Raw genomic sequence first — 288358 nt, 5'->3', positions numbered from 1 at the left:
AGTTGCATTGGCAACTAAAGTAGAAAGTGTGAAGAAGGTACTTGAGAATATATTCTCACTATACACTAAAATTTTCAATCCAACACTCTTCACACAAGAGACAAGAAGTCACATTTTGAGTTTGGAAAGTTAGATTAGTGCATTGTGTGCAAAACTGCCTATGACACTAGCTCAAAGTGAGAAACACTTCAAAACTTTGCTACAAACCCGGAGCTAGTTAGTTGCATTATCAATAGATGAAGCCAATTTAAGGGACAGAATAATTAGCATCCAAACAACATTGACCCCACACTTGGAGATTTTGTGCAAGGAGCTAGGTTATGCTAAAAATCTCATGAAGAAAGACCCCAATACTTCAACATTAGATAGTCTAGTCCACCTTACTATTGAGCTAGCTATCCAAATCAATTCTTTGGATGTAGAATGGGAAAATTGGGATGCAAATCTCAAAATTATCTTAGATTTCCATAAATATTTCTTGGAAAAACACACTATTAGTGTATAGCCCATTGACATAAGTGTCAAAAAGGGGGAGATATAGATTTGGGAGAGTAATAGAGAGAAGATAGAGAAGAATGGGGAAGAGTTAAAAAAAAGGATAGAGAAAAGACAAAATAAGCTAAGGGGGAGCAAGAACAAACACCATGAAGTCAAAGAGTATCGGTTGAGATATATTTACTTAGCAGGAGTACATAATTTTTGGATATAGATTAGACCTATCAACTTAGGAGGAGTTATCAAATTTTGAGGTATAAGTTGTTACAAAATTTTTGAAAATTTGAAGTTTTGTACATAAGCCGAATGAGAGATATGTTATGCTCATAAGAATAAGGATATGAATGCATGACCAAGAATTTTTAACACTCATGTCAAAGGGGGAGATTGTTGATCTCAGCTTGGTTTTGATAAATGAGTGTTTGCACACTTATGTCATTTACTTAGTACATGCCAAAAAAGTAGTACATGCCAAGCACAAAATGTATAAAATAAAGCATATCGAGTCCATAGTGAGTGTCAAGTCACTCAAGTATCAAGCAAACATTGTATTGTGATATTGCTATTAGGATTTACCTATGTGATTTTGAGTCAAACTCATTGACCCATGTTTCATGAGTAGTGATTCAATATGAATCCATATCTCATGAGAATAAATGGAACATTTAGTACTCAATGGATCTAGGTGATGCTCAGAGTGGTGAAGCATAGGGACTTCTTGGGAGGTCACCCATCCCAATACTACTCCAGCCTAAGTGCACTTAACTACGAAGTTTCCTCCATGGCTAAACCTAAAGCGTGAAAAACCTTCACCAAGTGTTGCGCCTTATGAACCATTCATTAGAAAGCCCCTTAAGCTCATCAATTGATAAGTAGGAGATAATTTCCATAGCAAGTCAAATTATGATATTGCTATCAGGATTTAATTGTGTGATTTTGAGTCAAACTCATTCACCCATGTTTCATGAGTAGTGATTCAACATGAATCCATCTCTCATGAGAATAAATGGAACACTTAACACTCATTGAATCTAGGTGATGCTCACATGGGTAAAGCACCGAGACTTCTCGGGAGGTCACCCATCCCAATTTTACTCCAGCTTGAGCGCACTTAACTACAAAGTTTCCTCCATGGTTAAACCCAAAGTTTCCAACCCCATTGAAAAACCTTCACCAAGTGTTGTGCCTTATGAATCATTCATTAGAGAGCCGAGTGATTCAAGAGTTGAGTAAGCAGTGCATGCTAAGTAATGTAGATGTCGAGTCATAGTATAGAAATCAATATATGCTAAGCATAAAAAACTTCAGATGTCGAGTGAGACATTTTTGTCATAGTTGTTTGTAATGACAAAAACAACTATGTAAACCATTTTTGAGTCAATTCAAAGATTGAATTATGATATTTTGGAGATAAGGATGAATCTTAAGTTGGATCCCCAATGCATTACATGTAGCCAATTAGAAAAAGGGAAGGATTAAGTGGCAAAATGGATGAATCACATCCATTGATTCATACCTAACCCTAAGTCACCTATGTCTTCTTAAGGAGGAAAAACCTTAAACTCTCTAGAGTACAAAAAAGGTGTATGAAGGAGCGAAGAGAGAAGTTTGCATGTGCAAACAAAGTATTCATGGTGGCTAAGGAGTTATGATCTGAGATTGCATTACAAAATTAGTTAAAGGAGAACAAAGGAAGAGAAGAGCATACAACAAAGAGACATTTGATCAAGAAGGATTGAGAATACATCAATTTAGAGATGATATCTCATCAAGAAACCAACTGTTAACCACAGGATCAATGCTGAATCACTCTAGCCGGTGAATTAGTTAAATCTCTTAATAAAGTAGTCCTAAAATGCTATATTGAAATCCTTTAACAAGGTTCTTACTTAATTGTGAGTTAAAGTCCTTTAGCAAGGAACACTTCTAATAGGGTGTTGAAATCATTTAACAGGGTGAGACCTAATAGTCTTTGTAAGCCTTTAACAGGGTAGAACTTTCATAGGGTAGATCATGTCTCATGATCAAAACATTATAACCTTCATTAGATACACTTTATTACTGTAGTAGTGTAGATTTGTGGGTGTACATTCTTTACATGGCATTTGATTTACTTAATGTATGTATGAGATGGATGTGTGGTGAAAGTTTTTATGGGACAAAGTTTAAACTATTGATTCACCCCCCCACCCCCTCTCAAAACATGATATATATATATATATATATATATATATATATATATATATATATATATATATATATATATATATATATATATATATATATATATATATATATATATATATATATATATATATATATATATATATATATATATATATATATATGGTTGGTCTTAGAATGCAACACGAGATTCTTAGACATACTTACTGTACTTGTGTTATTATAGTATATGATAATAGGTTTTGTAAACTCAATCCTGATATCCTTTGGCATCTATTTCATCCACATAACTTGATTACAATTATTTGTTGTTGATACATACTTTTCCTTAATTTTCCTTTGTGAAATACAATCTTAGTTCTTGCTTAGCCAAGAAACCAATCTTTCTCCAAGAAACAATGCTCCACCATTGGTGCTCTTTCTATCATGCATATTGCCTACCCAATCCACAATAGTATATGAACAAAGAGTGAAATCACTCAATATTTCATACCATATTCCATAATCATATGTTCTTTTCAAATATCTAAATATCCTCTTTACTATTGCATAATGACACTCCTTAGGATCAGCTTGAAATATAGCCACAATCCCAACTGCATTTTCTATATCTGGTTTGGTGTGAATAAGATATTGCAAACCTCCAATCATGTTCTGCTCAACTTTAGGTGTCTCATCTTTTCTAGATAACTTGTGACTAGTTATCATAAGTGTACCAATAGGCTTACAGATTTCCAATCCAAACCTTTTTAACTAATCTTTCAAGTACTTAGCTTGTGAAATAAAAATACCATCACTATTTTTCACAATTTGTAACACTAGGATAAACTTCATTTCTCCTATCATGCTCATCTCAAACTCATTCTTTATTTATTTAGAAAACTTATCAATTACTTCATCATTACCTCCAAATATTATGACAATAATGAATATTACTATTATCAACAAACCATTCTCAATTTCTTTCAAATACAAGTTACTATCTATCATACCTTTAGAAAATCCAAGTTTTTCTAAATAGCTATCCAACCTTACATAACAAGTTCTAGGTGCTTTCTTTAGTCCATATAGAGCTTTCTTTAGTCTATATACCATATCTTTGTCTTCTATCAGAGGGAAACATTTAGGTTACTCAATGTAAACCTCTTCTTCAAGTTCTCCATTCAAGAAATCTGATTTAACATCCATCTGATATACTTTGAACTTCTTATTCACTACGTAAGCCAAGAACATTCTTACTACTTCCATTCTAGCTATAGGGTCACATGTCTCCTCATATTCAATTCCTTCTTGATATAAATACCATTTTTACACAAGTCTAGCCTTGTTTCTTACAACTTTTCCTTGCTCATTCTTTTTGTTTCTGAATACCCATTTGGTTCCTATGACATTCTTGTCTTTGGGTCTAGGAACTAATTCCCATGTTTCATTCTTCAAAATTGGATCTATTTCTTCCTTCATTTCTTAAATCCAATGATCCTTTATAGGCTTCACCTACACTCTAAGGTTCAAATTGAGAAATCAAACATATCTCTTCATTAACTCTATTTATTTTCATCACTCCTTTGTCTATGCTTCCAATTATCTACTCTAAAGGGTGATTCTTTGTCATGTTTCTATTGGAGGTAGGAGTTTCCAAATCAACTCTTATCTCATCTCTTGGTTTACATCTCTATTCTTCTCTTTGCTCAATAGTTTACACATCATTTTGCAGATCATTTTTAATTTTAAAGAAAACTTCTACATTCTATGTAACAATTCTAGTATTATCTTCTTCTTCATCTAAATTGTAATCTAACATCTTTTCCTTGGTTCCAATCTTTTCATAAATATTTGCATTTGTGCATTCAACTATTGTCTTATTTTTATGATTAAAACATATGTATGCCTTTATTTTCAATGAATAGACAAGAAACATACTTTCATCACTTCTTGGATCAAACTTATCAATATCATCTCTCTTAATGTAACACTTGCTTCTAGATATTCTAAAATGCTTAGATGATGGAGAATGATCAAACTACAATTCATAAGGTGTCTTCTTCATAAATTTTTTGATCTATACTATGTTCATAGTATATACTATTGTATTGACCACTTCTCTCCAAAATGTCTTGTAAACATCATTCTAAAACACCATTACTCTTGCTGCCTCTGCTACTAATCTATTTCTTCTTTCTACAATCCCATTCTATTATGCAATCATCTATCTAATCTCAAACATTTTATCTTAACACCATATTCATTCTTAACTCTATTTTTAAATACCTTAAACTTCTCAAAAGCTTCAAACTTCTCTTTAAGAAATGATACCCACATCATACTACTAAAATCATCATAAAAAATTATGAAATACTCTTCACCATAAAATCCTATGGTTCTAGAGGGACCACTCAGATCTCTGTGAATTTTTTTTAGCTTCTATGTGGTTGTGAGCTTCTTTTTGGGAAATGATACCTTCTTCTACTTAGCTAAAATACATTCTTTGCAAACAATTTTAGTAGAGTTTATTATCTTAGGAAAATCTCTAACTGCAAATATGCTACTAACATTCACAATATTATCAAGGTTTATATGAAAAAATATCTTATGCCATAACCAACTGTTATTCACTTTTTTAACCAAAGATGTCATTTTAGTGAGATTCAACTGAAATACATTACCTCTAGACCTAGTTCTAGTTCCAATCATCTTACCATATCCTTGATAGTGCAAGTCTTTTCTGTGAATTGCAATTGATGTCCAACACTCAAAAAATTATCCTTTAATCCATTGACGAAGTAAACATCATCAGTGTTAGTCTTTCCATCTAAAGTAATGGATCCTATTCTTGTAATGTGACAGGTTGCATTGTTACCATCTCTAACAATACCTCCATCATAGTTCTTAAATTTAACAAACTTATTCATATCACTAGTCATGTGATGTGAAAATCCACTGTCTATTATCCAATCAAATTTCTTTTCAACTTGAGAAACTAGAGCCTTTTGTTCTCTAATTTCTTTGTCAAGATCATCTTCCTTAATAGCTACAAATCCTAGCTCATCATCACTTTCTCTCTGACCTATTTCGTTAGATTCCTCTTCTTCATTAGTATATAGACAATTCCTAGGTCTTCTAGGATTAACTTTCCCTTGTACTTTTTCTCTCTTTTAGGAAATTTAGATGTATAATGACCAAGCTCATTACAAGTCTAATAGTTAAAGATATTCGTACCATATTTTTCTCTTCTCACAAGAAGGCTATAAATTCCTCAATCTTTTTTATCTTCATCAAATCTAGTTTGGCTGCTACTAGAAAATTCTCCATGCGTACTTGTGCTTCTAGACAGACTTGGCCAAACATTTAAGGCATTGAAAGCTATCTCCACTCTTGTTAGTTCTCCTAATTGTCTTAGATCTACTTCTGTTGCTACTAATCTTCCAAGAAACATTTTCTTGGTAAACTCCTTAGTATAGGGTATAAGTAGTTAAAACATTTGAGCAACTTGTCTGAATGGTGGTGTCAAAGTCTTCAAGATCTTCCACACAACTTTATCTTCTTCCTTTTTTCCACCATATTTCTTGATTCCTAAAACAATATTTTATATCCTACCAATATAGCTTCTTACAAATTCATCTTCCACCATGTTAGCATCTTGAAATGCACATATCCAATTCTACAATCTTAGGTTTTTTGTATGTTTATCACCTTCAAAAATAGATTCTAATGTTGTCTAAATTTTATGAGATATTTCTGGTGACTTTATCTAACTGTAATCATTCTCTAAAAAATTTGGTAATAAAGCTTCTTTGGCTCTCATGTTGCACGTGAATAAATACATCTCTACTTCACTGCATTCTTCAATCTTCTCTTCTTTGATAAGAGACTTGTAACCACATTCATAGGACCACAAATATCAAGTATAGTAAAGAAATATCATCCATTGAATAATGCTACCATTTAGTTTTTGAATGATAGCCATAGTTATAAAAATTTATAATAATAAAGTGGATGAATAAATTCTTGTTTATATATAATATCAATGCTTATCAACACAAGAAAGCATACCCTAAATAGTTGAGATCTCACATGTGGAGGTTTACTAGAAGGTCCAATGAAACAATAGATGGAGGTTTGTTATAAATCATCCAAGAACTACAACATTGGAGGGATTTCACCCCAACTTAACTTCATGCTACAAGGTCATGAGAACATTAGGATAACTTGAAAAATAAAATAAAGTGAGCACATTTAAGAATTTCTTGAGTTTTAGTCAATTTCAACATTTCTATGGATTTCTCCTTAATGTCACATTACATAAGCATATTCATTCAAATCATCCAATGAATCAAGAAATTGATCTAGCACATGTTATCAATGAATGATAATCTTAAGATGTAAAAGAACCAAGAATGAGAAATATAGATATTAAATACAATCATTTTTGTTAAATAAATAAATCATCCATATGTAAAATATTTTATTTGGTCAGTAATGTATTCAAATCCTTCAAGTTCCCTTTAATCATTTGGACCCAAATAAATAAGTGTGTGAGGAATAGTGTCCTAAGCCTTGACACATTCCTCCAACTATTTCTCAACAAAATAATTTTTTAGAGCAATAGACTCTCTAAAATCTAATACTCTCTTCAAAATTTGTTCCTTCCAAAGTTCCAGTTTCCTAATATCATTGTGAATACTAGCCACTTGTCCTTCAAAATCATCAATTTTACAAGATGGATGTTGTATTTGGCTAGATAGAGCTTCTAGCTCACTCATTTTTCCTCTAATATGACTATCACTATCCTTAGTTAGTCATGAGATAGAGTACAATTCATGTACAATATCTTACCATCCTATTGACACTTCTAAAGTTCCCTAATACAAGTATCAAGACTTATCAAATCATTCTTAATATTTTGACAAATGGTGGTAGATAAGTTAGCATCATGTGAGATTTGTGCCTTAGATTCTACAACATTTAACAAATTTGTGAATTCCTTATCAAATGACTTTAGCACTATTTGTGCTCTCTATTCTAGATATGTCTCTAGGTGCTCTACTGCCAGAGTACTATGTAATTTTTCAGTAACCTCCATCAAGGTTTCCTATAGGATCTTCACTATTCTGTTCTTCTAAATGAGTTTTGATAAGGATGAGATTAAATTAGTTTGATCATCATCAGCAGTTGTTAGGCTAGCAAGTAAAAGTGAAGTAGGTGAACTAGAAGGTTTAGTTTCATCTTCCCTTTGCTTCTTGGCTTCCTCTTTGAATCTTCTCCCTTCTTCATCAATTTCTTCTCTTTCCTTCCTTTCATTTTCTCTCTTTTCTTCTTCTTCTAATCTCTTCTTTTTGTCTTCATCTATTTTCCTTTTCATTTCTTCTTTAATCAATCTCTACTTGGCCTCTTCTACTTTCCTCTTCTCTTCTTCAATTTTCCTTTGTTTGTCTTCTATATCTCTAGAATGAGATTTAGGTGGTTCTAAACTCTCAAACGAGTTAGTATCCTTGATGTTAATGGTTACATCAGTCTGATCTATCTGAATTGCGTCACCACTCACCAAAACTTCCAAGGTTCTAGGTGTTGGTGAAGATGTTGCCTTAGACTTTGTCATAATTTGACTTATACCTTCTATAGTCTCACTTCTTATCTTGTCTTTCTCACCCACCATAAACAAAAATGGTCTCACCTTGTTCCTCAAGTACAGTGCAAGATTGTTCATCAATCTCTAATTTCTTTTTTGTCATTAGTCTTTCATACTATTCTTAGCATAGACTTACAAAGTTATACCTTTTTCTCAATAAGTCTATCATAGACCTTTTGGTTCACTATACCTTCAATATCCTTTAGTTTTAGATTGTTGGCTATAATGTATCTCATAGTAGAGATATTAATCTAATCTTTTTCAAAGTTACTATACAAATCATAGAATTTGTTCATCTAAACAAAGTTGCCTTCATTAGCAATAGTTGAGTTTATCTTTTCTATCTTCAATGTCTAGGGTTTCTAAGATTTTCCTATTGATTGCTTATAAGTTGTTACCTTCTCCACTTGTTTAACTTCTTCTTCTTCTTCTTCTTCGCTAGACTCAACAATTGTCAACAATGTATTTTGTCTCTTGCTTGGTCTAGTAACTTGTTTCTTGACCCTTTTAGTCTTTGTGGTCACAACTTCCACTAATCTCTCAGATTTTCTCTTTGGTTCACTTGTTTGAAAATATGATACTACTGCATAGGGAATGCTTTTTTTTGAAGATGTCTCTACAAAAAATACTGACAAAGGTTGTACATTTAGTATACCTATTTCATGGTTTTCCTAACTACCTACAACTCACTCTTAGTCATACTAGCCTCTAATAAAGCTTTCTTCATTATTGACTCTATCTTCTTGTGAGAAGCCTTCTCCAAGGATTCTTGATGAGCTAACTGGGAAATCTCATCATAGGTTCCAAATGTATATTCAACTTTTTCCTTTTCTAATTTCAATAGTAAATCAATGTATCCAACTGCTATATTATCACTCAATTCATATCCTAAGCAATCAAGAAATGTTTCTTGAGGTTCTACTACTTGAATATAAGTAAAATCTATATCAACCATTACAAAAATTTCTTCCTTAAATCTATCTACAATTGTAGGTGCAATTCTGAATCTTTGTCTCATTTCATTCTAAAATGTCTTCATTATCAAGCTCCCACTATCCAATATCATATCTTCTGGATGTCTTTTACATACTTTTGTGATCTTCTCCATTGTACATGTATCACTTCTCATAATCTATATGACTGATAAACATGGAAATCTTTTAAGCACATAGAAAAATATGTGATTGATCAATGACTAAAATCTAAACACACCATTCTTAGTCCTTTTGATCTTTTCTAGGTTCTCAAGTAGTTGCATTCTCAAAATTTCACTAAGGTTAACTTGTACCTTCTCAATACGTATCTTCTGGGCTATATAGATGAATATGGCTGACAATTCATCAATCTTTGAACTTGTACATATAGAGTAGGCAATGATTGTACTGAGGAATCCTACACCATCTTTCTTAATGGTGTTGATCACCATGACCTTTCCATTCTACATTTCCTTTGTGTAGCTCTCAACTTTCTTTTTAACCATTTTCTCACATATCGATACACTACGTTGTTTACAAAGACCAGTTACCTCATGAATAAGGTCAGCTGAGATATCAACTATACTATCTTGCATCCATAGTTTCCAATCATGTATTCTAATTAATATGATCTGTGTCCACTCATTTGTATCCAATTTATGATAGAAATGATATTTGAATAGGTCTAGTTCCTTCCAGTGTTCAAATATAGGTTTCACAATCATATTGTGATTGAAAACTAATTCCATACCCTTGTTCATATATTCACTCCCAATAGATTCAAATTTACTAGTAAGATAGCTTCCTCTATCTTTCAAATATACTACAGTTTTTGGAGTAATGGATAATGCTGAGTTAGGGTTTCCTTCCACGGGTTTCATAGAAACAATCTTTAATTTTGGTCTCTCCTCATTCTCAACATTGTGAACTACTGACATATTCCTGATTCTATCAAATATGAACTTTTATCGAATAAATTTTGTGAAAAAATGATAAAATACCTTTTTCAAAAATAGGGTTTGCTTTGAAATAACCTTAACAAGTTGCTTCTGAATGCTCTTTTCTTTTGATGTGATCACAATGAAGTGAAAAGAAAGTCTATACTCTATTTATTCCATCAACTTGAACTTGCATTAATTGCATACTTTTCAAACATGAAAAAGTTGTCAATCACATTTGAAATCAAATAACTTCTCAGGATCATCTATCCAATCTTTAGATGCCACCTGAGGTTTACTATAGCTTCTTCCCATCATGAAAATGCTCCTCAATACTTCACTTTATAAAATTCTTTGTAAAAAAATTGTTCTCATCTTCTGCTAAAAATTTAACTTTTTCTATAATACCAGTAACTCTTAATTCCTTCATAACTAGTTTAGATAAGCTTCAAATTACAAGTGAGCTTGAGTACCATCTAAACTTAACCCAATACACCTTTTCCCAACTTCGCTACTTCTAATTTGATCTCTGAATGAAGTTTTCAAATTTTGGTGCTATAAACAACCTTAATTCAACTTAATTGAATCAAACTCGATACCTGAATTTGATCTTCCTATGTCACCATCATCTAACTTATCTTTTGAGATGTCCAATCCTTTTACAAATTCCTCATTGAGTTCTTCTTGAAGTTCACTAACTACATTTCTTTGTTCCTCATTGTCTTTGTTAGCTCTTGAGTTCCTCTCCTGGTTCCTTTTGTTTCCAAAGTTCCTTTCATTGTTCTTTCTATCATTGAAGTTTTTGTCCATTCTATAATACTTTTTTGTATGTCTAAAGTTATTGCATAACTGACATACTGGTGTTCTTCTCCTAGAGTTTTACTGATCATTAGGTGCATGAAAGCTCCAAGCTATGTGTCCAAAGTTTTTAGACTTATAACACATGATCTGTCTTCTATCTTCATAAGATCTTCCTTCTCTTGATGTTGTTTCATTAGATTTTCTTCTATTTGTAGGGTTAATATTTCTAGAAATTCTACTATTTCTTCCATCATTATCATATTTAGGTTTCCTAAAATTAATTGCCAAAATTTCTCTAAGATCTGCATTCTTAGTTTTTGAATTAGATTCAACTTTGACAAGATCATTTCTCAAAGTCAACTTTAGATTCATGATCTTCAATTCATGCTTCAAGATCTTGTACTCTGTCTTCAGTTTAGAATAATAATAATCACTGATTTTAGATTTAGTGGATTCAGGCTTGGATTTGAGATGTTTAATCTTTTCCTTCAATTGTTCAATATATACTTTGGAGTCTTCATATCTATCCTTCAGCTTATCTCTTTCTTTGGTAAGGAGATCAATTTGTTCAAGTGCCTCTTCAAGGTTCTTCATCAACTCTTCCATATCCATAGGGATCTTACTCAAGCTATTAATCCTCTTTTGAGTAATTGGGCTATGATACCAAGAGAAAACCTCTGTGGGGATGATACCCACTAGATAATATAATGATATATAAGCTCCTTGTTAGAGGATGGACCATACTTAGAGTCAATGAGAAAATTTAGTATAAGGAGTCCCTATTAGGAGACTTTGAATCCTTGTAAGGAGATTCCAACCCTATTAGGAGTTGTGGTACAATAGATGCAAGATGAGCCCACTACCCAAACATGCACTTCTAATTACAAGAAGAGATTGCTACCCAAACAAGTAATCATACTTTTGGAATATAGATTCTTTCTTAGTTCAATCTCAAATTACAAAATAGCTTCACAAACTTCACATTTATCACTTTCACAAAAGTTGGCATACATTTGCTCAACATAATTTCTAAAAGATAGCACTTCACAACATTTTAATTTGTAAGATGTCCTTTGCATAAATGCCATGCCTTTACATAAATTATTGCTAGGTTGGCTAAGACCACAATACACTTTTCCAACTTAGAGTAAACATCTAGGATGTTGGCCCTAATTGGATAAGTAATTATTTTGTAAACAAAATAATTCATTTTCTTTAATTCTGTTGTCATGTTTCATTAAAACATGAATATCTCTTTTTTGTATAGTCTATATTGACTTTTGAGGTTATACATGTCATCATCAACATTTATACTATCTCCATCTAACTTCATTAGTCATAATATGACATCAAAAACAAGTTACAAATAAAATAATGCACTATTGTATACCAAATTCATACTTAGACAATTTTTTGAATACCAAAAGATAATAATCTTTATTTCCAAGGTTTCTTGTAAGAATTTACATCATGTGTTGCCATAACTTGTAGAGATCAATGATTGGAAAATTACAGTATGTAGTTCATACAAGACCTAACATTGCTTTAGCAGTTGGTATAGTGGCAAGATTCTTGACAAAACCCAGAGAAAATCATATGATGGCAATCAAAAGAATATTAAGATATTTGAAAGGTACTAAAGACTATGGCTTATGGTATGAGCTTAGAGGAAATTTGGACCTAAAAGTGTTTATTGATGCTGATTGGGTAGGAAATATTGATGACAGAAAAAGCACAAGTGGTGGAGCATTCTTTCTTGGAAAAAGGTTGGTATCTTGGACAAGAAAAAATAAAAATTGCACATCCCAATCCATAGTAGAAGTAGAATATGTTACAACACTAGTGAATTGTCCTAATATTGTTTGGTTTAAATAGTTGTTAAAAGCCATGATGGTTGAGATCAAAGAACTAGTTGTCATGTTTTGTGATAATACAAGTGCAATTAACAGATCAAAAAATCCAGTGATGCATTCCAAAACCAAGCACATTGCTATAAAATATCATTTTGTCAGAGAATTGGTTCAAGACAAAGAAATCAGATTGGAATATGTCCATACAAAAGAATAAACTATAGACATATTTACCAAGCCATTACCTAAGGATGCATTCTTATACCCAAGAGGTAAGTTAGGGGTCATTCTCCTATCTTAAGCTCACTAAATAAAGTTTTAGTGATGCATCAATAGGAACCTAGTTGAAGATCTATTAGTTGATGCAACATAAGTCAAGAGAACATTGCATATGAATCAGTACTCAAGAAAAATTGATACTCGTTTGGTACGTATTGTCAAAGAGGGAGAATTTATTGTCATATCTTTCTATTTTTTTTTAAAGAATAAGTTATGTAATTCCTTCATAGAGGGAGATTACTAAATAAAAGAGAAGGTTGTAGTATAAAATCTAAGAGGGAGAAACTTTCTATTAGAGAAAGTCTTGTTTTCAAATTTCATTGTGCTATGACATGTTGTGTTGCCATCAATTCGAAAGAGGGAGATTGTTGGATACAATTTTATAACTGTGTGTTATCTTTGATGTTATATCTATTGTCAGTCTATGCTTACTAAGCTTACTTGGTCAGTAAGACAATTTTTTTTGTCTACCGAGCATTCTTGGAGATTACTCTGTAATGATAGTGTCTACTGAGTGCACTTGGGCATCGAAGGAAATTATGGTGAAAAGTTGTGTTAACTGAGTTCTCATGGTTAATGAAGGAAAGTTAGTTAGAGTCAGTGTTCACCAAGTTCACTCAGTTTCCAAAGGATTTTGCAAGTTTGCAGTGTTAACCAAGCTTCTGTTGGTTAACATAGGAAATCATTTTAGAATCAATGTTCACTGAGTGGGGTCAGCTAATAAAGGATTTTGTTGATTTGGGATATGAAGTTTAATTATTTCTAGAATTATTTTCTAGCTGACTATGGTAATGTTTATTGGTCATTATAATTTGTAATGAGTTGACTTGATAATTTAATGGTATAAATGAAAGGTAAGGTTGAGATTCTAATGTATAGATGAGTATGCAAGTGTATTGATTGATTGAGAAGGAAAGTGTGTGAGAAAACTTGAAGGATGGTCAGATATCCTTGTGGTGTAACAAAGCAATATTCGATCAAGAAGGATCTAGCATGAAGCAAAATAGAGATATGTAATCATCAATCTAGTTGTATCTCAAATCAAGTCATTTCATTGTTACTTTCTTACCATTATAGTAGTGATTTGAAAATGATTTCCTGTGTTAACCAATAGAAGCTTGGTTAACACTACAAACTCACAAAATCCTTTGGAAATTGAGTGAACTCATTGAACACTGACTCTAACCAACTTTCCTTCGTTAACCATGAGAACTTGGTTAACACGGCTTTCTGCCATAATTTTATTCAATACCTAAGTGAGCTTGGTAGACATTGTCTTTGCAGAGTAATATCTAGGAATGCTTGGTAGATAAGAAAAATTATCTTGCTGTTCAAGTAAGCTTGGTAAACATAGATTGACAACTGATATGACATTTTTGTAACATCAAAGACAACACACAAGTAGACCATTGTATCCAACACTTTAGCCAATTGTTAACATTTTGTTCTTGGATTACCGATGACATAGTGTGGCATGATTCTATTTTTGTGGTGGTTGATAGGTTTTCAAAGATGGCACATTTTATTCCTTGCAAGAAGACTAGCAATGTTGTTCATGTAGCATAATTGTTTTTCAGAGAAGTGGTGAGACTATATGGTCTGCCAAAGAGTATAGTTTCAAATCAAGATACCAAATTTGTTGGGTATTTCTAGCATGCATTATGGAAAAAGTTGAAGATAGATTTGAAGTTCAATTCATCACATCATCTACAGACTAATGGATAGACAAAATTTGTGAATCATAGTTTGGAAAACTTGTTGAGATGTTTGGTTGGAGACAAGCCAAAAGAATGGGCTATGATTTTACCACAAGTATAATTTGCATATAATAATTCTATCAACAGGAGTACTGGTAAATCACCATTCTAGATTATATATGGGAGTAGTCCCATAAATGCTTTTAAATTGAGGTAGTTGGATAAAGGAGACATAAGTAGTGCTGAAGTAAAAGAATTTGTTGAACATTTGAAGAACATCTATGAGAAGGTGAGGAAACACATTATAAAGATGAAAACACAATACAAGTCTTAGGTAGATGTGAAAAGGAGGTATAAGGAATTTTAGATTGGAGATAAAGTCATGGTTCATTTGAGAAAGGATTTCTAATGGGTACATATAATAAGCTGAAGATGAAGAATTTTGGATCATGCAAGATAGTGAAAATGAATAATTCTAGAAATGCTTATGAAGTGGAGTTGCTTGCTGAATTGAATATTTGATCAGTATTTAATATTTCAAATTTGATAATGTATTATGAAGGAGTTGATGGAGATGAAGTTGCAGAAGCACAGTGGAGTATTCCAATAGCTGGTTTGGCTACAAAGGAGATTGGGGAGATACTAGATAGTTGTATTGAAAAAAGTACAAAGAACATAACTTATGAGGAACATCTAGTCAAATGGAAAGGGAGGCTAGTAGAGGATTCATCATGGCTAGAAAAAGAGGAGGTTAACTGACTTGGTTTTTCTTTGAACACTTGAGACATGATAGAGTCACTTCTCAAATTACCCCAAGTGTCTGATGCAGGAGCATCTTGGGTGTAAGAGAAATCTTGCATCACCAAAAAATATTTTATTCTCAGTCTTTTCTATTTTAATAAGGACTATTAGATAGGGTGGTTACCATTTATGAAAATTTTCTATTTTTAGTAAGTTTCTCATACAAGCTCAAAATCTTCTCATTTTCTACATGAAGGTTCATTTTGGAATTATAAGCCTACCATAAAAATATCATTGCTCCAACTTGAATATTAGAGAAGTTATTGCAGAAAAATCTTCAAGCTCATCATTGGAGGCCTTAGAGTTCTTGAATGAGGTCCAAAAACTCAACAAAAGGGTGCTACCAGCATTCTAAGTCTGTAGATAAGGAGTTGGCATTTTCAAAAAGTGGTTATGATAGCCAATCAAAGCAACAGTTTCAGAGTTATGGCCTTTTGAAGTTGAGCTACTAAAATATCTAAAATAATTTGTCAAAAATGTATTTAGCCAATCTATATGTATTGTTAGGGTTTTTCAACCCTAGGTATTAAGTTTAAGCATCTAGAACCTTCCCGGGTAGCATAAAATTTCCTATTTAAGAAAGGCCTGAACATTGTCTAGGACAACTCTAGGTGGTAGTTCACATCTTAGTATTATAGACTATTGCAATGAAGGTGTCCATGTGGGTTAGCATATTTTACTTGTGAATTCTATAATTCTACATTGCAGCACAAATAAGAAGTCCATATTTTGTTCTCACATTTATTGTTGTTTCTTTGTTTTTGTTACGAGTTTATGGTATTAAGGGGAGCACCCTTTATCAAATCAACTTCTACTTGCAAATCAAGAGCTAAACATAAAGGACATGGAAATCATAAATTCTAAGATCATAGAGTGACCAATTAAGGAATGAGTTGAGATTTGAGAAAGAACTTCTAGAAATAATGAATAAACTAAGTGAGGCTATAAGATACTTTAAAGAATTGATGAGATAACCAAGGTCATTAAGTGATACTTTTGGTCTAGGACATATCGAGCATTCTTTATCTATAAGAAAGGAGAATCAAATAAAAGTGGAGAAAAAAAGTTAAAAGGAAAACCTACATACTATCATTGTGGAAAACTTGGATAGACAAAAAATATTTGATGGTATGTAAAAGCCTAAACTTAAGTTTACTAGGAACTATTTTAATTGCAAGATACAAGGACGTCAAACACATGAGTGCAAGTCAAAGGAAAATGAAGTACCTACTACACCTAGATTTGAGGGATATTGTTATATTTGTCAAAAATATCGACATAGAGCTCAAGAATGCAGATTGAAAGTAAAATCTAACTAGACATCTAAAAGGCAAACACATGCATCTAAGAAAGGTAGCTCTTACAACTGGGATTATAACACATGGTATAATTATCATTATTGTGTAGAGTATGGTCACATTTTAAAAAATTGCATTAGAACACATTTTAGAGGTAATTACAAGAAATTCTTGATTGGAAGCTTAGTTTTTTTTAGTTGTCACAAGGTTGGACATGTTAGTAAGAAATGCAAGACTCGAGCACCAGTACCAAGAAATGAACACATCAAAGGAAAAGACAAAATTAACATGGAAAAAACAAAGAAGGAAATAAATAAAACCTAGAAAAAGATAGTAGAAGCTAGAGGTAGTGGATCAAGTGAAGCTAAGATAACCCAATCCAATGGATTAGGTGATCACACCACATCCAACTAAGAAACGTAGATATGTAAGGAATTGTACACTGGAATAATATATTACACACCATTTTCTAACAAAATATGAGATTAATCATCCACATTAGCATGAATCAAGATGCACTAGGATGAATTTGAGAGAAGAATTGGGAAATAAAACCAATTACACTATCAAGTGTTGAGCATCAGTGATATTGTCTAGATTGACCAAGAATTGAAATATGGACTAAAATTTTACAAAAGTCAAGCTGATGTGATGGCCAAAATAAATGACATTGATCGAGCTAACAATGACTGAGTATTGAAAGGAAAGAAGTGTGAACAATGCATCTATTGTAGACTTAAAATAATAGATTGAAGGTATATATCAAATTTTAAAATTCATTTTCATTTACCAAGCGATTTTAGTGCACAAAGGTGATTCAAAGGTGATCAAGATGATTTTAGAAAAAGAACAAGTGAGTCATAGCATGCCATAAAAAAGATTTGAGGAATTAAGTAAGTAATATTTATAGTGTTGAGTTAAGTTGATTTTGAAAGTGTTGAAGTGAAGTTGATTAAACCATAGTTTCAAAATGGAATCCATTACATCTGTATCTAGGAAGAAAATATTGAAAGAGAGAAACACACAGATTGTGAGGAATGATTAATGTCCTCCATCCAAATTCATGACATACCCTAACATTGCGATGACTAGAGATGCATCTAGTTCCCCATTGTCAATTCCACCAAGATTATTGATGGTTCATGATGTTCAATCATGCTATATGTGCAAGATTGCAAAAATTGGAGATTATGTATTGCAAGCAACTTATGACAAGTTGTGTGATAAAGGATTTCTAAAGGATGAGAACAATATTGTGTGTGCTAAAATGTTGACACACCTCTATGAACCATTATATCTAAGATTTCTCAAGAAAAAGGTCTCAAATGGCAACTCATAGCTCTCTATTCATGGAGTGCAAGGGTTATAATGGAGGCCCTCAACTTAGACCTAGTTTGTGCCCATGCAAGTACACTCATAAAATGAGAGATTCAAATAGGAAAAGAAAAGGTGCTAGTCTCCATGATCATAAAAAATGCATGAAAATGAAAAAGGAAACTCTTCTATATGATAGCAACACATGAAAGAAAACTAATCTATGAAAGGAAATGCAAATGCAAGATTATTCTATGAAAGGAAATATAAATCTAATCTAACATGCAAGTGCAAGAGTAATCTAAAAGAATTGTCATGGTTGCATGAGAGAACAAGCCAAGAAAATAGAAGTTGCAATGTCCAAGATCAAGTGCTCAAAGTCTCCAAAATTTCTCTCTAAACTTGCAACATAACAATAAAATCTTGATCTATTAAAAAGCAATGAGAAGGAGAGGGCTCCTTATAAAGGAAAATGTGGAGAGGAATGCATCCTCAAGAGCAATGTGGGATAAATCCCTAAAAAGATAAGAATGAGGTAAAAGTCCACCACTTAAAGATATGTGCAAAAAAAAGAAATCTATATAAGATTTTATTTGATTTATTTTCTTTTTCATCAAAACGAGAGCTTTAAGTGGGCATTTATTTATTTAATTAAAAGAGGGATTTCCTTTTATTTAAATAAGATAAGATTATTTAATTAAAAGAGATATTTTAATTAAATAAGATAAAATTACTTATTTAAAAGATAGATTGTCTTTTAATTAAATAAGATTATTTTATTTATTTAAAAGGGATATTTTCTTTTAGTTAAATAAGATAAGATTATCTAATTAAAAGAGAGATTTTCTTTTAATAAAATAACATTATTTTATTTATTTAAAAGGGATGTTTTCTTTTAATTAAATAAGATAAGATTATTTACTTAAAAGAGAGATTTTAATTAAATAAGATTAAATTATTTAATTAAAAGAGACATTTTCTTTTAATTAAATAAGATTATTTTATTTATTTAAAAGGGATGTTTTCTCTTAATTAAATAAGATTATTGATGAAATGATCAAACCTTAGAAAATATTGAAATAATTGAATTAATTACGATTAGATCAAGAAAATTGATTTGAATTGAAAATATTGTAAGACATTGATTCAGGAAATTGATAAATTGATATAGTTATTTGATAAATTTAAGAATGGGGAACAATAGTCTAGGCAACCATTTTAGGGTGCATACATTTTCCCCTCTTTGACTAATGTGTGATCTTTATGGGAACACATGCAGTCAAAGAATGTGAGATCAGTTTGGGATCACAAAATAACCTAGACATGTGATCAATGGACGTGAACACATCAGGACAAAGATAAGCTGATTGAAAAAGACAAGGTCAACACCCTTATAAATAGGTAATTGACATGTCCAAGACAAGAATCTCAAGAAAGCTTACCTCAAGTGGAGTAATTGATAGGAGTGATAAAGCTAAATCAAGGATTGAAGTTTGGTACGTATTGGGGCCCCTTGTGATCAAAATTGAAATGAGATAGAGGAGAGACAACAAATTGATAAATTTGATCAAATCAAACTAAAGATAAGGTTCTTGATGTAAGATGAAAGATATAAGGATCATAGAACCAAGGTAGATCATCAAGCATGAAAGATTATGCCCCGAATTAGAAGAAAATAAGTGAGGTGAAAGTGAATGGAAGATAGAAGTTTCAAAGAGGTAGAAATAAATGGAGAGAAGAGAGAGAATTTTTCTTAAGAAAGAGAATGCTCCAAAATCAATCATTTGTTTAAGCTAGAAAATTTTGATTGAGATCATGAAAGAAGATAAGAAAATGAAGATCAAAACATGACCACAGTTGATTAAAAGTCCATAAGAAAGATGAAGGAAAAACAATCTTTGAAGTTCATAATGCAACCTAAAAATGCAAATTAACATGAAGTATAACAATGAAAATGCAAAGGTGTACTTGCAATAGAGTAACTATGAAATAGGATTTTGTATTCATGATTCATTAAAGAATGTTAAGGAACTTATTTTCATCATTTGGCCATTATTAATAGATATTGAAAAATTACACAATCATCACTAGTCACAAGCACAACTATGAAGATATGAATGTGATTTATATCGGATTGGAATGTGCAAATATTCTAACATAAGCATCAAATACATAAAGGTCAAGATGATTTCGATGTTAGATTACCCAAATTAATGTAGCAAAACCATGCTCGCATCAAAGCATAGATGTCAAGATGACCATAAGAACGACTGTGCAAAAATAGTTTAAGGATGATGCCTCAAATCTCTTAAGTGTTTGAAGGGGATAACAAGAGACACTCTAGAGTTTCAAGATCACACCCACAAGTAGAAAGATAATAAATACATGCCTCATATCCCAAGTCCTCTAGCTATGCATATTGGAGAGACTTATTAGACAAAGACACTCAAAAAAAATAAAAAAATAATCAACGCACAAAGAAAAGATCATGACATAGCTCAAGCATTAAGTGTTGTATTTAAAAATTAAAGTGTGTTAATTGATAATAAGTTTTAAGGATAAGGATAAAATTCTTGAAAGTACATAACATCACATGACAAAACTGAGTAAGACCAAACCAATAAGTGTTGAAAAACACTCAATTTTAGGGTTTTTATTGAAAAATATAGTTGGAGTGGTATTAAAAGAACACCATTTGTGAGGTGTCCTAAAGACTAATGCATCCAAGAGACCAAAGCTAACACAATTATGCCCCCCAGAAAAAGAAAAAGATCAATTTCAAACCAAGGAAAATAGTACAAGGCATGATGAAGAAAGGCTAAGTGTCAAGGATACACACTAAGAAACAAGGGTAAAAAGGCCTCAAGTAGTGCCCATTTCTAGGTTTTCTCTAAGATGATCATATTTTCAGGATATTTTCTAATTTTTAGAATTTTTTGACAATATATCAATTTTTTAGGATTTTTTAGGATCAATAAGTATGTACAAGGATATATAGTGCCCCAAAATAGAAACAAGGACCAAAATCCCAAGCAAGATCACATCATGTACTCCCAATGTCTAGCAAGGTGGAGGACAAGAGGGATTAGCAAGCCGGTGGAAGAGATGGAAGACAAGAGAATGCAGGAGAATGAAGAGAAAAAATTCTCAAGGGGAAACTCCTCAAGAGTACCCAAGATAGGGAAAAATTGTCATGTAAAGAACATTTGGACAAGAAATGAAAGGCTAGCATAGGATAAGTCACAAAATCAAGATGAAAAAGTAGGAAACGATGCAGTCCAAAGGAGTAGAAATGTCAAGAGGCTTTATATCATTGTATTCTACTATTTTTTATTAGAAGAAGACCAAATGGGAAAAGGATAGTGAAAGGCTAGAATGAATGGAGGAAAATAGATATGAAGGCTAAACATGAAAGGAATGAAAGAAAGATCATCATAAGATAGCTCACAAGATAGCCGAATGTTCATGTATTGGTCAACATTGTCAAGATCAAAGAGAGATGATAGAATGGATGAAAGATGTAGAAAAACTATGCATGATGCCTAATTGCTAGATTTTCATCACAATAGTTATCCCAAGTGCCACAAGGGAGCGGTTTTCACCATAGGATGAATTTATTTCTCTTTAATTTTAGTACCAAGGCACCTTATTACTAGGTTTTCACTAAGGCACACTTTCAATTTTTTCAAATTTTTATCTTTTTTTTCTTTTGAATTTTTTGGAAGAAGGAAATATTTTTAGATAATTCTCCTTGAAAGGATAAACCATGATATGCCAAGGATTCAAAATGATATTCTAAAACTGATGATAGGGAAGGAAGATAGAAGAGAAAAATGGAGGATAATGGTTTATGTGAACCAAGTGAGGCTGGAAGATAGGAGGAATAGGAAAATGAGGAAAAAAGATAAAAGGTAGAAGGATAGTGAATGGAAGGATTTTGAAAGGGTACATGGAAAGGAAGATAAGATCAACATCAACACACACCTTAAAGGGTGGAGAGAGGATGAAGGACATGCAAATGAAGGAATACATGAAGGAATATGTTGAATGGATAGAAGAGGTTGTGGTTTAGACACATGGAATGGAAGAATGCTTTTGGAAGAAGATGAAGTGGAAGTCTTTGGAAGCTTGAATGTCAACATCACTTGTTGCTCAACATTAGACTCTTTTAAGAGAAACCTTGGAATCCATATAGTCATGGGTTTTTCATTTCTTTTTGATGATTTAGAGAGAATATCTTCAATGTTGGATTTTGGAACCCATATTTGTTTTGTAGTTTTCTCCTTAGGTATCTCTTTTGACTCTATGTCCTTATGTCTATTAGAGGAGACATGGTGATCTTATTTTTTAGATGATTTCTTGTATTTCTTGTGCTAAACATTAAATTTACTTCCAAAATACTTGGGATTTGTAAAAGAAGGAGGATATGACTGGTTTAGATGGGTGGGTGGATGAAAAGGATTCAAGGATATAAATCTACTTTGATCTTGAGGAAAGATAGGAGATGAGGGATGTGGGAACCCAAGATGGATGATTAATTAGGAGACTTAGGAGGGGAAAATGAAGGGACATAAGGACCCAAGATGGAAGGAAGATGTGAAGCCCTTGGTATTGGCGGAGGAAGTCCAAGGATGGACATGGAAGATGAGAACTTGGATAATCAATAAGTCCATCAACATCTATATGACAACAAAGGACATCAGCATATTTAGAGTGAGCATTGGGATTTTCATTAGGATCACGAGCATCTTGAATAGGAGAAACTACTTTGATAGGATTTCTTGGAGCTTGAAAAGACTTAGGAAAAGTGGAAAGTGGAAGTGAACATGGAGTGGTAGAACAAGAAGATGAAAGACTTTGATCTTGAATAGGATCTTTGGATAGCATAAGCTTAGAATTTTTCTCTTGATTTTCAATTGGCTCAACATTGGAAGTAACAATACCATCTTTAATAACCTTAATGGAAGTATCATCTTTGGAAAGTGCAAGTGTAGCAAGGTTATTTTTATTATCAATAAGCTCAATGGTGTAAGTAATAGCTTGATTTTTCTTAGGAGAAGACTTAAGACATGGTGGAATGAATGAAAAGGGGGCACGTGATCAAAAGAACCATGAAATGGATAAGAGACATCATGAAAAGGATTGGATGACAGGGAGGGTTCTTGATCTTGATCTTTCTTTTTGTTCTTTTCTTTATCATTTTTAGAGTCCTCTTGACATGAAGCCACTTATAAGGACAATGAAGTATGTTGGAATTGTATGGAAGACTTTGGAAGAAACTATGAAGGACTAGCTAAAGTAGGCATTATAGCATATGAAGGCTTGGGCTCTTTAGGTTTACCATTATTGAAAGTATCTGTAGAAAATTGAAGGTTAAGTTGAGTTTCTTTAAGAGGTAGCCCTTGAGGATAACTATAGGGAACCACCTAAAAAGCATTAGGAACTTTTTTGGATGAAGGATTTGTGAAAGATTTGAAAGACTTGGAAGCTTTAGGAGATGTATTGGTATTGGAGGAAGTAGGGGATGGAAGGGAACCATCACAAGACAAAGGTTCATCATTGACATGATCTTTCTCAAGAGCGTAATCTTATTTTCAGCATGAGAGTTCTTAGAGGAGAGATTCTTATAGTATTTATGGTTATAATTAGCGCATAAATATTTCTCTTTCTCAATAAAAGTAGATGTATCATATAGGTATTTTTCACAAAAATCATCAAAGCCTCTTTCAAAATCAGAGTCATATGGATCACTGTCATGATCTCTCCAATGTGATGACACATTGCTAGTAACCACGAGCACATAACTAGGAGGACTTTTAGGAATAGAGGTGTCATAGGTATCACTACATTGTCCATCCTCGTAATAATCAAAGATGGGCATGCCACTCTTCATGGAAGAGGTATCACAAGGATTATCATGTTTCTCATTATGGCATGTCTTAAGAAGAGAAGTAAGACTCTTGGGAGAAGTAGAAGAGGAATGTGATTGCCAAGAAGAGGAAGGTGAAGACCTAGTGGAGGAAGAAAACTTGGATGATGAGGAAAGTGAATGATTGTGATATTGTTATCCTAATAAAAATATATAATTTGACTTATGGAAATTATCTCCTACTTATCAATGTGAATGATGTCTAGAAGATTCATGGTAAGACTTCGAAGATGAGGAAGGATGAGAAGACTTAGAAGATGAAAAACATTTGGAAGAAGGAGATCATGACATGATCATGTGTATGATCCTAGTAAAGGCATCTAATTCAATCATTTTTTCTTTTACTTTTGTCATAAAGTTATCACCCATGCATCTAGATGGACTAGTGGAGGGATAATAGTCTTGAAATTGAGCAATGAGATTGAAATAATCTATTTTCAAGAGAGGTTCCATAAAAAGATAGTTGAAATTCATGGTTTTGGAAGAGGAGGAATCAAGAATGGAAGTGACACAAGAGATGAATAGAAGAAGGTAGAACAAGAGGAAAATAATCAAGAAGACATGAAGAGTTTAGGAAGAAGAGGAAGAAGTGTGAAGGAAGAAGAGAAAGGATGGAAATGATAGACTAGGAAGACATGGAAGATGTGGAAGAAAGAAGATCAAGAATCATTTTATAAAACTTGATACCATTTGAGTTTATTTTGATGTTGAGAAAAATTTCATGGCACTTTGGAGGAGATCTTTGAAGTTTGGGCAACTTTTATGACAATAAGAGTTGGAGCCTCTTAGGGTTTCTAGGTAGAAGTGACTTTGAATGGGTACACCTTGGAAATTTGGGATTGAATCTGACAAATTTGGTTATAGATCTAGATAGAGGACTAAGTCCACTTTCCAACACCTTTTTAATTATCCAAAATAGAGGTCAAATGTAAAAGTTATGGACATTTTAGTACAGGTCACATTTTTTCTAAAATTAGGGGTGAGCTTGGACTATATAATGAGACAATAGTGTGAGACAAGAGTTTGAAAAAGTTGATTTTTATCACTTGAGGAATCATATTTGTTTGTTTAATTTAACCAAGTTCATCAAAAAATTTTTAATCATGTATTAAGCACATAAGACAACAATTAGGGAGTTCAAGCAAACAATTGTCTTCAAACAATGAGCAAGGGATAAAGCAACCTTGCGCATGAACAATAATAGTAACATAGTAGTCTACTCCCTAAGGACTCTACATGTGTATTTTCTCAAGAAAAAATTAAGCTATGCACATAGTCCTAGAAAAGAAAAATTTTCTTGCACTATGGTTCATAGTAATAATCAACTCTGCAACTCTTGTAATCTCAAGTAGGAGAAATCCAATCCTAGCACATTGAGGTTTTGACATAGTATAAGAATTTAATCAATCAAGAGTTGTTGACGATATCTAACAACCCAACAAGAGACCAAACCTATGGAGATTTCTTCCAAAAGGACATTTATGTAGTAGTTGTTTCTCCATGGAAGGAATGAATAATACTGCTTGAAGTTTCATCCATGTGGTTTACCCAATAAAGAGAGTGTCCACTATGGTTAACCCTCTCTAAAAAGAAAGACTCACAACATGAACCGCATGGAAATTTGGTTTGGATTTAAGGGTTCCAAGTTTCTAGTGCCCCAAAAGGGAACAAAGCATAATCCTCTAGCCTCTTCTCCTCACTAAAACACAACAAATAGATTAATTAACCCATTAAATTGTTGATACCAACTCAAAAAATTCTATCTACTAACAACAATTTTTGTTTATCTCAAGAGAGAACATACTGTCAGTTGCCAAAGACTCAACAATGTTTGAACCTAAAGTTGATTAACATCTTCCCTACCTACAAGTGGTTTCATCATCAAGAAGAGCTTTAAGCTCACTCTCTCAAGATCCACAAATAATGTTCATAGGGCCTAATGACTATTAAAAATGCTTCAGAATAACTGAGATGGGGAGGCGGAGGCGGGGGTGGGGTGGGGGGGGGGGGGGGGGGGGTGTGGTGGTGGTGTGGTGAATCAGTTATTCAAGGTCCAACATGTCCAATTCAAACTTTTTCACTAAGTGTTGTGAGCCCATTCAACCATTCATTCATCCAAGCTTTAGCTTTCCTAATTAGCAAGTTACTATAAATCAACATGCAAGCATAACACATAAAAGATCAAAACATAACAAAGTGATTTACGTGGAAACCCAATTTGGGAAAAACCACCAATAACATGCTTCTCAATTCTCACTCTTTTGAAGTGATGCCCTATGAAAGGCCTACCCTATTAGAGGCTTACAACATAGTGTTAAATGTGACCTTGTTGGAGGATTTATCCACCCTATTACAAGTGGGTCTTGTTAGAGGACTTTAGAATATTCACTAAACAATGCCACCCTATTAAAGGATTTACAAATGGATGTTAGGCCAACATAAGTCCATAGAATTTCTATATCTAATACAACTGCTAGAGAGTATGAGAAAGTATTTGACCTAATTACAACATACAACTCAACTTGTAGATCTCAGATCACTCTTCAGCTCTTCACGTTGCTTGGCCTTCAATCTTTGCAACTCTTGACAACTTGCCCTCCTTTCAAGCTTAATCTCCTTGAGTCTCCATGCTCATTGTACTAGTGCAATCATCTCTTCTTGACCACTTGTTGAAGTAGAGCCTCTATGCTTTTCCTTCTCTTAGATGCCTTTGCCTTCACACCCTTTCAACCACTTCTCAATTTGGCACTTTAGCAGTAGCATTTGCCTTTTGGTCTATGACTCCTTAAATAGAAGTCTTAGAGTTCCTTTCTCGCTTGATTCTTCCCTCCTTTGATTTCAATTCATATGGATTAGGTAGGATTTATTTTATCTAACCCATATTTTGTTTCCTCTAGAAACTTCTTGAATAATCTTTTTGAATTTTTCCAAAAATAGTTTACATAGAATTCTATGCCACGAGCTTATCATCCTTATCCTCCAACTGGTTTACAAAATTCAAGGTAATTGTTGTCACTTAGGTTTGCACCCTTGTCCAAGGCCTATGCGTGAGGACAACCTAGTGAAACATGGAAACAACCTCCAAGCTATGGGACTTGAACTGCGAGGTTGAGTCTCTGAAGAAGGCCAGCTTCCTCTTATTGTCAGGGCGCACCTATCTATTCTCAAAAGGGAAAGGGAGAAAGAGAGCATTAAAGCAAATCTACCTAGTCTACTCTAAGGTGGTGATGCACCAAAACAGAGTGTTCAGACTCGTTCTTTACCCAAATATGCACTACAGAACTAGGGTAACATTCAAGGTCATACATTCATTCAGACTTATATCAACCAACAGCCACATATAGATCAGGAGACCAATTGAATAAAACCAGGAATAGAAGATTTCACTTGTATATTATTCAATAGGCCAAAGATAGATACAGTATACAGACCACTGATCTCAACAATTCATCAACAAAAGGCAAAATGATACACATACACGTTAATGGCTGAAAGAGATGATATAGGATGTTCATCTAGCTCAGAGACAAAGGGATTTTTACACTACAAATTTGCAAGCAGCAACAGAGAAATCAGGAAGAGTCGACCCTTACAAAATGTACAAAATCTGCCTTTATAGCTCTGGCGTAACTAAGATCCTTTACTGCTGAAATGACCCTGCAACTACCTGCCATTAAGTCCTGTGGAAGACAATCATGGAAAAAATCTCAAGAAAATCTGATCTCTTTTGCCAATAATGTCCTGAGAAGACTGAAAATGGCACCATAACTGTGCTCTAACCTGGTAGATGGATCAATGGATGGATGGAGTGTCATTCTGTGTTTTACATTTACTCTGGTAGGTTGAGATTGATCATGGAGATCAGATCGCATGACAAAATTGATTATCTTCGCTTTCTGGTTCATGAATCCATCGAAGTCAAAAAGGTCAACTAGGCTCCTTATGCGTCAACTAGGCTGCGTAGGCCAATTGCATTTCTTTATTTGCCACTTGGAGGTCCTCTCGCGGTTGACCACCCTTTATTGGACTAACTGCACCACCTTGAATACTATCATGACTGTGACAGTTACACTAATCACCAACTGCCATCCTCGACTGCACCGATAGGACACGTGTCGACAAGGCGTTGTGTCGCCAACATAACCCTCGCACATCTTTGCCATAGCACGATGGCACCTACTGTCAATCGGCTTCAATCCAACGATCATGAAGACTCATCATTTTGCAACCCCCTTTCCCTTGTGAATTACTGGGCCCGCAGCACATGTGGCATTTCCCTATTGGCCCGACGATCGCTTAATCCTTACTGTGCTAGCTGTATGAAACATGGTTCCACCAGGGTACATGGAGCATGGGCAGTAACTCACTATCATAAAATTCATGCAATTTCTCCATGGCGAGATAGCACCCACCACTAATCCCTGTAGATCTAATGGTGTAGAACCCACCTCTGCAACGTGCTGGTTACGTCAAGAAACTGGTCCCACGACATGTCCGTGCCCTGACCTGCCATATGTGGCAATTCCTAATTCGCCATGGACCCTCCAATCCATGACTGGGCCCATCCTGTTTGGCACCACCTCAGTGACGCATCTTGGCGAGACTTGACCCCACTGATACGTGGCGAAAGGGCACCAAGTCGCTATGCTAAAAAACTCACAGCATCACCATGGCAAGATGACGCCTGTCGTCGATCCTTTCCAATCTGATAGTCACGAAACTCTCCCTCCTATGACCCTCCTTTTCTCGTGATTCGTCGAGCCCATTGATACGTGGCATCTCCTTGTTGGTCTGTTGGTCACTTAAATCTAACTACATCGGCAACATGCAATGTGGCCCCACCAGGAAACGTGGTGCACGGGCGCTATGTTGCCATCGAGAATTTTTGGCTATAATGCAATAGCAACATAGCAGACAAGGTGCCGTGGAACTTTTTCGACCTGCCGAACGCTGGACCCACCTCTGCAACGTGCTCTCAGGGCGTCATTGCGCTATCATAAATATCGTGCATTTTCTTTATAGCGTGATGGCGCCAACCGTTGATACCGCTTAGATGTGATGGCTAGAAAACTCGCGGGTCGTAGCATTAAAATACCAACTATGAGACTAATCGTTGAATAAGTCATGTGTTTGAATCTAAATCCTTGGCGGTAAAACTAGAGGTAACACTTCTGGTAACTCGCAGGGGGCATGAGCCTGCTCAATGCGTGATCAGTGCCTGAGAATAATCCATTGGGCCATAAAGTCAAAAAGAAGACCTGGAAGATATGAAACTGAGAGCTGCAAGAAAACCTAACCTCTAATGAGGAAATCAAAACATTAAAGAACCCTTCAACCCTGGCTCTGCTTTCGTGACTGGAACAAAAATAGAACTTCCTCAGCAACCTGAGACTTGTCAAAATCTTGGAAACTGGCGACTCAAGAAGAGAACCATGTGCACGCACACTTATTGCAACAGGAACGAACAGGAAGCAGCTAGGCTAACTATGTACATAGATTCACAATCCTTCAGAAATAGGGCTTCAAATGGATCCCATTGACTGGAATGGGCAGAATTTCACCATTTGGCCTGTTTAGCTAGAACGAATTGGCCTGTTTGCAACTGGAGATCAGATAAGGGCCACTCCATAGTGGATCAAATTTGGAGTGCCTTCCTGGTTTTGCTCTGTCTGAGTCCCACTTGAGAACTAAATCTCCTTCTCTGAAGATTCTGGCCCTTGCCTTCTTATCAAAACTCCTCTTCATCTGCTACTGGTGTATCTCCAGGGTTTGCATAGCTTTGTTTCTCTTTTCTTCCAGTTCAATCAACTCTGCCATTCTTACTGACATGGAACTATTTTCAACCAATTCCAGCTAATGAGCCAACTCCAAGGATGGGAATTCCAACGAGATTGGAAGTCTGGCCTCCCTACTATATACCAGCACAAAAGGTGAATTCCCAATAGATCTCTTGGGTGTTATCCTATCAGCCCATAGAGTAGTCCTTAATTTTTTATGCCAAACCCTCTGATTGTCTTCTATCATTCTCCTTATGATTCTGATCAGATTCTTATTGGAGGATTCAACCAAACCATTACCTTGAGGATAGTAGTTTGATGATGTGCTCAAATAGATATTGTGACTTATTGCCCATGCACAAATTTGGGTTCCAATAAAAGATTTAGCATTATCTGAAATGATAGTAGAAGGAGCTCCAAACCTAGATACAATTCCATCAAGGAATTCAACAACTGATGGCTCTATAGCATCCTTCAAGGCAACTGCCTCTGTCCACCTAGTGAAATAATCGGTAGCAGCCAAGATCCATTTATGACCTACACTAGATGGAGGATTAATGGGGCCTATAAAATCCAACCCCCACTAGGTGAAGGGCTGATCCACCTGAATGGGGTGAAGAGGAAGAGCTGCAAGTCTCTATTTGCTTGAGAAAAAAGCACATCTCTCACATTTTCTCTCCTACCTATAACAATCATGGAACAGAGATGTCCAGTAATATCTAGCCCTCATGATCTTCATGGCAGTTTTTCTTGCAGAGAAGTGGCCACCATCTAGGCCATCATGAAGTTCTTTAATCATCCTCTTGACCTGATCCTCTTCAATACATCTCAACAGGGTCCCATTAAAATCCCTCCTGAATAGGATATCATCAATCACAACATAGGGAATGGACTGCAGTCTATATTGTCTTCTCTTAGCTCTGTCCAATCCCTAAGGGTATCCATTCCCTAATAAAAAGTTCCTCATGTCATCCATCCAGCTCCTTGGGGCATTAACATTTCTTTCCTCCTGCTGCTCTGCAATTACCATAGTAGTCCCTTCATCTGAATCCTGACCTGAAAACATTTCCTTGCATAATCCTCTTCCTCTTACCAACTTGTTAATCTGAATATCAACATCATATTCCATTGCCCTAGTGATCCATCCAGCTCTCTTTTCACTGATGTCCTTGCTTAACAAGAAGTCTTTTACACTCGCATGGGGCACCAACAAATGGATCCTATTGTGGGATACGAGGTGTCTAAATTTCTTCAAGGCTCTAATGACTGCAAGGGATTTCTTCTCAACAAAGCTATACTTGTCTTTATATTCCTTGAGTCCTTCACTAAAGAAGGCTATGGGCTACTCCTCATTCTTGTCATTTGTCTAAGTTAAGACAGCAGAAACACTTGACTCACCACCTAAAGTGCAGAGGATGAAATCTTTCTCAAAATTTGGGTTCATGAGAGTGGGGGCTGAGGCTATGGCTGCCTTAATTTCTTCAAAAGTCTCCTTCCCCTCCTTGGTCCATGAGAAGACCATATCTTTCTTAAGCATGGCTGTAAGGGGTTTCACCATGATGGCAAGATTAGGAATAAACCTTCTTACAAAATTTATCCTACCAAGGAAACTTTGCAGCCCTTTCTTGTGTTTAGGGAGAGGAAGGGCAAGTATTGCTTTTGTTCTTTTTGGATCAATGGTCAACCCACACTAAGATACAATGTGTCCCAGTAATTTTCCTTGGCTTGTAGCAAAGACACACTTGGCTGGGTTGAGGGAAACCCCAAACTCTCTACATCTTAGAAATACTTGCCTCAAATGATCAAGATGATCTTTTACATTCTTGGAATATACAGTTATATCATCAAGGTATACTAAGACAAACTTGTCGATTAATCTTTTGAAAGCCACCTCCATTGCCTTTTGGAATGTAGCACCGGCATTTGTTAGTCCAAATGGCATCTTGCAATAAGCATAGGTGCCCCATTTAGTAGTAAATGCTATCTTATATCTGTTAGATTCTTTAACCAACACTTGGTTATAACCAGAAAATCCATCAAGAAAAGAGAACCTCTTTGACCCACTGACCTTGGACAGAATTTTCTCCATAGAAGGGAGAGGATGGTGATCCCTAAGGCAAGCCCAATTAAGATCCCTAAAGTCCACACACAATCTGATTTCTCCATTCTTCTTCCTTACAGGGACAAGGTTAGCCACCCATGATGAGTGTTTTATAGGAAAAATTATGTTAGCTTCAATCAACTTGGATAGTTCCTTCCTCATTAAGGGTTCAATCTTGGGATTCACTGGCCTCTATTTTTGCCTTACTGGTTTGACCCTATCAACTAAATCTATGGTATGCTGAAACAAACTAGGGTCAAACCCCTTTAAGTCATCATATGTCCAAGCAAACACATCATTAAATTCTTGACATAGATGAATGAAATTTTCTTGCTCAGCCTTAGAACATACCTTCCCCATGTTAAGAGATTTTCCATCAGCAGTAGTAACTAGAGCATGATCATCCTTTTCTGCAGCTAGATTTATTCCTTTGCCTCTTGTCTGATCATTAGGATTAAAGACACTCTCCAAGGTAATGAGACCCTTGGGCAACTTGTTGGAACTGAGGTGAATGATCTGATCACCATAATGGTCTTGTAGTCTTGATTGATTTCTTTCTAAAAACTCTGCTTCATTCTGCAAGAAACTCACAATCTACTCATTAGACTCAAACTTCTGCCAATGAGTATCATTATCAGGAACATCAGGCCTTATTACCACCCTTATTTGTTGCTTCTTCTCTTCCTCAAGATTCCTTGGCACATCATAAGATGCACCCACTGCTGCAAGTCTATCATCATATTTGTTTTCTTTCCTAGGAATACTTTGGATATTAAATGCTTGGAAACCCTCAAGCAAATCCTAGACTCTGTGTTTGTAAGACTTGAGCAGGCCATTTTTGGTGATATTCTGATTTCTCACTTGGTTCACTACCAACTCACTATCTCCATATACTTTCAAGGCTTGAATTCCCCTCTTTTGGGCAAGTAGGAGACCTTGGATCAAAGATTCATACTCGGCCACATTATTGGTACAACTGAATTGAAGCCTAAAAGAGAAGTAGTATCTTATTTGTGCAGGGGAGATCAACATAACACCGGCCCCTACTCCATTTCTATTCCTTGAGCCATCAAAGTACATATTCCATATTCCACTCATGTCATCATTAGCTCCAACAAGATCAGGAACTTGAGCCTCCTTCTCTATTATGCAATATGTACTAAGGCCTGTCTCCAGAGTTTCTAACATAGGCTCAAATTGACATGTATTTGCCCACTCATCTAAGAAGAAATTAGGAATCTCTACTATGGAGGTGGCAGGCTCATTTACGATGTCATCCTCATCCATCTCCAAAATAGGGCAATTCATATTAATGAAGTTGGGAGTGTAGGGTTCAGTGTGATGAAGGGGTTGATGTTCTGCTCTAATTGAAGCATTGGCCCCATATCTGGTCTTAAATGACATATAAGACCAATCAGCAGATATGAATCCACCTATTTCGACAGTGAAGTCTCTTGAAAGATAGATGGCGAAATAGGGCTTGACTTTAGCAACAGATATGTCTTGAATCACAGTACAACCAGGGCATGCATGTAGGGCCATTTCCACATTCTTAAGGATGCCTACGGTTTTGACAATACTCCCATCTAGTTGTAACACATCCCTAATAATGGGCTCATATTTCATTCCTAAAGCATCAGCAACACACCTAGGCATTACTGAGCTACTAGCCCCCGAATCTATCATGCAATTATGGACTAACTTGCCCTCTATAATCAGAGAAACATAGAATGGAGGAGGTCTAACCTTTTTATTTGTCTCCACATCACCTGATGGTTGTACTAAACTAGTGTCACTCTCCATGGTAGATGACTAATCTTTGGGTTCAATCTTTTCCAATTCTTGTTGCAGCATCCTTTTATACATTGGTATGGTGGCAACTGCATCCCACATGGAAATGCTTACATTGGTTTTCTTCATTTGCTCTACCATACTCAAGGGTGCATTAGGAATTTTAGCAGAAACTTTAGGAGCTGTACCTATGAGAGGCTGAGATGAAGCAACATAGGGATCACTTGCATCCTCCTTTCTTGGACCTTGCCTTTTCTGTTGTGAAGTGTTTGTCTGCTCATTTGCTCTTTGTGCATGAGGTATAACACTCGAAGTTGAGGCCTGCTTAGGAGAAAGGGGGGCAGTATGTTCCATAGCTCTCTTCTTGCTTCTTGTGTTATGAGCAATGGAATCCTGGTTTACATTACAATGCTCCTCCATCTGGTGATTCATAAAAGAGAAATCACCCTGCCTCCGAATATATGAAGCCTCCTTGGGATGATCTTCCTTGTATGATTGCTTTACTGCGGACTCCTGGATAGTTAGGGCCAAATAAGATTCTACTTTCTGACATAGGCAGTAGGTATAAGAATAGTTACATGAAGGACAGAAGTCTTGATCTTGGGCTAAGTTGTTTTGAGGAACTAAAGCTCTATTTTGATTTGAGCTTGAAGCAGCAGCATGACTATTTTTCCTATTCTGATCAAAAGAGCTATTCCAATGATTAGGAGGCCTACCACCACTTGGAGCCTGATGTTGTAATTGGGGAGGCTTGCCACTTTGGGCTTGCTGCCTTTCTAAGGCCACCACCTTGTTACTCATTTTTTGTATTAGAGAAAAACTATCCTCTAATCTCTTCCCTTGGTCCTTCAACTCCTTCCCCTGCTCTTGCAATTTTTTATCCAGAGTCCTCTCTCTTTTATCTGTATTCAGCACTAGACCTTGGAGCATTTCCTTGAGTTCCTCTATTCCGTTTGAGGATGTGGAAGCTTGGGGAACTGGAGTAAGGGCTTGTGATGTAGAAATTGTAGGAAGGGGGGCTATTGCTGGTTGGTGGTTGGGAACATCAGGAAAGAAAGGCATAGGAGGCCTTGGAGCCAACTTTCCTCCTTGTATTAGGATGTTCTCAGCCTTTATAGCTGTCTCATAAGCATTTGGTAATGTATCCCCTCCCATAGTTTGAATTGTGGTGGCAATGTCACTATTGAAAGCTCTAAGGTAATGCAAGAAGGCATTACCAGGGGTAGGTTTCACTATAGTAGGTATCCTATCCCATGTCTTTTGGAATCTGTAATTAAAATCAGTCATACATTCATGGGGGGCTCTTTTTATTGTAGTCAGCTGCTCTAGTAGTGACAAATGTTCACTCTTATCCTCAAAATGTTTGCATAATCCTGCTCCTAGTCCATCCCAATCAGTTATGGAACCATGAGCTAAGCCTTTATACCACTGTAATGCTTTTCCTTTTAAAGATGAGGCTAGAAGTCTGACGGAAACATCATCTTCTGTAATACCATGAATATTGCAGACATTCGCTACCTCTTGGATATGCTCTAGAGGGGAAATAGAAGTTTCACCAGTAAAATCAGGTATACTTTTTAGTGCAGATAATGGTATATCATGTCTTTGGGCTAACAATAGAGGACTTCCACCATTAAAGGTGGAAAAAGCATGAATCCTTGGCTGTGCCATATAAACAAGTGTTCTATTGATGAGTGTTGATGGAAATCTAGGCTAAGTTCGAACAATAGGGGGAGTAGAGACAGATCTTACAGGTATATCAACCATTTTTCTATCCCTAATTGGTGATAATGAAGTTCTAGTCCTTCTTCTCCTAGGATTGAAAGAGAAAGCTCTTGATATTGAAATTTACCTCTAGAAGATGCCCTTGTTTCAGTCCTAGGCATGAATCACTGCAAAATTAGTCTGGAACCAGACTTTTTGATGTTCAGAGTCACCAAGTACTTGAAGAATCACCCTCTTGAAGGCTTGAAAATTGAAGCCAACACTACTTCTTTAGCATTTATCTCTAGAATTCTTTCTTCTTGACACCAGTAGACCTGAAATCTTCTGATATGTGTCCCATCGGGCGTACCAAAAATTATTGTCACTTAGGTTTGCACCCTTGTACAAGGCATATGCGCGAGGACAACCTAGTGAAACATGGAAACAACCTCCAAGCTGTGGGACTTGAACTGCAAGGTTGAGTCTCCGGAGAAGGCCGACTTCCTCTTACTGTCAGGGTGCACCTATCTATTCTTAGAAGGGAAAGGGAGAAAGAGAGCATTAAAGCAAATCTACCTAGTCTACTCTAAGGCAGTGATGCACCAAAATAGAGTGTTCAGACTCGTTCTTTACCCAAATATGCACTACAGAACTAGGGTAACATTCAAGGTGATACATTCATTCAGACTTATATCAACCAACAGCCACATATAGATCAGGAGACCAATTGAATAACACCAGGAACAGAAGATTTCACTTGTATATTATTCAATAGGCCAAAGATAGATATAGTATGCAGACCACTGATCTCAACAATGCATCAACGAAAGGCAAAATGATACACATACACGTTGATGGCTAAAAGAGATGATACAGGATGTTCATCTAGCTCAGAGACAAAGGGATTTTTACACTGCAAATTTGCAAGCAACAGCAGAGAAATCAGGAAGAGTCGACCCTTACAAAATGTACAAAATCTGCCTTTATAGCTCTGGCGTAACTGAGATACTTTACTGCTGAAATGACCCTGCAACTACCTGCCATTAAGTCCTGTGGAAGACAGTCATGGAAAAAACCTCAAGAAAATCTGATCTCTTTTGCCAATAATGTCCTGAGAAGACTGAAAATGGCTTTGCAGTCAACCTTGTTACAACTTATTCTTCTAATGTTTCTAGTTGTGACCAACCTTTGTATCTTCAAGTATGTTATCAATACATCATCTAACCATTGTCTTAATTGATCTTTGCACTTCATTACAACATCATAACTCAACCTTTCCCTTAGGTACTCTTGTTACATCTTGTTGTTCAAATCCTCTTCATCAATCAACTAAGTGATAGTACTTTGATCTTATAAGAAAATTTCATTCCTAAAAATAGTAAGTTTGACATCAATGAAAAAATAATTATTGAAAATATTTTGTTAACAATAATCTCCCTCTTTGGTCTTCAATATTCTTCTCACAATGATCTTTTTAATTAGATTTCCAACAATCTCCCTCTTTGGCATTGATGGCAAACCAAACTGATCAACCATCAAACTAAACTATTTAACCAAATGAAAAAAAAGTAATTGTGTTACCATCAGATTTCACATCTCCCTCTACTGTCTTGGTTGTTTTATTTCTACTTCTCCCTCTTAGTTGCTATATCCTCTTCCTTTTTTTTCACTCTTTGTATGCATTGCTCTTCTTCTACTATTCTTTCTCTATTCTAATTAGCTTCTTCACCATCTCCCTCAATCTTCATTTGATTAGTTTTTGCATTTTCATACTTTTGATCAAATGTTGTTGATCAATTTTTTTCTATTTCTCCCTCTTTGACAATAATGCCAAAGACATATTAGCATCTTACCATACAAGTGTAGAATTTGTAGATTCATTCAATTTCTCCCTTTGCCACCTTGCTTGTGACTAATTTGGAACTTCAACACTTCAATTACTTTAGGCATGAATCCTAAAGTAGGTATCCTCTACATCAATGTGTAATATTTCAACAATCAACTCATTTGATGCAGGGAAGTCTTGCTTATTCTTAAGTAGCCTTGGCTAGGGGTATCACCCCTAACTTACCTCTAACATACTCAAAAGTATCTTTAGGTAGTGTTTTTGTGAAGATGTCAGCAATTTTTTCCTTTGAGCTTACATATTCCATCTTCACTTGTTTGTCTTCCACCAACTCTCTTACATAGTGATACTTGGTTACAATGTGCTTGATTTTAGCATGCATTACAGGGTTCTTTGATATGTTGATAGCACTTTATTATCACAATAAAGTATCATAGGCTCATTTACCTCTTCCTTCATACCTTGCAACAAATGTTTGATCCATAGAATATTGGTGCAATTGGTAGCAGCTGCAACATATTCAACTTCTGCTATGGACTGTGAGGTGCAACTTTACTTTTTTCTTGTCCATGTAATCCATCTTTTTCCCAAGAAAAGTGCTCCTCCACTGGTGCTTTTCTTGTCATCAATGTTACCTCCCCAATCTGCATCAATGTAGGCTCTTAGTTCAAATGTTTCACTTTTCTTGTAGTACAAACCAAAGGCATCAATTCCGTTTAGATACCTTAGTATTCTCTTCACTACCATCAGATGATTTTCTCTTGGATTTTTAGAAAATCTTTCAACTATTCCAATAGCTAATGTAATGTCTAGTCTATTATGTACACCATATCACAACTTTCTAATTATTGATCTATATAATGTTTGATTTACTTTAGCTCACTCATCATTCTTGGATAACTTATGTCCTGTTGCCATTGGTGTGCTAACTAGTTTGGAATCTTCTAATCCAAATATATTGAGTATCTCCTTGATGTATTTGGATTGGGTCACAAATATGCCATTCTTCAATTGATGTACTTGCAAACCAATAAAGAATTTGATTTCTCCAAGCATTGACATCTCAAACTTATGTTTCATTTGATCAACAAAATCTTTGCATAGAGCATATTTTCCTCCAAATATTATATCATCAAAAAAGATTTCAAATATCAAAACATCTTTAACTTTTTTTGCCTTGATATACAAGTTGTTGTTGTCATCTATTCTCTCAAATCCTATCTTCACAAGATATTTGTCCAGTCTCTCATACCATGCTCTAGGTGTTTGCTTCAGACCATAGAGTGCCTTGTGTAGTTTGCAAACCATATCCTTGTTCTTGTCATCAACAAATACCTTAGGTTGTTCTATGTACACTTCTTCTTCCAATATACCATTCAGAAAAGAAAACTTAACGTCCATTTGGTAGACTTTGAAACCTTTGTGTGCAGCATATGCAAGAAGTGTTCTTACTCCTTCCATTCTTGCAATAGGGGCAAATGTTTCCCCATAATTCAGTCCTTCTTGTGCATAGCCTTTGTAAACTAATCTGGCTTTGTTTCTTGTTATCTCACCATTCTCATCAAGTTTTTTTCTAAACACCCATTTGGTACCAATTACATTCTTATCAGTTGATCTAGGAACTAAGGTCCAAGTTTTGTTCTTCTCAATCTGATCTATCTCTACTTTCATAGCTTTATACTAGTCATCATCTTGTAGCACACCTTTCATTATTTTGGGCTCAACTTTGCTTAGTAGACATGATCCATTTTTGAATATATTCCTTGTCACTAATGATTTGATTTGTAGGGTGATGCCTTCTCACATATTTGGCTAATCTTGGTTCTATCCTTCTTTCCATGTTTAATCCTTTAGCTTCAGAGTCATTTTTCTCTTCTTCATATGGTACTTCATCATCTCTCTCATGTGCACTAATTTCAATGTTAGAATGTACATTTTCTTCATCTACAACTCGGCTTTTGAATGTAGCTCGACATTCATTGGCTGTGACTCGACTGATATTGATTTTTTTTGTTGATTCCCAACTTGATTGGCAACATTGTTTTCAATAGTCATTCCTTCATAGAAGTATACAAAGGATCTATAATCCTCTGATTGCTTAGTTCCATTAACCTGAATTTTTGCATGCTCATCAAAATTTATATTTGCACTCTCCAAAATCTTATTAGTGTTAGTATTCAAACACTTATATGCTTTTCTTCTAGTGGAGTATCCAAAGAATATGCCTTCATCACTTTTTGCATCAAACTTTCCATTTCTAGTATCTTTAAGAATATAGCATTTACAACCAAAGACTTTGAAATGTCTTACATTGGGTGAGTGACCATACCACAATTCAAAGGGTGTTGCATTTGTACCTTTCTTGACTTGAACTCTATTCAATGTGTAGACTGCAGTGCTTATAACTTCTCTCTAATACTTTAAAGCAACATTTTTCTTCATTGTCATGGTCCTTGCATAGTCTATCACTAATCTATTCCTTCTTTCAGTAATACCATTCTACGGTGGAGTCCTTGGTGCTGATATTTTCCTTTTGATACCTTTATCATTGTAGAATACTTCAAATTCTTTTGATGTAAACTCACCTCCTCTGTTTGATCTTAGGCACTTTAGACTCTTACCTATTTCTTTCTGAACTCTGGAAAAATTCCACTTGAATATTTGAAATGCATCAGATTTTTGCTTCAAGAACATAGAAATCATCATCCTTGAATAGTCATCTACAAATAGCATTATGTATTTGTCTCCTAGGTAGCTTTGCACTTCTATTGGACCACATAAGTCGGTATGGACTAACTCTAGTACTTCTTTGGAAGTGTATGTTTTTCTTTTGAAACTAGACTTAGTTATTTTCCCTAGATGACATTGTTTACACATTGTGTTTTCAGGTTTTTTCAATTTAGGCAACCCTCTGACCTTATTCTTTTTGTGATGCTAATCAGATTGTCAAAGTTAACATTACACAGTCTTTTATGCCACAACCACACATCATCAAGTCTAACAAAAAGACAAGTTGCATCTTCCATATCTAGGTAAAACAAATTACTCCTAGTTTTTTCACCTTTTCCTATCAAATTTCCATTAGTGTCATAGATTTTGGCAGTTTTGTTTCCAAATTCTACTTTGCAGCCTATATTGCCTAGCTATGATACACTCAACAAGTTGTAGTTCAATCCTTCAACATAGTATGCATTATCACATGAAATTTTCTCTATAAGTTTAATAGAGCCTTTTTCTTTGATTTGACTAGAAGTATCATTACCAAATCTAACACTATTTCCATCATATTGAGTAAAGGTAATGAACTTACTTTTGTCTCCTGTCATGTGCTGTGAGCATCCATTGTCTATGATTCACTTGTCATTCTTGTTCACACAGGTAACCAATGTTGTTGCTTCATCTTCATCTTTATCTAATTCATCCTTCATGGCCATATATACTACTTCATCATCATTCTCATCAGAATCTTCTTAAAAAATGTAGCATTTTTTTCCTTTTTCTTTGTAATCTTTGCTCTCATCTTCTCTCTTGTTTCTATACTTGTTTCCTTCTTTTTAGTTATTCTTCTATGTACATCTTGCAACAATATAACCTACTTCATTGCAAGTAAAACATATTATAGGGAGCTTACCTTTGAATTTTTCTTTTCCTCTATGGAATCTCCTAGCTAGTAGTGCTTCTAACTATTCCACATCTTCCTCATTTGTGTTGCTATCACTGGATGCATGTTTTCCTTTTCTTCTCTTCTTGTTTGATGTCTCCTCCCTAGTGTCTTTTATTGTCAACTTGGCCTTGAAAGTAGATTCAAGGTTCTAAGGTCTGTAGTTGTCAAAGTTGGACAATTCAAATGCAGTAAGTCTTCCCACTATTCCTTCAAAGGTTAGTGTGTTTTCTTGTACACACCTTAGCTCTTGGATGGCTGAAAATCTAATAGCATAGATAGGAAGAAGAGTTCTTAAGTACTTGTTGTTGATAGTTTCTTCTTCTGATTGACTTCCTAGAGTTCTTATTGCACTTACCACTTCTTTCATTCTAGCAGGATACTGAGTAGCATTCTCACCTTCCTCCATTTTCATGTCATCAAACTTTCCTCTAAGACTTTCTATCTTTGCTCTCTAGACATTCTAATCTCCTCTATAGATATCTATTAGGGCTTTCCACATCTTGAATGTAGTGTCACAATCTTTGATGTCATCATATTCTATATAGTTGAGTGTAGAGACAATCTCCAACATTACTTGATTGTGCTTCTTCCTTTTGCTCAAATCATCTGCAGTAAGAGGTCTAGATGGATTTACATGTTCTATTCCAATTGATGTTTGTGCATAGTCACTTATTGGTCCAAGGTGTAATTTCATCAAACTCTGCTATGCATCAAAGTTGTCTTTGTTGAGCTTGGGAACTTCTCTCTTGGAAATCTTGATCTTCCTACTTCTAGTACCTTGAAACTAATTTAGCAGATGGCTTTGATAGGGGGTGAATCAATTATTCAAGGTTCAACATGTCCAATTCAAAATTTTTCACTAAGTGTTGTGAGCCCATTCAACCATTCATTCATCCAAGCTTTAACTTTCCTAATTAGCGAGTTACTATAAATTGACATGCAAACATAACACATAAAAGATTAACACATAACATAGTGATTTATGTGAAAACCCAATTTGAGAAAAACCATCAATAACATGCTACTCAATTCTCACTCTTCTGAAGTGATGCCCTATGAAAGACCTACCTTGTTAAAGGCTTACAACACACTAGTAAATGTGACCTTGTTAGAAGATTTATCCACCCTATTATAAGTGGGTCTTGTTAGAGGATTTTAGAACATTCACTTGGAATACCATCTTGTTGAAGGATTTACAAGTGGTTGTTAGGCCAACCTAAGTCTATAGAATTTCCATATCTAATACAATTTCTAGAGAGTATTAGAAAGTCTTTCACCTGATTACAACATACAACTTAACTTGTAGATCTCATATCACTCTTTAGCTCTTCACATTGCCTGGCCTTCAATCTCTGCAACTCTTGACAACTTGCCCTCCTTTCAAGCTTAGTCATCTTGACTCTCCATGTTTATTGTACTAGTGCAATCATCTCTTCTTGACCACTTGTTGAAGTAAAGCCTCTTTTCTCTTCCTTCTCCTAGATGTCTTCACCTTGACACCATTTTAACCACTTCTTAATTTGGCACTTTAGCAACAACATTTACTTCTTGGTCTGTGACTCCTTAAATAGAAGTCTTGGAGTTCCTTTCCCACTCAATTCTTTCCTCCTTTGATTTCAATTCATATAGATTAGGTAGGATTCATTGTATCTAACATATATTTTGTTTCCTATAGGAACTTCTTGAATAATCCTTTTGAATTCACCCAAAAATGGTTTACATAGAATTTTGTTCCACCAGCTCATCATCCTTATCCTCTAACCAGTTTATAAAATTCAAGGTAAAAACTATGTTAGCTCAGATCTAGCAAATATTTTTCATTTAAAATAATGCAACAACTCAACACTATTGAAATAAGGGTGCTTGGCATTTACTATATTACTCGGCACCAACTATGGTTTTACTGATGCTCAACACCTGAAATTCACTTAGCACCAACTAATATTTTCTGATGCTTGACACCTGTTACTTTGCTCAGCACTTGAACTTCACTCGGCACCTGAAGATCACTCAATACACACTAGATTTTTCTTTTTCTCATCTCCAACTAAGAATTTGTTCAGCTTCAACTAGCTTGCTTGGCAACCACTAATGAACTTAGCTTAAGCTTTGTAGTCAACCTTGTTACAACTTATTCTTTTAATGTTTCTAGTTGTGATCAACCTCTGTATCTTGAAGTATGTTATCAATACATCATCTAACCATTTTCTTAATTGATCCTTGCACTTCATTACAACATCATAACTCAACCTTTCCCTTAGGTACTCTTGTTACATCTTGTTGATCAAATCCTCTTCATCGGTCAACTAAGTGATAGTACTTGGATCTTATAAGAAAATGGCATTCCTACAAATAGTAGGTTTGACATCAATGATAAAAAAATGATTGAAAACATTCTATTAACAAAAGTCTCCCTCTTTGATCTTCAATACTCTTCTCACAATGACCTTTTGAATTAGATTTCCAACAATTACTACATGTAATAGATATGCAAGAAAATAAATCTATGTTCGTTCTTTTAGAGAAGAAATTGAAATGTGATCTATGAAGGTAGGAAATCACTTATATAAGACATGCATGAGGTTTATTTTAATGAAAGGAAACTAAATTTTATAAAGCTTTAAATAGAATACTTGGTAATCCATGGAATGCATTTAGTAGAATTTACATTATTTTTAGTTTTGTTGAGCTTTTCTACACAAGCAAGTCACAAACTCTCCAACAAGCAAGACACTCAAAAAAGAAAACAAGCAAACAAGATATGTAATGTACACTAAACTTATGCAAACCCTAGGGTTAGATATGAAAATCAATTGTTAGGAGCAATAATAACCAGTAAATAATCCAAATGGAAACTCATATCATGCATTGAACCCAATGAAAAATAAGTGCAAGCTAATCATTAAATGCCCTTTTTTAATTTTGATTTTTATGACATGAATTCAAATCTCAAACCCTAAATGTAGAAAAGTGACCCCTATTAAAAAATAGAGAGCTTTCTAAAAATTTCAAAATTTTAAAAAGATCATTTCATTTGTGCCCTAGGGACTCATTTTCTCAAAATAGACCAATTTTTAAAAATTGTGTTATAATACGTTAAGATGATTTCCAAATTCAAAACACCCCTCTATATAATTTAAAGACCTTTCCAAAAATGTAATTTTTTTTGAAAAATTCTATGATTTGGGAGCAAAAATAATGTTTTAATGAAAAGTAATGAAAAAATTATAAATCACGCAAAATAGCTCAAAAAAATTTGACTTTTGAACTGAGACACCTTGAATGCATCCTTAACCTACGGAAAAATATTTTGATTCAAAATCTAATTGGTTTAAGAGATATGATCAAATCTTTTAAAACCTAAGGTTTTAACCTTCAACTCAATCTACACAAAGAGACTAGCTCCAAAAATAACCAAAACCAACATGTAAAGGTGGGTGTCCCCACGGTGGGTGTCAAAGATGTATTCTAAACTATTGACACACTTCTATGAATCATTATATCCAAGACTACTCAAGAATGATGTCTCAAATGGTGACTCATAGTTCTCTATTCATGGAGTGCAAGAGTTTATAATGGGGACCCTCAGTTTAGACCTAGTTTGTGCCCATGCAAGTATACACATAAAATGAGAGATTCAAAGAGGAAAAGTAAGAGTGCTAGTCTCCATGATCATCAAATATGCATGCAAATAAAAATGGAAGTTATTATATATGATAATAACGCATGAAAGAAAACTAATCTATGAAAGGAAATGCAAATGCAAGATTATTCTATGAAAGGAAATATAAATCTAATCTAACATGAAAGTGAAAGAGTAATCTAAATAAATTGTCATGGTTGCATGAGAGGAGAAGACAAGAAAAGAGAAGTTGCAATGTCCATGCTTAAGTGCTCAAACAATCCTCCAAAATTGCTCTCCAACCTATAGCATAACAATAAAATCTTGATCTATCCGAAAAAAATGAGGAGAGGACTCCTTATAAAGGAGATTGTGGAGAGAAATGCATCCTCAAGAGCAATGTGGGATAAATCCCTAAAAAGACAAGTAAGAGGAAAAAGCCCACCACTTAGAGATATGTGTAAAAAATGAATCTTTATAAGTTTGTATTTGATTTATTTTCTTTTTTCATCAAAAGTAGAGATTTTAATTAAATAAGATAAAATTATTTAATTAAAAGAGAGATTTTGTTTTCATTAAATAAGATTATTTTATTTATCTAAAAGGGATGGTTTCTTTTAATTAAATAAGACAAGATAATTTAATTAAAAGAGAGATTTTATTTTTTATTTTTTGTTTATCAATAAATGGCCGAAGCTTAGATTCATTATTGCTATTTGTTGTAATTATTTATTTTATGTGTTAAGCTAATTCCAACCCAAGACCTCCCACATGAGAGGCTTACAAGTTACCATTGTGTTAGAGGCTCTTGCCTAAGATTTTCTTTTAATTAAACAACATTATTTTATTTATTTAAAAGGGATGTTTTCTTTTAATTAAATAAGATAAGATTATTTAATTAAAAGAGATATTTTAATTAAATATGATAAAAATAATTTAATTAAAAGAGAGATTTTCTTTTAATTAAATAAGATTATTTAATTTATTTAAAAGGGATGTTTTCTTTTATTTAAATGAGATTATTGATGAAATGATCAAACCTTAGGAAATATTGAAATAATTAAATTAATTACAATTTGATCAAGAAAATTGATTTGAATTGAAAATATTGTAAGGCATTAATTCAAGAAATTAATAAATCGATTCACTTATTTGATAAAATGAAGAATGGGGGCCCATAGTCTAGTCAACCATTTTAGGGTGCATATAGATTGTTGATGAGAAACGGCTTACTCATGCCCAAGCATTTCCAAAAGTATATAAAGTGGAATGGATAAAAAATGTACTAAGCCAAGTACATGACATAAAAATTTGGTTGGAAGGTGGACCAGTAAAGATAAATAAAACAATCATTCACTGAGTTACTAGTTATCCCACCCTAGATAGAGAAAAGATGATGAGATGTGTTGCTAAGAACGTTGTTGAAGAACATACAAAGGCTAAGTGGAATGACTGAGGAATGTCAATTAACAAGATTGAAGATTTGATTATTGAGTATTTTTGTGTGTAATTGCACACAAATTATATCAATCAAATCAATTGAATAGTGTTCCTTGCATTGCTATTGACCTAGTTTAGAAGATTGTAAAGAAATACCATAGTTATGACCTAGCTGAGTTGTAGCTACAACAGCTGTCAAAAAATCTTAAAGAAATTTAGAAGGCCAAGAATAATTTTTGTAAGTTTGGATTGTTGCTAGTTTGCATAATTTCTATGTACATAATTACTTTCCTACAGTTGGCATAGTTGTATGCGATAGGAATAGACTACTTACTGAACAAATCAATTTACTCATTAAATAGTTGGGAAAATTTTTTGAGGCTATTATGGACAACTATTTTGATGAGTTTAAGAACAAGAAGAAAAATGGCACGAGGATTCCAAAATTAGTGGTAGATCACTATTTTGATGATATATGTTTCATTGTACACATAGATTTCACCTATGCCTAGGATGTGTTACCAAGGGTTGCATGGTTGAGGCTAATGCAATATGAAGTCAATATAGATGAAGTCACTACAATAGTCACTACACTGTTATCTAAAGAAATTGACAAGAATTCCAAGCCCTTTAGCAATCATGAGTCATCCAAGACTAAAATGATAATGTAAACCAAACTTCCCAAGATGGATAGAAAATGAAAGAGGATGATAGAAGATCTTGAGGGAAAAGGAAAGGATGAAGAATTGGGTGAAGAAAAAGAAGACAAGGAATCAAAAGGTAAAGAACTAGTTATTGCCAAGCCCAAGGAAATAAACCAAAATAAAATAATCATTGTTGATCCTAAGGTGAAGGAGGATTTAAAGAGAAATGTGAAGAAGGTAGTAACATTACCTAAACCTAAGTTGAAGAGGAGGATAATAACTAGATCCAAGGTAGGTCATGTTAGCATGAATGTTGATGATATTCCTTTAGGGGAGCATCCTAAGCATTGGAGAGTATTAACATGTTGCATTCATGAATGTGGTTGTCATTGATGTCAATATATTAGTAAGTCTGTGAAGACTGGTAGAGTAAAAGAAATAGATCTTAGTTGTACGAATAATGTATTGATTGTCTAGTGATGCACATTCATGGACATGTTTTTCATTGTGTTTTGATGACATGGTTCAATGTGCAATACATAAGTCAAAGACGTACAGAAGTTGTACTTGATTTACAAAGAGAAGTACAAAGATAGAGTACCTGAGAAGAAATTTTTGATGTTTGCATTATATCCTTTGGCAATGATATAATTTGTTGATGTGTGGTCAACTAGTGACTTATGATAGTTTGAGGATGATGTAAGCAGATGTTCAAGCCCTAGTTTTGCACATGTGAGAAGTTATATAGTCTATGAGCTGACAATGATATTGTAATTGTAAATTAATTAATTATCTTATTAAAATTAATTTTCAAAACATCAAAGTTGACTCAAGAAATTATTTTGAAGATATGGTATAAAAGAAAGACGTTTTCCTTGTTTATAACATGATTAAAAAAAGATTCAAGTGTATGTGAAGTGTGAAAAGGAGTAGAGTGTTTATTGAATGTGAGTAAGTGGTCCAAGGGATTATTAGATGTGATATTTTTGATTTGGTTACAAGATAAGAAGGAGCAAAAGTCTAGTTGATAGGACATGAAGAGGAAGAAGGAATACTATTCATTTCTATCATTCTGCAAGGAATAATATAGAGATCATTTTGACAGTGGGTTCATTGATCTTTCCCTTGAAGCTATTTGGGTAGTGGGTCTAGCTATCTTCCAGAGATCCTAACAAGGTTGGCATAACTGCTAACAGGGTCAGAATCTCTTAATAGGGATTTGAAGTCTCCTAACAAGAATTAATACATATTGAATGTTGTTATTGACTCGTAATAGGGTCCATCCTCTAACAAGGAATATTTATATTAGTACATCATCTTGTGGGTACCTTCCCCACCAGGGTTTTCCCTCTAATCAAGGGTTTCCCTAATTAACATATCTAGTGTTATTGTACATGAGTATCTTGTTATGGTTTTTGATTATAGTATTCATATGGTTAAAGTTTAATAAGGTTGATAATTGTTACATTAAATGGATAAATTGGTGGACTAGATATTCTAACAATTGGTATTAGAGCATTAGGTCCTTGAAGGATAAGCTTAACATCTTTGGGAGATCAATGATGAATCTTTTCAGAAAGGATAGTCCTAAGTTTGATAGAGGAAATTTTGACACCTAGCAGATGGAGCTTCTTAGTAAGACATAAAATATATATAAAGAACTAAGCATCAAGTTTCCAGATTCAAAATCCTTTTGTTGCATATAAAAGAATAAAAGCACAAGTAAAGATAGACCTAGATCCAAAGAATACATGAAGATCAAAGAAGGTATTGATCTAATTATTAAAGAGAGCCAAAAGGTATGGGAATTTTTGTTTGTTGGACATGTAAAGAGTTTGGTCATTTTCATCCAAATGTCCTAAGAGAGTAAGAAAAACTAGAAAGAATTCACTTTCTAATGAAGATGAAGAATTTAAAGCAAGTATGGAAAAATTCTTGAATGAATGTGATGATAAAGATATTGTGCCTAAATTGGTTAAGGAAGAGGAAGTAGTAGAAGAGATAGCTTTAGCAAATATTGTTGATCCAAAGGCTAACCATGAAAATGTGGAAGTTGTCATTGAGACTAACAATGATTTGCAGAATGGGAATAAGATTTAAGAACAAAGATCTAAGCCTAGAGAAAAAGAAAGAGTTGAGTTGACAACTCCTAGTAGAAGTATATTCAGAAACAAAATGAATGAGCAAGGTGGAGTTATAATAAAAAAGGATAGACTTGTGTGCAAAGGATATTCACAGCAAGAAGGAATAGACTATGAGAAGACATATGCCCCTATAGCTAGAATGGAAGCAATAAGAATCTTCTTTTTTTATGTCATGAATATGATGGGGACACGACCCAAGAACAGAATGGAACCAACAGAAAGGGAAAATTATATTAACTGAGAAAATAAGCTAGTAAAAATAGTGCAGAGAAAATAAACTTCAAAACATGCCCTAAGGGCTTACAATAGCATAAATCTGGAGATAATTTCTCCTTTTAGTACCTCCTCTCAAACTCCACTCCGAACTGCCTTTTACAATGCTAAAAATCTCCTTAAATAGACCCCAGAGGGTTAAGGACTAGGAGTACATTCTAGAAAGTGCTAGTAGGCATCCACCAACCAAATAGAAGGTTCTGAAAGCTGTGTTAGAAGTTGGTGCAAATCTAGAAGAATCCAGAAATGGTAACCGAACTTTCGGGAGGCTTAACTTTTGAACCGTAGCTCCGATTGACGAATCGTTTACATTTTTGGAAAGCTCTCGAAGAACTCTATGGCCCTATGGACAAGCTTCACTCGTCCTCCATTTTTTGGCCCTTTTGGAGGTCATTTAATGCCCTTAACCTAACTTTGAAGCATTCTTAGGAGGTCTCCAAAACTCAAAAAACTGTAATAACTTTCAAACCGTGGGGCCTTTTAACCTTATTCTTTTTTTGGAATGCTCTAAATCACAATTACATTCATCTGGCCAATTCAAACCTTCAAGGTCACCAAAATGATGGCCAAATTCCATGCTCCTATTTTTTTGAGATTTTCAAACACACTGATAGTGGAACTGTGAGAGTTGGAACCTTTATTTGACCTAAATGGGTATCCAAAAATGTAAAGACATGAAAAAGAAACTAAGTTTAAGTACATTTTTTGGGTGACATAGGATTGCCCTTATACCTCTGGATGCTCCTACATCAGACACCCAGGGTAGATTGAAAAGTGACCCTGTCACTTTATGGATGGTAGAGGAAATCCCAAATGGGAAACCTCAGCTGCTGAAATCCAAGTTGAGTCCTCAGTTGGTTGTCCTTTCCATTTGACCAAATACTCTTCATACTGCCTGTTTCTGGTACTCCTACCCACACGATGATCTAGAATGTCTTCTATCTCCTCCTTCTTAGAAGCAGGAATTGGACATGGCTCTAACACCATCTCATCATCTACACCATCATCATGATACTCTGTTAAATTTGCAATGTTAAAAATGGGAGAAATGTGAATACCATCTGGCAGCTCCACTTCATATGCATTTCCTGAGTCATGTTTCTTCAAAATTTTGCAAGGGCCAAATTTCTTCATTTTCAGCTTGTTGTAAGTACCGGCTGGAAATCTTTCTTTTCGTAAGTGCACCATGACTAAATCTCCTACTTGGAATTCCTTATGTCTTCTCCTTTGATCAGCCCTAGCTTTATACTCTTGATTCATCTTGGTTATGTGTGCCTGAACCTCCTCATGTAGACGCTTGATATGTTCAGCAAATTCCTTAGCTTCAGCACTTGTCCTCTCCCCTTGTTCTATCTTCCTCAGCTCTAGTGCAGTCCTTGGGCTATTCCCATATACAATTTGGAATGGTGATTTTCCAGTACTCCTATTTATAGAGTTATTATAAGAAAACTCTGCCTGTGGTAGAATCAAATCCCATCCCTTGGGCTTATCCCCAACTAAACATCTCAGCAAATTGCCCAAACTTCTATTTACCACTTCTATTTGACCATCAGTCTGTGGTAGATGCGTGGAACTGAATTTAAGGTCTATTCTCAACTTCTTCCACAATGTCCTCCAGAAATACCCCACAAATTTAGTATCTCTGTCAGAAACTATACTCCTTAGAAGACCATGTAGTCTTACCACCTCTTTGAAAAACAAGTCTGCAATATGGATAGCATCATGAGTTTTGTGGCATGGAATGAAATGTGCCATTTTGGAGAACCTATCAACCACCACGAATACTGAGTCATTACCCCTTTGTGTCCTTGGCAATCCAAGAACAAAATCCATACTTATGTCCTCCCATGGCCTTGATGGAACAGGCAACGGCTGATATAGACTAGTATTGTGACTAAACCCCTTGGCAACTTGACAAACCTAGCAACTTTGTATGAAATTCTTCACATCCTGTGAAATTTGAGGCCAAAGATAATGTTCTCTAAGAATGGAAATGGTCTTATCTCGACCAAAATGTCTTGCCATTCCTCCACTTTGTTTCTCCTTAATCAGATTTTCCCTCATGGAACTCTTTGGAATGCACAATTGACTACCTTTGAACAACATGCCATCCTGAATCAAATAGTCTAACCACTTAGTTCTATCTATAGCAACAGGTTCTTTACAAGCTTTCCATGCTTCAGCAAAATCAGGATCCTCAAGGTACAAATTCTTGAGTTCATCAAACCTAACTACTTCAACCTACATTACTGTAAGCAATGAATGTCTCCTACTTAGTGCATCTGCAACCCTGTTAGATTTTCCACTTCTATGCTTTAACACAAATGTATAACTCTGCAAGAATTCTACCCACTTCGTATGCCTCTGATTCAATTTACCTTGGCTATTTAGGTACTGTAATGCCTGATGATCAGTATACAAAACAAATTCCTTTGGCAATAAATAATGCCTCCATTTCTTTAAGGCCTGAACTATTGCATAGAATTCTTGATCATAAACAGAATACTTCTTCTTTGCATCATTCAATTTTTCACTAAAATATGCAATAGGCTTACCTTCTTGGCTTAATACAACCCCAATAGCACTACCACTAGCATCACAATCCACCTAGAACACTTTTCTAAAATTTGGAAGTGCCAACATAGGCTATTTAGTCACCTTCTTCTTCAGCAATTCAAAACTTCTCGCAGCTGCTGCAGTCCATTTGAACTCTTTTCTATCCCCTCTTATTGTATCAGTTAGGGGTGCACATATGCCACTGAAATTCTTAATAAACTTCCTATAAAAACTAACCAGACCATGAAATGATCTTACCTCAGTAGCAGTCCTTGGAGTAGGCCATTCCAAGATGGCTTTTACCTTCTCTAGATCCATTTTGAGACCTTTAGGTGATATAACAAATCCCAAATAGACTAACTCCCTTTTTGCAAAGACACACTTCTTTAGATTAATTAATAGTTTCTCTTCCCTTAGCCTTTCAAGGACACTACGAATATGCAGTAAATGTTCTTCCAAAGTCTTGCTGAAAATTAAAATATCATCCAAATAGACAATAACAAATTTTCCATAGAACTTCTTAAGTACCTCATTCATGAGCCGCATGAAGGTGCTTGGGGCGTTCGTCAATCCAAAGGGCATGACTAACCACTCATAAAGACCCTCCTTGGTCTTGAAGGCTATTTTCCACTCATCTCCTTCTCGAATCCATATCTGATGATAGCCACTCTTCAGATCTATCTTTGTGAAGTACTGAGCTCCACTCAAGCAGTCCATAAGATCATCCATCCTTGGCAAAGGAAACCAGTACTTGATGGTTATCCTATTTATAGCTCGAGAATCTGTACACATCCTCCACTCTCCATCCTTCTTTGGTGCGAGTACTTTAGGTACTACACATGGACTCAGGCTCTCTCGAATCAAGCCCTTCCTCAATAGCTCTTGAACTTGTCTATTTAGCTCCTCTGTTTCAGTAGGAGTCATCCTGTGAGCAGCCTTGTTAGGCAAACTAGCTCCTAGAATCAGATCTATCTAATGACTGATTTCCTTACTGGTGGCAATCCATCTGGAACATTATTAGAGATAATATCTCCAAATTCCCCTAGTAAATTTGAAACTTCAAATGGTATTTCACTACTACCTTCTTTATCTTTCCTAGGAATCAAAGCATAGCACATATGCTGATGTTTCATGCCATCTAAAAGCTTCCTTCCATCAACAAGAAAAATCCTAGCACTGCTACATACCTTTTCACCTTCCTTTTTCATGGGCTTCAATTTGTGGCGAACTCCATCCTTTGTCAAAGAGTATGTGTTTGCATGTCCATCATGCACTTCATGTCTATCAAACTGCTATGGTCTACCCAACAATAGATGGCAAACATCCATCAAAATAATATCAAAGAGAACTTCATCATGGTAACTCATAATTTTGAATTTCACTAAACATTGTTCACTTACCAGGACCTTATGATCATCTTTTACCCAAGAAATCCGATAGGGCTGGGGATGTTTCTCCCTCTTGAGCTTCAGCTTAGAGACCATCTCTTCTAATACCAAGTTATTAGTGCTACCACCATCAATGATCACGTCACAAAATTTGTCCTCATGCTTGCATCTTCTAACTCGAACCCACAACCACACAGTCCTGGTGCAAACTGCCTCACAGTCGGCGTTCTGTCTACACACTCAGGAAGACTAGCTCTGATACCACTTGATGGGGACACGACCCAAGAACAAAATGGAACCAACAAAAAGAGAAAATTATATTAATTGAGAAAATAAGCTAGTACAAATAGTGCAAAGAAAATAAACTTCAAAACATGCCCTAAGGGCTTACAATAGCATAAATCTGGAGATAATTTCTCCTTTTAGTACCTCCTCTCAAACTCCACTCTGAACAGCCTTTTACAATGCCAGAAATCTCCTTAAATAGACCCTAGAGGGTTAAGGACTAGGAGTACATTCTAGAAAGTGCTAGTAGGCATCCACTAACCAAATAGAAGGTTCCAAAAGCTATGTTAGAAGTTGGTGCAAATCTAGAAGAATTCAAAAATGGTAACCAAACTTTCGAGAGGCTTAACTTTTGAACCGTAGCTCTGATTGACGAACCGTTTACATTTTCAGAAAGCTCTTGAAGTGCTCTATGGCCCTATGGACAAGCTTCACTCATCCCCCATTTTTTGGCCCTTTTCAAGGTCATTTAATGCCCTTAACCTGACTTTGAAGCATTCTTAGGAGGTCTCCAAAACCTGAAAAACTACAATAACTTTCAAACCGTGGGGCCTTTTGACCTGATTCTTTTTTTGGAATTCTCTAAATCACAATTACATTCATCTAGCCAATTCACACCTTCTAGGTCACCAAAATGATGGCCAAATTGCATGCTCCTATTTTTTCAGGATTTTCAAACACACTGATAGTGGAACTGTGAGAGTTGGTACCTTTATTTGACCCAAATGGGTATCCAAAAATGTAAATACATGAAATAGAAACTAAGTCTAAGTACATTTTTTGGGTGACACAGAATTGCCCTTATACCTCTGGATGCTCCTGCATCAGAATAAGAAGTTAAAAGTATATTAGATGGATGTTAAATCATCTTTTTTGAATGGAGAACTTGAAGAAGAAGTATATATTGAGAAGCCTAAAGGTTTTCCTCTAATAGAAGACAAAGATATGATATACAAACTTAAGAAAGCTCTATATGCACTGAAGCAAGTACCTAGAACCTAATATGCAAGATTGGATAAGTATTTGGTAAAACCTGGATTTGCTAAAGGTACAGTAGATAGTAACATGTATTTGAAAGAAGTTGAGGATGGTTTGTTGATAATAGTAGAATTTGTTGATGACATAATATTTGGAGGCAATGATGAAGCAAGTGATAAGTTTGTTGAAGAAGTGAAGAATGCGTTTGAGATGAGCATAATACTGATTGTATTTTTTATTTCACTCTATGTGCATATACTGATGTGGATCAGGTAGGAAGTATGATGATAGAAGAGCACCAGTGTTGGAGCATTTTTTCTTGGAGGCAGATTGACTTCTTGGCTAAGAAAGAAATAAGATTCTATCTCATAGAGTATAGTAGAAGAAGAGTATATAGCAGCAACAAATGATTGTAATCAAGTTATGTGGATGAAGCAGATGCTAAAAGATATTGGAATTGAATTTACATAACCTGTTATCATATACTGTGATAACACAAGTACTTTAAATATGTCTAAGAATCATGTATTACATTCCAGGACTAAGCATATATATATTAAGTATCATGTCTTGATAGAGAAGGAAACATTAAAAAAGATTAGATTGGAGTATGTGAGCACTAAAGAATAGATTGAAAATATCTTTATGAAGCCCTTACCTAAAGATACTTTTGATTATTTGAGAGGTATGCTTGGGGTTATGCCCCTACCTACTTCTGAGTAGATGATGTAGAGAGTGCATCAGTCCAGTGGTATAGAGCACCATTGTTAGATTGTACTAAATGTTGATGATTTTCATATGGTGGAGTATCTGTGAGGAGCTAATTTATTGACGACTCTTGGTATTTGGTATTGAATAGTGTCTTTTGACCCTTGAGCTAGTTGTAAATGAAAGCATTAATATTGACATAATGAGGCCCTTGTCATTGATATCAATGGGGGATACATATACATGAAAAATGCCCTCTAGTTGAATGAGGGAGAGAATGCATAAGAAAAGTATGAATGGGAGAGAAATGTCTACTTTATTAGGGAGATTTAGAAAGATTCATGTAAGGAGGAATATCTCTATGGGGGAGATATGTATGGTAAGTTTTTATTATGAATAATTGTTGCTAATTTTAAGAATTTTCTAATGTTTGCATTATATCTTTTAGCTATGATATAATCTATTGATACATTGTCAACCAATGACTTATGACAATTGGATGACAATGTCAGTAGATGTGCAAGTCCTAGTGTCACATGTGTGAGAAGTTGTATAGACTGTGAGTTGACAATGCTATTGTAATTGTAAATTAATTAATTATCTTATTATAACTAATTGGAAAATCCTCAAAGTTAGCTCAAGGAATTATTTTGAAGATATGGTATAAAGGAAATATGTTTTACTTGTTTAAAACATGATTACAAAAAGATTTAAATGTATGCAAAGTGTGAAAAGGAGCAACATTTTTACTGAATGTGAGTAAGCAATTCAAGGGATTATTAGATGTGATATTTGTGATCTGGCTACAAGATTAGAAGGAGAAAAAGTCCAATTGATAGGACATGAAGAGGAAGAAGAAATAATATTCATTTCTATTATTCTACAAGGAATAATACAAAGATCATTTGGAGAGTGGGTTCATTTATCTTTCCCTTGAAGCTATTTGGGCAATGGGTCCAGCTGTCTTCCACAACTCCTAATAGGGACTAATACATATTGAATTTTGTTATTGACTCCTAACAGGGTCAATCCTCTAACATGGAAAATTAATATTAGTGCATCATCTTATGGGTACCATCCCCACCAAGGTTTTCCCTCTAATCAAGGGTTTCCCTAGTTAATGTATCAGGTGTCATTGTGCATGAGTATCATGTTGTGGTTTCTAATTATATTGCTCATATGATTAAATTTTAATAAGGTTGATAATTGTTATATTAAATGGATAACTGATTCACCCCCTCCTCTCTTAATTATATTAGTGGATTATATATTCTAACAACTCAGCCCCCAACTACAAAGCCAAAAAGAAGCCCAACAAAGAGGAAACAAATCCTACCAAAGAGGATTGGTTGTTACACTTGATGAAGAGGAAACCAAGTTTGATGAATTGAGAAAAATTTAGATTATAGCTAGACTACCTCCCATGAACATTGTTTAGGTATGTGAAAAGATTACACTAATACATTTGGCATCAATTTGCGATGGCTATGTGTTGCAATTACGACAACAATGTGTTTCCACTGCGATAATAATAGACGTTGTTGTTTTCTAGTCGCAAATTACGACATCTATCCTATATCGTCGCAATTACAACACATATCCGTTGCTATGCAACCACTTTATTGTCACATCAACCCCGTCACAATTCTTGTGGCTGATGTCACAATTATGATGGACACCCTGGCAATTGTGACGGTAGTTGGTGTCACCACCATAGCAACCCCGTCACAATGCTTGTGGCTGACGTCACAATTGTGATGGTACACCATCACAATGCTTGTGGCTACCATCACAATTGTGATAGACATCTTGGAAATTACGATGATAGTTGGCGTCATTGCTACAACAACCCCATCACAATTCTTGTGGCTGACATCACAATTGCGACGGACACTCTGGAAATTGCACGACAGTTGGTGTCGTCGCTACAACAGCCCCATCGTAATGCTTGTGGCTAATGTTGCAATTGCGACAGATACAAAGGAAAACAAAAAAACCTCCTAAACCCTATGTAACTTCATTTGGTCACATCTTATATGTGATTAGGATGGTGTCTTATTAGTGCTCCTTCCATTATTTGATGATATATTATTATCAGGCCATCCAATTAGCTATAGGACAAAGATGATTCCTGAACAATTGAATTAGCAATATGATCGATCTGCATTATATTTGGACACTTGGTTTGAGGTTCATCTCATTGATTCCCATTCATCATAGGATCTTTATCTGATTAGACCTCAATAGAAAACATTGAGATTTCTCAAGCCCCAAGCCCAAATCATGCAGGCTTCAATCTCCACATATCATAAAGCCTGTATATAGAGTTGGGCATCTTGTAGCTGGAAGCTTCATCTACATAAGCTCTTAGATGGTGTGAGAATGCTCAGCTCTATATATAGGCTTTATGATATGTGGAGATGGAAGCCTGCACAATTTGGGCTTGGGGCTCAAGAAATCTCAATATTTTCTATCGAGGTCTAAATAGATAAAGATCCTGTGATGAATGGGAATCAATGAGATGAACCTCAAACCAAGTGTCCAAATGTAATGCAAATCGATCGTATTGCTAATTCGATTGTTCGAGAATCATCTTTGTCCTATAGCCAATTGGATGGCATGATAATAATAAATCATGAAATAATGGAAGGAGCACCAATATGACACCATCCTGCTCAAATATAAGATGTGACCAAATGAAGTTACGTAGGGTTTAAGAGTCTTGATTTGGTTTGATGTTGGAGGTAGTTGAGAATGACGTAGCTGGAAGCTTCACCTCCCTTGTCTCCTCCCTTTGCCTCACTCCTTCTCAGGCCTTAATATGTCATACTTATGTTGCTTAAATCATTGAGTACTGAAAATTTTGCTAAAATTGATTCCTTACATTTCTCTTTTCAGAAGCTTTCTTATAAAGATAAACTATGATAGAAACAATCTCTTGAACATGCACACACTTTTTCGGCTATGGTGGACTAGGAATGTGCAATATATATTTTGTGCACAACAATATCATGTAGTGAAACCATGGAAGCAAAAGCCAGTAAAATTGGGAAGGTTCAATGAAAAAAAATATTATGAAGAAAGATTGCAATGATGTGGCATTAGATTGAATACATTGATATATGTAATTGGATCAAAAATATGTCTGCATATTAATTCCAGTAAAATATCTCCGGATCAACAGCATATACATATACATATACATATATATATATATATATATATATATATATATATATATATATATATATATATATATATATATATATATATATATATGGTGAGAGGAGTAGCGTCAATAATTTTGATTTTAAGAATATATAAAGTTGTCAGACTTGGTAGTAGTGGTATAGTACCTTATTCGTTGGAATGTATGCCCTATTTATGGTAGTATAGAAAATCATCTTGCCATTCACCTTTATAAATAGAAGAATTTCAATGCTATGCAATATGGCATGAATGTCTATGGTTGCATGTAATTTTGATATACTAGAACATACAACATCATATTTTATCTAAATTTCATTTTAGTAATAAGCTCTAGTAGTTTGACATGAAATAACTGTAGTGTGATATCAATTTCTAGATTACATTTTAGCACCACATGTAATGAACATACATACATCTATTAAATTTATCCATGGGCACAAATGAGACCAAAAAAAATAAAAAATGAATTATATTTAAGACTATTTTAATGATAAAACACTCTAGTATACATCTAGTCTGAAATTTGTTGACTGTAGTGGTAAGTTGTGAATGTCTTACCTGAAAAATTTAGGTTATAATCTAAAACTTAAGAAGTTTAATAATTAAGAAATTATTATTATCATCACTTCTCAAAACAATTAAATTAGAATCCCAAGCATCTACAATATTTTTCTCAACTCCATATGATAGAATCTTGAGTTATATATTGATGTCACATAGTGATCTTCAGAGATGTCTGTGAAAGAATTGTAAGAAATTAACAGAGATAAGGTAATGTATTCTATTTCTTACTAATCAAAAGGGATAAAAATGTTATATTTCAAGCAAGTGTATGGGCCACTTTAGCAACTTGATCATATTATAAAAACCTAAGTTGCCATGCCTTCTTTTGGTAAAACAAAGTCCACTAATCTTCTACCAATTAAAAGTATTTGAAGTTCCTTTTCCATTATTATTTTTTGTTATATTATAGATCTTTTTCATTAGGAGAATCTAGTTTAGTAACTAGTTTGAGGCTACAGTTCCATAGCAGAATTTAGTATATTATTGAAATAGTATAAAGCTTCCTTCTTATTCATTAAAGTCTAAATTTCATTAGAGTGGTTGAAAATTGACTTAGAGTCCTTTTCCACATGATAATCCATTTCATCTCATACAGCCACCCAAATTGTATTGTAAATGCAGTTATATTATCTTATGCTTAAGTGTGAAGGATAAGGTTAATTCTAATAGAAATATAAAGGTATGTGAATAATAGACGGTTATAGATTAACTATTTTTATCTAGTTCTCATTTATAAAGATTAATATACAAATAATAAAAACCCAATGCCTATCATTAAAATATATATGAGATAGTTGTGCTATTAATTCAGGTAAACAGGTGGAGCTAATCCAAAATCCAAAAGGGTAAGTACACAACCCTTAACCCATAAAAACAACAAATGATCAAAATATAAATAATTGGAAACAATGCATCTAAACCAATTTAAAGAGCAAGGACAAACACTGAGAACATATCAAATATTTCTGATTAGTGCACTATTATAGATGAGAAATTGAAATTTTCTACAATAAAGATTCCACTGCATTGAAAAACACCCAATTCAAAAAGATCAATTTGTACTATTGATACCACATTTGGGGGTGAACAGCTAATCCAATATAGAAGGAAGAGTGCCAAAGGCCAGTTTTTGTAAAAGGCAAAGTTGTTCATACAAAGTAGCACAATAATACTCCATACCTTGTCTTTGCCATCATTGAAGCTGCTTCTAGTAACAACCTAGATTCATGCTCTGGCATAGAAAAAATTCTCCAACACATCTGCTCAATTGAGCCCAAATCTGTAAGAGTTTCAAACGTGCATTAGAACTTAGAAGTTGGAATTTTGCAAAGAAAAGTGTACAAGTGAAACCAAAAGATATTTAACCTTTCCACAATTTTTAGAAGCCTCTATGCTCGGAAGGTTCCTTCAACATCAATATAAAGTACTTTGCCTTTGCCACTTCCTTTATCTAAAGGCAACTATACAAAGACCACCCTTAGTGTTCGACTGAATCACTTTCAAAATGTGAAAGATTCAAAAAGTATTCCAAGTCATAATCCCTAGCATCAAAATTAATCAACAATCCTTCCATACACCATAGTTTGTAACCCGTTTTCTAAGAAGCAGGTAGAAACATAATTGACTGATAACTAATTTGTAACAAACCATCTTATTCTATTGGAATTGTACATCAAATGCCCTACCAAAAACCATGAAGGGTTTTGGGTTAAGAGGCCAACATTGAGTGACTAATATCATGAATGATCCAAACGCATCCAAAAGAGCAAGTATTATACAGACTGGATTTATAATCAAATGAAGAAAATCTGAGAGACACAAAATGAGTAAAAAGAACAATATGACTTAAAACCCAAAAGAAGGTTACCTGACAACTAACGCAAAAAGGTGTGGCACAATTGAGATAATAGCTAAAAACTTAGAAAGTGCATCCAACAAGTTGGTGTTGTGCAATAGCTCTATAGAATATGGATCTCCATATCGTATGCTCAAGAAAGACCAAGGGAGCTGTAGCGGCTAGTGTAGAGCTGGCTCAAAAACATGGGAATTCACAAGTCACACCACTTCACCTAGCCCTTACTCTAATGGAGGATGATTCTGGGCTACTAAAATAGAGCATTTTGTCTTTTGTGCCCTTATCTGCCTCTTGTGGAGATGAATCACTGGAATCTATTAGGAGAGTCCTGTGTCAGGACTTGGAAAGATTATCGACCCAGGGCTCTGCTCCTGATGGTATTTTTCATAGGATTGCTCTCAAAAATTGTATCAGACATAGTGAAGAAGCAGTGAAGGAGAAAGAAGGTAGTATTATGGCAGTGAAGCATCTAATGGCCAACATACATTCAATGCAGACCATTTTTTTTCTTCTAAAAACTACATTAAATGCTTAACACTGGTCATGCTCAGCGTAGTAAATATGGGTTTTCAATACAGAGCAATAGGTCTTGTTTGACTGCCTTTTTGACAATATTAATACCTGTCTCTATGCAAGCACTGTGCTATACATTTGCACAATGCAATTCAATAGAAAAACTTTATTGTTTGATCAGTTAAAAAAACAATTGAACACTGACTGTTCACTATCCGTACAAACATTTATATAATGAAACTTTATACTTGAATAGGAATATTTAATAATTCTAACATTTTATTGGTTGAAAAAAAATCAGAATAAGCATGCACTGAATGCTATAGTATCCTGCCTACGGTAGGAACTAAAAATAGGTGTGTAGTAACATTATAATGTTCTCCATGAACCTAGATGGATTTTACAATGTTTCAACTTAGCAAAGATTATGGGAAATAGTTCCATATTGCAATATCTTAGACTCTCTTGGCACAAGTAGTAGCTATGCTTACTGAACTGATAGAGGGCCCATTCGATATAAAATTCAGAGAGTATGGGTGGGAAGATTTGGAACTTTGAGGTAAGCTTTGTATCTGACCATGAACTCATGGATACAATTGATTTGAAGCCCAAGAGTTAGATATATTTTTTAGGAAAGCTATCTAATATGATCAAATCCTAATTCCCTTTGCTTAAAATAACCTCTTCCAAGCAGTAGCATATTTAGATAACACAGTCCCAAGATAGTGCTGATCAAGGGTTTCCCTAGTTAATTATGATAATCGTATCATTAGTGATAAGACTATCCCAAGACAGTGTTGAGATCCAAGGATGCAATAAAAAAGCTACAAGTTTAGAACTTCATGAAAGTTCAAAGCATGAAGCCTTAGATGCATAGGACAATAGTCTAAACATATTTAAAATAGAGAAACATTTAGTATTTTATTGAGCTTCACTTTGTTTCAAGAATAGTTTAATATTCTCAACTAAATAGGGCCAACCACGTGAAGATGGAAGCTCATCTGGCCCCACCCCCATCCCCCTAACATCACTCTACATTCCTTGTTAACATCTAACATTCATTCATTCTTTCAACCATTACTAAAATGTAACATTCAATCAATATCACATGATAACATTCATTAACACATTAGATTCGTTAACATGCAACATTCATCAATATTCTGCATTAACACATAATTCATGAACATTCATTAGCACATAATTAAATTCATTGAGACATAAAATTTAGTCATTATCAATTAAGGTATGTAGATGACAATCATTTCTTTTTTTCTTTCTATTTCTTTTTTCTATGTAAGCTCTAAGAGGAGCATCAGTTTCATCATCAATTCCCCCTTCATCAGTTGTTTTGCTCTCTATTCTTGATGATCTCAAATTCCTATGATGTTGCAAAGGGGGGTCCTATACAATAACAAATATAAGAGTTAAATTAAAAATAATTTATTATAATTGTTACAAGTATTTAATTATTTTAAATAACATAACTGTGGTGCTCTTTACATGATCTGACCACATCATTTTCTCTAGACTCAAGGTCAACACGCTCATGAAAATCGACCCCTCGATCCTCTATAGCTACTATACAAAATGTTACATTAATCCAAACACCAATTACAATTACATATAAAAATTTTAATAGAAAATGTATACCTCCACTACTAGGATGCACATCATGCAAACCTTCAGCATCCACAGATTGTGTAGAAGGATTGTCAGGCTGCATTCCAACATCCTACGCATTGTTATCATTACTTGCTTAAAATAGATATACTCACTTTATATTGGAACTTAACATCAAATAGACTAATTGGTAAAGTATTCAATTTGAAATAAATTTCATTTAGCTTATTTACCTGTGGCTCAGATGCATCATTATTAGAACCTTCCACACTGATTTCAGCTCGTAGCCATTCAACCACAGCTCTATAGCCTTGTTGGAAGCCAATTCTCTTATCCTCTTCTGTGAGGCATCTCTTGAACTCTGAGCCTTGCATTTTTGCATGGTATGGTGAATTTTACTTGCATTTTTTCATCAACCAATGGAGGGTAGTTAAAATATCAAAAGAAAATGGTAAATAGTTAGTGTTGAGATAATGGGTGTTGCACACATTGCATAATATTGTTATTTTATTATTTTATTTTATTATGTAATGTTGTACCTAGATGGACGTGTAACATGTAAAGATTCCCATGGAATATTCTTGATGAGTTGTATTGTAACATTGTGAAAATATTTTATGTAATTATTTAATATTGGGGAAAAAAGAATTAAATGCCAATTATTAAATGTGGGGTCAGTGGGTTAGGTAGCACATGGTTTTAGCACATGGTTTATGTAATACCACTTGGTGGTTTTGTGGGACTTGCTACTATATAAGCAGCCACAAGTGTAGTTGTTATATAGAGAGTGGCAAGGAGAAGACAAAAGGCAAGAGTCGAGCAAGGCTTGACAGGTTAGCCAAGGGAGCATTTGTGAAGGTTGGAAGCATGGCATGGGATGTGTGGATTCATGCTTGTTCACATAGTTTGCTCAGTTGTGGCTATGGCCATGAAGGCTTCCATGGTTGTATGGCAATGGTATTTTTTGTTAAATAATACATGGTGATGGACGCTTTTGGAGGCTGGGTTTTTTTCCTCAATGAGGGTTTCTCAGGGTATATCTTGTGTCACATTTAGTGGGTATGTTGTCTATTCTCTTGCATGTGGATTTTAATTCTATATTTATTTCAGATCTATTATGGGTTATGTAGAAACGGTTATATTCTGTGTTGCCAAGTTTCCTTACAAGTGGTATCAGAGCTATGGTTTTATTATTGTAACCCTAGATTGAATCCATGAGAATGCATGAGAGGATAAAAGAAAAGGGCAAGATATATGAATGATTTATTGAAGATCTAAGGGTTTTGGATTTGCTGTTAGGATGGGATGTTAAAAGATTTGGGCATTTGAAATTGTTGGACAAAAAGACTTTTTTGGATGTTTCATTTAAAATGAGGGTTTTGGAGGGTAGCTTGCAAAAATGACCTCCTGGGTAAAAATAGACCTCACCATTGGATCCGGGTCGACATTTCCATAAATTTTGATATATAATATGCCCTAGTTTGGCCATGTTCAGAGGAAATGAAAGAGTTTTTTAGTTTCAGCCCGTGATGGCCATCAAATTTAATCCCGTCGAAATTTTCGTCACTGAAAAAATAAAAAATGAAAAATCGTACTAAAAATGGTAAAAAGACTGTCTTAGTAAAACGGCCATAACTTTCTCTCAAAATATCAGATTTTAGAGTTCTTATAGGCGTTGGAAAGCTAATTTAGAGCACTACAACTTGGCATAGGTTTGGTTCTGTGATTTTAAAATTTTCTTAGGTTTTAAGATCCCTAAAGTCAGATGTTATTTATTTTGAGCATAGATTAGGGCATAACTTGGGCATACAGAGTCGGATTTTGGACTTCGAGTAGCCAACGGAAAGCTCTTGGAGAGCTCTAAACATTGGTTCAGATTTGGTGTAGGTTTGGCATGATTTATTTGTTGATATATTGATCTGAACAGTTTATAGGTATATTTTGACTATGGTAACATTGTGAGTTTATGGCATTGGAAGATTTAAGATTTGATGTCATTGTATACTCAGTTCATATTTCAGATTGGTCTCATGATGATATGGTTATCAGTGTTTAGATTTGGATATGCATGATGACTTGTTGGGTCTACAAGTTGTGCAGTGTTGTAAGCAGTCTATACTTACAGGTTGCATTTATAGCTTGGTTATGGGTTGTCTTTGCCCATTGATCTTTCATTATTGATGCATATTCAGATTGGTGGCTTGGATTTGGGTTGTCTATGCCCTAAGTCACATGATTTACTATTTTCTTCATGTAGAAGGGATGAGATGTTGTTACTAGGTACAATCACGGTGGAGGATTGTGGTTGACTATTTTATGCTAATAGGTTGGACACTTTGAGAGATAGATGCTCGGTTCATGGATGTGATCATGGTGCCATGGATTTTGGCATGACATGATTGGTTATACAGGTACATCCTTGATGTTTATTAGCTTGAATTTTTTTTATTTTTTTTGATTCAGTTATGGTGATATATCTTCTTGGTTGAGGATCATGGTTATTTGGTTTCTTTTGAAGAGCTCATGATGTGCACTTTCGAGTTCTTTGATGGTTTGATGCCTTGGTTGATTCTCATGGTTAGAGGATGGATTTGTTCATCATATGTCATGGATAGCTTGGATACATGGTTTAGTGGGAGCTTGTGATAGTGATGAGGTGACAGTGCAGGATTAGTTCCTGGTTTGGTTTATATCTTCTTGGTTTGGAGATGATGGATTTTATGATGCCATAGGTGACTTGGTACCATGATTGAGTGGGAGTTGTTGGCATTGATATATTTATTGAGTGTTTGCAGATGTTGGAGGTTTGTCTTAGATCCTATTGCTATAGAAGCGTCTTTGACATTTGCATGGTGCACTTGTTATCTTCATGGTGTTTGAAGATGGTTAGATCTTGAGGACTCATGGAGTTCTTGGTTATCTTCATGGTATGTGGAGATGGTTCTTCCTGGTATGTGGAGATGGTTTTCTTCATGGTGTGTGGAGATGGTTGCATCTTGAGGACTCACAAGGTTCTTGGCAAAGGTGTAGTTTATAGTTTTATTTGGCATATTATCCTTGGTGTAAGGATGGTTTCATTATTATGTCATGGTATACTCTTGATACGCGTTTAGAGTTGTGACATGTTATGGTGTGTTCATATGGAGCATGTTATCTCTTTTTAGTTGAGATGGTAAGATCATGTTGTAATAATTATATTCCTGAGGCCATGGTTAGAACTTGGACATTGATCTTGATTTAGTTTCTTGGTATTGAGTACACTGATCATAAGCTAGATACTTCATGATATTGCTATGTTGCATTTGGAGTTGGCATGGATTGATTGGTTACAGGTGCTCATGGATACTTAGAGACGGTGGTGATGCTGATTTCTCTTGGATTAGAGAAGTATTTGTTGGGATGGTTGATGGTTTCAGCAGGAAGTCCGAGGGGCAATCACCTGATATGGACTTGAGAGGAGATTGTTCTTAGATGAGTCTTGGTTGGAGACTTGGGTATCTTGATAAGCATTCTCATTCCCCACTCTTGGTCTACTCGGTGGTTTCCTACTTGAGAGGTATAGCCCATTATTTTCTCTCAGTTGCATTATATTTATGCTTGTCTTTCATGGATATGGATCTTGAGCTATGGTACATGAGTTAGTTCTAGAGGGTTCATTTGAGAGATGGTTTAGCATTGGTGTTCTCCATGTGCATATGTTGTTATGCTGGTTGAGTTTGGGAGATGGTTTTATATTGGGCATATTCCTTGGATTAGGAATGGTTATTCCTTGATTTAGGAATGGTTTATTGAGTTTGATCTTCTTATGAGAGGCTTACATCCATGATTAGTTATATGGTATGGTTTGGGTGTTTTTGAGGGTTCTTGTTGGGGTTTTATGGAGGAGATCATACTTGCATAGTTTACATCTAGAGGTGTGTGTAGAAGGACATGATACAGGTTATGATTTGCATGGTTTCTCTGGTCTTGGTTATCTTCTTGAATGTTCAATTTTGCTTACATTGGATTTGAGATTGGTTAGGGATTGTGATCACTGGTTTGTGCTCATGTATGTCATGTGAGAGATGACATGGTTATTTCTTTATCTCTTTCCTCTGTTGGTTGTGGTGAACTTGGGAGAGCATTGGAGACTTGTTATGAGAGTTTTTCTTGCAGGATATTAGTTTATGTATTGTGGATGTCCTTGATACTAAATGGATTCAATTTTTTGAGATGTTATGAGTGGATTGGTTATAGATTTGATATTATCTTTTGCAGTGGGAGCTTCTTGATATATATATGTGGCAGGTATTACTCTCGAGGCTTGTGATTGCAGGTTATAGATTGGATATGTCAGTGCTATGAGATTCACTTGTTATACCTTTGAGGTATGGATAGTTGGATGGGTTTGGCACTTTGTTGTGGGTGCTATTTCAGCTATGGATATTTTGACAACTATGAAACATGTGATTACCTTTGGATCAGGTTATTTGTGCTTGGAATTTTAGTTGGTACAGGATTTTATGATCTTCTAATGCAACAGGTTGGGTGGCTTTCTCTTTGGATGGCTTCTATGTATGTCCAGTGGGAGTGGCATAATAGGAGGTGAGATCATTCATGTTTGAGATGCTGGATACTTTGATTTTGTTGCGGGTACCAGGATGGAGCACTTGGTGTATTTTGATCCATGATGGTGGATGTGTTGGGAGGGATTGTTCCCTTGTTTATTTATGTGGCTACGAATTGACCCTATGCAATGTATACAAGAAGTGGGAGATTGTTGAGATAATGAGTGTTGCACACATTGCATAATATTATTATTTTATTATTTTATTTTATTATGTAATGTTGTACCTAGATGGACGTGCAACATGTAAAGATTCTCATGGAATATTCTTGATGGGTTGTATTGTAACATTGTGAAAATATTTTATGTAATTATTTAATATTGGGAAAAAAAGATTAAATGCCCAATATTAAATGTGGAGTCAGTGGGTTAGGTAGCACATGGTTTTAGCACATGGTTTATGTAGTACCACTTGGTGGTTTTGTGGGACTTGCTACTATATAAGTAGCCACAAGGGTAGTTGTTATATAGAGAGTGACAAGGAGAAGACAAAAGGCAAGAGTCGAGCAAGGCTTGACAGGTTAGCCAAGGGAGCATTTGTGAAAGTTGGAAGCATGGCATGGGATGTGTGGATTCATGCTTGTTCACATAGTTTGCTCGGTTGTGGCTATGGCCATGAAGGCTTCCATGGTTGTATGGCAATGGTATTTTTTGCTAAATAATACATGGTGATGGATGCTTTTGGAGGCTGGATTTTTTCTCTCAATGAGGGTTTCTCAAGGTATATCTTGTGTCACATTTTGTGGGTATGTTGTCTATTCTCTTGCATGTGGATTTTAATTCCGTATTTATTTCAGATCTATTATGGGTTATGTGGAAATGGTTATATTCTTTGTTGCCAAGTTTCCTTACAGTTAGTAGGGTTTCCAACCCTTGTTACACCTTATTTTGGTCATGTTGGAGTTGTTCTAAATTGTCTTTGGTGTTTGGGAGTCCTAGAGGATCCAATTTCACTCTTGGTTGGGTGTGTAGAATAAAGGTCAAGTGCTGTAATCTGTCCTATGATTGGTAACAACAAGTCCTCCAATTGCACTCTTGGTTGGGTGTGTAGAATAAAGGTCAAGTGCTGTAATCTGCCCTATGATTGGTAACAACAAGTTTTCCTTAGACTTGATTTGTTTTGGGTTGTGTTGATGTTTGTTTTGGTTTCCATTTATGTTAGAGGGTTGGAGTTGTCCAAAATACTTGGTGTCAAGGTTGGGTGTATGAGGCCTTGAATGGTACAAGGGAGAAGTAACTAGTATGCAGCCTTATGTGATGAGTTGGGCCCATGAATTAAAGGAGCAGTTGTAACAACATATTAGTTCCTTGATTGAAGGTGAATCAAGCCTTGAATGTTCTTGTGGAGAATAGAGGATTGGGTGATAACTTGAATTGCTTAGTTGTTCCAAGGTGCTAGGAGTTTGTTGGTGCTTTGAAAGTGTGTTACACTGCATCATATATTGGTGTGGAGGAACACTGAGATCCAAGTTGAGGATTAGGAGCATCGAAAAGCTAGTCTATCCTAGCATTTCCCATCACAATATAAAAAAATTTGATACAATTTTTCATTTACTAATACTTACAACTCGTGCTTGAAGTTTTGAAAAACCACCAGAGCTGAGCTTGTGTGTCCTATGCTTTTCTAATCTTGCCTTTGTTGCCTTTGATGTGTCAGGCAATCTATGAAAAGTTTGAAATATGTTAGATAGTATAAATATAGAGGCTAATTAGTACATAATTACATTCTCAACAGTATCACATACCTCCTTGTACTCTTTACTGGTGTAATATTATTTTTCTTGTTAGCTTTATACTTTCCATCCAAAATTAGAGCCTGCCACTCAGCCTCAGGAACATAGGGTAGACGTTCGTACCTGGGGTTATCCTATAAATTTATTTTTGTATTGGTCCCTAATATACTTCAAACATAAACCAACTTTTTCAACTAGCTTGTTTCTCTTTAATGCACGAGGTCCAAAGAGTTGGGTCATGCTCTCTATAAGATCATCCTTCAACTTTTTGTCTTGGATATTCCACCTTTTAAGTAGAAAAAACATGTTAGACTCATAAATGAAGTGAAGCTACCTTTAATATAGTACAAGAAATGGATGAAAAAGAAAATTATTCTAGCAATGATATGAAATCAATATAGTGGTTTGGGGTTTTAGTTAGGTTATGATGTTCCACTAGGTATGCAGGGTGGGCCTGAATATTTGCAAACACTCATCACCAAGTTTTTTCCAAAAAACATCATTCCCTACAAAACAATCATGGGATCATTAGTTGATGAAGAGTGATCAAAAACTAAATTACTATTACATCACTATAGAATAATAATAACTTTAAAGTACCTCAAACTTTGGCTACTTTTAATGGAATGCCTTCATCATCGTTGATGATCAATATGACATCCTTCACCATTCTCATACTAGGAACATAGGAACATCTAGGAAATGATGTTGCAACTCCTATTGCAAAAAGTTTCATAAGTTTCATAGATCTTTGTCACGAAGTATAAAAGAACAAATGATAATTGATGTTAAAAAGTTGTAAAAAAAAAATTGTTTGTTGATGTCATAAGAGAGAAAAAGAAGGATTTGTGTACTAGCAGATGGTGCAACAATCAATGCCTGTAAGCTGTGTGTTTTCGACTCAGTAGTTGAAAAGAGATTTGTGGTTGTCCTAGATGGAGGCATCGTTGTCATAGGATACAATTGATTTGAAGCTAAAGAATAAAATTGTTAGAGCATGCATAAATATAGAACGCGTGGACTATCATGTACAAGATTGTTAGAGCATTAAAAAAAGGGATTGTTCGAGCATGTATTGTCAATGATTATGATCATTCCTATATATAATTAGTGGAAAACACAAGTGGGGAATGGAACATGCGATCTACCTGAACCACTTGTAGCACCCTCATCATGGGAATGGGGCTCGAAATCACACAAAAAACTTTGTAAAGACAACACATCCATATTTTAATTAATGCCATAAAAGAGCATCACATAAAGACCATTATTGAACTCTTGTTATAATTAAAAATTTCATTCATACTTACTTTTAAGGTTTCAGAGGTGTGCAACAATTCAGATCCCCTATCTTTTATTTCCTGAGTAGTAGGCTTTATGGTTGCCAAATGTATAATTTCTAATTTTCTTTAGCACCTTTTTAATCAAACTAATCGGGTCATCGGTCTCTACTAAATCAATATAGAAAGGGTCCTCCTCAGGGGGGGGCTACTGAGGGACTGCATGTTCCTTTCCCTTCCCTCCAACTACTGGCCTTCTGTGACAACAATAGTATTAGTATTATCAAAATTACTCCAAAAAAATGAAGAAAACAACATTAAAAAAATAACATTTTTCTTCTATCTAGTTTTCACAATTACAATGAGTTTTACTTGCTCATGTGTAGATGAGCTAGGAACATCGCCAACATCCCCTCTGGGCAATTGCTCCATATTGTGCCCCTGTGTCAAAGATCAAGTATAAAAATGTTAGCCAAAACTTTATTGACTAAATGGTATGTTGGAGTCATTGATTAGAAGTTTGTTTAATAGTATGTACCACCCCCATGATATTAGCCTCATTTGTATCTATGCTATTCAAATTGTAATCAATAAGAAGCTCTTCCCCTGCACGTATTGATTTTATTGCACAGATGAATACATGATTTCCCTCGCGCACCTCAAATATGCAATTGGGTTGCTTTATAGTTGACCGAGGTCATGTAATATTTATAAAACTCATAATATTCCCTATTTCCTTTGGCCTTCCATCAATGTATATAGCCATACTTTTACTTTGATTATTGTCTTGCTATTGTATATAATTTGCTGAGAGGGCATACCTACACATACTTTTTTTATATTGAACAATATGCATCCAACTTTTGTAATCGTAACATGGTCCAACATACTCCATTAATTCAGAAACTTTTTTGTAATATACCTTTATGCCGTCCATAGAAAATAGGCCCAAACCATGTAATGATGATGGTGCTATGCGATATATCCTCTCATTAACACAAAAATCAATGTTTATTGGAGGAAGTTCCTTGGGTACCAAATGTTTCTGTAGATGTTGGTACCTCAAAGGTACCTCGATGTTTCCTTCCATCTCATCATCATAAGAACATGACCCCCCTTGAGCAAGGAAAATTTTTATGCATTTATTGAATTTCCTTCTAGTCCTTTGACCTCTAGTTAATCTCCCTGTTCTACATAAACAACATGTCTCACTTTCCTCTTCTATTCCTATATTTTCCTCACTCGAGGAAGACACTTCTAAAAAATACCTATTCGTTGGTACCTACAAATGGGAGAGATCTTAGAAGACATCAATCTTACTATTGATAAGTGTATTAAATAGACTATCTATTAGGAGTATTGACTTATACCTATCGATCCAAGAGATTGTGCAGGATGCTCCTAAAAGGGGTTCAGTTTCTTGTAAATGTAATTCAATTATTGTGAGCATAATCACATCATAATCATAATCACATCCATCATAAGCATCACATAAAAATTAAAAACATTAAAAGGTACACAATATAACACTTAAATCAAGCTCACATTATAAGCCTACTAGGGAAGTAGGCCTAGTGAAGGGCTAAAATTAGGTTTTTGTATTAGCTGATGAGTTGAGGGCTTAGTCACCTTGGGGACATGCTATTTGAAATTGTTTGATGTGTGTGGAGGTGGAGGAAACACCTAGTTAAGGTGAAGTCAAGTTTGGCGCCTATTGAGGCATTGTGAGCATTTGATAGTTTGTTGATTAGATTGCTTGGATGAATCCATTTGATGGATTGTGGGACATTCATGGGATTATTCCAAAGATGTAGAACCTAAGGTGGCATAAGGGTTTGGTGTGCACTCTGATAGGTTATGGAGTTGTCTTCGATCAAGGAGAGGGATCTTATGAAGATGTTTGGTTGGTGTTATGAGAACACTATGGAAGTCCCTCTTGTTATGAATGATTGCAAGTCCACCTAGGGTCTCTGCATCACCTATAGAGGTATAATTATTAACCAACAAATTGGGTAAGCACTTATATTATGTATTCCCTGTGAATTTTATCTAGGTACAACTCCCTTCTATAGATATTTAATGAATTCCCTTTTCTAAACTAAACACTTACAAATGCTTTTGACCTAAAAGAAAAATAAGGCTCAATACATTCACGCATCAATATGTGTTTTAAATAGTTTTATTTAATTAATTTAGATTAGTAGTATTCTATTTGTAGTTGAAACTTGTAGCTTTTAAATAGATAATGAATAAACTATGTAACCATATAAGATAAATATATTTCTATCAAGAAATGAATATTAAATAGATTAAGGATTGATGGCGTACCTCTAAATTTCATCATCATCATCCTTGTCATCGTCATCATCATCATCATCCTCCTCCTCATCATCATCATCATCTTCATCATCATCATCATCCTTGCCATCATCATCGTCATCATTGTTGTCATCATCGTCATCATCATCAACATCATCATCATCAACATCAACATCATCCTCATCATCATCATCAGTAGCAACATCATCGTCATCATCATCTTCTTCTTCTTCTTCATCAAAATTTCTGTCAGGAACATCATCCAATAACTGTCGATCGTGATCGCCATCTACATCATCTTCTACTTCTTTGATATCTTATTCTTCCATCATATTATACTTTATTGGCCTTCCTCTTGTTTCATGTCTAACAACAAATGACCAACCCAATTTATGTGGAACCTCTGAGTAAAATACCTGCTCACATTGGCTTGGAAGAACATAGGGCTCATCCCTAACCGGCTCAAACGACCTTGTATTAAACATTGTAAATCCATTATCATGTTTAATAACAATTCTATCAAGATCATTTGGATTAAGTTGTAGCCTATACCATTTGACAACAAAGAGTACTAATTTGAAGGAACTAAAGTCACACTCAAGTATATCATCCAAAATGCCATAGTATCAATTTTTAGACTCTCAAGGATGTAAGTCATTTCTAGATGAAATATTAGTCACTTGAAATACTGCAGTTATTCCTGAATCACAAGTATTCTTCGTGTCATCCAACACTTTGATGTGAAATTTCTAACCATTACAGAACATAGCCTTGAGGTGTTTAACTTGCAATAATATGTGAAACATGTCAAAATTATTGTATCGTGAGTTGATAAACATATGGGTGATTAATAAATTTGTACATACCTAGAAATCTCTTAAACCACGTGCTAAATCTATTTCCCTTTGTGTAACATTGGAATCTCCACTACGATGAGCTTCTTTAACCAATGAAGATACACCTTCCCATGTTAATGTGCAACCAGAATGTTGACATCATTCAATCCATAATGTCATCCAGTCAAGATTGTTTGCAGTATACAAATGTAGTGCATCCCACTCTCGAGCACCTGTACAAAAAAAAAAATAGACAACTTACAATCGATTTATTTTGAAGATTAAGAAATAATTTATTATAATAACATCTTATAATTTATTACCTCTCACTTTCCTCAATGTACCTTTCCCCATCAAGTACTCCCCTTCTAATTTTTTTAAAGGCTTGAGATCCCAAATGTGGTCTAAATGGATATTTGATGCAAACTTAGAAAGATATTCAATAATATACACCATAGTCTGGTATACCATATATCCCTCTACCATAGAACCCTTAGGATGTGCTCTTTGTCAAACCAAAACCTTCAAAGATTTCAAGTGCCTTTCAACCATCCACATTGACCTAGTGTGTACAGGTCCACACAATTCAATCTCCTCAACTAGGTGTATGAGGTAGTGTTCCTGTGCATTGAAAAAAGTTGGAGGTAGACACTTTTGCATTTCACATAGTGAGGAATTATTCTCTTCCAATAGTTTATATCTTCTTTATGGATTCCTTTAGATGAAAACCACCTACATTAAGAGATTCAAGTCACAAAAAATATATAGATATGAGACTTTACAAAATAATATACAATAGATTAGATAGCAAGAAAAAAAAATCAGGAATATAATAAATATATACAACAAATTGAACAGATATTACTGCTTACCTCATGTATTTTCCAAGATCGTATATCACTTGTTTGATGTTATTGTTGAAGTGCTCTAGGAGAGATAGAGGAAGCACGTACTATAGTAGTTATAAAACAATCATTTCATTGTTTTCTAACATAACATAATGAATAGCACACATAGTTTATGAATATATTGTAAATACAAAAGAACATAACTTACCTTGACGAAAGTATGCCAATCATGCGTTTTGAGCCCTGGCCCAAATTCACTTTTTTTTTATATGAGATTGTTTATGTTCGTAGCAAATCCTGTGGGAAATCAAATTTTTCGTATGACTTCTTTTATGTCATCACTTTGCTACTCCGTTAATAACCAAGGAAGGGAACTTATATTAATCTGATCTCTGTTCCTATTTGAGTGAATGAAATTCTTCAATGCATGATTGGATTCATGAATGTCATTATAAATTTTGACAATTTTTCTTTGTCATGCCTTCCATCCAATATTTTCCACAATGTCTCTGTTATATTTTTTCCAATATGCATAGTATCAAACAAATGCACAATTTGTAAGTGCTCGTAGTAGGGAAACCTACTAAATTGTCTAGGATAGCGTTTGAGTCCCTTTAGAAGGTTGTCAGTACTACCTTCATGACCTTCACAATCATCAATTACACAATTAGTAAACAAAAATCACAATAGAAATATATAAATTACAAACATAAACCATTAGGTGGAACGACATTACCTCGACAATTAATTCTGTTATATTCCAAATTCCATGGGCGAGGTGTCATTCTTTGTGGCTTTGATATAGTCTCTTCTTTCCCATTGAAAAGATTTTTTTTTGTACTTCAATACTTATGATTCATGTGGAGGAAGTGTCTACACTCATCAAACACCTGCTTTCCTAAACTTTTTGAATGACAAAATTTCATCTTTGGACCACAAACTAGACATGCAATTTTTTCTTTGTTTGAAGACCTACAAGATAATGATATAATTGGATTATTAAATATGTTGATTTTTATAATTAGAATTATCGTGTGTAACTTGAATTCACTATAACATACCACAAAAATGTGTTAGCCTTGGGGCGTCATGTATTGTCCATGCAAGTATTTCATGGAATTAAAATTGTCTTTGTCCTATTGGTCTAAACATGTCATACATAGTAACACCATTCCATAGCTCCACCAACTCATCGATAAGAGGCTCAATATATACATAATTCATATATTTAACTTGATATTTACCTACTTGAATGAAAAATAACATTACATAATTATTGTGACCATTTTATTGCAAGATTTGTAAGTACATGTAAATTAACAACTATCAAATGATAAGATAATTGGAACAATCATTGCCAACATAATATGCTACCTCTTTATTGACATCCATGGAGGAATCTTATTGTTGATAACAAAAATAGGCCATACTGAGTAAACAGATCTCATCTCTCCAAATGGATTGACACTGTCCGCTGCCAATGAAAGCCTGAGATTACGAGGTTCTTCTTTGAAGTGTTGCCACTTTTCCTCTATGTGCATAAATGTTGAACCATCCATAGGGATTTGAATAATGTCATCTTGACTTCTATTGCGTGAATGATAATCCATAAATTGAGCCAAGCTACTACACCTAAATAATTGTCGCATCTGTGGAATAATGGGGATGTAACAAAAAACCTTTTGAGGCACCTTTTTTGTTAGTCGATCTATTCGATATCTACTCGTATGACATACAGGGAATTGTGTTACAAATTCATGTTCTTTATAATATATAATATGATCATTGGAACAAGCATGTATTGCTTCATACTCCATTCCAATATCTTTCATAACAGCAAATAATTCTCGATATAAGCGAGGTAGAATATTTGATGGTGGTAACAGAAACTCGCTTATCAATCTACATCAAAAAATATAATTTGTTAATATAAACAATATTAGTGGTACATTATTCACCCTTTGTTAACTATAAAGACATATATGACATACCTTAACATATGTGACATTGTTATGTTGGATAAACCATTCATAACCTTCAAGTTCAACAACAACAATACAACAGAGAGAAGAGTTGTTTGGGAGCCTTTGTATAGGGGCTCGTATGCCTTCTCAAGTAGAGGTACATTGAGGCTATAATCATCATCATGATCAAATACGCTTGGACTAAATGTGTCATGTATCAATGTATTTATACCATCATCTTCAATTGTATTTTTTGGCGCATGATCATCATCTTCCATGGGATCATTATCTTCACCTTGGATATTCACACCTCCATGTTCCTCCACTTCAAAAACCATATTCTTTGGATTGTTGTGGTTCATATCATGTACTTCCCTAGGGAGATCAACCTATATAAAATTGATTAACATAAATAAACCATGATCATCAACTCATCATCAAGTGATTTCATATGTATATAAATTGTTAAAATGATATAATGAACAACTTACCAGTGGATGATAGTCATGCCCCCCTTCAATGTGACCATTCTCCCTACAATGTCTCTTAACTGTTTTGATTAGCAATCTTCTACAGTTTAAGCCCTTACAAATTTTGCAAGGAAAATAACATTTTCCATCACCTTTTCTTTCCAAGTTAGACCACAATCTAGCAATTGTCTCCCTATTTTATTCTTCACTTATATTATTTGGCATGATCATTCTTCGCAGGAAGCAAAAATTGGGCTATGAAAACTTTGGTCTACAAATTTCACAAACTAAGCAAAACTGTCAAAAGTACATAAATCTACTTAGACCTAGCTAAATACTTTAATATTTTAAAAATACTTTATTTGACTTTATTCCTAAGACATTTAACCCAATAACCTTTTATAACATTTAGTCAATTGCTCTAGGCGAATTTGTGGATAAGATTATTTGTAAAACTTTGACCAACCACCTGAAGGTCTTACTTCAAGAGACCTTACAACATTAAGCCACTAAAAGAAATTTCAAAACATATAAGCTAAAAGTCTAGTTAAAATATACATTAGATTAAAAAATATACAATTTTCATACCCAAGAGTGCGGCTATAACTTGTGCAATGACCTTCTTGCTTAGTTGTAGAAGCTCTCCAACAATCAAATTATACAAGATACAAGGCCTAACAGAAATTTCAAAACATATAAGGTACAAGGCAATACATATTACATGACATGGCAAAAGGAACAAAATTTACAAGCTTTAGCAAGGCATATTAAACGACATCATAGTGCTAGAGAGATCACAATTATATGAGTCAAACATAGTCATGAAAAAGCACATAAATTAGTTATTATATGCAATTAAAAGATATATAGTTAGATAGGGACATCCATAGGGCATATTGAAGAAATGAAATAGTTAGATAGGGATAGCTAGAATTTATCTTGCCCTCTAAAGAAATGATAGAAAATTTAAATCAAACGTCCACAAACTTGGATCAAAATTCTCAGCAGGCATCTATAGTTAATATTTTTGGTGCACCAATGCCATAAAAAAGTTCTCAGCAGGCTCAGGGAGTTAAAATCACTGATGCTCAACTAGATAATGATTCATAGCAAATATTAACAACTACTACTTGAGATGTAATTGTTGAAGATAAAAACAAGGCTGATGTAGGAAGCACATCTAGTGAAGTGGTACAATGGTGCAGGGACACCCAAGGGACACATGAACCTACAAGGTACACCAAGAGTCATGAAGGAGACCATGAAGGTACCAAGGGAAATCAATGCCTAATGAAGACATGTCAAGTCATTTGATGATATGGCTATTGAAGCCATCAAAATGTAAGGAATTTCATAAAGTTGTCAAATTGTCATGTATTGCCAAGAATAGGCAATGTGATGTAAGGGGTCATTATGAATTCATTTGAAGTCCTAGAGTGTCCTAGGAAGAGTAATAGGTTGACGCCAATGAATAATATTTTTTACATAATGTAATAAGGCTCTAACTGGTGTAAAATGCACCAAAAGTGCAAGATCTTGTAAATTGTCAATGTTGGCAACATAAGCCAAATAAGGCTTGAATGGGCTAGTTGAGATTATAGGGGTGTGAAGGTTGTTTTAAAAGTCTTTTAGAATTCCCTAGGAATGAAAAACAGGGTTTTATAAGTCCTTTTCATGAAGGATAACAAAAAAAATAATGAGTGTTGTTAAAAAAGTGTTTGTTACTATCATGTGACAGTTATGAGAGACAGTTGGCGACCAAGGGGTCTTTGGTTCAGTTTTATGAGTCAGTTAGATGGGGAAAAGTCTAGAAAATTAAGGTCTTTATAAGACACAAGAGTAGTACTCAAGGGAGTAGCGAATGTATCAAGAAAAGAAATAAATAAAAGAATTTTGCTATTCACTGTCACAGTGACAGTTTTTCTGGTTTTTTAAGATTTAGTTTGGTATCAAATAAGGTTATTTCTTATGTTTCTTATATTCTAATGTTTAGGAAGTATTTAGGAACATCTAAGAATTTTCTTAGAACCCTTTGCAATCATTTCTTAATAGCTTTTGCTTTCTTTAAGGTGATTGTCCTGAAACAGTGTACTGTTTTGTATTGAAAAAAATATGTAATTGGGTGGATCCATCCACTTTTTGTGGTTACTGTGGCTGTGGGATGGATCCAACCCTTATACAATATGTAATTGGTTCTAATAATGTAGGATTTTGAAGAATAAGCAAGGTAGCTGACTAAATTTGCAAGTTGACAAGTTGAAGGGTACATGGAACATGGGCCATGGGTACAACAGTGAGTGTTTGGGCTGAATAAGGATATGCTTTTTCTTTTGAACATGTCAAGATATGTTAAGTACAAGATGTAGGATCGAAGTTTGCATCCCAAAAGTGAGTGTAGGGTTATTTGTGAGAAAGCCCTAGTTAAAAGCTTGAATTGGAGAAGAATGGTGTGCTAGGTTGTAATTAGGCCTAGAAGCATGTACGGTCAGCCATAAAAATGTACACCAGTTAAGGGTTGAAGGATTGAGATTCATAGGGTTTCAAGAAATTAGTAAAGGGTATTTGAAAAGGTGAAGAGGTTACTAGGTTGTTTGGGAAGTTTGAGAGTAAAGTATATATTACTTGCAGGAGAGGGCTAATTAGACAGGCCTATTGAAGGCAGTTTTGAAGATTGAGATAGAACTGATGCTTGGTAGGGGTTGGAACTCCTTAGTTATGTTGTTTGAAGGTTATTGAGGCATTATAAGGGTCAGGGGAATCCTTGAATATAGAAACCAAGAGTTGGTTGGATGAAGGGTGAATTAAGAGTGTTCCCAAGGAGAGGGAAGCTAAACAAAGGCAAGGTGAATTGGCAAGTTTAAATAAACCTTAATTCCTGGATTTGATTGGTTAGAATTTTCATTTCATGAAAGACTCTTATACCATTGTAATCACTTCAACTTTTTTCTTTATTTCAACCAAGTATTTTTATTTTAAAGTTATAATTTTGCTAATGTTTATACATGAGATTTTTAATTTTGAAATCATTAAAATTATTTTAAGCTTATTTCATTGGCAAATATAACCATTAAATTTTTATCTTTACTACTTTATCAAATTAAACTGCTATAACTTTAAGGAAAATATAGGTCACTACTTTGATTTAACTATATTTAGTTGAATGCTGATCTAACTATTTTGATAAATTTCAATATTTAAATTTCTGAATCCTCCATATATAAATTGATTTTAAAAAAATTAAAAAATAAAGAATCCAACTTTCATCTAAATAAAACAGCAGTAAAGGGAATGAATTGGCAATTGGCTATGGTGATTAATCAAAATTTCTAGGCAGTCTAAATACTAGCAATTGCACCTAAGGTTGCAATAAGGACGGTGAAGATAAATATGTTATGTTATAATTTTTGTAAGAAGTGACATTAAAAAAAAATTGATTCCATATATTTGAACAAACATAAGTAAAAAAGTTTATGTAGTGTACAAATAGCTTTCAATGGAACCATTGAATTCATGTTGGGTATTTCTTAGTTCCTGATAAAGAGACTAATAACACATGCAAGAATCAAAACACATTTTTGAATCATTTGAAGGAAACTAAGTGTGGTGTGTATAGAAACATTTATATATTATCTTCCATATATTTTAAAGTGAAAAGTTTGATTATGTATTGCTCATTTTTTACTAAAATAAAATAAAATTTAGAAAGTTTGACCCACAGACCATGAAAATTATGAGTCACATTGGTATAATGACTCCAAAGATGACCTTGATATAAGAAATTTTTGAAATTTTGACTATTATGAAGACCATGGTAACAAAAGATTGAATTTTAAAAATAGGGTAAAATTTACAAATATTGGTTATATATTTTATATCAGCATGGGGAAAATTGTTGAATGAAATGAAGTTGGAAGCTCCATATTTTAATTGATTGAGAAAAAAATATAGTAGTCATGTGGATACAAGTCTTTGTACAATGAATCCCAAGGAATGACTTGGAAATCAGATTCACCAACATGAGCAAAACAATGCATTTCTTCCCAAAAGAGCATTAGAAATGAATCACGATATTACACCAAAATTTAGAGCTCATATGGAATTCAATGTTGAATTAAAGATTCTTTCCCATCTATTTCAAGGATCCAATTCCTCTAGCTGAATAATACTCTTGAGAGGTACATATTCCTCAAATAATCTTAAAGATGAAGAGAAATTGTAGATTTATCAATGATTTGATAATGCATGATATAAAATTGTCTACACAAGTAACATCAAACGAACAACTACCACATAAATTATTCAGTAAATCCTCTTGAGACATCCCACTCCAAGAACAACCTTCTTGTCAAAATCACTATTAATAACCTTCTTGTCAAAATCGATATTAATATTTGCAAACATCACAAAATATTGGAACACCATGAAAAAAGCAATGAACCTCTTCCCCTAATCAAATCCTGCTCTTCTAAATAGAAGCCACCCCATGCTTATCTCTAACATAGAAATCACATTAACCAGGTGCCACAAAGTATTGATATAAACAATAACATTGAACATACATAAAAAAAAAAAAAAAAATGCTCTAGAAGGCACTTTACTCGATAAATATCCTCATTGCCAAAAGCACCATTAATCTTTGCGAACACCACAAAACATAGGAGCACTATGAGAAATGTAATGAGCCTCTTCCCACTCTTCAAATCCCTACTCTTCTGAGTAGAAGCCATCCCATGCTATCTCTAGTACAGAAATCACAACTACTTAGATGCCACAAAGTATTGATACAATAGTCACGAAAACACCTCTAACAGAACGTCCAAAAAATAATTGCCAATCTAGCATACAAGCAAGGAGCAAGCGACACTGTGTCTAGGCTTTGGATGGACATGTGATGTATTATATCTTGAATAGGAATACAAATAGAATATTTGAGAGTAATTTTGATTTTTTGTTAGGTGTAAAATGTGTGAGTTCCAAAGATGAGTAGGTACAAGGCACGCATGGCAGTGTTGGTGTATTTGGAAAGCATTGCGATTGTTGTAACTTCAATTGTAACTCATTGACAAATCCTCAGATATCAACATCTAGATATTATGGTTTCTATTATCCCACAGTTGCTTCCAAAAATAATATGTTTGCCTCTACAAAAATTAGCTTAATCAATATACTGTGGGTGGCTTCAAAATGGCATTGTCTAAAATACTTTGAATCTTGTCAAAAATATGATGTAGTTGTAGAAAAGTAAACAGTTTACCGAATTGCAAAAAAAAAAAAATCCATGATGAAGATCAATCAATTTTAGCCAAAATAGGGTAGGAGAAATCTAAATGTAGGGATGGTATATCATAACCTAAAATCAAGGAAAAATAGCAAATATTCCACCAAAATTGAGCTACTTTCAAAGAAATACATCATATCATCCACCACTAATCTTTGTTTGAAGCATTCACTCTTAGACAGAAATAATCACAAAAATAGAAATAATCTGTTCACTAAGAAATAAAATGGATTGAGAAATGATAATAACATTTGTTCCATGAATATGGGTTTAAATGCAGGGAAGGTAAATTCTTTTGCACTTTAAATGGCCCTAATTCCAATGGCGTGCCATAGCCAATGGATGAGTAGCTGGGCCCTGCAAGGGTTACAAAAGCCCCCAATTAATTATCAGTATTAGAACCTCGATTTTTAGAAAATAAATAAATTGAAGATGTTCTAATGAACGAAAACAAAAGACATTAATTAATAAGATTGAATATACCTCCATTCAACCAAAGAACAAGAGGCCTTTCTAACGGATCCCTCATGACTTCGAAGAACAAATTCGTTAACGGATTCTCATGTATCAATAAAATCTCTGCTACTTCATCAAAATTTACAATCGGAGATTTTTTAGGGAAAGATGTATTTGTTTTAAATATTCATGGATCTCCTTACAAGATTAAAATGAAAACTTCCTTTAATCTTAATAGTCTCTATGAATTGATAACAGAAAGCTCAAGAAAAGGATAAATGTATCCAACACCATATGTTCGACTAAAATAGAATCTCAAAAACAGCCTAAAATCTCAAGCTAAAATTTCATGAATTTATGGTAACATCTAAGCCCTAAATTAGCTAAATCAACTACTATTTACATCAATAACTAATCTTTTTTAAAGTAAAAACACTCACAATGATTAGCTTTCACTGATTATCAAAGTTGGAATGGACAACACAATTGAAACTCTTGCTAGTATTTATCCAAAGACAATGGCCACAGACCATGTGGAAGGGCACAAATGAGCAATGTTTTCTCTCTTTTTTCCCTTAAATATTCATAGATCTCCTTAAGAGATTAATACAAAAACTTCCTTTAAGCTTAACAGTCTCTGTGAATTGATAACAAAAAGCTCAAGAAAAGGATAAATGTATCTAGCACCATATGTTCGACTAAAATAGAATCTCAAAAATAGCTTGAAATCTCAAGCTAAAATTTCACAAATTTATGGTAACATCTAAGCCCTAAATCAGCTAAATCAACTACTATTTACATCAATAACTAGTCTTCTGTAAAGTAAAAACACTCACAACGATTAGCTTTCACTGATTATCAAAGTTGGAATGGACAACACAATTGAAACTCTCGCTAGTACTTATCCAAAGACAATGATCGTAGACCATGTGGAAGGACACAAATGAGCAACATTTTCTCTTCTTCTTGTTTATATCCCATTAGCGTCATAATTGCGACATCATCGAGCTAAAATTGGAAAAAAGAAGAAGCCAAAAACACATTACATTTGCCTGCTGTCGCAAATTGACCCCTAATGTATTAGTGTTAGGAATTCAACTAGCCTAGTAGGCTTTAAGAAGATTAAGTATGATTCTTTAAATTTAGATGATCAAGAAAAGATTGAAAAAGAAATATTGGATATGATGACAAAATTTGGATATACACCTATAGAGTTAGGTGAAGGTATTGCTAAGGATTTATATAAAAAATTAGATGCAAAATGGAAGTGGACATTATCTACTGAGAGAAAAATAAGGGAGACAACATTAGCCCAAATCAGGCTTGATTTAGGGAAGACATATATATGTTTATTTCCCTGAAAGATTTTGCAAAAATTTGTGCCAAAAGAGAGGGCATACAAAATTTTAAAAAATAAAGCTCATGAAGTTGAGAAGGAGAGCATTGTAATATGGAAGAAAACATTTGGATTGCTAGTTCCATCAATTTAAGAAGAAAAAGAGGAAGAGGGCAGAGATGTTGTAGAATTGGAAAGTCAAGATGTTGATGAACTTGAGAGGATTGAAGAAGGAGGAAGTTAGAAGAGAGTGAACAACATGATGTTGTCACTATAGAAGATATTCCTGATTCATCACCATAGAATCAACATATATTATGGAAGACTTATAAAATGTTGAATCAGATACCTCAAATAGTTCTCTTCTATACACCAATCTAGTTTTTTTATAGATACAAGACTATCCTTGGATTGACAATGCACCAATTGGTGGTTTTCAAGTTACATTAGTTATAGTTATTCCTAACATGAGTTATGAGAAACAGGGAAAGAAAATTGTTGTACTACCATAGTTTACTCATGTCACTGATGGACAAGAAAATGAGAAAGGTGAAGCAAATCAGTCTAGTCAAGACACCATAGAGGAGAAAAGAAGATAGAGTTGATAGAGACTGAGAAACCTAAGAGGCAAGAGGCTATCAAAGATCTTATTCATTTGTCGAGTGCCATTTCAATTGATGCATTAACTATTACACCTATTAAATAGGTCATATAAGCTCAACAAGAGCACACTGAGCTACAAACATTTGGATTGAAGACAAAGGGGAAACAATCATAGATATCACTACCTAGTGACAATACCACTCAGTCACAGTTATTGTCACAAAAATTTGATACACTAGAGACAATAGTCAATTTAGACAAGATTATCACATTTCCAAAATATGACCTTGACAACATGACCCTAGAGAAAATACAATATTTACAAGCTTTCCTGAGTCATAAGACAAAGCTAGATCATCTAAGGCAGGAGTTCAAGAAAAAGCAAGTACTCCATGAAATTAAGGGTATTTTTGTTGATGCTTTTGATATTCATAATGTAAATGAGAAATGTCCAATTTTCGATCAATTAGTTTATATATTTAACAAAGTACATAATGAAGATATGAGACCAACAATAACAAGATGAGATAGTCTTAGAAATGGTTTGAGCACAAATTTTTAGAGAAAGTCTCAACTAAAATTGCAATAAAGTAGGTTGAGCTTTCTACCCTTACAACTAGTGTGGAAGAAATTTTGAAAATTATTCATTCTTTGTATATGAAACTTTGTGATGTTGATTTCTTCACTATGGAGAATCAATACTCCATTGATCAACTACAAGCAGATTTGATGGCTTGCACTATTTCATTGAAAAAGAATGCAAGTTCAAGGTCACATTCATATAATAAATTGATATTTGATCAAGGAAGATTAGCCGAGTTGATGGCTAAAAACAACAACATTAGAAATAAATTGATTTCAATCCAACTCATGTTTGTACCCCATTTCAATTAGAAAGAGCTTATGGAATCAAAGATTAGAGGTGGTTTTAGAAAATCACAAAACATTTTTGGACAAGTATAAGTTGACCCCTGAAAACCCCAAGCCATAGAGTAACAAAAGCAAGGGGGAAATTGTTAATGTAAATAATTAATTATTATTACACTTTACATAAGTTTACTTAGGATAATGCATTTTTATATTAGTTTTCATGTAGAGACTTAGGAATATTCATAGTCATATAAGTTGTCTTGTTGACAACATAGGAGTTAGCAACTTATTTGAGCACATGGTGTCTACAACATCTCTTTATGAGATAAACCTATGTAAACTTATCCTCTCATCATCACACAAACTCCTATGCTCAATGGAAGATAATTCACCTTTGGTGGGCATGTGTTGAGTTGTAATCCTTATCTCTTTGCTAACTCCTAGTCATTCTAGTTGCCATTATATATAGGCACTTCTAGTGTGTATTCATTAGATATACATTATCATTTTGATCATTATTGAGATTCTCATTTGATCATCATTAGTCTCTCTTGTGCTATCTATTAAGCTTCTTGATCTTGGTGTTGAATTATTGTCTTACACAAATTCTTACATGGTATCAGAGCCACGGGAGCTTCATTGCATTGCCATTGGAGAGATTTTTTTTTCCAAGTCAAGATTAGAGCTTAGTGGTGTAAATCAGATGTTGGCATCACATTCAAAAGGTCAAAAAACTCCCCAAATTGACTTTTTTTCATCAAAATCAAGCATCTGAGGTGAAATCTAGAGTCAATTGATTTTTGAATGTGCAACGATGGTGATTCAAGAAAAATAGTTATAGAGGTGATTTTCAAATAGTGATATCTCCCTCATATGGACTCTTTTTTTTGAGAAATGTTTTTTGTTTTGGGGTAGAATTTTGGGATCTATACATTGGTGTGGGTTGTTCGAGATATTGTTTTCTGAATTTTAAAAAAAATTGCCAATCTCAATTTTTCACAACATCAAAGGCTCCATTCGAGTTCACATGGACACATATTCAACTGCTATTTTTTTGAAAGTGCATGATTTTTTGTCTACTTTCCATATCTGTTATCAATTTGGAATAATTCTGAGTAAACATACTATTTTCATAATTTGTTCATTTTTGGCCTATTTTGGCACTTGTAATTAGATCCTTGAGAGATTTTGTGTGTTATATTGTTGAGTCTGATATAGTTTCGTATCTAATGTTATAAAATTAGAAGTCCACTTAAGCCCTAAAATGGCAAGTGGCTATTGTAATCACACTAAGTATAAAGTGCCTAAAGCATTCATTTGGGGTGGCTTCTTTGATTGAGTGAAAGGGGGGGGGGGGGGGGGGGGTGGGTGGTCTCTTGGTGTTGTGTTCCTTTCTTGTTGTTGTTATCTTTCTTTCCTTGCATTATGGGAAACATTAAGGTTCCAAAATTAATAGCACATAATTATGCTGCATGGTCAATTAAAAAATGGTGTCAACTAATGAATGAAGAAGTTTCTCAATATGTAGATGGATCTCTTCCTAAACCCATAGGTGATAAAGTAACTCAAAGTGATATCCATTCTTGGGAATTGGAAGATAGAAAAGCTCTAGGAATCCTTAGGTTAGGGGTTGATGACAAGATCCTTTATCAGATCATAAAATATGCTACATCCAAGGAAACTTGGGATGCCCTTAAAAATCAATATGGGAAAGTGATCGAGGAGGATGTCTACAAGATTGAATATGAACTTATTTCCCTTGATCCTAAGAACTTTGATTCCATCTAGGATTTTATCACTAAGGTGAATGAGTTGAGAACAAAACTCAATGATTGTGGTAGTCCTATTAAGGATGACAAGTTGATTTATCTAATTCAGAATAAGTTGCCATCAACTACTCCACATTTGTCTCTACTTTCAACACCTTAAAGGCAACCTTTGAGGCTTCTTATAAGAAACTCACTTTTGATGAATATGACCAGTTGTTAGAAAATGAACAAGCTAAGTTAATAACAATGGGGATTCTCAAGTCTTCAAAGTCTAAGGCATTGGTGGCTAACAATGAGAGCTCCAAAAATCTAATTGGTGAAAGTTCAAACAAGGGAAAAGGGTAAAAAGAAGAAGAGGAAAGATAACACACAAAGAGACATAGAAAATTCACCACCTAAATCAAATCAACAATAAGGCAAGTCTTAATATCAACAAAAAGGGGGACGATAATCAAGAAAAGAAGAAGTGTGCCTATTGTAAGAGAATTGGTCATGATGAACATGAGTGTTATGACAAGTAGATTGATGAATTAAAAAACATCATGAAGCAAAATGTTGCATTTCCTAATGTTTATAAGGAAAAGGGGTCTTCATCTTCAAATTATAAGAGCAAAGGGCAAGCTTTACTCACACACACTCTCAGTTAGGGGGAATGGATTATTGACTTAGGTGCCACACATCACATGGGGCTTCAAAGAGAGATTTTTCTTCAATGAAACCTTCAAAGGTACCTCACATCTTTGTAGGGGATGATACTAAAGTAGAAGTTGAAGGAAAAGGTGAAGTAAAGATGGAAAGTCGAGCGTTCAAGGATGTTCTCTATGTTCCTAATCTTACCTCCAACCTTCTTTCAATCTACCAAATCGCTCACTATGGAGGTGGAAACAAGGTTGAATTTCTTCCAGATTGAATTATTGTGAAAAGAATCAAAGATGATTCTATGGTTACAATAGGTGAAGCTAAACATGATTCAAGTCTTTACACTTTCTCTTCCTTTGTGCCTAAATCTAATGCATGATCTTTGTTAATTCATTCAAATACAGAAAGAAAACTATGGCATGAGAGGTTTCTACATCTCAACTATAGGTATCTTCAACAAATGAGCAACAAGAACATGGTTCATGGTCTACCTCAAGTCTAGTTCTTAGATGTTGTTTGTTTAGGTTGCACATGTAGGAAGTATCTAGAAGAAAAGTTTGACAAGGGGAAGTCTTGGAGAGCACAAAGTGTTCTTGACCTAGCTCATAGTGATGTGGTAGGCCCATTTCTACTACCATCATTTGGAAAGTCTTGATATGTACTCACCTTCATTGATGAATATTCTTGCTATACTTGGGTATTTTAGGGCTCATAAGAGTGAAGTCTTTGAATGGATTCTCACCTTCAAGGATCAAGTAGAAAAGCAATCAGAGAAAGCCATCAAGGTTCTTCGAGCATATAATGGAAGGGAGTATGTGAACTTAAGACTTATAGAATTTTGTAATCAAGAGGGAATTGACCTTCAACATTTAGTACCATACACTCCATAACATAATGGTGTTGTAGAAAGGAAGAAAAAAACCCCCAAGGAGATGACCACTTGCATATTACTACATAAATCTCTTGATCAAGTTTTTTGGGTTGAAGAAATAAATTGTTCAAACTACATCAAGAATAGGAGTCCTCATGAAAATTTGGATGGTTTAACTCCTTTTGAAGCTTGGAATGGAAGCAAACCTACTATAAAGAATTTTAGAGTCTTTTGTTGTCTAGCATGGGCACGTATACCTCCATAGAAATGTAAGGCATTGGAACCTCAAAGTAAACCTAAATCTTTGTTGGTTATGTAGACTCTCATAAAGCCTAAAAATTAATGGATCCAGAGACACATGAAATTTTCTATAAGAGGAGTATACACTTTGAAGAAAGTTGTCCAAGCTTTACTTCTTCAACTCCTCCTTCTTCCTCCTTCATTGAAGAGAGTGGCACTGATGATAGCGACTTGGAAGATGTTTGTCCACAACCCAAATAAAGGCATCAGATAGATGAGGTAGACTAAATCCCTTCTAATTCTACATCTTCTTCCACTAGATCAAAATGGGCTTAGCAGACATTGGATGTGGTAGGACCATTGGTATGGAATCCTTCAAATACTAGGAGGATGAGATCACATCACAACTCACTCCCTCATGCTTATATTGTAGTTGTTTTCAATCCTTGATCATTCAAAGAAGCTTCAAGAATTCCAAAATGGGATACAAAAATGGAGGAAGAATACAATTCTCTTATGAGAAACAACACATGGGAATTAGTCTCTCTTCCTAAGTGAAGAAAATTGGTTTGGTGTAAGTGGACCTACCAGACCAATTTTGTAGCAGATGGAAGTATTGATAAATATAAGGATAGACTTATTGAAAAGGTTTCTCACAAGTGCCTGGTATTGACTACATTGAGACCTTTTTCCTAGTTGCAAAATTGAACTCCATTCACTTGATACTAGCTATAGTTGCATCTTAGAGATGAGTTGTTCATCAAATGGATGTGAAGAGTGAATTCTTGAATGGTGATCTTTATGAGGATATTTATATGGAGCAGCCACAAGGTTTCATTTAGGATTCTACTTTGGTTTGTAAGTTGAAAAAGTGTATCTATGGACTAAAACAAGCTCCAAGAGCTTGGTATGCCAAGATGGATTCTTTCCTTCTCTTAGTAGGGTTCACCAGATGTCATTTAGATTTTAATGTCTACATTCTTCACCAGGATGATTTTCACTTGCTTCTTGCACTTTATGTTGATGACTTAATCATTACAAGGAGTACAACATCCATCATTGATAGTGTCAAGTCTACTTTGCAGGATAGATTTTCCATGACCAACTTGGGTCTACATCATTATTTCCTCTGTATTAAGATGGACACAACAATCTTCATCAGAGATTAAATTATCTTGACCCAAGTATGCTCTTGATCTACTTTCTCAATTTTGCATGAGTGATTGCAAGGCTTTGCCTACTCCATTTCTTTCAAGTATTAAGTTAGAAGCAAAGTGTTCCACTCCACTTGTTGATGCTACTCTATATAGATAGTTGGTTGGAAGTCTCATCTACTTGACACATACATGCCTTGGTATATCCTTTGCAGTTGGCATGGTTTCTTGCTTCATGCAAGAGCCACATGAACTTCACTGGAAGGCATCCAAATGCATCTTACACTATATCCAAGATACACATACATATGGGATATGCTATGCAGCTAGTACTAGACTATAGTTAGTGGGTTATACAGACTTAGACTATGTAGGGGATCTTGATTCTTGTAAAAACACTTCATGATACATGTTTCATCTTGGTTTTGACCCCTTTTGTTGATAGATTAAAAAGTAGAACATTATTTCTCTTTCATTTACTGAGGCTGAGTATCAAGGAGTTTTCATCACAACTACAAAAGCTATTTGGTTACAACAAATTTTGAAGGAGTTTGGTTTTGACATACCTAGACCCATAGTCATGCATTGTGATAATCAGAGTGCCATTGAAATCTCAAAACATCTATTGCAACATTAATGCACAAAACACAATGAGGTTCATATGCACTACATCAGAGAGCTGATTCATGAGCAAGCCATTGCATTGCAATATTGTTCTATAGAATAGTAGATTGCAAATATCTTCACCGAGCCCTTCACTGAGGTCAAGTATCTCCATTTGTGATATCTCTTAGGGGTGCGAGATTTTTCACCAAGGGGGTCACATGACTCTTCTCTTCTTTATTGTACTTATCTCTCTTTTTGGAGGAGGTTTTTCCCATGAGTTTTTTCCTCTTTCTCCATTTTTAGAGAAATTTCATTGCATTGCATAACATTGTATGTAGAGCATTGCATTCGTACATGGGTATCTAACATGGTCTAGTAGTTGAGACCCACATTGCATCTTGCATTTAGATTTGTGAGCTTAAGTGCATTCCCCTAAGTTGCACTTAAGGGGGGGTATTAGTGTAAATAATTAATTATTATTATACTTTAATTAAGTTTAGTTAGAATAATGCATTTTTATATTAGTTATCATGTAGACACTTAGGAATATGCATAGTCATATGAGTTGTCTTGTTGACAACACAGGAGTTAGAAACTTATTTGAGCACATCGTGTCTACAACATCTCTTTATGAGATAAACCTATGTAAACTTATCCTCTCATCATCACAAAAACTCTTATACTCAACGGAGGATAATCCACCTTTGGTGGACATGTGCCGAGTTGTAATCCTTATCTCTTTTGTTGAATCCTTGACTTTATATGTAGGCACTTCTAGTGTGCATTCATTAGATATCCATTATCATTTTGATCATTATTGAGATTCTCATTTGATCATCATTAGTCTCTTGTGTGCTATCTATTGAGCTTCTTGATATTGATGTTGAATTATTGCCTTAGGAAAATTCTTATAGAAATCATTCAAAATAATTCATGATATCAATTATTATATGGAAAATTAGATCATAATAATCAAAATCAGATGTGTCAACATTCAAGGTCACAGAAATGTATATATTGTATAGTAGAGTCAAGTTTTTGAAGACCAAATCACAGTCTTAAGGGGAGTGCTATTTGTTTTTTTTTTTGGAATCGCTAAGTCATGACATGGTGTTTTTGCTACTAATGTAAAAGGGGGAGATTGTTGATCTCTAAGCTTTGTTTCCTATTAGTGTCTAACACTTCAAAAAAATTTAGGTAGCATTGGTTAGTCATCACTGGGACTAAGCAATCCTAAGAAGGTTGAGCTACATGAACTTGTTTATATTTCGCTACATGTTGAGTGTGTCAAAGGTTTTCAAGCACCCCAGTAGATACCAAACTACTATAGATGCCAAGTGAAACATATGAAGACTGAGCGATGTAAAGTTAACTTATGTCTAGCCTATATAAGCTGAGAGACAACATGAATGTGAGTTATGATTGAGTGTCAGAATATTCAATTGTAGATTAAACTAATTCTGGCATATATGTTCATAATAGTACAAACACTTATGTAAAAAATTCTATCCAACTTCTATGCAACATTAAAGGATTGTAGGGACAACTAAAGAGAAAATTATGCATTTTTTCAAAAGGCATTAATCCCAAGAAAGGAAGATTAACCAATTAGAAAATCAAAAGTGTTTAACAGAAAAAGAATGAATTATGGATCATGGATCTTGATCTAGAACCTTCCAAAATTATCTATTTAAGAGGGGATCTAAGCATAAATCATAAATGTGTGTGTGTGTGTGTGTGTGTGTGTGTGTGAGAGAGAGAGAGAGAGAGAGAGAGAGAGAGAGAGAGAGAGAGAGAGAGAGAGAGAGAGAGAGAGAGAGAGAAGGGATACAAAGGAAGATTGTGAATGTACAAAAAAAACTAAGGATCAAAGAAGGGAAGGCTAAGTTTTATACACTGATCAAATAGAGCAACCTATTAGTGAAAGAGAAGAAAAAAGAAAATTAAATAAGGAGATCAAATTTAAAGATTAAAGAGAGAAGATCCATAATCAATGCATTTGTGAGAGAAAACTAAAGGATTAAGTACTGAGACATTTTTGTATCAAGGAAAATCTCTTAACAGAATGATTTTAACAGACCTTGTTAAATATCCTAACAAAGTGCTTACTTCATTGTAAGTTTAAATCCTTTAATCAAGGTAGACTTAATAGCCTCTCGCAAGTTAGATCACTAAAATTTTCAAATTATAGCCCTAATAGGAAAATTTTGTTGTTGTAGTAGTAAAGATTTTTGGGTGTTATCCCCACCCCATTTTTACCTTCACCTTGGAGGATTTCTAGGTTACCAAAATCTTGTGTCATGAGTTTACATTTTCATGTTTATGGATTTTAAACATAGTTAGCTTTATTTCAGTTTTAAAATTCATGAATATATATGGTGTGAGATGTAGATATGAGATGTATTAGGAGTGAATTTAGTTAATCTATTATTTTTTTTAAAGACCTAAAGTTTTATAGATCTTGATTCACCCCTCCTCCCTCCTCAATATCTTGTTTCCCAATAAGACTTCCAACACTCATCTTTTTTTCCAAAATGGTCCCCATGATTTCAGTTGTATTCAATTTGGCATCAAAGTTTGGAACAAAGTCTACAAGAATTTCTTGTCAAGAAAGACCATCCTTACAATTCCACTTGATGGGATGACTAAAGAAAATTTACTAAAGTCTTATAGAGAAAACATATTAAAAAAAAGGTGTTCGACAATTTGTTGAAAATTACACAAAGAGAAAACAACAGGTGGAACACAACAAGAAGAGAGGATGGATCCAAAATCAAGCTTCTTAGGGAGAAGCAACCATTTAAATTAAAATACTTTGGGCTCTATAGAGGAATGCCAAAAGAATCAACCATAAGGGATCATCTAGAAATCTCCCACTTGAACCCATACAATTTTTATTCTATTTATTATGTCTTCATTATGATTAAGGATATTATAGATTTTTTTTGCAAGAGCAATTCTTAAAACTATTGCCATCTATACATTTGATCTAATCAAGCCACTATTTAGAGCCGAGAATATTACCAAGAAAGAACTTACCCACTGCCCTAGAGATAAGAGTATAGGTTTTATTTTGAGAGTTTGGAATATTAAACTTCATGAAAATTACCTCCCAAGACCCCAAATGTTTGTCTACCATAACATATTGACTTACAGTGATACCTGCATTATGCCACCTTTTAGCAGAGAAACATTGAGTTAGAGAAAGATGCTTTCTATTGAGACTAATGCCCTACCAAATAGATCTATCCATCAAACATAATAAGGGTTTTTTTCCCATGGTGGGTATATTCAAAATCAAGGATCTAACTATAAGGAAACTCAGGTGTGGAAACAACTTCCTACACTAATCTCTTAAGGAAAGTATTGTGTGAATTCTATTTAAAATCCTTACAATTAAAGATTCAATATTATGTAAATAATAATATTGTAATCAACCATGAATATAGAAAATAGATAGAGAAATAATAACACATAAACACAAAGATATGCCTATGGGGAAAACATTTCGGTAAAACAATGCCGCCCCTCCAAAACCTATACAATGTATTATCTTCAACTCACAGGTTACAACACACTTACAGTGCAAGCTCTTTTAGGACACAGAAGACTTATCCAGTAGCAACCAACAATACACTACTCACAATATCACTATCTACAGCCCTTAAAGTGCTTATATAATACACTTTCCATTGTTAGGGCATCTTCCAAAGATAGCTCTTACACATCATAGGAATCCATCATAACTGTTTCAATCGTGATCTCCTTGCACAAAATTAAATATTCCAAAGATAGCTCTTACGTGTCATAGGAATCCATCATAATTCAAGATGTTGACACATGCAAGTGGAGTGACACATCAACATGCCAACTAGACATGTACACTCACACTTAATTATATTATTTGCAAAAAAAAAAATTTACAAAACAAATAATAAGAATAGGAATTATCCAAGGTTGAGACACATTATTACTAACATTCTCCCACTTGTCAAACACCTTGTAAGAGAAATAGGAACATAACAAGAACTAATTGCTATAGGCCAAAAGGTCCATAGACTCTATACACCATCTGAACTTCTCTATGCCCACTGATTTTGTCAATGCATCTGCAACATTCTTTATAATATCTACCTTCTCCAAATTTACCTTTTCATCTTCCACCATATATCTCACAAAGTGAAACTGCACATCAATGTGCTTTGTTTTGGCATGGAAAGTTGGATTCTTTGCAAAGAAAATAACACTCTGACTATCACAAAAAATAGTAACATTTTCTTGCATCAACACCAATATTAGAACACAATTTTCTAAGCCAAATGGCTTCTTGAAAAACATGAGTAGTAGCTGTGTACTTAGTTTTGTAATGGACAAAGAAACCGCAAGTTGTCGCTTAATCATCCAACTAATGGCACCACCAAACATAGTAAATACATAAGCATTGGTGGATCTCCTGTTGTCATTATCACCTGCCCAATTTGAATCCACAAACCCATGAATACAAACTAAATATGGAGTTCTAGAGAAGTTACCATGATAACAAATGGAGTAATTTGATGTACCCCTCAAATATTTGAATACTCACTTAACTACATCCCAATGTATCCATCCAGGATTAGCCATAAACTAGCTTAAAACTCCCACTACTTGAGAAATGTCTAGCCTAGTATAGACCATAGCATACATAAGAGTACCAACTACACTACCATAAGGTACTCTACTCATGTCCTCCACCTTACTCAGAGATTTTGGACAATCATCTATAGATAACTTTGTTCCCATAGAAATAGGAATGCACAATGGTCTACAATGTACCATGTTGAACCTTTAACAATGTAGTGGTTAGATTGTGACATATAAATCTGTTCCTCCAAATTACCATGAAGGAAATTTGTCTTCACATCCATCTGTTCTATCTCTAAATCATATGATGCAGCAAGAGATAACAAAAATCTAATGGATTTCAACATTGCAATAGGAGAGAATATTTTGCCATAATCTATTCCATTTACCTATGAATACCCCTTCATAGCCAATCTAGATTTGTACCTTTCAACACTCCCATCTACACAAAAAAAAATTCTTGAACACCCATTTGCTACCAATAGGTTTTCATCCTTTAGAAAAAGTTATGAGGTCCCAAGTTTTGTTTTTATCCAATGAAGCCATCTCATCATCCATGGCCTCAATCCAAGAACCTACATCTTCAATATATAAAGTCTCTTTCACAAATCTAGGCTCATCAGTGTTAGTAATCAAAGAAAAAGCACAAATGGAATATAACATAGAATAACCAAACCTTTCTAGCTACTTTCTTACTCTTGTAGATCTCCTCAAGGGTTGAGGTTGAGTTTTTTCTTCCTCTTCTTTTGAACTATCAAAGCTATTAGAGCTCTCCTCATCATTAGACCCAACATGGTCTTTCTATTTAGTCTTCTCAAGGGTAGGAGGCAACTGAACAATATCTTCTTTTCTTTTTCATCTAGTTGTAGCACAATAGGAGAAGATGTTAGCTCTCTAAAAATTACATTTCTACTATACAAAATCTTACTAGTAATAGGGTGCCAAATCTTGTATCCTTTCATATCAATACCATATTTGATGAAAATACATTTGACAGCTTTATTCTCCAAATTAGATATTTTCCCCTTTGGAACATGTGCATAAGCTTCACAATAGAAAACACAAAGATGTCTAATTAAAGGCTTCTTAAGACCACACCTCCATGGGTGTCTTACCAACAAGAGTTAATGTAGGAGTTTTTTTAACCATATAGCAAGTATTGGCCATAACTTTAGCCCAAAACCATTATTCAAGACCAACTCCACTAAGCATACTCCTAGCCTTCTCCATCAGTGTCCTATTCATTCTTTCTGCAACTCCATTTTGTTGTGGGGTATAAGCAGTTGTCTTATGCCTCTTGATACCTCATTCTTTATAGAACTATTCAAACTTTGCTGAGTAAAACTCACCACCATTGTCAGTTCTCTCACACTTAATCTTATTACTAGTTTGATTCTCTACAAGGGCTTTAAAATCCTTGAACCAACTAAAGACTTTTGTCTTATTTTTTAGGAAATAAATCCATGTTCTTCTACTGTAATCATCTATGAAAGATACAAAAAATACAAACTTGGAGATTGAAGGAGCTTTTATAGGACCAAATACATTGGAATGAATAAGATCTAAAACATTAGAAGATTTGTGAGAACTAGAGTAAAATTGAACATGATTTTGTTAATCATAGACACAATGTTCATAGAAGTTGAACTCAAGATTACAATCATTTAACCCCTCAATGAGATTCTTGTTCTTTAGGGTTCTGAGACCCTTCTCACCAATGTGGCTAAATCTCATATGCCACAATATTGCCTTTTCTATAGGAAGCTTTCCTTCCAATGTGTTTTCACCCTTAGGTACACATACTACACTACCATCAAAACCAATAACCATAGTCTTCTTTACTGCTCATTTAGATGGTGGGGATGAAGTGATAATTGCTCTCTTCTTTGAAATAGAAGAACTATTGCACTAAGAAATGATTGTATCAAGCTGAACTGGAGTACCTCTCCTAGTACCCTTAGCAAGAACCATAGCTCCTCTCATCATCTTACATCCTTTTTAAAAAAGAACAACTTGCACACCTACACCATTCAACATACTTACAAATAATAGGTTTCATTCCAAACTAGGGATGTGCATTACCCTATTGATCCCCTTTACTCATCCATTAGGGAATATGATAGTGACCCATCCTCATCCAACTATCTTTAGGTGAGAATCATCACCCAAGTACACCTTTCGATCATCAAAAACTTCATACTTTGAGAACCAGCTTTGATTAGAGGTCATGTGGAAAGAATCACCTGAGTCTATTAGCCATACATCATTTGATGCATGCACTACCAAGGCTGCAATAAAAGCGTCACCATCTTCTTGAGGTTTTTTCAACCTAAATTTGAGCCCTTCTTCTTTTTCTTTGGCTCCTTACAGTCTTTATGAAAGTGCCTAGTCTTATCACAGTTTCAGCATTTTTCCTTGGAGTTTCTAGGAGTCTTTGATTTTCCATGAGATTTGGATCTACCCTTTCCAAACTTGTTGTCATTTTTCTTGCCTCTGTCATTAGATCTACTATGAATAGAAATAGCTTCCTTAATTAAATCTGATGACTTTCTCCTCATCTCCTCTAGATAACAATGAAGACACCACATCATCCATTCTAAACGTGACTAAAGTACTTCCAAGAGCCATCACAAGATGGTCCTATAAATCCAACAAGGAACATATGACAAGGTCATACATCAATCCTCCTCCTCTATCTTGACACCAAATGATGTCAACTATGCAATTAGTAAATTAAAAGCATTTAGATGATCTATAACAAATCGTCTTTCCTCTATTCTTAGAGAATACAAATTCTTCCTTAGGAACAACTTGTTCACCAAAGATTTGGCATGAAACATAGACCCAAGTTGTGTCCACAAACTATTTTTGATCTTCTCATCAAGAACATTTAGGAGAACTGAATCAACTAGATAGAGTCTAATGAGACCCTTAGTTTTCCAATCCTTGAGATCCCAATCTACTTAAGACATTGTTGTGGGTCTCACATCAAGTGAAGTCACCTCTCATAGATCACTATCTTCAAGCAAGTCTTCCATCTTGAGTTTCAACAACTCAAAATTACTGCCATTAAATTTCTCCACCTCTATTTCTCTGTATGATGAACTAACCATCTCAATCTGCAAATAAGATTCAGAATGCTCTGCACAAAACTCCAACTCAACTTGAGATTAGCTCAAAAAACCCTACCCAACAACTACGATCAAAAGCTAATCAAGCTCATATACCACTTGTAAGGAAACTCAGGTGTGAAAATAGCTCCTTAGGCTAATCTTTTAAGGAAAGTATTGTGCAAATTCTATTTAGAATCCTTAAAATTACAGATTCAATATTATGTAAATAATAGTATTGCAGTCAACCATGAATACAAAAAATAGATAGAGAAATAATAACACATAAATACAAAGATATGTTAGTGGGGAAAAACCTTTTGGTAAAACAACCCCACCCCTCCAAAACCTACACAATATATTATCTTCAACTCAAAGGTTACAAAACATTTATACTGCAAGCTCTTTCAAGACATGTAAGACTTATCCAGTAGCAACCAACACTACACTACTCACTCTCTCACTATCTACAACCCTCAAAGTGCTTATATAATGCACTTTTCATTGTCAGGGCATCTTCTAAAGATAGCTGTTATGCATCATAGGAATATGTCATAATAGTTTTAGACATGATCTTCTTACACACAGTTAAATATTCCAAAGATAGCTCTTACGCATCATAGGAATGTGTCATAGGAATTCGTCATAATTCAAGATGTTGACACATGCGAGTGGAGTGACACATCAACATGCCAACTAGACATTTCCACTCACACTTAATTACATTATTTGCAAAAGAATACATTTACAAAACAAATAATAAGAATAGGAATTATCCAAGGTTGAGATACCTTATTCCTAACACTAAAATAGCACCAGGCTACCTAAATGGAAGGAAAAATTAAGAACCAAAAATGTTTATATCAAAGTCTCCAAAAATAATGTCAACCAGGGGAGTATTATACCAATCTTTGTCATTTTTGATAGAAGACTATGTAATATTATTTTTTGAAATAATTTTCAATGGTGCATTCCCATTTAAAGCCTTTCTAATCCATTCAGAGGAAAGATCTAGGCCTTGTGTTTTTATAACTTTAAGCCTAAGCCCTCCCATAGATTTTGGAGAACAACACCAATCCCATTTCACATAGTGTCTTTTATTTTTCCCCATACCATCAGACTACAAAAAGTCTCTCAAGATCTTTTCCAACTTATTAAATTGATAGTTATCTAGCATCCAAGCTAAGGAGTAATCAACTACATGAGAAGAAATGACTTTTTGTACAATTTAAGCCCTTCCTACAATAGTTAACATACGAGTTTACCAATTAATATGTTTTTTCTCTATCTTTTTAAATATTTAACTCCACATCTCTTTGGTAGAAGGGTTTAAGGAAAAAGGAATTCCCAAATATCTCACCATCTCATTAGGTCATTTCCATTTCTAGCCTTTTTTATTGAGCTAGTCAAGAGGAGCATCTCTCCAACCTAGAACAATAGATTTCATGGGAGAAATTTTTTCCCCTAATTATAAATAGAACACATGAATTCTACCCAACATATTTTCAAAATTATTCTCATTCATCTCTACAAACAAGGAAGTATCATCAATAATTTCTCAATAAGGAGATCATCATTGTTAGGCAGAGTTAAACCTTTAACAGGTTCACCTATTTGGGTACTCTTAAGAATATATGACAATGCATCAACAACAATAACACATAAAGAAGGGGCCAAGGGGAATCCTTTTCTTATGGATCTAGCAAGGTAGACAGGATCAGATAACACACCTTTAACATCAATAATATTATTAGAGTCCTTGAAGAGGATATTGACCCAAGTGCAAAAATAAGGAGGAAAACCAAATGCCCTTAACATTTTAAACATGAAGCCCCATTCAAATATATCCTAGGCCTTTTCAAAATCCAACAACACCATAGAGACATCCTGATCATTACTTTTAGTTGAGAGCATATCCTCCCAACTAGTTAGAAGGTTATTTGGGATGTATCTTACTTTTATAAATCTAGTTTGAGTGTTGGAAATAATGTTGGTAAGAATATCTGAGATTCTTCTAGCCATTTTTTTTGCAATAATCTAATAGGAGATATGAAGCAATGTTATAGGCCTCCAATTTTGAATCATAGAGAGATCTCTCAATTTGACAAATGCTTAACAACCACTCTATTAATATTGTCTCCTAGAGTGCTAGGTTCAAAGGCATAATCACAAATCTCAAGTAATTCAATGGAGATCCATTCTTTATTGGCCTAATAAAATTCAACCAGAAGACCATCAAGTCCTAGTGACTTCCCATTGGCCATTAAGGCAATGGCTTCCTTGGTTTCTTTGCAAGATTGGCTAGCTTTGACTGATCTTTCTGGGAATGAGCTTAATACAACTATTCATAGCAATATTATTCATGTTTTTAACTTTAGAGGCAAAGATATTAGTATAAAACTAAACAAAAGTATTGAGGATTTTGTGGAAATCCTTAGTAAAACCATTTTCATTATGAATTCCTCTAATTTCTTCTTTGTTTTGTTTGGTTTAATTCATGTTAAAAAATATCTAGTGCCTTTGTCTCCCTCCTTGATCCATTTGGCCTTAGCTCTAATTTTTTGACCTTGAATTTTATATGATTGAGCTATTATAAGTTGGGATTTGGTGTAGATGAGATTATTGATTAGAATCTAGTTATCTCTTTTGAATGGGAGCTCTTTTTGAATGTTATTGAGCTCTTTCTGCAAATAGTTTTCACTTTGATTTTTGTCAATATCCTCTTTGGTTCCTATCAACTAAAATATCTTCCTCCATACTTAAACTAATTTCTCCCACTTACTTCTAGGATTACCCTTCTCAACACAAAATTTAGAGAGGATAGTAACAGTTTTAATAGCATCCAAAGAGTCATCATTTTGCAACAGTTAAGTATTAAGTTTGAAAGTATTATTGGATCTTTGAGTATTAGCCACATGATTGATGTCTTTAATTATGATGTAAGCTTGAATGGGAGAATGTTTTGAAATGCTAGAAGTTTGAGCATGTTACAAGCTAGAGTTGTCATTGAACCAAAAGATCGACTTGTCAATGCCCAATACAACCACTAGACTTATAGGAGGTAGTTAAGCCATGTCATGAATCCTAAAGAGAAACATTAGCGATTAGTCCAACAATTTCCCTCCCCTCAATGTTACCCAAGGAGATTTTAACCTGTGACCAAGCTCTAATACCACTTGTTACAAGCTAGAGTTGTCATTGTACCAAAAGATTGACCTGTCAATGCCTAATACAACCACTTGACTTATAGAACATAGAATGCAATTAAGCCATGTCACAAATCTCAAAGGGGAACATTGGTGGTTAGTCCAATAGGACACAAATGAGATTGTTACCATTATATGGATCAAACCCAAGAAATGTAGAGTTAAGATAGAATCTATCTAGTCTGATATAAATTTTGCTCTTATTAGACTGATTATTACACCAACTATACCAAATATTGTTGTATTCATTAAATTCATTCTAGAGAGAGGATAAAAAATTTTAAGCTTTCTCTTCATCTTATTACAAAATTAGAGTTCATTTCCTTTCTATTCAAACTTATTTCCTCCTACTTTTTCTATCTTGCACTCACTTATATTGAAGTCACTTGTGAGAATCTAATATGTATTAGGAAAATTCTCAAACCACTAGTCCCAAAGGATAGATTTCTCTCTATAATAATTAGGAGCATAGATGTTGCATAGGACAATAATTTAGTCATAGATATTAAAAGTAATCTAGATAACTCTATCATAAGGAGAGTTCCATTTGCTTATGGTTTAATTTTACCCCTATCATGGCCAGTGTAAAAACTAGAGGCTTCATTCCAAATAAACTTAAGAGTATTAGAGGCATCAAAACCAGTTACCTTAATTTCTTGGAGATAGATAAAGTCTTTTTGTGAATCTTATTACACCAATTTTTGACTACATACTTCCTATTGAGCATTTACAATCCTCTAACATTCCAACTATGCAAGTTTAACTTTATTGCTGAATTTGTTTTTTTTTTGGGTGGGGGAGAGTGGGGGTTAATGAAAATTTTGTTGAAGCATGAAGGAATTTCTGAAGTCTTAGTTTTATTTTGTTTTTCAATGATCTTACTATTGAAACAATTGATTAATTGTGTACTGTCTTTGATGCTACACAAAATGTCATATCATTATCAGTTAGTGTATGCCAAGCTCACTCAGGCAGTGAAGATAGTTTTCTATGTCTACCGAGCATTCCAAAGTTTGCCTAGTTCAAAAGATAGTATCTATCAAGTTCACTCAGGCGTTAAAGGAAAGATTGCAAAAGTTGAGTGTTAATCAAGCTCACTCGATTAATGAAGGCAATGTTGGATGGAACCAATGCTAACTAAGCTCACTTGGTTACCAAAGGAACTTTGCAAGTATGCAATGTTGATCAAGTTTACTTGGTTAACATAGGAAAAAAAATTTGAGTTAGTATCTACCAAGCAGGGTTGGCTAACAAAGGATTTTCTTGTTTTGACATATTAAGCTCAATTGATTTGTTTGTTGGTTCTAACAAACTAAGAAGATGAATATTAATTATTCTAAGTTGTATTTTAGCTTACTTGACAATATGAAAGATATAATTATAAGGTCAAGTTGAGGATTAGAAGAGTATGAGTGCATTTTGAAGATTTGATGATGCTAAGAGGAAGTGAATCAAAGGGATAAGCACAATATCCTTGTGGAGTTGAAAAGATATATTCGATCAGGAAGGATCAAGTATACAAGCTAGAATTAAGATCTATAATCAGCAACTCAGTTGCATTAAAATTAGGTCATGTCATTGTTACTCTCTAATCATTGTAGCAATGATCTAAATCTCTTAATAGAGTTGGCTTAACAACTATTTGTAAATCCTCTAATAAGATGGCAATTTTATTAAATTGTCTAAAGACCTCTAACAACCCCACTCTTAACAAGGTGATTAAATCCTCTAATACAGTCACACCTAATAGTGTGTTTTTTAACCTTTAATATGGTTGGCTCCTAACAAGACTCACTTTAAAAGAATGAAAAATAGTAACTAGTTGCAATTGGTGGTTTTTCCCGAATTGGGTTTCCATGTTAAATCTTGGTGTCAAATGTGTTCATGCTATTCCTTTTATATGTTTGAAACTAAGTTAAAGTAATAATTAATCATAGATAACATCTTAAGATCTTTATGATAAGTGTTTACTAAGCATTTTTAGTATTTACCAAAAATAACATTTCTTTTTTTACTGAGCATCAATATGATTAAGCTTTCGTAGAATTGTTTTGTACTGGCATCTAAGAGATCTAGGATTTATTTTAGGAGTAACTAGTTCACCCCTCCCCTCTTAGTTACTCCTTTTATATTTTCAAAAATTGGTATCAGAGCTTTTTGGTGCTTGCAAAGAAGGTTTCAAGGACCTAAGATAAAGACTAGGATGTCTTACAGAAGAGAGAATCCAAAGTTGAATGAAGACAACTTTACAACATGGCAAGGACTTATGAGGTTACATCTCGCAAGTGGTAGTGATTCAAGCTATAAGTATCTTGATACTAAATACAAGACTCCTACTAGAACATTATCAATTGAAGATATTATTGAAAAGAGAAATCATAACATCGTGATAATTGATATTGCATCTACTCTTAGTTATGTTGAATTTGTTGAAGTAAAAGACTACAAAATAGCTCATGAAATGTGGACCAAACTAAAAGACATTTATAGAGGAGATGAAAACATAAGAAGAACTAAAGTAGAAATTCTTAGAAGTCATTTTGATCAAATAAAAATGAGAGAAGATGAAAACATTGAAAAATATGTGAAAAGAATCAAAGCAAGTGTGAGCGCAATCAAAGCATTTGGAGGTGACATTGATGAAAAAAAAGTTGTAAGGAAGGTACTCAGAATCCATCTTCCTATTTATGCAATTAGAGTGTTTTCTATTCAAGAGATGAGGTGTGATCCAAATAATAAAATAACCTTGGATGCTCTAGTTGGAAGATTGACATCTTTTGAGTTGGATAACTATGATAACTATATTCCTAGTTCCAAACATATTGAGTCTACATTTGAAGCCAAACTCTCACTCAAGAAAAAGAGTAAGAAATCAAAGGCCAGTCAATCAACAAGTGAATAAGAAGAATAAGAAAGTTTTGATAGTGATCTTGAAGTTGTTGAAGACCTACTTGCAAGGAAGTATTCCAAAGTTAGAGGAAAGTACAAAGGCAGGTTCCTTTGATCTATTTTTCTTGTGAAGAAGTTGGTCACATTGCTACTAGGTGCCTAAACAAAGAAAACAAGGATGGGAAGAAGAAAAATAAATAAAAATGCAAGAAGGAATTCAAAAACTACAAGGACTACAAGGAAAAAGGTAAGAAACCTTGTTTTATGGCCAAAGATTTTGATAACAGTGAAGATGAAATGGTATATATTATTGAAAAAGATGAATCTAATGATGAAGGAGATAAGATGACAATTTTTTTATCATGTTAGCAAGAATGGTACATGGATTATTGATAGTGGTTATTTTCATCATATGACTGGAGATAAAAAAAAGTTTGAACACATGGAATATTATGATGGTGATAGTGTGAGATTTGGAAACAATGAACCTTATTGTATAAAAGAAAAATGATGTGTTTCTTTAACCAAAGAACTTATTTGTGATAATGCTTATTGGGTTGAAGGACTAAAACATAATCTACTAAGTATGGCATAGTTGAATAACATTGAATTTAAAGTAGAATTCATGGATGGAAAAGCCAAACTACTAGATGGAAAAGGAAATCTGGTTGGATCTGGGAAACAAACAAAAGATAATCTATTCTATCTTGATTTCAGTAAAAGTTCATGTTTTATTGCTCAAGTAGAAGAAAGTTGGTTATGGAACAAAATATTATGTCATGTAAACTTTGATAATATGGTTAAGATAAGAAAACATAAAAGAGTAAGAGGTATTCCTAGTTTGAAGAAATCTGGTATTAGTCTGTGCAAAAATTGCCAAATTGGTAAGATGAGAAAGACTAGTTTCAAAAGCAAAAACTATCATTCTGAAGAAGTATTAGAGTTTGTGCATACAAACTTATGTGGACCTATTGGAATAGAGAGTTACAGTGGAGACAAGTTTTTCATTCTTTCTTGTTGATGATTATTCTAGAATGATGACTGTAATGTATCTAAAAGAAAAATTAGAAGCTTTCCAAAAATTCAAGAGGTATCTGGCAAAAGTAGAAAAAAAAACTAGAAAGAAATTGAATTGTTTGAGATCAGATAGAGGTGGTTAATTCATCTCCAATAAATTCAATGAATTATGTGTTGAAAAAGGAATTAAAAGAAAAGTATCATACCCTGGTACACCTCAGTAGAATGGTCTAGCTGAAAGAAGGAATAGATCCATCATGGATTGTACAAGAACATTGATGATAGAAAAGAATATTGCAATCAAATATTGGAAGAAAGCTATTAGCACTATAGTTCATACTTTGAATAGAGTATAGTTAAAGAAAGATTCAAATCAAACTCCTTATGAACTATGGTATGACTACAAACCCAATGTAAGTTATTTGAAAGTATTTGGTAGAAAATGCTATATCTTGAAAGAATCTAGGGAAGATAAATTTTATGTCAAAGGTGATGAAGGCATATTTATAGGATACTCCTACGAAAGTAAAGCATACAAATTTTTGAATTTTTCTACTCATAAAATCATAGAAAGTGCACATGCAAGAATTGGTAAGTTTGTAGAAAAGAGCTAGAGGATTATGGAAGATTTATTTACTATGAACCTAATACCCTATCAAATCTATCTAAGAGAAAAGAAGCTTCATCTCTTGAGTCCCCAAAATCTCCAATAGTTACTAAGTTGCAAATAGTGCAACCCAATTCATGATCTAATGGACCTGAGTCAGAGGCTATTGAGCTAGTTCAAACTAAGCTCGAAGGACCTGAGTCATACATAGTGGGACTCAAGATTGATACTGAATTTCATGATGAAATCCATGAAACTCATTCCAAATCCAAAGAACCTATGTTAGTAAAATATGTCAGAAGGCATCATGCACCTGATCAAATCATTAGAGACAAATCTAATGGAACAATGACAAGAAGCAAATTGAAAGGTACATGTTTACTTGCTGAATTTGAACCTAGAAATATTAAAGATGCATTGGATAATGAAAGTTTGATTGAAGAAATGAATAAAGAAATAGAATAGATAGAGAAGAACAAAACTTGGACACTTTTTCCTAGACCCAAGGATAAAAATGTAATTGGCACAAAGTGGGTATTCAGAAACAAGATAAATGAAGATGAATTTTTTTCTAGAAACAAAGCAAGGTTAGTATTTAAACGCTATTCTGAAGAAGAAGGTATTGATTATGGTGAAACTTTTTCTCCTATTGCAAGATTAGAAGGTGTTAGAACTTTACTAGCATATGTAGCTCACAAGGGATTTAAATTTTATCAAATGGATGTAAACTTTGCATTCTTGAATAGAATTCTAGATGAGGAAGTCCACATTGAACAATCTAAAGATTTTGTAGATCCTAGCAAAAAAGACATGGTTTGCAAGTTACACAAGGCATTATATGGTCTTAAGCAAGCTCCATAGCTTGGTATGAAAGACTTCATAACTAATTGATACTGATTGGATTTGAAAGAAAAAATGATAACAATGTCTTGTATATAAAAGAAGGACTAGACAAGAAGATTGTGTTGGCAGATATATTTGTTGATAATACCTTATTCATAGGAAATGATGACCTATGCAAGGCATTTTCAAAAGAAATGAGTAAAGAATTTGAGATGTCTATTTTTAGAAAGATAAAATTCTTTTTTGGATTACAAATTCAACATAAGAAATATGGTATCTACATTACTCAATCTAAATATATGAAGGAGATACTAAAGAAATTTGGAATGGAAGATTCAAGACCAGTTGGAACCCTATGTCTACTGGACATAAGCTTTCCAAAAATGATGATTCCAAAGAGGTAGATTAGACCACATATAGATCAATGATTGAAAAATTATAATATGTAGTGCATACATGGCCTTATATTGCATTAGCAGTTAGTATGGTGGCAAGATTCTTAGCAAATCCCAAAGAAAATCACTTGATGGTAGTTAAAAGAATCATGATATATCTGAAAGGTACTAAAGAATATGGTTTATGGTACAAAATAGGTAGTGAAGATAGTTTTCTATGTGTACTGAATGTTCTAGAGTTTTCCTAGTTTAGAAGATAGTATCTACCTAGTTCACTTGGGCACGAAAGGAAAGATTGTAGAAGTTGAGTGTTAACCAAGCTCACTCAGTTAATTAAGGAAATGTTGGATGGAACTAGTGCTAACCGAGTTCACTTGGTTACAAAAAGAACTTTGGAAGTATGTAGTGTTGACTGAGTTTACTTGGTTAACATAGGAAAATTGTTTCTCATTTAGTATCTACTGATTAGGGTCGACTAACAAAAGATTTTCTTGTTTTGACATATTGAGCTCAATTGATTTGTTTGTTGGTTCTAGCCAACTGAGAAGATGAATATTAATTATTCTAAGTTGTATTTGAGCAGACTTGATAATATGAAAGATATAAGTATAAGGTCAAGTTGAGGATTAGAAGAGTATGAGTGCATTTTGAAGATTTGATGATGCTAAGAGGAAGTGGATTAGAAGGATAAGAAGAATATCCTTGTGGAGATGAAAAGATATATTTAATCAAGAAGGATCAAGTATACAAGCTAGAATTGAGATTTGTAATCAGCAATTCAGTTGCATTCAAATCAGGTCATGCCATTGTCACTCTCTAACCATTGTACTAGTGATATAAATCTCTTAACAGAGTTGGCTTAATAGTTATTTGTAAATCCTCTAACAAGGTGGTAGTTCTCTTGAATTGTCTCAAGACTTCTAACAAGGACACTCCTAACGAGGTGATTAAATCCTCTAATAAGGTCACACCTAATAGTGTGTTTTGTAACATTTAATAGGGTTGGCTCCTAACAGGGCTCACTTCAAAAGAGTGAAAAATAGTAACTAGTTGCAATTGGTGGTTTTTCCCAAATTGGGTTTCCATGTTAAATCTTGGTGTCAAATGTGTTCATGCTATTTCTTTTTATGTGTTTGCAACTAAGTAATAAGTAATCATAGATAGCATCTTAAGATCTCCATAATAAGTGTTTACTGAGCATTTTTAGTATTTACTGAGCTACAACATTTCTTTGTTTACCAAGCATTAGTAGGATTAAGCTTTCACATAATTGTTTTGTACTGACATCTAAGGGATCTAAGATTTATTTTAGTAGTAACTGATTCACCCCTCATGCTCAGTTACTCCTTTCATATTTCCAACACTTACTGCTATAAGATCTCTCATAATTTTGTTTTTTTGTTTTTCCCTTTCCAACCACCTCAGTAAAACCACCACCATTTCCTCTTTCCCCATTAGAAATTGTAGAATTATTTGGAGCTTTCATGTAGCTCTCCAAAATATGGGAGTTTTCATTAGCGGACCTTGTCTTTTCAATAGCCTATCTAGTGTTAGTTTTATCTTGTAAAAGCTTTAGAATTGATACTAGATAAAGAAAGTTTTTGAGAATTTAGAACTAGGGTATTATTATCCAACAACAAGTCTAATATTATTATTTTCCAATAATTACAATCCAAAATCCCTTACAACTCAATACTACTACAAGAAGCTACAATCTCATCATACATTATGAAATCCCTAACCCTAAGCCATTTGATACAAGCTTTTTCCACTTACAAAATTAGGGCTAGAATAAGTCATCTGATAGAAAAATAACATTCGACACCTTGTAAAATAGTAGAGTAATTTTTGGCTTTGGGGGCACTTTCCCCAAAATCTCGATAGGAGCATTTCCCATCAACCCCACCCTATGCTATGATAGGGAGCACACCTAGGGTGCTGCCCCAAAACTCCTATAGCAATAATATTAAGGGAAACCACACTGAATAGAAATCCAAGTCTAATTAGGCTCCACATCACAATAATTTTTGGAAGATCAAGGAATGACATTAAATAATGTTCTCCCTATAAACCAATTTCCTCTTTTTAAAACTTTCTCTTACATTTCATGGGTTTTAAAAAAGATTACAAAATGCTCTCTTTGAATCATCTGGCTAAAACTAACTAGAATGCCCATTTTTTTAACCCCAAGTATTGTTAATCCAATTGTCAAGAAATTTCCTAGCTGGGAGAAATTTAATATCGACACACAAAAAAAACTATTACATTCTTGAGTCTATTATGTTCATCTCTAATAGCTTTAACCATATCAACATTTGGAGACAAGATGATGACCATACTTTCCTCTGAGACCTTACCTTTCATGTTGTTGCTAGGTTTAGCATCAGTTGAAGGTGATACATTTCCCCTTCTTGGTCTACCTCCATCAACATCATGCTCTCCATTTCCTACATTATAAAAGTTCCCTTTGAGTTTAGCCAAATCTAGAATAGAAGAAAATTATTTTGTAACTACTACTTTATATGATAGTTTTTTTGGAACCCCATCTTGCTGTAAATTATTCCTCTCTAGTTTACCATTATTAAATTCTATGTTTCCTTCAACCTCATCATGGGTCAATGAAGTAATCATCCAAGAAAGAAACTCAATTGAGGTTTACCCTAGTCAATCCTAAAGGCACTCGTTTAAATGAATGAATTGACATACACACATGTAGAGCCAAAGGAAAAATTACCAAGTAATAAAGACTTAGGGAAATCAACAAAAAAAAATCATAGAAAAAATACCCACAACAAGCATGAAAAGGAAATAATGAACACACATAGACAAGTAAAAAACATGCAAAAAACAAGAGACTCCAAAATTCGGCCTATAGAAAGGCATGAGGCAAGGACACAAAAGCACCAATGAGTCCTTGCAGAGCACGAGCCAAACTCCCAATCAATGCTCAGAAAGCTATTTTTAGAAAATAAAGTTAGTGATTTATTTTAGATTTTGATTAATCTTAAAGCAATCTAAAATTTGTAAAAATAAGCTTCTAGTATATTGCAAAACAAAAACAAAAACCACAAGATCAATGCTAATAACACAGTAATATTTTGTAAAGATTTTTTAATGAAAGCTACAAGAATGGATTAGTTTGATTCCTAAACCCAAATTAGAGATATTCACCCTACAATAAGATGATGAGTAATAAGTTCCCCTTTCTTTGGCGGCAAGCCTTCCAAAATAAGAGAAACAAATTGAAAGAAAATAACTTCTTGGCAATAAGACTTCCAAAGGGGGTTAGATGAAAAACAATAGAAAAAACAATAAAACCTTAACACAAAAAGTGTTAGAATTATTGAGAAACTAAAAAGAACTCTTCTCTCAAAAAAGTCTCCAAATAAGGTGAGCTCCAATGAGTGGCAACCTTCAATATAAGAGCTCAACATAAGGATTTTTTCCTTAGCTATAATGCCATGTAAGAAAATTAATGAAGAGTAGAAAAACTAAATCAATCCAAGTGGGTTAAGTCAATAAGATATGTTACCATGAAATAAAACGGTTCCAAGAGCATGCACTAATAGTAAGAAACAAAGGAGACAAATATTTTGAAAGGGGAAAGTGAAGAAAACCCCTTATTTAATATTATGAATGAATTCAAAGCCTATTTTCATGTGTGTGTGTGTGTGAGAGAGAGAGAGAGAGCTCATTACAATAAGAGTGATGTGATATGTAGAGATGAATGAGAGAGACATATTTTTATAGAGATGAGGAAGGAGTTGGATTTGTGACTTCAACTTCTATGAATGCCACATTTATAATAAGTGTGTGCAAAGTTTCAAGATCATCTTAAGGAGGATAAACTAATCTCCTTCTCAAAGGAATTACAAAAATGAGTTGTCCTCACATATGGATAAGAGGACATGTAAAGATTAATATTTCTAACAAAATCTAATATGTATATTGGGAATTGTCATCATATGAGCCAACTCTAAGGTTACCCTGGTAGTCTCTTTGTACCTTGACCCCCTAGTGACTCTATGTGGCATAAATAACCTCTCATGTGAATAAGGCTACCAACTATGCAAGAAACCAATCAAGCATCTTCTTCCAGTCCCATCCTATCCTACACAAGCACTCAAGGCATGGCCGCGATACATTTATCTTTTTAATTCATTTTAAACCCCATTAATGTTTTTTATTATCATTTGTTTAAGTAACTTACGATGAGTTATCTTGGTGGACAATTTAAAGCCTAGCCCCCATTATAAGACACTACCCCTCTATACACCTAGATTACCTATCCTAGGCTCAAAGTCACATAAAACCTATACAAAGATAACGTTCATAATTGGTTCCATAATGAACATTTGGAACTCAAAATCAAGGGCTTAATTGAAACATCATATAGGAATTATTAAGAAATCATGTTACATGAGCTTAACATCCACGGTTGGGTGCAAAGACCAAGACACATGATACAACATATTGCACATAGAAAGAGTGCATATGAACATTGATACTTAAACCACATACACATGAGTTAACACAAAAAGTAATCTACAATATAAGATCATAGAAGCCAAACACTTGTCACTGAGAATAACCATATCTCAAGCCTCTTGTAACATTTCCTAAGGGTAACTATAAACGCCTATCTCAATTAGGCATAACAATAAAACATTGAGAACAAGACCTCAATCTATATAATATTTATAGATAATAATCACATTTGAACTTATCCAAATTAATGAGATTTAGTGTAGGGTATAAAAAAATTATATTATAAATCAAGATAAGTTGTAATTTGAATATTAGAGTAAAGGACTATTAGTGAAAAAATTTCCACTTCAAATGAAAGTGGAATCCTTGATAATAGTTTGATAGGTTATCATTGAATTGCTAACCTTCATTTGATTTTTTCTGGGTACAACTCCCCATGTAGGATTTGCAATGAATTGACTAAACTACAAACTAGAGTGCTTTTGACATAAAAGAAAAAAAGGACATTAATATATGCTCATAGCCATGATGTAGATGCAAGTGAAACTTGTAAAGGAAAATATGGGAGGGAGGAGAGAATAAGCGATGCAAAGATCACTTGATCAACTTTCTACTAAAAAGAAGAAACAGATTCAAAAGTTTCTCTTCAGAAATACAAATGGAGAAAACTGAAAGATTTACACCAATTATATATATAATCAATTTATATTCAAAGACAATCATAATAGTTCAAAGACCAATCCTAGATTAATCCTAATGAAAACATTGTAATTCACAAATTCAATGAATTCTTCCCTTTGAATAGGACAAAAAACAATTGACATCAAAGGCCAGTTTTCTCTGCATCAAGATTGCATCTAAAAACAAAAATGGAAAATTTGTCTCCTATCTTCTCCATTTGTAAAAATACTCTTTGCTATTGGAAAAAGTGGAACCCTTGATTTAGAATACCCTTTGCAATAAATAGACTTCTCGAGGATCTCATTTGGTTGCCATAACTAAATCTTGGGGAAAATAAAGGATATTTGAAACCTTTAAAAAGATTAATGTAATTTTTTTTCCCCTTAAACCACCACAAAAAGGTCAGTACCATTAAATATTTTATTTATAATAACTAGTTCAAAGACTTTGAGGGGAAAGGACTAGTAAGAAAACCCTGCTTGCTTGTTACATTACAAAATACATGAGGCTATTAATTTAGCCAAAATGAGATAAGTGATCAAATGTGTAAATATCAAGACTAATCATGTGGGTATATGCACCGAGTTGTGGTGCCAAAAAGGTGACAACCTTTTTTTTTTCTATTTTAGAGTAGCGCGTACATGCTTTTAAAAAAGTGAATTTTTATAAATGGGTTGCATACCTGCAGCCCATCTATTTCATCTCACTTTTTTTACATTCTTCCAACAGCAGCACGTACGCATGTTGAAAAAACAAGGCTTTTCACCATCCCCCTTGCCGATATGCCTCCTTGTTGGAAAAATCCAAGATCACAGGCATGCCAACGCCCATACTGTATGTGATCTAAACTTCATTTTTCATTGTTTGATATGTTTTTCATATTGTTTTGTAGGTTTTTTATATTGTTTTTTAGGGTTTTCATAATTTTTATTTAGATTTATTTATTTATTTAGATTTCAATTGATTTTTTATCAAGAAATGTTCATAATCAACCTCAAAATTCACAAGAACCTCAAAACCAAAACCCTCCCCAAGAAGAACAACAAATTCCACAACCTAAACCAATTGCAAGACCTCTACTAGGCGCACAAGAAAATATAATAAATAAAATAGAGAGAGGCAAAACTAAATTAGAAACACTCGTTGGTTTGTTGAAAGAATCTAGACAAACCAATCCAATGAGGGCTCAATTGGCATCATCCCTCGAACCCATTAAGACCCAAATAGCCTCAGTTAGTGGTTAGTTAGATATTTGGTGGGTTAAGAGAGATGAACAAAAAAGATTTTATGTAAATAGATTGGCATATGAAGATGTTAAAAAAAAAAGAAATACCAAAAGGTAGAATATGTGAATTATTTAGAAAACCTAGTGAGCAAAATACTGTTAGAGAGGGTACTAAATGATTTCCCATCCATTGGTGCATACACGATGCTATTAGAAATAATTTTTGGGATAGATGGTGGATGGTTTTTTATGCCCCTCCTTGCAACAATCACGAGGTCCCCATATATTTTTTGAATAAATTATATTGTGAGTTTGTCCTCTGGGAGATCCCCAATTATTTTGATATATTAGACTCCTAGGGTAGAGGTGGGGGGTCATCATTTGAGAGTTCAAGAGCACGTCATGACTCTAATTTAGTTAGGGCACCTATGGTCAAGCCACAACACGAGCATGTGACTATTCCTTTAGCTATAAAAGAACATGTAGAGGCTAGCACTCTAGGGACCATTAATGCTTTGACACAAACACTCATCCATTCCACAAGCCCATTAGTTGAGGGGGAGCCTTCTACAAGTCATGGTCACATGTGCACATCATACGAATCCCTATGCATATTTGGCACTCATGCTGGAGATAGTGTGGATGATGGGCTCGTCATTGATCAGTTCCTAAATGACACATTTAGCATTGACACACAAGTAAATTACAATTGTAATTTACTAATTTGATCACATTTCATATGTATAGTGAATGATTAATTAATTAGCATCTATTGACATTGTTCAAAATTCAAGGTCAAAGTGTTGGCAGGCCTAGCAGTGATCCTCTGGCCCCATTTTTTGTCCCCTCCATGAGTCCAGAGGTATGTATCGATTTAATCATTTAAATTAATACATATATTTATTAAGTAATCATATTAAGGATTGACAAAAAAAATTATGCATGTGCATCAGTTCTCTACTAGACCGTCAACCTTTACTACGGACTCCGAGCATAGACATCATATGAGCTATGTATAGGTACATTTGTTTCATGTTAATTTAATTCATTTGATTATATTTTTTTCATCTTTCATGTTACATGTAACGTGTATTGTATGACATGCAACTCATGACATCAAACACTCCTCATCTCCAATAGTTCGTCGATCATGGAGTGGTCGTAGCTATGGCTAGCTCACAACCACTGACTGAGGTATGAAAGAATTTTCTTGGTTTTAGTTGTTTATAATAGCTAGTATCAAAATTTCTAATGTTATTTATAAGTGATTATATTGATTGAATTGTTGTAGGGTCTCGTCATGCCTGATCGTCCATGAGCCTTTGAGGTGGACTTACAGAGCGACTATTTGATGGTGGTAAGAAAATAATTAATTTTGTGTGTACATATGTTTGATTTCAATGTATAATAAATATTGATTCATATCCACTTTTTTTGTATCAGCTCAAGTTAGAGAAAAGCCTCAACAAGAGGACAAGCGAGTGTGTCAGGAGGACCCCATCATCTCCACTGTGTCCCTCCACACAACAATAGAAGATGTCAAGAGATTTTTTTCCTTCCCCTCATGCAAAGGAAAAGATATAGTTGATCTAGACATGTATATATAGGCATTGGTGGACATATTCGATACACATTTGATGTATATGACATTTTATATTTGATGTATGACATTATTTGACTTATGACATTATTGGTTAATATATGATATGTTTGTTCATATATGACATTATTGGTTATCATAACATATTATGTGTTTGTTAATGTACATGACATTATCGGTTATCATTTTATATTATATGTTTTTTCATGTATGACATTAAATTAGATATGTTCGTGTATGACATTAAATTAGATATGTGCATGTATAACATTAAATTAGATATGTTTATGTATGACACTAAATTCAATACCTAATATGTTTGAACTTTGATAGAATATTGATTAACAATAAACTTTATCACTATTTAAGCATAAGTTAATCACTTGTAATATGTCATCGTCATATGATTTATGATCTTGTTCATGTTTAAAGTTTTCCTTCTTTGTCATTTGTTTATCAAGTTTAATTCAATACCTAATTAGTTTGAATTTTTTATACAATATTGATTGGCAATAAACTTTATCAGTTAAGATTGATCTCACAAAGTTTAAGAGGCATTCCTTGATAGCTTGACTTGTTTCTAAGGTAGTCACAAAAGGATCAAATACCCTGGAAAGAAATCCATTACTATAATATACCTAATGCTTCCCTTAAAAAAAAAATATTTGCTACCAATTTAAATGAAATAAATAATGTATTCATCTAAGCATAGAAATATTGTTACATAAGAAGAAGATCAAGTTTTACAATTACTAATAATCATTAATGTGTGCACATACACTTAAACCCAAAAAGGATGACCTAAAGAAGACAAAGTAAGTATGAAGTCATTACAAAATCAATAAGAGAGTTCTAGCATGATATCTTCAATATTTTTTGAATTAGAGAAAACTAAGTATTAATATGATGATCTCTATGAATCTATATCACCATCTAGATGTCTCTCTACATCTCCCTAACTCTTTCTATTTTATCTCACATTCATCCTCTTCTTATATCTCTATTCATTTATCACTATGTTTTTATTTCCTTTAATCTTCATGTCTACCTACACCTTCTTTTTTTTCCCTCTATCTCTATGCAGCTTTCCTTCTCTCCCTCTCTCCTTCTCCCTTTATAATTATATTTCCCTACTTCTCTATCTCTATCTCTCTATATATAAAAAATTCAACTCTGTTTATCCTTGTATCTCACTCTCTCTTATTCCCCCCCTCTTTGTATTTCTATTTTTTCCATATCTATGTAGCCATCTATCCTCTTTATCTCCCCATCACTAATTCAGAGATGTTGAGCAAGAAGTGAGGTTTAAGCACTTTCTTCTTCCTAATCTACCAAACTAAACTTGTGGCCTTCCTAATATCTTACTCATTTAGGATATCATTTTTGTGGTCTATCCAAAGTGATAGGGTCATTTGTGAACTCCTCCAAGGTGAGTACTTCTCCAATCAAGATCTTGCACCTTTTTGTTTTAGGGACACTAGTCCTATTCCAAGCAAATAACTATAACTCTTCACCAATGGCTTCACCAACCCCAAGTTTCTATTGGGACACCTTCCTTATGTTGAACTGATCAAGAATCAACTCTTGGTTTAACCCTCCAATTGTCATATAGTACAAAATGTTGACTATCATAAAATTCCTTGTAGGTCTCCTACTCTGATTTTTTGGACTTAAATTCCTCTTAGGTTGAAATCTAACTATTCTATGGGTAGATTTAGACACCCTTTTGGAATTTATTTAAGAATCCAAAGCCTAGATACCCAATTCCATTCCTATAGCACCTAACCCATGTAAAGTACATAGACCTAATAAGGTCACACTAGGTTTGGTTTTCAAAGTAATTACTAGATAATTGGTGCATGAATTGGTGCATAACCTCAGACCTCCTCTACTAACCAAAAATAACTCAAATCCACCACTAAACTACCTATCAATTCAATTCAACATTTTTAAATCTTTTTGGTCTCAATCCTACCTAAATACACTAAGCTATTCAACTTAGGGACTAATGCAAACATGGTTTTTCCATCAAGACACTTCCTGAGCTCTAGGAATCTATAATTATACCCTCCTTACTTGAATTTTCTAAAATCTTAGAGAATTCCACTGGTTCAAATACAAGTTAGGGCTTCATTTGTGGAATGAGCTCTTAACAAGCCTTTTCTTAGATTGTTTCTAGAAAACTTGCCTTAAACACTTTAAATCAAAACTAAACTATCTCAAACCAATTTAAAATATCATGATAACATAAAGGATCTTCAAAAAATCAATTTAGTTTGTAAGAATCACCACAGATATGATCGCACAACTAAAACCATACTCCCTGAGACAATTCTCTAACATGTACCATGCTTACTAACCTTGTAATGAGCATTTAATCTAAAGAATTGGTGGCCACCAAGCAAGAAAGTTGTGAAAACAAAGGTTAAAGTTGTGGGGATAGACCTATAGCAAGAGATTTTTCTTAATAAGGATATTGTTTGAGTTTGGGAACATGCTTGTGATGAAAAAACATTGATGTTTTCATCTTTAATTGGTCAGAAAAAAGGTGGCACATGTGGAATTGACCAAGCCCTAGGAACAAGGGTTTTGAAAGGGTGAATTGGTGCTTTTGGTGTTAGGGAACCCTTAGATTTAAATTGAGTGTGGAATATCCTAATTAAAGACATTTTAAGAGATTGTGCAAAATTTGGAAACCATATCTTAAGTCTTCCTATCAGTTGCTTTGTAATTGCATCATTCTTACATTGTTGGAAATAGGGGTAGCATGGAGGATCTCTGATATTTTCCAAAGGAAGGGTATCTAAGTTTTATATATGTTTTGTGCAAGGATAAAGGGTATCTAAAACATCCATTTTTTCAAAGAGTGTTTTGGGAAAAATAAAATTTATTGATCAATTTGTCTTGTTGTTGTCATAGAATTAGAAGAACTTGCATTGACAACATTTGGGTACATTGAGCATTTTGGCTTAAAAAGTATTGAAACTGAAAGGTATTGATTGGAACATGTTAGATATGCCAAAAAAAACCTATTGATGCCTTGAAACCTCCTAGAGTTGATTATTTGCAAATTTTTCCCATCAAGACCTAAAAGGGCCTCTTGGAACACTTCTACACTTTTGCTCATTTTGGGTTGTTTAAAGGGCTCATCATACTTTCCTCTGCATTAGAAGGGGATAGGATGATGTTGGGGATAGGGTTTACCCAGCCACCTAGAGCTAACGGAGTAGACAGTTTTATCCCACGATGAAAGGTGAGAGAGATTTGATAGTTGGCAACTTTGTACTAGCCAACAGTGCAAGTTTCAGCATCACCTGAGATGGTGTCATAAAATGAAAACAGAGTGTGATCTCCAAAAAGTGATAGAGTTTATTGTAGGTCTCCACAACACAGTCCTGTAGGAACTAGAATCACATCCATACCTCGCACAAGCTCTGAGATATGCCCAGTCAAAGATTGCAACCATACAACATTTAGTGACCCTTAGGGACGTTCTGGTTCGATGTGCCCGAGAACGTTCAAGTGCTAAAGGGGATAGGACAAGGTTGGCAATAGGTTTTACCTAGCCACTCGAAGCCAATGGAGTAGACAGTTCGATCCCACGATGAAAGGTGAGAGAGATTTAGTAGTTGGCAACTTTGTACTGGCCAACATTGCAAGTTTCAACATCACTCAAGATGGCATCGTAAAATGAAAATAGAGTGTGATCTCCAAAAAGTGAGAGAGGTTATTGTAGGTCTCTACAAAATGATCTAGTAGGAACTAGAATTGCATCCATACCTCGCACGAGCTCTGAGATATGCCCCGTCAAAGATTGTAGCCCTATGGCATTTAGTTACCCTTAGGGATGTTCTGGTTTGGCATGCCCAAGAATGTTTTAGCACTCAAGGGGATAGGACAAGGTTGGGGATAGGGTTTATCGGGCCACCTAGAGTTAATGGAGTAGACAGTTTGATCCCATGACGAAAGGTGAGAGAGATTTGGTAGTTGGTAACTTTGTACTAGCCAACACTACAAGTTTCAGTATCACCCGAGATGGTGTTGTAAAATGAAAACGGAGTGTGATCTCCAAAAAGTGAGAGAGGTTATTTTAGGTCTCTAAAAAATGGTCTTTTAGGAACTATAATCATATACATACCTCACACAAGCTATGAGATATGCCCCATCAAAAATCATAGCCCTATGGCATTTAGTGACCCTTAGGGATGTTCCAGTTTGGCATGCCTGAGAATGTTTGAGTGTTGAAGGGGACATGATGAGGTTGGTGATAGGGTTTAGCTAGCCACCTAGAGCTAACAAAGTAGACAGTTCAATCCCACAATGAAAGGTGAGAGAGATTTGGCAGCTGGCAACTTTGTACTAGCCAACATTGCAAGTTTCAGCATCACCCGAGATGGCATCGTAAAATAAAAACAAAGCGTGATCTCCAAAAAGTGAGAGAGGTTATTGTAGGTCTCTACAATATGGTCCTATAGGAACTAGAATTGTATCCATACCTTGTACGAGCTCCAAGATATACCTTTTCAAAGATCACATCCCTATGGCATTTAGTGACCCTTCGAGACATTTCGGTTCAACATGCCCAAGAACATTCGAGTGCTGAAGGGGATAGGACAAGGTTGGGGATAGATTTTACCTAGCCACTGAAAGCTAATGGAGTAGATAGTTAGATCCCATAATGAAAGGTGAGAGAGATTTGGCAGTTGGCAACTTTGTACTGGCCAACACTGCAAGTTTCAGCATCACCCGAGATGGTGTCATAAAATGAAAAGGGAGTGTGATATCCAAAAAGAGAGAGAGGTTATTGTAGGTTTCTGCAACATGGTCCTATATGAACTAGAATTGCATCCATACCTTGCACAACCTCCGAGATATGCCCCATCAAAGATTACAACCCTATGGCATTTAGTGACCCTTAGGGATGTTTCAATTTGGCATGCCTGAGAATGTTTGAGTGCTAAAGGGGATAGGACAAGGTTGGGGTTAGGTTTAATCAGCCACGCGGAGCTAATGGAGTAGATAGTTTGATCCCATGATGAAAGGTGAGAGAGATTTGGCAGTTGGCAACTTTGTACTAGCCAACACTACAAGTTTCAGCATCACCCAAGATTGCATTGCAAAATAAAAATGGAGTGTGATCTCCAAAAAGTGAGAAAATTTATTGTAGGTCTCTGCAACACAGTCCTGTAGGAATTGGAATCACATCCATACCTCACACGAGCTCTGAGATATGCCTCATCAAAGATCATACCCCTATGGCATTTAGTGACCCTTAGGGACATTCTGATTTGGCGTGCTCGAGAACATTTGAGAACTGAACGGGATAGCACAAGGTTGGGGATAGGGTTTACCCAGCCATTCAGAGCTAACAAAGCAGATAGTTTGATCCCATGATGAAACGTGAGAGAGATTTGGTAGTTGGAAACTTTTTACTAACCAACACTACCGCAACATAGTTCTGTAGGAACTAGAATCACATCCATACCTCGTAGGAGCTTTGAGATATGCCCCATCAAAGATTGTTGCCCTATGGCATTTAGTGACCCTTAGGGACATTTCAATTTAGCATGCCCAAGAACATTTAAGTGTTGAAGGGGAGGGGATGAGGTTGGAGATAGGGTTTACTTGACCACCCAGAACTAATGGAGTAGACAGTTCAATCCCATGACGAAAGGTGAGAGAGATTTAGCAGTTGGCAACTTTGTATTGGCCAACACTGTAAGTTTCAATATCACCCGAGATGGCATCGTAAAATGAAAATAGAGTGTGATCTCCAAAAAGTGAGAGAGGTTATTGTAGGTCTCTGCAATATGGTCCTATAGGAACTAGAATTGCATCTATACCTTGCATGAGCTTTGAGATATGCACTATCAAAGATCACATCCCTATGGCATTTAGTGACCTTTAGGGACCTTCCTATTCAGCATGTCTAAGAATCTTCAAGCACTGAAGGGGATAGGATGAGGTTGGGGATAGGGTTTACCTAGCTACTTGGAGCTAAAAAAGTAGATATTTTGATCGCACACCGAAAGGTGAGAGAGATTTGGCAATTGGCAACCTTGTACTAGCCAACACTGCAAGTTTCAACATCACCCAAGATGGCGTCATAAAATGAAAACGGAGTGTGATCTTCAAAAAGTGAGAGAGGTTATTGTAGCTCTCCACAACATAGTCTTGTAAGAACTAGAATTGCATCCATACCTCGCACAAGTTTTGGGATATGCGATGTCAAAGATCGCAACCCTATGGCATTTAGTGACCCTAGGGACATTTCGGTTCGGCATGCCTAAGAATGTTTGAGCACTGAAGGGGATAGGAAGAGGTTGGTATGTATAGTTTGGTAGTACTCATACTTCCTTTGTAACCTAGCCTAATCTAGCCAATTACACATATGACTCAAAGTGGTTGTTAGTTGGTGATGGAACAGAGTTGGAGTTTGATCTTTTGGAGTCTCTAACAAGTGAAAAAGCATCTTTTCTAATGAGTGACACTAGATTTGAGGTTGTTCTTGATCTAGTACAAAAGGAATACTAGGGAAGGAATCAAAAGAGATTGAAATATTCCTTATAATATATAGTAGAATGGAGTTGTTGAGAGAAAGAATCATTCTATATATAAGGTAGAAAGTGTTATATGCTACATGACCAGGACATACCTTGTTACCTATGGGAAGAGACATGTAGTACAATAGTATACACATACAACAAATATCCACACAAGATGCTAGGGAAGATGACACCAGAGGAAGCTTTTATAGGGAAGAAGCTAGATGTTAGTTGCTTCAATATATTTGGAAGTTTGATATATTTTCATATTCCAAGTGATACAAATGTACTAAGTAATATTTGACTATAGATATGGGGTACTTTGTTTGGTATAGTAAAACCTCAAAGGAATATAGGAATTTTCTTCCAAACACTAGAAGATTTATACTCAAATTTGATGTTAAGCTCATGGAGGAAAAGGCATTTAGAAGGTATAAATATTTTCTACTGGATGATCAAAGTGAGTTTGTGATCATTCATGAACTTGAACAACTAACGCCATATTAAAAATAGTGTTGTGAAAAAGGACTAAAATATAGAGGGAAATTGATGTAGAGGAAAGGATGATGAACCCTTAAACAACCCAAAATGAGCAAATTTGTAACAATGTGCCAAGTGACCCTTCTAGGTCCTGATGGTCAAATCCTACAAATGGTCAACTCCAAGAGGTTTTAAGGCTTCAATGAGTTTTTTTTGACATATCTAGCATGTTCCAATCAATTCCCTTGAGTTTCAATACCTTTCAAGCCAAAATGCACAACATGCCAAAATGTTGTGAATGCAAATTTACAATTCTATGATAGCAGCAAGACAAATAGGTAGATAAATTTGGTTTTTTTAAAGAGACTCCTTGAAAAATGTATGTTTTAGATACCCTTTATCCTTGCACAAAACATATATAAAACTGAGATATGCTTCCTTTGGACAATATCACTGATCCTTCACAATGCCCTTGTTTTCAACAATGTAAGAATGATGCATTTACAAAGCAACTGATAGGAGGACTTAAGATCTAGTTTCCAAATTTTTCATAAGATCTTAAAATGCCTCTAATTAGAGGATTTCACACTCAATTTCAACCTAAGGGTTCCTTAACCCCAAAAGCCCTAATTTGCCCTCTTGAAACCCTTGTACCTAGGGTTTTATCAATCTCACATGTGCCAACACTTCTCTAATCAATTAAAGGTGCAAAGACTATTGTTTCAACATCAATAACATGATTCAAAACTCAAACTATACCCTCCTTAAGCCAAATTCTCTACTATAGATCTGTACCCTACAATTACCCCTTATTTTCATGAACTTTTGCTTGGTGACCACCAAAATGCTCAGGTTAGATGAGCATATTAGTGTTAGAAAACATGTTATGAGTTATAATAATGTCATTCCATGAAGAAACAGTGGAACATTTCATGGAATGAACATGATTATTTGAAAAGAACTTCAAAATTGCTAATAAACTGTCTGCTACAGCCAACAGTCTATGAAATTGAACAATAAACTTACTAATTTGGATTCAAAACCTAGTTTAGAACATTAAGAAATGTCTAAGAATATTGTACAATTCATTCCAAATCCAAAGATATGCAAAGAATCCCAAGAATCCTTCAAATTTCTATCAAAAACCAACCTTTTACATGCCCATATAACCATTTGAATTTAAAATTTAAATTTCAAACTATGAATTTTATGAATGTTCTAATCTCCTAGCCTATTCCATTGACCGATGAAGGGTCAAATGGATTTATTGAATGAATTTAACTATGAAAACTACCCCACTCATTACATTGCATTTATCATCTATTACATTGTATTTTGGTCCTTAAACCTCTATCGGGACCTTTACATAAATTTTTGTATTCATCATTACATAAAGCCATTATAGGCTTCAAGAAATTCCACTTGACTTCTTTTGATTTTATTTTATCCTCCTTAGTCCTTGGAGTCCTCCTTTGTTCAGTTGCCCTCCTAGATGCCCCTGCATTAGAAATGACCATCAAATATGCATGATTTAAATAGCTACATTAAATAGCCCTTTACTTCATAAATCACTTCAACTCAATCATTACATTGTACAAACAACCTCATCATATGTCACTAATAAATATTAAGGATGTGAATTGATAATATCATTTCGTAGATGATTTTGGTGTCTCACCCTTTATCACTAGTGCTTCGACTTTATTAGCCCTCTTCTTTGGTGACCTGCAAATGAAGAATTAGCACAATAAAAATTCTAAGATAAGATTAAATTCTAATATAGAGGAAGAAGACTCAAATTTGGTGGACTCAATGGAAAAGAAAAGTATCAAATATTTGAATGTGAACACTATCTTTTCATTCTTCAAAAAGTTTTAATTTTCCACAATTAAGAGTGGTTAGTGCTAGTTTTATGGTATTCATTTAATGTTGAATTTATTGATTACATCAGACTTTAACAAATTTGGTGTTTAAAGATACATAATATGGTTTTCTCAACACTTAAAAAATCTCAAATTCAAACATACAAAGGTCCAAATAGAATAATGGCTTTTAACCAAGTACCAAAGCCAAACAAAGTATTATAACATGTCATAATGTAGGTTGTGCCAGAAGTATGAAACTAGGAACAAAGGAATTGGAACTTTTACCTAAAATGAATAAATTACATGAAGAAGGCTAGTTGCTTGTTTCAAAATGTGCTTGTTTTCTTCTCTCCCTCCTCTCATAAAATTGACAAAAAAATATTAAATAGAGTTCACTATTATAAGTGACATGATTCCATTCTAATATAGGTGAAGAAGACTCAAATTTGGTGGACTCAATGGAAAAGAAAAGTATCAAAGAATTGATAACGAACACTATCTTTGAATTCTTCAAAAAGTTTTAATTTTCCACAGTTAAGAATGATTGATGCTAGTTTTATGGTATACATTTAATGTTGAATTTATTGATTACATCCAACTTTAACAAGTTTGGTGTTTAAACATACTATGGTTTTCTCAACACTGAAAAATCTCGAATTCAAACATACAAAGGTCCAACTAGAATAATTAATTTTAACCAAATACCAAAGCCAAAAAAAGTATTATATCATGTGATAACATAGGTTGTGCCAAAAGTATGAAACTAGGAACAAAGGAAATGGGACTTTTACCTTAAAGGAATAAATTACATGAAGAAGGGTGGTTGGTTGTTTGGAAATCTACTTATTTTTCTTCTATCCCTCCTATCATCCAAGAGAACATGAAATGAAAGAAAAATATCCTCACAATAAGAAAATATGAAAAATATTGTTATTAAAGAATCTAATATAAATTCAAATAATTTATCTAGATTCTAAACAAATCAAAACATAAAATCTATGATTTAAACTAAATCTCATCACTTACACATCATAACAATACGGTCCACCTTAGTCATGTCAACAGTCTTGGGGAAGAGGTTGCAACATTGTATTTGGATCCAATTGATCACTCTTTCTCTCTTTCCCTCTCTCCATATTCAATCTAATGAGCCAAATAGATCTGCTCGAAATTTTAATGTCTCAAGTATTGCCTTGTGGTTTGATTCACAAACTTTCCAAATATTCTTATTATGTGGTTTTCTACCATATTTTATCAAGTGGACATTTGATGTGACAACAAGGTTTGAATAATGAAGAATCTTCCTCTCTATTTGCCAATCCTCGAATAACCACAAGTTAGGGTTCTTCATAGAATATCGTCTAAGCCATGTGTCGGTTATAACCACTGCACCAACATGGTACTCTAAACCTTCACCATCTATAACCAAGTGATCCAATTTTTGTTTGGCTTGAACACAATGACACAAATAATAATCTATCCCGTCTTCATTGTCTTCAAGTGCAATAACAACAAAAACATGGCCTACAGTGACAAATGTACAAAATACAGTCATTAATTCTGACAATACTTAGGTAAAATTTATAAAGTTACATATTGAAATTACAAAGATATATATATATATATATATATATATATATATATATATATATATATATATATATTACCAGGTTGCACTAGATCTGACAAGTGGTCAAAGTCAATAGATGAATCCATCTCTATCATTTTCAGTGCTTGTGGGGGATGATAGTGTTAGAATTCTTTTAGAATAACTGAGAGGGGCGGTGAATCAGTTATTCAAGGTCCAAATGCCCTATTAATACCTTTTTAATGAATCCATACTCTTTTCATCTTAAATCAATCATATAAGAAAATTACTATAAATCAACATGCAAAGATAAAACATTCAAGATCAACACATGACACAATGATTTACGTGGAAACCCAATTTGGGAAAAACCACTAGTAACATGCTACTTGATTCTCACTCTTCTAAAGTGATGCCCTATTAAAAGCCTGCCCTGTTAAAGGCTTACAACACACTATTAAATGTGACCTTGTTAGAGGATTTCACCAAACTGTTAGGAATGGGCCTAGTTAAAGGTCTTTAGAACATTCACTTGGAATGTCACCCTGTTAAAGGATTTATCTAATGATTGTTAAACCAACCTAAGTCCATAGGATTTATCTTACTGTTACAATTTCTAGAAAGTAACGATAATGGTCTTTTGATCTGATATAACTTACAACATACTTTGCAAATTTCAGATCACTCTTTCAGTTCAATCCTTATGCTTGGCTTCAATCACTTCACCTCTGACTGCTTGTTTCTCTCTCAAGCTTCGTCTCCTTGAGTCTTATTACTCATTCTGCCAATGCAATAATTCTTGTGGTCATCTATTTAAATAGAGTTCCTGTGATTTCTCTTCCTTAGCACATTCTATAGCACTTTATGCTTTTATGCTTGACCACAACTCTCTCTCTCACTATCCCCTTTTTTTTACTTTTTTTCATTAACTTATGTCTTCTTATATAGAAGTCTGATTTTCCTTTTTCCGCTCAATTTTTCTTTTCCAATCTTAGGGTTTCAAAATGGATTAGGTAGGATACAATGTATCTAACCCATATCTTGTTCTTTTCTAGAAACTTTGCCAATTGTATCTTAAAAATGTTCTACATGGTGTTCTGTGCCACCAACTCATCATTCTTATCTTCCTTTTAATTCACAAATTTCTAGATAACAAATTTGTCGGCTTAGATCTGACGAATCTTCAATTTCCAAAATAATGCAGCAACTCGGCATTATTGAGTTATTGGTGCTCAGCACCTTTGTGTTACTCGGCACCTATACCTGCTCAGCACTTGGTTCTGCTCGGCACTTGATTCTGCTCAGCACTTGATTCTTCTCGGCACTTGATTTTGCTCAGCACTTGATACTGCTCGGCACTTAATTATGCTCAGCACTTGGTTTTGCTTGGCACTTACTAGCTTGCTCGACTCCTTCTCTCTAATGAACTTAGTTTGAGCTTTACAAAAGACTTAGCTAAAACCTTAGATCTTTGATATGTTTCAGTGCGCTCATTCTTTGTATCTTTTAGTATGTCATCCAATACACTGTTTCATCAATGGCTTAACTGATCCTTGTACTTCATTACAACATCATAACTTCAACCTTTCTCTAGGTGTTCTAGTTACATCTTATTGATTGCCTCCACCTTGACAATCAACTAATTGATAGTATTTGGATCACTAAAGAAATTGTCATCCATGTAAGTAGCAAGTTTGACATCAATGACAAAACAATGATTGAGGACATTCTTTACCAGTTCCATATATTATTCCAACAAATTTTCTTATGATCATTTCAATCATTTCCAAAAATCTCCCTCTTTGGCATTGATGGAAAACCAAATTGATCAAGTAATCAATTCAGTTACCACCAAGATTGTATATGTTAGCTTGCTGCATTTTCACTATTGATCTCATATATCTCCCTCTTAAATATATCTCCCTCTTTCTTTGCATTGATCAGTTTTCTGCATATTTCTCCCTCTTTGACATAAATGCCAAAGATGTAGCATCTTTATGATGCAAAATATAAGATTTGGCTTCTTATTGTTTTTCTCTCTCTATCACCATGCTTGTGATTGATTTGGAGTTTTTGTTCCTGTTGTCATCCTTTGCATCAACCTGTTAATATTTCAATGATTTATTCCTATTGATGCAAGGCAGCTTCCTTATTACCTTAAACTACTTGACTTAGGGGTATAACCCCCAACTTACCTCTAAGATATTCATAGGCATCCTTGGGCAATGGTCTGGTGAAGATATCTGTAGTTTGTTCCTTTGTGTGCATGTATTCCAATTTCACTTGTTTGTCTTCTACCAATTCTCTGACATAATGATACTCGATTGCAATATGCTTGATTTTTGCATGCATCACAGGATTTTTGGATATGTTTATAGCACTTGTATTATCACAATACAATATCACCAGTTTTGTTACTTCTTCTTTCATTCCATTCAATAGATGTGTGAGCCATACAATGTTTGTACAATTGACTACAACTGCCACATATTCTGATTCTACAGTGGACTAGGATATACATGTTTGTTTCTTGCTAGTCCAGGTAACTAGCCTTTTGCCTAGAAATAATGCACCTCCACTTGTGCTTTTTTTTGTCATCATTGTTTCCTCCCCAGTCTGCATCTCTATATGCATTGAGTTCAAATTTTCCATTCTTTTTGTAGTATAGACCAAAGTCATCAGTCCCTTTGAGATATCTCATTATTCTTTTTACTGCTATGAGATGATTTTCTTTAAGATTAGCAGAGAACCTAGCCACTATTCTAACAACTAATGCTATGTCTGGTCTACTATGTACAACATATTGTAGTTTTCCAATCATGGATCTGTACATTGTTTGATTGACTTTAGCTGACTCATCATTTTTGGATAGCTTATTTCCTATGGCCATTGGTGTGCTGATTGGTTTGAATTCCTCCAATCCAAAATTTTTAAGAATTTCTTTGATGTATTTTGATTGTGTAATAAATATTCCATGTTTGAGTTGATGTACTTGCAATCCAACAAAAAATTTGATTTCTCCAAACATAGACATCTCAAACTCATGTTTGATTTTGTCAGCAAAGCCTTTGCAAAGTACTTACTTACCAACAAATACTATGTCATCCAAAAAAATTTCAAATACAATAATGTCTTTACCTTCTTCAGCTTTGATGCACATATTGCTGTTATCATCAGTTCTTTCAAATCCAATTTGCACTAGATACTTGTGAAGTCTCTCATACCATGCTCTAGGTGCTTGTTTCAAGCCATAGAGTGCTTTGTGTAACTTACACACCATATCCCTATTTTTTTCATCAACAAATCTTTCTGGTTGTTCAATGTAGACTTCTTCTTCTAGTATACCATTTAAGAAGGTAGATTTTACATCCATCTGATAGATTTTAAAATCTTTGTAGGCAGCATATGCAAGTAAAGTTCTTACTCCTTCCATTCTAGCAACAAGAGTGAATGTTTCTCCATAGTCTATTCCTTCTTCTTGAGTGTAACCCTTACATACTATTCTAGCTTTGTTTCTAGTAATCTCACCATTCTCATCTAGTTTGTTTCTGAATACCCATTTGGTGCCAATCACATTCTTGTCAGTTGGTCTAGGAACCAAACTCCAGGTTTTGTTTTTTCTTATTTGATCAATTTCTTCTTCCAAAGCTTTATACCAGTCATCATCTTGTAATGCGCCATGTACTGTCTTGGGTTCAGATTGGCTAATCAGACATGATTCATGTCTTAGTCTATTCCTTGTCATTGGTCTTGCATCTTTGTCACCAATTATTTGTTCAGCAGGGTGATGTCTTTTCACATATTTGGATAATCTTGGCTCTGTTCTTGTTTCCATGTTTGATCTTTCGGATTTAGGATCACTATGCACTTCATTTTTAGGTTGTTCTTTATCACATATGTTGTCTTTAGAATTAGATTGTGCATTTTCTTCATTATGTAACTCGACTTCTGAATGCAACTCGGCATTCACTGGTTGTGAATCGGCTGAAACTGACACTTGTTGTTGATTTTCAATTTGATTGACATCATCCTCATCAACAGTCATTCCTTCATAAGAATATACAAAGGTTCTGTATTCTTCCATTTTCTTTGGTATTTCAGCTTGGACTTCTATGTGCTCATCAAAATTTACATTTGCACTTTCCACAATTTTGTTAGTGTTAATATTTAAACACTTATATGCCTTACTTCTAGTGGAGTAACCAAGAAATATACCTTCATCACTTTTTGCATCAAATTTTCCATTTCTAACATCTTTAAGGATAAAACATTTGCAACCAAACACTTTGAAATGTTTTACATTTGGTGAGTAACCATACCATAATTCAAAAGGTGTTGTATTTGTACCTTTCTTGACTTGTACTCGGTTCAGTGTATGAACAGCTACGCTTACAGCTTCTCTCCAGTATTTTAGAGCAACATTCTTTTCCATCATCAATGTTCTAGCATAGTCAATTACAGATCTATTTCTTCTTTCAGCAATTCCATTCTGTGGGGGAGTTCTAGGAGCTGACGTTTGTCTTTTGATTCCATTGTCATTACAGAATATCTTGAATTCATTTGATGCAAATTCACCACCTCTATCTGATCTTAGACATTTCAAGCTTTTTCCAGTTTCCTTTTCAACTCTAGCCACATACCACTTAAACATTTGAAAAGCATCAGATTTTTGTTTTAAGAACATAAGATTCATCATCCTAGAATAGTCATCAACAAATAACATTATGTATTTATCTCCTCTATAGCTTTGTATTTCTATTGGACCACATAAGTCAGTGTGAACTAACTCAAGTATCTCTTCAGATGTATAGTTTTTGCTTTTGAAACTTGATTTTGTCATCTTTCCTAGCTGACATTGTTTGCACATGATATTATCAGGCTTCTTTAATTTTAGTAAACCTCTGACTTTCTTCATTCTACTGATGTTGACTAGATTGTTAAAGTTGACATGACATAATCTTCTATGCCATAACCATTCATCATCAAATTCTGCAAGTAGACAAGAAACATCATCCATATCAAGGTAAAACAAATTACTCTTTGTTTGTTCTTCTTTTCCTATCAATTTACCATCATTGTCATAGATTTTTGCAATTTTGTTTTCATATTCCACTTTGCAACCTACATTGCCTAATTGTGAGACACTCAGTAAATTGTAGTTTAATCCTTCAACATAGTATGCATTGTCACATGAAATTTGTTTTGTGAGCTTAATGGAACCTTTTCCTTTGATTTACATGGAGCATCATTACCAAATCTAACACTATTTCCATCATACTGAGTAAAGTTAACAAACTTACTTTTGTCTCCTGTCATTTGATGTGAGCATCCATTGTCTATGATCCATCTGTCATTCTTGTTTATACATGTCACCAGTGCTATGGCTTCTTCTTCATCAGATTGGTCCTTCATGGCTACATAAACAACTTCATCATCATTATCATCAGAATTTTCTTCAATAGTATAACACTTCTTACCTTTTTCTTTGTAATCTCTCTTGTCATCATCTCTTCTGTTCTTGTATTTGTTGCCTTCCTTGGAATCCTTTTTCTGTGGACATCTTGCAACAATATGACCTACTTCATTGCAATTGAAACAAATGATAGGCATCTTACCTTTGAATTTTCCTTTGCCCCTGTGAAATCTTCTAGTGAGCAATGCTTCCAATTGTTCCACATCTTCCTCATCAGTGCTACTGTCACTAGATACATACTTCATTTTTCTTCCTTTCCTTGATTTCACTTGTTCAGCATCTTTCAGTGATAACTTGGCCTTAAAAGAAGATTTAGCATTTTCAGGTTTGTAGTTGTCAAAGTTAGATAACTCAAATGCAGTGAGTCTACCTATTATACCTTCAAAGCTTAGATTATTTCCTGGTATACATCTTAGCTCTTGTATTGTTGATACTCTAATAGCATAGATAGGGAGCAAGGTTCTTAAGAACTTACTATTAACAGTATCTTCATCCAGTTAACCATTCAAGCATCTTATTTCACTCACCACTTCCTTTATTCTTGCACCATACTAAGCAGCATTCTCATTTTCTTCCATTTTCATGTCATCAAATTTTCCTCTGAGACTTTCTCTTTTTTCTCTTTGTACACTCTGATCTCCTCCATAGATGTTCGATAGGGCTTTCCACATTTTGAATGTAGTGTCACATCCTTTGATATCATCAAATTCAGCATAGCTAAGTGCAGAGGCAATTTCTAGCATTTCTGGTTGTGTTCTTGCTTGTTTTTCATGTCTTCGGCAGTAGGAACACCTGTTGGATCTACATGTTCAGTGACAATTGAATTTTGGGCATAATCTCCTATGGATCCAAGATGTAGCTTCATCAAACTTTTCCATGCAACAAAGTTGTTTTTGTTGAGCTTGGGAACTTCTCTCTTTGGCATTTTGATATTTTCTACTAATAGTCCCTTTAAACTGAATCAGCAGTCAGGCTCTGATACCAATTGTTAAAATTCTTTTAGAATAACTGAGAGGGGGGGGCGAATCAGTTATTCAAGGTCCAAATTCCCTATTAATATCTTTTTAATGAATCCATACTCTTTTCATCTGAAATTAGTCATATAAGAAAATTACTGTAAATCAACATGCAAAGATAAAACATTCAAGATCAACACATGACACAATGATTTACATGGAAACCCAATTTATGAAAAATCACTAGTAACATGCTACTTGATTCTCACTCTTCTAAAGTGATGCCCTGTTAAAAGCCTTCCCTATTAAAGGCTTACAACACACTGTTAAATGTGACCTTGTTAGAGGATTTCACCAAACTGTTAGGAATGGGCCTAGTTAAAGGTCTTTAGAACATTCACTTGGAATGTCACCCTGTTAAAGGATTTATCTAATGGCCGTTAAACCAACCTAAGTCCATAGGATTTATCTTACTGTTACAATTGCTAGAAAGTAATGATAATGGTCTTTTGATCTGATATAACTTACAACATACTTTGCAGATTTCAGATCACTCTTTCAGTTCAATCCTTATGCTTGGCTTCAATCACTTTAGCTCTGACTGTTTCCCTCTCAAGCTTCATCTCCTTGAGTCTTATTACTCATTCTGCCAATGCAATCATTCTTGTGGTCATCTATTTAAATAGAGTTCTTATGCTTTCTTTTCCTTAGCACATTCTACAACACTTTATGCTTTTATGCTTGACCACGGCTCTCTCTCTCACAATCCCTTTTTTTTTCACTTTTTTTCATTAACTTATGTCTTCTTATATAGAAGTTTGATTTGCCTTTTTCTGCTCAATTTTTCATTTCCAATCTTAGGGTTTCAAAATGGATTAGGTAGGATACAATGTATCTACCCCATATCTTGTTCTCTTCTAGAAACTTTGCCAATTGTATCTTAAAAATATTCTACATGGTGTTCTGTGCCACCAACTCATCTTCCTTTTAATTCACAGATTTCTAGATAACAAATTTGTCGGCTTAGATATGACGAATCTCCAATTTCCAAAATAATGCGGCAACTCAGCATTATTGAGTTACTGGTGCTCGGCACCTCTGTGTTACTCAGCACCTATACCTGCTCGGCACTTGGTTCTGCTCGACACTTGATTTTGCTCGGCACTTGGTTCTGCTCGGTATTTAATTCTGCTTGGCACTTAATTCTACTCGGCACTTGGTTTTTCTTGGCACTTACTAGCTTGCTCGATTCCTTCTCTCTAATGAACTTATTTTGAGCTTTACAAAAGACTTAGCTAAAACTTTAGATCTTTGATATGTTTTAGTGTGCTCATTCTTTGTATCTTTTAGTATGTCATCCAATACACTATTTCATCAATGGCTTAACTGATCCTTGTACTTCATTACAACATCATAACTTCAATCTTTCTCTAGGTGTTCTAGTTATATCTTATTGATTGCCTCCACCTTGACAATCAACTAATTGATAGTATTTGGATCACTAAAGCAATTGTCATCCCTGCAAGTAGCAAGTTTGACATCAATGACAAAACAATGATTGAGGACATTCTTTACCAGTTCCATATATTATTCCAACAACTTTTCTTATGATCATTTCGATCATTTCCAATAGATAGGTGTCAATTGGGTCCAAAACCTATATATCCCATTTGTTCACCCATTCAGTTGACTCACAATCATCCCAATTTTCCTTTGCACATGATGAACAATAGTATGCCATTTTTCATGTGTAGATACTCCATGAACCTACATCAAAGCTTCTGAAAGAGTATAACTCACTAGATCCTGTTAGTGTGCAACAATGTTGTTATGGTGCAATGTTAGTATTATCTATCAACCAAAAAAATCTATGAACCGTAGACTCACCTTCCTTACCTAGACCCATTGTAGCATTACACCATTGGACAATGGATTTTGCATGTATCAATATTGTTCCATCTTTATACTTTAGTTCTTTATGAGAAAGGGTTCTTTTGATGCATGCACCTGCACCATCATGCTCTCCCTTTCCATGACCAGCCTCTATGAAATTCCACATATATTGAATTCTACACAACCTATTCATCCTGCTCAACCAATAGAACATTCATGCATTCTTGAATTGAGATGCACAATTGTCTGACCAACTAATGTGCTAACAATATGTTATGCCCCTATTAGCCAAATCTCTATAAAATAGTTGAAAACAACCATGTACAAACTCCATAGAATGTGATCAATCATCACTGATGTAAAAATGGTACTCCCTCAAAATCTTCCTGTCATCTTCTGTACTTGTAGGTGAATGCATAAATGTTATGTGAACAAATATGGAAACTTGTTGAGAAGTATAATGTTAGAGTAAGTCATTTATTACTCTAATTGCTTTAGCTCTCTTAGGTGCATATAATTAATATTTTATATTAATTATAATATGCAAATCTAGTTTTCTTTCCTTTAGGGTTTCATTCACCTTAAAAGGTTGAAATTTTGTATTTTGTTTTCATAACTTAGAATACTTTTTTTTTGCTCTCACATTCTTGAGAACTTCTAAGCTCTTCTTTTTTCATTTTTGAGTTTCTCTTCATTGTAGGATATTTGCATGCAGGTGTTCTTGAGGATCTATGAAGTTGGATTTCTCAACTTCTACATGGTATTAGAGTGGACCTGCTACTTCCTCGTCTGAAGATTATTGAAGCCACGATTCATAGTCAGAAACCCTAGCTTTTCTAGAGTTTTTTTCTTCAAAAGGATGAAGGGAAAAATTTTGGCGCACTTTGAGCTCAAATGGATGCCACCATTGGATCCAAAAGGTCGTTTGCATTCAAAATACATAAAAAAAAAACTTGTTGTTTTTGGCCTTCAAGCGTCTAGGAAAAAATTTTAGCCCCCCAAGAGGCCATATGGACACATTTTTCGAGAAAAAAATAAAAAAATAAAAAATAGATTTTTTGGGTGCTCCACCCACCGACCACCCTAGTCCCACCGCGTAGCCATCGGATCATTGCCAGTGCCCGGCTTACGCTTCGCCGCAACCAGCGCAGTGCTAGTGGTGCCACTAGCACCCCACCGCCACTAGCCGGCCAAGTGAATGAGTTTTAGGCACTTCAACTTGATGCAAAGTTGACTTCTTTGACACCTGATAGATTTCCCACCATTGAGGACTTCTTAATGAAGTTCAAATCTCTACGCACAGTTTTACAAGGATGTAGTAGAAACAAAATAGATGATGAGTGTATTTTTTTGATACTCTAAAATTTGCGAGGATAGTATCAGATCTTTTCTTCCACTTTCTACTCCACTATGGATGCCTTGGGTAATAGACATCAAATTCCCTCTTTTGAGATTTTTTGTGATAGGTTAACTCATGAGCAATCCAAGCTCACTCAGATGGATTCACTTATAGGTTCACCATCATAGGCATTACTTGCTAAGCATACACAGGAGTAGAAGCCGAAGTAGATATCTGATTCCTCTTCTTAGCACTCTACTGGTCCATCCTCTTCTTCTAAGAAGGAGAAAAAGAAGACTGAGACTCCTTCCTATTCCTATTGTCAGAAAGGAGCTCATGATGAGGCACATTATTTTCAGAAAAGATTTGATGGCTATGAGAAATAGATTGCAGATTTGCAAGCTCTTCTTCAAAAGAGCTCTATTTCATCCCCATCCTCTTCTACCTCTCAAGGGTCTACCTTTCATTCTTCATCCACATCTTTGACATCTTCACCAGATTTTGGACAAGGTCATGCATTACGGACTTCCCTTGCATCCCCTTCCTAGGTCCCTTGGATACTGGATTCAGGTGCTTCTCACCATATGGAATCTTCTCAAGGAGTCTTCTCCTTTATTGAGGTTTCTTTGATTCCTCATATTCTCATGGGGAATAACACTTCTCTAACAATCTGTGGGAAAGGTTCAATTCGCATTCAAGATGGCACATTCAATGATGTATTGTATGTTCCATATCTCTCTGCAAACCTTCTCTCGATGTATCAGATTACACACAGTGGATTAGGGAAGTCAGTTGATTTCACTACAAATTCAGTCTACATTTGGGATAGTGCAACAGGAGGCCTTATTGCTATAGGGACAGTTGATCATACCAGCCATCTCTATACCTTCTTGCACTTTGGTCCACCATCTCCATTATCAAAGCATACTTCTTCTCTTTTGTGAGAGCATCATGTTGTATAGTCAGGACATATGAACCTTTGTATTGTTCCTAAGTTCACCACACCTCATTCCATTGAAGTCTTTTCTTCTTCAGCTCTGCCAAACCCTCTAGCTCCACTCGTCAAGCCTTCAGGAGCACTTATTGTGGATTCTATAAAGGATGGTCATCTCCTATTTCATGACAATGTCAGGACACCTGCATTGGGGATTCCTTTTTAGGATCCTCATGTCTACTCTTTTGAGCATCAGTTAGGCCTTCATGTCATTCAATGGTTTCCTTGCTCTGTGCCCTTGTTTCTTCCACATTGGAGCTCCATTGGTTTGTTCATTTCTATAGGGGCTTCATCATTCTGGGGGGGGTTTGATGTCTCATCTCTCTCTCATGGGAGGGTTGTTTATGGCTTTGAGAGAGTCTCTTGAGCCATTTTATTTTTGTTATTTTTCCATCTCTTTTTAGAGAGGGGTTTTTCCCATTGGGTTTTCTCCTTTGTTTTCGATTTACAGAGATTTCCTTGTATTGGGTACCTGATCAAGCCTTGTTGTTGAGACCCATTTTCCTTCTTTCATAGCTTTGCTAGGTTATCTTCCTCCTAATCTTTGCTTAAGGGGGGGTGTTAGAGTAAGTCATTTATTACTCTAGTTGCTTAAGCTCTCTTAGGTGCATATAATTAATATTTTATATTAATTATAATGCGCAAACCTAATTTTCTTTCCTTTAGGGTTTCGTTCACCTTAAAAGGTTGAACTTTTGTATTTTTTTTTCATATCTTAGAATACATTTTTTTTGCTCTCACATTCTTGAGAACTTCTAAGCTCTGCTTTTTCCATTTTTAGGCTTCTCTTCATTGCAAAATATTTGCATGTAGGTGTTCTTAAGGATCTGTGAAGTTGGATTTCTCAACTTCTACATATAATACTTTGCTTGCACCTCATTTTGTTGTTGTACTGTGTATTTCTCTACAAAATTTACAACTAAAACAATGGTATCTAGTGGAAGCATATCCTTGCACAACTTGAATTGCAAATCCAACCATCAAGCTCTATGGGTACGCCTTGCATACTCATAAATAATCTTTTCACAAAAAATCTTCATGAACTCATACCCTAAGATCTTTTCAATGACTAAATCACATCTTTTACCATATTTCCCATCTTTTAGAGCATATGTCACTATCTTAAATTTCTCATAATCTACTATTTCATTTTCAATTGCATGTGTACTATCCATATGTTGACAAGTTGATAAAAGTTGCAAAGAACCACAAAATAAGCACGTACCATCCAAGCATGATGTCTTCTAAAATTGTTGGTCGAACCTTATTTCACATAAAATGTTGAATATGAATTCTCTTGAAGATCTTGGTGGCTCATTTATGTCACAATCTTGCAAAACAAACTGAGAATCCAAAAATACACATATATGCCTAAAAACATCAAAATGGTTAGAAAATTCAATATGTATCCTACAACAACAAGTTGTGCGTGTGTGATTTATCTCCACATAAAAAGGTTTACCCATCTCAAAAAATCTTTGACTAATTCAAATTTGATGATACATAACAATAAATTTTGCAAAAAATTGTGTCTGAGTTGAGTCCAAAAAATGTTTTGCATGTGAGTCATGATTTTGGCTACCAATCCTCCTTCTTACAACATCTCTTTGATTAGGGGAAACATGTGTTTTATTTTTCAAAAAATCTTTGATCAACGATTTCAAGACTTCACTAATTTCTTTATCCTTTTGTGGTAGTCTACTTCTAAATGTCCATAACTCATTTTTAATGTCCAATCTCTCACGCCTTAGCATGGCTCTCCTTAGAGTACCTCTACCAATTTTTAATGTTTTGCTTGTCTTTCTCATGAGTCAAGCTTTCTTGATTTGGCTACTTACTATTGTCGATGTAAGTACTCGTCTTGTGATATTACTATCTTTGGTGCATGATTTAGAACCCACTTTGTCATAAGCACTCATTAAATTCTTTACAATGTTTTTTTTTCATTTGAATCGTCCATCATTCTTAGCCCAAGAATCTTCATGATAGGCCTAAATTTCAAATTCTTCATCATTTCAACAAATAATTGGCATTTACCTATAATATTTAATTCATCAAAAAAAATCTCCACATACGATTAACTTTTCTTTTACAAGTACACTTGCAAATCTTGTCAAGCATTGATTTCAAAATGTTACTATCAATATCAATCAAATATTTTGGTCTTCTAAAACAAATTCTAGAAGGTGTTATAATCTCTTCAATTCTCTCAACATTTTGAACATCAACATAAAGTTGAGTGTATCACATACCTTGAATCGAAGATGACGTGCCTTGGCAATAAGATGCAAAAGATGGAATATCACCCACTTCATGTGTTGATGTTGTGCCTTCAACATGACATGATGGAGTGTGTATATCGTTGGATCTACAAATCAATGTCTCTTCAACATAAGAGGATGATATGACTTCAACATTGGCAGATAGTGTAGTGGACGATATGACTCCAACATTGGAAGATGGTGTAGCTTTACAATTCAATTGTCTTCTTGAGCGTAACAGTCTCATTAATTCTCTTTGTCTTTCCAATTCTTCCTCTTTGTTTCTTTGTACCGATGGTTCTTGATCCTTTTCGAAAGTCAATTATTTATTATTTCTTTGCAATTTTCTTTGCTCATGTAGTAATTTCATTTTGTCTCTTTTAATTTCCAAATCTCTCTCCCTATCTTCATTTGTTTGAGTTTTTGGCTTCTTCCTTGGCATGATGATGATTTCTACATGTCAAATTATTCAAACATCTGAATTACTTAAAATGTGTAAATTATAAATTATTCAAATACATATAAAAATTATAATTATTTGAATGAATACACAATATATATCAAATGACTTGTCAAATTTCTAACCATTTCGAAATAACATTTCATTCAAACATACAAATTTCAATGAATTCACTATATATTAAACAACCTATCAAATTATAATAAAATTTGTATCTATATATCAACAAACAATATTTAAAATAGATTGCACTAACCTTTTCTATACAAGGAATATTCAAAAAGTCTTCAAATCGCATATCCAATGATTGAATTTGGTGTTTTCTAGCTTCCAAAAGTGTTGAAATAGTGTTTTCTATGTTGAAACCCATGATTTATGTCAGAATAATAGAGTGCACAACAGACCAAAAGTAGAAAATGGATGAAATGGGCCCAAAGTTTCTTTTTGACCATTTTTAAGTGATTTCATATAGTGCATAATGCATATGCACTATAAAGCACATATGCACTATAGTGCATATGCACTATGTGAAAACACATCACTCTCCATCCTCCCTACTCTCTCTCTCTCCCTACTCTCTCTCCCATCCCTTACTCTCTCTCTCTTCCTACTCTCTCTCCTCTCTCCCATCCCATTCTCTCTTTTTGCCACCTCCTACTCTCCTTCACACTCTCTCCCATCCCCTACTCTCTCTTACACACACTCCCATCCACCCCTGTCTCCCTCTCCCACCACCTAGTCTCTCTCTCTCTCTCTTGGGCTACTCTCTTTCTCCCCTCTCCCATCCCCTAAAATCTCTCTTTTGTAGATACACACTCTCATCCCCCTCTCTCTCTCCCCTCTCCCATCCCTTACTCTATAGATCTCTCACATGCTTTCCCATCCCTCTCTCTCCTCCTCTCCCTCTCCCTCTCCCACCACCTACTATCTCTCTCTCTCAAGTTCTCTCTCTCCCTCTCTACTCTCTCTCTCATCCCCTACTCTTACTCTCTATCTCCAATTCCCAACTCTCTCTCACACTCTCTCCCATCTCCTACTCTCTCTCACACTCTCTCCCATCCTTTCACTCTGTCTCTCCCATCGCATACTCTCTCTCTACCACTCCCTACTCTCTCTCACTCTCTCCCATCCTTTCACTCTATCTCTCTCATCTTGTACTCTCTCTTTGCCACCCCCTACTCTCTCTCTCACTCTCTCCCATCCTTCCACTCTATCTCTCCCATCTCGTACTCTCTCTTTACCACTCCCTACTCTCTCTCACACTCTCACTCTCTCTCATCCCCTACTCTCTCTCTCTTTCACAAACACAGACACACACTCTTATCCCCCCACTCTCTTCTCTCCCATCCCCTACTCTCTACATCTCTCACACACACTCCCATCCCCCCTATCTCTCTCCCTCTCCCTCTCTCACTCCCTCTCCTATAGCCTACTATCTCTCTCTCTCAAGTTCTCTCTCTCCCTCTCTACTCTCTCTCTCTCCCATCCCTTACTCTCACTCTCTCTCTCCCATCCCCTACTCTCTCTCACACTCGCCCATCCCCTAATCTCACTCTCTCTCTCCCATCCTGTAGGAGCTCTCCCTGCTACCACCTACTCTCTCACACACTCTCACACTCTCTCCCATCCCCTACTCTATCTCTCTTACACACATTCCCATTCCCCCTCTCTCTCTCCCTCTCCCACTCCCTCTCCCACCGCCTACTTTCTCTCCCCCATCCGTTGCTCTCACTCTCCCCTCTCCCATCCCCTACTCTCTCTCTTTCATAGAGACACACACTGCCATCCCCCCTCTCTCTCTCCTCTCCCATCCCCTACTCTCTAGATTTTCCACACACACTCCCATCCCCTCTCTCTCTCTCTCCTCTCCCATCCCCCCCTCTCTCTCTCCTCTCCCATCCCCCCTATCTCTCTCCCTCTCCTTCTCACACTCCCTCTCCTACCACCTACCACCTACTATCTCTCTCTCTCAAGTTCTCTCTCTCCCTCTCTACTCTCTCTCTCTCTCTCCCATCCCTTACTCTCTCTCTCTCTCTCCCATCCCCTACTATCACACTTTCCCATCCCCTAATCTCACTCTCTCTCCCCCATCTTGTACGAACTCTCTCTACCACCACCTACTCTCTCTCTCACACTCTCACACTCTCTCCCATCCCCTACTCTGTCTCTCTTACACATTCTCATTCCCCCTATCTCTCTCCCTCTCCCACTCCCTCTCCCATCACCTACTTTCTCTCCCCCATCCCCTACTCTCTCTCTCCCCTCTCCCATCCCCTACTCTCTCTCTTTCATAGACACACACACTCCCATCCCCCCTCTCTCCCTCTCCCACTCCCTCTTGCATTGCCTAGTATCTCTTTCTCTCTCCCTCTCTACTTTCTCTCTCCCATCCCCTACTCTCACTCTCTCTCCTCCATCCCTTACTCTCTCTCACACTCTCTCCCATCCCCTACTCTCTCTCTCTCTCTCTCTCTCTCTCTCTCTCACCCCCATCTTGTACGAGCTCTCTCTACCACCCCCTACTCTCTCTCAAACTCTCACACTCTCTCCCATCCCCTACTCTATCTCTCTTATACACATTCCCATTCACCCCCTCTCTCTCTCTCTCTTGCACTCCCTCTCCCACTACCTACTCTCTCCCATCCCCTACTCTACTCTCTTACACACTTCCATTCCCCCCCTCTCTCTCTCCCACTCCCTCTCCCACCGCCTACTATCTCTCTCTCACACTCTCCCTCTCTCTCCCATCCCCTACTCTCACTCTCTCTGCCAACCCTACTCTCTCTCACATTCTCTCCCATCCCCTACTTTCTCTCTTACACACACTCCCATCCCCCCTCTCTCTCCCTCTCACACTCCCTCTTTCATTGCCTACTCTCTTTCTCTCCCATCCCCTACTCTCTCTATCTCTCTCTCATTCCCTACTCTCTCTCTTTCACACACACACCCATCCCCCTCTCTCCTCTCCCATACCCTACTTTTCTCACTCTCTCTCCCTCTCTCACTCCCTCTCCCACCACCTACACTCTCTCTCTCTCTCTCTCTCTCTCTCTCTCACACACACACACACACACACACACTATCACTTTTACTCTCACTCTCTCTCACTCTCACTCTCTCTCTCTCTCTCACTCTCTCCCTCTCTACTCTATCTTTGTTACCCCCTACTTTCTCACACATTTTCACACTCTCTCCTATCCCTTACTCTCTCTCTTTCTCTCTTACAAACATTTCCATCCCCACTCTCTCTCCCTCTCTCACTCCCTCTCCCATCACCTACTTTCTCTTCCATCCCCTACTCTCTCTCGAGTTACTCTGTATTCCCCCTCTCCCATTCCCTAATCTCTCTCTTTCACACACATGCACTCCTATCCTCCTCTCTCTCGCTCTTCCTCTCCCACTCCATCTCCCACCGCCTACTCTCTCTCTACCCCATTCCCTACTCTCAATCTCTCTCTCACAACTAGTACTCTATCTTACACTTCCTCTCTCTCCCATCCCCTACTTTCAATCTCTCTCCCCCATCTCATACTCTCTCTTTGCCACCCCTACTCTCTCACACACTTCCTCTCTTTCACACCCTGTACTCTCTCTTCCACCCCTACTATCTCACACTTCCTCTCTCTCTCCCATCCTATACTCTCTCTGCCACCCCTACTCTTTCTCACTTCCTCTTTCCCATCTTGTACTCTCTTCCCTCTCCCATCCCCTACTTTCTCTCTATCTCTTTGTCTCTCTCTCTCTCACACATAGCCATCCCCCCCCCCCCCCCCCCCAACTCTCTCTTGCTCTTGGTTTGTAATTCAAGTCTCAATAGTGCATGCGCACCATAGTGTGTGCACGCTATAGGGCACAAGCGCTATTGAAAGCTTTGCATTAAAACCATGCCTAAGGCTTGGTTTTGCCTTGGAGATCCAACCCAAAGGTTTGGAGTTTATAAATAGGTTTGAGACATATTTTCCAGCAAACATACAAAAAATGATTGATTTTTCTTGTGTGCTCCCTTTCAAGATTCCTCGTGGTTGGGTATCAATAAGATTAGGTTACATAGCATTATAGGTCTTTGTGTTAGCTATCTAACCATATAATTTATTTTTAATTTGAACTATTTCAAGTCTTTCATCTATAATTTCTTTTGAATGTATGTTCATTTTTTGTCAAAAACCACCATGTACTAATTGGGCTATAGGTTTTAGCTCGTTCATCAAATTTTGCAACAACTTAGTTTTTCAGAAACTAGACTCCATTCTACACACTTTGAAAAAAAAGTTTTGATTTTAGATTAGTTTTCAATTATTTATAGGGGGAGCACACAAATATTTCACTTTTTTGGGATGTGTCTAGTTAAAAAATTCATTAAAAAAAATATACATTATATAATTACCTGAAAAATCTGGGATAAACTACATACTGTTAAGTAACTTTTGACCAAAAAGATTAAAAAATTTCAAAAAAAAAAGTTAAAATTTTAGTGGGGCCACACTTTGTACTGTGTTATGTTTTTTTGGAATAAATAGTACCACTTTTTGTGGCCCCATTTTTTGAGGACCTAAAACTAAACCATTTTGAAAAAAAAATAGTAGTTTAGAAACTACATTCAAAGGACTACGACTTTTGTTTTTGTCATATCTTAAAATTTTGAGTGTAACTATCTTCAAATTCTTGTTGAAGTTCAAAAATTACAGATTCCAAGAAAAAGGTGTCCACTTATACCCCCCTTTTGGCACCACAACTTGGTGCACTTACCCATGTCCTAAATTTGACTATTGCAATGTTTAATCTCATCCTGAGATAGTAACACTATATGCTCTCCGTCGTATCCCCAATTTGCAAGTTTGTCTGTCACTTTATTTCCTTCTCTAAAGATACATGAAATTTGTACATCTTGAAATAAATCTATAATTTGCCAAATCTAATTCAAAATATGTACACTGTAAGTTTCCAATTAGCAGCAGTCCTTTTAATACATGAATTAATTATTACTAGTGAGTCCCCTTCAATGTGAATGTTTGTGAAATCACCTCTTTTTGCTATCATCAAGTGATGGAGAAGAGCAATTGCTTCTACAACATTATTAGTTCCTGGTGAAATAGGGCATGCTTTGATTGCAATGCAATGTCCTTGGTGATCCCACAAACAAACACCAATGCCAAACTTCTCAAGATTTCCTCTTGAGCCATCAAAATTAATTTTGATATAACATTGCATAGATGGTAGCCATTGAACATGTCTTCTATCCGCAGATTGACCAACATGCCATTGTGAAACAGATCCAAAGGGAACAACTATCCCCTTCCACATGTTAAGCATTTTACCATCCCATGATGAGAGAGATATTCTCATTTGTTTTCACATTATATTAGCATTAACAACTTCAACTATTGCTCATTCAATCCCCTTCAAAACCTCTTGCAGTTGATTATTTTATTTGCAAAAAATGTGCTTATTCCTTTCCCATTAAATAGTCCAAATGACTAGAGAAGGAATGCATCTCCAAAGACATGAGAATAATGATGTAGAATATAAAGTGGGCCAGGATTGAAAGAGATCCCAAATCTTCACTGGCAATGACATGTAATAATTCAATTTCCCAAGAACAAAAAACCAACAAGCTTGAGCAAAATTGTAGTTCAGCAATAGATGATCTGTAGTTTCAACTACTTCATTACATAGGACACATTTGAAAGGTGTGGCAATAGAAAGTTTTGATAGCCTATCGCTGGTCAAAATTCTGTATTTTATGGCTAACCATGCAAATCACCCAGCTTTGGGGAGAACACCGTTGTTCTAGTAGAAAGAAAAAGCACGATGTGGCTACTTCCGGTTGTGTAATTGCATCAAAATATTGTATCCCTCTTTTATGGTATAATTACCATCTTGTGCAGGTGCCCAAAAGAGTCTATCTTCCCCATCTAACAAGTAAATGACTCTATCTTTCATAATGTCTTCAAACATTTTACATTGTACCAAGTCAATTTGCAAATCACTAGGATCTTTCCATTTCACCATACCTGATAAAGTATCAACTGATGCTAAAAAATAAATTTATCCCCCAGTGTCAAGTGGAAGCATCAACAACAATATCCAAATGACAAGTATTAATCAAAGGGGGAAGACCATTCCATTATTCTTCCCAAAAATTGACTGTCTCTTTTGTTCACTTCCCATGAGACATATTTCTAAATAATTTCTCTAGATGATATCATGAAATTCCAAACCGCAGATCCCTTTGGAGGATTCAAAATAGTAAGCATCCGCTTTGGATCATTACAATCAAAATATTTCTGACACCATTTCTTTTTAGGATGCTTATAAATATGCCAAACTAATTTGCCACCAAAAGCTTTATTTCTCAATCATATATTGTGAATATCTCCACCCCCAATAGCTTTTGTTTGTGGCATATCTTGAAGTGAGATCAGAGGTATCTTTTTTTGTTGTGATAGATTTCCTTTCCACACAAAATTCTTTATCAATTTCTCAATTTGTGTGACAATTGATGCACGAGCCTTGAGGATAGCAATATAATAATTTGTAATCGCACACAATACAACTTTTACTAATAAGATTCTACCTGCAAGGGACAGCCACCCGACTTTAGATTCTAGCCTTGATCCGATCAACAAGAGCAGCCCAATAACAAGTTTTATTAGATCCCATGAAGAAAGGAAGACCAAGATAGGAGGACGGTAATTGCTCAACAGGCAAACCAAGCACATCAACAATTTGATCATTATTATAATGCTAGTATGTGAAATGTGAAGCCATGTCATAAGTGGAGAATGTGAGTAACTAACATGTGGAGGTCTTCATCTTCCTGAACTATTTTCCATGTGCCCAGCAGGAGAACCTATTGCAATACGTGGCATATTCATCTAGTTGCATGAGATCGGTTTGAAACTGATAGCATCTCTTACACATCACCACATATCTTCAACCAAATCCGGATGATTCTGTCTTTCAACACAACGTGCGAGTTGCTTCACTGCACAAGCCAAAAAACATAAAAATTGTGATTTCTCTGAAACCAACAGATATCTCAAATTATCATGTTTATTCTGAGACTAGAGAACATCCGCATAATGGACTCTGCAATGCGCTATCTGGAATGAGATGTCATCTGGATCTGGGGTCCTTAAATCTGTGAATTGACAAAACACCAGATGGGTTTCGGTCTAAGAAGACAATTTACCAACAGCTTGCAAATATTCCCTACGTGAATCTTACATCGTGACTGATCACCATGCCAAAACCTATTGACATTAAGTCAAACAGTTCTTACGCATCCTTCACATGTGAATGTTGAGCCATTAATTAGTGATGGGGTTTTTATCGATGGTCGTATACCCATCACAAACAAGGGATGCCCAACGTCCTTTGAGAAGTGAACTCAATTAAAAATTCATGCTATGTTGGGGAGGAAGCCGCATTCTTCACATCTTTACCATTATAAACTTTGGGTTCATTTTGTCAAACAATTCACATACTTTGTCTATGCTTCACCAACGTTTTCACTGGAATTTGTGCAGATCGCATACTTTCTTCTTTTTATGGCGACATTTGCACTGAAGTTTGCGATTACATGATCGGAATTTCATTGGATTAGAGGTCCTAAATTTATCATCATCGCTGTCTTACCAATGTGCTTTTCTTTCGGAACTGATGCGCTTCTATTCTGATTATCGGGGTATTTCAATTATGGTATTCCTCTCTAGCATCGAATTAGTGTGGAATGTTTAAGTCATTCCATATCAGATAGCTTTTCTATTTTTGGGTAGAGTTATCATCTTCCTATGGTATTCTCTTCAAACCATTTTGACTGTACATGATTCAACATAAGGTGTAAGCCGAGTGTTTCCGTGGGTATAGGAGACTCCTATCAAGCATGTGTCGACTGTTTGTGACCTTTGGCATGGTGATTTGTCATGCACTTTAGACTCCGTTTGGTTGCTGGAAGATGAGGATCAAAATCGGGTTATCAGGGTTAAAACCAGGTTTTGCAGAAAAACATGGGCATTTGGTTGGTTAAAATTATAACCTAGTTTTCAATTTCATCTTCCAATTTTGGTCAAAAATTAGAAGATGTTTCTTCCAATAAAAAGGTGGAATTCAAAATTAAAACTAGGTTTTGAATTTATAACAGTTTTTTTAATAATATTGTGGGATCCACGGTATATTTATCTTCCGTGTCAACCAAACGGACCATTGTCTTTCCAAACCACAAAACTAGGTTTTCAAAAACTTGGTTATAAGATAACTTGGTTATGTGACAAATTCATCTTACCCAACCAAACCGGCCCTTATGGAATGCATTATTAAAGAGGCATTCAATCAAATTATCTATGCACATTCTTTATTATATGCACTTACCAAGTGTTGCCTACCACCTAGATGATCTAGATGATCTCTGAAATATTTGAACTCATTTTCAACAATACATATATTTATTTCAGTTCCATGTTATCAATTTGGCAAAGCTTAATTTGATCCCATTAAATTCATCATTATATCAATCCCCTTTTCATATTGTTGTCAAGAATGGTGGTCTTTGATCATAGTATGACCACGTATAATTATGCATCACAATCATACCCACGACTTCATGGAGGCAATTTCAAATGAATTTGGGATGTGTCTTACATATACTCCATACTCATCAAATCATTTTTGGGTTCTAGAGGCTTGATAAGGCCGACAACTCCAAGTGACAAATACTTTCTATGTTGTGGAGTTGATCACCGTTACAGTATCACCAAGGGACCCAAAAATTGTTTTGTACCAATTGTAGCACTCTAAAACACTGAACTTCGCCTACGAACTTGAATTTTGAACCTTCAAACCTTGAACCTTTGGGCCCTTTAAACCTTCTGAACCTATTTGTACTAATTGAACATGCACTTCAAATCTGAATGTTGAACCTCTGAAACTTGTTGTACTAGACAAATTAGTTTGAACTAGTTCAAGGTGGTTCTGAACCTGTAATTGAATTTACCAACATTTGACATGAAAATCAGGGATAAACATGAAATCCAGATATTGAATACTTGATTTTTTATATTTTAAAATGGGGGGCTATAAGGGAACTAACAAGGATATAATAAACCAAATTCAAGTAAATGTCACATAATCTAATAAATTACCCACATTATAAGAATCTATTTTATTCTCTAAAATAATTCACCTATAAGGTTTACTTTTAAAATCATAAAATTAGTAATTAAAAAAATCCCATTTTCCTATTAATAATAGTATATAACCAAAATGATTTAAAAACAAATTCCCCTTTAAAATAAAATTACGTTTCTATTTATTATCAATATCAAATATATTTATATATTATTATTTTTTAAGAAAATAATAATAGTTACATAATTTATTTTTATTATAATTTTTAAATAATTATTATTATAATTTTTAAATAATTATTATTATTATTTTAAATATTATTAAATACTATTAAAAAATTAATAAAATAAAAATAATTTTAAAATTTGTTTTAAGTGGGGGGTTAAAGTCCTCTCCATACAGTTGTTAAGTTGTTGTGGCTCAAAGGCGCAAGATGGTCGTGGCCTATCAAGCTAAAGCTAACAATTGGCCTACCAGGGCAACCATGGGTAGCTGTTGGCTAAGGGAGATATATCCCCTCCAAATATTATATTATTTTAAAAAAAATTAACTAGAACTATATATATATATATATATATATATATAGACACACACATTTGAAATTTTTCTCCCATTCAATGTGATTGTAAAATGTTTTCTTTAACATTAATTATATATTATTATTTTTCCAATAGATTTTTGTTGTGAAATCAATTTCTTCTAATTAGATTTTTCTTTGTGAAATCTAATCCTTTTAAACAACTTTTTTTTTCAATCTAAACTTTTAACACAAAGGGAGAATGAACCTAATAAATAGTAAAACCCTAAGAGATTTATTTTTCTATTTCTCTATAATTTTTCTTAAAAGATTTCTCCCTTAACAAATTAGTTTTATTTGAAAATCCAAAAAAATATGATTTTCTAAACCTCAAACAACAAATTTTTATTTTCTAAGAAATTGCTCACAATAAAAATAATAAAAATTCTCTCCCAAATTTCTTAAGGAAAATTAAAACCTCCAAAATACATTTTTTTTCCTTTTGATTCACAAACATTTAACCAAATATATAAATTTCAACAAGCTATCATGAACAAAATGACAACACAAGGAGAATAAACATTTTTAAGAGAGAAGGAATTTCAATACAAAACCTACCTCGAACCAATAGTTTTTTTTTTTTTGATGAATAGTCCTTTTCAATTAATAAAATTTACTAAGATTACAATTCACAAAAAAGGGGCCAGGGGATACAAGATCACCCCGCGAATGAGTTTAGACGGCCGAAGCCAGAAAAACAACATGGCCTCAGCTAGAAACTATTCACTATTCATCGAAAAAAACTTTTAAGCTGCCAAGGCAGTACCAGCAGAGGGAGGATCATCTTTATCAGGAAATCCCCACGTATCAGTGGGATTGTGGGGCGGACTAGGAATAGTCCAACTGTCAGTAGCATCAGCAAGATCTGGGGTAGTCGCAGTCTCTATATCCTTCTTGTCTGGCCGCGGAGGAGAAATTGCCAAGGCTAGCCGAGGAAACTTACCAGAGTGCACCCGTTCAGGGGGAGGAGTCGGGCACCGGCCAAAAGCCCGCCCAGGGGGAGGAGTTGGGGACCAGCCAAAACCACCACGTGGTGGGGAGCAAAGCGGTGCCTCCAACTGCCATGTCCATCACTGGGAGAGCGGTGGCGGGGACCCTGAGAGCGCGACGTGTGTGAATGGCGGCCAGAGGACTGGCATCGGGAATGGTGACCACGAGATGAAGAGGCATTGGCCGAGGCATCTGGAGGCACTCTGGCAATGGTGCACGGAGCATTGCCCCAATAATTTAACAATTCCTGTAAATGTGCAACTTCCAGGGCAACTTTATTAGCTTGCACCTGTATTTGCATAATGACATTGTTACAAATGCATGCCTTAGTGTACATTGCAATGTTAACATCCAAAAAATTGTGAGTGAATAAAACTGCATTCCTATCTTTCCACAGAGAAAACACAATTTCCATCCTGAAGGTATGCCAAATCTAGGAGAACTTTCAAGGAATTCTGGGGGAATCACCCAGCAGGATCATGTGCCAAGAAAAAGGTTTGAGCCTGAAAGGCTTGAAAAAATCATGAATCCAGTGCCAATAATTCTGAGCACGCTTGCAAAACCAAAAAATATGCAAAAAGGACTCAGGTTGACCACAGAAGGGGCATCTGGGATCAGGAACCCCAATTTGTTTGAGCCGAGGCCCCACGGGAAGACCTTGCAAGGCAAGGCACCAAGCAAAGTGGGCAATCTTAGGTTCTGTAATGGCACTCCAAATAGTGTCGAAATGTTTTCTCTATTGAGAAAGCAAAGATTGCACATGCCATCATTGATTAAGCGTGTCCAACATTGGAAGGTGGGGCGAAAGCCATCTATACCCCATATTGGGCTTATAATTGGTAAATGGATCACGGCAAGATATCACTTCCAATCATGCCACCAAGTATGAACAGACTAAATCCCCACTTTATGAACTAAGTGCACAGGGATAGAAGCCAATAGAAGGTCATAAGTTTGGCGATCGAAACTAACAAGGCGGTACTGAACCTGCATATCCTCCCATGACCTGAAATTCATGGCGACTCTTGAAAAAATATCCTTGGTATTGTGGATGCCACGTTTAAAGAAACGCAGAGCACTGGCACCTTGAGTCTTGGCAAGAGGAGTACCCTGGATGGCAAATAGGGGAGACCACCAAATATTCTGTTGATTTAAAGATAGCCCATTGCGAAACTCATCACCAACCCAATGAAGCCAAGGTTTAACAACTTCCCAGGCTTTCCAGATGCTCTTTATAACAAAAGAGCCCTGTATGACCACTGGTTCACGCATAGTGAGAAGGGTCTGAAAATCAATCCCCTTCCACGTTGGTCTGTTAACAGGGAAGCCGGAAGAAATGCAATGCCTTACTAGTATCTTCTAGGTTTCATCTCCAGAAATAGCTCTGATAATCCATTTAGCACAGAGGGCAAGGCCCTGCTTCCGAGTGAAAAGCAAGCCAAGACCCCCAGATTCCCTTGGGAGACAACAAAAATCCCAAGCAACTCTGTGAAAACCATGACGGTCAGAACCAGAGGCCCAAAGAAAATCTCTGAGCAAACATTCTAGTTTGAGATAGGAAGCTTTGGAGGGAGCCCAATAGGAAGAATAGTACACATGGGTAGCAGCCAGAATCTTAGAACAAATTTGGAATTTACCAGTAAGAGAAAGTGGCTTAGTGATCCAATAATCAAGCTTTTTGCTAATCTTTGGAAGCACAGCATTCCAAAGTTCCACAGGGGAAGCCTGGAAAGCAAAGGGAATGCCAAGAAAGCGGAAGATTTCTCCATGAGTAACCCATTTCCATTGAAACTGGCTGAGCCAAGGTGGAGCTGGCAAGAAAAACTACCGGTAACAGAGCGTTTTATGCCATTGAATAGCAGAGCCAGAGGCTTGACAAAAAGTGTCCAGACAATTTAAAGCATTTTTTATGTTTTCTTCATCTTCAAGAAGAGTAAGAAAAGAATCATCAGCAAAATGACCATTGACTAACTAGGAGGAAGAATCAGGCAAGGAAATGCCACTGACAAGTCCTGAAGACACAGAGTGAGCAAGTAAATAACCAAAACCTTCAGCAGCAAGGACATAAAGCGATGGAGCTAATAGACAACCTTGCCTGATGGAGCGAAAAATTCCAAAAGCTTTAGATTGCGAATTATTGATGGTGATGATGTAGACACCTAAAAAACCTTTAGAAAATAAAGTATTTTTATTTTCTGAAAAATTCCTGATGACATCATCATTTATTAATTAATTAATTATTTAATTAATTTATTTATTTTTATGCCATTAAATCTCTTTATCTTAATTAAAAATATTTAATTAAGGAATCCCTCCCAAAAATGTTTAAATCTTATTTAAACATTATTTCCTTATTTATTAATTATTTAATTAATAAATTGACCAAAAAACCCAAAATAAATAAAAAATTTATTTTTTGCCCAAAACTTAGCCAATTTCCTTAAGACCACTAACCTCTTCCAAAATCTTCTAATCCTTCTTTAATTTTGATTAAAGGCTAATCCCATCATTTCCTACCCCTAATCCCAACTCAAAATATTTAATTAAGATTAAATATTAATCCTCATGTTTATTAAAAAAGTTTTAATAAATATCTCCTCAACCCAAACCCTTGAAATAAATAAAACTTTATTTATTTCCTAAAAATCTAATTTATCCTCATCCTAAGAAGTTCTAGACTCTTCTAGAAAGTCTTCATCCTCATCCTAGGAAATTCTAGACTATTCTAGAAAGTCTTTATCCTCATCCAAAGTCTAGAATCTTCTAGAAGATGTCTTTAAACCTAATCCTAATCCCCTCCTAACCTTGTCACATTCCCTAAAAATGGGTTAAGACTTACTAAGCCAAGCCAAAGTTAACAAATATCTCCTCCTTCACCCACCCTCATTAAATGCCATCCACTTGCCTATCCCTAAGCTAATCCTAAACCATCCTAATCCATCCTCTAATCATTTGCACAATCCTAAGCAAGCTTAAAACCCTCCTAATCAAGCCCAAGTCGATATTGCTCTCATCTCCCTCAAAATATCTCAACCATAAAACTTTATGAAGCCCACTAGGCCATAAATGACTCTTCCAGGCCCTTTTATTGCTCTTACAAGCCATTATGAGGGTCTTTATGAAGATTTTATCCCTTGAGCCTCCTTTGTTGACTCATCCTTCCCCTTTCCTCCATCCTCTCACCTTGTGACATGTGTCACTCCCTGATTGTCTGTAAGGAAACACAATCCATGTGCTCTCTTCTCATGCAATCTGAGCCCTCAATGAGCTTTTTCCCATCCTTGCATCTTAGCCCTCAATCCCTCAAGCCTCTTGCCTATAAATTGGATCCTTCCCCTTTGCAAAATAACACAATCCATCAAGTAAAGTCATAATGCCATTTTGAGAAGCCATTTTACATCAAAACCATACACTCACACCCAAATTCCAACTCCATTTGAAGCCTTTTTTGAAGCATAAGCTTGAGCATACATCCTATCTATTTAGACAAAGCCACTCAACAAGAGAGCTTCTTTTTGAGAGAGTCCATTAATGGCTCATATTCTCAATTGAGAGCTCATCTTAGTCTATCTTGAAGTTTATGAATTTTGTTTAGTTTGTAGAAGCTTTATTTAAATTTGGTTTCTATTAGCATACTAACATTGCTCATATACATTTTGGCAATGTGATCCCTTGTAGCATGAACAATAGTTGGGGATTTTATATTGGTCGTAGTAATTCCTTATTCAGTAGAGATAATTAGCTGATATGTGATCATGATTTCCCTATCCGACTGATGGAATGTTGGCCAAGGCATGTGGCTTTGAAATAGCTCGGTGCCTGCATCATGACCTGTCTAGGCAGAACGTTGGGTAGTGCATTGGTGCCGAAGCAAAAATGCCCTAACCTTGATGCAACAAGTCATTACCATGTAATTGCCAAAGATAGAAAGGGTAGCCAATTAACGTCATTAGAAAACCCCATTTTCTAGTTACGTGAGACTTTTCTAGGGCGGGTTGCCTTGATGTAAAAGCCTATTGTTCATGAGCAATGTTAGTATGCTGATAGAAACCAAATTTAAATAAAGCTTCTACAAACTAGAAACAAAATTCATAAACTTCAAGATAGACTAAGATGAGCTCTCAATTGAGAATATGAGCCATTAATGGACTCTCTCAATAAGAAGTTCTCTTGTTGAGTGGCTTTGTCTAAATAGATAGGATGTATGCTTAAGCTTATGCTTCAAAAAGGGCTTCAAATGGAGTTGGAATTTGGGTGTGAGTGTATGGTTTTGATGTAAAATGGCTTCTTAAAATGGCATTATGACTTTACTTCATGGATTGTGTTATTTTGCAAAGGGGAAGGATCCAATTTATAGGCAAGAGGCTTAAGGGATTGAGGGCTAAGATGCAAGGATTGGAAAAAGCTCATGGAGGGCTCAGATTGCATGAGAGGAGAGCACATGGATTGTGCTTCCTTACAGCCAATCAAGGAGTGACACATGTCACATGGTGAGAGGATGGAAGAAAGGAGAAGGATGAGTCAACAAAGGAGGCTCAAGGGATAAAATCTTCATAAAGACCCTCGTAATGGCTTGTAAGAGCAATAAAAGGGCTTGGAAGAGTCATTTATGGCCTAGTGGGCTTCATAAAGTTTTATGGTTGAGATATTTTGAGGGAGATGAGAGCAATTTCGACTTGGGCTTGATTAGGAGGGTTTTAAGCTTGCTTAGGATTGTGCAAATGATTAGAGGATGGATTAGGATGGTTTAGGATTAGCTTAGGGATAGGCAAGTGGATGGCATTTAATGAGGGTGGGTGAAGGAGGAGATATTTGTTAACTTTGGCTTGGCTTAGTAAGTCTTAACCCATTTTTAGGGAATGTGACAAGGTTAGGAGGGGATTAGGATTAGGTTTAAAGACATCTTCTAGAAGAGTCTAGACTTTGGATGAGGATAAAGACTTTCTAGAATAGTCTAGAATTTCCTAGGATGAGGATGAAGACTTTCTAGAAGAGTCTAGGACTTCTTAGGATGAGGATAAATTAGATTTTTAGGAAATAAATAAAGTTTTATTTATTTCAAGGGTTTGGGTTGAGGAGATATTTATTAAAAAAAATTTAATAAATATGAGGATTAATATTTAATCTTAATTAAATATTTTGAGTTGGGATTAGGGGTAGGAAATGATGGGATTAGCCTTAAATCAAAATTAAAGAATGATTAGAAGATTTTGGAAGAGGTTAGTGGTCTTAAGGAAATTGGCTAAGTTTTGGGCAAAAAATAAATTTTTTATTTATTTTGGGTTTTTTGGTCAATTTATTAATTAAATAATTAATAAATAAGGAAATAATGTTTAAATAAGATTTAAACATTTTTGGGAGGGATTCCTTAATTAAATATTTTTAATTAAGATAAATGGATTTAATGGCATAAAAATAAATTAATTAATTAATTAATAAATGATGATGTCATCAGGAATTTTTTAGAAAATAAAAATACTTTATTTTCTAAAGGTTTTTTAGGTGTCTACAGATGCAAGCATTAGCGTCACCAAAGAGCATCTCCACGGACTGAAGGAAATTGGGACCAAAACCCAAAGCCTGAAGCATAGCCAAAATGAAAGGCCATTCAATGCGATCATAGGCTTTAGCAAAATCTATCTTTAAAAAGATAGCCTGCTGCTTGGACTTACGGGCCCATTCCATACCTTCCCAAATAGCAATGATGTTGTCAAGAATATATCTGGATTTGATGAAGCCAGTTTGTTCAAGAAATCCAAGAAATAAAAAATCTAAGTCAAAATCCAAAGCCCCCAAGCTTGACACATTTTCCCAAATCTTCAAGTCAAGCTCATAGAAATTTTGTAGAACTTCCTTATGTAAAAATCTCTCCAAATGTCTCTCCAAAAATCTCCATTTAATCTTCTTGAGAAGTTCTCCAAACCTCCTTATGTAAAAATGGTCAAAATGTCTCTAGGGTCTCCAATAAGATAACAACCTAATTAAAGAAACATAACTTAAAGATGCAAAATAAGAAAAAAAAATTATAATTATCTTTATCATAAAGAAAAGAAGGTCTATTTTCATGTTATGATATTTATTTTCCTTTTCAACTTTATTTGCATACCAACCTTAGATTAAATACTTTTAGTTATAAAAATTAATATTTGTAGTATATTATTAATATACTTATTAAAATAACAATGCATTAAGTTATAGCTTTCTATTGTTCAATTAATTCTCATATTTCTATTATTAAATATTTTAATCAAGTCTTTTAATTAAATATAAATATTTATTTAATTTACATAATGAATGCCACCTTATATCTAATATGTTCTATACATCAAAAATCTAATAATATATTATTTAATTAATCTTGTTTATTTTCCTTATCTATTTGACACAACAATCCCACAATAATTCACATAACATTTCTTAAATGGGAAAATTGGCTAAAACCAACTATGTAAAACCATGCTCAAGGAAAAGGTTACCGAGTCTATGCCACCTAAAAATTTTAAATGGGTAGTCCATATGATACTTGTCCACTATTTCAGGATAAATGAAGACATGGGTTGGGGTTTGGACTTGAACATTATCTCCCTTTCCTTGTCATTGAGTTATTGCAACAGGGTACACTCATCCTAGCAATTCAAGGAAGTTGATGTTAGGTACCTACAACCATGCATAAGAGACAAACATGTGTGTGTGTGTGTGTGTGTGTGTGTGTGTGTGTGTGTGTGTGTGTGTGTGTGTGTGTGTACATGTTTGTCTCTTATGTGTGGTTGTAGGTACAAATATAACAAATAGTGGTGGGGAGTGGTCCTATTGGCCTAGTTTTTCATATATTAAATTTTTTGAAATATTTCAGTGAAAATCTAGTTCGTCTTTAGTAATTAGGGTTATATGTTTTTGAATCATTGTTGGACCTAGAAAAACCCCTAATTTGGTGTCATTTTTCCAATATTTTGGTTTTTCCCTAAAGTCCCTAAGCTAGGTTTATGGTGGTATACATTTTAATAAAATGCATGGAAAATTTATGAATAGTCTTTTTAAAATCATTTTTTATCTTTCCCCATGTACCTTTCAAATTTATTTGTGTTGCCTTTACTTTACCCTAGGTCTTATTTCAAAATTGCAACCCAAGCTTTCATTATAAACCTTTAACTTTACGAGGGTTACATTTAATGTGTAAAAATTAACCAAGTCATGATAGCCCTTGATATTCCAACAAATCAAAGGTTGTCAATTTTTTGCCTTAAAAAGTTGCAATTTTTTATCCTTGGAGACATAGCGCCAAAGTGACATCTGTCTATGACACCCAGTAAGTGGCAAAGTTTTCAAAACAAGATCATCACCATAGAATAGATTCAAGATCAACGAACCTCACTTTGTCACCAAAGAAATTTTCTCATTCTTTATCCTTGGCAACATAACAACATGAAGACACCTGGAATATGATGGGACCATCCCTCACAGGAAGTTTTCCCAGGATCCAGTCATCAAAGGGTTTCCAACTGTCAGATTTTCATTCACCACGAAGATGTACTTTATAAAGAAGAGGTGTTTGGTCTGAACTATCAAATCCTTTCAGGTTCGATAGATGTCACTTTGTCGCCAAGTAAAGTTGCATGCTTTCTATTCCTGGTGACATAGCAATAACCGGACACATGTCTGGTGGACCCATCTTAGTTGTAATGTGTTTTATTTGTTCCTACTATTAGAATGAAGGTTGATCAATGGATGTCGCTTTGTTGCCAATGAGAGTTGAAAGGTCTTTACTCTTAGCAAAATAGAAACAAGGTGGCACGTAGCTTGATGGCCCACTTTCAAAGGTTTTTAAAAGCATCATCCTTGATTGTCAGATGTACAACAAATCAAAGGCTCTCGTTATGTTGCTAACAAAAACTGCTCGACCTTTATCTATAGCGACATAGCGAGAGCCTGACACATGTCTGGTTACATATATGAGTAATATGCAAGTTGCTAGTGAGGTGGAGAAAGATACATATGTCAAGTTTTAATTGGGTTGACTGCTAGGTCAGAAGTTTGAAGTTGAGTCATATTGTATTTTATTTCCTAATCGTTGAATTTTTATAAATCAGTGGCCCATTTTCAAACTCAAAAGGGAATGCCACTTTGTTTCTTCTCTGCAGCCATTTATGGGAATTAAAAGATTCTCGTGCGAGCTAATACAGGGAATTTAGTGAAGAAGGTCAAGAATTTTATTCTACAAATAGATTTTTTGAAATCTTTGAGCCTGGTTTTTGTCAAAAACCTATTATATCACCTTGTTGAGCCATGAATTTTTTGTTTTAGGGTAAAAGTGCAAAGTTGTGTCACCTTTTAGGCTGACTTATCAAAACAACTAAATTTGAGTATTTCTATCTACAAACCAATTTTTTCCAACATATCATCTAGATAAATTCATTCTAGCTAAGTTATATATGGTGTCACACTTTTCCAATTGGAAATGTCTATTAAATGCATGTTTCATACTAGTTTGTGTCCAATTATTAAAGAAATACAATTATTTTAGAAAAGTGGTGTTTCAATAACTCTTACTATTTTATATGATATTTTTTTAATAACATATAAACACCATTTTATAGAGCTCAGGGTCAAGAATATTTTCATATAGAGTTTATAGTGTTTTAGTTAGATATAGTATATTGTAATTAAAAAATTCTACAAGCACATCTTTTAACACTCAAAAAGATGTCAATATGGAGAAAGAAAAAATATTAAATCATATACAAAAAAATTTAAAAAATTATGGCGTTCTAGAGGAGAGAGTCCTCTTTTAGAATGTATAATTTTTCTCTTGGTTAGAATAGATTTGTTTTGAAAAATATGGTGGGAGATGAAAAATATCGATTTCAAGTGAGTTGAAATTTGAATCGTTATAAAAGAGAAAATATAGGTCTAAAGCTTTTTTTTTTTTTTTTTATTGTGCTAGCTATATATGTTATATATAACATAGTTTGAGATCAAAGGGAAATAGCTTTATTTTCATCTAGTTTTGTGGTGGAAACTAGACCCCTAATTTTTCAGCATTTTTCAAAAGCTAAAAAATTATCTATAAAAATTAGGAAAATATATCAATTCTTATTCCAAATAATTATTAAAAATTATAATCCAAAACTTCATCCATTTCTACTCATTTCATTATTTTACTTCATTTTCAAATTCAAAATAATAATACCAATTTAATGTCATTAAAGGTGAATAGTTATACTTTTGTTAGCCTTTTCCTTTACAAAAGGGTGACACAAGTTTGTGCTTTTACCCGTCAATAATCCATTGTAGCGTTCAGAGAAGAAGTGAAAAGGTCAAGCAAGTATCTCCCTCTACACATAAATAAGAATTATGGTATTTTCTTCATTGTCATTCATCATGCCTCCAAAGAAAGGTTTTCTAGGAAGGTTGAGTATGCTAGTAGAAATATTCATGATGATTTTTTAGAACAATTAAGTGAATCTACCAATGAGGCTACCTAGATAAAGAAATTAGTTCCCATAAACCCTAGGCTGCGAGTTGTAGATGGTTTATTTGATAAAGAGAATTGGATTTGGGATGTCATGACTTCTAAAACAGTATTACAATTATTCAAAAAATGGTTTTCAGAGATACAGTTATTTTCCCCCATGGAAATGTTTGGAATTTTCACCTAGCCAAGTTAGTAGTTCCCGAAGTCTTCATGGATTCATACCTCCTCACTGTTGCATCCTGAAATTATGATCTATTAGCTAGGATGGTGAGGGGGATAAATGGGGAATGTTTGGTGAAGATTACTATTGAAGAGATTCAACGAGTCTTTGGAATGGATCCTACAATAGATTATCATGAGGTTATTGATTTTTAGGGATTGGAAAAAGAATATTTGTCCCACAAGGATCAAATTAGGCAAGGAGCACTAAGAGGACATTTGGCCACAATTGAAAACCTAACCTTTGTCATAGCTTCAACCAAAGAGCCTTTTAAGAAACAGTTTTTCAATTCTAGAGCTATATATATATATATATATATATATGGCTTTATGTAAGGTTTTTAGTGAAGATGACAAGAATTTATGCCAGTAAAGTTCATGTATATGATGGTGCAGATTTCTTCCTTTGGAGTTGATATTATTTTTTATTTTGCATCTTTTCTAGCCAAAAAAATTCATGTAGGCTTGTTTGGAATTACAAAAGGGAAAATTGAGAAGACCTTTGGTTTTTACTCTTTGTTAATGCATATGTTTTTGTATAAGGGGGTCACATTTTTTGAGAAAGAAATGTTGTTAACAAGAGAACATGATGGAGAATCTTTGTCAATCCAATTATGGAGTACATATATGACTTGGGATCTAGAGGAGGAAATTTTTGTAAGATTTGATAGATATTTTACATCTAGACTAAGAAGCCTATTATTGAAAGATAATTTCAGGATACCCAAAGCATTGTTAGATTTCATCAAGCCTCTAGATGGTGCAAAAATTTAAAAGTTTCCCACAATTGGGTGAATATTATATGGTATCCAATATCAATAGTATTCAAAGTATATGGATTCAAAGGAACTCCAGATGTGCTTCCCTAGCAAGTACTTATTAAAGTAGGTATAGTTGAGATGTTGTGGCAAATAGGTGGTTTCAAAGAAACAAAACTGACTAGTAGATCAAGAGGCTCTATTTTCCCATCTTGCACTATGGCTAATCAATTTATAATTACAAAGATTGGTTGGTTATTCTTGTACAAATTTTTAAACCCATACAAAATGGCAGTCGCCCATGCTAGATTTAATGACTAGTGAGGGATTTTTAAAAATATTTAGACAGAGGGCTAGGATTAGTGCTCGCGAGCATTGATTCTATTTCCTTGAGGATGTAATAAGGAATGATTTTTCTCTCTAAGAGAAAGAAATCAAGAAAAAAAAGAGGAGGGTCTGTTCTAGGGTTTTGGAATTCATTAATTATTTTGAAAGGATTATAGTCCATTAAAAGATGCAAAGACATCAGCAGACAAAGTAAACAAATTGATGATCGCCTTCTCAGAGATCATGGATGCAATGAATGAAAAGAAGGCTTTTCTTATCAATACTTATCCTGACAAAGCAAGGGAGGTAATGAAGAAGTTATGTTTTACTCCCATAGTAGGATCAAGACAATTGGTTATCCAAAAGAAGTCTGGCTATAGCATAATCAAGAATAGAGAACATGTTTCTAACAAAGAAAAGTAGGTGGTTGGGTCAACTAGTACTACTTTGATAAGAGGATTACAATTGGAAGAAAAGCCTAAAGAGCCAAGGCTTAAGAGGTAGAAGATAGAAGAAAAGCAGATGTCACAAGGAGAAGATTACACACCTTCTCAATATCACTTGCATATAGGAGAGGAACAACTTACTAGATAGAAAATTGAACAATTAGGATCCCAAGAGGGAGTGTTTATTACTTCTACAGAATTAGAGGAAGGAAATCCCTAGGAAGCTCCCATGCCTAGCCTTGAACTAACTGTTGCTGATTATAAAGGGAAGGAATTAGATCCTGTAGTAGAATAAGATAGTCATGAATTTCTATCAGATGACAACTTTGTCAAATCAAGGGCTTTATACCAATTTTCTTGGAGAACTAATATTGAGAATTTTGAAGAAAGATGTAACAAGAGGAAGGCAAAACATTCAAAAAAGGAGGATGTAGATATACAAGATGAAATGATGCAAGAATGTAAAATTTTGACTTTGGAAGAAGGAAGACGAATGATTACATCATCTGGAGTTCTACTTTTTCCAAATTGGGATATTGTAGATGACATAGTTTTTAACACTGTCACCAAGAAGCTAAATACTAAGGAAAAGGTGAAAAGGGGACTTACAGGTACTAATAATAGTGAATTTCATGCTGCTTTAGTAATCTGGTCTCTAAAAAGAGGATTCAAAGCCATTTTTTCTCATTTTGATGATATTGAATTAGTTGGAAATTTGATTGTTAAGAGGGTAGAAGATACTCCAAATGATGAGGCCATAGAATTCAATGTTGAAATAGCTACCCTCACATTAGCCACTGCCAAGAAGGAGAAAAGACAAAAACTAGAATTGCAAGAAAAATATGAATAGGTTCTAGATGCTTACAACAAGGAAGGATAGAAGAGGATTGAGCTTGAAAATAAGATGGTGGGGTATAAAGGACAATCTAGCAAACCTAGGATTTCTTATCCTCCTCATCCTCAAATTGAACCCTTCAACATAGTTCCTCTAATAGAAATTCCAAGCACCCAACAGGGATTCCAAGCATATATATTTGAAGAACTTGAAGAAGAAAGGAATAAAATATGGTCATTACATGTGGTTCTAGGTGTTTAATATGAAAATAAATTAAGAGACTCCATTATGTATTTGGTAGACAAGATCAACTAGCCTACTTTCTATGATAAGTTGTCAAAACTAATGAATATATGGAATGAGTTAAAAAGTAAAGAGGACACATTGAAACCAATTGTGAAAAAGTGGAATAGTAGAGATAGTGACATACAATCTTATGATGTTTAGTTATCAATCTCTCTTGTGAATAGGTAGAGGAAACTTTTGATGTGACAAATGACTTATCTAATTTTGATAATGACAGAATTATGTTGCAGAGGAGGATAATTAATTATTTTTCAAAGTATCTTAGTGAAATTTTTGAGCTTTTCCCTCATGCACTTAAAGTGATAGATAAATTGAAAGATAAAGAAGAATGAGCCAAGGAGTTGGATGAGTTTTTGTGCATTAGGTTGAATAAAGTCATAAATGAAAAAGGCCACATATGGTTTGCCAAAACAATTGAAGAAATTCTTCAAGTTTAGATATTCTTTTTTATTATTTCAAAAAGGAGTTTGATGAAATTAAGAAATTGGGAGAGGATGTTTTGAAGAAGCAGTGGGAGATATTGAATTTTAATTGGCCAAAGGACTCACTTTTTAAGAAATGGATGGTAGATCTTTCCCAATCAAATCAATTGATAGCTAAAGAATCGATGAAAATGGTGTGGACCCAAATGAGTTACAAACAATGGATGCACCAAAAGAAAGAAAAGAAGATCAACCAATTGTAGAAATAGAGGTTGTTAGTCAAACTAATAATTTGGTAGCCAAAAAACCAACTGTAATTTTTGGCATGTCAATTCATGATTATTTGGAGGGAGATCAACGAGTTGTATTAAACTTCTAGATACTAGAACCTGACACCTCATATGCAAATCAGTTGGTTCCATAGTCAGAAGAACAACTACTACATTTAGGCCAATCATCGCATGAAGTCTCTCAGCAACAAATGGTCCCACAACAAGAAGATTCATGATGTAGACATTCTATTGCAAAAGTAAGAGAGCACACTTTTGTCTTCTTATGGCTGTGACATTTATTTGTACAAAAAAAATTCTTAAGGACATATGTCCTTCTTCTCTAGGCCTGAAGCTTGTTGCACCTCATACTATATAAATGAGATCCCAAGGATAGAGAAAGGGATCTAAAATTCTTATAATTTTTAGTTTATGCTAGTCTTGCATCTGGTCTAATAAGTCTTAATGTTAACTTTGTGATGTATTTTTTCTCTGCAAATATGAGAATACATTAACATTGAAAGATCATGTTGTCTTGTCTTGAGTTATAATGAGTTTACATAAATACTATGTGGTTTTCAAAGGAAATTAATACAAAGGGAAAGTTCAACCATATCTATTTAATCTAAATTTTTTCTCCATCTAGTCATCTTGAGATTGTATAAGCAAGGTTTATGCATTTTAATGTAGCTAGGATAGGTTGTGTATCAATTTTCTTACTTTTAATTCAAGAAATTAAGTAAATACTCCATTAAATTGATAAGATTTCTAGCTACATAGGAAGGATATTTAGAATGGGGTTTAGGGTTAATTTTTGATATAATTGATTGTAAGGAAATTAATTAGGTCAAAATTGTTGTGTAAACTTTGAATGCCAATGGATAGGCACTGATCATTTATTCAGTTGCATGTTGAAGAAATCATGAAGTTGTACGAAGCATAAATATAAATCAAATCAATCAAGTTACTTTATTGTATGAAGAGTTAAATTGTTGGTTAGCACTTATTTTCTATAATCCCTTATATGTCATTGTTAGCTAATGCTGTCAAGGATTATTTGTGAAGTATAGAAGAATTGTGACCATTTTTTGCTAAAAAGGGATAGAAGTGAAATAGAAAATGACGTTAATGAGCATATGTTGAAATCAAGAACCATAAACCAGTTATATGTCCATATATCTCTTAGGTGCACCTGCCTTGGTTTTGTAGAACCTAAAGAGTAGAGAATCCATGGGATTCCATTGAAGTTAGGTCTAGATCTGAAGTTTTCTTAGTTGAATATAGGAGGTTGCTAACCATTAGATCAATTTTTATCTTCAAAATCCTAGTATCAAGTGTTTTTTTGCTTGGTAGTTTTGAAACACCAACAAGTCCATCATGGAAATCCTACATGTAGCTGGCTACAAGTCCCTCCCTTAACCATACAAACATGTAATATAGAAAAGTAAAACATACAAGATAACCATACACATGGAAGTATGTGACTAGTAACCAATAAATCCATTATCAGACATGATAACATATAAATCCGCCATCATGATAAAAATTGTAATCATTAATTGAAATCATATAAGGTAACTACACCATGAGAATAATCATACCAATCAATTGAAAGCATATACTATATAAGCATAACATTTAATCACACAAACAAATCCTCAAGTATCATTGAGTAAATTGATATACACATGAAAACTAGCCTAAAAGAGTTTGACCACATTAATTTGAAAGTAAACTGCAGGTGGGCACTACAATAGTGTACTTCTATTTAAATATGAATGAAAATGCCTATTCAAAAAATATATTAATGGGTATTTTAAGGATAAAATTTAAAAATATTTATGATAATTATTAGTTAGATATTAATTTTGTAAGGTTCATTATAAATTTTGTGTATAATTTAAAGTCAAATGGTTTTGAATGATTTTAATCATATTAAGTCTCATTGATACAAGACCCCTCACCATAAGATATGGGTGTGGTTATTCTCCCTATAAATGATATGTCTAAGACATATATACCATAAAAATCACCATACAAGATAGTATCATCATCATACAACATAGATATACAATAGGATCTACTCACTTACCAAAGAAATGTAGGCCATTGGGCTCAATAATGCCCATCATAATGAGGACAAGGCATAGAAATGAGAAACAATGTTAAATCCAACTATTCATAATCTCTTTCTAGCTTATGCAATTTTCTTATGATTGAATTTTAACAAACCTTTTTCCTACCAAATGTAGTTTTTAAAATTATTTGTTTGATGTTGCTAAAATATTTAAATTTTTCACCTCCTTACCTTTATATAATTGAGGTCAATGAGATTTAATACAATCATAGTTGACACATATAGACTATACACAAGGACCTAGATCGGGCGAAATAGAAGTTGGAATTCGTCTAAGAGATCCACCCACTCACAATGATAGCTAGCTAAGAATAGTCTCCGTAGTAGGAAAATAAAGGAAAACAAATCTACATCTTAAAAAATGTATATTAGTTGTCCTTGTATATGCTACTTTAGTATGTTAGAAACACTAAATTAAAATGATCAAAAGCATTTGCATACTAATTTAACATAACTTCATGAGAGACAAAGTGAAGTCCTCAAATGAGAATATGAGCCATGGATAGGCTCTCTCAATGAGGATGATCACTTGATGTAGAGGTGTGTCTAATAGCTAAGATGGCTTGATTATGTATGTATGCTCAAATGCTCAAATGGGCTTCAATGGAGGATTTTTGATAGATTTTGGTGAATGGATTTGATGTAAAAATGGCTTCTCAAAATGGCATTATGGCTTTACTTTCTAAATTGTGTTAAAATGGCTTGGGAGAGGATTTCTTAAATAGGCAAAGGGCTTGAGGGATCAAGGGCTAGGATGCAAGGATGGGAAAAAGCTTATGGAAGGTCTAGATTGAATGAGAGGAGAGCACATGGATTGTGCTTCCTTATAGCCAATCAGGGAGTGACACATGTCACAAGGTCATTGGTTAGAGCAAGAGGGGTTGAGGGGTCAACAAAGGAGGCTCAAAGCTCATAAAGACCCTCATAATGGCTTGTAAGAGCAATGAATGGGCTTGTAAGAGTCATTTATGGCTTTGTGGGCTTCATAAAGTTTTACCGTTGGGATATTTTGAGGGGATAGACTTTGGCTTGGCTTAGGAAAGTCTTAAGCTTGTTTAGGATTGTGCAAATGATTGAGGGTAGGATTAGAGATGGCTTAGGATTAGATTAGGGATGTTAGAGATGGGCAAGTGGATGGCATTTAATGAGGGTGGGTGAAGGAGGAGATAATTGTTGGCTTTGGCTTGGGTTAGCAAGTCTTAACCCATGTTTAGGGAATGTGACAAGGTTAGGGGAGGATTAGGATTAGGGTCAAAGATAAGGATTGACATCTTCTAGAAGAGTCTAGGCTTTGGATGAGGATGAAGACTTTCTAGAAGAGTCCAGAACTTCCTAGGATGAGGATAAATAAGGTTTTTAGGAAATAAATAAAGTTTTATTTATTTCAAGGGTTTGGGTTGAGGAGATATTTATTAAAATGTTTTTAATAAACATGAGGATTAATATTTAATCTTAATTAAATATTTTGAGTTGGGATTAGGGGTAGGAAATGATACGATTAGCCTTTAATCAAAATTAAAGAAGGATTAGAAGATTTTGGAAGAGGTTAGTGGTCTTAAGGAAATTGGCCAAGTTTTGGGCAAAAAATAAATTAATTATTTATTTTGGGATTTTTGGTCAATTTATTAATTAAATAATTAATAAATAAGGAAATAATGTTTAAATAAGATTTAAACATTTTTGGGAGGGATTCCTTAATTAAATATTTTTAATTAAGATAAAGGGATTTAATGGCATAAAAATAAATTAATTAATTAATAAATGATGATGTCATTAGGAACTTTTTCAGAAAATAAAAATACTTTATTTTCTAAAGGATTTTTAGGTGTCTACAGTCCTCAATCATACATGGTTTATTATGTTATAATAATCATTTAGAGTATAATATAAAATATAATATACTAATATATACATATAAATATTATAATATTATACTAGAAATATATAAAATAATACAATTTATAAATCGTCCATTTATAGGATTTTTGTGGTTAATTTTCTACCCAGTCTATTAGAAAATTTCCTTTAGACTCCACTTGAGAATGGGTGGATCAAATTCAAATTTAACAAGAGTGTGAGGGGCAATCCTAGACCATCAAGGACTAGATGTATATTCAAAGGTCACAAAGGCAAGATTTTGGAAGTCAATTCCAAGAACTTTCCAACTTGACAAAACAACAAAGTAAAGGTAATAGCAACTTGGCATGGGATTTAAATGAATCACAGATTGGGATTTATGAAATAGTAGTTGGAAGGACTCTATGATTGCAATAAATTCTATTTTATTTCATAATATTTTGAATTGGAAGCTAATTAACAATTTGTCTCGTGTATGGATAGAGTTGTCTATTGGATGATTTCAAAATTTCCCATCCCTATTGTGAGAAACATTGAGTTGAACAAGTGGTCAATGGATATGAAACCCAACAATGCTAATTTAGATTGGGTAGAATTAAATCTCCCTAGAAAGGTTTTTTATTGGTAAAAATCAAACTTGAGGCCAATGCATTTACGCTTGAGGAATAGGTGTATTAATTTTATATAGAAAAAAGGGAAAGTGAATAACTTTATTAACTTTTTTTTCTATCATTTCAAATATATACTATGATTATTCTCAATACTTCAAAGAGGAAAATGGGCTTCTACATGAATATATCAGTGTAGTGGTTAAAGAAAGTCTTTAATATGTTAGATACTTTAGGTATGGAAGCCATTAAAGCTATATTGGGGGAAACCTTTCTTGGTTCTAGAACCATACTATTGTCACTCATAACTTGGTTTCTCCATGCACATGAGGAGAAAATAATGGTTAAAATCCCAATTAAAACTTGGGTAAGGCCAAATGGAGGATTGCCATATAACATTACCTAGATATGGCCCAATTTGTGGATTTTGACTATGCCAATAGAAGTAACCTTGCCCAGGCTTACGCTTAGACTATATTAAAGGTAATTTAAATTGATGGAAGAAGATGAGGAAACTAAAATATTTGTAGGTTGGATGCAATGTCAATTTATACAAGGATGTTTTTAGTTCATCCTACTGATTACTTAATATCCATTAAGGATTTGATAATTTCCTATGCTCAAGCATCTAAAGGCAGTGACCAACAAATAAGAATATTAAAAAAAGTATAATTCCTATGCACTTCTAGTTTTTAGTGTTGGTTTTATATGTTGGACATACCTAAATTTTGAGAAGAGTGAAGAGTGAGTGAATAAAAATTAACAAAAACTTAACCATCCCTTTAATTATTACTCTATTAAATCTAATATGTATAAGAAAACAATGGAAATAGAATATGCACCACAAAAGAACACCCATATTTTTAGATCAAAATCCCAAGGAGGGTGGTGCAAAGCACCCAAGGATTTGATGGGTTCTTGAAGGAAATTTGATCTCATAGTGTTATATCCTATGATTTAATAAGGTCTCATATGGACTATATCATATATTGATGTAATACAATAAATACATTAGAGCTAATAAGTTGTTTGTAATATATTTGAGTCATGGTGATCAAACTTAGTTGATGACCAAGGAACTTATGATGTTTTTGTTTGGTCATTTGGGTCATTTGTAACCTATTTTTCATGTTCTTAGCCTCATTGTAATTGGAAAATCATATTTGATGTAAAACTTGCAATGTTGTAAACAATGACAAATTATTGTCATTAGGCACTCCAACAACCAACTAATTTGAAAATCTATTGGAACATATTGGGAAAAGTTTCATAAGACTTTATAGGTCCTAGATAGTTGACATATGATGTAATATGAGAGTTTAACAAATGAGAAAGAGGATTTTGGACTATTTCAGATAAGTTTTTTTATTACAATTTCTCTTATTTCTAAATTTGCAAAGATAAACCCTAAGTGTATAACCAGATTAATTATCATGGTTGTGTTGCAATTTGAATAATCTTTCTATTGTGGGTGATTTGATAGTTTTTGGTGTATTTTCAAGGAAGATCCATCTGATTTAGTGAAGATAGGTAGTTAAACCCTACAAACCCTAGGTTTTTGGATTCAAATAGTTGCAACATGACATTCTAGCATTGGATTTGGATAATTATTTAGGGTTAGGTATTTGTGCATAATAACAAGATGCAGTTAGTTTTGGACAAGTCCACCAAACCCTAATTTTTGGTGTGATGACATAGGTTTGGCAATTTGGATGTGATAAGCTAGGAGGAAAAAGATGAATTAGTTACAAAGATGGGACATGGGTGTGTGGGTGTGAAATGAAAGTTATTCTAGCTTCCTTGAGTATGGATGGACATCAAATCATGATCCATTTGTCAAGATACATTAGCTGATGAATATTTTTGATAGACTCCATGCAAACTAGCCTTATAGGCTTAATTTGGGCACTTTCTGGTTGACTAAGTCGATGATAAAATTTAGTTCCAATTTTGGGTTATTATATAGAGAATCCGAAAGGGTGTTTCTAAATGTATTTTTTTTGGGCTATTATTGAGATGCTTTTGGATTTAGGGTTTGAAAATAAAGATTGGAGGGTTAGTTGTTACTAGGTCTCCTAGTAACGTTACAATAAGTTGTTATTTTTCATTTCACTCTTGGATTATGTTTAATTAGGTGAAATTATTTATTAGGAGGATATTATTAAGCCATGCTTTGACTCCAACTCCTCCTTTGATATGTTTGAGTCCTACTTGAACTCTAACTCCTAAGATATGGTTGAGTTTGATTTTGAACTCTACTCTTCTAGAGGATCTTTTGAGTTCTATTAGGACTCTACTCCCTTTAGGTTGAGGCAATTGTCTCAACCTTGTCTATGATTGACACAAAAGCACTAATGCGTACTTGATTGAGACAAGTGTCTAAACCTTGTCCGTGATTGAGACAATTGTCTCAACCTAAAGGGAGAAGAGTCCTAATAGAACTCAAAAAATCCTCTAGAAGATTAGAGTCCAAAATCAAACTCAACCATATCTTAGGAGTTAGAGTTCAAGTAGGACTCAAACATATCAAAGGAGGAGTTGGAGTCAAAGTATGACTTAATACTATCCTCCTCAATATAATATACAAATAAATAATATCCTCCTAATAAATAAGTTCACCTAATTAAATATAATTCAAGAGTGAAATGAAAAATAACAACTTACTCTAACATTACTAGGAGACCTAGTAACAACTAACCTTCCAAACTTTATTTTTTAAACCCTAAATCCAAAATTATCTCAATAATGGCCCAAACAAAGTACATTTACAAACACCCTTTTAGATTCGCTATACAATAACCCAAAATTGGAACTACATTTTATCATTATGGATTAATTAAATATTTTATCGAGTAATGATTATGGAATAGATTCTTGGATATTGAATCATTCTATGATTTGAGTGTGTGAGTGGTTGTGGGAGCATCAAGATGAGAGTGTGGTTGAGGTAGAGGAGGCTAGCTCCTCACAAGGGGATGGTTAGATCATGTGGCAACACATACACCACTTAGAAAGTCTTGACTATTTGATTTACTACAAAAATTCTTGAGTAGATTCATGAATTGAGTTTTGTTTTGTCCCTGACCTCTTAAATGGTAAATTTTCAATGATATAGAAATATAATATATTAAGGCTAACTTGCAATATGAAGTAGAAAAATTAATTGAATGGATAATAAGTATGGATTATCAAAGAGAAAATATTAAATAAAGCACTATTATGAAATGTTACGAAATTATTATTATTATTATGAATTATTAAACAACTAGAAATAAATTGAACAACAAGAGAGGATATGTTGGTTGCTTACTTGATCAACTTGGGATCCAGACTACTTACGTGGCCAAACTCCTAGCTCTGTTCCATAGGGTTGTTGTGCTGACTAGACAAAATGTGAGGAAGGTCATCATTGAAGGAGATGTGTTCAATATCATCAACATTTTCAAAAACATGGCGGCGATAGGATGGAATGACAAAGATGTGATTGTTGAAATTAAACGCTTGCTAAGCAACTTGGATGAGGTGTCTTTTCAGCACACCTTTGAGAGGGTAATAATGTCGCAAATAGGTTGGCGAGTGTGGGGAATATTTATGAAAGGATGCAAAATTTGGAATGATCCTATGTCCATCTATGATAGGGAAAAAAAATATAGACAAAAACTTTATCCTCAACTTCTTTCTCACTAAAAACATATTACCTTCTTATACATCACAAAAAAAACTAAAATATATAGTAAAGAAATTAATTCACTACACCAGTAATAGTACTAATAAGCCACACAACTAATATAGAACATCACAAACAATTAGCTAAATGACTAGTTACATTTATGACTGCTTTATATTTAAACTTACCACCCACTCTACCTAGCATTAAATACCATCGATAACACTTATGAACAAAAAGTTACAATGCATCCTTTATCATATATCAATTTATGAGACTTTTTTCAATTTGTATTTTACTTATAATCCATATTATTGAAGAAAAGGCTTGCATACATTATAACTAGATAGCAATTGTTGATGTGACTCAACTCACGAAAAGTAGAGCCCAACCTACAACGTCCTACAACTAATCTGCTCACATGGTGGTGATCCTCATACTGGTTTTGACAAGGAAAAACAATCTTTCCTCTCTTCATGTTCACAGTAAACTCACAGTACAAAGAACATACATGACTGGCTAAGATGTTCGTGCTCTTGCATATTATGTAGCTACAAATTTCCCACACTTTCTGGGTATTATGTTCTTACTCTTGCTCGTGAAATGTGTAATCAGTCTGACAGAAGCTTCAATATTCATCTGCCCACCTTCTCTTCAACAGCAACCTTTGCAATTGTTTTTGCCCATTCTCTCAGACATTTCTTCAGATTCACTGGATCATAAACATTAACATATTTGACACAATCCGTAATGCCATGCTTTTCTAGAACATCAATTCTGGTTCTCTTTGGCTTTGAGAATATCTGTTTTCTTGGTTTCTCAAAAGACATGCGCCCGCGTACTTTATCGTCAGCCCCAAAAGTCTTTGAAATAAACGTTTTCTCACTGTCCAACAATTTCTTGCGTGATCCTTTGTGTCTCCATCCATCACAATAATCATCAGCCCGGGAAGGCTTTGATATTAAAGAGTCTTCAGTGTAGAATGATTGAGCATCAACCTTTGAGTAATAAATGCCCGCCATAGCCAGAGCCTCAAGCGACATCTTTGTGCTACTAGACAGAATCCGAAATAATTGAACTTAATTGCAGAGCAGAAAGACTATTCAATCTACCTCACTCATCTGCAAGATAAATAAGGACAAGCTCGACATGAAGAAGCCAGTCACATGAACAACGTATTTCATTTGTGGAAACAAAACTTCACATTTCTAATCTCGGGCAAATTGTGGATGGTAACGTGGAAGTGGGAGAAGGCACATAAAGAATCACAAGAATAGTAAGTTATCTGTGAGTTTATAGACTTGACTGATTGTCTAGTTAAAATAAAGGTTTAGAAGTTAGCTATACCATCACTATTACTTTCACGCACTATGTTTGTTTTGCTTTCATGCTTCGTGTGATTATGAAACATCACTTCATACGAAATCATGTTCGACAAGGTGGTAGAGAGAATATGGCCTTCTAATAGCTGTGATACTCAGTTAGATTTAATATCTATGTTTACTGTTTTAATAACTATGTTACTTTAATGTCTTATTTTTTTAACTATTTTGTCGATCGAATAATAATATTTCTTGATCTCACAAATTTAATGAAACCAATTTTATTTCATTATGTCGTTATACTATTGTAAATTGAATGTTTCAATATTTCTAATGATTATTATTCGAATTGTATTGTACCACATGAAATAAAGTACTCCATTAACATTTTGTTTATAGCTATCCACGATAACAATATATACATCATGACTATGCAACACCTTGTATCTAGAAACACAAGGCTATCTTGCACAATGACTCTTTTGAGAATATCAAAGATCATAATTATGATGGAAAATAAAATATTCCCCAACATTGCATTAGATGTCCACTTTAGGATATGGATTGCCTCAATCATAAAATTCACATAGCAATAATTTTTAGATTATTTTTCTAATAATATTGTTATCACTAGATTTTGTGAATGTGATGAAGAATTTTTTCACATCTACATGTGAGATACAATCTTTTGAATCTTGTTTTTTTAATTAAAAGCCTTACTCATATTTCATGCTATTGAAATATCTAATTTTTCTCCTAGAATTTGCATTCTGTTGAAAGTGTTTAAAGGTGTCTGAATGAACTCCTTTCATTGATATCTCACAATAATTATATTTAATGAGGTGGCTTTTAATCAAGCAATTATGACAATAATATGCATGTATTGTGTCATGACCCATCCTTTCATATTCCTAATAATTTTCTTCTTTAGCGATGTTGATGACCTTTGCCTTGGTCAAACTATGATTTGGATATTGATTAAGAGAAATAAATTAAGTGAAATGCATTTATGTTCATGATTAGTGTAAAATTAAATGATGGATGCATTGATCATCATGAATTTAAGACATTTTAACCTCATTAATGAATAGAAACAACATGATGCATTGATGACTATGTTTAAGATGCTTTTAATTTCATAGAATTATATGATGCTTTGATGTATGTTAGGATCATGTTGTTAATTATTAATGGTGTTATGTCATTATGATATATGATCATGATAAGATTGATTTGTAATGAAGCATTTGTATTTGGAATTTCTTCCTACACTAATCTTGAGAGGACAACTATGCAAATTTCAACTAACTACTATAGAGATTTCAATAGATAAATAAAAGAGCATAAATGAAACATTGCAATAAACACTTAACAAAGTGATTACCATGTGGAAACCCTTATGAGAGAAAAACCCCACCCTCCAAAACCCGCATAATGTATTATCAAATCAAGAAGATTACAATACACTTGCAATGAAGTTCTTACAAGAGCATCACTACAACTTCGAGCTCAAAGGGATGCCTTCTAGCACCCAATCTTGCAAATAGAACTAAATGTTAAAAAATCCTCTATAATCCCTCCTTATATAGTGATTTTACAACCTAGAAACTACTTGTGGTTTTACAAAACCATGGAAAAATTGTACCATGCCACATGTTGCCCATTCTTGACATTTGTAATTCCAAGATGGGAAGAACAACCAAGTTAAAATAGTAATCCCATCCATAATTTCTCCCCCTAGTTTAGACCCTATAAAAGACATAAAATAAGTTATCTACAATCTAAAAATTGACCTCCTATATTCTACTATTGATAGGAAACATTTTTTCATTTTATACACTCTTTTCCAAGCCATAAATAAGTGGAAAACTACCACCAAAAAATTATTGGAATTTTCCAAAAAAAAAATGCTTGCAACAAACCTACAAAGTTGAGACACGTTTTCTCAACATTCTCCCACATGTGCAACACTTTGCAAGAGTTATGGGATCCAAAGTATCATGGACTTAATTTCTAGGGGCCAAGAGGACCATAGACCTTGAACACCATCTGAACTTCTCTTTGCTCATGGGCTTAGTTAATGCATCAGCAACATTTGTTGAAGTTTCTACCTTCTCCAGCTTCACCTTGCCATCCTTGACCATATCTTCCACAAAATGATATTGTGCATCAATGTGCTTGGTCCTGACATGAAAAGTCACTACAAATTGTCATTGTACCATGTTTGAACTCTATATTCGAACACAATCTCTTTAAATAGATGGCCTCCTTGTGGGCATGAGTAACTGTCATATCCTCTGCCTCTATAGTGAATAAAGAAACCATAACTTGTCATTTTCTCATCCAATTGATTGCACCACCAAATAATGTAAACTCATATACATTCATGGATCTTCTTCTATCAACATCACTAGCCCAGTCTGAATCCACATAGCTTTGAATATCCAAGGAATGTTCATTTCTTGTTCCATGGAAACATATAGAGTACTATGAGGTATCTCGTAAGTATCTAAAAAACTCTTTTTACTTCATCCCAATGTGCTCTTCCTAAATTAGACATGTAATAGGAAAGTACTCCAACTTCTTGGGTAATGTCTAGTCTTGTATAAACCATAAGATGCATCAAACTTCTAATAGCACTCTGATATGGTATTCTACTCATCTCTTCCATCTCTAATGGGGATGTAGGACACTATGAGCTAGAAATATTTGTTCCTATAGTAATAGGAATACTGAATGGTCTGGAATCATGCATATGAATCTTCTCATAATTGTACCAACATACTAACTTTGGCCTAGCCAAGCCTTTCTATTTGGTCTCTCTTGTAATCTTCACTCCTAGAATGTGCCTTACTGCACCAAGATCTTTCATTTCAAACTTTTTTGAGAACTAAGATTTTAACTTTACAATCAAATTGCTTCCTTTTCTAATAAATGTGTCATCAACATACAAGGCAATAACTAGGAAATGATCACCATCAAACTTGAAAAATATACAATCATCATATTTAGACTGCACAAATCCCAAACTCAACACATATGTATCATACTTTTGGTACCACATCCTAGGAATTTTTTTTAAACCATACAAGGATTTCTTCAACTTATAGACCAAATGACTTTCACTTTTCACCACATAGTGCTCTAGCTATGTCATATAAATTTCTTCCTCCAAATCTCCATGAAAGAAAGAAATCTTCACATCCATATTCTCAATTGATCATAAGTTATTGTAATAGAAAGTAAAAATTGAATGGATGTCATTTTTTCTACAGGAAAAAATTTCACTGGGTAAAAGTATAAAGTTGTGTCACCTTCTAGGTTGACTTATCAGAACAGTTGACTCACAGTATTTCTACTTAAAATTTAACTTTGTTCAATGATCTAGATAAATTCATTATAGATAAGTTAACTTGTGATTTTGAAAATATAGTTGTGTTTTAGATAACATGTTCTTGATTTTTGGAACATAAAATTAGTGTTTGCACAAGAATACTTTAATTTAGATTATTCTATATTTAAAAAAATGTTATAATTTTAAACATTGTATCTTCTACATCAATTTTGTATCCCTTTAAAAATATGTTTTAATTTTTAATGAGATTAACTGAATATAATTTTATATCAACCTTTGACCTAAATTTTCATTCTATATTTTTACTTATTAAAATTGATTATGTATCATATTAGATAAATACTTAATTTAAAATTATATGTATTATGATTATGATTATATTAAAACATATTTTGAAAGACCTTTTTAATTTTAAAACAGCTATATATATTTAAGACATGTTATATATATTTTATATTTAAATAATATTATTATTAAATAAATTTATATAATATATTCTAAAATTATTAAATTACATTTTACGTTATAATATAATTTTTTTTTTAAATAAGGAATAATTATATAAAAAATGTTCTTAATCGTCAATAAGACTTCTTTGCTCTAGCATTTTAAAAAAATCTTTTAATCTTTTCACACATAGTCCAACATGAAACTCTATCTCTAGAGAATATAGAGAATACAATGTTGCATAATACAAAGAAAATAGGGTTGGGAGGTATGGTAGAAATGGAGGCATGCATCCAACCACATTCTAATTTCATGGTTGAATAATCAGTGCCCAATAGGTGGATCAGATGTATAAGGACCATAGATTTTGGTGGCACCTAGGTTTCATGTGTTTCAAATATTTGTGTTCTTCTTTTCATTAGATGTGTGGTTTGGGGTTATGGCACCTTTGATGCTAACATGGGTTTCTTTCCCTTTTTTTCCACATATTACAACTATCATATGTCAAGAATTAATGGTTTGATAACACCCTCTTATACATATGTGTTTTGGATGTTATGTCACCTTTGATGCCCTTATTGATTATAGTATTGTAATTAATAGTTGGGAGATGTTTTTTTCTCAAGTGCTCCCATTTGTTGTGCATATCTTAATCAAAGCATAGAAAAAAAGAATAAAATTTTTAATATGGTTCAAAACTAGCAACAAATATTCTACTATATTATTGTATGACAAGACCACAAAAGAATATTTATAAATAGAGAAAAAGGAATGAGTTAAAAAGAACAAGAGGAATGAGTTAAATAAGGTTATCAAGAAATTCCCCTCACTCGTATCTTTTTGTCCTTCTCACTCATCCTGATGATGAATCGCATAGTACAATCTGAAATGTTGATACTGAATAGACACACACAATCGAATCCAAAAAAAGATTTGCTTCAAATTATGGATTGTGGAAATCTAATAATGTTAATAAGAAAACCACATGTTAAAAATGTAGGAATTGATGTTTTATGCAGTATCCAATATAACTTTATGGGTTGTTAATGATCCAAAATGCATTTTTATGGAGTTTAAATTTTTCATTTGCAATTATTGTCATATGAATTTTGAAAGAAGTATTAGTGAAGATGATTGAAGAAGACAATTTAAAATTACAATAGTAGAACCCCAACTTGATGAAATTCTCTCTAATTCACTCAAATTGTACAAATATACCAAACTAAATCTAAATTATTGCAGAAGACAAGATAACGATTATTGAATATTGGGCCTTCTATTTTGATATACACAAGTGGCAACATACAATGCATAGAACAATCCTTAATGTGAAGTGACCAAAATAGTTTTAAACTTAATGTGTGTAGCTAAGGGCGTCCATGCTTACATGATTCAAAAAATGGTACAAAAATAAATTATGGAGTACATGACTTGACCTTGAAACAATTTAGCATGGAGGATGTGTTTTGTGATTAAGTAAAGACAATTATAAAGTAAATTGAAAAGGAATGGAATAATGTACAGAGAGGAAATTTTTTTTGTTTATGTCTTCCACCTCCCATCATAGAGAGGAAAGAGGCATGCATTAGAATGAGTTAGTGGTATCTTTAACTAGTTGTATTTGCATGGAGATGTACTGAGAGCCTGCAAAACTATTGTTTGGAAACTATAAAATTGTTCACAATTTGGCTAGGTTAGATAATTTGATGTTGTGATTTATGGAAACATATCGACTATGTGAAGTTAACAGATTATAAGGATGAATTTTTGGAATGAATACTTAGAAAATTGTCAAGTGTTAAGTAGATCACCTATCAGAATAGTTAGAGTCTTGATCAATACAATTCATAAAAATCATATTGGTAAATGTGTACTTGAGGACAGATAGTACAAAGTATGAGGACTCTACATCTGAGAGCATAGACTTGTACAGTCTATACAGATAGAGTTACATGATGTTTTTACCAATTACAATAATGTATAGGTAGAACAAAACATGATAAGGAAATGGGTATTTTGTGCTAAGGAATTTTTTTTAATGAAATAATTACTTAACTAATTAGGGATGACAACCTAGATGTTAACCCTAAGTGGGAAAGAGTTAATATTATATATTGATAAAGTATATAAAGGCATGAAGGTCTATAGAGTAGATATTTATTAATTAGCAAGGCATAAAGGAAGATAGCTAAATGTGAAGTTAAGTGTGAGTCATGCAATATTAATGTAATGTTTTTATGATGCAAATTTTAATGTATGATCAAAGGAATGCCAAATGTGATAAAATTTTGTAGAGAAGAAAAGGAAATATTAGATATTAAAGATATCAACAATAGTACAAATGTTTTTGTATATATCTCTTTGTATTGAAGAACTTTATTTTCATTGCATGTTTAAGAAATGGGCTCATCTTGCATACATTTCTAATTGTATATAGAAACTCCTAATAGGATTGAGGCTTCTAACAAGGCCTAAGTCCTCCAACAAGGACCAAGACACTATATAGATGTAATAGACTCCTAACAGGGTCAATATCTTTAAGTAGATACTTTTGATTAGTGATCATTTTGTGGGTACCATCCCCACTGAGGTTTTCCCTTGGCCATGGTTTCCCTAGTTAACAAAACATGGTGTTGTGAGTTGCTTTATTACATGCTTATTTTTACTATTCAACATAGTTAGTTTACTTTCTTATGCAAGTTATAAAGTTATTAAAGATATCCATTTTTGGGAAACATTTTGTGAAATATTGATTCACCCCCTAACCCTCTTAGCATTTCCCATGTCTAACAATCAATATTAGAGCACAATTACTCAAAGAAGGCTTAACAACTTTAGTAAGATCTCTATGGATATGGAATAGTTATAGAAGAACCTAGAATAAGCTCTTGAGTAGATTGATATACTAAAGAAAGAGATGCTTTGAAAGAAATATATGAAGATGCTAAAGACTACATTAGAAATTTGAAAGATAGGATAGATCATCCCAAGTCCAAGAAGGAACCTAAAGATCAGATCAAGGACAAAGATGAAGTTTCAAGACTGAAGAAAGAAAATGAGATCCTAAAGCATGAACTTAAGGTTATAGATCTAAAGTTGAGTTTGAAGGATGATACTTGTAAAGTTGAATTAGATTTGAAGTCCTAAAATGAAGATTTGAGATCCTATCTTACCAAAGTGGCATCTAAGCTTGAGTCTACCAAATTATAGTGTGTGGAGCTTGAGAAGTATAATGTTATTGTGAAAGGATATTTAACCCAATCTAATAAACAACTTGAGAAACTACATTCTAGCGGTGATAATTTTGATGAATAAATGTTTTTACAAAGACCTTCTTATGATAATACTAGTCTTGGATGTTTCATTGAACAAAAGTAAGATAATAAGTCTAAAGCAAGAAAAGAACCAGATTTTGAATATCATTAGCCTATGTAACAAAAAGTAGATCTAAAGAAGATTGAGTCAAATCAATCTAATGATGCACCTAAGGAGGTTGAGCAACCTGAGAAAATTGAAACAACTAAAGAAGTGAGATATAAATTCAAAAGTAGATGTTATAAATGCAATTAAATTGTTCATATGAAAAGGGATTGTATAGGTAAGTCATTTAAACCTATTACTGATTCTTATTGTTATAATTGTCATGGTTTTGGTCATAGAGAAGTTAATTGTAAAAATTAAAAAAATTGATATTAGTAATAGAAAAGTAGAATGTTTAGAGGTACTAAGTCCATAGGAAGAAGATCTAATAAGGAAATAATAGAATGAGAAGTAGCATGGTATCTTACAAATTCAACAACTTTGGACATATTGTGAGAGATTGTAGAGCACCTCTTAACTAGTCTGGACCTAGATTTGGAAATAATTCACTTGTGCGTCAGTTATGTAACAACATTGGTCATGTAGAAATATTATGTAGAATGGAAATGAGGAACAACATGAAGAATCCAAACTTTAGAAGGAACATGAACATGAATACTAGAAGGAATGATAAAAACAATGATAGCCAAAAGGACAACATAAGAGAACATGTAGAAGAATTTAAAGAAGTATTTGTCAAAAACAAAGATCCATCAAGTTCACATGTGGTGTTGGAAAAATAGTCAACTGAAGCACATGAACGAAAATTGAAGTTAGTTGTAGTGATTGATTTATCCTACTTGACTTGAGCACTTTTATAAAGGAATTAACATTAGAAAGGTAAAAGAAGTGTCAAAGAAAGAATTAAGGTATGTGTAGTTAATTTAGGGTAGGACATGATGAGTTGAAGCTATGGTGAAGTGTGCAGAAGATTTGGAGTTTGTATGTAAGTGTGTAAAAGAAAAAAAGTCCTTTGGTAATTAGAAACAACTTTTGTTGATTCTGTATTTGCACAACTAATGTAGAATTAAATTGGTGTTGTGATGTGGAGCCTAATGAGACTCATAGTTTTATTCGATGTGGTTTCCCTCTAGATTATTTCTACTAGGGTTTGGGGGTATGCCCCTCCAGGGTCCTAGGGAAGTACCCCAGGTGTGCTCCTTGTCACAGTACAGGGTGGAGCCGAGACGTAATGCCATCATGGGGTTTTTTTAGGGGAAGTTCCCCCGAAGCTAGAAAATGACCTCATATTATAAAAGGCGTCAGCTACTATTTTATACTATTTTAGCCCTAATTTTGTAAGTAGCAAAAAGCTTGTATAAAAAGGCTTAGGATTATGGATTTTTTTATAAGGTGTGATGCAAAAAATGGTTCTTGCAGTGATATTGAGCTGTAAAGGATTATGGATTATAATCAGGTTGTAATCAGTGGATCATAATAATATTGGACTTGTTGTTGGTGGATGTAGCCCAAGGATTGGGTGAACCACGTTAAATCTTGGTGTCTTGTGTTCTCTTTATGCGATCTATTTTTTTTGATATTATTTATATTTTCATGTAATTGTTATTTCTATTCATGGTTAAATCCTAACAAGTGGTATCAAAGCCAACTAGTCCTCGTTTCTTTTTCTAGCTAGACCGTTGTTGTTTCTTTTAACCAATCTCTGTAGGAAAGTCTCACAATTGAGTAGGAATCTCATGGTTGAGTGGGAGCAATGGAAAAAGAGGGTAAGTTGAGGGTTGACAAGTTTAATAGGCAGAACTTTTAGTTATAGAAGATGTAAATGAAGGACTATCTCTATCAGAAGGATTTATGGAAGTCATTGGAATCAAAAACTAAAACTAGGGAACTATAACAAATGAGGAATGGGAGATTTTAGACAAAAAGGCACTTGGAAGCATTTGATTATTCTTGGCACAATCAATTACATTTAACATTAAAAAAGTGAAGATGACAGAAGAGTCGATGGAAACCCTAATGAAATTGTATGAAAAGCCCTCACTTCAAATAAGGTATTTCTTATGAAGGATTTATTTAATATGAAAATGGCAGAAGGCAAATCTATTGTGAGTTTAATACTATTTCTAGTTAGTTATCTTCTGTAGGTATGAATTTTGATGAAGAAATTAGGGCTCTCTTGATTTTTTGGTCTTTGCTTGAAAGCTGGAATGGCTTGGTAATGACTCTAAGTAATTATGTTTCTGGATCTAATACCCTAAAATATGATGATGTGATCAATGTTATTTTGAGTGAGGAAACTCGTAGGAAACCTTAGGTGGATCTACATTAGAAAGTTCTTTGAACACACAAAGCAGAGGCAAAACAACTGAAAGAGGAAATAATTCTAGAAATCATGGAAAATTAAGAGAAAAGTCAAAGGGGAAGAGGTCTCAATCCAAAGGATCGAGAGATTGCTGGTCCTATGGTAAAATAGGGCATAAGAAGAAAGATTGTTGTACTTGAAATAACAATGAAGGAGATAATCTAGAAGGCAACAAGGATTCAAATATGATAAGTAACAAATCCGAAGAGGATGCTTTGCTTCTATCTTTAGAAAGTGTTGATGATTCATGAGTTTTAGATTCTAATGATTCATTTCGTGGTACACCTCATAGAGTTTATTTCATTGATTTTGTCCAAGGGGATTTTGGGCTTGTTTATTTGGGGGATAATAAACCCTATCAGATTATTAGAAAGGGAAAAGTTAAGATTGAGTTGCAGAATGGGAATCATTGGCTACTACATGAGGTAAGACATGTTCCAAGGTTGAGTAGGAATTTAATTTTAGTAGGGCAACTCAGTGATGAGGGTTGCGTAGTTACTTTTAATGATAAATATTGGAAAGTTTCAAAAGGTTTCCTAGTAGTAGCAAAAGGTGTGAAAGTATGCACCTTATATCTTTGTACAAGTTATATAATTCCTTCTACTTTGATTATTTTAGAGAAAAATGAATATTCAAGAATAGTTTCCACCATTGAGTAGGGAGAACAAATAGCTGTTGTAGATTCTAATATAGCATTGTGGCACAACAGACTTGGGCATATGAATGAAAAACCTATGAAAGTACTTCATTCAAATAAAGTTTTACCAAGTCTAAAATGTTTCAATATGAATTTCTATGAAAGTTGTGTGTATTGAAAGCAAAAGATAAATAGTTTTGTGAAGATTGGGAAGGAAAAGAAAAGTGTGAAATTAAAGCTTGTTCATATAGATGTATGAGGACCAACTCAGGTACCTTCCCTTGGTGTCTTTCATTATTATGTTACATTTATTGATGATGCAACTAGAAAAGTATGGGTTTATTTCCTTAGACAGAAATCTAATGTATTTAAAACTTTTAAGAAATGGAAATGCTTGGATGAAAATGAGACTGGAAAGAAATGAAAATGTCTTAGATCTAATAATGTTGGTGAGTATTGCAATCATGATTTTGAAGATTATTGCTTCACTAATGGTATTCATAGACAAAAAATTATTTCAAGGACTCCACGAAAAAATGGAGTGGCTGAATGCATGAACAAGACTATAATGGAGCATGCAAAAAACATGAGGTTGCATGCAGGGTTGCCCTTAAACATGTGGGCGGAGGCTATCAATACTATTGTATATTTGAATAATAGAGGTCCATCTACTCCTTTAGACTATGGTATTCTAGAGGAATCATGGATAGGTAAGAAGGTGAGTTATTCTTTTCTCAAAACCTTTGGTTGTGAAGCATTTGCTCATATAGATTCTAAAAATAGAACCAAGCTGGAAGCTAAGTCAAAGAAACGTGTATTTTTTGAATATGGTAGTAATGATTTTGGTTATAGGATTTGGGATTTTGAAAATCATAAAATTGTAAGAAGTAGGCATGTCATATTCAATGAGAAAGTGTTGTACAAAGATCTATTGCAACAACATGAGAAGAAAGAAGATAATTATGTAGTGCTAGATGATACTCCAAAAGATGATGTTCGAGCAATTCCTCGTAATGTGAAAGAATTACAACAATAAATACCACACACCCCAATGAATGTTAGATGGTCAATAAGGCTAAGTAGAGCTCTAGAAATATTTTCTCCTTCTTTGTACTCTATTTTTCTAACAGATGCTAGTGAACTTGAATGTTATGATGAAGTTGTGCAGTTGGATACAAAGATTTAGTGGGAGTCTAAAATGAAAGAATAAATGGACTCTTTGCTAAAAAATAAGACATGGTATTTATGCAAGTTACCTACAAGTAAAAAGGCTTTATAGAATAAGTGGGTTTACAAGTTAAAAGAAGAGGATGGAGGTAAGAAAATATTAAAGCCAGGTTAGTGGTAAAAGGATTTGCATAGAAAAAAGGCATTGATTTTGATGAGATTTTCTCTCCTATTGTTAAAATGACTTCTATTCACATTGTTTTAAGTATTATGGCTACTAAAGATTTGCATTTGAAGCAGCTTGATGTTAAAATGGCCTTCCTTCATAGTGATTTGGATGAAGAGATATATATGGCATAGCCATAGGGATTTGATGTCAAAGGTAAGGAGAACTTAGTCTGCAAATTGAAGAAAAGTTTATATGGCTTGAAATAAGCACCTCGACAATGGTACCTAAAATTTGATTGAGCATGGATATAGAAGGTGTCATTCAAATCATTGTGTTTACTTTAAGAGGTTGGATGATGAAAATCCATTATTTTATGTTTATATGTTGATGATATGCTTGTAGTTGGGTCTAACATGGATCACATTAAGAGGCTGAAACACTAGTTAGCCCATGCATTTTCTATGAAGGAACAAATCCTTGGTATGAAGATTTGTAGAGATAGGACAAATAAGAAATTGACATTATCACAAGTTGATTATATTGTGAACGTGTTGCAATATTTCTCTATGGAGAATGCTAAAGCTATCATCACACCTTTACCTGGTCATTTGAAGTTGACTAAGGATATGTGTCCCAAGACACAAGAAGAGGAGGACAATATGTATAAAGTACCATATGCTTCAGCTATAGGAAGCTTGATGTATGCTATGGTATGTAGAAGGCCAAATATTGCACATGTCATTGGAGTTGTTAGCAGGTATATGAGTCATCTAGGAATTGAGCATTGGAATGTAGTTAAATGGATTCTTGGATATTTGAGAAGAACATCTAGTAAATATTTACATTTTGGGGGCTTGACTACTAAATTACAAGGCTATGTTGACTCATATTTGGCAGGGGATATTGGTACTAGGCAGAGTACTATAGGTTATGTATTTACTATTGGTGGGGCAATCGTGAGATGGGTTTCTAGGTTATAGAAGGTCAATGCTTTATCTACTATAGAGGTAGAGTATGTTGCTACTACAAAGGAAACCAAAGAGTTGATATGGCTTCATTTCTTCATGGAAGAGTTGGGACACCCTCAGAGGGATAATTATTTGTTCACAAATAGCAAGAGTTTCATTCATCTTCCAAAGAATTCAGCTCTGCATTCTTAGACTAAGCACATATAGTTGTTGTACCATTTCATTTAGTACATTTTGGATGATGGACAATTAAAGCTAGACAAGATCCATATAGCTTGCAATCTAGCAGATATATTTACAAAGGTAGTGACAAGGGAGAAGCTAAACTTTGTCAAAGATTTTGAGAAAAACTATTAACTAAAAGTTTTTGGTGACTTTGCTGGAGAACTAGAAGATAGGGTTGTCCTTTTAGATTTTGACAACTTCTCATGGAATTATGAAATGGTACTTCCTAATCACAATCAATTGCATGTCCTATAGCCTAACCTAGGGTTTCAAGATACAGAAGAGGATATTGTCTCTAACCTTAATGTGTGTGCCTAGGTTAACAGAACCAATAACCAACAATACCTCCAAGTGCAATTGGTACTAGAAAGAGAAGAAGAAATAGCTGAGAGGATTAGAGGTTTTCCAATCATTCAAGAAGAAGCTATGGTAGAAAGAGTTGCTCATGTAAATCGGTGATTCAAAAACATCACCCTAGCTGCAAAAATATATATGTGGACTGGTAGACTTTTTAGCTTGGTAGATGAAGATTTTGAAGCTCTAGCTAAAATTGACTTCAAACCTAACCTTTCTTTGAAAAGAAATAGAGCTAAAACTACCAATAGACCATCATCACTTCTTTGCAATCTTTAATCATTCCTAGAACTTTGATTCCTTCTGTTATCACAATCCTCCCCTATCAGCTATAGATTACTATTAATGGCTCACAATCAACCCTGGGGTGTTGTGGTAGTACCTCTACAACTGGTAGGAAATTTGGGTAGATTGCCTAAGGTAGCATTACAAATCTTACCTAGGTTTAGTGGGGATGGGAAGAAGTCACCTGAGGAACATTTGAATGCCTTTAACACAACATGTGGAATCTTGGCTGTAGTAATGAAAGATGTTTTCGTTAGGTTTTTTATTCAAACTTTGACAGACTTAGCAACAAGTTGGTTTCATCACCTACCTAATGCATCCATTACACCCTAGGATACTATGAAAGATGCTTTTGAAGCTAGATTTAAATCCACTAAAGATGCAAATTCTTTGCTTATATATTTGAGTCAGATGAAGAAGGAGATACATTTACCCATGAGGGAGTTTGTGGCTTGATTCAACAAAGCACTACATCAAATACTTGCAACAAGTGTACCAAATGATGAAAATCAAAAAGGGTTCTTTTTAAATGCAATGCCTCTAGATATTGCTTTCCCATTGAAAAGAGTAAATCCTCAAATGCTCACAGCCTCACAAACCCTTGCCATAGAGTTAGAGGATGATCTCATTATATCAAGAAAATGGAAGAAAGAGGTTCAAATCCCTAATTCTCAAGCCTCTACATCATCTTTGAATGATGTACTTGTTCAAAAGTTGGCCAACGATCTTACAACAATAAAGAAACAACTTCCCAAGGCCATTTTTTCTTATCAAGATATCCTGAGGAAGTATCCAAGTCATAATGCCACTTCTCAAGGAAAGAAGTTCACCTTACCCCCAAGTGAACAAAGATTACAAATTCAACCTCCTCCCAAGAAAAAAAAACATGTGCATCTTCCACCTTACCAATGATCATGAAGGAACCACATGTCTTGAGAATATAAGACATCAGCAGCTTGAAGCAAAAAGGTCAATGGTAGAAAAAATAGTAATAGAGGAAGCAGCTTCTAAAGATCCTGGTGACTCCATAAATTTCTACCTTGAGTATGAATCTAACTATGATAGAGGTAGTGACATTCTTTTAACTTTGGAAGAAGCTTCATGTTTAGTACTCATTAGAAAATAGAGGATGGAGAAAGCTAACTCTTAGCCCAAAAACACTAAAAGCTCAGCCCAAGCAAAGGATTTTAAAGCTAGAGAGGAAAGTGAAACTAGGACATCTCAATCACAACCTCATATTCCTCACATTATGAAAAGGTCTGACCCTAACTCTGCATTTGACATAGTTGAATTTTGTAAAACATCTAGGATTCAAATATCTCCTACTGAGTATTTGAGGATGAATCCTAACAAACTTAATAAGCTAATTGAATATGTTCACCAACCTTCATCTAATATATCTACTAAACAAGATAATAAAGTTACTTGCAATGAAGAAGCCAAGACTTCAAAGCCTGGTCATCACAAAGACTTGGTCCATCCTAATAAGATCAGTCCATAATTAAGCTATCAAGAAAAGCCAGATCCATTTTATGTATCTCTTTACCTTCATGGTTTTAAGTTAAGCAATTGTATAATAGACTCTGGTGCTTCAACTAACATAATGCCAATAGTAGTGGCAAAGGCCCTTGACCTTCCTTTAACTAAAACCTTCGACAAGTTTTATTCAATGGACTATAAAAAGGTACCTTTGGTAGGTCAAATCAAAGATGCTCAAGTTTCCTTAGTAGCTTTCCCTAAATAGAGAATAAAGCTCACCATCTTAGTAGCTGATATTCCCACTAGCTATGGTATACTCCTTAGCCAAACTTTTGGCCAAGACTTGGGAGGAGAAGTCAAGATGGACTAGTCTCAAGCCATTATACCTATAGGAAAAGAAAAAGTAACCCTACTCCCTGAAACCAAGTCTAAATACATAGTTTTCCCATCTGATGATCCAAAGTCTCAAATTCTTTATCAGCAAATTGATTTTGCTAATTACTTGATTATGCCTAAAAATGAAGAAATAGGTATCTAGTAGGAGGTGGTAGATTTTCCTTAGATGTTGGAATTTGATGGAAGTTTTTGCTTAAGTGGGTTCAAAGCTGGTGTTTTCTTGATATCTCCTATATGTCAAACTTTTCCTTCTTCTTACAAGTTAACAACCTTTGAAAACAGAAATAATATAGCAGAGTATGAGGCTTTACTTTTGGGAATAGAAGAGGCCAAAAAGAAACATGTTAAACTACTAAAAGCTAAAGTTGATGCAAAGATGATAGTAAAATAGGTTAGAAATCTATTTTCTGTGAAAAATGGAAGACTGAGGCATTATAGGAATTGTGTATGGGATGAAATTGAAGATTTTGAAGCTTTTCCATTGAATCAATTCCTAGGGAGTTAAATTCCAAAGTAGATTCCTTAGCAGTATCGGCATCTCTTCTTATCCCTCATCCTGATTTTACAACTGATAAATATTCTATAGAGATCATTGATAGGCCGAGTGTCCCAGATAACAATAATTTTTGGCAAGTATTCAAAGATAATGCACATATTAATGTTTTCTTACAAAGTATGGAAAAGTTTGCCTCTAATTATTTTGAAGGTTCTGATTCTAAATCTAGAAAATTTTGTCTTAATTGGGTAGAAGGGAAAGCAGAGGATACCATACAATTGAAAGAAAATGTGATACCTAAAGGCCTAGTTGAACTTGGGAGACTTTTTGGCAAGTATTCAAAGATAATGCACATATTAATGCTTTCTTACAAAGTATGGAAAAGTTTGCCTCTAATTATTTTGAAGGTTCTGATTCTAAATCTAGAAAATTTTGTCTTAATTGGGTAGAAGGGAAAGCAGAGGATACCATACAATTGAAAGAAAATGTGATACCTAAAGGCCTAGTTGAACTTGGGAGACTTTTTGATAGGTGAGATGATTTTCTAGCTCAAAACTTGATTCCCAAAGAAGTTGAGAGTGGTGAATATGAGAAGGTCAACCTAGGGGATAATCATAACCTTAAAATGATAAACATAGGAAGCTATTGTGAGATAGAGGAAAAAACAAGATTCATTAAATTATTGACCAAGTATATTGATGTTTTTGCCTGGTCATATCAGGATTTGAAAACCTTCAACAAAAGGATAGTTCAAACATCATATTACTTTGAAGCCCAATATCTCCCCCTTCATGCAGAAGCTAAGAACCTATAACCCTAAGGTTTTAGATACAATATTCAATGAAATTGATCAGATGCTTAAGGTTCAAATAATCTTCCCCATACATAACTCCACATGGGTGGTGAACATAGTATCCATGAGAAAGAGGAATGGAGAAATAGGAATTTGTGTAGACTTTAGGAACCTGAATCAAGCAAGCCTAAAAGATAACTTTGCTCTACCCATTATGGATCAAATACTCCAAATAGTAGCAGGCTTAGAAATGATGTCATTTCTTGATGGTTTCTTAGGCTATAATCAAATAGAGGTAGGTGAAGAAGACCAACACAAAATAGCATTCACAACTCCTTGGGGCACATTTGCTTATAAATGAATGCATTTTGGTTTGATAAATGCAGGTGCAACTTTCCAAGGTGCAATGAGTTCAACTTTTGGACACCTTTTAAACAAGTGTATCACAATTTATCTTGACGATATGACTATATTTTCAAGAAGGAAAAAGAAACACTTAAAATATTTGAGGAAGGTTCTCAAGAACTACAAAGAACATGGCATTTCATTAAATCCCAAGAAATCAATCTTTGTTGTAACCAAAGGAAATTTATTGGGACATATAGTGTCCAAGCAGGGGATTAAGATCAACCCTAAAAGAGTAAAAGCTATTCATCAGCTTTGCATGCCGGTTAACCGTAATGGTGTAAGATCTTTCTTCGACTAGATCAACTTTCTTAGAAAATTTTTCCCTAACTTTGCTAAAACCATACAACCCATGGCAAAGTTCCTAAGTGAAAATAAAAATTTCAAGTAGGATAACCTAGCCATTAAAGCATTTGAAGAAGTAAAGAAAGCTATTGCGAAGGCACTTACTCTTTTCCATCCAAATTTTAAGAGAGACTTCATAATGTATTGCTATGCATCTGATCACACTATGTCAGGCATACTGCTTCAAAGAAATGAAAAAGGTAATGAAGTACCTATTTCTGAACCACATTATTCCCTAGTTGAAAAGAAAGTGTTTGCTATTGTCAAGGGTGTAAAACATTTTTGGTATTACATTTTGCATTCACATTCTCTAGTATATGTACCATCTATAGAAATTAAAACTATTCTTACACAGCAAGATGTAGCAGTAAATAACAAAGAAACCTCAGAGTCGAAGGTACAAGAGTTTGACCTAGATATCAAACCAACCAAAATGATTCATGTCCAAGGTCTTTACAAATTTATATTAGAAAACAAAGAAGAAGAAGCTTACCCTAATTGCTTGCTGGTGGGCTTAAAAGATGAATGGTATTCTAATATAGCATATTTTTTAACCTATGGGGAATGCCCTAATCATGTAAAAGGAAAAGATAGAAGAAGTCTCCAACTCAGAGCAGCTAAGTTTGTGATTGTTGATGATATCGTGTATAAAAGAGGTATGGATGGCATGTTCCTGAGATGTATCAATTTTGATCAATAGGGAAAGTTACTCAGAACTTTCCACAAGGAAGCCTGCAGTGGACATTTTTCATCCATAGTGAATACCTTTAAATACTAAGAAGTGGATATTATTGACCAGGTATGTTTAAGTCTACTTATAAATTTGTCAGTAATTGTGAAAAATTTAAATTATTTATAGGTAAACCACAATTGGTTGCATTATCTTTGAAACCAATCATAATAGAAGAGCTTTTCTAGTAATGGGGACTTGACTTCATTGGCCCAATTAATCCTAACTCAAGTGCTAGTCATACCCATATTCGCACTACAATTGATTATTTTACCAATGGGTTGAAGTAGTGCCTATAAAATCTACAACATCTGAGGTGGTCTATAAAATTTTGATAGAAAACATTCTAACATGTTTTGGAGTTCCAAGAAAAATAGTAACTGATAATGCTCAAAAAAATTCATCCTGAGAAATTCAGTTGTTCTATTATGATCATGGTGCCACATTATCACATGCCTCTAATTACTTTCCTCAAGGCAATGGGCAGGCTGAATCAACTAATAGAAATTTAATAAGTATCATAAAGAAGTTGGTTGATGAAAAGTGTAGAGATTGGCATAAATGCTTGTACAAAGCCTATTGGGTAGATAGAACCTCTCCCAAAAGAGCTATTGGTATGACCCCTTTTGAGTTAGTATACGGAGTTGAAACACAATTGTCTTTGCCCCTAGAGCTTGCTACTCTCAATTTGCAAAAATCAATTGAAGATGGATTGTTCTCTACTACTATTGAAAAATGGGTACTATACCTCTAGAAGATTGAAGAAGAAAGGAGGGAGATAGTGGATCGCATCACTATCATTAGGCAAGGGTAAAGAAGATTTTTAATCAGAAAGCTAGGCCTCAAAAGTTCATGATAGGAGATTAGGTGTTACTATGGGACAAGAGAAGAGAACCAAAAGGAGCTAATGCAAAATTTGAAAGCCTCTGGAAAGGACCTTTTGTTATATCAGCCGAGTTGGGTTCCAATGCATTCAAGCTTAAATATCTTAATGGTGATGATCTACCCCTATCATATAATGGACAAGATCTTAAGCTTTTTAATTTTTAGGTCTGCTTTTTGTTCACCCTCATTGTAATTACCCATTTTCCCCTACTTTGTTTCCTTTCAGTCATTTTTGTTGGATACAATTGATCAATTATGTGTTCTCTTTGATGTTACACAAATGTCATTATCAGTTATCAAACAAAGTCTACCAAGCTCAGTTGGTCAGTAAAGCAAAAGATAGAGTCTACCAAGCTCAAATGGTTAGCAAAGTGAGTTACAGAGTCTACCGAGGTCAGATGGTTAGAAAAGTGAGTTACAAAGCCTACCAAGCATTTCTAGAAGTTACACTATGGAGATAGTATCTACCGACCTCACTCGGGTGCTAAAGGATTTTATGGAAGAAGACAGTTTCTACCGAGCTCACATGGTCAAGTAAGGAAAATCAATTCTTACCAAGTTCACTCTGTCTCTAAAGGATTTTTTAGAGTTTGCAATGTTTACCAAGCTTCACTTGGTTAACACTGGAAATCATTTCTAGAGTAGTGTTTACTAAGTAGGGTCAGCCAATGAAGAATTTTATTGTTTTGGGAAATAAAGTTTAATTGTTTCATGTAATGTTTGTAGCCAACTAATATATTGTTTATTAGTAAATATAACTTGTAAATGAGCTGACTTGACAATTTGTAATGTATAAATAAAAGGTCAAGTTGTGAACTAAAATGTATGAATGGATGAATGAATGAGTGAGCTTGCAAGTGAGTTGATTATGTGAAGAGGAAGTGTGAGTGAATATTGAGGAAGGATCAGATATCCTTTAGTAGTAGCAAAGTTGTATTTGATTAGAGAGGATCTAGTGAAGCAGAATAAAGATCTATTACAGAAAAGTTCTGTTGCATCTCATTTAGGTCACTTATTGTTACTTTCTCACCATTGTAGTAGGAATTCCTAAATCTCTTAATAGAGTTAGTCTAACAGCCATTTTTGTAAATCCTCTAACAAGGTGGACAATTCTATTGAATTGTTCTAAAGTCCTCTAGCAAGGCCACTCCTAGCAAGGTGATTAAATCCTCTAACAAGGTCACAGCTAATAATGTGTTTTGTAACCTTTAAGAGGGTTGGCTCCTAATAGGGCTCGCTTCAGAAGAGTTAAAATCGGTAGCTAGTCACTTGGTGGTTTTTTCCATATTGGGTTTCCACATTAAATCTGGTGTCTCTTTTGTTCCTATTATTTTATTTTGCATGCATGTTAATAATTGCGAATGCTTAAAGATCAGTAATAAGTTAATACATAGCTCATTTACAGAGTTACAACATTTTTTTGTGTGGCTACCGAGTGACAGTAGTAACTTGTTATTTAAGACATCTAAGGAATTTGTGGATTTATTTTTGTGGTAAATGATTCACCAGCCAATCCCCCCCGCCCCCCCCCCCCCCCCCCCCCCCTCGGTTACTCCATTTATATTTTCAACAATTGGTATGAGAGTTTTTGGTGCTTACAAGAAGGATTTCAAGGATCTAAGCTAAAGATTAGGATTTCTTACAAGAGGAAAATTCCAAGGCTTAACGAGGATAACTTTTCAGCATGGCAAGGTCTCATGAGACTCCATCTAGCTTCCATTAGAGACACAAGATTGAAATATCTTGATGAAGCATATGTAACTCCTTCTGGCACATTATCTGCTAATGACATTGCATTTGCCCTAAGCTATGAAGAATTTGATGATGTCAAGGACTGCAAAACTGCCTTTGAAATGTGGAAGAAGCTGGAAGATATCTATGGAGTTGATGATAATGTGAGAAGAGCCAAAGCATAAAGTTTACAAGGACAATTTGATCAGATGACGATGAGAGAGGATGAAAACATTGCAAAATATGTTGAAAGAGTCAAAGCAGTTGTCAGTGCAATCAAGGCTTCTGAAGGAGACATTGAGGAAGAAATAGTTGTAAGTAAAGCTCTTAGAACATTACTTCCCATTTATGCAATTAGAGTTTTTGCAATTCAAGAAAGAAGATGTGAAGCAAATCATAAGATAAATTTAGAGGCCAGAGTAGGAAGATTGACTATATTTGAGCTGGATAACTATGATAACTATGTTCTAGCTTCCAAGAAAATTGAATCGGCATTTGAAGCCAAGCTTTCACTCAAAGAAAAAGGCAAGAAGATAAAGGATTCTTCGTCAGAAAGTGAAGAAGAATCAGAACAAAGTTTTGACAATGATCTTGAGGTGGTTGAAGCTCTACTAGCCAAAAAATATTCTAGAGGTAGAGGAAAATACAAAGATAAGGTTCCTCTAATCTATTTTTCTTGTGAGGAAATTGGTCATATTGTTGCTAGGTGCCCAAATAAGTAGAACAAGGATGAGAAGAAAGGTCACAAGGGAAATGGCAAGAAAGACTTCAAATCATTCAAGGACAAAGGTAAGAAAGCATGTTTCATGGCTAAGGATTCTAATGATTCTAATGATGAAATTGTTTACATTGTTGTGAAAGATGAATCTAATAACGATGAGGAAATGGAAATTATCTCTCATGTGAGCAAAAATGATGCATGGATCATAGATAGTGGTTTCTCTCATCATATGACTGCTAATAAAGAAAAGTTTGAACATTTTGAAGACTATGATGGTGGAAGTGTGAGATTTGGTAATAATGAACCTTGTTGCATAAAAGAAAGAAGAAGAATCTCACTAACCAAAGAATTTGTATGTGATAATGCATATTGGGTAGAAGGACTAAAACATAATGTTTTGAGTGTGGCATAGGTACTCAACAATGGATTAAAATTAGAATTCATGCATGGAAAAGCAAGACTGCTAGATGACAAAGGAAAGCTGATTGTATTTGGAATTCAAACAAAAGATAAATTGTTCTATCTTGAACTTGGTGAATGTTCATGCTCTATTGCTCAAGTTGAAGAAAGTTGGTTATGGCATAGAAGGTTGTGTCATGCAAAATTTGATAACTTGGTGAAAAAAAAAAAAATCAGTAAAGTAAGAGGCATTCCTAGTATAAAGAAATCAGAGGTTGGTCTATGCAAGAATTGTCAAATTGGTAAGTTGGGAAAGACTCGCTTTAAAAGTAAGAACTATAAGTCTAAAGAAGTTTTAAAAATTGTGCATACTGATATGTGTGGACCTATTGAAATTGAAAGCTATACTGGAGAAAAGCTCTTTATTCTCTTTTTTGATGATTACTCAAGAATGATGATTGTCATATATCTAAGAGAGAAATTAGAAGAATTTGAAAAGTTCAAATGGTATTTGGCTAGAGTAGAAAAGGAAATAAGGAAAAGACTAAAATGTTTGAGGTCAGACAAAGGTGGTGAATTCATCTCCCACGAGTTCAATAAATTTTGTATTGAAAGGGGAATTAAAAGATAGGTATCAGCCCTTGGAACTCTCAAGCAAAATGGAATAGTTGAAAGGAGGAATAGATCTATCATGGAATGTGCAAGAACCTTAATGATTGAAAAGAAGATTGCTATCAAATATTGGAAGGAAGCTATCGGCACTGCAGTTCATACCTTGAACTGACTACAGCTAAATAAGGACTCATTCAAAACTCGATATGAGTTATAGTATGGCTATAAACCCAATGTAAGTTACCTAAAAGTATTTGGAAGCAAATGTTACATTTTGAAAGAATCTAGAAAAGGTAAATTTGATGTGAAAGGTGATGAAGGAATTTTTTTGGATATTCTTGCAAGAGTAAAGTATATATATGTTTGAATTTTTCTACTCGCAAATTCATAGAAAGTGCACATGTGAAAGTTGATGAGTTTGCAGAAAGGACTAAAGAAGAAAGAAAAAAGGAACCAGAAGACTATAGGAGATTTTTTATCATTGAACTTGATACAGTGCCACATACATCTGTCAATCAAGAATCTTCTACTCCCAAGTATTTAGTAACTGAGTTGCAAGAAGTTCAAATCAAGTTAAAGGAAACTGAGTCACATTTAGATACTACCAAGCCAATGCCTAATGAGTCTGAAGGACCTGAGTAGCAGATGAAATAGCCAGAACTTAAAGTTGAAGTGCAAGAAGATGATAATACAATTCATTCAAAAGGCAAGGAACCTATATTAGCCAAGTATGTCAGGAGACATCATGCACCAGATCAGATCATTGGAGACAAATCTGAAGGAACTATGACAAGAAGTAAGTTGAAAGGTACTTGTTTACTTGTTGATTTTGAACCTAGAAGTGTCAAAGATGCATTAGAAAATGAAAGTTGGATTGAGGCTATAAATGAAGAGATAGAGCAGATAGAGAAAAAAAAAACATGGACTCTTGTACCTAGGCCTAAAGATAAAAATGTGATTGGAACTAAGTGGGTATTTAGAAATAAGTTGAATGATGATGGTAAGGTGTCAAGGAACAAAGCTAGATTGGTATGCAAAGGACACTTTCAAGAAGAAGGAATAGACTATGGAGAGACTTTTTTCTCCTATTGCAAGATTGGAAGGTGTCAAGACCCTACTTGCATATGTTGCATACAAAGGATTTAAGGTTTAGCAGATGGATGTCAAGTCAGCATTTCTCAATGGTATACTAGATGAAGAAGTCTACATTGAGCAGCTTGAAAGTTTTTTTGATCTAGACAAGAAGGACATGGTCTGCAAATTACACAAAGTATTGTATGGTCTGAAACAAGCCCTTAGAGCATGGTATGAAAGATTGCATAACTATCTTATTTAGATTTGTTTTCAAAGAACTAATGATAACAGTAGTTTGTATATCAAGGGAGGACCAAATAATAAGATTTTTTTGGCAGAAATATTTGTGGATGATACTTTGTTTACATGAAATGATGATCTTTGAAAATAATTTTTAGAGCAAATGAACAAGAAATTTGAAATGTCAATTATTGGAGAGATTAAATTCTTTGCTGGTCTTCAAATTCGACGGATTAAGAATGGCATCTACATCACTCAATCTAAATACATCAAGGAGATACTAAAAAATTTTGGTATGGAAGATTTTAAACTAGTCGGAACTCCTATGTGTAATAGACTAAAGCTTACCAAGGATGATAAATCAAAGGAGGTAGATCAGACATTATATAGATCTATGATTGGAAAGTTGTAGTATGTAGTTCATACAAGGCTAGATATTGCTCTTACAGTTAGTATTGTGGAAACATTTTCAGCAAAACTAAGATAAAATCACATGATGACAATCAAAAGGATCATGAGATATTTGAAAGGCACTGAAGATTATGGATTATGGTATAAATTTGGAGGTAATCTGGATTTAAAAGTGTTTACTGATGCAGATTGGGAAGGAAACATTGATGATAGAAAAAGCACAAGTGGAGGTGCTTTCTTTCTTGGAAAGAGGTTGGTTTCTTGGACTAGTAAAAAGAAAAACTGTACATCCCAATCTATAGCTGAAGTAGAGTATGTTGCAGCAGCAGTAAACTATTCTAATATTGTTTGGTTCAAACAATTATTGGAAGGCATGAAGGAGGAAATCAAAGAACCTATGGTTATTTTTTGTGACAATACAAGTGCAATTAACATATCCAAAAATCTAGTGATGCATTCAAAACCAAGCACATTGCAATAAAATATCACTTTGTCAGAGAATTGGTGCAGGATAAGGAGATCAAATTGGAATATGTCTATAAAAAATAACAAATTGCTAACATATTCACCAAACCTTTACCTAACGATGCATTCTTGTATCTAAGAGGTAAATTAGGGGTCCTTCCCCTATCTAAAGCTCACTAAAATAAAGTTTTAGTGATGCATCAACAAGTACCAAGTTGAACATTTCTCAGTTGATGCAGTTTAGTTTATGGAAATATTGCATATGGATTAGTACATAAGGTACATTACTACTCATTTGGTTTTTGTTGTCTTTGGCATGTGTTGTCAAAGAGGGAGAGTATACTGTCATATCCTTCTAAAATTTGAATTTGTTTGTGAAAATTTTGATGTTTGCAAAGAAGCTATGTAATTCTTTCATATAGGGAGATTACTGTACTTGAGAAGTTTGTGGAATAAAATATAAGAAACATTATGTAAAGACTTGTTCTCAAATTTCATTTTTCTATGACATATTGTGTTTCCATCAATGCCAAAGAGGGAGATTGTTGGATACAATTGTTCAATTATGTGTTGTCTTTGATGTTATACAAATGTCATATTAGTTATCAGATAGAGTCTACCGAGCTCAGTTGGTCAGCAAAGCAAAAGATAGAGTCTACCAAACTTAGATGGTTAGCAAAGTGAGTTATAGAGTCTACCAACCTCAAATGGTTAGCAAAGTGAGTTACAAAGTCTACCAAGAATTTCTAGAAGTTACACTATGGAGACAGTATCTACCAAGCTCACTCGGGTGCTGAAGGATTTTATGGTAGAAGATAGTTTCTACCAAGCTCACACGGTCAGGAAAGGGAAATCAGTTCTTACCGAGTTCACTCAGTCTCAAAAGGATTTGTAGAGTTTGTAGTGTTTATTGAGCTTCACTTGGTTAACACTGAAAAACATTTCTAGAGCAGTGTTTACTGAGCAGGGTTGGCCAATGAAGAATTTGATTTTTTTGGGAAATAAAGTTTAATTGTTTCATGTAATATTTGTAGCTAACTGATGTATCGTTTATTGGTAAATATAACTTGTAAATGAGTTGACTTGACAATTTGTAATGTATAAATAAAAGGTCAAGTTGTGAACTAAAATGTATGAATGGATGAATGAATGAGCAAGCTTGCAAGTGAGTTTATTGTGTGAAGAGGAAGTGTGAGAAAATTTTGAGGAAGGATCAGATATCCTTGAGGAGCAGTAAAGTTGTATTTGATCAAAGAGGATCTAGTGAAGCAGAATAGAGATCTATTACAAAAAAGTTCTATTGCATCTCATTCAGGTCACTTATTGTTACCTTCTCACTATTTTGGCAGTAATTCCTAAATCTCTTAACAGAGTTGGTCTAACACCCATTTTTGTAAATCCTCTAACAAGGTGGACAGTTCTATTGAATTGTTCTAAAATCCTCTAGCAAGGCCACTCCTAGCAGAGTGATTAAATTCTCTAATAAGGTCACACCTAACAGTGTGTTTTGTAACCTTTAACAAGGTTGGCTCCTAATAGGGATCACTTCAGAAGAGTGAAAATTGGTAGCTAGTTACTTGGTGATTTTTTCCATATTGGGTTTCCACATTAAATCTGTTGTCTCTTATGTTCATGTTATTTTAATTTGCATGCATGTTAATAATTGTGAATGCTTAAAGATTAGTAACAAGTTAATACATAGTTCATTTACGAGTTACAACATTTTTTTGTGTGGCTACCGAGTGATAACAGTAACTAGTTATTTAAGACATTTAAGGGATCTGTGGACCCCCCTCTCAGTTACTCCATTTATATTTCCAACAATTTTCTCTTGTCTTTTTTGTTCTGTGTATATTTAGTTTAGGTCTATTCTTTTTGGTCTACAGAACCAAAAATGTTAAGTTCACCTATGATCCCTTCCGTCTCATTCCCTAGTCGAAGCCAATTGTTACCATATGTTTTCGTTGATGTACAAAATTATCACCCAAGAGTCATTTTGCAATTTGAAGTTGGAGTTGAAGCCCAATTTTACTTCAATTTTGAGGTCAACTTCACCCTTTCCTTTTCAACTCAGCAAGGTGTCCTCCTCGTCGACCCAGGTCTGCTTTTGGAAGTTGAAGTTGAAGCCGAAGTTGATTTAAGCTTCAACTTTGACTTCAACTTTGAGATTTTTCTAATGTGTGCTTGTTCCCTTGTAGAAAGTGCATAGCGAGATTATAAATTCATCTTTATGAGCCAAAGGAATGGGTCCCACTCTATGGTAATGTTGAAGATGCAAAAGGCAATAATTATGGTAATTATGAGAAATCGTGCTAAGTACGGTCACTTTATGGAAAAAAGGTGGTGCACAAATTTTGTGACATCATGAAAGGTTGAGCTACATACAAATGTGATGGATATTAGCTGCAAATAAGCCTTGCAAGTTGTTGGCGCTCAAAATTGCAGTCCTTATTTTGAGCACTGTTGAGAAATTAAGCCCTATGAAAGCTTTTTGATGCCTATGCACCCAACTGCCAGTCTAAAGCCTAAATGGTGTTTAATGTTTCTAACACCCTATTTTCAGCCTGTCTAAGTGTTCCATGAAGTTAAATCATCATTCAGAATCATTTGGCGAAGTCTTGCTTTCAGAAATTGTCAATCTTGCATTTTACACAGTGTCAAACAGCGATAAGAAGCCCTGTTTATGCCTTAATACCTTGCACCTAGATTTGCGTCATGACTTGCCACTTTGGGAGTATCTAGTATCCATACCTAAAAACCTATGTTTTAGATTTTGAATCGTTTCGAGTCTGTTTGACTAGGTTTTGAATCTCTCAAAGTTGGTCAGTTACTATTTTCACACATTTGCAAAATGTTCATAATTCTAGGAACCACTGTTTGACATGCTGTAACTTTTGACCAGTTGACCCAAATGTTAAAATTCGTATTGCATTGCATTTTAGACGTCAGAGACTTATTATGTTTCAAGTTTCAGCTTATGACAAATCCGTTTGATCAGTTTTCAAACGCGATTCCAAATGCAATTTCTAAAAGTTGTAATATGTCAACATGTGCAAATTGTTTGGTAGCCCTGTTCGAGACATCATAACTTATAACTCATGATAGGTCAATTCGAATGAATTATACCCCTATGTTTTCCTCTAAAAATTCTTCAAGTGTGTTAGTTTGTAAGACTTGACAAATCAATATGCACACTTTTCCAGGTCAATTATATTTGCAAAAATCGCTTTGTCATTGTTCTCAGTTTGCAAAATCTAGGTAGCCCACTTTGACTGATTTCCATTTGTGCCCTATAATTCATCATGAGCCCAAATCGTAGATCCATAATGTCTGCATGACAGAGAACTAGTATCCCAGTTTTCATTTCCCCATGTGCTCATTTGCCTAGTTTTCCAAGCCGATTCCAAACCCAGTTTGTTATTTTCTGACATGTTTTCTTGCAAGTAAATCTGAGAAGGAAACTTTGACTATCAATATCTTTTGACCTTGAATTTTTCATGAGATGAGATTTGACAAGGTACAAGAATGTAGAGCAAAGATTCAGTGTATTCAATTTCAAGGCATGATCAGTTGTTTTGGTCAGTTTTCAAAGCCAGTCAATGGACCTCTTGGCGCATATTTGACAGTTGACTCAACATTGAAAAATGAGTTTTAAAAGTGGTTTTCAGTTGTCGAACTTGATTCTAATCAGCTTCAGATGGTCAATGGATTAATTTTGAGTATCAGTTGTTTGAAAATGAAATTTTTTTAGCCGAACCCATTTCGGGGCCCGGCTAAACGCTATCAGACTGATGTAATGTTTAGAGATGAAGGCACTTTGATATGAGGGCATCATTGTAAAAGATTTATCAAATGTGGCTTGATTTAATTACAAAGTCTAAGGCTGGTGGATTGGATGTTATTGAGACATATGTTTTTCGGAACATGCATAAGCCTAAGAGACATCAGTAGAATTATGGAGGTTTCCTAGTTTGGTTGCACTCTATACAAGGAATTCAGATAAGGACTGAAAATGAACCATTTAAGAATGAGATGCAAATCAATGCAACAAGATAGTGATATAAGCCGCCTTCAAAGTAGTTAATCATAGTCTAAGCCGCTAATTGCAATGTATATGCTAAAAAGGAGGAAGTCCAGACTCTACTTACAAAGGATCCACAATTTTGGGCAAGTAGACCCTTGAAAGAAATGATGAAAAGAGAAGTTGCAAATGATGTATGTTTTCTTCTCGATATTTGTCATAAAATGATGGAAAGATTAGGTCAGCATTCTTTATGGCAACTTGCCATGAGAGGATCTCTTTATTGTCGTTGTTTCTGTGTGAATGATAATGACTTCAAAGATTGGCCACCTATTCTGTCACTACCAAATAATATGATCACAGATGGAGAATTCCTTGAAAAAGTTCTTTCTGTTATAGATGTTCCAAATGGGAAAATGGGAAGAGTAATTGGAAAGAAAGGTGCATCAATTTTGATGGTTAAAGAATGTTGTAAGGCCGAAATTTTATTGGTAGTGCTAAAGGGCCACCATACAAGGTTTTGTTGTTGGAGCCATGAAGGAGGTCCGCAAAGCCGAAGCAATAATCTAGGGGAAGATGCTTTGATATCACATTATTAGGAGGATGTTAATTGTATCATTGCTTTTCAAGGATAATTATGCAACAGAGAGGCATTCTTTAAAATACACCTTGTGCAATGTAAAAGAAATTTGCCAAATTAAAAAGAATGCCCAAATGTAGGTAAAGGAGCCGCCATTGAAGTCAACATTTTAACAAAAAGACAATCCACTGCTTAAAAAAGAGGAGCCACATTTTTAAAAAAGGAGATCCACGCTTGGCAAAATTAGCAAGGATGCCAAATGAGCATTCACAACTGGCAAACTGAGAGAATTGCCATCCAACGTTTGAAGGAACTACAGCCACCACTCATGATGAGTTGCAGGAGTTTTTTAAAGCAGAAAATGGTATAATTTCCTTCCATTTTTAAAGGCACTAAGACAAGGATACTAGTAGAACATATTACGACCACCAATCGTCAGGTTAAAGGAAGCCAATTGTGTGGGATGGATATTTACATTGATGACTCAAATCTTGTTGCAGGCACACCACGTCCTCCAGCCATCAATGAGCTTCACGCAAAAATTCATGTCCTTTCCCCTCAGGATAGTCATACGGTAATTTTGAGAAAAAGTGTTTAGTCCTGTGCTTGAGGAGTTGCAAGTGGTTGCAGCTATCATGTCGAATGATACCGCATTGAGAAAGAAGACGCTAAGCGAAAAGCAGAAGTAACTCACGCCCATATAAGAAGATCATAGGGGAAATTCAGCGCAGGCATTGGATTAAATCCTCGCATCAAGGAAGCCCTTGTAGAAAAGGATGCCAGTGTGAATAGAAAGAGCCAACACAAACAAAGACGTCAAGTAAGGGCCCAAATGGCAATGTTAAAGCGAGCTAGCAGTTTTAAACAGGGGAACATGTTAAAAGAGAGGCACCTTTTTAAGAGAAACTCGTGCAATTGAAAAGAGAGCCCGCCTAGCAAATAGAGGCAGCAACTTAAAGAAAAGGAGGAGCTGGTTGGGAAATAAGGGAGTTTGAATAGGCCTTGGCGTCTAAGAGGAGCGCATATTTGTGATTAGAATTAATCTAAGGACAGATATGAGTTCACAGTAAATGTCATACTCAAAACAAGCTCCTCCACGACCCGAAGTAAAACTCAAAGACTGGCTCAATCCTTGGGAGGTAGAAAGAAGAAGCAGTTAAAAGGAAGATCGCAGAATCTGACTCTAATCTGTTCTGTAGAAAGTTTTAATAGCGAGCGAATCATCATGGGTTATTCAAGTAAAAAAAGGAGGGATTTTGCATTCTGTAGTATAAGAAAGAGTCGTTTCATGTGTGTATTTGTAAGATGCCCGCATCACTTGCATGCTCCGTGAAGAGAAAAATACCTACGTAAGGTAAAAGGGTAGCATGTTAAAAGAGAAGGCAACGTTCGAATTAAAATGAGCATAGGCATGTTTTGAAGCTGTACAAGCTGAACAGGGTAAGGGAGGTTCAAACCCTTTATCCCACATTGTCCGTGGGTGGTTTTTTAAATTTTTTTAAATATGTTTGCACTCAATAGATTTAATTTCAACAAGGAAAAAGGGTTTTTGAAAAGCCACGCCCAGGTGGGCTCTATGAGGGTGACATCAAGTGGACGAGAAGCATATATTTTGGATGAATGTGTGCACAAAGAGGATGATGTCAACAAGATAGGTCGTCAAAAAAGTCAAAAAACTGGCTCCTCGCTACTTCGCTAGCCAAAAAATCTTAGAAAATCTGGCTAGCGAAATAGCGAGGTCGCTAAAAAACCCAGAAAACTGGCAAAGGCAGATTAGCTCAGAAGGAGGAGATTTTGCCACATGTCTTGATCTTGTGGTCATCGTTACGTTGCCAAGGAGAAGATGCTCACAGGTTACCATAGCGAAGTAGCGACAAGGTAGGTGGTGATGACACGTGGCGGCATGGGTCAGGGTTAGTGATGAGGCAGTGACTGTACTAGCCTGAGCCAATCAATGAGCGACATGTGTCGCCTGGTCAAGGGAGGTTTGACCCGAATGGAGGCATAAAGGCAAAAAGTAAAACGGTCTTAAAGTGAATTTTAAAGTATTTTCTCAATGGGTATGCAAATCAGTTTTTAAAATCAAATAGGGCTTTAATTCTAATGTTAAGACATTATATTATTTTAAAATTTTTGGATTTTTAAATTCAAAGATGTGCAAACCTGATATTTCTAGCAGAGGAGTCATTTTCGAATAGACTTTCAAGGGGTTTCTGAGAGGCTAGATATGCCTTATCATATACCGCTAGAATCGTGACAATCCAAATTTTCCATTTCTAAAGTTAGTTTTTGCAAAGGTGCTTCTTTGTTTGAGTTATAGCCAGAAACGTGAATTTTGGGGCTTTCTCAATGGAATGGGTAAAAACTGAAAATCCAATTAGAGGATCAGTACAACTGGGTGAGAATGCAGTTGGAATTCACTTTTCTCACATTCACTCAATTTAACCTGATTTTTGCCAAGCATCTCAAGGGGTTTTCAGATATTTTGTTGACTCACACAGTTTTCATCATTTAGAAAGGGATATTTTGCAAGTTTGTTATAGAAAATGATGAAACAAGATCAGATAAAAATGAAATTGAAGAGAGAGGTTTTCCAGTTGTAGGAGATTGATTTCCAAGTGGACACTTGTCATTCTGAAATCAGATCCGGGAATTCATCTGGGCTATATCATTCTTTCTTTCTGTCATTTGAAGGGTTCTAGTTTTTTGTGACTGAGAAACCATTGTTGGTAGAGAATTTGCAATCATTCTGTGAGACCACTTTGTTGGATCCAGATCTGTGATTTTTCCCACATTCATCAGCAATTTCTCTTCTATATGAATAGCAAATTAAGTTTTATGCAAATAGTTCTATTCTATTAGGTGATCTATGTGTTATTTTCTGTACGTCTTTCATGTATTTGATTTCAAGGAAAATAAATAAAGTGCAGCAAAGGGTTTCCAAATTCAATTTGAGTCTTATCTCCTGTTTATGGATCTGTAATCTTTCTAGTTTGTGATCAAGGATCATAGATTAGGTTGCATCTCATTTTGGAATGTATGTGGTTAAATGTCTTGCATATGGATCAAAGAGCCATGTAATTGCTTGGTATTTATCACAGGGTTTTGCAGATTTCATGTTGGGATAATTTGAGTATGAGATTCAAATCTGAAGCAGATGTCTGTTCACAAGGTGAAGGATAGATCAGGGATCTGGATGTAGTAATGTGTCTCGGATTTCCAAAAGATGTATGGTTATAATTCATTTAATTGCCCAATAGATAAGGCACTGATCAGAAATAGGATCACTAGATTTTGTTGCTCATATTTGGGTCTTGCTGATATCAACATTATTAATCAAACTCTTTTCCCTTTCATGTTGAAGAGCTATAATAGAATGCCCTCACTCAGGTTATGAGATTCCTAGATCTGCATTTAGCTACTGTAGATTGATGTTATTTCATGAGTTATCAGGAGAAATAAGGGTTTTTATCTGCTTCATGTTAGATTCACTGTATGCTTTGAAAACTGGTACCATATAAAGAATCTACAGGTCTACCTGCCTAAGTTTTGCAGAGCCTGAACTAGAAGAAGGGTCATTCCTTATAGTTGGCCTTGTGTCTGAAATGATATGTTGATAATGGGAGTTAGCTACCCCTAGATGTGTCATATTCTCATGGGGATAATTGGAAACGGGTAACATTTTCAAACACCAACACAAGTCTTGTCAAACTATAGATGGAACGTTTGTAATTAATCCTTTCTGCCCACTCTAATCTATCCTCGAATTTTCAAGAAATCATCCTCTATAATAATCTTCTGTCCTACATGAGCTCTCATTTCATCATCTTGAGCTCTTGACACCAATTTGTAAGAAAGGAAAGTGGAAGTCTGAACTCTAATAAAAAATGTAAGTGCATTGTCTCTCATTCTATCATTTTCATGCCTGGTTTTCCCTTTGAAGTGTTTTAGTTTAATAATGTAAATCAGTATCTTTCAAGTTGAACCATGATGCTTTTTCGCCCCAAAATGCCTAAGCTTGAAAAACATTTCCTATTGAGTTCCCTTCCTAAAATTTAGGATACCTTCATGATAAATAAAAACCTAGGTGATGTAATTAAGTGGACAAGGAATGTTCAATCTAGTCCCATACATTAGAAGTTAGCCAAGAGTGGTTTGTTGGAAGTTGCTACCTTCCCACTAGCTATTGAATGCAGAAAACTAGCTGTCGAGTGCATAAATCACTATGACCCCAACACCAGATGCATAAAGAAAGCTTCAAGGGAGGTGTTAGTAAGAATATGCAGGACAAGTGTTAGCACAACCCTAAGAATCCCTCATAAGGAACCCTATGAACCATGGACCTTTGAGGAATCTAAGCATCTATATCATGACAATAAAGAAGAATTATGACAACATCATAACTCAAACTTGGCTTTTGAGACTAGTTGAAGGGGGTTCTAGATTGCCTAAGCCATTAACAATTGAGCATTTCATTAAAGAAATAGTAGACATTGTGTTACTTTTGAATAGTATCAAAGGCAATGATCATGCCTTTCATTGGGAAAGTTGGATGTATCTTTTCATTCTAAAGATCATTGAAGGTGAAAAAATTATTGACTGGGTAGATTTAATAGTTGAGCATTTGCATAGAGGCCTCATAGTGGTAAGTAGTTTCAGCCCATTATTTCTATATTCCTTCCTAGTCTATATTTTAGTGACATCAAAAGAATGGGAGGGACTTCCACATATGCCCTAGATAGAAGAGATGACTATCTACCAATACTACAAAGATCTTCATGCAATTGAATCTTGCAAGGAGTTCAAGAGGGTTAATGATGTTTTTCTTGGGAGGTTAGTTTTTGAGCTCCAAGGTCATGAAAATCATAGGTTATCAGAGGAATCCATGTAGGCTATTAAAATTTATGGCTGCTTTTATATCCAATTCCCTAAATTTACATATCTTAGGATTGGGGGTATTTCAAGTGAACCATTAAAGTTGCCACGTTACTATTTAGACAATATTATTTTATCAAAGATATGTAGGCAGCTCATTTTTGTATTTGACTCCTCTGAAAGTACAAAGAATTCAGTCTCATTCTTGTCCCCTATTGAGATTGGTCAGTAAAGGTGTTCAAATTAAAAATAGGCTAAGTTAGCACAACCTACATTGTCATCTTTATGCCTCAAACCCTATACTGCTAGAAAAGAGTTTGATTATGCAAGATTTGCTAAAAATAATTTTGGGCATGCATCTTCATTAACCCATGTTCCTTGTCTGAAATATTATTGGGCAAATTGTCTTGATGAATTTGAAGTCAGAAAGATCTTATGCTCTAGATTGACAATCAATCAGATAACTGTATTTAAGGTAAATCTCAATACTCATGGGATAAAAGAAGATGAAACTGAGGAGGTGATCGACCCATTCTATGTTGAACAAGTTGAATGCATACCCATCCATAAGCTTGACTGGACTAAGAGGGAAGAAGATGACCTAATGTCCCATTATTTAGAAGTGTTGAGAAGAAGTGAGAAGTGGTTAGAATCAAAGAATGTTGAATCAACCACTCTCAAAGTCCCAAAAAAATACTCAAGAGCTAAGCACAAGAAAGCACAGCACATACTTTAGGCCATCTCTAACCTTGATATTGTTGACTCTATTACAAGTTCTCCTAAAGCTAAAGTTGAAGTCAAAGTTGAAGTAACCCCCAAGCCACTTCAACTTCAAGTTCAAAAAGAGGTCCCAAAATTCAAAAGGGGAACTTATTCTAGTACTAAAAAAGCAACATCGAGAAAAGAAAAGGGGAGAGTCATAGTTGACCTAGATCCCACCAAAGCAAAGGCAAGTTTGAAGTGATCTCCTATTTCCCTCATGGCTGATAATACCCTAGATCCTCAGAAGTTCCATGATAATATTGGTTCTCAATCTAATACCTTGGCCATAGCAAAAATTTCTCCTTTGGTAGGTAAAGAACCTACTAACAAAACAGTTGGAAACTTCTATTGAGAAGAAAAGGAGTTTAGTACCAATAACCATGTCTATTGATGACCTGGTCAGCAAATGCCTGAGAAAGCCTTCAAAAACTAAAAGGGCCAAATCTGAGTCTAGGTTGAACTTTGATAAGAACTTGGGACACTAGATAGCTGAAATAGTCAAACTACTGAAAGACATGTCCCTGAAAAACTCTCTCCTCGGGACTATCAAATAACAAGAGTTAATCTTGGAAAGGGGAATCGTGCAGTTGATATGAAGATTTTTGAAGCTTCAAATAGCAAGATAGAAGATAGAGTTTGTAAGGACACTTAGGAGAAGCAAGAAATGAAAGAGGCAATCAAAAGCATGGTTCAATATATCAATGCCATCCTGCATCCACAACCCAAACCTCTAAATGAGATGTCAGCATTGGTGGATGTATCCTCTTCAGCCAATCAACAATTTCTTAACAATCTATAGAAGTGCAAACTATCACAAAAACATCTGAAGAATGGCTGCAATACATCCTAAAGAAAACTGAGGAATAGGTTAGACTTTTGGACAAGGCCTCCAAGGAAACTATTTTCATCATTAAAAAGGTGGAGTCTAGCAATGAAGGTTTTGAAAAAGAAAGAAATAACTGGGTGAAGGTAGTGCTTTAGATCAAAGAAATTTAGGGATTTGGTTTACAAAAATTTCAAGATGAATGCCCTATTGTTGGCCTTGATGAGAAAACCTTGTATGTGATAAAGGATTGCATCTAATGGATAAATGAGGCACTAGCCCAAGCAATCAATGAAATTAAAGAAATCTTGGATAGCCTCAGGCTCATGGATGAAATCATTCAAAGTGATCTGAAATGGTTTAGTAAAAATTGTGCAAGAAAAGAGAGTGACTCTGTTGCGCTTTTGGAAGAACTGATAAGTGAAATTCAAAGAAAATTCCATGAGGTTTGAGACAAAAAGGCACCATGCAAGGAGGATTTCTCCAATATTTCTCATACTGAGGCTATGCTAATAATCAATCTGAAGCATTTGGAGATGCACGTAGAAAAGATAATAGAACTAAAGAGAGAAAAGGAAATCTAGAAATAGAGGATGGTGTATATTAGCTTACATCACCAGTCTATTATCTCTATGTTCTCGATCGCATATGAGACATGGAAAGATGCAAGGATTACAGTTGATGTGGACAATTCCTCCTAACGTGGCGAATGATTAATGGATAGTTGTTTTTCTTTTTCCTATTTATTTATTTCTACATTTCGATTGACACGGTTGTGTTAACTAAGAGACTATTTACTCCTAGTGTAGTAATTTTGGACAACTATCTAGCCCTATGCCTATATATATATATATACATATACATATATATGTATATATATATATATATATATGTATATATATATATATATATGTATATATATATATATATACATATATATGTATATATATATATACATATATATATATATATACATATATATATATATATATGTATATGTATATATATATATATGTATATGTATATATATATATATATATATGTATATGTATATATATATATATATATATATATATACGTAAAATAGATGATATTTGAAGGGGTTAATCTCTTCGTAGATAGAAAGCAAAAATACTTTTGTTTGGATACTCTGTGCTTTTAGATTTTGAAATAGAACATTTCAAATTTTTAGTAATTGAAGTAAAGTTCCATAATTTTATTCTACTTAAACTTCTTTGAGAAAATACTATTGTTTGTTTTTTTCTAATATGCATTCTTGAGAGTGTGTGTTATGTTTGGAGTTAAGTTGTAATTGTTGCATTCTTCTGGAAATATCTATTTTGAATCTCAAAAGTTGTGGGAGGTTAAATCTTTGTTGTTTTTAACATTTTTCCTTTATCTTAACATTCTATCATGTATATGATATTAATCATTAAGATTAAATGGTTTTCAGCATCAGCATTTATCTTGCATTTGTGAGATGATTCTTAACTTTTGAGTATTTTTAGTAAAATACTTCTTGGAAAGATTTTCCCTCGATTGAGGAAGAATGATTATCTTTTCACAAAAGGTTACTTGCACCTTAATTAATATTGAGCAAACCTTTAAAGCATATAATTCCCTATCAAGGCATAGGAATTCAATTTGTTAGTTTGCATTTTTCTCCCTTGTTCAAATTTATCAAAGATTTTGAGAAAAATTGTTAAATAACACAGTTCAAAGGAAAAAGGCTAAAAGTACAAAGCTACGTCATCTTTCAGGCTAACATATCAGAATGACTAAATTTTAGTATTTCTATCTAAAAATTAATTTTATTCAAACATATGATCTAGACAAATTCATTCTAGCTAAGTTATATATGGTCTAACACTTTTCCAATTGGAAATGTCTAATAAATGCATGTTTTATACTAGTTTATATCCAATTACTAAAGAAATAATATTATTTCAGAAAATTTACATTTCAACAACCTTTACAATTTATTATTTTTTTTTTAATAAAATATAAACACCATTTTGTAGAGCTCAAATTCTAGAATATTATCAAATAGAGTTTATAGTAAATGGTATATTGTAATTAAAAATTTTGATAACTACGTATTTTAACACTCAAGAAGATGTTAATTTTGAGAAAGGAAAAAATATTAAATCATATCAAAAATATATATAAATGACATGAAGTTCTAGAGGAGAGAGTCCTCTTCAAGAATATATAATTTTTCCTTTTTTTAGAATGGATTTGTTTTGGAAAATGGGGTGGGAGATGAAAACTATCAATTTTAGGTTAGTTGAAATTTGAATCGTTATAAAAGATAAAATATATGTCTAAAGTCAATTTTTTTTTTTGATTTTTTTAGTTGTATATGTTATCTATAACATAATCTAATATCAAAAGGAAATAAGTTCATTTCCATATAGTTTTGTGGTGGGAACTAGACTCCTAATTTTCAGCAGTTTTCAGCAAGTAAAACTTTGTCTTTAAAAATTAGGGAAATATATCAATTATTATTCCAAATAATTATTAAAAATTATAATCCTAAACTTCATCCATTTCTACATATTACATTATTTTACTTCATTATCAAATTCTAATTGATACTACCAGTTTTATGTCATTGAAGATGAACAGTCATACTTTTGTTAGCCTTTTCCTTTATAAAAGGGTGACATAGGTTTGTGCTTTTACCCAAAAGGAGAAAGAAGATGTGGGCATTATCAAAGAGTAAATAATTACCCCACCTAGTGCCAGAAGGTCTGCAAGGTTAACTGAAAAAAAATAGGAGTGAATGGAATTTCCTATACACAAGATAACTAAGAAAATGGCAAGTGGGCTTGGGAAGAAGAGAAAAACTATCCATGGCACATAGAGAAGAAAAGTTCAGATAGTTGAATCTGAATATAAAGAATTGGATCAGGAAAAAATAGAGGTAAAACAGGTAGAAGAAGTGAAGATAGAAGTGAAGGTACCTATTGGAAGGAAGCCCCAGAAGCCTAAATTAGAGACACGCAACAACACAATTTTCAATAATGGTAATTTTGTATAGTTAAATAAATTTTATTATTTATAGGCAATATGGATAGATTACAATTAGAAAATGTTGTAGTGAAACACATGATTTTGTCAAATAATATATTTGAATACATACATAAGAAAATGCCTAAAAAACTATGTGATATACTGATAAATAGAAAAAAAATAGTTGATGAGGATAGGAAAATAAGCCAAAATCAATTAAGGAAACTATATGAAGATAGGAATGATGAACAACTTGACAAAATTATGAAGGTTATTGAGACCTTATTGAGGAATAAGTCAAGAGAAATTTTAATAATGGGAGGAAACTTTGAAGAGGCTAATGAGGAAACTGAAGAGGCAATTATGAAATTCATGTGGCCTCAGTTGCCAACCAACAACAAAGGAAGAAAAGACTTAGGGAGATTAAACCATATAGTTTCTACAAATATATAAAAAAGGATGAAGTGATTCCATCATTAAGGTGCTAGTAGTAGCAACATTGTCAAAGGTTTGCACCAGTTTTATTTGAAGCATCAATGGCTGAAGTTGCAAAAGATACAGTTATGATAGAGACTTCTCCACAAGTAACCATTGTTACTAATACCATGCAAATGGACGGTACAAAGATTACCTTGGATACAATTGATGATCCATTTAAGGACTTTGGACCATCCATTATTGACAATTTGGTGGATTATATTGATCCTTAAGATGAGGAGGAAGAAAAGAGGAAGAAAGAAGAGAAAGAAGAAAAGAAAGAAGCAGAGAAGAAGAAGAGATTGGAAGAAATAAATAATAGAGAAGAAGAAGAGAAGACAACAAAGGAAGAAGAAAAGAGGAAGGAAGAAGAGATGAACAAGAAAGAAGAATAAGAGGAGTAAATAGATGAGAAAAGACAAGAAAAGAGGATTAGAAAGATTTGGATGATTGTAATGCAAGAGTTAGCATTATTGCCACAGGTGAAGCATACTAAAACTGAATTTGTTGAAATTGAATTTCAACATGAAGTGGACATTTTATTAGAGACCCATTAGAAGAAAAAATCTCCATTGGAATCAATATTGGAGAATTTGTCTCAAGATGATGATGATCAATTAGGTCTAATACCATCTTTGAGTAAATTTTTTTAAGAAAAGAAGGTGAAAGGTCTAGAAAAGACTTTGGAAGATATTTTAGAGGAATTTCAAGATGTCATAGTAGTCAAGGTAATAGAGATAGATCTCCAACTAAGAGATAATTAATTGATAAAAGATTTTGATAATGGTTTTACTCATTTATCAGAAGTGGTAATGACACAAGCACAGATCAAGCATGATTCACAATTATTTTCAACAGTGTGCGCTAATGTTAGAAATGACTTGTTAACACTTGATGCTTGCATCAAGGAACTAAGAATATGCTTGACAAAAGGAAGGACTTTGTATGGATAGTAAACCATGTCATACAATAATTTTGAGGATATGAATGATGAGCTAAATAGAAAGGTGATAGAGTTGTAAAATCTGGTGAACAAGCCTTGGCAATCAGATACATAGATTAAGGAACTAGAAGTAGCCATTACACATGTTCATGATGACATAAATTTCAATGAGTTGAAGAAGGAGACAATCATAAAGAGGTTCTCATTATTGAGAGAACACTTGAACTTAAAGATTAGTAATATACAAAATTAATTGGATGAGTGTCTTATAGAAAATACATCTTATAAAAAATTATTTATTATAATCTCAATGTAGTAGAAGTAGTGTCTCATGGACTATGTGCTCTAATTAATACATCAAAAGAAGTCAAGGACACATGACAGAAAGAGTTTGAAAGCCTGAAGTCAAATTTTGTAGATAGCATTTCAAGGATATCCAATTCAACATGAAGAGAAAGGTAATACAATTTTGACTTGTACATAAGTTTTGACATCTTTTTCATTGATGTCAAATGGATAGAGATAAAGAAAATTGTATGTATATATTAGTAAGGAGGAGCAATGTAAAAGTTCTCATGAGAATTAGAAATATAACCAAAGGTGGAGCTATAGTGTAATTAGGAGATATAAGGAAAATATGGTATATATGATGATCTACAATTTTTCAAGTTTTGACATTTTGAAATTTTGTAAAGGCCACAAGTTTTAAAGTTTTGTAGGTGTTGTTTTGGGACTTTAACCAATTTTCCCATATGTTTCCATTAATTTAAAAGGGGGAGATTATTGCTAATTTGGTTGTGTTAGATATTTTAATATTGTCATTTATGAAAACATATCAATCATGTGAAGGCAACCGAGTACAAGGATGAAGTTTTAGAATGCATACTTAGAAAATTGTCTAAGTGTTATGTAGTTCACCTATCAGAATAGTTGGAGTCTTTATTAGCACAGTTTGCATAAATCATATTGACATGTGTGTACTTGAGGATGGATAGTATAGAGTATGAGGACTCTACACCTAAGAGTGTTGACTTGAATGGTCTATACAGACAAAGTTATGATATTTTTACCAATTACAACACTATATAGGCATAACAAAGAATGATAAGGAAATGGGTATTCTAGGTTAAGGAATTATTTTATTTACAAAATAATTACTTAACTAATTAGGGACAGCATGCTATATGTTAACTCTAAGTGGACAAGAGTTAATAATGTATATTGATAAAGTGTATAAGGGCGTAAAGGTCAACAGAGTATATATTTATTAATTAGCAAGGTTTATAGGTAGATTATTAAATACAAAGTTAAGTGTGAGTCATGTGATATTGATGTACTATTTTTTATGATGGGAATTCTAATGTATGATCCAAGGAATATGAAATGTGATCATTTTTAGTACAGAAGCAAAGGTAATATTAGATATTGAAGACATTAGCAATAGTACAAAGGTTTCTGTATCCATCTCTTTGTATTGAAGAACTTTATTGTACATTGCACGTTTGGGTAGTGGGCTCATCTTGCATATATTTGTAATTATACATAACAACTCCTAATAGGGTTGAGGCTTCTAACAAGGCCCGAGTCCTCTAACAAGGACCAAGACACTATGCAGATGTAATAAACTCCTAATAGGGTCAATATCTTTAACCATATACTTTTGATTAGTGGATCATTTTGTGGGTACCATCTCCACTGACTTTTTCCCTTGGCTAGGGTTTCCCTGGTTAACAAAATATGGTGTTATGAGTTACTTCTATTTCATGACCTTATGTTTATTTTTCAACGTAGTTTACTTTTTTATGCAAGTTATAAAGTTATTAAAGATATCCAATTTTAGGGAAACGTTTGTGAAAAACTGATTTACCTCATACCCACCCCTTAGTATTTCCTATTTCTAACATAAAATATGTCTAGAAAACTATTTTTTAGTGATATATTTTTTCATGAGTCAAATTTCATTTGCAAACAACGTCAAAAGGGAAGCCTATCAACCAATTAGGTTGGGGTTTATAGAAGGCCTTATTTAGAAATGGAGCCCAAGCTAATATTTTTGAGAAATGTTTAAAGTGGGGTCTTAAAAAAGGTAGATTAATTTTAAAACAAGAGGATGAGCATGTTCCTATCATTATATTATTTAGTTGAAGTTTAAAAAATTATAAATTGTAGTAAAAATATGAGAATCTTGACATGCTTAAATTTTAAGCTGGAGTTCTTTGAGTAATTATTGTAGACATGTTGTAGTAAATCTATTGACAATTAGTACTAAGAGAAGTTTAATATTAGAGATTTATCACTTGGTCTTCAAGTTTCAATCAAATTATTTAAGAGAAAAGAGTCAACAACAAACAAATGTCACATAGTGGCCATTATTTTCCTTTATTTTGGTAATTGGTTGTAGTATTAGTTGTATTAGTATGTATTGGTGTAATTAATTTTTTACTAATTACACTTTACTTAAGTTTACTTAGGATAATGCATTTGCAAGTTAATTTTCTTGTAAACATCTAGGAGTTTGCATTCTATTTTAGCATATGGGGTAGGAGAAATCCACTTTCACTTAGTTGTTGTCTCACATGTCTCTTTGGTTGATGCACCTCAATATTCTTTTCCTCTCATTTTTGGACATGTTATTTTATACAATAGAAGATGATCAACCTTTAGTGGACAAACACCTTGTATAGTTGATAGGTTATCCTAGTTATCATCCATTGTCTATATATTGAAGATTTTCTACATGCATAATATTTTATTACCCATTTGATCATCATTTTATCTATCGTGTGCTATCTTTTGAGCTTCCATATCTTGACATTACACTCATCATCCTAGGAAAATTCTTACATTGTATCAAAGCTAAAGGAGGATTTATTACATCCATTAGATAACATTTTTCTTAATCTTTTGGAGGGCCACAATTAAAATATGAATCAACGTTTTTGTGGAGATATCTAAAGAAAAAAAGGACTTCATCATTGCATTTAGGGGGCCATTATGGTGAATTTTTGCTATAAATTTTCTTATATCGGGAAAAAGTCAAATTTAAAGAAATTTGGTTAGCAAATAAAGCTTGGACAACTTGAACCGCCAATTAATAGTATAGATCTAAAGTTTTTTAATTAAAAACAACCTCTCAAAGGTTAGAGTTTGATGTCTACAAAATTCTTAAGCGGTGTAAAAATTCTTATTTAAGGAATGTTTGTACATTGTCTAAGATAGTTGTAGGTGATAGTTTATAGCTCTTTGTTTCAAATTATTGTAAGGAAAGTGCCCATGTGGGTTTGCATATCATATTTCAAAATTTTATAATTCTACATTTATGACAATAATAAGAAGCCCCTAGATTTTTCTTGCCAATTTTTGTTATTTCTTTGTTTTTGTTATGTGTTTGTGGTATTAAGGGGAGCACCCTTCATCAATGATACTCATATAAATCAGCATCATTGAATATAGGAGATATATCCATGTCATTAGGTAACTCAACTTCATATGCATTACTACTATAAAACTTCCTCAAGATTCTACAAGGACAAAAATTATTCATCTTCAAATTACCATATGTACCAATAGGAATTCTACCTCTTTTCAAATGAACCATCACCTCATATCCAACTTCAAAAATATGGTGTCTTTTAGACTTGTCTGTGTTCTCCTTATACTTTTGATTACTTTGTTCCAACCTCAATTTCCCTTCCTCTTGCAAAGACTTCATGACACCAGAAAACACTTTGAGCCTTCAACACCTCTCTTCTCTTCTCTAATAATATCCCTCAAATCTGATATATCTCTAGGCATTCTAGTAACAATCTAAAAAGGTATTTTTCAGTACTCCTATTCATAAATTTATTACATGCAAACTCAATTTGTACCAATACCATATCCCAGTTACTCAGTTACTCAATTTATCGCCAACTAAGAATCTTCTTTTTTTTGTATTAGCATAGTTCAATCATCTTGGTTACATTAAAAATATTTTAACACACTAAGAATCTTTAAAAATATACTCAGTGGGTGGTATATGCTTATGCCCTATATAGATACTAGAAATTAAACAGATTAATTACAATCCTATAGTACCTTTTAACTACTTACACCAACTACTATTAGAACCAAGCTTTATAATATAGTTAATAAAAAAATAGTCGAATACCAAGCCTATCCAATCATCCAAACATCAAAAAATAACCCATATCCATCTACAACATGATCATGAGAAATACAATTTCCACCTTTAGCCCTATCACCAATACTAAGATCTTTACTAAATTGGTTTAGATTGTCCATCTCCCTCTGTTTAAGCATATCCTTGTGTACCTCAAGATATTGACAAGACACAATATCATCTTTGTGAATCAGGATATGTCCCTCCTGCATCAACATCATAAGCCTATCCATGGAGATTTCCAAAGTAGTAAGAACATGTGACATAATTTGAAAATGAATGAGTTTATAGCCAAACTCAGTAATTTGCCTCCTCTTTTGAAAATTCTTTGCATTTCTTCCTTCCAAAGAAACCAAAGAACTTCATGGGTAAAGACACACCAAAAACTATTCATTTCCAAGCTAATATCATTCACAAAACTAGCAAGCACTTCACTCCAAGAAAGACCTGGCATACTATTCTAGACAATGGTTGACCCAAAGAAAATAGCCTAGATACCCTTGGCAAAGGTACAATTTAAAAAAGGAGTTCAAAGGACTCATTGACGAAACAAACAGCACACAAAATAGGACAACCATGAGTTTAGGTAAAGTATTACCCACAACAAGCTTCTCCAAAAGCAACAACCATCTAAAACAAGATTTCTTAAGATCTCACCAAATGCCAAAAAAAGGCAAAAATAAAAATCCATATATAAGATGAAACCCCTAGCCCCTAGCCATGGCTAACCCTATCAAAAATAGAACAATCATCTTTAAGCATTTTGTATATATTTCTAGAAGAAAATTTATAAAAATAATTAACATCTTTCCCACTAATATTGTATACAAACTAATTTGAATTCATAGTATGTCTAGGAAATACATTTCCTAAAGCTTTAACAATGATGGAATAAGTCTTCTTTTGAGAATTAGGAATGTTGAACTTGCCAACAATCTCATTCAACAACTCTAACCACTTGTCAACCAAAATATCATAAACAATAGAAATGCCATGTCTATTCTAGTTTTTTGCAAAACAATTCTATGTCAATGACCCCACCAAATAGGTCTATCCAAAATAGAGTATTTAGGAGGGCCACCAACTACATCCCTAAATGAAATAAGTTTCCTAACCTAAACCTATGCTTTCCACAGAGAATGAATTTTTTTAGATCCAAGCACTAATAACTCAAACTTTCCAAAAACTTTGTCACAAATCTGAACATTTTGCCAACTTTTCCCTTTTTTAATATAAGATCTAAAAATATTATTTCTAATTAAAACCTTCCATGGTCCATCCCCATTTAGAGCTTGAATGATCCACTTAGAAGCTAATGCCATACCTTTATCTTTTATGTCAATAATCACTAGACCACCCTTCTCTTTAGGTAAACAACACCACTCCCATTTAACACGGTGTCTTTTTTTATTTCCTAAGCCATTAGACCACAAAAAATCCCTCATAATCCTTTCTAGATTGCAACTGTGATATTTGGAAAATAACTAAGCTAAAGAGAACAAAATGTGATGAGAAGATAGCACTTTCTGTACCACTTGAAATCTACCTACTAGAGATAATAAATGTGTTTTCCATTTCAAATATTTCTTCTCTGCTCTAGAAAAGAGCCACATCCACATATCTTTAGTAGATGGATCAATGGAGAATGGGATACCAAAATATCTAACAATCTCATTAGGTCCCAATCATTGCCAGCCCTTATTCCTCATCCAAGTGGAGGTGACACTAACCATCCAATCATGGATTATTTGCAGGGAGCCACTTTGGCCCTAGAAATGAAACAAAAAAATTATAGTCTATTGTACATATTATCAAAATTCACTTCATCCAATCCTTCGAATAGGGTAGTATCATTACAAAATTGAGCATTGAGAAATACCTCTTGATTGGGCAGAGTAATACCCTTGATAGGAGGTCCTAATTGTGAAGCTTTGAGAATATAAAATAATGCATTAGCAACAATTATAAACAATGAGGGAGAAAATGGACATCACTACCTTATAGATCTTTGAAGAATAGTCTTATCAGTCAACTCTCCATTAACATCTATAACTATAGAAGACTCATTAAGTGATATTCTAATCCATTTACAAAAACTAGGAGGGAATCCAAAAGCTTGTAGCATTCTTATTACAAAAGGTCACTCTACTATATCATAAGATTTTTCAAAATCTAGCAGAACCATTGTTGTATCTTATCCATCATGTTTAGCCTAGTGCATTGTTTCCCAACCAGTGATGAGATTTTCCAAAATAAACCTACCTTTGATGAAACAATTTTGTGTAGGAGAAACAAACTCATTATGAAGCCTCCCTATCCGCTTAGCCAAGATTTTAGCAATAATTTTGTATGACATATTTAATAAGATTATAGGTCTCCAATTCTTAACCTCTGATGTATCCCCACCTTTTGATAACAGTTTAATAATCCCTTTATTGATGTTAGCTCCAAGCGAGCCAAACTGGTAAGCACTATCATACAATTTCAACAATTCAAACCAAATCCACTCAATATTATGCTTATAAAACTTAGTAGGGATGCCATCAATCCCAAGAGTCTTATCATTAGCTAGAGAAAGAATAGTCTCCTTAATCTCCTCCAAAGTTATGAGTCTATCCACTTCCATAACATCCTTATTACTAATATTTTTGGGAATAAGCTTAATAAATTTATCTAACTCTTGCTTCTTATCATTAATGAATTATGAGGTAAAAAGATCTTTATAAAAGCTATAAAAACCCTCCTTAATGCAGCTAGGATTATTATTTAGATTACCATTGATTTGAATAGATTCAATCATCCCCTTCTTATGTTTAGCCCTGATGATATTAAAAAAATATTTATAACCTTTATCTCCTTCCTTCATCCAATTCATCCTAGCTCTAATTTGTTTCCCTCTAGTCTTATACAGTTGAATATTTATAAGATGGGCTTTAGTCCATATAAGCTTCTCCTCTAAATTAGGATCACAACCATTTCTCTAAAGATCTTTTTCCATGGAATTCAAGGAACTCTACAAGGCCTATTGTTCTTCCTTCATGTCCCTATCTCTTTTCTTACCAATAATTTGATAGACTTTTTTCTAAGAGTCCACCAGAAAGCTTTATGTATCCCTATGATTCAACTCAAAGTTACACATCTTACAAAGATATGTCACTATATGGATGGCCTCATCATCATCCTCATTGTTTAATAATGAACTGTTGAGTTTAAAACCATTTTTAGGTTTCCTAGTGTTATCAATCACACTATCAACAATAATATTAGCATAAATTAGATGATGATTAGAAAGAGATGCAGGAGTAACATTGACATGATTATCACCACCTTAATTGGCAATACAAAACATAGAATCCTCCACATAAATATTATCAAGATGAAAATAGACTTTTTGCCTCCCAGATAGATTATTGCACTAAGTGAACCATATATCAAAGAATCATTTCTTATGAAGAGCTATAGGATCAGCAACTCTATATTTCCTCTTGAAGCAAGAATAGAAGTAAAACTCATTACCTTTCCAATAGTGCATAGAGTCTCCACTTTTATCTTCCTTATTCTCTATCATATTAAAATCACCAATAAAATCTAGTGTACTTTATGTAAATTACAAGTTAGCCACTCCCATAATGCAGCACACTCTCTATAATCATTGGAGGCAGAAATTTTGTAGACCCCAATAAGCCTTTCATCCAATTTAAAAAAAACCCACATAGATATATGACATGGAGAGAACCCATTCTCTGAAATCTTCTCAACCCAAAGTGGGCCAACTATGATCACTAACCCACCTTTTCCTCTACGACGATTAGAGTAAAAACCAGTGGATTACTCCCAAATAAATTTCAATATGTTATGAGCTTGAAACCCAACAATCTTAATTTCCTGTAAAAAAATAATATCTTTTAGTTTAAGATTGTTACACCATTTTCTAAACAAGTATTCTCGGTCAGTCATCTCTAAACCATGCACATTCCAACTATGTAAATCTATCATTTATGATGGAGAGGTTTAGGTTTATTATTCAATCTATTAAAACAATCTAACATCTCATTTCCACTCCTTCTATTTTCATTGGAAACAGACTTTCTTTCCACCATTTTTCTCTTCGGTTTGGCATTCTTATTAATAACATCTATAAATGGTTCCATCTCCATAACAACATCTAGGTTACTACTTCCATTCCTGACCACCATAGGTTTTAGGGCTCTGACAAGGCTCTTACCACCATTCTAGGATCCATTAGTGCTCCTCCAAACACTAATGGGGAGCTTTTTTAACTAAGAGCTTCTAACTCTTCCTAATCCATTCCCAGACCACTATAGGGTATTCTCTCCTAACCCTAACTTATAGGATCCCTCTACAATCCCTTTTCCACAAGAAACTCACCCACCGAATCAAAACTTCAATGCCATTCTCCCAAATCATCTCAAATACCATGGTTTAGAACACTAAAACCTTTCTCAATAATACTAAGTGCCTCAAAAAAAAGATATAATACTCCCATTGAGGTTTTTAATTCTTTCCCCATCATTCTACTCCATTCTTTCAAGGTTCTTTCACCCAAATTGGCTAGTTAGGCCTTATACCCCTAAGAGCCCCTATTAGCCCTCCTTGAATCAAGGAAATAGCTATAACTTAAAAAAACCCTTGATAATTCCCATTGGTTTATATTCTACTTTTTTCTACTATGAACACCTCATGAAGATTTTTCAAGTCTAGGATTTGAGCAATGTTTATACTATACGGATTCAGATAACCCTGCTTTTAAGGGTTTTGGTAGCAATGTTGGTTTTTTCTCTCTTCCAAGCATCAAACTCCATATCCAACATTCTCCTTTGATTTTTTCTTCCTGTACACATTTCTTCTACCTTGCCAATGCAATATTGGCCCATGCCAATCATTTTTTCTTCACAAGAACTCCTTACAAACATTTCCTCGCACCTTGCCAAGCTTGCTAGCTTTCCTAGGGCTCGCTTCTAAAAATATCTTTTGGCCTTCCACAATCTCAAAAAAAAAAAATATAAACTATGTATAGAGGATATTTCTTAGTTCCCAAGAGCCATGGTTTTTTGACCAAGGACACTCAAGCCATAGCCCATTTCATGACTGCAACACAAAACTGGACAACAAGTTTACAAGAAACAAATAATTTTCTAATCTCTATCATAATCTTACTTGAAAGAGAGAAAAAAATACATAGAGATTTAATACATGAATTCAATATTCTATTCAATCGAAAATAGTTCTGTATTCAATCCAAAAACTTCAACCAAACTCTAAAACTACGCTTCAGATACACAAAATTGTCCTGCTACTGGTGGTATCCGTACACCTAACTATCCAACCCTTCGAAATGAGTCAAAAAAGTCTTCAATAGACTTAATGCTCCATCCTAGACTTTGGTTCCAACCATAACTACCCAATTTTTTTCTTTTTCAAAAATGGGTTGAAAGTTGTCAAGCAATTTTGCAAAAATTAGAAAAGTTTTCAATGCAACTTTTTGACAACTTTTGCAATTTTGCTCCTAGACTCTTCAAATTTCACAACAATGTTACCAAACCTTATAGGATGACCTTAGATCATCTAAGGACCACCTTTATGTACTATTTTCCTTCTTTTAAGTCATTTTGCCTCATTTTTCTTCTTAGAGCAACTTTTGCAATTTCCTCCTTATCAAGACCTAATTGACAAATTCAAATTCCCAAACCAAATCCTAACAAGAATAACTATATAAATACACCTTGGAACTTTATAACTAGTCCTTATTACTCCAATGGTTGGTTATACCATCTATAAACCAAAAATGAGGATTAGGGCTTCACTTTCCCCTAAGTGCTCCTACACCAAACACCCTCAGCTCTAGCATTAATGGTATTAAGAGCTAATTGTTGAGCATTAATCTTAGGGGGAATAACATGAACCTTTTCAATACCATTGCTAATGACCAAAGGAGATACCAACTAACAAGAAGTTAGGGCTTTGGAAGTAGGACCCGGGGCAAGCACAACCTCAAAATCAGTCTCAAACAAAAGATTATCCAAACTACAAAATTTACCAACATCCCAGCCTCGTAAACTACCTCACTAACTAACACATCTTTATTTAGGCATTAACAAATTAAAAATTAACATCATTTCTAATATCCTCCACTGAATCATTCCCAATAGTATCATCTTTTTTAGAATTTTCCTATTTATCACTATTTTTAGGGTTAGCTTTAGCCAAAGATTCAAATCTAGGATATTTGAAATTAACAAGGGTTGGAAAATCCTTGCTCGTATGGCAATTCAATTTACAATGAAAACATGAACCAAGGTTTCCTAGTAAAGGGAATTCCCATAAAAAAACTTTCCTCTTCTAAATTCATTGAAATAAAATATGGGAATTCAATATTGGGTGCTAGGGACAGCAGTATTTTAGCATTCAGATGAAGTAAGGTGTATCTTGCATTCTCAACCTGAAGAATAGAACCTAAAGGTTGAACAATCTAAGAGATAAATAGCTAGAATTTTGGCCACAATTTCTTAATCTCAACCCATCTAGGGGGAGAATGCAAAACAACCTACTCAAACTTACTCAAAGCTTACCATTGATGAGCCCTAAAAAGTGACCTACCAACATTCCAATAATTTTTTATCAAAAATCTCTCCTGCATTCCATGAGTTTTTAAAAAAACCAAAAAAAACCCCTTTTTATCATTCTACAAAAATTAACTTGGATCCCTAATTTCCTCCCCCATATATTAGCAATCCAGTTATCAAGAAATTCATGAGAAGGAAGAGATTCTTTATCAACACAAAAAAAAATAACAATGTCCTTCAAAATTTTATGTTCCCTCCTAATAGCAACAACCATATCTTCATTAAGAGCTAAAGACAAAGTTCTGAAGTTATTAGGGAAAGACTTACCAAATTCACAATTATCTCATACTCCATCCTCAGCTAGTCGTCCTTCACATCTATCTCCACAGGTTGTGGGCCTCGAAACCTACCAACTTTCTCATTAAAAACTCCATTAAAAGTAGTAGAAGGTGAACATTCAGGTTCAAATTGCTTAGACAGAACCTCTTTATACGACAACCAAGAGACGCCATCACCCTTCTGCATGTTTCCATGGAAATTATTACTTGGGCATTCCAACTCCATAGTATCCCCTCCATCATTACAAGGTCCTTCACCCTTAGACATGGGCAAGCTAGGCTGGGAGCCGAGAGGACTCAACTCTGATGACATTAAATTAAACCCTATATAAGCACACTAAAAACTCTAACATACAAACCACATGCAAGAAAAAAGGAAAAAATATGATAACTACAATCGACGCAGCATAGCATAAAATATGAAGTATGACCACAAAAAGGAAGGAGAAAAGGCCACAAAGCCTACACTACATCTAAGGAGGTCATGCAGTTGTAGAGCTCTGTCACCATATGATTTTCCAACTAAGAGTCTTTGTAAATTAGCCAAGATTTTATTCACAACCTATGTCTATCCATTAGTTTGTAGATGGAATGTAGAACTAAACTTTAACTTAGAATCCATTTTCTTCTACAAAGTCTTCTAGAAATAACCAACAAATTTTCTATCTCAGTCAAAGATAATACTCCTTAGAAACCCATGAAATATAACAACCTCCTTGAATAAAAGCTCTGCAACATGCATAGCAACAAATGTCTTCTTAAACGGTATGAAATGTGTCATCTTATAAAATCTATCCACAACAATTAATATGGAATCATACCCTCTTTTTCTCTTATGTAAACCAAGAAAAAAATCCACACTAATGTCACTCCATGGTTTCTAAAAAATAGAGATAGGTGTATATAATCTAGTATTGTGACTTACTCCTTGTGCAACTTGATGAATTCCATAATTCTTTACAAAAATTTGAATGTCCTTATACATTTGTGGCCAATAATACTTGTCTATAAGAAAACTCAATGTCTTATCAATATTAACGTGTCCAGCCAAACCACCACAATGTTTCAGTCACACCATTACAAGTAGAACTGAAATTCCTTGTGAATTTTCTATAGAAACTTGCCTAACCATGACAAGATCTTACCTCTCCCACATTCTCGAGTGTAGGCCATTCAATAATTACCTTAACCTTATCAAGATCAATCTTCAAACAATTAGTTGAAATCAAAAATCCAAAATACACAATCTTCACTTGCATGAATGAAACTTCTTCAAATTAATCAATAATTTACCCTCCTTCAAGGGTATGTGTAGGATCACGGTGTACCAAACTATGGCCTTAAGTGGTAGTGAAAAATTAGCAAATCAGGGTTATGTCAACTTGACACATAATTTTAAAATGGCTATGTACTTTATATCGAAAAGTTGTAAGAAAATAATTTGTAGGAAATCGAATGCAGTTTCTAAAATACTAGGCCTTATCAGGAGAAAAAAATAATTGATTGTTCAAAAGTTTGGATTTTAATGCAGTACTATGAAAATTTTATGGAAAAAATAAAAAGTAGGTGTATGTCTGACCACCTTAATCAAAATCAAATGATAATATTTTTTTAATATAATTATAGATATAAAAAATAGACTCATGCCTGGATCTGACACATATTTTTTGGTATTTTTATTCCAAATAAATAATTAAATATGAATTTTCTACAAAAACTTTTTTGGAAAAAAAAACTCTCGTGTCTGACCACCTTAACTAATAGAAAATTTTACCAAATTTTATTTTTATTTTATTTTTCTTATACTAGATGAAGCATAGAATGTGACGCAACTTTTAGATTTAAAAAATGTTATATCGTTTGAAAGTTATAGCTATTTTTCAATCAGTATGTCGATTAGCACCTTACAATAATCTTCGTTGATAATTAACCAATAAATGCTTATCAAACTTAGAATTTGACAGTAATTATATCGATGGAATCTCGAGAGCAGTATTAAAAAACCCTTTTTGTTTCATTCATTTTCGATCAAAATAACATTGTCAGATGGCTACCCAAAGTCTGAGTGTCACTAAAACCCTCCTCAAACACGTTTTTTGGGTTGATTGGGCAAGCTTGGTAAATACAAGGCCAAATAAGATATCTGATATGGCTTGGTGAGCCTCCATCCACTTTTGGAGAGATATTTCAAATACCAAGACATTTTAGAGGGAAAATCGAGTTTTTGATTTATAGTTTATAACTTATCCATTATTTTAGTTATATTACTATGTAAAAATATATTATAATATATTATATATATATAATAACGTAACGTAAAGATATAACATATAATCTATTAATATATAATAATATATTATATTATTCTTATTATAATCTATAAATATAATAAATATTATTATATAATATTTTTATTATTTTTCTTATATTTTTATTAAATATAATAACGTAATATATTACATATATATATATATATATGTATGTTATTAATATATATTATTATTATAATCTATATTATATTATTATTATTATGGGCTATGTTATTAATATATAATAATATATTATCTTATTAGTATTATAATCTATAAATTATATATATATATATATATATATATATATGTCCCTAGGGGTCCTAGTACCCCTAGGGACATATTAGAATTATTTACAATCTTTCTTATGGGTCGAAGGGGGTCATAGGTTAACTTATGACCCCATTCAACCCATTACATGATAACATATGTCCCTATGGGTCCTAGGACCCGTAGGGATATATTAGAATCATTCTTATTGGTCAAAAGGGGTCATAGGGTGACCTATGACACCCTTCGACCCATTAAATGATGACATTTGTTCATAGGGGTCCTAGGACCCTTAGGGACATATCAAAATCGTTCTTATGGGTTAAAGGAAGTCATAGGTTGGCCTATGACCCCTTTCAACCTCTTATATGACAAAATTTGTCCTTAGAGGTCCTAGGACCCCTAGGGACATATTAGAATGCTTCATATGGGTCAAAGGGGGTCATACGGTGACCTATGACCCCCTTCGACCAATTAAATGATGACATATGTCCCTAGGCATCCTAGGACCCCTAGGGACATATTAGAATCATTCTCATGGGTCAAAGGGGGACATAGATTGACCTATGAACCCCTTTGACCCATTACATGATGACATATGTCCCTAGAGGTCCTAGCACCCCTAGGGACATATTAGAATTGTTCATATGTGTCAAAGGGAGTCATAGGTTGACCTATGACCCCCTTTGATCCATTACATGATGACATATGTCCCTAGGAGTCCTAGCCTAAGGATATATTAAAATCATTCTTATGTGTCAAAGGGGGTCATAGGGTCACCTATGACTCCCTTCAACCCATTAAATGAAGAACATATGTCATCATGTAATGGGTTGAAGGGCGACGCATTACATGACGACATGTGTCCGTAGAGCTCCTAAGACCCCTACAAACATATTAGAATCATTCTTATGACTCGAAGGGGGTCATAGGGTGAGCTATGACCCCCTTCGACCCATTAAATGATGACATTTCTCCCTAGGGGTCCTAGGACCCATAGAGAAATATTAGAATCGTTCTTATGGGTCAAAGGGGGTCATAGGTCATAGGTTGACCTATGAACCCCTTCAACCCATTACATGATAACATTTGTCCCTAGGGATCCTAAGACCCCTAGGGACATATTAGAATGCTTCATATTGGTCAAAGGGGGTCATAGGTTGACCTATGACCCCCTTTCACCCATTAAATGATGACATATGTCCTTAGGGGTCCTAGGACCCCGAGGAACATATTAGAATCATTCGTATTGCTGGTCAAAGGGGGTAATAGTGTGACCTATGACAACCTTCGACCAATTACATGATGACATATATCCCTAGGGATCCTAGGACCCCTAGGGACATATTAGAATCATCCATATGTGTCAAAGGGGTTCATAGGTTTACCTATGACCCCCTTTGACCTATTACATGATGACATATGTTCTTAGGGGTTCTAGGACCTACACGGACATATTAGAATTGTTCTTATCAGTCAAAGGGGGTCATAGGGTGACCTATGACTCCTTTCGATCCATTACATAATGACATATGTCCCTAGGGTTCCTAGGACCCCTAAGGACATATTAGAATTCTTATTATTGGTCCAAGGGGGTCATAGATTGACCTATGAATGCCTTCGACCCATTAAATGATGACATATGTCCCTAGGGGTCCTAGGACCCCTAGGGACATATTAGAATGCTTCATATGGGTCAAAGGGGGTCAAAGGTTGACCTATGATCGACCCATTACATGAAGACATATGTCCCTAGGGGTCCTAGGACCCTTAGGGACATTAAAATCATTCATATGGGTCAAAGGGGGTCATAGGTGTACCTATGACCCCCTTCAACCAATTAAATGATGACATATGTCCCTAAGGGTCCTAAAACTCCTAAGAAAATAATAGAATCATTTTTATGGGTCAAAGGGGGTCATAGGTTGACCTATGACCCCTTTGGACCCATTACATGACAGCATATATACCTAGGAGTCCTAGGACCCCTAGGGACATATTAGAATCGTTTAAAAGGGTCACAGGGGGTCATAGGTTGGCCTATGACACCCTTCAACCCATTACATGATGACATATGTCCAGAATGTTTCATATGGGTCAAAGGGTGTCATAGGGTGACCTATGACAACCTTTGACCCATTAAATGATGACATATGTCCCTAGGGGTCCTAGGACCCCTTGAGACATATCAGAATGCTTCATATGGGTTAAAGAGGGTCATAGGTTGACCTATGACCCCCTTCGACCCATTAAATGATGAAATATGTCCCTAGGGGTCCTAGGACCCCTAGGGACATATTAGAATGCTTCATATGGGTCAATGGGGGTCATAGGTTGACCTACGACCCCCTTCGACCCATTACATGATGACATATGTCCCTAGGGGTCTTAGGACCCCTTTGGACATATTAGAATCATTTATATGTGTTAAAGGGGGTCATAGGTTGACTTATGACCGCATTCAACCTATTACATGATGACATATGTCCCTAGGGGTCCTAGGACCCCTAGGGATATATTAGAATCGTTCGTATGGATCAAAGGGGTATAAGGGTGACCTATGACCCCCTTTGACCCATTACATGATGATATATGTCCCTAGGGGTCCTAGGACCCCTAAGGACATATTATAATGCTTCATATGGGTCAAAGCAGGTCATAGGTTGACCTATGACCCCCTTTGACCCATTACGTGACGACATATATCTTTAAGGGTCCTAGGACCCTTAGGGACATATCAGAATCGTTCATATGTGTCAAAGGGGGTCATACGTTGATCTATGACCCCCTTCGACCTATTACATGATGACATATGTCCCTAGGGGTCCTAAGACCTCTAGGAACATATTAGAATCATTCTTATGGGTCAAAAGGGGTCATAGGGTGAACTATGACCCACTTTGACCCATTACATGATGACATATGTTCCTAGGGGTCTTAATACCCTTAGGGACATATTAGAATGCTTCATATGGGTCAAATAGGGTTATAAGTTGAGCTATGACCCCCTTTGACCCATTAAATGACACCATATGTCCCTAGAGGTCCTAGAACCCCTAGAGACATATTAGAATGCCTCATATGGGTCAAAGGGGGTCATAGGTTAACCTATGATCCTATTCAACCCATTACATGATGACATATGTCCCTAGGGGTCCTAGGACCTCTAGGAACATATTAGAATCGTTCTTATTGGTCGAAGGGGGTCATAGGTTGACCTATGACCCCGTTTGACACATTAAATGATGACATATATCCCTAGGGGTCCTAGGACCCCTAGGGACATATTAGAATCATTCTTATGGGTCGAATAAAGTCATAGGGTGACCTATGACACCCTTCGACCGATTTACATAATGACATATGTCCCAATCATTCATATGTGTAAAAGAGGGTCATAGGTTGACCTATGACCCCTTTCGACCAATTGCATCACAACATATGTCCCTAGGGGTCCTAGGACCCCTAGGGACATATTAGAATCGCTTTAAAGGTCAGAGGGGGTCATAGGGTGACCTATGAATCACTTCAACCCATTACATGACGACATATGTCCCTAGGGGTCCTAGGACTCCTAGAGAAATATTAAAATCGTTCATATGTGTCAAAAGGGGTCATAGATTGACTTATCACCCCCTTCAACCCATTAAAAGACAACATATGTCCCTAGGGGTCCTAAGACCCATAAGGACATATTAGAATTGTTCATATGTGTCAAAAGGGGTCATAAGTTGACCTGTGACCCTTTTCGACCCATTAAATGACAACATATGTCCCTAAGGGTCATTGGACCCCTAGGGACATATTAGAATCATTCTTATGGGTCAAAGGGGGTCTTCATTTGACCTACAACCCCCTTCGACCCATTACATGACGACATATGTCCTTAGGGGTCCTACCACCCACAAGGACATATTAGAATCATTCTTATGGTTCAAAAGGAGTCATAGGTTGACCTATGAACCCCTTCAACCCATTTCATTACGACATATGTCCCTAGGAGTCCTAGGATCCCTAGGGACATATTAGAATCATTCATATGGGTCAAAGTGGGTCATAGGTTGACCTATGACCCCTTTCAACCCATAAGAACAATTTTATTATGTCCGTAGGGGTCATAGGTTGACCTATAACCCCTTTTGACCAATTACATGACAACATATGTCCCTAGGGGTCAGGGTCCTACAACCCCTGGGAGAATATTAAAATTGTTCATCTGGATCAAAGGGGGTTATAGGTTTACCTATGACCCCCTTCGACCCACTAAATGATGACATATGTCCCTAGGGGTCCTAGGACCCCTAGGGACATAATAGAATCATTCTTATGGGTCAAATAAGGTCATAGGTTGACCTATGACCACCTTCGACCCATTACATGATGACATATGTCCCTAGGGGTCCTAGGACCCCTAAGGACATATTAGAATCGTTCAAAAGGGTAACCCATTACATGACGATATATGTCTCTACAGGTGATAGGACCCCTAGGGACTTATTAGAATACTTCATATGGGTCAAAGGGGGCCATAGGGTGACCTATAACCCCCTTCAACCCATTAAATGATGACATTTGTCCCTAAGGATCTTAGAACCCCTAGGGACATATTAAAATGCTTCATATGGATCAAAAAGGGTCATAGGTTGATCTATGACCACCTTCAACCAATTACGTGATGACATATGTCCCTAGGGGCCCTAAGACCCCTAGGGACATATTAGAATCATTCATATGTGTCAAAGGGGGTCATAGGTTGACCTATGACCCCCTTCAACCCATCACATGACGACATATGTCCCTAGGGTCCTAATATTAAAATGCTTCATATGGGTCAAAGGGACCTATGACCCCCTTCGACCTATTACATGAAAACATATAAGAAGGGGGTCATAGGGTGAGCTATGACCCGCTTTGACCCATTAAATGATGACATTTGTCCCTATGGATCATAGGACCCCTAGGGACATATTATAATCATTTCAACCTATTACATGATGAAATTTGTCCTTAGGACCCCTAGGGACATATTAGAATGCTTCATATGTGTCAAAGGGGGTCATAGGTTGACCTATGATCCACTTTGACCCATTAAATTTTTACATATGTCCTTAGGGGTCCTAGGACCCTGAAGGAAGTATTAGAATCATTCTTATGGATCAAAGGGTGTCATAGGTTGACCTATGACCCCCTTCAACTCATTATATGATGACATATGTCCCTAGGGGTCCTAGGACCCTTAGGGACATATTACAATCATTAATATGTGTCAAAGGGGGTCATAAGTTCACCTATGACCCCCTTCGACCCATTAGATCACGACATATGTCCCTAGGGGTCCTAGGACCCCTACCAACTTATTAGAATTGGTCAAATGGGTCAAAAGAGGGTCGTAGGTTGACCTATGACCCCTTTCAACCCATTACATCATGACATATTTCCTTAGGGGTCCTACAACCCCTAGGGACATATTAAAATGCTTCGTATCAGTCAAAGGGGGTCATAGGGTGACCTATGACCCCCTTTGACACATTAAATGATGACATATGTCCCTAGGGCTCCTAGGACCCTTAGGGACATATTATAATGCTTCATATTGGTCAAAGGGGGTCATAGGTTGACCTATGACTTTCGACCCAATAAATGATGACATGTGTCCCTAGCAGTCCTCGGACCCCTAGGGAAATATTAGAATGTTTCATATGGGTCCAAGGGCGTCATAAGTTAACCTATGACCCCCTTCGACCAATTACATGATGACATATATCTCTATGGGTCCTAGGACCCCTAGTGACATATTAGAATCATTCATAGGCACACTTCACTATCAAACAACCTTGTTGAGTAAATAGAATGGAAGAAAAATATGGAGAACAATAAAGAGATATAAATAATAATATATTATTGATTCATCAAATTATATGCAAACATGCCCAACTATAAGGCCTTTTGAATTGTGACCAATAAAATAATTTACAAGTTACAAATTGAGATCCATGATCTCACTGTCAATTTAGACTCTATATGTTATTCCCTTGAACTTACCCCCCCCCCCCCCCAAACTTCTTACCTAAGACTATACACCTTTATTTATACTTTACAAAATGACTTACAGAATATTTTAGATCCTCACATTAGAGAAGGCCAACTACAATATGGTCTTTGAATAAATGCATGATCCTTACATTAAATGCACAACTTAAAATAAATGAATAAGTTGGCTCACAAAAGAACCAACATACAAAGAAACTCAGCCAAAGAAAGACATAGACATGACTTAGAAGCATCAAACAAAATGAACACCGAGTAGGCTTGGGCAAAATAGTACGCAATGAATACTAACACTTCAATTGCTTTAAAGACCCATGGTGATCTAGGTTTTTTTTATTCCTTTAGGATGTCAAATTTTTATGGTCATGTCTTCTTGTAGGATTGTTTGTTCCTTGCTTGTAGTTTAAAAGGGCTCTCCTTAGCTCTTAATTGTGTTTCGTTAAGTAAATTTTTCTTCTCAAGGGTTTTTCTCAATGTTAGATTTGTGGGCTTCTTAGTTTTTATTATTTGGTGGACTTTGAGATCTCCTCTAATTATGCTCCTACAAACTTTAATAGAAGCTAAGTTTCTCCTTTGAACCTTGTGACATCTTCTACAAGTTTTATGGCATGAGGGTTCTCTTATGCTACTTTGACACTATAATTCTATGGAGATAAATATGTCATCTATTGAGGGGGTGATATACTTTGCAAGTGAAGGTGTTAGTGGATTGGACATGACCCCTACTGATGCCACTACCTAGAAGGTGGGGTGGTTTTGATGGCAATCTTCTTTGAACTTTTTCTCCCTCCCTATTTACCCTATTAAGGTGGGATCCATTTCTATGGAGGTGGAAGGGAGCTATGAAGGATGGTTGGTCTATGTCTCCTTTCTTTTTACTTGAGAATTTAAGTTTTGTACCAAAATTATTTTTCTCATGTTAAATTTTAGAATTGATATGGAGAGTTTATTCTTGTCTAAGAGATTCAACCAGTTAAATGATGTATATTTTGGTGTAGATGAGTGACCAATCGGTGAGAAGAAGCCATAATTTTTTATGAGATATGATATTGACTTATTTTACAGGTGTTTTGTGCCTTCTAGCCATATGTTCAAGCATGGATTTCCCCTTCATTAGATTATTTTTTATTTGATTAGAAGGATTCCTTTTGCCTCATATTTAAGAGAAATATGTTCTCTTCTAGATGGTGGAATTGGACTATGTCATTTACTTCCTCCATGATCTTTTTGATAGTGAGATCATCTCCTATAGAGGTGGATTCCAATCTTGTCATTTGGTGTGGGAGGTGATATGTTCTAAAGGAGATGGTAGTTGGGCTACCAGTAGTGATAACACGGATGTTTAGAAGGTTCATACATTTGGCTATGATGGTGAAAGAAAGATAGGCTATTTGTGGTCTGAGATTGTTTACTAGGCTTTTTGAGAATGAGTTTTTCTCCCTCCCTTTTTTCCTTTTCTTCTCATGACTGGGTGGTTACTGTTAGTTTTAAAGGGCTCATCGAGATCCCTTGTTCTTGTTTTTGGTTAAAGAATGCAGCTAGTATGAGTACTTTTCCCATGATGATCTTTGGTGATACAAACCATGGTTAGTGGTGTTACCGCATTTGGAACTTTATTTTTTATAGAGGTAGATCTTAGTTTCTATTTTTTTCTTTTAGTTTGACATTAGGTGTTGTTGATGTTTAACAGTATCTAGTGGTCCTTGTTTGTTCCATGTGTCAACACCCTCTTGTTACTTTCTTTTTCAAAAACATCATTATGATCAATCCAAATTATTTATGTCTAGAAGTGTTCATATGATGGTAACATTAGTAGGTTTGAAACTATGTGAATGTGCTCAATGTTCAAAATCATGAACTTCTTACATCATTAGAAAATCTCCAAAAGCTTTATTTTCAACCTTAACTCGTCTCTTAACAATTGATTCAAGTGACTATTAAAATTTTCATACTCAAATCCCCCTTTGAAGACCTCTGAAATTATGTGATCTTTCTTGGATCATTTTCTAATTAGATACCCTTTCCCGAAAAAAGTATAAAATGAAATGTAAACAATGATATGTATAAGTGGACTTAATTGTTAAATATCAAATTTATCAACTATATTTATAATTTCAAATCATATGGAATAGAATTCCCTTTACACCAATTCAAACAAATTTATGGTTCAACGTACCTATAGGATCATTGAGATCAAAATAGTATGGGACTATAAAGGTCCTATAAGTATCATCCAATACCATTTTTTGCAACCATCTTTCGAAGTACTCTACTCTTCAATAGACTCATAACAAAAATAAATAAACTATAGGTTTGCATTGTTATAATTGGACCAAAAAGATTACAAATATCTCATTGATAATTTAAAATAATAATTTAAAACAATATAAGAAATATACATACATTAAAAAGAAATATAAATAAATTTAAAAATTAACATGAATGCTTTCAAGCAAACAAACTTTGATAATAACCTACATATTTTACCTCAATTCTCATAGTCCAAAAACTATTAACCTTTTAATAATTTTGCAAAAAAATAATTATTGATTTAAAATTATTTAAGTATCACAAAGTTGTTTAGGCTCAAAAAAAAGTTCTATTTATATTATAGTAATGTATATGAATTGACCCTTCTATATTTTTCTTCTTGATTGAAATTAAATCATTGTAATAAGTTATAAATTCTTTCTTTATATCAATTACATTTTTAATTTCAAATCATATGAAATAGAATTCCCTTTTACACCAATTCAAACAAAGTTATGGTTCAACTAAAATGCAGGATCATTGAAATAAAAATAATATGGGAATAAAAAAGGTCTTATAAGTGTCATCCAAACTCATTTATTGCAACCATCTTGCAAAGTGCTCTACATTTTAATAGACTCACAACAACAACAAATCAACTATAAGTTTGCATTGTTATAATTGAACAAAAAAGATTACAAATATCTCATTGATAATTCAAAATAATAATTTAAAATTATATATATATATATATATATATATATATATATATATATATCTATTAAAAAATTAACATGAATGTGTTCGAACAAACAAACTTCGACAATAACCTACATGTTTTACCTCAATTCTCATAGTCCAAAGAATATTAACATTTTAATAATTTTGATGAAAAATAATAATTGATTTAAAATTATTTAACTATCACAAAGTTGTTTAGGCTCCAAAAAAAGGTGTTCGTAGCTTTACTAAAGTTTTAAATCGATTGTCAATTATTTGTTTAGATATTTAGAATAGAGTAAGAATTGACCCTTCTATATTTTTCTTCTCAATTGAAATGAAATCATTTTATAAGTTATAAATTCTTTCTTTGTATCAAATTTTTTCCAAAAGGATAAAATGTAAGTTAACAATGAGAATAAAACTAATTAAATAAATATTTAACTAAATACAAAATAACTAATAACAAATGCATCTTAAGAAAGTTCATAGTAATCTTTCAAAATAATTTAATAATACTTCTAATAAACCATGATCATTCTCTTATGTAATACTCTCCCTTTACATAGTGATGATACATCCCATAAGATACATAACAAAAATTAACTATCTTTTATTAAAATCATAATCATATTATGTAATAATAACATAATAGTTAAAACATTATCCAAATATCATCATCACATTGATAGCTTAAGACAATCTTGTTAAGATACTTATATTCATATTTTTTCTCTTTTTTTCTTACATGTCCGCTTCATTAAACAAGAAAAGGTATTTATTATCTATATATAGATTAAATAAAAGTGAAATAAAGTGTGATGTTAGAAATTGGATAGATAAAAGTAATTTATATTAAAATTTATTAATTTTATATTTAAGTTATACTAATTTAAGTATTATGATTAAAAATTTCTATCAAGGTTTTAAATTCTTATAAGAATGTGTTTTAAATTCTTGTAAGAATGTTTGAGTTAGGTTCAATTCTTTGATAGCTTTTACAAACAAGATATTCCTTCCCAACTTGTAACTAGATATATGCTTATTCAAATAATTGTAATCTGTTATGTAAAGTCAAGGTACCTAACCATATAGATATATAAACATATTTCTAAAAAATCATAAATATACAAGAAATAGATCATAGATATATGTGTGTAAAAAAAAAAAAACTTTTCCTTAACTTGATATGAAATTTGAGTTGATGTAACCAAACTCACGAAAAGTAGAGCCCCCCTAGAATGTCCTTCCCAGTGTAAAAACTCAATTGTCACATTTCAATAGTTTAAATAGGTGATTTGTGTGGTACAACTAATTTGCTCACACGGAGATGATCCTCATCATGTGTTCGCTGTTCACGGACAATAAAGAATACAAAGAATACATTGGCTATGCTGTTCTTGCTCTTGGATATAATCAATACAGAATACAAAGCATAAATTGGCTACGCTGTTCTTGCTCTTGCATATTATGAAGCTACAAATTTCCCACACTTTCTTGGTATGATATTCTTGCTCTGGCTCGTGAATTGTGTAATCAGTCTGATAGAAGCTTCAATATTCAGCTACTCAGCTTCTCTTCAACAGCAAGTTTTGCAACTGTTTTTGCCCATTCTCTCAGACACTTCTTCATATTCACTGGATCATCAACATAATCCATAATGCCACCCTTTTCTTTAACATCTCTACCGGTTTCCCTTGGCTTTGAAAGTTTATGTTTTCTTGGATTCTCTAAAGACATGGAGCGTAGTAATTTATTATCAGCCCCGGAAGCTTTTGAAATGAACGAGTCTTCAGTGTAGAGTGATTGAGCATCGACCTTTGTGTAATCAGCCCCCGCCATAGCCAACGCCTCCAGCGACATCTTCACTTATTCAATTCGATAGAATAAATATCCTTCAATATATCCTTCCTCGTTCCCTTCCCTCTGCAGAATAAATAAGTTAAAGGAGGACAAAGTATATTCAGTATTCTCTTTATGCACCGAGTTATTGGGAGGATTCAAAGCTCGACACGGACAAACCAATCACATGAACAAGGTGTTTTATTTCCGGGGATAAACTTCAGATTGTGAATTTGAGGTGAATTTTAGCATGCATGTCTGGCTACGTGGAAGTGAGGGAAGGGATACGAGGATGGAATCACATGAACAATAAGTTAATTTCTGAAATTCGAGATTGACTCATATTGTTTAGTCAAAATAAAGATAGAGGAGTTGCTAACAGCATCACTATTTCTTCAACACACCATTTTTTTCTTTTGCTCTCAAGCTTTCGTTGTTGTGAAACGTCATGCCAAACGTAGTCATACTTGACAATGTGGCAGAGCAGTTGTGGCTATCTAATCGTCACAAAATGATGGTGCTCGTGATCAAATAGAGTATTTCAAGATTTCTTATTACTTACTAGCACTTGCACCCAAATATTTGAAAAGGAATAAATGAAGGTTTATATTATAAGAGAAAGTGTATAAAGTGATGGTCTACAATGTACAAAAGTCATAATAGCATATATTTTGGATGAACTCAAGATACATTAGTTTTACAACATTCACATTTCTAATAAATATTATAGAATTATTATCAACTTACATTGACAACTTATTTATGTACTTAGCAGAAGTTTGTACACATTATAGATAAGTGCACCTACCTACAATAACTCCCATAATTAATCTATTCTCATTGTCTTTCTTTTGCATTTTTCAGAAAATTGATAAACTAAGATTACAATTTTTTTAGAGTCACAAATTTATTTCTAAGAAAAAAAAAATTCACTCGTCTATCAACCAAACTACAATAAATGTCTATTTATGTCGAATTAAATAATATAAAGATAACTTAAAGTTTTATTGCACATGTATTTTATTAAATATATAAACCAATAAAATGATAATAATTTTTCAAATTTACTTTAATAATTGTTTTATATTAAGAAAATCAAACTGTACCCACATTATTTTCAATTGTATTTCAATATTGCATAAGGCATTCCATTGATGTTCTTTGATGCATCAATATTTCAACAACTCAGTATTTCAACATACAGATTAGAAGTTGTAGGTGCGAAGCTACAAGATCTAACAAGTGCCACTTAGTGGCTTAGTATTTGTCTTTAACAGTTTAAGTTTTGATTTTGTTTATAAATTTAGCTTTAGTTTAATTTAATATTTATTTAATATATCTAATATATTAATTTTTATTTGTTCTATATTTTTATAATTATATTGAATGTAACTATTTAATAAGATTTGATATTAGTAGACAATTATCAATATTATAATACATTAATTGTTCAACATAAATATGAATATAAATATAACTAAAAATAGTAAATGATATTTATCCACCTAATTAAATATCATATATGTAGAAGTAAATAAATATAAGAAATAATAATGTAGAATTCTTATTGAAGTGAAAATTTCAATTCTTTTCTTCGGCGAACTGCAAACTGCGAACTAAGATTTAAAACCTGCAATTTGCGAATTGTGACCTTTTTAGCATGAAAGTTTGGCATTCCCCGTTGTTTTAGCGATGTCAAAAAATGATCCCCTCGCAGCTAACGCTACTGACACCTGTCAATTCAAATCCAGTAACAAGGTAAAGTTGGCAGCGCAAACAGGTATGTCTTCTCCCGACTGTGCCACCAAAACTGACACCAGGTATGCCCACTCCACATCCCGCACTACAAACCTTAATGACAATTTAATAATATGGACGGATTTGCTTTGATCAGTAATGAGCCACCCATGACTAAGAATAAAGTTAAATCTGGTAGTATTCCTACCAGATCCAATGGCGGTATTGGTAAACCAAGGACCTTTCTGGAAGCTATTGCAAATTCCACTCCTGCAATTGTTTTCAAAGCTAGGTTTAACACTCTTGATAGCATGAAAAATCAACACAAGGTAAGCAACTTGGGGAACCCTCTTCTTTTCATGTTACTCCCAATCCTGAGATGCTAGCTAAAATAATAGGTGAAAAGGAGCGGTTAAAAAACACTGCCATCTTCTTCTCCGCGGTGGAAATTGAGAAAATCGCTGCAAGAAAATTCCTTGACGATTGGTTTTATAACTACTGGCATTTAAAACTTGGCTATCAGATTTCTTTTTGTAGGAAAATTCAAGAGGGGCTTTTTGTTGTTTTCTTTAACAATGTTGAATCTTAGTTAGTAGTCCTTAAAAAAGAATTTTGGATTGTTGGAAATACTGCCTTTCGAGCTTTGGCATAGAATGTCAAGGTCAACTTGGAGGAAATAATTGCGCTTTCGACCCCCAGATGGATTCTTATCAAACAAATCCTCCTCTTTTTGTGGAGATTCATCCCACAACTTGTGAGACCACTTAGTAAATTCATCTGAATGGATGATTCAGCCTGTCTCATCCCCCATCTTAATGCTAGGGTTTTCATCACCCTAAAACTAGGTTAGGATTTTTTGAAACAGTTGTCAATCGATATTGTTGGTGAACTTATCTCCTACCCAATCGAAACCCTTGGAGGGGTGAATGCCTATTTTCTCTACAGGAGACAAGGGCATCTTAGAAAAGATTGCCCTATTATAAGTAATAAATGATGCAGGAGCATCTTGGATTTACTTGGTGACTACTTTGGAGTTCATGGGAGGAGGCTCGGTCATTTCTTTGGAGGGTGTTTGGACTGGAACTCAGTCAAAGAAGGATTGGAGCTCGGCATGGTTTGAGAATTTGGTGTCTATTTTAGGCTGTATAGCTAATTTTTCACAATGAGTTAATGGATGAAACTTTTAGAGATTGAAGAGGGCCTAGACTTCTACGTATAGTTCAAAGCTCGAGTTCTAATTCATTTAGAGCTAGGAGATATCGCAATTTTACTAAGACATCAATTTTAGGCATTTAATTGTTGTACAAGGCCTACTTTGGCATTTAATTTATGTATTTGCATTTAATTTGTGTTTTGGGCTGAATTGTGGCTTAGATTGGTATAAGTAGGGGTTGTGGGGAAGTCTTTAGTAATTATTCATTCACTCAGAAGAGGAGTGGGTCTGGGAAGTAGCTAAAGAGCGAGTTTTCCTGAGTCTATGAACAGAGCACCGAATGTGAGGTAGTTTACAATAGGATTGTGATGGAGTTTTGAATGTGTGAACAGAGCACCGAATGTGAGGTAGTTTTCACTTGGATGAAGTTGGAGCAGAACTAGTAGCCGTGGCTTGGAAAATAAGGAGGTAGCTTGGTGGGCTTGCGAGCACAAGTTGAGATCTCCCTTGTGGGTTTCTACCAGAGTGTGGATCTGGACTAGCTAGGATTTGGGATTGGATCTTGAGGGATCTTGTAGAACTATTACTTGCTTTGTATTTGGTCGTAACTGGGAAGGCCTTAAAGCTTGGCACATTGCATGTAATCAGTATATTTTATGAATATATTATTGTGATTTGGTATCAGATCTTGTGTTATTGCTCCCTTTTATTGTGTTTCCACTGCATGGTTGCTTTGCACTGCATTAGGTGGTATTAGAGCGAAGGTTGTTCCTAAGTGTGTCGACAGATCACCAAAGCTGAGGTAGTTTACACTAGGACCTTGGGAGGACATGCAGATTGATCGATGGATGTGAAGATGGAAGGTTGATCTTGTTGAGGCATAGGGTGAGCTATGACCCGCTTTGACCCATTAAATGATGACATTTGTCCCTAGGGACATATTATAATCATTTCAACCTATTACATGATGAAATTTGTCCCTAGGGGTCTTAGGACCCCTAGGGACATATTAGAATGCTTCATATGTGTCAAAGGGGGTCATAGGTTGACCTATGATCCACTTTGACACATTAAATTTTTACATATGTCCTTAGGGGTCCTAGGACCCTGAAGGAAGTATTAGAATCATTCTTATGGATCAAAGGGTGTCATAGGTTGACCTATGACCCCCTTCAACTCATTATATGATGACAGAATTGTTCTTATGGGTCGAAGGGGGTCATAGGGTGAGCTATGACCCGCTTTGACCCATTAAATGATGACATTTGTCCCTATGGATCATAGGACCCCTAGGGACATATTATAATCATTTCAACCTATTACATGATGAAATTTGTCCCTAGGGGTCTTAGGACCCCTAGGGACATATTAAAATGCTTCATATGTGTCAAAGGGGGTCATAGGTTGACCTATGATCCACTTTGACCCATTAAATTTTTACATATGTCCTTAGGGGTCCTAGGACCCTGAAGGAAGTATTAGAATCATTCTTATGGATCAAAGGGTGTCATAGGTTGACCTATGACCCCCTTCAACTCATTATATGATGACATATGTCCCTAGGGGTCCTAGGACCCTTAGGGACATATTACAATCATTAATATGTGTCAAAGGGGGTCATAAGTTCACCTATGACCCCCTTCGACCCATTAGATCATGACATATGTCCCTAGGGGTCCTAGGACCCCTACCAACTTATTAGAATTGGTCAAATGGGTCAAAAGAGGGTCGTAGGTTGACCTATGACCCCTTTCAACCCATTACATCATGACATATTTCCTTAGGGGTCCTACAACCCCTAGGGACATATTAAAATGCTTCGTATCAGTCAAAGGGGGGTCATAGGGTGACCTATGACCCCCTTTGACACATTAAATGATGACATATGTCCCTAGGGCTCCTAGGACCCTTAGGGACATATTATAATGCTTCATATTGGTCAAAGGGGGTCATAGGTTGACCTATGACTTTCGACCCAATAAATGATGACATGTGTCCCTAGCAGTCCTCGGACCCCTAGGGAAATATTAGAATGTTTCATATGGGTCCAAGGGGGTCATAAGTTAACCTATGACCCCCTTCGACCAATTACATGATGACATATATCTCTATGGGTCCTAGGACCCCTAGTGACATATTAGAATCATTCATATGTGTAAAAAATGGGTGATAGGTTATCCTATGACTCCCTTCGACACATTACATGATGACATATGTTCCTACGGGTCTTAGGACCCTTAGGAACATATTAGAATCATTTATATGGGTCAAAGTGGGTCATAGGTTGATCTAAGAGCCCTTTCAACCCATTAGGTGATGACATATGTCCTTAGAGGTCCTAGGACTCCTAGGCACATAATAGAATCATTCTTATGAGTCAAAAGGGGTCATAGGTTGACTTATGACCCCCTTCGACCCATTACATGACGACATATGTCCCTAGGGCTCCGGGTCTTAGGACCTTTGGGGACATATTAGAATCATTCATCTGGGTCAAACGGTGTCATAGGCTTACCTATAACCCCCTTCAACCCACTAAATGATGAAATATGTCCCTAGGGGTCCTAGGACCCCTAAGGACATAATAGAATCATTCTTATGGGTCAAAGGGGGCAATAGATTGACCTATGACACCCTTCGACCCATTGCATGATGACATATGTCCCTAGGGCTCCTAGAACCCCTAGGGACATATTAGAATCATTCAAATGGCTCAAATGGGGTCATAGGTTTACCTATGACCCGCTTCGACTCATTGCATGACGACATATGTCCCTAGACATCCTAGGACCTCTCATGACATATTAGAATGCCTCATATGGGTCAAAGGGGTCCATAGGGTGACCTATGACCCCTTTAAACCCATTAAATGATGACATATGTCCCTAAGAGTCTATATTAAAATTATTCAAGTCATAGTTTCACCTATGACCCCCTTTAATGCATTAAATGATGACATATCTCCATAGGGGTCCTAGGACCCCTCAAGACATATTATAATGCCTCATATGGGTCCCTTCGACCAATTACATGATGACATATGTTCCTCAGAGTCTTAGGACCCCTAGAGACATATTAGAATCGTTCATATGTGTCAAAGGGGGTCATAGGTTAACCTATGACCTGCTTTGACCCATCACATGAAGACATATGTCCCTAGGGGTCCTAGGACCCCTAGGGACATATTAGAATACTTCATATGGGTCAAAGGGACCTATGACCCCCTTTGACCCATTACATGATGACATATCTCCTTAGGGGTCCTAGGATCCCTAGAGACATATTAGAATTATTTTTATGGGTCGAAGGGGATCATAGGGTGAGCTATGACCTGCTTCAACCCATTAAATGATGACATTTATCCCTAAGGGTCATAGCACCCCTAGAGACATATTATAATCATTTCGACCCATTACATGATGACATTTTTCCTAGGGCTAGAGACATATTAGAATGCTTCATATGGGTCAAAGGGGCTCATAGGTTCACCTATGATTCCTTTCGACCTATTAAATTGTCACATATGTATATTAGAATCATTCTTATGGGTCAAAGGGGGTCATAAGTTGACCTATGACCCCCTTTGACCCATTACATGATGACATATGTCCCTAGGGGTCCTAGGACCCTTAGGGACATATTACAATCATTCATATGTGTCAAAGGGGGTCATAGGTTGACCTATGATCTCCTTCGACCCATTACATGAAGACATATGTCCCCACATGTCCTAAGACCCCTAGAGACTTATTAGAATCATTCAAATGGGTCAAAAGAGGGTTATAAGTATACCTATGACCTCCTTCAATCCATTAAATGATGACATGTGTCCCTAGCGATCCTAGGACCCCTAGGGACATATTAGAATGTTTCATATAGGTCAACCTATGACCCTGTTCGACCAATTACATGACGACATACGTCCCTAGTGGTCGTAGGACCCATAAGAACATATTAGAATCATTCATATGTGTCAAAGGGCATCATAGGTTGACCTATGACCCCCTTCGACCCATTACATGATGACATATGTCCCTAGGGGTCCTAAGACCTCTAGGGACACATTAGAATCCTTCTTATGAGTCAAAGGGGGTCATAGGGTGACATATGACCCCCTTCAACCCATTACATGACGAGATATGCCCCTAGCCTTCTTAGGACCCATAGGGACATACTAGAATGCTTTATATGGGTCAAAGGGGGTCATGGGTTGACCTATGACCCTCTTCGACCCATTACATGATGACATATGTCCCTAGGTGTCCTAGGACCCCTATAGACATATTAGAATCATTCTTAAGGGTCAAAGGGGGTCATAAGGTGACTAGAGATATATTAGAAACTTTCATATGTGTCAAAGGGAGTCATAGGTTGACCTATGACGCCCTTCGTCCCATTAAATGATGACATATGTCCCTAGGGGTCCTAAGACCTTTAGGGACATATTATAATCGTTCATATGTGTCGAAGGGGGTCATAGGTTGACCTATGACCCCTTTCAACACACTACATTACGACATATGTCCATAGAGGTCGTAGGACCCCTAGGGATAGATTATAATCGTTCTTATGGGTCAAAGGGCATTACATGATGACATATGTCCCTACGAGTCCTAGGACCCCTAGGGGCATAATAGAATCATTCTTATGAGTCAAAGGGGGTCATAGGTTGACCTATGACCCCTTTTAGCCCATTACATGATGACATATGTCCCTAGGGGTCCTAGGACCCCTAGCGCCATATTAGAATTGTTCATATGTGTCAAAGGGGGTAATAGGTTGACCTATGAACCTCTTCGACCTATTAAATAATGACATATGTCCCTAGGGGTCCTAGGACCACTAAGGACATAATAGAATAGTTCTTATGGGTCAAAGGGGGTCATAGGTTTACCTATGACCTCCTTCGATAGATTACATGATGACATATGTCCCTAGGGGTCCTAGGACCCCTAGGGACATATTAGAATCATTCATATGGGTCAAAGGGGGTCATAGGTCCTTCGACCCATTAAATGATGACATATAATAGAATTATTCTTATGGGTCAAAGGGGGTCATAGGTTTACCTACGACCCCCTTTGACCCATTACATGACGACATATGTCCTTAGGGGTCCTAGGACCCCTATGGACATATTAGAATCGTTCGTATGGGTCCATGGGGGTCTTAGGGTGACCTATGACCCCCTTCGACCCAATACATGATGATATATGTCCCTATGGGCCCTAGGACCCCTAAGGACATATTAGAATGCTTCATATGGGTCCAATGGGGTCATAGGTCCCTTTCGACCCATTAAATGATGATATATGTCTCTAAGGGTCCTAGGACCCCTAGGGACATATTAGAATGCTTCATATGGGTCAAAGGGGGTCATAGGTTAACCTATGACCCCCTTCGACACATTACATGATGACATCTTTCCCTAGGGGTCCTAAGACCCCTAAGGATATATTAGAATCATTCTTATGGGTCAAAGGGGGTCACAGGATGACCTATGACCCCCTTCTACCCATTACATGATGACATATGTCTTTAGAATTATTCTTATGGGTCAAAAGGGGTCATAAGATGACCTATGACCCCCTTTGACCCATTACATGATGACATATGTCCCTAGGGGTCCTAGGACCCCTAGGGACATATTAGAATCGTTCATTTGTGTCAAAGGGGGTCATATGTTGACCTATGATCCCATTCGACCTATTACATGATGACATATGTCCATCAGGGTCCTAGGACCCATAGTGACATATTAGAATCGTTCTTATGGGTCAAAGGGTGTCATAGGGTGACCTATGACCCCTTCGACCCGTTACATGATGACATATGTCTCTAGGGGTCCAAGGACCCCTAGGGAGATATTAGACTACTTCGTATGGGTCAAAGGAGGTCATAGATTGACCTATGACCCCTTTCGACCCATTACATGACAACATATGTCCCTAGGGGTAGAATGCTTCATATGGGTCAAAGGGGGTCATAAGTAAACCTATGACCCCCTTCAACTCATTACATCACGACATATGTCCGTAGGGGTTCTAGGACCCCTAGGGACATATTAGAATCATTCTTATGGGTCAAATGGGATCATAGGTTGACCTATGATCCCTTTCAACCCATTATATGACGACATATGTCCCTAGGGGTCTTAGAACCCTTAGGGACATATTATCATCGTTCAAATGGGTCAAAGGGGCTCATAGCTTGACATATGACCCCCTTCGACCTGTTACATGACTACATACGTCCCTAGGGGTCCTAGGACCCCTAGGGACATATTAGAATCATTCTTATGGGTCAAAGGGGGTCATAGAGTGACCTATGACCCCCTTCGACACATTACATGATGACATATGTTCCTAGGGGTCTTAGCACCCCTAGGAACATATTAGAATTCTTCATATGGGTCAAAGGGGGTCATAGGTTGACCTATGACCCCCTTCAACCCATTGCATGACGGAATATGTCCCTAGGGGTCCTTGGACCCCTCGGGACATATTAGAATGCTTCATATGGGTCCAAGGGGGTCATAGGTTGACCTACGACCCCCTTCTACCCATTAAATGATGACATATGTCCTTAGGGATCTTTGGACCTCGAGGGTTATATTAGAATGCTTCATGTGGGTCAAGAGGGGTCATAGATTAACCTATGACCCCCTTCGAGCCATTACATGATGACATATGTCCCTAAGGGTCTTAGGACCCTTAGGGACATATTAGAATCATTCTTATAGGTTGAATGGAGTCATAGGTTAACCTATGACCCCCTTTGACCAATTAAAAGACAACATATGTCCCTAGGGCTCCTAGGACCCCTATGGACATATTAGAATCGTTCATATGTGTCAAAGGGGATCATAGGTCCTTCGACCTATTACATGACGACATATGTCCCCAGGGGTCTTAGGACTCCTAGGGACATGTGTCATCATTTAATGGGTCGAAGGGGGTCATAGGTCAACCTATGGCCCCCTTTGACCCATAAGAACGATTCTAATATTTCCTTAGGGGTCTTAGGACCCCTAGGGACATATATATTAATATATATATTATATTTATAGATTATAATACTAATAGGATAATATATTATTATATATTAATAACATAGCTCATAATAATTATAATATATTATAGATTACAATAATAATATATATTAATAACATACATACATACATATATATATATATATATATATATATATTACATTATTATATTTATTAAAAATATAGGAAAAATAATAATAATATAGCTTATATTTATAGATTATAATAAGAATAACATAATATATTATTATATATTAATAGATTATATGTTATATCTTGATGTTACGTTATTTTATATTTATATATATATATATATATATATATTTATATTTATATTTATATATTATAATACATCTTTACATAGTAATATAACCGAAATAATTTATAAATCATAAACTATAGCTCCTAAACTTTGTTTTCCCTAAAAAAGTCTTTATGGGGCATATCGGATATCTGATATTACTGGCATCAATTTCCAACATATTCCCTGTCCCTACAAACCCGACAACATCACTTTTTGAGTTTTTTTTTCATGGGTTTTACAAAAAGTCGTGTTTTGTGGCCCAAGCAATCGAAAAAAGTTCAAAAATATAACATTAGGTGTTCAATAGTGTCATCTGAATGGGGAGCAGCAGTCGTCAAAAGGCTAAACGCAAAAAGAAAATATCCAATGAAGACATTGTGGCATATAGGGAAAGGGACAATATGGAACACCGAAGAAAAAGATAAGGTATGCTAAATATCAGTCAAGCTGACGAAGAATTAGTCGAAGGTGAAATCATAAAGTCAGATAATGAATATGTACAATTGGGGAATGAAAATGTACCTATTGAAAATGATAATGCTGAAATTAAAAATTTAGAGAATGAAAATTTTGAAGAAGAAATGCTACCTAGTCATAATCCAAATTGCATAATTGACCATGTCAAACATGACAATGCACAGAAACCTAATGCACAAGAACCTTACATACCTCCTAATTATAATCGACACAAAGGTTCTAAAACACCAAAATGGATAATTAAAATTGATGAAATGATTATTACTAGTTTGGAAGGGAAAAAATCAAAAAGAACCATTCGATTATGGGCTTCAAGACTATATCAAATGTTTTTCGGCAACAAGACAATGGTAGAGCAATGTCAGCTTTTCATGCACTTATTAAAGATGCAAAAGATGAGACCTATGATTTCCAAATTGAAGATTCATGTTAGTAAAATTTTTTAAAGAAATGCCATTATTGTGAAGAATCTTTTCAGTGCTCTCAATAGCATTGGGAAAAATAGCAGGGAGAAGGATAGATATATGAGACAAACATGTATTGATTTGAATCTAAATCATACTACTTTGAGAAGAGCACTTAATGTGACGAGAGAAAATTGATGATCCTCTTCAAAATGAAACACGGGCATTTGGTGGGAGACTTCCACGTTTTGATAAGAAGCTATCCAATGATGTGAAGGAAGAAATTGCACAATTTTGGCACTCTAACTCATGAGTATCACCCAATGCTAAAGACATGTTAAAGCTAAGAATTGGCATCAGAGACCGCACACCAGATCCTAAACACTATTTGGAGGTAAGTCAAACTATGTTGTTCAAACAATTTAGAGAGATTCATCCAAGTCTTCATATATCACAAAGGGCTTTTGAATCTTTGAAGCCATTTTATTGTGTGCCACTCAAAATTTGAAATACATGTTGTTGCAAATATCATGTTGAGTTTTCTATGCACCATGAACTACTACGCTCCATCCATTCTACTTTGCATAGTAAAGAAATGTTGGAGGATTGTGGGGCTAGTTGGCTTTAAAAATCATCAAGAGACTTGCTAGACCAATTTTTATGCCATAGACTTGATGGTTGTTTCTTTTATATAAATGCTTGCTTAAATCATAAGTGTTCAAAATGTGGTGGTTTATCCAAGTTTGACACATGTTTCCATGAGGGGTGTGAACAAGATCTTGGAAAGACAATAGTGAAAAAAAAGGTATATGAAATGGTGAAATACACATTGAAGAGTGGGGGTGAGAGTTCTAGATGTGAATTGGTTGGAAAAGATATTACTGCAACGAGTTTTATTTTAGATTTCAAGGAAAATATTTTTTACAAGTATGCAAGACATAGTCACAGGTCTCAGTGGTTGGATCAACAATTTAGAATGTGTAAGGAGACTTTTCCCATTGGCACTATTATATCAATCGTTGATTTTTCTGAGAACTACACATTACAACCTCAAAATGAGACAAAATCTCCATATTATAACTCCATTCAGACTGTTATTTTTTTTCACATAACATATAGACATGCCCCTAATAGTGCGGAAGATAATTGAAAGATTATTAGAGAGTATCATTTTTATATGAGTGATGATAGATCTCATTGTCATGAGTTTGTGCAACATTGTTTTGAGAATTATTTTAATTTCTTACATGAGCATGAAATTTCTATGGATAGACATATCATTTGGTCAAATAACTGTATAGGTCAATTCAAGAATGCTCACATGTTTCATTGGTTGTGTAGGATGCATATAAAGAGAGGGGTGCCTCATATTTGGAGTTTTTTTGAGTCCAGCCATGGAAAAGGGGAACATGATGGAGTAGGGACATGTGTAAAGAGATCTCTAGTTAAAGAGTAACTGAAGATTTCAGCAATAGAGCTTCTTGATGCTCATAGCATTGTTCATTGGTGTAGTTTTGCATTATCATAGGGGGGGACTCTTCATTCAATGGTATGTAGGTTCTTTTGGTTGGTTGAGGAAGAGTCCATAGCTGATAGATCGTATTTTTCTACAGTCAGAGACTCATCAAAAATGCATTCATTCTAGAGCTCTAATTCTAGTAAATGGACCATTTGGACACGACAACTAGCTTGCTTTTGTCCTAGTTGTTTTCAGTGTGATTGGGATAACTATGAGTCAAGTGAGTGAGTGGACACATGGGCTCCATATTATCTTACTCCATTGTCTATCATACCCTCTATCAAAAATGATGACTTGAAAAGTTCACTTGAGCATAACCATCTATCAGATCTACTTCAGCTAGGACATGTCTTTGCATTGGTTGCACCACAAGGGAATGATGAGAAATCCGATTACTGGTTAGCACATTGTGTAAGAGGTATACAAAAACTTGAACAACTAATCACAAATGATGATGGATTCACATATCCTACTAGTTCAGTGGTTGTTGTTGGAACATGGCTGTGGACATACATTCTTAGAAGGAATGAAATTTCTGCATTCAAAGACTATCAGAAGCACAAAATAATTCTCATATATTCGCATCTTACTATAGCAACAAATGTAAAGTTGTTGAAGTATCAAGGAAGACCAAAAGTAAAATAACTTTTTACTATTGCTAATGTTGATCATGAATGCCTATTGGAGACCCTAAAATAGAGAGAGGATCCTATTGGAACACTCGACTAGGTATATTTACTTCTTATGTTATTTTCTTCATAATGATTCAATGAACTGATGATTATCTTGTTTAATACAATAAGTTACTAATTTTTTATGATATTGGAATGTAGGTACATCATGAAGAGTTGGAGCGGGGTGGTATTGGGGAGAATTCCTAAGATTTATGATATAAAATGTGAATTTTTTTTGTATATGGTTTTTGTAATAATCAAAAAGACAGGTTAAATTAGTTGCACATTCTAATTTGTATTTTGGTAGGTTCTTTGTAAGGAACTATAAGAGGAAGATATTGAACAAGTTCTTGCAAATCATAATTGCATGTGATACAAGGCTATAACGACAATTTTAAGAGCATTTATAACTATATGAAAGATAATTGCTTGCGGATATCTTATTACAAGTTTGGCTTTTTCCTTATTTGACATAAAGCTAACATTATGATTATTAAAACTATTTTTATCAAACTAATCAAATAAGAAAAATCTAGAAGGTATGGATGAACAATTAGAATACTTGATTTCTTCCATTTTGCAACCAATCATGGCATTTGAAAGCATAAAGAGTCATAATATTGTATAATGTTTTGAAAGACTTTCATATTGAAAAGTTGTAAAGGACCATGAGATTTGAATTTTAGTAATGGCTAGGTTTGCATAGGGTAAGTCAGTCATTAGATAGGTCCTAATAAGGTCTCATAATAATCTCAAGTAAATTCATAAGTTGAAACATTCAATAAGTCACTTAAAATTTAGCTTATTGCTTTAGAAAATTCAAATCTTGAATGTAATGGCTACATAAGCATTTTGGAGGGAAACTCCATAGTTTAAATTTTATGAAGGAATAGGAAGTGAAACTGATTGTAGGTGGTTGAGGGGGTTATTAACCATCCCCTGAAACTTATAAATAGTGTTTGTGTGAACTATAAGGGTAGTATGTATGGACTGATTCAAAATTTTGAATAAAAAAGCTTGGATTTTAATAGCAATTTGAAGGTTCTTTGGAGTTTTTGAGTTCTTTATGATATTCTAATGCATTGAGGCATCTTTAAGATCTATAAAGAAGTTTAGGGCCAAGTTTTGATTTCATTTTTGAAGGGTTATTCATCTAACTTGATAATTGTTAGTTGTAGCAGTCCTTTTCATAAGTATTTTGACAGTTTTTTCATCTAATCATGGTCATTCCATGAAATGCTTACTTGATTCTTTGTGGAATGCCATTTTCCTGACATGTATAATATCTTCTAACCTTGAAATGATCAACTAACCAGAATAATTGGTGGCCACCAAACATAAAAGGGTGAAAACAAGGGTTGAAAGTGAGGGGATAGTCCTATAGGAAGAGATTTTCCTTAAAGAGGGTAATTTTTGTGTGTTCATTCATGTTTATGGTGATAAAACATAGATTTTTGAATTTTTAACTAGTCCAAGAAGGCTTGGCACATGTGGGATTGGTGATGCCCTAGGAACAAGCATTTTGAGAAGGTGAATTGGGGCTTTTGGGGTTAGGGAACCTATAGACTTAAATTGAGAGTTAATTTGTCTAATTGAAGTCATTTTAGGAGCCTATACAAAGTTTGGAGTCCAGATCTTAAGTCCTTCTAGTGGTTGCTTTGTAAATGCATCTTTTCTACATTGTTAAAAAATAGAAGTGTGAAAGTTCATTGATATTTTCCAAAGGAAGGGTATCTAGGTCTTATATTTTTTTTGTGAAAGGATAAAGGGTATCCAAAACATCCATTTATTCAAGGAGTCTTTTGGGAAAAAAAAAAAGTTATCCACCTATTTGTCTTGTTGCTATCATAGAATTGTAATGTTGCATAGACAACATTTTGGCATGTTGTGGATTTTGGCTTGAAACGCATTAAAACTCAAGGGTAAGTGTTCAAACATGGTGAATAGGTCAAAAAAAACTCATTGAAGCCTTAAAACCTCCTGAAGTTGACCATTTATGGGATTTGACCATTAGGACCTAGAAGGGTCACTTGGCACATTGTTACAAATTTGCTCATTTTAGGTTATTACTTGGGTCCATCACCCTATCCTCTGCATCACTTGTATATTGTCAACATTTGGGATTGAAGTAACATGTTGCATTTGATCCTCTCCATAATCATCTTTATGTTCAAGTGCATCATGGCTCATAGTGTTTCTCCTTTTTGTTGGTTCATCATGGTTACCATGCATTATTACAACCATGCCAACTCTTTCTCCATTGGTTGCCATGCTTAGAATCATTGAGAAAATTGCATATACTCTTAATTTTTAGTAGCAAGGTTCTCACAAAAAACTTTTACAATACTATAAAAATAATCTTCTAAGCTTTGGTTAGCTACCATCTCCAAATGAGCTATTCATTAATATGGTGGTTTAACATCATTCTAATATGTTGAGCTCTTAGGCCCACCCCTTGAAACAAGAGTAAAATCAATAAGAATTTATTTGCATGTAGTCTCAAGCCTCCCCAAATGAACTAGTCATTACCAAGGTGGTTCAACATCACCCATTAGTGTTGAACCCTTAGGCCCACCCTTCCAACTAAGAGGAAAATTGGTTCTTAGTCCAATAACATTAATGAAATACAGGGAAAACTAGTGCAAAGCACCTAATTAGTTTTCTTTTCTTGATGTAATAAGGTATAGGGATAGATATAATGATCTCCCTATGACCATCCACATTTGTAATGGACACAAGACCCCATGGTGCAACTATAAGACTTGGCCATCAATTGGTCCAATAAAGTAGAGTTTTGGTAAATTCCATGTTTTTTAGGTAAGTCTATATGTTTAGAACATTATTAGGGTCCCTAGAAGTTTTTAGAGTCCATTTGCAATCAAACTTGCAATAAAACTTGTCTTAGCAAAAAAATTGCAAAAATTGCAAAAAGTTGCTTAGCAACTTTTGCAATTTTCTTAACAACTTTTCAAAATCTAACTCCTAACAGCTAGAACTATTTGAATCGTCAGTGCCATTAGCTTTGGGTGGGTGGGTGAACCCTAGTGACACCCTTGTTCCAGCCACAAAGACCATCCATCATCCACGGCGACCCCATACCGAGGAGTCCCCAAGGTTCTCTAAGTGTGTTTTGAGGTCAATCTTCCGAGGGTTATAACTCAGATCTCATGATGGCTATTGATGAACTGTCAAATGCTATAGGATGGTGATGTTGAGGCCTAAAATAACCTATCTCATTTTCAAGAGATCACATTCCATTTGGATTCAGCACAACAATCTTGCTCGATGTCAAAACTCTCAATGTGCCTCAGTTCATAGGTGCACCATAGCGTAACTTTGAAACCGTTGATCTTGGCATCGAATTGTCAGCACCATTAGCTTTGGGTGGGTGGGTGAACCCTAGTCACACCCTTGTTCTAGCCACGGAGACCATCCATCATCTGCAGCCACCCCATACTGAGGAGTCTCTAAGGTGCTCTAAGTGCATTTCGAGATCGATCTTCCCAGGGTCATAACTTGGAGCTTGTGAGGACTATCAATGAACTATTGAATGCTACAAGATGGTGATGTTGAGACCTAAAATTACCTATCTCATTTTTTAGATATCACATTCTGTTTGGATTTGGCACAATGATCTTGCTCGATGCCAAAACACGTAGTGTGCCTCAGTTCATAGGTGCACCATAGCACAACTTTGAAACCACTGATCTTGGCATCAAATTTGCAATTCTATTAGCTCCGGGTGGGCGGGTGAACCCTAGTGACACCCTTTTTCCAACCACAGAGATCATCCATCATTCGTGGCCACCTCGTACCGAGGAGTCCCTAAGGTTCTCAAAGTGTATTTTGAGGTCGATCTTTCGAAGGTCATAACTTGGAGCTCGTAAGGACTATTGATGAACTGTCAAACGCTATAGGACGGTGATGTTGAGGCCTAAAATAACCTGTCTCATTTTTGAGAGATCGCATTGTATTTGGATTCGGCACAATGATCTCGCTCGATGCCAAAACTCGCAGTGTGCCTAAGTTCATAAGTGCACCACAGCGCAACTTTGAAATCGTTGATCTTGGCATCAAATCATTAGTGCCATTAGCTCTAAGTGGGCGGGTGAACCCTAGTGACACCCTTTTTCCAGCCACAGAGACCATCCATCGTCTGTAGCCACCCCATACCAAGGAGTCTCCAAGGTTCTCTAAGTGCATTTTGAGGTTGATCTTTTGAGGGTCATAACTCAGAGCTCGTGAGGGCTATCAATGAACTATTGAATGCTATAGGATGGTGATGTTGAAGCCTAAAATAACCTATCTCATTTTTGATAGATCACATTCCGTTTGGATTCGGCATAGTGATCTCACTCGATATCAAAACTCACAGTGTGCCTCAGTTCATACGTGCACCACAACGTAACTTTGAAACCACTTATCTTGCCATCAAATTGTCAGTACCATTAGCTCTGGGTGGGCGAGTGAACCTTGGTGACATCCTTGTTCTAGCAACGGAGACCATCCATCATCTGCAGCCACCCCATACCGACGAGTCCCCAAGGTTCTCTAAGTGCATTTTGAGGTTGATCTTCTGAGCATCATAATTCAGAGCTTGTGAGGGCTATCGATGAACTATTGAATGCTACAAGATGGTGATGTTGAGGCCTAAAATAATCTATCTCATTTTTGAGATATCACATTTCATTTGGATTCAGCACAGCGATTTCGCTCAATGCCAAAACTCGCAGTGTGCCTCAGTTCATAGATGCCCCACAGCGTATCTTTGAAACCGCTGATCTTGGCATCAAATTTTTAGTGCCATTAGCTCTAAGTGGGTGGGTGAACCCTAGTCACACCCTTGTTCTAGCCACAGAGACCATCCATCATCTGTGGCCACCTCGTACCGAGGAGTCTCCAAGGTGCTCTAAGTGCATTTCAAGGTCGATCTTTCGAGGGTCATAACTTGGACCTCGTGAGGACTATCAATGAACTATTGAATGCTACAAGATGGTAATGCTGAGACCTCAAATGACCTATCTCATTTTTGAGAGATCACATTCCATTTGGATTCGGCACAATGATCTCGCTCGATGCCAAAACTTGCAGTGTGCCTTAGTTCATAGGTGCACCACAGCGCAACTTTGAAACCGCTAATCTTTGCATTGAATCATCAGTACCATTAGCTTTGGGTGGGCGAGTGAACCCTAGTGACACCCTTGTTCTGGCCATGGAGACCATCCATCGTCCGCAGCCACCTCGTACCAAGTAGTCCCCAAGGTTCTCTAAGTGCAATTTGAGGTCGATATTCTGAGGGTCATAACTTGGAGCCCGTGAGGGCTATCGATGAACTATCAAGTGCTACAGGACAGTGATGTTGAGCCTAAAATAACCTATCTCATTTTCAAGAGATCACATTTTTTTTGGATTCAGCACAGCGATCTGGAACATTAAAGGAGGAGGCATACTCAATCGACAAATATGAGCTATCTACTTCGCCAGACGTAAAGAAATCTTCCCAATTCCATCTGAATATCAATAGTTGATACCATTTGTACGAATGTAACTATCAAGAATAAGGGAAATTTTATGATCTCGAACATTTAATATTTACCTCGAAGAGTTAGATGGTTACCCCATTTTCATGGCATGTATGGCTAAATCATTTTTACAGTGGAAATCTCCCATCCCTTTTCTAATGGACTCAGCAGTAACTTCGTCATTTGAAGCAAAAATCCAGACTAAATTTTACCTCAACTGATTGGCCAAGAAGCTAAGGAATTTAAATCTTTTGTTGCCTATTGTAATGCCTTCCTTCAAAATTGACAATATTCTATCATATACTTGTGATCTTTGTGGTCTTGCATGAAAACCATATTCAGTTTTTGCAGTCAAAGAAATTAAATGAAGCTTATTAAAGTCCTCCACAAAAGAGACTTTGAGAAAATCATCAACATACTTTGAAAAATTCGTTGTCACTCAACTTGAAATATTCAAGTTAGGGCCCAAAAAGTAAACCCTAGTTGGAGTAACTAGGGCCTGATGGAATTTCAATGTCCCTCTTATGTCCAAAAATTGTCAAAGACTTCAACTGATTTTGACTAGTTTGCAACTTCTTTACTTGATTTTGAAGCCATGTTTTCGGGTCAAAACATGTCAGCTTCAATTTATGCAGTTCTATTAAGGCCAGACATATGTGCAAAGCTTATTTCTTCTCATTATTTAGCAAATCAAAAAAGTGACAATTCAATGTTGGGCCACTGAGTATCTCATGATGAATAAGAGAGTTGATTTGAAATAGTATCTCATAAGGAATATTAACACCCTCTGGAACATTAACAGTTGGAACCATACGTGGAAAGGGAGAAAATGAATTGCCATTTTCTAGAATAAGTTGCTTTGTCATTACTCTATGTAGAGGCAAGCTTTCAATGATTTTAGTAAGCTTGATACCATCAGGAAGTTTCAAAAAAAATGCATTTGACTGTCCAATGCTACAAAATGCTAAGAAATCTATTGTCCTACACTAGATAATCTCAATATCCTCTTTGCAAAATTTGTAAGGATCCTGGTCAACTATCAAACATGATCTCTACACTGCAACCTTCTTAAAAATTCTTGGACCAAACTGCCACTGTGACAAAAACAAACAACATCACATGTTAACTTTATTAGCATTCTACTCCAAGTCTGCAAGCACCATAATATTTGTAATAAAAAGACAATTGTGTGTGAAATAGGAGGTGAATTTAAAACCTTTCCTAAGCAGCAAAATTTGATATCCCTCAGAAATTGTATACCTTTTTTACAGTTTGTGATAATAATTGCCTTTTCCTCATTTAACAAATTCTTAGTTATCAAAGGTGGGTGTGATTGAAAGTCAACATGTAAGTATGCTTAGAAAAGGGTTAAGCAGCAAACAATAAGTAAGAAGGCTGAGGTGCTTCTTTAAGAATCTAGCATCATGTGTTAGTATTTAATGTTACAAAAATTACTTATATGTCTTTTGTTCCTATTATTATCTATATAAGTCACACATCTTTTTTATGTTATTACAGTTTATGTTTAAAAGACAAAATATATGTTAAAGGCATTTGGTTAGCTCAACCACTCAGAATAAGACTTTTGCAATGCCAGCGATGTTGAGAATAAATATTGAATTCATATGATATTAATTTTTAAATGGGCTAGTGAACTGACTAATTTTGATCTTGAAAATTTTATGGTTAAATAGGTTTTGAGTTAGAGTAGTGCAAGGATGGAGATTTTTAAGAAGTTTGTTCATCTATATCAGCATTGCTAGAATGAAATAAGTGCTAAATAGACCATACATTCTTATAAGTCATAAATTTGTACAAACCACTACTCATATAATATGAATCAATAATAAAAATTTGAACTGTAATATACCATTTATTAATAATGAACATATCAAAATAGACCAACGTATCCATAGACAAAGTACTCAAATATATATCAAAATACATAGATCCATATACAAAATGTGGCTGATCATGACATCAAAATGTGTATAATATCAATGTTTCTGTATACAATGTGGCATATGCCATCTCAAAATATCTCATGATGCATCCTACGACAACTATACTATCCTAGGGTGCTGGTGGATGATCAAAATGCAGCCTCTTCGCTGCACTAGGTGGATCAGATGCATCCTACATAAACAAAAATAGAAAACCCAAAGTTAGACTACTAAATTTATATGATTCTTTGTATCTAACATTTAATTACTCAAATGCATGGTCTCTTTTGTAATGAAGATTTATACTATCAAAATTTCATAATAAATACCTCTCTTGTCGACCTCCTGCGTCGGTCAGGAGTCCTCTCATATGCCCTCGGCAATGCTTCTACCTCTTTGATTGTGGGTTGTATATGTTCAAATATGTTTGTCAGATGAATCTATAATTTAAACTATAACATTATAATTCATAGCATGCTAAATTTATAACATGTTTAATCATGAATTCAAACTACAACTTAGTATTGTAGGCTCCTCCTCAGGATAGAGTGGCCGCATCATCAAATCTACATAACTCTCCCGTCGGACCTCATGTGCACTAGGAGTCTCCTATGAGATACAAAATAGTAGTTGTTAATATCATCGAAATCAGTTTTGAATTTATTTATGAAGATAAGGATAATAAAAAATAAATGATACTTATATATATAATGGGGCTCTTAGTGCAAATGGAAATCCTTGATGGTCTATGACACAAAATCTTTACATGCTCATCGCCAGTAGCCACGCCTTATATACAATAAAGAATGTAATTAAATGGGATTACCACAAACATGTTACAAGAATGCATCGATATTTAATCAAATAGAAAGCACCTTATTACCTTTCCTTTTTCAATGTGCGTTGGCTCACCCCCCGCACTTTGTCCCCTAGCTGGGACAGGTGGTACCTGCAAGATAAAAGAAAGTTTAGCAACCATATATGCTACAATATCAAATAGAAAAAATATATGAACACAACGTAATGTACTGTAGATGTCTCAAGGCCAAATGAAATGACTGAGAGCATGGAATCATCACTCTGTCTGAGCTCCTCCTCGGCCATCAACTAAACATGAATGAAGATCACATACATATAAAAGTCAATATGGCTTAAAAATTAAAATTACTCTATTATTAAAATTAACTTTAAATCACATATGTCATAACAAAAAAATGTATACACGTCCCGACACCGAAGGAGTCCATGCATCTGCATTCCCCTACTCTCTCGCATCAAGGTTTGTAGCCTCTGCGCATGTGTCTAGTGTATCTTCGTCTAATACAAAATGATACTTAGGAAAATCACCTATGGGACCCAGGAAAATATTCTTGCATGTCATGCAAGTGTGAAGCACACAAATGTGTGATGAGCTAGTCGATGATAAACTGGCACTAGCATCATCAACACAAGGAGGCAGGACTGACCTAGCCTGAGATATCATTAGGCTACTCAGCCTATGAATGGCTCTGATGGTCTGAGAACTAGCCTCTATCATAATATCTAGATGTTGCACTTGAGGAGGAGGGGCGATATCAGTGGGGGGGACAAAAGTGCCAACTTTCTTCCGCTAGGAAGAGGGTCTATCCTGAGGAGCTCCTAGTCCTAAGCCCATGTTGGGCTTCATGCTCCAATAGTTCACTTTAAATTTCAACACAAATTCTGCATATAATTTTTTAAGGAAATAAAATGGTATGTCTAAATTGCCATGTGGAGGGATATCAAAGACCATCCACAAATGATAGTTTGCATGTATGGCATCATTTGTGCACCATTTAATCAATAGTTTGGATTTTTTTTTTGGGATCGTTTGGTGGGGGGTTACGAGGAATATTATTCCCTACCTCAGTGTCATCATTTTGATCATCCATTCCTATTGAATTGCAAAACGTAATATATATTTTAAAAAACCTTAATTTTAACCATTTTTTTCAAAAAAACCCTAGATTCAACTAAAACAAACAAAATCATGCTAAAATCTATTGAATTTAGGTTAAAAATGAGTTAAAAAAATAAACAAAAAATACTTTGATATCCGATATCTGATCGCCGTGCAAATACTGGCCCCCAAATATGCGAAATAAGGGCTTGATGGTCTGATTTTTTTTAATGTAATGTCACAGATATCGGATATCCAATTCAATATCAGATATCCGATATAATATCGGATATCCGATACAAATGACATATTATATTTTATATAAGATATAACATATATCCTATAATTTATATATAAGATATAACATATAACATATATCTTATACTTTATATGATATTTTATATATAATATATTACATTATATTATATTTTATATTATATTATATTATTATAATATAATATTATTATTATATTATTATAATATAATATTATTATTATATTATATTATTATAATTTATAATATATTATACTTTTGTATTATATATTATATTATATTATATTTTATTATATTTTATATATATTTATATTATATTTTTTATATATTATATTACATTAATATATATTATAATATAAAATGTTATATTTTATTATTATATTATTATAATGTATTATATTATTATAAAGTATTATATTATTATAATGTATTATATTATATTATATTATTATAATTTATAATATATTATACTTTTTTATTATAAATTATATTATAATATATTACTTTTTTATTATTATATTATATTATATATATTATATTACATTACTATATATTATAATATTAAATATTATATTATATTATTATAATATAATATTATTATTATAGTATAATATTATATGATTATAATATAATAATATTATTATTATTATATTATAGTATAATTATTATTAGTATTATTATATTATATTAAATAATATACTATACTATTATAATATAATATTTTTATATTTTTATAATATAATAAGAATAATTTTATAAGTCGTTGATTATCGAATATCCGATATGTGATCGGATATTTGATAACATCAGATATCCGATGTCAAATCGGATATCCGATAAGGCTCAGCCTTTCCTTCTAGGTTTGGTACGTGGATAGGTGCAAAAAAATTAGAGCGGATTTTGATTCACTTTTAGACATCTTCAAACTCTATTTTTTTCACATCGCCAATTTTTGGCACACCATGATCCTGCACATACCCTCAATCTCTGTAACACTTTCCTAATGTTCTCAAGATGTTATACCTTATTCTTATTGAATATCAGAATATCATCCAAATAAACAATCACAAATTTACCCAAGACTTTCTTTAGAGCCTCGATCATCACCTCATGAAAGTACTCCATGCATTAGTCAAACCAAAAGGAATAACCAACTATTCATATAAACCATCTTTTTTGTTGAAAGAAATCTTCCACTCATTATCCTCTTTGATTCTAATTTGATGATATCCACTCTTAAAATAAATCTTGGTAAAGTATTTTTATCCACTCTAACAATCCATTATGTCATTCATCCATTCCATAGAAAACCTATATTTCAATATTATCTTGTTAATAGCTTTGGAATCGATACACATTCTCCATTCTCTATTCTTCTTAGGCACTAATATAATAGGTACATCACATTGACTTAAGATTTCTCTGATCAAACCTTTTTGCAATAACTCCTACACTTGCTTGTTAAGCTCTTCATTCTTGGTAGATGTCAATCTATATGGTGTTCTATTAGGAAAACTTACTCCAGTAATTAGATACATACAATGACTTATACTTCTCACTAGTGGTAAACCATCATATGTGTCTTTTGCAACAATCTCCATGTATTCATTAAGTAATTTCTCAATTCATATTGGCACCTGGCTTACAGTGTCATCTTTTTCTATCACTCAGATGATACTTCCATCACTTTGATAATATGGTCTTCTATCACTCAGCCATTATTATCACAACTCGACCCTCTAGGAGTTATGATGAAGCAAACTTTTTTCTTCTTCGTATCTTTTTCAAATTGTTTCCATTAACCATACAAACTCTAACGGTAGTACAATTTACCTTATCTACAAATTCAATCAAAGGAAAAAATATATTCTTTCTTCCATTCACCCATAATGTATATTGATTCAATCTATAGCCAATGTCTAGCCAACAGAATATGGCAACAATCCAGTGGCATAATATCACACAAAACTTCATCAAAGTAGTTTCCAATCTTGAATTTCACAACATAATGCTCACTTACCAATGACTCGTGCTCATCTTTGATCCATGAAATGTGATAGGGTTTAGGATGTCTCAACCTCTATAACTAAAACTTTGTAATAAGCTCCTTGAATGGAAAATTTATTGAATTTCCACTGTCAATGATCACTTTGCAACATTTCCCAACTGTCTTACATATGGTTTTGAATAAAATCCTCCTCAGGACAAGCTCCTCATCAACTCTTTCACTACACAAAGTTCTCCTTACCATCAAGTTTTCTCCAATGTTAGGTACACTCGATGAACGTTCAAGATGTTCTTAAACCACAACATTTTAGCCATTAGTATCTTCATTATTCCTTCCAAAATTTTTACATTTGAAGGAGCTATTTTCCTCTTCATATTTAAAATAGCTACCACTAAATCTTCCTCTTCCAAAACTACCTCAGTAAGAACTACCACCTTTCCACTTGGCCTTGCCTTTGTCTTCACTTTTCCACTCAATTTTGCCCTTATCTTGCTTAAAATTATCATATATGTCACTTTCTCCATAAGATATACCTCTATCTCTTTGTCTTTGTTCATGCTTCTTTGTAAATCTCTCCTCAACTTTCAAGGCATATTGATATGCTTCTTCCACACTATCAAATTTCAAAAAAATGATCTTATATTGAGTCGCAGACCTCAAACCATTCTGGTACCTTGCAAATTTCTCAACCTCGTCATCAACGTATTCAGATCTGATGCCCAATCTGTAGAATTTTTTAGTGTACTTCTTCACAATTATGTCCTTTTGTCTCCAATTTTTCATCTTCCTCAACAAGTTCACTTGATAATCAGTAGGGAGGAACTTCTTATTTAGTTTATGCACCATCTTCAGCCAGGTTCATATCTTTTCTTTTCCCTTCCTTTGTCTATTAATTTGCAAATGCTCCCACCAAAGTGGGGCATTATCTTTCAACTTACTAATATCTATCTCCCCCTTTATGTTATCAAAAGTGTCTTTGAAAATTCAAATAATTTTCCCACATTAAAGATCCAATCCAACAAAGCATTGGTGTCCAATCTTCTATCATAACTTCTCACTTCAACAACAGGCTTTGAATGCTCCCTAGATAAGACTTGCAATTATCTTTCCTAATCAAATTCCACCTCAGGTTTAGGATTTGGGTTTGGTGTTCCAAGTGCTCCTTTATCATCACTAACATCATCAAGATGTACTCATCTCCTTTGCATTGTCTCCATAGAATCTAATCTGGCTACAATTTGTCTCAACATGTCCATGATAACATTATCAAAATTTCCTCTACCATAAACCCTCTTGAATAGGGTCCTACTAGATTGTAATCCTCTACAAGTCATCAAGGTTAGACTCTGATCTACCACCCTACAACCAAGATCAACTAGGGTTCTACACAATCCAATCTCCATAAGGACAAACTTAGCTCTGATACCACCTAACGCAAGGGACATCGAGTAGTTAGGACCACAGGCACACTTCACTATCAAACAACCTTGTTGAGTAAATAGAATGGAAGAAAAATATGGAGAACAATAAAGAGATATAAATAATAATATATTATTGATTCATCAAATTATATGCAAACATGCCCAACTATAAGGCCTTTTGAATTGTGACCAATAAAATAATTTACAAGTTACAAATCGAGATCCATGATCTCACTGTCAATTTAGACTCTATATGTTATTCCCTTGAACTTACCCCCCCCCCCCCTCCCCCCCCCAAACTTCTTACCTAAGACTATACACCTTTATTTATACTTTACAAAATGACTTACAGAATATTTTAGATCCTCACATTAGAGAAGGCCAACTACAATATGGTCTTTGAATAAATGCATGATCCTTACATTAAATGCACAACTTAAAATAAATGAATAAGTTGGCTCACAAAAGAACCAACATACAAAGAAACTCAGCCAAAGAAAGACATAGACATGACTTAGAAGCATCAAACAAAATGAACACCGAGTAGGCTTGGGCAAAATAGTATGCAATGAATACTAACACTTCAATTGCTTTAAAGACCCATGGTGATCTAGGTTTTTTTTATTCCTTTAGGATGTCAAATTTTTATGGTCATGTCTTCTTGTAGGATTGTTTGTTCCTTGCTTGTAGTTTAAAAGGGCTCTCCTTAGCTCTTAATTGTGTTTCGTTAAGTAAATTTTTCTTCTCAAGGGTTTTTCTCAATGTTAGATTTGTGGGCTTCTTAGTTTTTATTATTTGGTGGACTTTGAGATCTCCTCTAATTATGCTCCTACAAACTTTAATAGAAGCTAAGTTTCTCCTTTGAACCTTGTGACATCTTCTACAAGTTTTATGGCATGAGGGTTCTCTTATGCTACTTTGACACTATAATTCTATGGAGATAAATATGTCATCTATTGAGGGGGTGATATACTTTGCAAGTGAAGGTGTTAGTGGATTGGACATGACCCCTACTGATGCCACTACCTAGAAGGTGGGGTGGTTTTGATGGCAATCTTCTTTGAACTTTTTCTCCCTCCCTATTTACCCTATTAAGGTGGGATCCATTTCTATGGAGGTGGAAGGGAGCTATGAAGGATGGTTGGTCTATGTCTCCTTTCTTTTTACTTGAGAATTTAAGTTTTGTACCAAAATTATTTTACTCATGTTAAATTTTAGAATTGATATGGAGAGTTTATTCTTGTCTAAGAGATTCAACCAGTTAAATGATGTATATTTTGGTGTAGATGAGTGACCAATCGGTGAGAAGAAGCCATAATTTTCTATGAGATATGATATTGACTTATTTTACAGGTGTTTTGTGCCTTCTAGCCATATGTTCAAGCATGGATTTCCCCTTCATTAGATTATTTTTTATTTGATTAGAAGGATTCCTTTTGCCTCATATTTAAGAGAAATATGTTCTCTTCTAGATGGTGGAATTGGACTATGTCATTTACTTCCTCCATGATCTTTTTGATAGTGAGATTATCTCCTATAGAGGTGGATTCCAATCTTGTCATTTGGTGTGGGAGGTGATATTTTCTAAAGGAGATGGTATTTGGGCTACCAGTAGTGATAACAAGGATGTTTAGAAGGTTCATACATTTGGCTATGATGGTGAAAGAAAGATAGGCTATTTGTGGTTTGAGATTGTTTACTAGGCTTTTTGAGAATGAGTTTTTCTCCCTCCCTTTTTTCCTTTTCTTCTCATGACTGGGTGGTTACTGTTAGTTTTAAAGGGCTCATCGAGATCCTTTGTTCTTGTTTTTGGTTAAAGAATGCAGCTAGTATGAGTACTTTTCCCATGATGATCTTTGGTGATACAAACCATGGTTAGTGGTGTTACCGCATTTGGAACTTTATTTTTTATAGAGGTAGATCTTAGTTTCTATTTTTTTCTTTTAGTTTGACATTAGGTGTTGTTGATGTTTAACAGTGTCTAGTGGTCCTTGTTTGTTCCATGTGTCAACACCCTCTTGTTACTTTCTTTTTCAAAAACATCATTATGATCAATCCAAATTATTTATGTCTAGAAGTGTTCATATGATGGTAACATTAGTAGGTTTGAAACTATGTGAATGTGCTCAATGTTCAAAATCATGAACTTCTTACATCATTAGAAAATCTCCAAAAGCTTTATTTTCAACCTTAACTCGTCTCTTAACAATTGATTCAAGTGACTATTAAAATTTTCATACTCAAATCCCCCTTTGAAGACCTCTGAAATTATGTGATCTTTCTTGGATCATTTTCTAATTAGATACCCTTTCCCGAAAAAAGTATAAAATGAAATGTAAACAATGATACGTATAAGTGGACTTAATTGTTAAATATCAAATTTATCAACTATATTTATAATTTCAAATCATATGGAATAGAATTCCCTTTACACCAATTCAAACAAATTTATGGTTCAACGTACCTATAGGATCATTGAGATCAAAATAGTATGGGACTATAAAGGTCCTATAAGTATCATCCAATACCATTTTTTGCAACCATCTTTCGAAGTACTCTACTCTTCAATAGACTCATAACAAAAATAAATAAACTATAGGTTTGCATTGTTATAATTGGACCAAAAAGATTACAAATATCTCATTGATAAATTAAAATAATAATTTAAAACAATATAAGAAATATACATACATTAAAAAGAAATATAAATAAATTTAAAAATTAACATGAATGCTTTCAAGCAAACAAACTTTGATAATAACCTACATATTTTACCTCAATTCTCATAGTCCAAAAAATATTAACCTTTTAATAATTTTGCAAAAAAATAATTATTGATTTAAAATTATTTAAGTATCACAAAGTTGTTTAGGCTCAAAAAAAAGTTCTATTTATATTATAGTAATGTATATGAATTGACCCTTCTATATTTTTCTTCTTGATTGAAATTAAATCATTGTAATAAGTTATAAATTCTTTCTTTATATCAATTACATTTTTAATTTCAAATCATATGAAATAGAATTCCCTTTGTACACCAATTCAAACAAAGTTATGGTTCAACTAAAATGCAGGATCATTGAAATAAAAATAATATGGGAATAAAAAAGGTCTTATAAGTGTCATCCAAATTCATTTATTGCAACCATCTTGCAAAGTGCTCTACATTTTAATAGACTCACAACAACAACAAATCAACTATAAGTTTGCATTGTTATAATTGAACAAAAAAGATTACAAATATCTCATTGATAATTCAAAATAATAATTTAAAACTATATATATATATATATATATATATATATATATATATATCTATTAAAAAATTAACATGAATGTGTTCGAACAAACAAACTTCGACAATAACCTACATGTTTTACCTCAATTCTCATAGTCCAAAGAATATTAACATTTTAATAATTTTGATGAAAAATAATAATTGATTTAAAATTATTTAACTATCACAAAGTTGTTTAGGCTCCAAAAAAAGGTGTTCGTAGCTTTACTAAAGTTTTAAATCGATTGTCAATTATTTGTTTAGATATTTAGAATAGAGTAAGAATTGACCCTTCTATATTTTTCTTCTCAATTGAAATGAAATCATTTTATAAGTTATAAATTCTTTCTTTGTATCAAATTTTTTCCAAAAGGATAAAATGTAAGTTAACAATGAGAATAAAACTAATTAAATAAATATTTAACTAAATACAAAATAACTAATAACAAATGCATCTTAAGAAAGTTCATAGTAATCTTTCAAAATGATTTAATAATACTTCTAATAAACCATGATCATTCTCTTATGTAATACTCTCCCTTTACATAGTGATGATACATCCCATAAGATACATAACAAAAATTAACTATCTTTTATTAAAATCATAATCATATTATGTAATAATAACATAATAGTTAAAACATTATCCAAATATCATCATCACATTGATAGCTTAAGACAATCTTGTTAAGATACTTATATTCATATTTTTTCTCTTTTTTTCTTACATGTCCGCTTCATTAAACAAGAAAAGGTATTTATTATCTATATATAGATTAAATAAAAGTGAAATAAAGTGTGATGTTAGAAATTGGATAGATAAAAGTAATTTATATTAAAATTTATTAATTTTATATTTAAGTTATACTAATTTAAGTATTATGATTAAAAATTTCTATCAAGGTTTTAAATTCTTATAAGAATGTGTTTTAAATTCTTGTAAGAATGTTTGAGTTAGGTTCAATTCTTTGATAGCTTTTACAAACAAGATATTCCTTCCCAACTTGTAACTAGATATATGCTTATTCAAATAATTGTAATCTGTTATGTAAAGTCAGGGTACCTAACCATATAGATATATAAACATATTTCTAAAAAATCATAAATATACAAGAAATAGATCATAGATATATGTGTGTAAAAAAAAAAAAACTTTTCCTTAACTTGATATGAAATTTGAGTTGATGTAACCAAACTCACGAAAAGTAGAGCCCCCCTAGAATGTCCTTCCCAGTGTAAAAACTCAATTGTCACATTTCAATAGTTTAAATAGGTGATTTGTGTGGTACAACTAATTTGCTCACACGGAGATGATCCTCATCATGTGTTCGCTGTTCACGGACAATAAAGAATACAAAGAATACATTGGCTATGCTGTTCTTGCTCTTGGATATAATCAATACAGAATACAAAGCATAAATTGGCTACGCTGTTCTTGCTCTTGCATATTATGAAGCTACAAATTTCCCACACTTTCTTGGTATGATATTCTTGCTCTGGCTCGTGAATTGTGTAATCAGTCTGATAGAAGCTTCAATATTCAGCTACTCAGCTTCTCTTCAACAGCAAGTTTTGCAACTGTTTTTGCCCATTCTCTCAGACACTTCTTCATATTCACTGGATCATCAACATAATCCATAATGCCACCCTTTTCTTTAACATCTCTACCGGTTTCCCTTGGCTTTGAAAGTTTATGTTTTCTTGGATTCTCTAAAGACATGGAGCGTAGTAATTTATTATCAGCCCCGGAAGCTTTTGAAATGAACGAGTCTTCAGTGTAGAGTGATTGAGCATCGACCTTTGTGTAATCAGCCCCCGCCATAGCCAACGCCTCCAGCGACATCTTCACTTATTCAATTCGATAGAATAAATATCCTTCAATATATCCTTCCTCGTTCCCTTCCCTCTGCAGAATAAATAAGTTAAAGGAGGACAAAGTATATTCAGTATTCTCTTTATGCACCGAGTTATTGGGAGGATTCAAAGCTCGACACGGACAAACCAATCACATGAACAAGGTGTTTTATTTCCGGGGATAAACTTCAGATTGTGAATTTGAGGTGAATTTTAGCATGCATGTCTGGCTACGTGGAAGTGAGGGAAGGGATACGAGGATGGAATCACATGAACAATAAGTTAATTTCTGAAATTCGAGATTGACTCATATTGTTTAGTCAAAATAAAGATAGAGGAGTTGCTAACAGCATCACTATTTCTTCAACACACCATTTTTTTCTTTTGCTCTCAAGCTTTCGTTGTTGTGAAACGTCATGCCAAACGTAGTCATACTTGACAATGTGGCAGAGCAGTTGTGGCTATCTAATCGTCACAAAATGATGGTGCTCGTGATCAAATAGAGTATTTCAAGATTTCTTATTACTTACTAGCACTTGCACCCAAATATTTGAAAAGGAATAAATGAAGGTTTATATTATAAGAGAAAGTGTATAAAGTGATGGTCTACAATGTACAAAAGTCATAATAGCATATATTTTGGATGAACTCAAGATACATTAGTTTTACAACATTCACATTTCTAATAAATATTATAGAATTATTATCAACTTACATTGACAACTTATTTATGTACTTAGCAGAAGTTTGTACACATTATAGATAAGTGCACCTACCTACAATAACTCCCATAATTAATCTATTCTCATTGTCTTTCTTTTGCATTTTTCAGAAAATTGATAAACTAAGATTACAATTTTTTTAGAGTCACAAATTTATTTCTAAGAAAAAAAAATTCACTCGTCTATCAACCAAACTACAATAAATGTCTATTTATGTCGAATTAAATAATATAAAGATAACTTAAAGTTTTATTGCACATGTATTTTATTAAATATATAAACCAATAAAATGATAATAATTTTTCAAATTTACTTTAATAATTGTTTTATATTAAGAAAATCAAACTGTACCCACATTATTTTCAATTGTATTTCAATATTGCATAAGGCATTCCATTGATGTTCTTTGATGCATCAATATTTCAACAACTCAGTATTTCAACATACAGATTAGAAGTTGTAGGTGCGAAGCTACAAGATCTAACAAGTGCCACTTAGTGGCTTAGTATTTGTCTTTAACAGTTTAAGTTTTGATTTTGTTTATAAATTTAGCTTTAGTTTAATTTAATATTTATTTAATATATCTAATATATTAATTTTTATTTGTTCTATATTTTTATAATTATATTGAATGTAACTATTTAATAAGATTTGATATTAGTAGACAATTATCAATATTATAATACATTAATTGTTCAACATAAATATGAATATAAATATAACTAAAAATAGTAAATGATATTTATCCACCTAATTAAATATCATATATGTAGAAGTAAATAAATATAAGAAATAATAATGTAGAATTCTTATTGAAGTGAAAATTTCAATTCTTTTCTTCGGCGAACTGCAAACTGCGAACTAAGATTTAAAACCTGCAATTTGCGAATTGTGACCTTTTTAGCATGAAAGTTTGGCATTCCCCGTTGTTTTAGCGATGTCAAAAAATGATCCCCTCGCAGCTAACGCTGCTGACACCTGTCAATTCAAATCCAGTAACAAGGTAAAGGTGGCAGCGCAAACAGGTATGTCTTCTCCCGACTGTGCCACCAAAACTGACACCAGGTATGCCCACTCCACATCCCGCACTACAAACCTTAATGATAATTTAATAATATGGACGGATTTGCTTTGATCAGTAATGAGCTACCCATGACTAAGAATAAAGTTAAATCTGGTAGTATTCCTACCAGATCCAATGGCGGTATTGGTAAACCAAGGACCTTTCTGGAAGCTATTGCAAATTCCACTCCTGCAATTGTTTTCAAAGCTAGGTTTAACACTCTTGATAGCATGAAAAATCAACACAAGGTAAGCAACTTGGGGAACCCTCTTCTTTTCATGTTACTCCCAATCCTGAGATGCTAGCTAAAATAATAGGTGAAAAGGAGCGGTTAAAAAACACTGCCATCTTCTTCTCCGCGGTGGAAATTGAGAAAATCGCTGCAAGAAAATTCCTTGACGATTGGTTTTATAACTACTGGCATTTAAAACTTGGCTATCAGATTTCTTTTTGTAGGCAAATTCAAGAGGGGCTTTTTGTTGTTTTCTTTAACAATGTTGAATCTTAGTTAGTAGTCCTTAAAAAAGAATTTTGGATTGTTGGAAATACTGCCTTTCGAGCTTTGGCATAGAATGTCAAGGTCAACTTGGAGGAAATAATTGCGCTTTCGACCCCCAGATGGATTCTTATCAAACAAATCCTCCTCTTTTTGTGGAGATTCATCCCACAACTTGTGAGACCACTTAGTAAATTCATCTGAATGGATGATTCAGCCTGTCTCATCCCCCATCTTAATGCTAGGGTTTTCATCACCCTGAAACTAGGTTAGGATTTTTTGAAACAGTTGTCAATCGATATTGTTGGTGAACTTATCTCCTACCCAATCGAAACCCTTGGAGGGGTGAATGCCTATTTTCTCTACAGGAGACAAGGGCATCTTAGAAAAGATTGCCCTATTATAAGTAATAAATGATGCAAGAGCATCTTGGATTTACTTGGTGACTACTTTGGAGTTCATGGGAGGAGGCTCAGTCATTTCTTTGGAGGGTGTTTGGACTGGAACTCAGTCAAAGAAGGATTGGAGCTCGGCATGGTTTGAGAATTTGGTGTCTATTTTAGGCTGTATAGCTAATTTTTCACAATGAGTTAATGGATGAAACTTTTAGAGATTGAAGAGGGCCTAGACTTCTACGTATAGTTCAAAGCTCGAGTTCTAATTCATTTAGAGCTAGGAGATATCACAATTTTACTAAGACATCAATTTTAGGCATTTAATTGTTGTACAAGGCCTACTTTGGCATTTAATTTATGTATTTGCATTTAATTTGTGTTTTGGGCTGAATTGTGGCTTAGATTGGTATAAGTAGGGGTTGTGGGGAAGTCTTTAGTAATTATTCATTCACTCAGAAGAGGAGTGGGTCTGGGAAGTAGCTAAAGAGCGAGTTTTCCTGAGTCTATGAACAGAGCACCGAATGTGAGGCAGTTTACAACAGGATTGTGATGGAGTTTTGAATGTGTGAACAGAGCACCGAATGTGAGGTAGTTTTCACTTGGATGAAGTTGGAGCAGAGCTAGTAGCCGTGGCTTGGAAAATAAGGAGGCAGCTTGGTGGGCTTGCGAGCACAAGTTGAGATCTCCCTTGTGGGTTTCTACCAGAGTGTGGATCTGGACTAGCTAGGATTTGGGATTGGATCTTGAGGGATCTTGTAGAACTATTACTTGCTTTGTATTTGGTCGTAACTGGGAAGGCCTTAAAGCTTGGCACATTGCATGTAATCAGTATATTTTATGAATATATTATTGTGATTTGGTATCAGATCTTGTGTTATTGCTCCCTTTTATTGTGTTTCCACTACATGGTTGCTTTGCACTGCATTAGGTGGTATCAGAGCGAAGGTTGTTCCTAAGTGTGTCGACAGATCACCAAAGCTGAGGTAGTTTACACTAGGACCTTGGGAGGACATGCAGATTGATCGATGGATGTGAAGATGGAAGGTTGATCTTGTTGAGGCATGATCATAGAGATTTTGTGGATTACAGATCTATGGTCCTAGACTTGTGATGTGGTTCCTGATTGTTCATGCGAGGTGGCAGGTTGCGATCTGACTTGCAAACAATTCAAAGTTGTCACAAGGAGCATGGGAAGGATTTGTTGCAGAGGGTTTACAAAGATCTTGGAAGATGGCTCCAAGAGGATTGGACCTTGAGATGATTGTGAATCTTTGTGATGTGCTGGAGAGGAGGTTTGATGTGGTGGAGAGGAGGTTTTCTGAGATGACTGCTCGATTTGAAGCTAGCTTGGTTGATCTTGTTAAGGATGGGATAAGAAAGGAATCCCATAGCTATTTGTGGAGTTGGAGTCTACCGGTCTGGAAGAGAGTCATTTGGCCAGTTAAGAGACAGTTCGAAGTGGAAGAGTTTGGTTTTGTTGATTAGTTTGTGGAGTATGATACAGAACCTGCAGAATAGCTGGAAGTTGTTGCTAAAGATATTCCTAACATTGTTGATGCTGGGATAGAGGTTGGTTTTCATGATCAGTTGGTTGAGTCTGACATGGAAATTGTAGAGTGCTTGGTTGTGAATGATCTGGTTGCTATTGGTGGTGAGTTGTGTGTTGTAGAGCATCTTTTTGTGAGCAATGAGATGGTTGGTGTTGAGAGTTTGGCATGTGTTGATGGAGATCTTCATATTGTCATTGATGTAGAGTTGGTTGTTGCTGGTGTGGATTCACTAGTTGTTGATATGGATGGGGGTTTGTTGATGAAGCATTATTCTCAGTTTGTTCCTAGAAGTGAGCATGATGATTGGTTGGATGAGATTCTAGTGTTTGATAGAATGATGTGGATATGGATGATGTGCAGATTGGTTTTCTTATCCCTATTGGAGTGGAAGCCTTTGGTGAAGATGAAGTTGGTCATTGCTCTTTCTTTGGGCATCAAAGTGTGGGACACACTTTTCTATTTACCTGGGGAGTCTAATGTAGGAGCATCTTGGATTTACTTGGTGACTACTTTGGAGTTCATGGGAGGAGGCTCACTAGTTGCTTTGGAGGTTGTTTAAACTACTACTCAGTCAAAGAAGGATTGGAGCTAGGCATGGTCTGAGAATTTGGTGTTTATTTTAGGCTGTATAAATAATTTTTCACAATGAGTTAATGGATAAAACTTTCAAAGATCTAAGAGGGACTAGATTTCTACCTATGGCTTGAAGCTTGAATTCTAATTCATTCAGAGCTAGGAGATATCGCAATTTTACTAAGACATCAATTTTAGGCATTTAATTGTTGTACGAGGCCGACTTTGGCATTTAATTTATGTATTTGCATTTAATTTTTGTTTTGGGCTGACTTGTTCCTTAGATTGGTATAAATAGGGGTTTTGGGGAAGTCTTTAGTAATTATTCATTCACTCAAAAGAGGAGTGGGTGTGGGAAGTAGCTAAAGAGCGAGTTTTCCTGAGTCTATGAATAGAGTGCCGAATGTGAGGCAGTTTACAGCAAGATTGTGATAGATTTGTGAATGTGTGAACCAAGCATCAAATGTGAGGTAGTTTACACTTGCATGAAGTTGGAGCAGAGCTAGTACCTGTGGCTTGGAAAATAAGGAGACAGCTTGGTGGGCTTGTGAGCACAAGTTGAGATCTCCCTTGTGGGATTCTACTAGAGTGTGGATCTGGACTAGCTAGGGTTTGGGATTGGATCTTAAGGGATATTGCAGAACTATTACTTGCTTTGTATTTGGCTATAACTAAGAAGGCCTTACAGCCCAGTACATTGCATGTAATCAGTTATATTTTCTGAATATATTATTGTGATTTGGTATCAGATCTTGTGTTATTGCTTCTTGTTATTGTGTTTCCGTTGCGTGGTTGCTTTGCACTATGTCAATAAAAGCCCTAATATTCATAAGAACTCAAATACTTTGGCTCCCACCCACTTGAATCCCACCACTAGCAAAGCCAACTGTTTGACCCCCCTCTAGGCCGGCATTTCTCTGCAACCTGGTCCTTTATCTTAGCCATCGCTAGCTCCCAATAATGACTATTTTTCCACCTTTGTTAATGAGGAAGATTTCCAAGCAATTACTAAGAAGAGAAAAAGTCATTCTAACAAGGCTACTTTGGCCCCTTCTTTTCCTTTAGCCTCGCCTTCTCGTAGTATCAATTCAACCATTGCTTCCCAGGATTTGGATTCTCCTCTTCATCCCCCCCACCCAATTCCCCATACCCAAATCTAAGGTTAACCCCCCTACTAAAGTCTTCAAAGAAATTTCAGATGATTATATCGTTGAGTTCATCCCTACGCCCACCTCTCAAGTAGACATCCAATTCACAAGTATGAATAATTTCTCTCATGTTCTTTTTGATAATGAAGATTTACCTACTTCTAAGAAGAAGGGGAGACCTTCGGGTTCAAAAAATAAGAACAAGGGCAATAGTAGCCGCCCTCTCACAAAGGATGCTATCCCTATCGAGGCTAGCGGAGAACTTGTAGCGTACACCTCCAACTACCCTCAATGAATATAATTTCTTGGAATATTCATGGACTTGAATATCTCGACAGAAAGTTTGTTATCAAAAGTGTTGTCAGTGCTAGAAATAATCTTGACTTCATTATGCTATAGGACGTTAAGGCTACTGGATTCACTTTAGAATCCAATCTTAATTTCATTTGGAGTGATGCTATAAAGTTCTTCACTAACCACCATCAAGGCAAGGGAGGTGTTGCAGTTTTAATTAACCCTAAATGGGCTCCTTACATTAACATCTTTAGTGTCTCCACCTATAATAGAGCTATTTGGATTATTTTCAATTTCAATGGATATGATTTTGGCATATGTTCCTTATATGCTGCTAATGAGTATATAAACAAAAGCATGTTTTGGTTATGGCTAAGTACGCTTCCTGATATCCCCTAAATATTTGGAGGGGATTTCAATATGATCAAGCATCAAGAGGATAAAATGGGAGGTCTTCCCTTCACCTGGAAAGATCAGGAAAGAAGGTATTGGAATAACTTCAAGCATTCTAAGTCCCTCTTTGATCCCTTAGCTAGAAATAGGAATAGGAACCCTGGTCTTTGGTTTACTTGGTGCAATTTTCAAAAGGATCAGAATAGAATCTATTCTAGACTTGATCGCTTCTACCTTAATAGCAAATTTTTCTCTATTGTCCCTGATAATCTTAATAATCTGGTGCTGGTCTCTCCCACCACTCTATCGGACCATCACTCAATTTCTATAAATTTCAACTTTACCAATGTCCCTGTCAATCATAATCAAGGGGACCACAAATTTATCCTTAATACCAGTCTGTTAAAGGATGAAGAGATTCTCATTGCTATTAAAATCATTTGGCTTATTAATGATTCCGATTACTTCTCCTAGTCTTACATTGATCAATGGAATATGAACATTTCTGCTTGGTAAATTCTTCTCAAAACTATTGGTCAGAAGAAGGTGAAAGATTGTAGATTCAAAGAGTCATGTCTTAACAGCCATCTATATAATGCTGAGAAAGATCTACAAAATAATCTCGACAATCCTTTCCTTTCCCAGCAATTGGCTCATGCTAAGAATGCCCTGTGAAAACATTAGCACCACCAAGCTCTGGGAGCTAGGATTCATTCTAGAGCCCATTGGCCCCAATTTAGAGATAGAGGTAGTAAATTCTTCTTTAATCTCCTTAAGCATAAATAGGTTAGAGAGAAGATTGACAAGCTCCTCATTAATAACCAACTGATCATGGATATGGGTTCCATTAAAAAAGAGTTTGCTTAGTTCTATGAGAATATTTTTACTTCTAAAGATTCCCAAGAAGCCAAAGCCCTTAAAGATCAATGCAGTAATCTAATTCCCAAGAAGATATCGGCTGATAATGCTACCCTCCTCGAACAACTTATATCAATTGAGAAAATCAAGACTTCTATTAATTCTTTTAGCAACAATAAAGCTCCTAGTCCTGACAAGCTTCCTATTGAGTTTTATAAACATAACAGCACTTGGATTTGTAAAGTTTTACTTAATCTTTATAATGAGGCTATTGACTCTAGGATGCTAGGTAGAAGTATTAATACTGGGATTATTATACTTATTCCCAAAGATGGAGATAAAGCCCTTATCAAAAATTGGAGACCCATAACTCTGTTGAATGTCTCTTATAAAATTCTTGCCAAAATTATGTCCAAAAGATTAGATTCCATTCTTCCAAATTTTTTCTTTCCTACTCAAATGGGGTTTATCAAAGGAAGGTATATCCTTAAAAACTTGATCACTGGTTGGGAGGCTCTTAATTGGGCTAAGCTCACCAATCAAAGTGTGGCTATGTTTTTACTAGATTTTGAAAAGGCTTATGACAGGATTGAGTCGGGCTTCATCAACATGATGCTTGAGGCTTTTGGTTTTGGTTTCCCCTCTTTCTTTTTTAGAGTTGTTAAGATGCTTCTTAGAGATGCCTATGCTCAAATTGATATTAATGGATCGCTCTCTGCCCCTTTCTCGTTGAGTAGATCTATCAGGCAAGGTTGTCCGCTTGCCCTAGCTCTTTTTGTGATAGCCTCATAAGCCCTCTTCTATATTCTAAGGCATAATTCTCTCTCCCCAGATGTCAAAGGTATCACCCTCCCTGATAAGAATGAAATCATTAACTGCCAATTTGTTGATGATACTTCTCTTTATCATGAAGCCTGTGAATCCAATTTTAAAGCTATGATTATTAGGTTAGATTTCTTTTGTAAAATATCAGGGGCTCAACTGTCTCAAGCTAAGTCTATATGTCTTGGTTGGGAGAATCAACCGCCTAAGTGATTTGATAAGTTTGGCTTTCAATGGGGTGGCCCATCTAGGATTTTTAAATACTTAGGCATCCCTTTTTCTATTGACCCATCCTTAAAGGAGATGTGGAGCTAGATTAAAGATAAGATCCTTAACAAACTTAATAAATGGCATAACAGGCATCTATCTTTTTCTGGTAGATTCCAAGTGTATCAAAAGATTATTTCTTCTTATAATATTTATTATGCCTCAGCCTGGATGTTTGTTGATTACCAAGTGCTAGAAATTCAGAAATCTACTAGAAATTATCTTTGGTTTGATGGCAAAGGAAACAATAAGTCCCATGCTGTCAAGTGGAAATGGTGTCATGTTAACAAGCTTCTTGGAGGTCTTGGGCTTAGTGGAATTTCCTTGGCCTCTAAATGGATCTTCCATGCATTGGAAGGTGATGACCCTTGGAAGGTCCTGATACGTAACAATATTGAAAGAGGCTATCCAAAAAATGCTAAATTTTGCAAGAATCTTCCTCTTGCTGATCTTATAGGTGGTAATTTTCCTGTCATTGTTCAAGGCTCTCCTATTTTTAAGTCCATTTGGAAAGCCTGGAGCCATGTTAGGCATCTTATCACTAATAATAATTTTTTTGATGATAAATCCCGTCATGGTGAAAGATCCATTTGGTGGAACCGTAAGCTGGGAAACAAACCCCTTGCACTTACCCAAGGCTATTCTGCTAAGTTTTGGGCTAATCATGGTATAAATTAGTTCATTGACATCTTTGAGAAAGATAGCCTTATCCAATGGGAGGATCTTAAAATTAAGTTTAACATTCCAGAGTCTCATAAGAAGACTTATAATATGATTCTTAGAGCTAGCAAAGATCTTCCTACTATTTTGTCACATAGATTATGACAAATTCATTAACATAAAATGGCCTGGTGGAATTATATTGCCTAATCTCAAGGCAAAAAAATTTACAATGATATTAATTACAGTGAAGATATTATTTGTCATCTCAATAATCTTTGGCATACTGATTTAGATGCTTCAGCTTGGAATAAAATTCTTGATGTTTGTTGGAAAAGTTCAATTGATCCAAAAATTATGTATTTCATATGGATGTTGCTTCTTAATAGACTTCCTATTAGAAACAAGTCTGTTGATACTAATCTCTACAGCATTTGTAGACCCCTGGAAATGGGAAGACATATCTTTTTTTATTGCAGTTTTGCTAAAGAGATTTGGCTTATGTTTGGTATTTATGTTCCCTATACTTATAATGTTTTTGAAATCATTACTGGTTCTATTTATAATGCAAAAAAAGATGTTAATATGTTCTGGGACATTCTTTCAGCTAATATCTTATGGAAAATATGGAAATGCAGAAATGAAGAATGGTTTCAAAATTCCCCCAGGTTGCTTACTGATTCTTTTCGAAGTCTCACTTATTTCAAAATTTTCTTGCAGGTCCAATTCACTATGAGAACCAACAAAGCGAAGTTTAAAAGGTTGCTCAAGGATGGATATGTCACTTTCTTCGCTCATGAAATCAAAGATGGATACTTTGGGAGGCGCCATTTAGACAATATTCATATGTTTAACCAAACTCTCAAGCTTATTAGAAAAGAAACCAAAAGACCACCTCATGGATCTATATGAGAGTTGATCAACATGTTGCAACAAATCCAGGCACATAAGAATCTAATTTGGATGGAAGGCCCAATGGGATGGATTGCTTGGTGTGACAACATCAAGAATGTGCTCCACTAATCTTAGTTTCTTGCTCAATTCTATTATTATGTACATGTAATCCTCCTATTTTTTGGTTGTTTCAAGGCTACCCCTCGGTTCCTCGAATACTTGGATAGTTGATGTATTTTTTTTCCACCTTATACTTAATACAAAATAATAATAATAATAATAATAATCTATATTAGAATTAACACTTTTATATTTAATATTTATATTATAATCTTATCAATTCTTGAATTTCTTATTTTCATTTGTAAATGAATTTTATAATTTATAATTTTTTCCATAACTTATAAATATCACTGTGGAATTGTTTCTAATAATTAGGGTAAACTATATCATTTAGATAATTTTGGCGATAAGGATGGAGCAAGGAGTTCAAATGTATATTATAAAATTTCAAAACATACAAATCTGCATATAAGTCTTGAATTGATTCAACCAATTAGAAGAGAGATAAATAATTTATACATAGTGGAAAGTTAAAATTTTAACATCTATATTTTAGAAACGTAATACTTATATTAAAAGTTCAAATTTAAAAAAATTGATTAGTCAATACACATTTATTTAATCACCATGGATAATCCAAAACATGATAAATGTACTAACAAGTTTAAGGAATTAGAATTGAAAGACTATTCTACCTACCCAACAACGAAGATAAAGTAACCATCTAATGTCATGTCTGACAAGAGTCTCTATATTTTCAAAAACAATATGAACAAATGCCTCTCTAAAGTCTCAATGACAATAGTCCCATAGCCTCTAGGGCAACTTGTCCTTTAGGCGAATTGGGAACACCACAAAGGGTGAAAAAATTGGTAATATGAAAGTAAACGGGCAATTTCAGAATAGTGTCACTATAAACAAATGAAAATGAAATGTCATTGACAACATATGTTGATTCCCACTAATGAGAGGAGTCGTGTTTTGGGGCTAGATTGTTCTTGTCACATTTATGACTTTGTAGTGGAAAAACCCCTGTCGATTTAGCCCCATTGCACCTATTCTCAAATTCCATCTACCCAAAAAAATTAATGAAACTAAATCTAATAATACAACATGGCATGAAATTTGCGGTGAATGTATCGATGTTTATGAGATTCGAACCCACAAACAGAAAAACAAAGTTTAAAGTTGAATCAGGTACTACAATAGGGCATGAGATTCGAGATGTAAATGATTTCTATTTAAATTGTAGATGAGAATTTGGTTTTCGTCAATAGTTGTGGCAGTGTCGCCAATGGTGTTCTTACTCCGCCTTCTCCCCTCTCACCAAATCATCTTCAATTGTGTGTCAGTAGGAGTGACGATTCTCTTTCCTCTTATCCATTTTGGCAAGAGCCTCTTCAACTATACATCAACAATGGTGATGGCAATTTATGGCTGCACTACCCGCACTCAACGTGGTCCCTTCAATTTCACGCAAACATGTCGAATGTGCTCTCATTATGAAAGCCTCGTATGCATCCAACAAGATGAAAATAGATTGCAGAATAGTGGTAATAAACTTAAACAATGATTGTGTATGTGGGTGCAGAGTATGACAGAGTTGGGTCAGCAGGCAATGTCACACTAGAGTCGATAAATTCATTGCTAGTTGTGAATCCTAGGCACACTTGTATGGGTAGAAACTATCCACCGAACAGCTTAAACATCACACACTAATGCTTCATTTCTAGAGTAAAAGTGTTAAATAGTCAAAGTTTGACTTACTTTTCCAAACTTAATTTCTTGGTTAGTGTGTGATGTTTAAGACTGGCCACCATCCACGCAGTTGCAGAACTGAAAGTTGTTGAGTTACATCTTCCATCGGTGCCACAAAGACCATAGATGCCACATGAAACATATTATTGATCATGTGAGAAGTGAGTCATAAACTTGCTAAAAGATAGTTTCCATAGGGTTCAACTTGTGACTTCAGCAAGAAAAGCATAATATGAACTTTTCAGGAAAATTGTAATATCTTATGGACAATATCATAGCTCATATCATTTTAAAGATTATTCAAAACTAAACAGTGAAACATTGCAAGAGACTTAAATAACCAATTTGGTGATATAAGTCCAATTACAAGGTATAATTACAACACAACCATATTTCTGATATTTCGATCCCAATATTCTTTTGTGTATAAATATAAATATAATTTGGGTCCTATTCATGGCCAACGAGAAAAAAACTACAATTAAAAGGAAGATGATGTTAATTGATAAGAAGTGCATATGAGTAAATGCTTTAAAGTCTAGAACTAGTGTTTAAAAACATCAAAAAGATCACTTGACATACTTGAACTTGTCTACTTTATTTTTTTGAGTGAACATGTTTTTGAATTCAATAAATGTCAATCTATAGAAATGAGTAATGAATTACTTAGCAAGTGAAAAAAAAATGTAATAAATGAAATAGGAATAGTATTAGAATGTCAAACATTACCTTTTTTTGTAGAAGTAGCTTCATAGATGTGGTTGTTAGATGTGGTTGTTAGGAGAGATCAAGTACATACATGCTTCTTCTTTCTTTCTAATAATAGTGTATGGGTTTTTTTTTTTTTGCATCTAACAAAAGTGTTCAAAATAGAAGGATTTATATGAACTCAAATGGATTTGACTCTAGAGATTGTTGTGAAGGTGAAGCCTTATCTTTTAGTTCTACCTATATAAATTGTAGCTCTATCTAGCGTAAGACCTTCTGATTTGTGTATAGTGATAACCTAGTCTATGGTGAGGGGCAATTGTGTATGATTTCCTCGAGATATGGGTTGGATTGGAAAGGTTTTTGGGTATCTAGGATCTCAACATGGACCATTGTAGCTATTGAACTCTACTTTAACATATGAAGGCAACTAAGTGTTAATTTTTAGCGTCATAAGAAGCAAAACATGAATCTTTTATGTTACCACTATTTGCTATGCATCACAAAGATATAAGCATCTAAATTATGTTACTGCTATCTGTTATGCATCACAGAGATATAAGCATCAGAATTATGCTACTATTGCCTACTATGCACCACAAAGATATTAGTATACATACATATATCCATATTAATGTATGCATAAATATATGTATGATTACACCGTTTTCATGCATCAAGATTATTGACAGTAAAGAAAGCATATTGTTGACCAACTTATATTGGTCAGGCTTCATGTTACCAATGACTTTAATGTCTTGTTTGTATCTGGTTTCATACCCTATGCTTTGCCTTTATCATGTGTTGATTACTATCGAGCCCTTGATGTATTATTAGGCAGTGAATTATAAACTTGTTTTGGGTAGTTATTAGTAACTAACATGCCTCCAAAGAGGCATGTGCCTACGTGGCTCTTGGGCCACGTAGGGATATGACTCTTCGGAGTTATGTCCTTTACTGCACCTATATATATATATATATATATACACTTGCTCATTGCCGCAAGGAAAAGCATCAATCCAAGGCATCCGAGTACCTACAGAGAAATATCAATATTATTTAATATTATTGTTATCACCTTCACCTCTATTTTTATACAGTGATCTAGTACATTAACCATTGCTGAAGGAGGAAGACTGTCAAAGATTTTGCTGCAAGTCACAGTTATAGATAAGTACTTCTATTCTACATAATTTAATTCAGAACTTATCTATAAGCATTATTTTGTAATTGTTTATCTATCAGAGATCCATTATACTTAACATGGTATCAGAGCTACACTAATAAGAAAACTTTTACAAAATATTTAGTCTAATCTGATTTCAAAAGTTAAAGGAAGAAAGTTTTAAATCAAAGTATTAAATGGTGAATCACATAAGAATAGAAGATAGGCTAGATGGAGCATCAAAATTCTCATCTTGGAAAATTAGATTATTAATAGTACTAAGAGAGATGGAATTAGAAAATTACATTGAATCAAATTTACCCATGCCTAAAAATGAATCCGAGAAAGTAACATGGAAAAGGCATAATAATAAAGAAATGAAAATCATCATAGACTCAGTAAAGGATTATATACTTCCATCTATGGCTAATCTTAAAACTGCATTTGAAATGTTCTCCTCCATTCAAAATACATTTGAAGTTAACAATACAAGTAGATTATTAACTTTAAAACAAGATCTACTTTACATAAAAATGAAAAATGGAGAATCCATAACCTCGTATTTCTTGAAGATTACTAAACTAAAGGATCAACTCACATCCATGAAAAATCAAGTTGATGACAAGGAGCTAAGCGTGATCGCTCTAAGAGGTCTTCCTCTTTTGTGGGAAACTTTTATTTGAGGTTTAAGCTCCCGACCTAAGTTACCCAAGTTTGAGTCTCTTAAAAATGAATGTACTCAAGAAGAATCAAGATTAATTATGGGAGGAATCATTTCAAATCAAGAGGGAGAATTTCAAGCTCTTCAAGTGAGTACCAATAATAAAAGAAAAAGAAAGGGAATTCATCAAGACAAAAAGGAAATCAACAAATCATATAAGAAAATGGATTGGTCCAAAGTAATTTTCTTTAAATGTGACAAATTCGGTCACATTCATAACTTCTATCCAGAACGAGAGAAAATACAAGCAACCTTAGCAGAAGTTGAGTATTAAAAGGATGAATGCATTTTAAATTGTTAAATAGAGATAAGATCTCAAAGTGAGGAATCAAAGGGAGAATGATACATTTCCAAATACAAAAGTGACATATGCAATGTTGATTCAATTTTTCAATCAGAGATATGGTATATCAAGATTGATTTACAAATGAACAAACAACATATATTCTTATTGAACCCCTTGTTAATGTTATATTGGAATATTTTAGGTAAACTTGATATGATCAAATTGTAATGTTGAATATTGTATTTAATTTCAATTTATATGTGATTATATAATTATTGCCTCAGATATGTAATGAAAGGTGACGATCTTGCATTGGCATATATAATCAGAATGTAATCATTGTAAGGTGACGATCTTACATATGATAGGCCTACTATAATGGTTCTTTGGGCTAGAATTTGGTGGACAACATGATAACAAACAAATAGAAGGTAATCTTTCTAAGGTGACGATCTTACAAATGATAGGCCTGTTATTATGACTGTGTTATCAGAAGTCATGAATAACGAAACAAGGTATAAGCATCTCTAGACATTGCTTAAGTGCAAGTAGAGATTGTTTCTGAGCTTATCTAGACATTACTTAAGTGCAAGTAGAGATTATGTGAGTCATCTCTAGAAATTGCTTAATTGCAAGTAGAGATTATATGTGTTATCTCTAGACATTGCTTAAGTGCAAGTAGAGACTATGTGTGCTATCTCTAGACATTTCTTGAGTGCAAGTAGAGATTTTATAAGCTATCTCTAGACATTGCTTCAGTGCAAGTAGAGATCGTTTACTCTTCATATTGTGTTGCTTATATGATGACTCTGATTTAATTCATATTTTACTTCTCCCTGGCTAAAGAGGGAGTGCTAATGTTTAGCGTCAGGAGAAGCAAAACATGAATCTTTTATGTTACCACTGTTTGCTATGCATCACAGAGATATAAGCATCTAAATTATGTTACTGTTATCTGGTATGCATCATAGAGATATAAGCATCAGAATCATGCTACCACTATCTACTATGCACCACAGAGATATATGTATATATATCCATATTAATGTATGCATACATATACATATGCTTACACCTCTGGCATGCATCAGGATTATTGACAATAAAAAAGCATATTGTTGACCAACTTATATTGGTCGGGCTTCATGTTATCAGCAACTTTAATGTCTTGCTTGTATTGGGTTTCATACCCCGTGCTTTGCCTTTATCATGTGTTGATTACTTTCGAGCCCTTGATGTATTATCGGGCAGTGAATTATAAACTTTTTTTGGGCAGTTATTAGTAACTATCATGCCTCTAAAGAGGCATGTCCCTATGTGGCTCTTGGGCCATGTAGGGACATGACTCTTCAGATTCATGTCCTTCACTACCTATATATATACTTGCTCACTGCTGCAGGGAAAAGCATCAATCTAAGGCATTCGAGTACCTACAAAGAAATATCAATATTATTTAATATTATTGTTATCACCTTCACCTTTGTTTTTATACAATGATCTAGTACATTAACCATTGCTGAAGGAGGAAAATTGTCAAAGATTTTGCTGCAAATCACAGTTAGAGATAAGTACTTATATTCTACATAATTTAATTCAAAACTTATCTACAACCATTATTTTGTAATTGTTTATCTATCAGAGATCCACTATACTTAACACTAAGGAAATTTAGAGTTTATTGGATACACTATATCTTATACCTACACTAAGAGATACATTAACAAGACTAGTTGTGATCCAAAGGTTTGTTGTAAAGATAACATGTTGAAGTTTACATAATAAAACCTCTCTGGATCGTTGGCCATCATCAGCAGATTACTCAAGCCTACAATTTAAATTTATTGTAGTAAAAAGTCAAATTTGGAGATTTAGTTATTTTAATATTCTTTTGTTGTGGTGATACTTTTACATTTCTAGCAAACAAATGTATTGTTTGGTCAAACTCAATCTATTCATTTGGTGTGTGGTTGTTGTTTGTGCGAGTCATTGGGTGATCCCACGATAGTAGGTGCCACTTTTTGACTGTATTGATTGTATTGAAGATATCTACTTGAGAGATCTATTATTTGGTTAGGTTATCAAGCATTAGCCATAACCTTAAAAAACCAAAATAAATGTTAAATCTAAAGAAGAAAACCACTAACATCATTTACAATCTATGATTTCTAATATAAAATTTTATAATTTGAAATGATTTAATATTGTGATGTAATGAAATTCAAATCTATTATGATTGATTTGAAACTCAAACATTACATAGGAAAAAAATATTAATTTAATTGTTTTATATCATTAGACAAATGAGTAACAGTTATATATATAAAATAAAGCCCCTTGTCTAACGAAGATATTTTTTTTTTTAGAGCATACACTATTAAAACACATAAAGTCCCTAAAATATATTTCTCTATTCAACAGGTATTTCATGAAAATCAAAAGAAAACATAATTTATTATATGCAATTAAGTATAAAGAGCTCTACACACATTGGTAGACTCTTTGTAGAACTAAATTTTATTAGTTTAACACCTACATAAGGTAGAACTAAATATTTATTTTCTAATTTAGAACTAAGGGTTTTAAAATATATTTTTATACATGTACTAAATGAATATATTTCCACTTCCATATATTCTTTCAATGTTTATCATCTCCATTTGTATAAGAGGAATTATGTAAAAGAAAGTAAAAATTTCTAAGGGTTTTAGAATATATTTTTATACATGTACTAAATGAATATATTTTCACTTCCATATATTCTTTCAATGTAAGTATCATCTCCATTTGTATAAGACGAATTATGTAAAAGAAAGTAAAACTTTGATTTCCCTAAATAATTCATACATTCAAGAGATTATATTACAATTTTCTATTTCATTATTGTAGTAAATCTTTATGTTAACCTGCATTCTATATATTAAGAAATAAAAACTTTTCAAATACAAAAATAATTATTTTTATAAATAAAATAAATATTTTTCATCACATTACAAGTTATAAATAGTTTTATTATCACTACTAAAAAATAATTATTACATATTTTTGTGATTTATTATTGATGCTTATTCCTCACTTATCTAGCTATCATTCCTAAATATTGATACTAACCATCACAAAGAAGTAGTCAAACAATTGGTAAATACTAATACTAACCCATGACAAAGAATTGCTCAAGCTTTAGATTTAGAATTGACTCGTGCTATAAAACCAAAAACCAAAATTAGCAATAAATATTGTTGTAAGAATTTTCCTTAGGGCAGAATTTACCCAAGACCAAGGAACTCAAAACACAACCACAAATTAGACCAGAGTATGATCAAAATAATAGTATAGTATTCAATACAATGTACAAGTACACTAGGAGTGCCTCAATATAAAGGCCTCTAAGATGCATCTAGAATGCCTTTAAATTAGCATCATGATAAGTCCTACAACTAGGCACATGTCCACCAAATATGGGTTCTCCTCCATTAAGCACAGAAGTAAGTGCGATGATGAGAGGATAAGCCTACAAAGGTGAAACATGCACATCAGTGTTGTAGAGAACTTGTGCTATATTAGAAGTGCGAATAACTATGTTGTCTACATGACAACTCAATGAATGATGCAAACTCATGTGTTGTAGACACCATGTGCACAATTGGAGTTGCATACTTATGTATTGTCTACATCACAACTCTAGAAGATGTGCAAACTCCTAAGTGTCTCATAAAGAGAAATAATAAAATAATGCAAAATAATAAAATAATGCACTAACCTAAGTAAACTTATGTAAAGTGTAAATAGTAAATACATATTTACACCAACACCCCCCCTTAAATGCAACTTAGGGGAGTGTACTTAAGATCACTAATGCATAATGGGTCCCCGCTACAAGGCCATGTTAGGTACCCATGTACAAAAGAAATGCTAAGAATGATGCAATGCAATGTCTCATAAAGCAGAGAAAGAGGGAAAAACTCATGGGAAAAACCCTCCTCCAAAAAGAGAGATAAGAACAATAAAGAAGAAGAGAGAGAAGAAGACCTCAAAAGAGAAAAAAATCCCTCCTTGAAGAAGAAGAAGAAAAGAGAATTCAAGGGACTCCCCTTTCTACAACATCCCACACCCCCAAGAGATCTCGCAAATGAATGTACTTGACCTTAGTGAAGGGTTTGGTGAAGATATGAGTGACCTGCTCTGTTGTAGGACAGTACTATAGTGCAATGATCTGCTCATGTATAAGCTCTCTGATATAGTGCATATGAACCTCAATGTGCTTAGTCTCCTAATGTTGAATTGGATGCCTAGAGATTTCAATGGCACTCTAGTTGTCACAATGAATAACTATAGACTTAGGTAGATCAAATCCAAACTCCTCTAGGATATGCTATAACCAAAAAGCCTTTGTAGTTGCATTGATAGCTCCTTGATACTCAGCCTCTGTGGAAGAAAGAGAAACATTGTTCTGCTTCTTACTTTGCCAACAAATAAGGCCAGAACCAAGGTGAAATATGTAGCTTGAAGTGGACTTGCAAGAATCTAAGTCTCCTACATAGTCTAAATCTGTGTATCCAATCAATTGAAGCCCTATACCTGCTGCATAATGAATCCCATATGTATATTTACCCATGATGTAGTGCAAAATGTGTTTGGCAGCCTTTGAATGAATCTCATGAGGTTCTTGCATGAAGCGTAAAACCATACCAACTGCAAAACTAATATCAGGGCATGTATGTGTCAAGTAGATAAGGCTCTCAACTAACTATCTGTATAATGTCACATCAACAAGTGGAGTGGTGCACTTAGCCTCTAACTTGACACCTGATAGGAAGGGAGTAGGAGCAGGCTTGCAACCACTCATGTGAAATCGAGAAAGCAAGTAAAGAGC

The 288358-nt window shown here is 34.5% G+C and overlaps 1 pseudogene; it reads left to right on the top strand.

Moving 5' to 3' along the window:
• The first annotated feature begins 189969 nt into the window (after positions 1-189969).
• LOC149570930 (uncharacterized) lies at positions 189970-201748 on the top strand (annotated as a pseudogene).
• Positions 201749-288358: the final 86610 nt, after the last annotated feature.

Source organism: Cupressus sempervirens, chromosome 2, assembly GCF_028749045.1.
Source record: "Cupressus sempervirens isolate cs-2001-9-10 chromosome 2, ASM2874904v1, whole genome shotgun sequence".
Lineage (NCBI taxonomy): Eukaryota > Viridiplantae > Streptophyta > Pinopsida > Cupressales > Cupressaceae > Cupressus > Cupressus sempervirens.
Note: the sequence above shows the minus strand (reverse complement) of the source record. Positions and strands in the feature narration are given on the sequence as shown.